Source organism: Dendrobates tinctorius, unplaced genomic scaffold (genome assembly GCF_039654945.1).
Source record: "Dendrobates tinctorius isolate UK_male_01 unplaced genomic scaffold, ASM3965494v1 ptg000074l, whole genome shotgun sequence".
Lineage (NCBI taxonomy): Eukaryota > Metazoa > Chordata > Amphibia > Anura > Dendrobatidae > Dendrobates > Dendrobates tinctorius.
This window is the reverse complement of record NW_027361742.1, coordinates 2,365,575-2,653,932: the sequence shown is the minus strand read 5'-3', so window position 1 is coordinate 2,653,932 and position 288,358 is coordinate 2,365,575. Positions and strand designations below refer to the sequence as shown.

Here is a 288,358-nt window from a genome sequence, read left to right as displayed (position 1 = left end):
TTTTTTATGGAGAGGGACGACCATGCATGGTGATTCCAAAGTTTGGACCCCCAACTAATTTACAATAAATTACAGTATTTATTTACTTGACAGTTTACAAAAGTGCAGAGGGATTTAGGTCATTTGATCATGTTTGGTCACTTTCGTAACATAATATTTACCTTTAAGACTATGTTCATAGGTAACAGAAGAAAGTCTGTTGAAAATGTTGTCACTGTAGGACAATTACTTCTCTGCAATTTTTTGCAGTGTGAGGATGAGATTTTTTTCATATCTCATATTACTTAGTAAGCTACAGATTTTTAGGCCCTCAAATCCAGATGAAAAAAGCTGCATTCTATCCACTATCGATAAATAAGTTCTAAAGGGTTAAACATTACTTACATCTAATTGATAATACAATCCAGAAGCCTCACATACATACACACATAGGGGCCAAGTCATCAATGCTTTTGTAGGGAGATGTACCAAGCTCGTGGTGTTCCTCTTGTATCAGGGCTGGAACTGTCGGGATTGTCACCACTGTTGCAGGGGGAAGGACTTTCAGACTGGAAAAGACCTTTGGATCTGACTGCAGGGGCGGGTCTGAGATAAAAGGGATGGGGCGTGGGAGTATGGGGCTTTTGGCGGGAAGACAGCGTGTGTAATGTACCGCAGTTGCTGAGGATGTCGCCACGGAACCAAAACAGGCCAAGAGTTAAAGGTTTATTTACAGGGACTTTACTCTCCACACAGGGAGAAGCAGCGGGGTTAAAAATGACAGACGGTAAAACAGCAGAAAGGCTAAGGAAAGCTATTAAACAGAGACCTTTGTTACTGACTCGACGCTTCACCCTGTATGGGCCTTTCTGCCACCGGTACTCCAACTTGCTGTGTGGGCGCTTTTCTCTCACCAAGACTCCGTCTCTGGGCCATAGAGTTGTCCCCTTAAGAGGGGTGACTTGAGGGTGCTCCAGCTCCTGTAGGTTGTTCTGCACTAGTCGATGGCGAGACAGTAGCCGATGACGGTCTTCTCGAACCCAGGAGTACACTCCCGTCCATGGGTAGTCCTCCTCTAGCTCTAACTCTAACTCAGTCAACTCTTTTCCGGGCCGTCCAAAAACATAGAGTAGGGTGTGAAGCCGATGGTACTGTGCTTCCGATTGTTATACACCCATACCAAATCAGGGACGTATTCAGGCCATCATGAGCTCTGCTCCTCCTCCAGGGTTCACAGCATTTGGATCAGGGTGCAGTTAAATCTCTCGCAAGCTCCGTTTTCCTGTGGATGATAAGGTGTTGTCCGGGATTTACTGATCTTATACAACTGGTGCAACTCCTCCATTACCCTTCCAAGAAAACAGGCCCCCTGATCGGAGTGGATACGTTTAGGACATCCGTACACCTGGATGAATTGCTTGCAGATGGTATGAGCTGTAAGAGAATGGTCAGCCATAATATACTGAGCGGCCATGATGAGTCAGGCAGCCATCTTGTTGAAAAGTTAGAGAAGATTCAACTTTTACAAAAGAGCTAATAAAATGTACTAAATGGAGGATAGAAAATGAGATCATGTCTCCTACCAACCTCAGTAGATGTGCATAGAGGAAGATTGGATCAATAGGGGAATAGGGTCACCAAATATATGGTCAATGTGTGTTTCTGTGATATTGTTGGTAGAAAGAACAGAATCATTAAATTGTCAAATGCATGAATTTATGGATCAAGCCTGGAAGAAGTGATAAGATTAATAACAGTAGCTAGAGAGAATATTGAATTCTATGAGTTTTAGTGTTTGGGGAAATGTTAATTAATGTCTTCGTATTATGTCAGACCCTAGGTTAGGTGTGATGCTGCTTCTACCCCGAGAAAAAATCCCTGGCCAAATGTCCCTGGTCCATCTTAAATTTGTAAAAAAAATTTGCCTAATTGGGAGGAAAGTAAGGGAGTGTTTTGTTAGGACAATGCAGTCCGAGGTGAAGGGTGATGAGTCTAATGTTTTTGCATGCCATTCACCTCGGGGTGTATCTGCCGATTTGGGGAGGCCAGGAGTTTCGGGGGGTATGCGCCGCTGCTGAGAATGGGCAGGTCCCGTTTGGCAGAGTTCCCACGGGATCCCATGAGGGGTCATGCTAGATGTTTTTGTCCCAACCTAGTGCCAGGGACTGTACCCCGAGAACCTCAGGAGCCATTTAACCCCCAATGGCCCCGGGAGTTCTCTAGACCACCTTTCGGAGTTAGACCTCCATATCCAGCAGTGAATGACCCTAGGCAGTATCAGCAGTATAACGGTCTTCAAATGGTTACCCCAGTCTCACAGGAGCCTTCTGCTCCTGCTCCTTCCCCATTAGCTTTCACTTATCCGCGCCCGGAGGTCCATGCTATTCAGGGAGGGGTCACTCCTCCTCATCCCTATTCTTCGCTGATTAGGGAGCTACAGGAACATGAGAACCGGACCCTGACTAAGGATCTCTTTGGGGCGGAGGTGGCAGCTGTTGGACTGAAGCTGTGTCCAGATGAGGATGATGGATTTTTCGGGCTTCCCACAGCAGGTAACACTGATTGATGGGGTGTACCCCCTGTTCCCCTTGCCCTCCTTGCCCACCTTTCCCTGGGCAATGATGGGAGACCATATGTCAAGGGCTGAAAAGAGGGGCTGCCATGAGAAGACATCCTCATCGATACAGGAGCCTCAGTTTCAGTAACAAGACACAAATTGCAGTCACCCCCTGGACTGCCTGAAACTACCACTTTGGTAGGATTTGAGGGCTCCTGTATTCAAGCAGTGAAAAGTCATCCAGTAAACTTGAGATTTCAGGACACAGGGGGATTGAAGCAAAGGGGTCTTCGATGCGCTTTTTCGGTAAACCCACAGTTACGGTCCACTATTTTGGGTACTGATGCTTGGGGAGCAATGGGAATCGTTGTTTGATTTATGTAACAAAGTCTTGTGGCGGAACAAAGAAGCCACTATCTGTTCTGTAATTGTACCTGTGGAGGAGGATGAGGAGAGTCACAAATTACCCATTGCTAGTTATGGATTATGTACTGATGAAAATGTTGAAAATGCTGACAATGATGCTTTGAAAAATGAATAGAAGCAAAGGTTCCCTGAATTGTGGATCTCAAAGAAAACTGATTGTGGGTTAATGTAAACTCAGGTTAAAATTGATGGTGAAAAACTGCCACCTTTCCAGCGTCAGTACCGTATTCCTGAGGACTAGAATTGAGCAAAACGGGTCGAAAAATTTCAAAAGTCGCCGACTTTTTGGTAAAGTCGGGTTTCATGAAACGAAACCCGACCCTAGGGTGAGGTCGGCCACAAGCTCGGCGACTTTAGCGCCAAAGTCGCGATTCAAAAGCTTGCTTTTCACCCTTTTTCAGCCAATCAGGATCCACAGACACTGTGGGCAACGTGATGACATAGGCAGGGGTCACCACCATTTTTGAGAAGGGCATGCAAGTGATTGGCTTGCTTTGGGGGGCATCACAGGGGGTATAAAAGAGTGTGCACGCCGACCGCCATGTTACTCATGCTGATCTCAGAATAGGGAGAGCTGCTGCTGCTGCTGATTCTGTAGGGAGAGCATTAGGCAGGGAAGAAGACACCAAAAACTGCTTCTGCTGCTAGCGATTTTGCCTGTACAACACACCAGTCACTGTGTGTGCAGTGCAAGTGGAGGCTATATTTTGCTGGATCAGCTGTGTTGGTTGTTAGGCTGCCTTATAAGGCTTCCTGATAGCTGCATTGCTGTTTTCCCACTGCTCTGCAAACTGCTTTTTTAAAAGCAATCCAAATTTTTTTTTTGTCCTGGTGAGGTACTGAGTGTCCATTTTTTCACACCATACAGCGGTGTACGCTCCTCACACAGTACCGTGTAACAGCTGTTATCACGGCCACAGTGAAGCTATCTGTGTGTGACTCTGTAAGGATAAGTCGAGGACATGTTCCGTTCTTACAGACCTCCACCTTCTAGTTTTGTCTGGTTTTCAAACAGTTAAGTATATTTGCTGTTGGTTCACATTCAAAACTATAGAGAGACAGCGTGTGTCAGTCCGTATACTTAAAAAACACGGAGCTTGACAATTTTATGGACACCGGACAGTGGTGTACGTGCACGCTCCTCTCTCAGTACTGTGTAACGGCTGTTATCACAGCCACAGTGAAGCTATCTGTGTGTGACTCTGTAAGAATAAGTCGAGGACATGTTCCATTCTTACAGACCTCCACCTTCTAGTTTTGTCTGCTTTTCAAACAGTTAAGTATATTTGCTGTTTGATCACATTCAAAACTATAGAGAGACAGCGTGTGTCAGTCCGTATACTTAAAAAACATGGAGCTTGACAATTTTACGGACACCGGACAGCGGTGTACGTGCACGCTCCTCTCTCAGTACCGTGTAACGGCTGTTATCACGGCCACAGTAAAGCTATCTGTGTGTGACTCTGTAAGAATAAGTCGAGGACATGTTCCGTTCTTACAGACCTCCACCTTCTAGTTTTGTCTGCTTTTCAAACAGTTAAGTATATTTGCTGTTTGATCACATTCAAAACTATAGAGAGACAGTGTGTGTCAGTCCGTATACTTAAAAAACACGGAGCTTGACAATTTTACGGACACCGGACAGCGGTGTACGTGCACGCTCCTCTTTCAGTACAGTGTAACGGCTGTTATCACGGCCACAGTGAAGCTATCTGTGTGTCACTCTGTAAGGATAAGTCAAGGACATGTTCCGTTCTTACAGACCTACACTCTAGGGAGATTCCTATTCTGCCCAATTCTATATACACCTTGTAGTTTGTCATACACTAGCCAATTTCTGCCTGTGACATAGTGGTGTGATATTCACTGGGCCTCACACAATCCAACTGTGTCCACAAGTGTGTTCAGAAATTCTACATCTCCCCTGTCCTATAGTGACATTTTTCACACCTGCGACATTGAGCCTGTGACATAGCGGTGTGATATTAACTGGGCCTCACACAACAGTATCCACAAGTGTGTTCAGAAATTCTACATCTCCCCTGTCCTATAGTGACATTTTTCACACCTGTGACATTGAGCCTGTGACATAGCGGTGTGATATTAACTGGGCCTCACACAATCCAACAGTGTCCACAAGTGTGTTCAGAAATTCTACGTCTCCCCTGTCCTATATACACCTTGTACCTTGTTTTACATTACTATATAGTTTGTGGGATTTTGTGTACATTTTTACCAAAAATGAGGAAGGCTGGTGGAAGAGGCCGTGGAATTGGGCGGGGGTTGCCAGCTGGTAATGATGGTGTTGGTGGTGGATCTGATGGTAGTGGCAAAAGCAAAATTGGACCGAATGCAGGAGGTGTTGAGCCTGCGTCATCGTCTGGCTCCACAAGGCCTCAAAGGCTTAGTTTTCTAGGAGTTGGCAAACCGCTTTTAAAGCCAGAGCATCAGGAAAAAGTTTTGGCTTACATTGCTGACTCAGCCTCCAGCTCTATCGCCTCCTCTTCTGAAGTTGTAAAAAATAAAAGCACTGAGTCGTCATTGGAGGGTCATGTTCATGAACCACACCTTTCCTTGTGTCCTTCACCCCAACCAAGATTGAAGGATGACGCAGGCCATACAACTGATTACTCCATGGAGCTGTTTTCACATACCATGCCTGGGTTATCAAGTGAAATGGTGAATTACCCAGGCCAAGATGAATCTGACATGGAGTGCACTGATGCACAGCCACTGATAGATGATTCTGCTGGTACATTCAGTCAGAGCACTACATTGTCCTCGCAGTGTAATGGGCCAGATTCTGACCCTGATGAGACTCAGGTGCCCCTTCCCGCATACAATACCACCATACATGGTGACACAGAGGAAGGTGCACATGACATTGAAGAGGAGGTGATGGATGACCCAGTTGTTGACCCAGATTGGCATCCATTGGGGGAAGAGGGTGCTGCTTCCAATAGCTAAGATGAGGAGGAGGAGCATCCACAGCAGACATCGACATCGCAACAGCTGTTACCTGGCAGGCCCGGAGCACTCCAAAGACAGGTTCCAAAAATCAAAAGAGTTGCTGGACAGCTTGTCCAGATGGTCAAAATAGCACAGCGTGCTAGGCCGCAAAATGTCTTCCAAAGTAGGAAGAGTGCAGTGTGGCACTTTTTTGACCAAAATCCTCATGATCAGGCCAAGGTTATCTGTAAGAAGTGCGCAAATACCTTTAGCCAAGGGAAAAATCTGAAAAATTTAAATACCAGTTGCATGCTTAGACATTTAACCAGCATGCACTTGCAAGCGTGGACACAACACCAAACCTCAAGTACCACATGTGCAACTGATCACAAAGAAGGTAGTCAGCAACGCTACATTGTTTCCCCCACTGTAAGCCCACCGGTTAGCACAGCAGCAAATGTTGAGGTGTCGTTGCAAGGCCAAAGCAGTCAGGGAATCCCACTGTTATATCAACGAAAGACTGAATCTAGGCCATCAGAAAGAACACCAACTCCATCACCATCATCAACCCTCTCTCAGTCCACCCTGTCCACCGCTAGTTCCACCATATGCAGCTCTCAAGTCCAGCTCACCCTCCCAGAGACTATGAGTAGGTCAAGAAAGTACTCAGTCTCTCATCCGCGTACACTGGGTTTGAACGCCCACATTGCCAAACTAATCTCGTTAGAGATGATGCCCTATCGGTTGGTGGAAAGCACAGCTTTCCGCGAACTCATGGCCTATGCAGTACCACGCTATGACCTACCCAGTCGCCACTTCTTCTCTCGCAAAGCCATCCCAGCCCTCCACCATCATGTGAAAGACCGCATTGTCCATGCACTCAAGCAGTCAGTGAGTGGAAAGGTGAACCTCACAACAGATGCATGGTCCAGTCGGCATGGCCAGGGCCGTTACGTGTCCATCACTGCGCACTGGGTTAATGTGGTGGATGCAGGGTCCACAGGGGACAGCGGTGGTGGGACAGTGCTGCCTAGCCCACGGTATAGGAAACAGTTGGCTGTAGGCGTTCGACCCTCCTCCTCCTCCAGAAGCGAAAGCTCGTCCACAGAGCGCAGTCGTACGAGCACTCCATTTGCAGCTGCCACTGTTGCACACGAGGTGTCCCCCTATCGAGCAGCTAGTGGAAAGCGTCAGCAGGCTGTGTTGCAGATGATGTGTTTGGACGACAGACAGACCGCGGATGTGCTGGCCGAGTACTTTCAGCGACAAACTGAGTCATGGCTGGGCAGTATACATCTTGAGGCAGGCAAGGTAGTTAGTGATAACGGCCGTAATTTTGTTGCAGCCATAGCCCTTTCAAAACTCAGCCACATACCTTGCTTGGCTCACACCTTGAACCTGGTGGTGCAGTGCTTCCTCAAAAATTATCCGGAGTTACCAGCCCTGCTCCAGAAGGTGCGAAGACTGTGCGCGCACATCCGCCGGTCACCTGTACACTCCATTCGTATGCAGAAGCTGCAGCGATTGCTCCACCTTCCCAACCACCGCCTCATTATCGACATTGCAACAAGGTGGAACTCCACCCTGCACATGGTTGAGCGGCTGTGCGAATAGAGGCAGGCCATAATGCATTTGTGGAAGGATACACGGCCAGGCACTTTGAGAGCAGACATGGAGTTGACAGGTGTGCAGTGGTCGAAGCTGAAAGATCTCTGTAAAGTCCTTCAGTGTTTTGAGGAATGCACACGGCTGGTAAGCGCAGAGCACGCCATCCTAAGCATGAGCATCCCACTTATGTGTCTGCTCATGCAAACTTTGATGCACCTTAAGGAGCAGGCGTCTGTAGCCAATGTTGACGAGGAGGAAGACGAGGAGGGAATCCTTGATGACATTCAGCCATTGTCTGCTCAGGGACCTCTCCTGGACGAGGTGGAGGAAGAAGAGGAGGAGGAGGATGATGACGGGGATGATTACTTAGGGAAGGAGGATGCATCTCGTGGGGCAAGTGAAAATGTTGGCGTGTCAAGGTCTGGTACAGGGTTTGTGTGTGACTGGAGGGATGTGGATTTGCCAGAAAGTGCTCCTCCAACCAGCACTCGCAGTGTATCATTGACACCGGGAACATTGGCCCACATGTCAGATTATGCCTTGCAGATCCTAAAAAGGGACCCCCGCATTGTCAAAATGATGAACGATGACGACTACTGGTTGGCCAGCATCCTGGATCCACGCTATAAAGGCAAATTACAAAACATCATGCCACACGAGAACCTTGACCTAATATTGGCTAATAAACAAGCAACTCTGGTAAACCGGTTGGTTGAGGCATTCCCAGCACACAGCAGCGGTGATGGTTCTCACACGAGCCGTACGGGCCGGGGGCAGCTTGGCAGAGGTGTTCGTGGTGCACACAGCAGAAGTGGCGTTGGAGACAGGGGTTTCATGACAAAGTTGTGGACTGATTTTTCAAGTACCGCTCACACAACTGGTAATACTGCATCGATGGAAAGTGACAGGAGACAGCAGTTGTCAACTATGGTTACAAACTACTTTTCCTCCCATATCGATGTTCTCCCGCACAGGTCATTCCCCTTTCACTATTGGGCAGCTAAACTGGACACCTGGCCTGAATTGGCACAATATGCCTTACAGGAGCTCGCTTGCCCAGCTGCAAGTGTGCTATCGGAAAGAGTCTTCAGTGCAGCTGGATCAATTCTGACAGAAAAAAGGACCCGTCTGTCAACCCAAAATGTGGATGATCTAACCTTCATTAAAATGAACCATGCATGGGTTTCCAAGGATTTTGTCCCACCTTCCCCTGATGACACATAGAGTGACAGAAAAATGACTTGCTTTGGTCCTCCTCTTCCTGGGACTTGAACAATTTCGCCTTTTGCATCAGCTGAATGTCCAACATCTACATATGCCACTTTCTAAAACTCCCTAACTGTGCTGCCTCCCCCCCATGGCCTGGGTCACCACCTAGCACACGAAACCGTGCGAGTGCCGTTGCCCTGGACAGGTGGGTAGGCCGACTCTTGGGCACGGGGTCCCTCATAGTGCAATCAAGTGTCTCTGACGGTGGTGGTGCACACCCGCCGTCAGACACACCGCCGTACTATGAGGGGCCCAGTGCCAGTACCGACGCCCACGAGTGGGCCCCCCTTGCTTGGGCAGGGCCCCAGCATTTGCAATCTTTACCTCTCCCTGCTCCTCCGCTGTGTAGTCTGGGCCGTCTAATCCATACTGGGACTGATACCGTCTGAGCCTGCCTCCTGATCTATAGACATATATTTTGTACACTATGCTATCCATACATGTTATCCGGGGATACGGTACCCTTTCTCACCTTTGTGCAATCACGTGTAATCCATACTGGGCCTGACACCGTCTGAGCCTGCCTCCTGATCTATAGACATATATTTTGAATGTGTACACTATGCTATCCATACATGTTATCCGGTGATACGGTACCCTTTCTCACCTTTGTGCAATCACGTGTAATCCACACTGGGCCTGACACCGTTTGAGCCTGCCTCCTGATGTATAGACATATATTTTGAATGTGTACACAATGCTATCCATACATGTTATCCGGGGATACGGTACCCTTTCTCACCTTTGTACAATCACGTGAAATCCATACTGAGCCTGAGAACGGCTGGCGAGCTGTTAAGCAAGCTACAGCACCTGTGGTTTGCACACGTAAGTTTTTCATTTTTTCAGGAATGACGGTTAGGCCTAATTCCGGAACTGCGGTTGACCTGCACTTACTGGGAAATCATCGTTCACGGGTAATAATTGTAATCCCAGATCCCCATCACTAACGTTGTTCAGCGGATTATCTGCACCTGTAAGCGACAAACGCTGGCCTTTTCAGTGTAGCGCACATGCAGCCACGGACATGTAAGGGCATGACACACCAGTTATTGGCCAATCTCACGTGCCAGAGCCTCGCGTGTCCCTCTAGTAAGCCGGACTCGGACCGCGGGGCATGACGGAGTCTCGTTCGTTAACGGAATTAAGCTTGCAATGTGTGCATCTTTTTTGTTGCTGGATGGTTGAGGTTGCCCGTGTTGAGTCAAATTACGCCGTAGGCTCCACTCCTGGTGGTGCCCTTCTGGACATTCCTTTAAGGCTCAGCTTTGCAACCATACTGCCCACGTAAAACAAACACTTTGCCTTCATGAACGCTGTTTGGAGGGTCATGACTCGTGGGAATAACGCCGCCCAATCAGTTAACCTGCTAGAGAGATCCTTCTTTGCTCCCAAGCATGACATCACACTCCCTAGGAGGAAGGTAATGCCACTGTGGCGACCGTACTCCTGGGGGCGACACAAGTGCACTGATGCCCAGCCACTGCTCGATGAATCTGCCGGTACATTGACCCAGACCACTACATTCCCCTCGCACGCTACACGGCCTGAATCTGACCATGATGAAACTCAGGTTACCCTTCCCATATACAGTTCCATCTTACACGGTGACAAAAAGGAAGCTGCAGATGAAAGTGCAGGTTCGGCCCACCCGCCATCAGACACACCACCGTACTATCAGGGGCCCTGTGTCAGTGCCGTCGCCAATGAGTGGGCCCCCCCTGCTTGCTCAGGATCACAGCACTTGCAAGGTTGAAATACTGTGCAGTGAGATGGAAGATGGGGACGACAAGGAGTCCAGACTAGTACAGGGATTCCCTAGCGAGGAGACTTATTTCATTGTTTTCAATGTTGGGACAGCAATTTTTGGGGAGCACTATACTCTGGAGAATGATAGATGGGGCCCACCATACACTGGAACATTCCAAAGGTGGACATCAGACACTGGAGCAGTATTTACAGGGCCCATTATACACTAGAGTATTAGAAATGGGGCCCATTATGTTTGGAGCATTATTTGGGCCCATAAGACAGTGGAGCTTCATCCATGGGGACCAACATATACTGTAGCATTATGTGGAGCTCATCATATACTGTTTCAAACATTATATGGGACCAATGATTCTGTATGGAGAAATAGATGGGCCTCGTCATGAGATGTAAAAAGTGAAGTATTTTTCATTGTACTATACCACTATTTCTCTGCCGTATCGGAGCATCATGAGTTGTGGTATGTATTAAAGGGGCGCTCTTTCGCCCAGGGCACATGAAAGCCTGGAGCCAGCTCTACCGCCCCACAACTTTAGCCAAATAACCCCCTTTTTTCAGTGCGTAACTAGTATTATGAAGTAAATTAAGGTTGACAAGCTTAAGTAATAAGAATTGATGCTTTTGGCATTCAAATGGGCACTGTAGGTGTGTTTCCTGTCCTCCTCTCACTGCCGACTTTAACTCCCCATTGATTTACATTGGGTTTCGTGTTTCGGTCAGACCCCCGACTTTTCCCTATAGTCGGCCGATTTTGCTCGACCCGACTTTTGGAAAAGTCGGGTTTCATGAAACGAAACTCGACCCTAAAAAAGCAAAAGTCGCTCAACTCTACTGAGGACGCAATCCCTTACATGAGGGTTGCAGTCAGTGAATTGGAGAAACAAGGTGTTGTTGTAAAAGGTAATTCCCCATGTAACAGTCTATTCTACCTGTAAAAAAGGAAGATGGCAGTTTTCGAATGGTAGTAGACCTGAGACTTGTAAATAAGTACACTCCCTCAGCAGCACATCTCATTGCATCTGTCCCTGAAGTTATGTCACAGCTGAGGAGTGATTGTAAAGTGTTTTCTTGTTTGGACATTGCAAATGGCTTTTTCTCAGTACCCCTAGCACCTGAATCTGCCCTCCGCTTCGCATTCACTTTTGAGAATGTGCAAAACTTGTTCACGCGGTTGCCCATGGGATTTCACAGTTCTCCTGTGTATTTCCATGAGGCATTGGCTCAAGTGTTAGAACCCCTTGGCTACGGAGACAAAGTCTTACAGTATGCGGATGATTTATTGATTCAAATTGTCGATGAATGTGAACACAAAGAGACCCTTGAAAATGTTTGTCAGGCTTTACAAAATGCAGGACTCAAAATGAGTCTAGACAAAGTACAATTGATGAAATCAGAGGTTAAATTTCTGGGTGTGTCTGTCTCAGCACAAGGAAAGAAACCAATGCATGACAGGGTTAAAGCCATTTACGCTGTCCCCATACCAAACAATATTACTGAGCCCCGAAAATTTTGGGGTCTTATCAATTTTTCCGGAGAATTTATTGAAGATTTCACTTATCTGGCTAAACCACTGTATGACTTATTGAAAAATGTTGATGATGACTTTGCCCCTGTTAATGTAGAGGGAGCTGCCTTACAGGCTTTTGAGGGATTGAAGCGCGCCCTTACGGCAGCTGCTGCATTGGTTAATCCTGACCCTTCCCAGCCATTTTACATTCAGACTCACACCGGTGATGTCTTTATTTCTTCTGTGCTTCTACAAAAATGGCCCAAAGAAAGCCCAGAAGTGTCTAGTCAGTTGTATGCCCTAGGTTACTACTCTAGGTTGCTTACCCCCGTGGAGAAAGGATTCTTTTTGTGCATGAAGCACCTACTTGGCGTGCACTGGACTATGAATCAAGTGAGACATATAGTGGGATTTGCTCCTTTAATTTTACAAACCCCGCATGTCACTTTAAAAACTTTGCTGAAAGGAAAAGCTTCAGGTATTAATTCACAGAGAATGGCCCAATGAATCATTGATTTTGAGACTAGAGACTTACAAGTCGAAGTGGGTGAGAAATATCACTTAGCCCAGATGATGCAATATGCAGGAAAAAGTCGCGATTGTAAAATTGAACAGGCTAATGTCACTCCCTCCCCCTTCCGAGCAGACTTTCAAGAGGGAATTCCTTGTGCCCATATCAACGGAGCTCGATATTGGCATGAGGGGCATTACATCACAGGTTTCGCAGTATGGTTTCCATCTAAGCCATTGCTGCTGCAGTATAAACTCCCTGGTCATTTCTCCGCTCAGAGAGCTGAATTTGAAGCAGCTTTACAGGTCATTCTTGTGTGTACAGAGCCAATCAATATCTTCAGTGACAGCGCATGCGTTGTTTCCTCCCTCACCCTGTATCTCAATGTATGGGCCCTGAGGGGGATGGTTGACTCACAGAATAAGCCCTTGCAGCAAGCAGACATCCTCAAACAAATTGAGCAGCAGGGCAAAGAATTCCCAAATTTATGGTTCTTCTGAAAAATTAAAGGGCACCAGAGGTTGATTCCTGACCCCCCCATGCTTGGCAATGCATATGTAAACTACGGAGCCAAGGAAGCTGCCCTTACAGGCGATGACAAATATCCCCAAGAAGTCATCACTGCAGTCACTAAAAAACCCAGAGAGCCCCCTTGTTCTCTCTTCTCTTTAAGATCTTGCAAAAGCGTAGGAGAAGGAAGGAGACTCATCCCTGTTCAATTCCCTTGAGTCCCTGCCCATTGAAGGGGACAGGCTAGCACATTACATCCCAACAACAATGATTAAGTCTTTGCTCAAATTTCAAGCTACAATGGTGTTAAAATTGTTCATATGGATCAGTGTAGACTTCTAAATTATTTTACTGAGATTTCTGGTAAGGACTGATGCTCCACTCTTTTTTCTATTTTCTTCAGGTCAGCTGAAGATTTTCATATTCGACTCCTAGGACCATGAACCTATTGGATGATCAGGAGAAGATGTTTCACACTATACAGTGGGACTCTGATAGTGTGAGAGGGGGAGAAGATCAGGAAAATCCTGAAGCAAAAGAATGAGAAGAAAAAGACCAACAGACAATTATTGTGCAACTTATTTTTTTCGGGACTATTTGAATTATTTTTTTATTATGTGTTTGTGCTATTTATAAGGGACATTTGCCTTACACACACTCACGTGCATAAAGCGCTGAATTACCTCAATATTCTTATTTTGAATAATTCACCCATGAATATCACAGCATTGTATGTTGTACTCTGGATAGAGTACAAGAGGGGGACTTGTAAGAGAATGGTCAGCCATAATATACTGAGCGGCCATGATGAGTCAGTCAGCCATCTTGTCAAAAGTTAGAGAAGATTCAACATTTACAAAAGAGCTAATAAAATGTACTAAATGGAGGATGGAAAATGAGATCATGTCTCCTACCAACCTCAGTAGATGTGCATAGAGGAAGATTGGATCAATAGGGGAATAGGGTCACCAAATATATGGTCAATGTGTGTTTCTGTGATATTGTTGGTAGAAAGAACAGAATCATTAAAATGTCAAATGCATGAATTTATGGATCAAGCCTGGAAGAAGTGATAAGATTAATAACAGTAGCTAGAGAGAATATTGAATTCTATGAGTTTTAGTGTTTGGGGAAATGTTAATTAATATCTTCGTATTATGTCATTATATTCTCTGTTCTAAACCACGTTTCTCTAGAATTACCATGTAAACGCTTTTAAATTATAATGTAAATGCCCTCTGCGGCAAGATGCAGCTTTCTTTGTTCTCATAATGTATAAGAAGCCCCTGTTACGGTTGCTCGGGGCCATTCCATCGCCATCATGCAACTGTGCCACACCATGGCCAGGGCTAGGAGCCTTATCATCGCCAGACTTCCTAGCGAATCTCTGCCCATCTAAATTCCTGTTTTTGCCCACATATTTCAACTTCTCTGATTGTCCGTTCTGTTCTGCCATGTATCTCTGAATAAACTTTGACCTCAGCGCAACGAGAAGATCGTCTCCAGTTTTGTTTGGCTCTTCCAGCTTTCTCAATAAGAACTTTTTCTTACATGAGCAGCAGACTCGGCAGTCTGATTCCGTGTTGGCGTAACGACAGCAAACTTCGTGAAGTGGTCCAGCATTACTAAGCAGTGCTCATATCCTTGATGCGCTGGCCCGATTGTCAGATAGTCTATTGCCAGCAGATCCAAGGGTCCAGATGACTTCACCGTTTGTGTGGGAGCCCACTGTTCAGGTGGTTTTACCAGTTCACAACTCCGGCACTGCTGGCAGACTGTTTCCACGACACTCATCAGATTGGGATGGTTAAACAGGCGCTGAAGCCATTGGATGGTCTTTTCAGGACCAAAGTGGGCTCCTTTTTCGTGAGCTTCTGTAGCCGCCTGGTCCTCCAAGGATGAAGGAATCACTGTCAGCCAGATGAGGCTAGGTTCTGACCATAGAAACATCTTCCGATACAGGATGTCATCTCGCAGCCGAAGCCTTTCCCATTGTCGAAGCATCCGCAGCATTTCAGGTGATGCAGTCCTCCTCTCGTGATGGCTGGGCACCTGTTTAGATGCGACCCACCATCTCAACTGGGCTATCTCCTGATCCTCCTGCTGCACTCATCGCAGGGTTGTTCCATTAAACTCGCACGAGTCTCCTCCTGGTCTGTCTCCGGCGTAGCTGCCACCATCCTGGCAGACTCTCCAAACTCCGGGACTTCCACAGCCTCCAGCTCTTTATCCCAATTAGGCACTGGCTTATGGTAATTAAATTGGGAAAGGGCATCAGCATGGGTATTCTCTGCTCCTGTTTTGTAAGTAATCTTGTACCGGAACTTCGCCATTCAAACTACTCAGCGTTGTTCTTGTGCCCTGAGCTTTGCTTTCTCTAGATGAGCCAACGGATTGTTATCCGTACGCACGTGCACTTTGGAGCTGGCCAGATACTCCACAAATTTCTCCGTCATTGCCCATATCAGACAACTCCAGCTTGAAAGAACTGTAGTTATCTGGGTTCTTCTCAGAGTCATGTATGGACCGACTTGCGTACACTATGAAGCGGTCATTCCCGTCCTGTATTTGTGACAGCACTGCTCCAAGCCCCTGCAGACTCCCATCGGTGTGCAAGATAAACGGCTGCATGAAGTCAGCGTAAGCCAGCACGTGGGGCCTCCATCAAAGCTTTCTTCAAGGCTAGGAACACTTCTACCTGGCACTCTCACCAACGTAACGTTCTTGTTTTTTGCACAGGAGGGCACCCGTTTCAGCAACTCAAGAAGAGGATTTGCGATGCGTGTAAATTCTTTTACAAAGCGTCGGGAGTATCCTGTGAGCCCCAGGAATGCACGCACATCCCTCATGGTCTTTGGGGTAGGCCACTCCTGTATTGCGGCAATCTTCTTGTGAGAAGACCTCACTCCTTTGGCTGAGACAGTGTGTCCTAAATACTCGATCTGAGTACGGAAGAGGTGACACTTTTGAGGCTTCACTTTCAGCCCATGCTTTTGTAGCCGACTCAGAATCTGTTCCAGTCTCCGTAGGTGTTCGTCAAAGGTGGGGGCAAAGATGATGATATTGTCCAGGTAAATCAGAGTAGCTTCAAAGTTCAGGTACCCTAGACATCTTTCCATGAGGCGTTGAAACGTTTCCGGGGCACTGGCCAGACCGAAGGGCATGCGGTCGAATTCATACAATCCCATCGGAAGGATGAAAGTTGTCTTGGCTCTATCTTGTTCGGACATTGGTACCTGCCAATAACCGCTGGCCAGATCTAGTGTGGAAAAGTACCTGGCATTCCCTAGCCCAGACAGGAACTCATCTATTCTCAGCAATGGATATGAATCCCACTCTGTACAAGCGTTGAGCCGGTGGTAGTCCACACAGAAGCGTAAAGACCCGTCCTTCTTCCACACCAGGACAATAGGGGCTGTTGTGAGTTCATTTTCTGGTCTACCAGTCAGGCTCCCTCTGGTGGTAACAGTAGGTAGTGAGGCTGATTTAATCAGTAGAGATCTGCCACCTGATAATGAGGATGACGATTGGACATCAGGAATCTCAGATTGGATTTAAGACAGCCGACGCCCTACTCTGGTGCTGGTGATTCCTTCTGCTTTTCAGGTCTTGGTTCTCAGCTCTGTTCCAGTCAGCTCAAGCTAAGTTTCTCTGCCAATGTTCACACTTGATTGTGTTGTTCTATTCAGTTTTTTGTGTGGTCAGCCAGCCCCAGTTGGGCAGTGCTGAATTTCCACTCTTATCTGTATTTGCCAATTTGCTTTTTGTACCTTATTAGATTGGCCTCTTTTTGCTCTGCCTCACAATATTTCAGAGTGCTGATATAGTGGGAGAAGTCTAGTGACTTCAGGGCTAATTTTGTTATTAGAAGTGTTGGACATTATTTTGTAGGGTTTTGGACAGATTGCAGACAGTGTTTTTCCTTTCCTCTCCTTTCCAGTTAGTTTGGGCCCCATCGTTTGCTCAGCCTATTTTCCTACCTGTGTTTGTGTTTTCATCTTGTTTCACCGTCAATACATGTGTGGGGGCTGTCTATTCCTTTGGGGTCTGCTCTGGGGCACTTAGTTTTCCCTTTTCTTGCTTTAGGCTTATTTAGTCCTCCGGCCGTGACGAGGCGTCTAGGTTCATTGTAGGCACGCTCCACGGCTGCTGCTAGTTGTGTGGTAGGATCAGGGATCTGCAATCTGCATAGTTGCCAACCTCTCTGGTTTTTCTGGGCTTAGCATGTTTAGGTTTTTTCCTCCTCGGTGACCCATTCATAACAGAATCACCAGCCATACCGCAGATTCTAGGGTACTCAAAAGCAGGAAAAAATTGTTAAAAGAAAAAAAAAAGTGTCAGAATTTTTTTTTTATATATATTTTTTCCTCTTTTTTCTCTGGGGCCGTAGGAGGATTTTTTTTTCCCTAATGGAGATTAAGCAATTGTCTGATCGTGTGGAGCAACTTGCTGCTGAAGTGCAGGGAATTTCCACCTACCTCATTCAGTCACATGCTGCTGAACCTAAGATCCCTACTCCTGATGTGTTTTCTGGGGATCGATCTAAATTTCTGAATTTTAAGAATAATTGTTAATTATTTCTTGCCTTGAAGCCTAACTCATCGGGGAGCTCTGCGCAGCAGGTTAAAATTGTCATCTCCTTGCTGCGCGGCGATCCCCAGAATGGGGCTTTTTCTCTGACACCTGAAAATCCTATTCTGACTAATGTGGATGCATTTTTTCAACCCCTGCGTTTGTTGTATGATGAGACTAATGCTGTTGATCAAGCTGAGAGAACCCTGTTGGCATTTAACCAGGGTCAGGATTCTGCAGAGTTATACAGTCAAAAATTCCGAAAGTGGGAGGTCCTTACTACATGGAATGATAGTGCTTTGGCAGCTCTCTTTCGGAAGCGTTTATCAGAGACCGTAAAAGATGTTATGGTGGGATTTCCTGTTCCCTCTGGTCTGGATGATTCCATGTCATTAGCCATTCAAGTTGATTGGCGTTTACGTGAACGTAAAACTACACGGGAGGCGCTGCCACCTTTTGAACAAATGTCTGAACCTATGCAATGTGATGGGGTTTTGTCTAGGGCGCAACATCAGGAGTTTAGAAGGCATAATAAGCTGTGTTTTTTCTGTGGAGATGCCTCTCATACTATTTCTGTCTGCCCTAAACGAGAGAAACGTTTTGCACACACATTTGGTGTGGGCAGTGTACAACCTAAGTTCCTTTTGGCAATTACTCTGATCTGCTCCTTATCCACATTTTCCACTAAGGCTTTTGTGGAATCAGGAGCAGCGTTGAATCTGATGGATTTGGACTTTGCTAAACGTTGTGGTTTTTCTATGACGCCTCTGTGGACGCCTATTCCTTTGAGGGGTATTGATGCTGCTCCTTTGGCGGAGAATAAACCTCAGTTTTGGACCCAGGTGATAATGCGAGTTACCCCAGACCACCAAGAAAATTATAAATTTTTGGTGCTGCATAATTTGCATGATACTATTGTTCTGGGTTTTCCCTGGGTGCAAACTCATAATCCAGTTTTGGATTGGAAATCTGAGTCTGTGGTGAGTTGGAGTTGTCAGTGTGTTCTTAGGGACGCTCCTGTTTTCTCCACCTCTCCTCAGTCTCATGATATTCCTGATTATCTGGCCGATTTTTCTGATGTATTTAGTGAGAGTAAGTCTGCATCTTTGCCTCCTCATAGGAGTTATGACTGTGCAATTGAGTTGATGCCTGGGTGTTAATTTCCCAAGGGTCGGCTTTTCAACTTATCAGTACCCGAACATGATGCTATGCGATCCTATATTAAGGAGTCATTGGAGAAGGGTCATATTAGACCATCCTCGTCACCTTTTGGTGCTGGGGTTTTTTTTGTGGCCAAGAAAGATGGTTCATTAAGACCGTGTATTGATTATCGTTCCCTTAACAAGATGACGGTTAAATATCAGTACCCGTTACCTCTGATGTCTGATTTATTCTCCAGAGTTAAGAGTGCCTGCTGGTTTACTAAGCTTGACCTCAGGGGGGCGTATAATCTTATTCGCATCAAGCATGGGGATGAATGGAAGACAGCGTTTAATACTCCGGAGGGACATTTTGAGTACCTGGTGATGCCTTTTGGGCTCACTAATGCCCCTTCTGTCTTCCAGTCCTTTATGAATGATATTTTCCGTGACTTTGTGGATAAGTTTTTGATCATCTATCTCGATGATATTTTGATCTTTTCTAGTGATTGGGATTCTCATGTGGAACACGTCCTGACTGTGTTTCGGATTTTGAGGGAGAATTCCCTGTTTGTTATGGGATCGAAATGCCTCTTTGGTGTACAGAGGATTTCATTTTTGGGATTTATCTTGTCTCCATCGACTATTGACATGGACCCGGCCAAGGTACAGGCCATTTATGATTGGGTTCAACCTACATCTTTGAAGGCCCTCCAGAAGTTTTTGGGTTTTGCTAATTTCTTTTGTAAATTTATAGGTAATTTTTCTGGTATTGTCAAACCACTGACTGATCTGACCAAGAAGGGCGCTGATGTGCTGAATTGGTCTCCTGAGGCTGTCTCAGCATTTCAGGAGCTTAAGCGGAGATTTACTTCAGCTCCGGTTTTACGGCAACCTGATGTCTCACTTCCATTTCAGTTGGAGGTAGATGCTTCTGAGATTGGTGCAGGAGCTGTTTTGTCTCAAAAAAAACCCTGTGACTTCTAAGATGAATCCCTGTGCCTTCTTTTCTCGAAAGTTCTCCCCATCTGAACGCAACTATGACGTGGGGAATCGGGAATTGTTGGCCATGAAATGGGCATTTGAGGAGTTGAGACATTGGTTGGAGGGAGCTAGACATCAAGTTGTGGTCCTCACCGATCACAAGGATTTGATTCATCTGGAGTCCGCCAAACGCTTGAATCCTAGACAGGCTAGATGGGCCTTGTTTTTCACGCGTTTTAATTTTGTGGTCTCTCTTCATCCGGGCACTAAGAATGTTAAGGCACACGCCTTTTCTAGGAGTTTCTTTGCTGATTCTCCTAATGTGACCGAGCCTACTACCATCCTAGGTGAGGGGGTAGTTCTTTCTGCCATTTCGCCCGATTTGAGACACGCCCTGGAGGAATTTCAGGAGGATAAACCTGAGCATTGCCCTATGGGAAAATTGTATGTTCCTGACCAGTGGAGAAAGAGAGTGATGTCTGAAATTCATTGCTCCGCATTGGCTGGTCATCCAGGTATTTTTGGTACCAGAGATTTGGTGAGTCTGTCATTTTGGTGGCCTGCCTTATCTCGTGATGTCAGGAATTTTGTACAGTCCTGTGGGACTTGTTCTCGGTCTAAACCCTGTTCTCGTTCTAGTGGGTTGCTGATGCCCCTGCCGGTGCCCAAGAGGCCATGGACCCATATCTCAATGGATTTTATTGGTGATCTTCCGGTCTCTCAGAGAATGACTGTTATCTGGGTGATTTGTGATAAATTTTCGAAGATGGTTCATCTTGTACCACTCCCAAAGTTGCCATCTTCCGCTGAGTTGGTGCCCTTGTTTTTACAGCAGGTGGTTCGGTTACATGGGATTCCTGAGAACATTGTTTCCGACAGAGGAGTTCAATTTGTTTCCAGATTCTGGAAAGTCTTTTGTTCCAGTCTGGGAATTCAGTTATCCTTCTCCTCCGCGTTTCATCCCCAGACCAATGGACAGACTGAGAGAACAAACCAGACCTTGGAGTCTTATTTAAGATGTTTTATATCTGCTGATCAGGATGATTGGGTCTCATTTTTGCCCTTGGCCGAATACGCACTGAACAATAGAGCTAGTTCTGCCACTTTGATGTCACCCTTTTTCTGTAATTTTGGGTTTCATCCTCGATTCTCTTCAGGGCAAGTGGAATCTTCGTCCTGCCCAGGTGTGGACACTGTGGTTGAGAGAATGCAGCAGATATAGGACCAAGTGGTAGATAAGTTGTCACTCTCTCAGGAAAAGGCCCAGCGATTTTCCAACCGGCATAGGACCATTGGTCCCCGGTTTAGAGTGGGTGATATGGTTTGGTTCTCGTCTAGGAATATTCCTATGAAGGTTGCATCTCCAAATTTTAAGCCAAGATTTATTGGACCTTATAAGATTTTAGAGATTCTTAATCCTGTTTCTTTTCGATTGGCTCTTCCAGGTACGTTCAAGATCCATAGCGTATTTCACAAATCTCTGTTGAAGAGGTTTGTTGAGCCAGTGGTTCCTATGGCAGCACCTCCTGACCCTGTGTTGGTTGAAGGCAATGTGGAATATGAGGTAGAGAAAATATTGGATTCTCGTTTGGTTAGACGGAGACTCCAGTGTTTGGTCAAATGGAAGGGTTATGGCCAGGAGGATAATTCTTGGGTCTCTGCCTCTGATATTCATGCCAATACATTGGTTCATGCTTTTCACCGGGCCCATCCTGATCGGCCTGGTGGCGTGGATGAGGGTTCGGTGACCCCTCCTCAAGGGGGGGTACTGTTGTGAGTACATTTTCTGGTCTAGGAGTCAGGCTCCCTCTGGTGGTAACAGGAGGAAGTGAGGCTGATTTAATCAGTAGAGATCTGCCACCTGATAATGAGGATGACGATTGGACCTCTGGAATCTCAGATTGGATTTAAGACAGCCGACGCCCTACTCTGGTGCTGGTGATTCCTTCTGCTTGTCAGGTCTTGGTTCTCAGCTCTGTTCCAGTCAGCTCAAGCTTAGTTTCTCTGCCAATGTTCACACTTGATTTTGTTGTTCTATTCAGTTTTTTGTGTGGTCAGCCAGCCCCAGCTTGGGCAGTGCTGAATTTCCACTCTTATCTGTATTTGCCAATTTGCTTTTTGTACCTTATTAGATTGGTCTCTTTTTGCTCTGCCTCAGAATATTTCAGAGTGCTGATATAGTGGGAGAAGTCTAGTGACTTCAGGGTTAATTTTGTTATCAGAATTGGTGGACATTATTTTGTAGGGTTTTGGGCAGATTGCAGACAGTGTCTTTCCTTTCCTCTCCTTTCTAGCTAGTTTGGGCCCCATCGTTTGCTCAGCCTATTTTCCTACCTGTGTTTGTGTTTTCATCTTGTTTCACCGTCAATACATGTGTGGGGGCTGTCTATTCCTTTGGGGTCTGCTCTGGGGCACTTAGTTTTCCCTTTTCTTGCTTTAGGCTTATTTAGTCCTCCGGCCGTGGCGAGGTGTCTAGGTTCATCGTAGGCACGCTCCACGGCTGCTGCTAGTTGTGTGGTAGGATCAGGGATCTGCAATCTGCATAGTTACCAACCTCTCTGGCTTTTCTGGGCTTAGCATGTTTAGGTTTTTTCCTCCTCGTTGACCCATTCATAACAGGGGGCGCCTAACGGACTCTGTCTCTCACGTATTACTCCCTTCTTCAACATTTGTGACAGCATCCCCTTCACCTCTTGGTACATTTGTGGGGGCATCTGGTGATACTGTTCGTGGATAGGTGCCGCATTCCCAGTGGTTATTTCATGTGTTATTGCTGTGGTGCGCCCAAAGTCGTCTTCATTTTTGGCACACACTTCCTGATATTTTCCTAGCAAGGACTCCACCCGGGGAATCTGTTGGAGGGTCAGTTCTGAGAGTTCCGCCCGCATGTGTTCCAGTATCCATCATCACTCTTTCAGCAATCTGGGGTCCAGGGTTACTTCAGCATTTACAGTCACCAGCCATGGATCTTCTGGCTTCGCAGTCAGCCGTACTGCTTCAGATGCAACAAGCTCATCGGGCAGGCCTAGGATGTGGGCCACTTCACTCCTAGGGGGCAAGGTCACTTCATTCTCTCCCAAATTTATACAACGCACGACAACAGTTCCATTCCGCACTGTAGCTAGGGTCCGTGCGACTAATATTCCCGATGGCAGCTGACCAGCCTTGCTGGGTTCAACTTGTACTTCAACCCCCTCCAGGGGGATACCATCTCAAACGGGCAAGGGAAGCACGGTCTGCCCAGGGGGCAACACTCGATTGACAGAGGTGGGTACGATTTCTTTGCCCAGCGCCTTACCGTCACTGTATGTTTCCTGGACCTGAGCTGTCCGTATCAGTTGCTGGAAGATCCTCCGTTGAGGAGTTTGGTCGCTCCATTGTTGCAGGATCTGTTCTGGGGACTCGTTGAAAAGAAGGCTCCTGAGATCTTTAATCACATTCATGACCAAGGTTATTGTATGGTCTTTGGCCGCTTCTCCATCCACCAGCACTACTCTTCTTCTCCCTACATCCTTACCGCAGACCTCTATGTTCATCCATACCACCCCTGCAACTGGGATGGGTAAGTGGTTAGCTGCCGTGAGTTTAATCAATGGGCCCCATTCTGGCCGCAGCGCCTTTGTGAAGTGTCGGCGGAAATATACTTCAGGCATGGTGGTAATCTGTGAGTCAGTGTCTACTAGGAAACGTATTGCTCTTCCATTCATCTCGGCCCAGACCAAGGGACACGTGGAAACGAGGCTTGGGGGACTTCTGATACTTCTTCTCAAATTTTAATGCTCTGGGTCGTGTCACCCGAGCTCGTACAAGTCTATTTTAACAGATGCTGTGTGGAAGGTCAGTTCCGCCGAGGGCACCACCGAGCAATGTGACCAGGTTCTCCGCAGGTATAAAATGTACGTGGTCCTCTTTGCCGTGTGGCACCAGTCTCATGTCGGGGGGCAGTCTCTCTGTCTCGCACCAGTGAGCCGGACTCTACAGGCAGGGTTCTCTGAGACTCAGCCATTTCTTCACGGAACTGTTTAATCTCCTTCTTCAAGTCTCCCACTCATTGGGGTGGCAGTTACCTCCCCGCTCCATACCTTCCCCACTAGCACTCCCTGCCCCTGTTCGCAAGTGCACGCCTCACTCCCAATCTCAGAGAAAGTCATGTCTGGCTTTACCCGCATGCGCTCTGGCAGGGCTTGCTTCATCAACACGTCACGCAAGCCCGTCACCAGCTGGTCTCGTAGTACAACGTCAATCGGCTCTACACCTATACCATCCTTCCATACGATGGCATTATGGAGCTACTGCAGGGCATTCATAAACTGTGTCACGGTCCCCCCCTCTCTTTGCACCTGGTGAAACAGACGCATGAGCAGTTCCCCTATGTCAGTGGGGTCCCCATGTGTCTCCTCAAGTATACGTAGAACTTTGTCTAGGGTATCTCTCGCCTGTGGCGCCTAAGCATAACAAAGTCCCGTGCCTCCCCCTGTGGGACCATCACTGCTATCTCTGCCTCCGCATCCGCATCATCCCCCGGATGCGCTTCGACCAACTCCACAACATAACATTGCTCCCAGGGAATTTTGGCAAATTATTTAACATGACTCCCAGGGATATGCTTGACCTGGGGCCTCCCCCAACTGCTTGGTCTGCCCCCTCTGCGCCATTGTGTGACATCCTGCAGACTATGCCACTTGTAATATACCGCAGGTGCTAAGGATGTCGCCACAGAACTGAGACAGACCAAGAGATAAAGGTTTATTTACAGGGACTTTACTCTCCACGCAAGGAGAAGCAGTGGAGGTTAAAAGTGACAGAGTAAATGGTAAAACAGTAGAAAGGCTAGGGAAAGCTATTAAACAGTTATGCAGAGTTGAAATGGTTAAACTGGAATTCTTGTAACTTATCAGTCCGGGGAAAGCTTGATTGCAGGGTCTCTTTCTCCCATGTTTTCACCGACAACAGCGGCGCTTGCAGTCTGTGTAGTCTGTCCTCTGGATGAAGCTGGAACCTCGGGAGTTAAAGGAAAGAGCAGGGAGACGCTGCGAACCTGAGTCTCCCCTGCTTTGAGTCTCTGTAAAACACACCGTCTGTCTTTCCGCAGGGATGAAACTGCACACACTGGGAAGTCTCTCTGCCATACTCAAGGGCTTTGGCCTGTCACCGCAGGCAATGGGGCTGTGGGCTCAGGTCACTGTCTCTGCACTGTCAGGGGGGAAGTCTCCTCTGGTCACGGAGGCTACCGAGTCCTTGTACTCACATACAGCACTTTCTATATCTTGTCCTTCAGTCCCAGTCCTCTGATGGGAAGTTCTCTCTCTCTTGGAGCGTGGTGCTGCAGCCTGCTTTCTACCTGTCGCACGCTGCTCTGTCTCTGGCGCGCTCTGCTTTTGTGCCCTCAGCCTGCACAGCTCACGGTCCACCTCCCCTTCTATTCCCTTACTGCCCCTTACAGTCACATGGTGCAGTCGGTCCAGCTCAGAAAGTCTTCCCCCGGCAGCCCTTCTGCCTGGCTATGTTGTTCCGGACACGAAGCAGGAGAGTTAACCCCCCTTTTGGCTCTTCTTCCTCTTCACCCTCTTACACGTGTGTGACAGCAGAATGTTGACTTCCTCTCAGCAGACCTACACCAGCATTCAAGCCCGCTTTCCACTTTGCATTCCCTCGCGCATACAGACTGTGTAGTTCCAGAGACCAGTACTTCTGTCATCCCTGACATGACAAGTCCAAACCATTCCTCACCAATGACCCTTTCGGACCCGCGATACGAGATTCAACAGACAGTGCACTCTGAAGGCGTAAGCGCGACCCTAGCCTCCACTTCGGGACTGAGCTTACCAACCTCAGGACCATAACACTACGCGTGAGGAATCCGGAATACGTCGCTATCGTTAAGAGACAATGCTTCACTTTCCTTCGGGACCAGGTTGGGAACTTCAGGCGTCACCTACAACGCCACCATGGGATCTTCCAGCCTCCATCGTCTGGGAATCTCTGACTGATAAGTTAACCGTTACTATTACTCTATTGTGGTATATTCCTTGTTAATCTTTATTATCTTTCCTTGGGTGGAGTATTCACTGTTATTGCTATTCCTTATAAAATACCAGTTAACTCTTGCTCTGCCTCCTGGTTGTCACTGCATCCTGCGTTTCTGCTAGTATCCTACACTTTTACACCAGAAAAGTGGCGCAAAAACTTTGGAACGACACACAATTTTTGTGCAATAGGGAGATTGCATACAAATTTTGTCACTTTTACAAGTCTGAATCAGCTTCATTGCTTGGCAGAAGTTGATGTGAGAACAGAGCAAGGCAATGCCCATCAGTCAAGTTCATCAAATGTAGCAGCATTTGTATTCCAGAAATACTACTCCAGCCCCGCATGGAGGCACTCATCACTCAGAAGAGGTACCAAATTCGGGGGCCCCATGTAATTTGAGTAATACATCCTAGTGCTTAAATGGGTTAAACCCTTTCAATATTGACTTTTTTTAGGGAAATTCACCACTTATGACCACCCATTATAAACTGTGAGCTACTAATAAAGAGCAGGTCATCTGGTAAAGTTTTGCGTCTTATTCACAACTCTACTCAAAGAATATATAAGTAAACAGAATGTGGAGATTGTAGCATCAGCTCCCTCTCCCAATTTCTTTCCTACTCTCTCAACCTCTCCCTCCACCTCTCCATTTCCCTCTCTCTCCATCTCCTGCTCTCTCCCATTCGATGTCCCTCTCCCTCTCATTCTCCCATTCTTTGTCTCTTTATGTCTCTCTCATTCTCTCCCTTTCTCTTTCTCTCTCTATTTCTCATTATGTGTCTCCATTTGTCTCTGTCTCTCTCTTTCTCATCCTGTGTGTTTGCCCATTAAATAAGAGAATACAATCATAGACATATTGTCTGTTTTTACAAAATAGTTTAGGAAGTAAAAATGGGGAAATTGATGCTTATTGGTAATATGGGGAACTATATGAAAGGACCCAATTGTATTTTTTGCTTGGCTTTCAAAGCATTTTCAAGATTGATGCATGTGGTTAGAGGAGACATGAAGAAATATATACAGTAAATATGTATGACTTAGGAAGCAAAATTGAGCATAATTTTTTTAAAACCAGACTTCTGGATGCTGGAATGTCTATTGCAAAATGTCACATTTTGTCACGCAGCATTTAAAAGGTGAATATCTAGAAAGAAAGAATAGCTTGGCAACCCCATTTTTTTTAGAAGTTATTAAAGTAAAGACCCTCTACAATCCGGTTTCCACTCTTTAGACTCTACTGAAACGGCCCTCACTAAAGTCTCTAATGATCTACTAACAGCTAAATCTAATGGTCACTACTCCATGCTAATTCTCTTGGATCTCTCTGCAGCATTCAACACTGTGGATCATCAGCTCTTCCTTACTATGCTCCGCTCCATCGACCTCAGGGACACCGTTCTCTCCTGGTTCTTCTCCTATCTCTCTGACCGTTCCTTTACTGTATCTTTTGCTGGCTCCTCCTCCTCTCATCTTCCCCTTACTTTTGGGGATCCTCAAGTATCGGTTCTAGGCCCCCTCCTCTTGTCCTTGTACACTGCCCATATTGGTCAAACAATCAGTAGATTTGGTTTCCAGTAACATATCTATGCTGATGACATTCAATTATACACTTATTCTTCTGATATCATGTCTGCCTTTTTAGAAAACACCGGTAATATTCTTACCGCTGTCTCTAACATCTTGTCATCCCTCTATCTGAAACTGAACCTGTCAAAACTGAACTTCTTGTGTTTCCTCCCTCTACTAATGTACCTATGCCCAACATTGCCATTTTCCAGCAACATGCCTGCTGTCTTGGGGTCATACTTGATTCCGAGCTTTCATTCACCCCCCACATTCGATCACTGGCTCACTCTTGTTATCTGCACCTCAAAAACATTTCTATAATTTGAGCCTTTCTTACTTTCGACTCTGCAAAAACTCTTACTGTTTCTCTAATTCATTCTCTTTTAGACTATTGCAACTCTCTACTAATCGGTCTCCCTCTAACCAAACTCACCCCTCTCCATTCTGTCTTGAATGCTGCTGCCAGGATCATATTCCTCACAATCGTTACACCGATGCCTCTACCTTGCGTCAGTCATTACACTAGTTACCCATCCACTCCAGAATCCAGTACAAACTTATTAACCTCACCCATAAAGCACTCCATGGCTCAGCACAACACTACATCTCCTCCCTCGTTTCAGTCTACCACCCTACCTGTGCCCTCCTGAGGTTAACATCCTCAATAATCAGAGCCTCCCACTCCCATCTCCAAGACTTTTCACGTGCTGCGCCAATTCTTTGGAATGCACCAACCGGGTTAATACGATTAATTCCCAATCCCCACAGTTTTAAGTGTGCCGTAAAAACGCATTTGTTCAGACTGGCCTACCATCTCAACGCATTAACCTAACTATCCCTGTGTTGCCCATTCTAATTTTTTTACTATAAGCAGGTTTCTCGTATCATGTTCTCACATACTTTATGCATTTAATAGCCCTCTGTGTCTGTATTGTTACATACTTAAGCCGATAACTAGTTCATGAAGCATTACATGAACATACGATTCTTACACTTTGGCTGGTCTGAACAGCGAACGCAATTGTTACCATTCACCTTCCATGTCTCCCCTTTTCCTCATAGATCGTAAGCTTGTGACCAGGGCCCTCATTCCTCTTGGTATCTGTTTAGATCTTTGTGTCTATTGTTATGCTGTAATGTCTATTGTCTGTACAAGTCCCCTCTAAAATGTAAAGTGCTGCGGAATATGTCAGCGCTATATAAATAAAATTATTATTATTATTAAGTATATGTGAATGTAGGCTAATTGTTATATGTGATTAATGCGTGTTGTTCAACAGGAGTACTTGAGATAGGAATATGTGCGATTGATCCATGGGTCTGTTGGAGTACATATTTGTGTTACCATTTTATGACCTGCATACTCCTCTTAGTCCTCGGCCTCCACGGATTGCTGCTGCGTTGGCCGGAACAAGGGCAGCTTCTCCAGTTCCTCCGACCACCAGGTCTTGAAGCGCAGGTCTGTCTCCGCCCTGGCCTTGGACCGCTTCCAGTCCTGACTGCTGAGTCACTGCGGAACGACATGCTGTATCTCTCCATGTTAGCAGGCAATGACGTCCCTCTCACAAGCAAGCCATCTGGCTTCTTCGGGTCCTGCTCATTTGTGAGTGAGGTCACTTTCTGCTGCCCCACCTGTTTCTTCTGGTCAGGCTGGGGGGGCAGCAGTTCCTTCTTTGCCAGCACCCATTTAGGGCAGGCATTCTTTACAAAGGGACATGGCTTTCTTCTTTTCGGCACCAAGATGCTTAACTGACACCTACGACAGGCAGCCCCATCCTCAATTTTCACGCCACTGGCCGCCATCTTTTCAGCAGCGGTCAGCACCATCTTTGTTCCCTTTTCCATAGCTAGCAACCACTCAAAGTCTCTGTCAGCTGTCTGCAATATTGTAACGGCTGGCAACAAAACTCAAGTCCCAAATCCCAAGTTCCAGACATCCCTTCCATCACTCCCAGGGTTGCAGAGTTGCATAGTTCCATCTTGCCAGGTACGCCAAGTGTAACAAGGTCACCCGGGGTGGTAGTCCCAGGCAAGTTCAATTAAGACACAGTCAGTAGACACACTGGGTTCCTTGCACATAAATGGACCACAATCCTCAGGCACAACTTGCAGTCCAACATTGAACAAAGTTTAATAAAACAGAGATGAAAAAAAAGGACAACACTGTCTTCCTGCTCTCTCCCTAGCACTCTCCACAGCCGTACTCACAACAGCCACGGTAGTAAAAATTAAGCAGTAGTCCATACGCCGGCATCTGGACGCTTCATGTCCTTCCAGCGGGGCCCTTTCCAAGTCCAGGGGCTCGTGTTGCAGTTCTTAAGTCCTTTAGTCCTGAAATCCGAGGCCAACAGATCCTCGCTCCTTCTGGGGTCTGGCAATGCCCCAACTGCTGCTACACACCTGCCCAGGGCCAATGTGCCTGGGCTACTGACTGGGAGCAGCAGCTTCCTGCCGCCTCCACTGCTGGCTCAGCCCACCAGATTAACCTCTAATTTCCCTAACTCTAGCAACAGTAATTAAAGGGGAACTCCCCACAATACACAAGATAGACATAAGACAGTGTAATACAACAGCAGTACATATTAATATAACATACTGTATTTACAATTGTTGTCATGCACAGTAAAATGCGCATAGTACAGGAAATATACATGGGACATAACATACGCGGGGTCACATAGGTCCCGTGTGGGGGAGGGGCAAATGAGGGTCTACGCCACCTCCGTACAAGGAAATGGCATTGCAATTAAATAATGGGTGAAATAGAGGATATAGATTTTCAATAAACTGGAAGAGATACAGTAGGACACAAGACAGAGACTTGTAATGAAATGGGGACAGTAGATAATTTATATTTTTGTTGGTCAGGTATAAGTGACTCATTATAGTTAATGCGGAAGATAGTGGTAGCTTAACAATTTATATTTTGAATGGAGGGTTGCGCAGTGGCTAGTTGTATACTAATGGTGTGGTTCTCATTTGTATTCAGGTGCCAGTGAGGGGGATAGTTTTTGCCAGAGACAAGTGTAGATATACTATGTGTGACCTTGTCATATTCAGGAGCGCAGTAATCTGTGAAGTAAATTCTGCAGTGATTGAGTCGTGAATGGAAAATGTCAACATGTAGGTCTGACCAGATGGAGAAGAAACAAAAGAAAATTATTCCAATCAGATGACTTGTGAATAGTAATTGGGTATAAACATGTATTCTATATGTACACAGTATGACTTGCAAAGGATGATGAGAGTAATACTCTAGTGTGTAAAAGAAAACCTGCTTTATTATGTTTATCACCAAACCGCCATTTCTCAAAGGTTTTTTTTCAAGTTGTCTCTTGAGCAGCTCACAGCTCTGTAGTTTCCTTACTGGTTGTTTGGGTGGTAGGTGCTCCTCCTTGAGTGACAGCATTGGTCAGGAGCTTCAGGCTACAACTCATTAAATTTCTATCAATGTTTGTTCTTTGTCTACACTAGTATCATTATATTTACATATAGAGATAATAATGCATTTGTATAAGCACACGGTTCAGGAGAGTGAGAGGTGCAATTAGGAAAAATGTTCTGTAAATTGCTGATGCTTGATGCCATGGGACTGTGATTATGCAGGACTCAAAAGAGCCTTGTCAGAAGGTAGGAGGTAAGCAGCCAACTACTGTAAAGAAATAATTGTGCTTGAGATCTTAGGAGTTACCATATATACTTGTGTATAAGTCAAGTGATGGGGGAGCCATGCATACCAGGACAGCGACAGGGGAGCCATGCATACAATGACAGGGATGGGGAGGCATGCATGCAATCACAGGGGCGGGGGAGCCATGCATACAATGACAGTGACGGGGGAGCCATGCATACCAGGATAGGGATGAGGGGACAATACATACCCAGCTTATGCTCGAGTCAATAAGCTTACGCAGTTTTTCGTTGCAAAATTAGGTGCATCGGCTTATACTCAGGTCGGCTTATACTTGAGTATATATGGCAACTCATTTGTGGACAAGCTTCTTTGAAAAAAGCTGTACATTATGTAAGAAAAAAGCGCTTATTTCAGAAGAATGAAATCAGATCGAAAACAAAGTCAGTTGCAAACTTTCTTATTTTCATTCAGTTTTACTAAAGCAGATACATAACATTAGAAGACCCCTTTTATATACAATGTGTTCTTTCTATGCATTGTGGCATCCCATTATTACACAGCGTCCTCTCTTATTATATATAGTGCTGTCCTTCATTACACAGTTTCCTCATTTGTTATGTATAGCATCATCAATTATTGCATAGCATGCTCCCTTAAGCAACTACATATGGAAGGGGGAAGGATAGGAGCTTGACAAGCTGTGAAAAACATAGGAATCAATGCAGACAAATAAAGCTGGTGGGTGCTGTACCTGCTGGTGACTCCAGCCAAAATTGAAGCGATGAAAGGGTAATTCCAGCACATCCACTAAGGTAAAATAAATCTTTTATTAGAGCAGGGGTTAGGGGCTGGCGGAACGCACCAAATAATAAGAAGATGGTAGTAAGGTGAGTTCGATGCCCAGGGTCCACCATGCAGAGATGTTAACTGCTGCTCGGTAATGTCCGTGCGGCCTTGCGATCCTTTTATAGCTGCAACCTTCCAGGACCTTGCTGATCGCTCAATCCGAGCTGCTTGAGGACCTGAGCATGTGACCTCCAACCACCAATGAGTGGTCGTCTCACAGGCATGCTCAGATGGGAAAAAGCAGGACTTAGACCCAGGAGCGTCTGCTCAATGCTGACTAAGGCTGGTTTCACATTTGCGTTTTTTTGTGCTGAGTTTTTGCGCATACGTGCGCATGCGTTTTTTACCTATATTTAACATGGGTGCGCATACGTGCGCATTGGCGTGCGCACGTATGCGTTTTTCGTGCGCTGCGTTTTTTTAAGATGTGCGTCCATAATTTCCAGACGCTACATGTTGCATTTTTTGGTCCGCCCAACCGCTTAAAAAAATGCATGCGCACGTATGCGCATGTTTTGCGTAAAAAAATAACATTATTGGCTATGGGTGCGCATACGTGCGCATTGGCATGCGCAAGTATGCTTTTTTTTGTGCATGCTTTTTTTGGTGTCCATTGGTTAGACAAGTTATAAAAACCCCCAACTACAAAAACTTCATGTCTGTATAAAAGTAGGTGTCTGCCAAAACTGTACCACAACTACAGAGACAGCCTGGAGAGCAGACAGACTGCAAAAGAAGGCACCATTTTCAATTCCAGCTTCAGCGGCAAGAATGTGAGTATTATTACATCTAAAAATGTTTTCCTGTCCTTTTAAATTGGATATGTACTAATGCTTTGTATTATTTTTACATGCAGTATGTCTTCGGAATCTGAATATTCACCATCCCGGCAGGAACTGGCGCAAGCAGACCGTAAGGTGATTATTTCTGTGCGTTTGGTAAGTATATCTGCTGCTTCTCAAAATCTCTAACGTTTGTTGTTTTTTTTTCAGACATCGTCATCTTCAGCGGACGCGACTAGTGAGGGCGAACAGCATGAGCAGCCAAGCCAAGTCCCGGTGGTGATACGGAATGGAAGTATCAAATGATTTGTAATGTCCTCTATTTTTTATCTTCTATCTTTCCTCTTTTCGGGATCTTTTTTAACTTTTTATTCACAAAATTCGAGGATTCTAATGAATGTTTTTTGTTTAGGTTCCACAACGGGATGAAGACGTCTACCTGGGTAATGAGCACCTTATCCGCCTTGTACAGGAGCATGCCCCGTTGTGGGACAGCCGTGACCGGTTGTACAAGGATAATGTGGTGACCCGTCGGCTATGGAATGAGGTGGCCGCAGCGTTGATGGATGGCTGGGACAGCGCCACTGTAACCACCAAAAAGGCATTTAGTAAGTATTTCCCTGCTCTGTTATGCCGCAGTGACTATTGTCCTTGATGGCATTGTTGTGTTTCGTGCTAGATATATTTTAGCAGGAAACCCAACAGTGTCATCTGGCTCAACAGTGACTGCTTTGGGTATTGTATTGCTGTATTGTGCCGCATTGACTCTTGTTCGTGATGGCACTGTTGGGTTTCGAGCTAGATATTTTCTAGCAGGAAACCCAACAGTGTCATCTGGCTCAACAGTGACTGCTTTGGGTATTGTACTGCTGTATTGTGCCGCATTGACTATTTTTTGTGATGGCACTGTTGGGTTTCGAGCTAGATATACCGTATTCTAGCAGGAAACCCAACAGTGTCATCTGGCTCAACAGTGACTGCTTTGGGTATTGTATTGCTGTATTGTGCCGCATTGACTCTTGTTCGTGATGGCACTGTTGGGTTTCGTGCTAGATATATTCAAGCAGGAAACCCAACAGTGTCATCTGGCTCAACAGTGACTGCTTTGGGTACTGTATTGCTTTATTGTGCCGCATTGACTCTTGTTCGTGATGGCACTGTTGGGTTTAGTGATAGCATATACCATGCATCATACACAATTGTTAAATGTTGTTTGTTTTTCTAACAGTGAACAAACTCTGAACACGTTGGCGCTCAATCAAGGACCGCTTCAACACTAATGTTCGTGCTGAGGGGCAGGTTCGAAGTGGTTCAGCGGCAAGGACCAGAACAAAATCCCGGCAATAACAAGCTTTGCAGTTCCTAAGACCTGACAGGGAATTCTGTATGTCCTTTTAATATCAATGTATTTCTGGGGTCTTACATGCATACTCTGTATATGAAAATGCTGTCTCATGATAATGATTACCTATAACCTTATTCTTCATAAGAAATTGTACGTGATGGATAAACTGTTTACTGCACCCAGTTGGACATTGAAACTACACGTCCACATATTAGGTAGATACTGGGGCCATGAATACTTAGTAAGACAGGTTAATGAGGCTAATGGAGCTATAACTGTCATGAGGATAGATTAATGAGAATGATATTGGGGTCTTGTGTAATTTACCCAAGACCTATTAAAGCTTTCAGCACGTCTACACAAATACTAATAATTAACAGCCGAGTACAATCTGATTGGTTAACGAATATGAATATGATTGGTTGGAACCATTTATGCTTACTGTTGAATGATCAATTGTCCAATGAAATGTGATGATGTAATGTTACCGCCTACTCGAATGAGCATATAAGCTACCTAATTAAATCAGGAAAGGGGGAACATCCTGCAGATACATACCCTGTCTCTGTGTGTGTTTGTTCTCCGCTACTCGAGTAGGCCTCAGACCAAAATCTGGCAACCTTCCAGCATATCGATCTCCCATTGAGAGATAAACATCAAATCACAAACTCATCAGTTGGCGTCTCCTTGGGCGGGCTGGTTACAACAGAAGACCCCAGTATCCTGAAATCCGGCACCCGCAGACTGACGGCCTAGAGGACACACAGATCAAAATCACCGGTGAAGGTAAGAGCCATTGATTCTTACAAATTCTGTGTCTCCCCTCTGCTAAATGCTCTGAACCGGCTTTTGGGGTACAGTATAGTCTGTCTTCTTACATACCAGCGCTAAGAACCGTAGAATATCCTTGTGATACATAATACGTATGCTGGAGGGAGAAACCTAAAAGCTGCTACGTATGATTGCGCATGAATGATTGAACCAACCTTGAGGGTACTAGGAATTCTTTACTGTGTTTTTGCCCCTTGGGAGCGTCTCTCCATGGTAACTGGCTTGCCAGGATTCATGTGAGGACACATCTCTGGCGGCATACGCATAAAGAAGGCTGCATACGTCCTCTTGGAGAGTGCTAGAGGTACTATTACGGTGTTAAAACGCCGTTACAGACAGGATAGGTCTATCCACCTTCTATTCTGTCTGATACGCACAAACTGCCCTCTAATGGTGCTAAAGAACTTTGAGGTAATAGGGATTACATTAGCCTGCATACTAATGATAGCTTTAGTCTTCTGGTTGATAAATAAGATCTCTGAGTATACAAGGCTCAGCAGGTTTAGTTGAGGGAAAAGATTTTTACTGGGCTAATAAGAAAATTTGGGTCATATTAGTCTGCCTATAGTTAATTGGATTTGCTCTCTGGTTGATATATAGAATTGCTGAATACGCTAGGACTAATTGTAGAGAAGTGCCATCTCATACTGAGTACGTAGAGATTTAGTGTTAGATGACCAGGAGGGTCATGGCCAGACCACTAAATAGTTAACCTTCTTATCAAGGTTCCCATGGGTTTGATGCCTATCAACTGATCAGTTTCAGTTTAGGACACGCAAGTTCAAACATTGAGCGGGAACCTCATATAACAACGGGATGCAGTCTATGTCGGCATAGATATTGCTAAGCACAGTGATAAAGAAGAAGTAGACTTGTTGAGATGTGGGCACACAGTAATAGCGTATATTAAGAGAATAAGTGAATAGCAACCAGAGAAAGAGGCAAATAGAGAGATATGGTCTAGGTGCGGCCTGTACATTGAGTTAGCGAAGTGCAGTCAGTACGGGTCTGCAAGCCATAGGCATTTTACACTTTAGGACAAGCCAGGAGAATTTTTCGCCCCAATACAGTCAAGTATCAACCAGAAAACATAGATAGGATTTTTAGCAGGAGCACCAGGAGGTAATAAGCTTAAGGAGTTAACAGTTTACTGAATCTGTGTGAAGGAATGTGAATGACCTTTGAGACTCTCTGCTGATAAGTGGAAGTGCATGATCTCATGTGTGAAATTCTGTTGTATTGCTTGCCGTGTGTGTGTGTGTGTGTGTGTGTGAGCCAGCTATTCCATGAGAAAATGTCGTGCCCTAATTGCACATTTGGATTAATGTTGCTTATATCTCCTGAAGGTTGGAGAATTGTCAAAATTATACCAGGAGGGTATATCCAACAGCTCACTGGTTTTGGATTTCTGTCAGACAGATTTCCAGAGTATAAAGTGTTTAGGCTCAATGTGCATGGTATTCCTGCAATTCCCTGGGTCGACGGAATTTCATTAAGTGACATAGAAAATTATAATCTTGTCAGATGTCCATTAAATAATGGGCAACCAGAGACGTACCTGGTTGAAGCGCAGCTTGCTGCTTTGCTCACTGGATTCACATTATAGCATAATACGTATTTGTAGAAGGTGTACAGCTAGTTTTTCATAATGTCAAGTTTTTTTTTAGAATGCATGTTGATAAGAAAGAGAAAAAAAAAAAAGGAGAGGCAGATGGTTCAAGGTACAACGTTGCCTTTGACTTGAAGCAGTGTTAGATATCCATGGAAGGTAATTGTCAGGTAGCAAAGATAAGGAATGCTTTTAGTATGTGTTAGAAAGGAAAAAAAAAAAAAAGAAGAGGAAATCCCGTTATATGTGTAATGGAAATCCACCACTCTGCCACCTATTCGGTATTAATATGGTGATTTCCAAAGGGGGGGAGAAGAGAGGAGAGTCAGCTATTTTTAAATATTTTTAATCCATAAAGGTATCTCTCATTAATTTGGATTTTGAGTTTTTCTTTCCGGAAGGTCCAAGAACCTGGTTGTATGGCGATCACACAGCATGAGATAGTAGAAAGCAGAACCACTCCTCCCTCATAACTCTACAGGGGAGGTGGAGTTGACGGCACTCATTGAGGCGTTTAGGGGGCTTTAAGGTAAGCAAGACACCACATATACAAGTCATTGTTTTCAGGTGAACCCACAACTGCAGCCCCATATGGGGAGGAAAGGTCTTTTCTTACATCAACAGGCCCTGGAAGAGGTTGCCATAGTGGAAGTGAGGGTACATATGAGAAGGAACCCGTGGAGCACGAAGCAAACAAAGTGGCTGGGAATCAGCCAGAAGACCAAGGTACTGGGAGACCCCTGAGGCGCCTCCACTGGTCATGGTGAGCATTAAAGATAACCAGTTAGACTTAAGTATCTTACAGGCTCTGACTCGGTCACCAACCGGGGAAGAGACTGAAGTCTGGTCGGAAGCTGGAGCTCAGAACCGTGGATGGTGGGACAGTGGGTATGTTTGCCAAAATCCTTGCACCATGTGATGGCTCATGACTCAACGCACGTGAGTGAAGACAAAAACTATGTGCTCTGAAGAAAGATGCTGGGTCCACCTGTTTAGCTTTACATTAACATAGATTAGATGCGCACAACACAGATAGACTAGAAAGATGCCATAGACATACACGTGCGCCTGGGCCCTCCTATCTGTTTCAATGACTGCAGATTGACTTCATACAGGCTGCCCAAGGTAAGATGTATGAAGTATGTGCTCGTGTGTGTTGATCTCTTTTCAGGGGACTGGAGGCCTTCCTGATGTCAGAAGCTACCACAACTGAGGTACTCTTTTGTCCACATAGATGTTGTGACTATTTGACAACCCCTGCAGCAGGTCCGGAGTCCAAAAGGGACTCCCATTTGTGTATAAATAAGTTTTTGATTCTATTTTAGTTAATCCAGACATTGGTTGCTGACCAAAAGACACGAAGACCACTGGAGCCACTGGTTGATGGTCCCCGCTAAGCCACATCCGTAGAGTTAAACGGAAGACCGGTCTACACAAGCTACTATGAGGTCCTGGAGTGGAAGAATATGGGTCCTGTCCCTGATGATGTTGGCAGCTCTACTGCAAGAAGGACAACTGGACGAGACACTTCAGAATAGCACATCAGTAACCTTGTGGTTTGACACCAAGGCAGCAACAGCTACATTTAGGGTGGACTTGTGTCGGATAGTGAAGCGTCAATGGAATCTTAAATTTGGGAAGAAGAGTAGCAACCCCAATTATAAATATCTAACAGGAGTTGAAGGGGCGGTGGTATATATCTGTGTAACTAGACCTGGAAATGAGAACTGTAATTCTTGGTCAGATGCAGCTTGGAACACGGGAACGTCATGGGGGTATAAGCCAGAGGAAGCCATGACTCGTGTTAGTTCATCAGGAAAGCCTCTCCTCAAGAGGATGAATATTGCTGTACCCATTCCAAAATGGGGTTGTGATCCAGAGGTTTTGGACTGGAGATTCTCTTGCAATCCTCTCCTCATAACACTGGATGAACCCTCTCTTGGAGATGAAGGTCTCTATGTATTGGGACTGTATACCCCAGGTAGACAGGTTCAGCAGGGAACATTTTGGTTAAAAGCTGTTCCTGCACAGGACAAGGAACAAGAGGAGGACAAACCCCAAAGGTCAGGAGAAATGTTGGATGTTGATGGAATTGGAGAATTAGGCTATGAGGAGAAGTTAGCCGTAGAAACAGGCTACACAGAGAGGAATGAATGGTTGCTATGGATGAAGTATACTACAGAGCAAAATAACAAAACTGATTGTATTGCATGTGCAACCGCTAGGCCCCATTTAGGGACTATTCCCCTCAGATATTCAGAACAGGATCAAGTAGACTTACAGTGTATTCTAGCTTTGTATAATGCCACATATGACCCTAGTGATAATGTTCTGTGTCAATCTCTATCAGTCCGGTATCCAATAGCAAAAATTGATCAGGTACCACCTAGAGTTTATGCATATCCAGGTGACTACACTTGCTTCCTGAGAACAGGACCAGGAAGATGGGTAGGAAATCTAACTTCAGAGTTTTGTCACAACACCATCCCAATAAATACAGATACAGGAGGTTTTAAAGCCAGTTGGTTTCAAAACCAAACTATAGCAAGGAGTGACATATGGTGGTTATGTGGAGATATGAAATTGAGGCCTAGGTTGCCACCAGGTTGGGTTGGCAGCTGTGCTCTAGTTCAAGTGCTCATGCCATTTAAAATAATTTCATCAGAAGAGATTAAAGGAGGTGGAATGAATGTTGAAACCCTACACAGAAATAGAAGGTCAGTACCTGCTGGGTCCTTTGATCCTAGAGTTTATATAGACAATATAGGGGTACCCAGAGGGGTACCGGATGAGTACAAGGCCAGGAACCAGATAGCAGCAGGTTTTGAATCAATTTTCTTTTGGTGGGTGACAATTAATAAAAATGTGGATTGGATAAATTATATTTATTATAATCAGCAAAGGTTTATAAATTACACAAGGGATGCAGTAAAAGGGATAGCTGAACAATTAGGCCCAACTTCTTTAATGACACATCAGAATAGGATGGCTTTGGATATGTTGCTAGCGGAAAAAGGGGGCGTGTGCAAGATGTTTGGAACGTTTTGCTGTACCTTCATCCCCAATAATACAAGTCCAGATGGGAGTATCACCAAGGCGTTGGAGGGTCTTACATCCCTGTCCGAAGAATTGGCAGAAAATTCGGGTATCAACAATCCCTTCATGGACTGGTTGGAATCCTGGTTCGGTAGATGGAGTCATCTTGTGTCCAGCCTCCTCATCTCTCTGGCAGTAGTAGCAGCAGTACTTGTGACCTGTGGATGCTGCTGCATACCATGTATCAGAGGACTACTTCAAAGACTGATTGATGCGTCTATTACTAAAACTATGTATATTACGATGAAACCTTACAATAATGATTATGAGCAAATGGTTTGAGGTTGAGAATTAGATATGATCTCCCTTTCCCTATGGGGAATTCGGCAGAAGAAGGGTTAGGAAGTCCGACACTGGCATTAGGCCTTTGAATGTACCTATATGTGAATGGTAGAGTCATATCTGTTCTCAAAAGGGGGGACTGACAGGGAATTCTGTATGTCCTTTTAATATCAATGTATTTCTGGGGTCTTACATGCATACTCTGTATATGAAAATGCTGTCTCATGATAATGATTACCTATAACCTTATTCTTCATAAGAAATTGTACGTGATGGATAAACTGTTTACTGCACCCAGTTGGACATTGAAACTACACGTCCACATATTAGGTAGATACTGGGGCCATGAATACTTAGTAAGACAGGTTAATGAGGCTAATGGAGCTATAACTGTCATGAGGATAGATTAATGAGAATGATATTGGGGTCTTGTGTAATTTACCCAAGACCTATTAAAGCTTTCAGGACGTCTACACAAATACTAATAATTAACAGCCGAGTACAATCTGATTGGTTAACGAATATGAATATGATTGGTTGGAACCATTTATGCTTACTGTTGAATGATCAATTGTCCAATGAAATGTGATGATGTAATGTTACCGCCTACTCGAATGAGCATATAAGCTACCTAATTAAATCAGGAAAGGGGGAACATCCTGCAGATACATACCCTGTCTCTGTGTGTGTTTGTTCTCCGCTACTCGAGTAGGCCTCAGACCAAAATCTGGCAACCTTCCAGCATATCGATCTCCCATTGAGAGATAAACATCAAATCACAAACTCATCAGACCAGTCCTTGCCACCAGAGCGTAAGTATTATAATTTTTGGGGTTTTATTTTTATTAATCTGTGTTTTTCTATTCCACAGCTGATGCTTCTTGTAAATGCATGATAGTAATGTTTTTCCTTTCTTCAACAGCACCTGGAGCAGCACCCTGCAACCTGGCCCTGAAGCGGTCCTTCATTGGACGAACTCGGATCCGTCTCAGCCATCTGACAGCCAGGAAGCACCTTGCATGTCTGCAACATGGACAGCTGCTGACCAGGAAGCAGGTCAATCAGATGTTTCCCTGTCCCAGTTTTCTGCCACTGGTTATGCGGGCACTACACGCCAGCGCCAGAGGGCCTTGGACAGGAATGTCATGCCCGAGTTTATGCACTTGAGCGAGGCCTTTAATGCCAGCCTCAAGTCACTGTCAGACAGAGTGGATAGCGGTTTTTAACTAATGGAACGTGGTTTTAACCGCATGGAACACCACTTCCACTCTGTCGAACAGCGCCTTGACCGTCTGGAGGCCGACCTCAACAGACCAGAGCACCATTTTTTTAGTAAAATTGAAAAGGGCATGGAGGAACACCTTAGTCCTGAGCAACAGCTGAGTGTGCTGCAGGCCAGCAACAATGCTTTCTTGCAGGCTATGCAGCATAATCGGTACGGGCAGCAGTCAGTGGTGTAATTTCCAACTGTGCCACCATTGACTCGCTTCACCTCACTACCGACTTGTGCTGCATACCACTGCACGGACACCTCTATTCAAAGCCAGGACATCCACCATTACACCACCACAAGTCTGAGTGCTGCTGGTCACTTCACCAACACCACCATGGCAAGCGCTGCTCCTGTCTGGAGCACCACCGCCACCCCCATGCATGCTTGGAGCACAGCCATCGTGACCACTCCTCAAACGTGGAACGGTCCTGCCGCCAGCACTATAACATGTACTAGCCCTGCCACCACCACTCCGCAAACATGGACCATCACTGCCGCCACCAGTCCTCCTGCAAGGACAAGCACTGCCACCGCCACCACAGAGCATCAGCAGCAGCCACAGCAGCAGCAGCAACAGCAGCAGGCACAGCAGCAGCAGGCACAGCAGCAGACGGGGGACCTACATTCCTTATTTGCCACAAGTTCCAGGCGGGGCCAACAATCAAGGTGGGCATTGGGCCCAAGGAGGTCCAGGCAGGCCAGTTTAAGGAGACAAAAAACAGTTAGGACCACTGTCGCTGAACCTCTGTCCTCTCCTCCTAGTGTGTCTAGTTCCATTCCCATCACTGGCCTCCCTTCACCCACAAGTTTTGTTGCCCCTTCCCCTAGAACACCTTCATCCACTATAAGCTGTTCATCTTCACTGCACACCCCCCACTTGCAACCATCTGCCACCAAGCGCCAAAAAAAATAAAGTTTTTTATAATTTTTTTGCTTAAAAATAAATTTGAATTTCTGGTTTACTATAACAAAGTGCGATTAATATTTTTTGCGCCGCCTACGCACACTGCGCCGTACACACAATGCACTTTCAACTTTGCAAGGTGTTATTAAGTGTTTTGAGGATGAGGTGTTTTTACCATCCTCATTTCACTTATTGTTATACTAGGCCAGGGGGATGATAGATATACCTTGTAATTAAAAACATGCTCTTATTAAGGGTGTGTTCAATCAACTGATGGGTAAAATACACGTCATATGGCCAATACCCAGGCCTATGGCCAATACCCAGGCCTAGTATCATAACTATTTATCAATCATGGGCAGGTTAATACACATATGATTTTTAACCTGCAGCGTCGCTTTGTACCAATATATTTCACGAAAACTAGCTATGCTGCAGTTTAACTCGTATGTGTAGTTTCCTGCCCAGGTGTGAGAACATCACTAATTCACAGGTATACATGGGAAGTTGTTTATTTTAATGGAGTGTAAAAAGACATAGTGCACTCGGTACAGGTATCAAAACAGTTTTTTTTATCAAAACATTTTTTTTATTAACATACACACACGAAAACATTTTTACACCATTTCATCTTGCCAGTGCAACCATCCTACATCAGAGAAAAAGTAGGCCGCAAATTGGTCCCTCATTTGGCCAACTTCAACGGATGACCTGAGAGGGTGCTGAGTGAATTCAGGCAATGGGTTAGGAGCAGCATCATCGAGTTCAAAGGTCGGGTGCTCTTTAGCCATCACAAAATTATGTAGAACCACACATGCCTTCACCACCTCATCCACTGTTTCAAGTTTAAGATTAATGGCTGTGCCGAGAATTCGCCATCTGGAGACAAGAATCCCAAAAGCACACTCTACAGTTCTTCTGGCCCTGGTCAGCCTGTAATTAAAGATTTTTTTGGTGTGGTCCAAGTCACGGCTGGAGCAGGGTTTCAGTAGGTTTGCGCACATTTGAAAAGCTTCATCCCCAACCATTACAAGGGGCAGTGGCGGAGCTTCGGTGTGGGGAAGAGGCCGTGGCATAGGGAAATTAAATTGGTTGCCATACAACCTCCGGCCCATGTCTGAGTTTTTAAAAGCCTGGGAGTCATTGCCACGGCCAAATGCTCCAATGTCCACTGCTACAAACATACATCCGGCATCCGCAATGGCCATGAGTACTGTTGAAAAGTACTTTTTGTAATTATAATACTCCGATCCAGTTCTTTTTGGTTTGATGATCTGCATGTGTTTCCCATCCACCGCTCCCAAACAGTTGGGGAAATTGCATACTGTCCAGAATTTGTCAGCAATTTCCATCCACTTTTCAGCGGTGGGCAGGGGCATAAATTCTAGACAAAGAACGTTCCAGAGAGCCCGGCAGGTGTCCGCAACAATTCCAGACAAGGTGGAGATTCCAATACGGTACTGGAAGTGTAGTGAAGATAGGGTCTCTCCAGTCACCATGAACTGCGAAACAGAGAAAGAAGTAAAATTAATATTTCTGTATATGGTTTAAAACAATTAAAAAAAATTTAGTACATTCACGAAAAATAATTAGGCCAGGTTTAGAATAATACATGTCACAAAAAAAAATGCAGAACCCCCCCTTGGTTTTTTAATATTACGCACCGTAATGTCACCAGGAGCCATTCCTCAGGAGGAATCGCACGACGGAGCTGTGTGTCCTGTCTCCGGATGGATTCTTGGACACGAGCAAGCAAATCCCTGAAACTTTCTTAGGACATCCGGATATAATCTGTAAATTTCTCCAGGTTTGCCTGTAGCTCGCTGTAGAGGGTGTGGTACGCCCCACGGCTCTCCCAGAGTTCAACCATCGGATGTATCCACAAACGGCGCCGCTGCCGTCTTCGCTGTCTCTCTCTCTTCCTTTATTCATGGCAAGCAACTGCATATGCCCTAGCCATCGCGATCTCCAAATCCAAGTTGAAGTGAAAACTCTTCCAGCGCAGATCCATGTTGACACGAGAAAAATCAAGTAAATGTGAAGAATACGGCTGTAGACAGGGTCTATATATTAACATACCAAACCACCACTGATGTCCCATTGAGGGTGTGTGTTGCAATATTGTTATCTAGATTTCTTTTTGTGGGAAGACAAAGTCCAAAAAATGCAAATGCACTGAAAACGCATAGAAAACGCATACAAACGCTGCGTTTTTTTCTTCATGTGCACAAAAAATGCTGGAAAAAAAGCGTTTGTATGCGTTTTTTAATGCGTTTGTATGCGCAAAAAATGCAGCGCAAAAAAACACAAGTGTGAAAGTAACCTAATGCTGAATGCTATAGCTGAACCTGGGGCGGCAGCAGTAGCAACCAGGCGCATAGCATTAGCCTGAGCAAGATGCTGGGACCGACGTCTCTGCTGAGCAGGAACTTCTGTGGCTGAAGACGAATTGGAGACCGCAGAGGACATGGCTTGAAATTCCCCCTGTGCAGTAGCAGGAACTCGACGCCTAACATTACCCTCCCTCCTAGCCCCCTCCTCCTTTGGCCTCACTACGCTCAAAAGCTACAATGAGCTGAGGAGCACAAATGTGCTCAATAGGTTCCCAGGTCCTGTTCTCTGGGCCATGACCCTTCCAATCCACCAGATTGTACTTTTTGCCACGTACCACCTTGCACCCCACAATAGCGTTCACCTCATAATCGTCCGTGGACGAACCTGATGTCCCGGCAGATGACTTGGAAAACCTGGACATGTGAACGGGTTTTAGGAGGGACACATGAAACGTGTCGGTGATACTAGGCATGGAAGAAGGGCCAGATGATAAACCTCAGGGTTGACTTGTTCCAGGATTTTGAAGGGACCTATGTAGCAAAGCTCTAATTTAGTGGACTCAACTCACAGCCTGATGTTACGGGCGGAGAGCCACACTAAGTCACCAGGAGCAAAGGTTGGAGCGGGGCGTTGGTGTGTATCAGCGGAGGCCCTCATTCTCTCCTTGGAGGCTCAGATGGCATCCTGTGTGCGGTCCCAAATGTCACCTGCCTTCACCGCCCAGTCTGCAACCCTAGAGTCGGTGGACGACACGGGCATGGGCACAGGGACACGCAGATGCTGGCTGTAGTTAAGTAGGAATGGGGTCTGTCCAGTAGAATTGGCTACGGCGTTGTTCAGCGCACATTCCGCCCACAGTAGCAAGAATGCCCAGTCATTCTGCCTGGCCAAAACATGATATAGCAGGTATGTGACCAGGGTCTGGTTGCGTTCTCTACCAACCCGTTTGTCTAGGGATGGTAAGCTGAAGATAGATTCAGCTCAATGCTGAGTAGGCAACAAAGTTCTTTCCAGAACCAAGACGCAAACTGGGGAACCCGGTCACTGACAATTTTGTCAGGCATACCATGTAGGCGAAAGACATGCTTACTGAACAACACCGCTAAGGCCCGTGCAGAAGGTACCCGCGGAAAAGACACCAAGTGCACCATTTTGGGAAAATGGTCGGTGACTACCCAGATAACGGTGCAGCTACGAGACTTGGGTAGACCCACCACAAAGTCCATCCTGACCATTTCCCAGGGCCTGTCAGGCACCGGCAGGGGGTAAAGTAGCCCAGTAGGCCGTTGCCAAGGAGACCAATTCTTGGCACAGGAGACACATGCCTGAATATAGACTGACGTCACGGGCAATATGCGGCCACCAGTACGTCCTCGCCAGAAGCTCAGATGTCCTCTTGGTCCCCTTGGTCCACCCACCCTGGACACATGAGCCAAAGAAAGAACCTCCAGTCGCAAATTAGGTGGTATAAAAGTCTTGCCTGGAGGCACAGACTCTAGGGAGACTGGGGCCATGGTTCTCAGGCTCTCAGATGGGACAATTAGCTGAGGTTCCTCCTCCTCCTCCTTTGATGACACTACGGAGTGGGAAAGAGCATCGACATGAAAGTTCTTCTCCCCGGAAAGAAAGTGGAAGGTGAATTGGAACCCAGGGAAGACCAAAGACCATCTAGCCTGGCGAGAGTTTAGCCGCTGGGCAGTTTGCAAATAAATCAAATTTTTGTGGTCGGTGTACACTTGGAAGGGATAGTAAGCCCCCTCTAGGAGGTGTCTCCACTTTGAAAAGACCAATTTCATGGCTAGCAACTCGCTGTCCTCGTCCTCGATGGAATAGTTCCTCTCTGCCGGTGAGAAGGTCTTAGAAAAGAAGAAGCAAGGATGCTTCTGACCTTGAGCATCCTTTTGGAACAGGACTGCTCCAGCACCGACGGATGAGGCATCCACCTCCATAATAAATGGTTTATCTACATCGGGGCGATGTAAAATGGGAGCGCTAGCGAAGTGTGACTTGATAAAGAGAAGGCCTTGGAGTCCTCCTCTGTCCACAATTTGTGATTTGCTCCCTTCTTGGTGAGGACAACCAAGGGAGCTACCAAAGTTGAGAAGTGGGGAATGAATTGGCGATAATAGTTAATGAACCCCATAAAGTGTTGCACCGCTTTGAGGGAATGGGGCTCCTGCCAATCCATCACCGCCTGTAATTTGGCAGGATCCATGGCCAATCCCTGGGCAGAGATAATATAGCCCAGGAAAGGCAAGGACTCCTGCTCATACACACACTTCTCCAACTTGACATAGAGGGAGTTTATCCATAGGAGGTCGAAGACTTTGCAAACATCTCTCCGGTTGGAGTCTATATCTGGAGAGTAGATGAGGATATCATCCGGATAGACTACGACCGAGGTGGTGAGCATATCCCGGAAGATATCGCTCACAAAGTCTTGGAAGACGGCAGGGGCATTACAGAGCCCAAAGGGCATCACCAGGTATTCATAGTACTCCTCCCTGGCATTAAATGCCATCTTCCATTCGTCCCCTTCATGGATGCGAACCAGGTTGTAAGCACCCCGCAGATCAAGTTTAGTAAAAACGCTCGCTCCCCGCCAACCTATTGGAGAGCTCAGATATCAGTGGCAGGGGGTACTTATTCTTAACGGTTATGTCATTATGACCCCTGTAATCTATGCATGGATGTAGTTCTCCGTTCTTTTTCTGCACGAAGAACCCAGCCCACGTGGGTGACCCTGACTTCCTAATGAATCCTCTTGCCAGATTCTCCTGGATGTACTGGGTCATCGCCTCTGTCTCCGGGAGAGATAGTGGATAGACTAGACCCCGGGGAGGCTAGGCACCAGACAAGAGGTCAATAGGACAGTCATAGGGGCGGTGACGCAGAAGAGTCTCTGCAGCCTTCTTGGAGAACATGTCCGCATAGGGCCAATAGTGCTTGGGGAGAGAGGAAAGATCTGCGGGTACCTCTGTAGTAGCAACCTGAACGCATTCCCTCCGACATCTGCCCTCACAACATTCACTCCATCCCAAAATTCTCCCTGTGGACCACTCTATATGAGGAGAGTGGTAATGTAACCAGGGTATACCTAAACAGGACCTCGTTAATACCCTCGGGAATGACAAACAGAGAGATTATCTCCTGATGGGACGGTGACTTAGAGAGGGTAAATGGGATGGTTTGATGTGTTATCTGTGAGGGCAGTGTCGACCCACTTACCACTCATACGGACACAGGTTTGGCGAGCATCACTAGGGATATTCTGTGCCGTTGGGCGAAGGCAGAAGACATAAAGTTGCCTTCTGCCCTGAAGTCCATGCAAAACTCTACCATGTGAGTGGATGGACCTATGGAAATTGTCCCCTTGAAGGACAGTTTGGAGGAAAATGCTGCTGTGTCTAGTGAAACTCCTCCTATGGTCACTAGACACGGTCATTTTCCTGACCGCTGGGGACATTTTCTGGCATAATGTCCCGACTGCTGGCAGACAGGACAGACCATGGTTACTCAAGCGACCCGGGACTTAGATCCCACTCGAGAAACCTCCATGGCCTCAAGTGGCTTGGACACCTGGATCGGAGATTCCAGAGGTTTGGCGAAGGTAGGAGCCAGCCGAAACCTCTGCCTACACTGGGCTCGCTCCAACCTTCGCTCATTAAAACGAAGGACGATGCGAGTTGATACCGCTATTAGCTCCTCCAGTATGACAGGAGTCTCCCTAGTGGCCAACGCATCCTACACATGGTCAGCCAGGCCCCTCCAAAATACTGGGATGAGGACTTTATCTGGCCACTCCAGCTCGGTAGCTAAAGTCCGGAAGTGAGCGGCAAAATGGCTGACCATGGACGAGCCCTGTGTCAATGCCAGCAGTTGGAGCGCCATATCATGGGTGACTCAAGGTCCCAAAAAGACCTGTTTCAGAGTGCTTAAAAACCGCGGAGCACTCTGCCCCACATGATCGTCGCACTCCCACAGCAGCGTAGCCCACTTCATCACCCTGTCTGACAGTAGAGAAATAATAAACACTACCTTAGCCCGCTCTGAGTAGAAATGCGCAGCCAGTAGCTTCAGGTGTATCGCACACTGGTTCACGAATCCCCTACATGACTTGCTGTCACCTGAAAACCTCTCAGGCAGCGGGAGGCGGGATGAGGTCGGAACAGGGGTGGCAGCGGACATAAGGGCTGCAGCCTTACTAGCTGCCTGAACACCTACTGCAGTCACATCCATCTGAGGTTGTACGCTCAAGAGCTGACAACCTGCCCTCCAGCTGCTGGATGTACCGCTGTAGTCGCTGTTCGTCCACCGTTACTAGCCAGACCCTGGCACTAGTATAATGTTAGGGGCTGGTGGAATGCACCAAATAATAATAAGATGGTAGTAAGGAGCGTTCGCAGCCCGGGGTCCACCGTGCAGAGATGTTAACTGCTGCTCGGTAATAGCGGACACAAAATGGCGGTATCGCACTGGACACACGTGGTTTAAAAGCCACCCAGTGTGCAGTAGCAACTGGCTCTATTGCCTCACAGAGCCATGGAACCGCAGTACACAGATGCCTTCTCACCGGTGGAGAGGAACTATTCCATCAGGGACAGGGAGTTGCTAGCCATGAAGCTGGCCTTTTTGGAATGGAGATACCTCCTGCAGAGGGCTCGCTATCTCTTCCAAGTGTACACCAACCACAAAAATTTGTTTTATTTGCAAACTGCCCAGTGGCTAAACTCTCGCCAGACTAGATGGTCCTTGTTCTTCTCCCGGTTTTACTTCACCCTCCACTTTCTTTTGGGGAGAAAAACATTCGTGCCGACGCTGTCTCACACTCCTTAGTGTCATCAGACAATCTGTGAAAATGGTTTCTTTGCCAATTTGATGCCAATTCTGATGCACAGAACCCATTTGTGCCAAGCTGGAGGGACATGGTTTATATGTGGGGCATCACTATCTGTGTAATCTTAGTGTGAGATCAGTGGCCCAAAGTCTCTAAAAAACACCAGTTACTTATTCAAATGGCCAAATTCCGCTGTCTGCCCACTTTGATACAAATTCTGATGCCCAGAACCCATTTGGTCCAGGATGGAAGGACCTGTGTTTGATGCGGTGCATCACTATCTATGTATTCTTAGTGTGAGATCAGTGGCCCAAAGTCATTTAACTCCTTAAAAACATCAGTTACTTATTCTAACCTGTGAAAATGGGCTGTTTGCTCAATTTGATGCCAATTCTGATGCCCCAAACCCATTTGGATCAGACTGGAGGGTCTTGGATTTGGTGTGGGGCGTCAATATCTGTGTATTCTTAGTGTGAGATCAGTGACCCAAAGTCATTTAACCCCTTAGAAACATCAATTACTTATTCAAATCTGTGAAAATTGGCTGTTTGCCCACTTTGATGCCAGTTCTGATGCTCATAACCCATTTGGGCCAAGCTGGAGAGACCTTGTTTTGATGTGAAGCTCACTGTTCTATATGTTTGCAGTGTGATATCATTGGCCCAAAGTCATTTAACCCCTTAAACACACCAGTTACTTATTCAAATGTCCAAAATTGACTGTCTGCACACGTTGATGTCATTTCTGATGCCCAGAACCCATTTGGGCCAGGCTGCAAAGACCTGGGTTTGATGTGGAGCTTCCTGTTCTATATGTCTGCAGTGGGAGGTCAGTGGCCCAAAGTCATTAAACCCTTTCATTAACGCCCTTCGGTGACCACTTTGATGCCCATTTTTGTGCCAGTTTTATAGTTTTTGTAGCTGTTTTTAAGTGTATTTACATCAGGGCACCTCGCTGCATTGTATGTTATTATTGTGATGCTTATTCTTTGTTGCTAAACCTATAAAAAACAGAAAAGAAAAAATTGCCGAATAAGAAACTGGACGAATAAGAAACCAACTTCAGCACCATATAAGAAACTAGACGAATATGAAACCAACTTTAGCCTCGAACACTCTCCTCTTACAGATTTACCACAAGCATCAAAACTCCACCAAACTCTCCTGTAATCTCACCGGAATGGCGGTAACCAGAAATGTGATGCTGGCTGATACCAGAGAACAGGTGCTGTACACAACCATGAAGGAGCTGCCGCAGGGAGAGCTGAAGGACCTATGGTGACGTCATCATCATGTGATCAGGATCAGAGCTGATAAATGATGAAGGTGCCTAGAGCAAGAGCTGAAGGACCTGTGGTGACGTCATCATCATGTGATATGGGGACGGAGCTGATAAATGATGATGAAGGTGCCCGCAGCAGCAGCAGGAAGACTGAGGTGGGTAGGCGGGTCAACCCCTCAGGCTAAAAAAAATACCTTTTTCAGGTGCCCCCCTGCATCCTCCCGCCATAGGCACTTGCCCTCAAGTACCTAGTGGCAAATACGGCCCTGGCCATAGCTGCATGATTTGCAGCTGCTAGACAGCCCGAATACATGTGGGAATTTCTTAACAAACAGGCAATCCCCACATGTATTCAAGTTGATTAGCATCCACAAATCATGCAGCTATGGCAACAGAAACTATATCTCCGAGCACATCCAAATGCTCGGAGATCACCAGAGCATGCTCGGGAAATCTCAAGTAATATACTCGCTCATCACTACTTGCATCCCAATGTTCTCTGAGGGTGTTCTCCAACAGCACTTTGGTGTTTGTAAAATCATCCACTGGGACAATATCACAGATTGTTTCTTTCATCTCTCCATAATTCTTTTGTATAGCATCTATCCCCACCTGTAAGAACTCCAAATTGAGGAATATTATGTCTATTAAAAACTTTTTGGAAACTTATTGAAATCTCTTGCAATAAACAATATTGTTCCTTACTAAAATACAGGGCAAGGGTGCCCTCATCACCCTGGGAATATGTTTTGATTTGTATTAGTGCAAAAGTAATGACTGTAGCCTTTTTCTCTCATTATTCCAATCTAACAGTATTTTGTCAGTGAACGGTTTGAATATGAAAGCTACTCTTTGGCTGCTACCCTCTCAATTCTAATGGCATCCTTCTCTAAATAAATAAAAATGGTAGCACATTTGTATTTTCATAAAAAATAGTGCAGTCTTATAGTGGGCCCAGAGTGCACAAAACAGAAAGAGTAGAGATAATGTAAGAGTTTATCATGAAGTTTGTTGCACAGCTCCTCAAGATAAGATACCCTGTTCCAAGAAGGGACTTTCCCAATACAACAATGGTCATTGGAGTACATTTATGCTACTGAGGGTCAGCTTCTTCTACTGAATCCATCTTCATCTGACGCAATTAGTATTTTTACAAATCATTATATGATTTTACAGATCATTCAATTGGTCCCATGTGCATCCTATAATTTGATACATGTATTTCAACAGTTTTTCAGTAATATTTTTATTGATATTTATGTTTTAACTGTTGTTAAAAAAGACTGCTTATAGTTACCATGCCAATGGTGCAAGGGCAAAGTGGAGGAGAAAAAAAAGAGTGGTCCATTAGTCCTTAAAAGAATTGTCCTGTCTTCAACTACAAGTCTGCAGTCACTCTATGTGACTGCAGATTTGTGAATTCTCACATTGCATGCACTGCGTACTATGAGGATTCTCCAGTGCCGGTGCTGGGAGTGGCGATCACGTGAACGCTAGCATGTAATATGTTTACATTCTGACTAGACTGCATCTGGCCTCATTTAATACATTTGTACTGAGTGAGGCCACGTCCATTTAGTCAGAATGTGGCCGGGAGCATGCATATTTCATTCTTGTTGGCACATCACCGTTGTTACCGTCACTGGCATCTGAGAATCCTCACATCATACAGTGCGCACAATGTGAGGATTCACAAGTCTGCAGTCACTCTAAGAGTAAGTTCACACGTACCGGAACTCTCACGGAAATTACCGCAAGAATTCCGGAATTCCATTCCACGGGAAAATCGCATTTTAAATTCCCACGATTTTCCCACGGAAAAACTAGCATTTTGCAAGCGTAATTAGCTTGCAGAATGCTAGCATTTTCCAAGCGATCTGTAGCATTGCTTGGAGAACTGATTGACAGGTTGGTCACACTCGTCAAACATAGTGTTTGACAAGTGTGACCAACTTTTTACTACAGAGGCCGCCTATGCAGCATCAGTACTAAAAGATAAAATGTAAAAAAAAAAAAAAATGGTGTTATTCTTACCTTCCGACGTCCCGCGCAGCCGTTCCCAGTAATCCTTTGCAAAAATGCCCGTGATGACGTACGTTCTCGCGTGATCGCGACGTCTCGCGGTCATTCGCGATGACGTCGCGTGAATGACCGCGAGACTTCGCGATCCCACGAGAATGGACGCCATCGTGGGCATTTTCGCAAAAGATTACTGAGACCAGGAGCGTGGAGAGAGGCGGGAAGGCTGCGCGTGGGTACCATCCGCAAATGTTCTGCTTACTTTTCGCATGGTGTGCACAGCCACATGCGAGAAGTAAGCGGAACAATGCATTCCTATGGGTGCGAGATCGCCGTGATTCCGCAAAATTAATGAGCATGCTGCGGTTTTTACCGCAAAGCGATTCCGCCGCGGTAAAAACCGCAGCATTAGCACAGCATTGCGGAATCCCATAGGAATGCATGGAATGCTTATTTTTCACGTTTTTGCGGCAAAATCGCATGGTTAAAACCGCCGCGGAAACGCGAAAAAAATGCAACGTGTGAACTCAGCCTAAGACTTGACAAAGCCTTTAAAGAAAAAACTTTCCTGGTAACTTGTTTGTACAAATGTTGTCTTTTTTACTTGAAAAAGCTTTTGAGCATGAAATTTCACTATTTTCCTTTTCTGCCCAATATATGACATGAATAAATAACTGATTAGTGAAATTATTTCAGCACCTTGGATACCTTTGTTGGATTTGTTGACTTTTTTGGTGGAGAGTGGCCCCTTGATTTTTTTGTGTGGTTGGCAGTGATATGAAAATAGAATCGACTCTTTATTACTACTAAGTAAATAACCTAAAGATTTGTTAAAAGCACTATTTGGTACCCAATCAGTAGTATACTATATATATTTAAAATATTTATTTCACTAAGCAATATCAATGCTTCCAATGCCAATATGATGTGATGCAAAATAAGACCTATATATCAAAACTTAAGAGCGGTTCCTGATATGTTTTGATGAATAACGGCTTCCTCAGGGGTAACAGGCAATGGCCATTGATTTATAAAGATTAATTTTTATTTTCACATTACTTTTGTAGAATACATAACAAAAACTGCAATAAGTAGTGTGACAATAAACGTAGCCCTGGGCACAACGAGTGAACCACTTAATATGAAGTCATTTTTATTTACGGAAAATTTCCTATTTCAAATGCTAACTATATGAGCTGGATTCAAATGTATTTTTTACCTAAATTATTTTTGTCAAAAACTGAAACTTGTGTATTTTTTTACCTAAATTATTTTTGTCAAAAACTGAAACTTGTGTATTTTTTTACCTAAATTATTTTTGTCAAAAACTTAATTTTTTTGTGTTTTATTTTTTTTGTTATGACTAAATTATACCAAATACAGATATTAACCCCTTAACCCCCAAGGGTGGTTTGCACGTTAATGACCGGGCCAATTTTTACAATTCTGACCACTGTCCCTTTATGAGGTAATAACTTTGGAACGCTTCAACGGATCTTGGCAATTCTGATACTGTTTTCTCGTGGCATATTGCAATTCACTTTAGTGGTAAAAATTCATCGATACAACTTGTGATTATTTGTGAAGAAAACGGAAATTTGTTGTAAATTTGGAAAATTTTGCAATTTTCAAATTTTGTATTTTTATGCCCTTAAAACAGAGAGATATGTCACACAAAATAGTTACAAAATAACATTTCCCACATGTCTACTTTACATCAGCACAATTTTGGAAGCAAAATTTTTTTTGTTAGGAAGTTATAAGGGTTAAAAGTTGACCATCTTTTTCTCATTTTTACAACAAAATTTACAAAACCATTTTTTTAGGGACCACCTCACATTTGAAGTCACTTTGAGGGGTCTATATGGCAGAAAATACCCAAAAGTGACACCATTCTAAAAACTGCATTCCTCAAGCTACTCAAAACTACATTCAAGAAGATTATTAACCATTCAGGTGTTTCACAGGAGCAGAAGCAACGTGGAAGGAAAAAATGAACATTTAACTTTTTAGTCACAAAAATGATCTTTTAGCAACAATTTTTTTTCCCAAGGATAACAGGAGAAATTGGACCCCAAAAGTTGTTGTGCAACTTGTCCTGAGTACGCTGATACCCCATATGTGGGGGGAACCACTGTTTGTGCACATGGCAGGGCTCAGAAGGAAAGGAGCGCCGTTTGACTTTTTCAACCTAAAATTGGCTGGAATTGCGATCGGACGCCATGTCATGTTTGATGAGCTCCTGATGTGCCAAAACAGTGGAAACCCCAAAAAGTAACCCCATTTTGGAAGCTAGACCCCCTATGGAACTTATCTAGATGTGTGGTGAGCACTTTGAACCCCCAAGTGTTCACTAACAGGAGAAATTGAACCCCAAAAGTTGTTTTCAAAATTGTCCTGAGTATGCTGGTACCCCATATGTGGGAGAAAACTATTGTTTGAGCACACGACGGGGCTCGGAAGGGAAGTAGTGATGTTTTGGAATGCAGATATTGATGGAATGTTATGCAGGCGTCATGTTCCGTTTGGAGAGCCCTTGATGGGCCTAAACAGTAGAAACCCCCCACAAGTGACCCCATTTTTTTTTTAAACTAGACCCCCTAAGGAACTTACCTGGATGTGTGGTGAGCACTTTGAACCCCTAAGTGTTTCACTAAAGTTTATAATGCCCGGGTGTGAAAAAAAATATTTTTTCCAAAAATATTATCTTTTAGTCCCCAATTTTTTTTTAATTTCCCAAGGGTAACAGAAGAAATTGGACCCCAAAAGTTGTTCTCCAATTTGTCCTGAGTACGCTGATATCCCATATGTGGGGGAGAACCACTGTTTTGGCACACGGCAGAGCTCGGAAGTGAAGTAGTGACGTTTTGAAATGCAGACATTGATGGAATGTTGTGTGGGCGTCATGTTCCATTTGGAGAGTCCCTGATATGCCTAAACAGTAAATAAAAACACAAGTGACATCATTTTGGACACTAAACCCCCCAAGGAACTTATCTAGATGTGCCTCCTTTGGAATTAATCTGTTTTCTGTAAATTAAATTAGTAGTGCATGGAGGTGTGGTACAATTTGAAGCAATCCTTCATACTCAGGCCAGGTTTTTCGGGGCAGGTGTCGCATTGATAAATGGTGTCCTTGTGTATTCCCCTTTTGTAACACACTCAGCACCTTTTTTGCGGCTTACCTGTTCTTCCAGTTGGCGGGACCACCCCTGGAAAATGCTGAATTGCAATTGGAGCATGCCCCAGCACTTCCGGAACTGAAGGTGCTCATATCGTAATATGAGCACCTTCAGTTTCGGAAGTACTGGGGCCTGCTCCTTCCAGAGTGCCAAACATCAGGGCCTTAACCACTACCTCCTGGAACTGAAGGTGCGACGTATCGGTGTGGCGTGCACATCGTGACAGCAGGAAAGCATTGTACATTGCCATTTGTACGATGTGCACGGCCAGCTTTTTGTACCACACCCTGGCCTTTCTCAAAGTATTGCACGGTTGGAAGAGTTGATCAGAGAGATCAATGCCCCCCCATGTTTTTGTTGTATCCCACTACACAGGTTGGTTTGCTGACCTGTGTAGAGGTACCCCGTACAGTGCTGAGAGAGCTGCCATCACCATGTATGGTGGTCAAGAGAAGGACATCCCTCCTGCTGGTGGTCACTACATTGGGCTCTGCTCTCACCTTTTCTGAGCATCTGCCCAAGTAGCATCTTCGGGAGGCCTCTCTGATTTTTGCGGTGGTACCTCGCTCAGAGAGGGATTTGTAGAGTGGGACGCTGGTATAAAAGTTATCAGTGTAGAGGTGATAACCTTTATCCAGCAGTCGGTGCACCAAATCCCACACAGTTTTCCCACTCACTCCCAGGACAGGAGGACACTCGGGCGTTCAGTCCTGGGGTCCTTTCCTTTGTACACGCTAAACCTGTGGGTGTACCCTGAGGTACTCTCACAAAGTTTGTAGAGTTTGATTCTGTATCTGGCCCTCTTACTGGGCAGGTACTGACAGAATCCGAGCCTTCCCTTAAAATTAATTAAGGACTCATCCACGCAGATGTCCCTTTGGGGCACGTACACTTCAGCAAACTTTTTGTTGAAGTGTTCGATGACCGAACTTTGAACAGACGGTCAAAGTTGCGGTCATCTCATGCGGGACACTGTGCATTATCGGTATAATGCAGGAATTTGTGGATGGCCTCAAAATGCATCCGGGCCATGACCATTCGGAACACTGGAGTGTTATATAAAATATCAACACTCCAATATTGCCGAAGTTCTAGCTTCTTCAGGATCCCCATGTGGAGGACAAGGCCCCAAAACTGCATCATTTCAGCTGCACTTAATTTAAAAAATCAATATTTATTAATATATATTAAAAAATAAATTAAAACAACAAAGATGCCCAGTAGGAGGTAATGAAAACACCATATAAATTCAAAGTCATCATAAATAGGATAAAGATGTCCTTGGAGTAAATAAATACATTATTTAAACTGCAGGTCTACAACAATAAATGTATTGATAATATGCTAATATGGAAAAGTGAAAACCTTAAAAAGAGGAAAAAATCCTCCAAAAAATTCAGATACAAACCAGACAGGCCTAAATGCATCTGCACTAATACAGGGTGCAGCGGACCCAAGTAAAATGGCAGCTGCACAGGTGCATAAATACCAAATGAAACAGCCAGCCGACAATCAGGGATTGGCCATGTGGTACACCAGTGCAGAAGAAATAATCCGCATGTGGCAGTGTTCACACAGGGATTGCAGGGCTTCTGGTTCACAACCTCTTAGTAACACCATATAGGGGGGCTGCCCAGTGCCAACTAGAATGCATCCCGTGTGAACAGAGGCCACAAGTTTGCAGAACCATTTGGGCCCAACTGCACCCTGAAAGAAATATAAAAAGTGCACAAAAAACATATCAATATATGTAAGGTAATATATGTAAGGTATTGGCTGATATTAAGGCCTTAATACAGAAGCTGGCAAACTGCCAGCTTCCAGTTCCTGCCAGTTCCTTACACTTGCCAGTCCTACTCTAACATGAAAACCTCAAATATAGGAAAAAACCTCCAAAAAATTCAGATACAAAATAGACAGGCCTAAATGTGTGAACACTGCCACATACGGATTATTTCTTCTGCACTGGTGTACCACACGGCCAATCCCTGATTGTAAGCTGGCTGTTTCATTTGGTATTTATGCACCTGTGCAGCTGCCATTTTACTTGGGTCCGCTGCACCCTGTATTAGTGCAGATGCATTTAGGCCTGTCTAGTTTGTAATATGGGAAAGTACCTAAAGTCACATGATTTCAGTATCAAATATACCTAAATCCCATATATATCATATGTTAACACCTACAATCACAATCCCTATCTATATACCATCAATTGTATTCAAATCATGTAAATCAATAAACATGGATATAAATCCTAGGAAAAGTATCCGGATAGCAGATAAGACATATAATGAGCCCATAAGCTGGATTACCTCAACAACAGTGACTCCGAGTTTCGTGACCTCCTCCACCCCAACGCGAGTTTCGCACTAGCTTCTTGCAGAAGGTGACAGACAGGTCACAGAGCGGCCACACCACTGCTGTGACCTGTCATTGGTGGGATCAAATGATCACATCGATACCATCAATCACTGCTCTGCCTGGTGACCATGGCAACTGGCCAGGAGTGAGTACATTGGTACTCGATCCTAGCCTGTGACATCATTGTTTCAGCCGCTCCGATTGGCTGAAACAATGAGAAGGGCTGTGATTAGCTGTTCAGAATTGAACAGCCAATCACAACACTTGGGAGGCCGGGAGGGCGACGACAGACCCCGGGATGCCGAGGCCATGTTCCCTCAGGTAAGATGGCATCAAAATTTTAATGCGATCACCGCGACTTAAGTCGCGATGTCGCATTAAATGCCATGGCATACTATCCCGTCCATGGGAATTAAGTCCCAGGTCACATGGACGGGATAGTACGTCATATGGCAGAAAGGGGTTAATACAGTTATTAATGGATGTATTCTATCCATGTTAGAGGGTTGAAAAGATGTTGACTACAACTTCTTAGAGGAGTTGGAATGCCCCACAGGGCCGGGGGAACTCGGTACCGGGCCTTTCAGGCTCTTTTAAGGGTGGAAGTGTAACAGTGGTAGTAGTGACCCGGTCTGTGGCCCTGAGTGTCCAATAAAGAAGATAGAAGTTCAAATGAGGGGAAAATGGTAGGATAATTGCAGGTGAAAAGGGGAAATCGTGATGCCACCTATGGTATTCGGCTAAGGCAGCCGATGCTGCACTGCAGATCCTCTGGGACGGTGTTAGGGCAGCGTAAATGGTGAAGCTCTCCACAAGCAGAGCTGTGTCCCAGGGCAGTTGAGCCGGTGACGGTGAAATGCGGTGTAAAGCAGGCGAGATGTTAAGAACACGAAGGAAACAGATGGGTGCAGTTTCAGAGTTTTTACTCACTGTTGTCTTATGTGCAGAGGTGCCCACTTGGTAGCGTGTCCTCCGGGTGAGGGGTCCAGCCAACTCCCAGGTAGATGGGAACACCGTTTCAGGACTCCTCTTTATGTTCCTCTTTCTTGGCCATCTCTCTTGCTGTACGCCCTCACCAGCAGTGTCCCAGTGTCCCAGTGTCATCAAACAGCCTCGGACCTTGCTGAGCGACGTGGGTCAGGCCCCGGGGTCCTTTATCTCAACAGCTTCCCTCTGGGGGATTGCTTGTGGATTTAGCTGTCGTACTACAGTCACTACAGCCTCCAGCTTACTAGTTGAGCCTTGTTGAGTATTCTCCACTAGACTAAGGGGCTGGCTCCCTTGCTGCGGCCTGGTCCTTCCTTTTCAGGATACGGGCCCCACGGGTGGCCAGTCACACTACCCGTTCCCCTAGGACCCCTTGTATTCTCCTGGGAGCTTCTTCTCACTTCTCCTCACGTCAGTCCTGCTCTCTCGCTGGTCCTGTCACCAACTGACTGGATCTTCCAGAAAGATCCTTTACCTCAGCCTTAACTCCGCCCACTCTCTCCTCTGATTGGCTGTTCTAAATCACTCCACTTCCTAAGCTCAACCCACTATCTTCCTCCCACCTATCTTCCACACTATTTCCCCAACACCCTTTCCTAGCCAGTCTGGGATGAGGCCATCCTCCCGAAGGGTACACCCAGCTGCCCTGACTAAACTAGTGTGTGTTGGGTGCGAGTGTTAGGAGTTCTGGGTGGTGATCCCTCCTTACCTGAGGGTGGGATACCACACCTCTAGATGAGGTGCAGTACCTCTGTGGCGACCGGACCCTCAGGGGCACCACAGAATCAGCTGCTGATATTTGTGAGAGGGGCGAGAGAGAGAGAGAGAGTCTGTAGAGGAAGTCAGTAAACTTTGTCTATGAGGAAAGAAAAGTAAAGTGGGCTGTGTGGAGAGAGTGATCCTGCAAGTGGGGATGTGCCATCAAGGAGACGATGGTTGAGCAAAGTAGAATAAAGTAAAAGGCTAGGAAATGTCGTGCTTGTGGCCCCAAAATCAGTGAGAAGCCGAAATATGAAAGGCATGAGTAGTGGCAGACATGCTATGAACCCAGACATAATGGTAGGAAGGAGGCCAAGTAGGCAGCAGCTTTATGAGTGAGAACGGTCAGAGTGTGAGAGAACCGTAACAGCAGTAAAGAGTGAGAGAGACCACAGGCACAGAGTTTGTGCTCTTCGGGAGACCACATGGAAAGAGAAGTGACAGTCTGTTGAATTCATCCAAGATTCCTGTCATAAAGTTGAGTAGCCATAAAGCTCGTTTCCACCCAATGAGTAAAATCGGCCTGAACTGCTTCTGCTGCCCATATTCATTCCTTTCACAATCCCTGAAAGGGGAAATCTGTCTGTCCAACAAGAGTCAGTGTATCTATACAACAATGTCCCGAAACAGGGTATTATATCAAGTATTTACACCTCTTACACCGTTATCAACTCCGAACTGGTCCTCATCTTCACAATGTGACCCAAATTGTAACTACATGGAATCAAAAGCAGTTTCTGTGTTGACCAAAAGTCACTTTTTCAAAACATTTCAATGAGCACATTAATGTGAATTTCATAAAAATGCATTAAGAAACAGATTTCTAGTCCACACAAAAGTGTCTGTATGATCCGTCTAGTTACAGTGCAGATCATGTGGTGCAGATTAGAACCGTGACACTACTAAAGAGAGAATGTGCTGATTGATAAGTTTATAAACACCAGTGCTTTAAACACAATAGTTACAGCTAAGAGACCAAAAATGTTTCATAGTTGTCCTACTTAACGACTCCCCCCCCTCCCGTTTTAACAATGTTTGCTTTCTCTCAGTGAATGGGGTAAAGGCATCCTGGTGGGCAGGTCTACCTTATTATATTTGTATTAGTACATCAAGACTAAAGTGCCCATAACAGTATGTACGTAATGCAAAGTTAAGATTGCTAATCCCGCTACTGCTCCCCTACGTATTATTAATCTAGATGTACCTAGTAGTGATGAACGAGTATACTCGTTGCTCGGGTTTCCCGGAGCATGCTCGGGTGTCCTCCGAGTATTTTGTAGTGCTCTGAGATTTAGTTTTTGTTGCAGCAGCTGCATGATTTGCGGCTGTTAGACAGGCTGAATACATAAGGGAATTCCCTATCAAACAGGCATTCCTCACATGTATTCAGGCTGTCCAACAGCATGTGTATTAATATAAGCCCCATTCATGCACTGGGCTGTCTCTTTCCTGCTGCCTTCTCTGTAGCTGCCTACCCTTATGGATATTTTTTTTGTTCTGGTCATGTTCTTACTGTTGGTCATACATTCTCTTCCTCTTATTTCTGATTTTAGTGCACTTTTGATACCTCCTTATAAGGTATGGCGAGTGATAGAATTGAAGACCGATTTGTGCACCTGGATTCGGTGGTCAGAGTATGGCTTTACATCTGGTAAGAATTTACATGACTCATTAAGTGGTTTAGTGATGGCATTTTAAGTAAGGAATTCATAATGTGGGTTATTTGTACGAAGGGCAGAGAGAGAGCCATCAGTGGTAAGGGTTAAAATGTTGGTCCCGGCAGTCACGTTGTTGTACATCACAGCAATTTTAAATGCCAAATTAACGTTAATCCCATTTGGTCTTTTATTTTTACAGGCCCTTATTTATCTGGATTTTTTTTTAACAAAGTTGAAGAGTTCAGTGTGGGGAGAGGAAACTGGCAAAGTGAGTGTTAAGCTGAAAAAAAATGTTTCCATGATTTCAGTATTAACTAAAAAACAGGAAAACATGTTCTTCAGACAGCTGCATGCACACAAAGAATGACTTGTCCCTGCTTAGATGAAAATCCCACAACGTGAAAATCCCTAACGCTTTCAGATCAACAGACAAACAAAGCTAAAGGTAAAATAACCAAGACTGCAAAATCACCACAAAAGGAGAACTGAGAAAAGAAATATAAAGGGCAGAAATAGCCGGGAAGTTCGTATTTGATCTGCAATCCCAAGGCAGAAGTTACCGAATCCGAGCCAAGATGCCTAGACTGGACGTCATTGGTCTGGTATCACTTAGTTTATGCTGTTATGCTGCACTGCCGTCTGATCAAGGTGAGATCACAATACGGGTTTAGAAAAGTTTACAAGGTTTTAGGATTTTATTGTAATCTGAGCAGATTACTCTATGTACAGATAATGATATCTGACCAGCTCCGCTGCAGGTGACGGACGCTCCGTACTGGTTGCCATAACTGTGTTGGATAGTATGATGGATGTTTTTTTGGTGTGTGGAATATTCCTTATACTTTATGGACAATGGTTTTCTTTCTCTCTTTTTTTTTTTCCACCAGGGAGGGTGGAAACCACAACATTGTTAAGTGCGAACGTGACTTTCTTCATAACTGTGAATACATATTTCTAATTCCACAGTGACAGATAAGATATATATAAAATCTAATTTAACAATCTAAAAGATCTTGTATCCAGAATCTTATGAAAAGTCATAAAAATAATAATAATAATAATAATAATAATAATAATAATAATAATAATAATAAAATCTGCTGAACAACATTTATTTTCCTGTAAAATACCGCAGGATTTTTTTTCCTATAGTCAACAAAAAATTACTTTTTTTTCTAATCCTTAATTCCTTGTACATACTGTGGATTTATTTCATGAAAAATGTCTAAAATGAAATTGATCTTTATTGCCTTTCTTGTCCATAGCTGCCAATCTGAGATCAGCTTTTATTTTTTAACCCTCCGTCAGGCGCAATATAGATTCTCCTCAGTTCATGCGCAATGTGCCTGACAAGCACAGGTCAGAAAACCACCTATAGTAGCTACATATTTCAATTTCAGGACTATAGAAGTAGTCAGTGACCTTCATAGGAATGTATTAAAAGAGATTACACCAAATCAGATGCAAAAAAAAACATTTATTAACCATAAACTTATTAAAACTAAAAGTACCACTTTTCGGTAGTACCACCAAATAGGCTCCAGTTATCTTTACTTAACTATTTCTTAAATATAAAATTATGGAAAAAAACTTAAAGGATATTGCACTTAGATGTTACTTAATTATTTTCTACTCATCTTCAGTGGTTTCAATTGCAGCAGAAGCAGCACAGGTACACTTAGAAAAGCAAGGCTGGCAGACGAAAGTTGCATGGGAAAGGCAGATTGATTCTTTACATATTTTGCAGTCATATTTAGAAAGCCTTCTGAAACCAGATACAAATGAGCAGGTAGTACAACTGCGTCTTTTAGAAGGTGCCTTGAGTTCAATCACATCAGTGTTTTTGATGTCCCTCTCTCTGGAGAATTGCTCTTTGATTGTGTCAATATACTGGTTAGTGAACCGAACAATAGTTTCCAACATGCTATCTGTAATTAGATTACTCCAACATTCCACTGCAGTTTTAGCTTTTCTAGCACTTCCAATAACTCCAGGAAGGTGTGTAATAATATTGTGGGATTCTCTGCGCTGTTTGTTCTTGGGTGCCTTTTTGTTCCACTTTGTATTTTTATCTTTGCCCAAATAATAAGCTAGATCTGTGTCTGTTTCCTCTGTATCAGTGTCATCACCATCCTGCTCTGTTCCAGAATCAGTGTTACATTCTGCTACCTCATCTTCAGATGAAATGTCACTAGATTCCTCTAAATCCTCAGTTACTGCTGGTTCTTCCTCATCATCTTCTAACAAAAAAATCTTAATTTCTTCTAAATGAAGGGGTTTAGATGAATCATACTGTTTTCTGGCCATTGCAGCAGAAAATCTGAAGCAAGAGAGAAAGAGTATGTGTTAGGGCGCAATGTGCCTTAGAAGCCACCCTCCTTTTGTCTAAGAAAACAGTACTTATGTACACTAACTTAGCATTAATCCTTCATAAAACAAGCTAAATACACAATCGTGATGAATAAAAAAAAAAACACTAACCTTTCAATTTGTGTTGAAATCAGGCGCAATGTGCCTGAGAAGCCAAAGTGTTGATATCTGCTCACTAGAAGGTCTGCTGAGTCACTGTGATATCAGGTTTCACAGAGCCTGTAGAGTCAGGAGATAACTAGGAGGGGTGGGGTTTTCTGATAAGTGGGCAAGGAGAGAGAAGTGAAACTAATTACTGTGTGCCTGTCAGATCTATTGCGCCTGACGGAGTTCTGGTAGAATGAAAGAGTTTTTCCGGATGGTTTTCATACATCAGCCCCAATTATTTTACATTTTTGGTGTAATTCCCCTGTAATGTGTATCAAATGTCAATGAGTTCGGCTATGCAGACGTGTTGAAAAATCAAAATTCTCTATTTCGAGGCTCTACTGGAATACTCTTTTTTTGTGGATTACAATGGAAACGCGTAGTTGTGCAATAAGAAGTTGTGCAATAAGAAGTTGTGCAATAAAGTTTTGATTTGCTCATGTGTGACTTAGACATTACAGTATGAATCAATATATAGGGCCATACAGTATAATAAATACAATGTAGTGTATATTACAATGAAAACAAAATGCCTAAAAAAGCTTTAATTGAAACAGAGTTTTAATACTATATTAAAGCCATTTGCTGTGATATAGTTTTCATCATTTGGGCTGCATCAGCAGATTTCAGGATTACATAAACATCCGTCTTCAAACATAGGTTTTTTAACTGATGTCAGTTTTTTTCATCTCTACTCCTAGTATAGCATAATTTAGCTGACAGAGACCGTCTTCAATTGCTAAGTGGTTTCAAAGGCTTTATTACTCATGGAGTGTCAATGCCAAGTCTCTCACCAAAATAGATCATTTATATGCTTTATTTCACATGAAAGAACTTCACTGAAACTTCAGTTTAAAGAGGTTATCCTGCCCTAATTGATAAGTCTGCAGTCACTTTGTGTGACTGCAGACTTATGAATAACCTCTCAATGCTCCCACTGTTTCTGGGTCAGGACCGGAGGGTATGTATGAGTTATACATACCCCCAGCCAGAGCCTGTCCAGTGGGCATGGCCTCGCTTCCATACACTTGTATAGAGTGAGGCCACATGCTCTATTTTGTCACACACTCCGGATGGCCGCGTCACTGGACGTGGCGAGGCCTTGCTCTATACAAGTGTATGGAGCGAGGCCACGCCCACTAGATGGCCTCGGTCTGGAGTATGCATAACGCATACATACCCTCGGGTCCCAGCTGAGAAAATGGTGAATCACGGCAGCGCACAGTGCAAGCGCTAGGGGGACTCATAACCCTGCAGTCACACAGAGTGACTGCAAACTTATAAAGTTGGACCTGACAACCCCATTAATGTACTCTACAAGTATAATCTCCTAGAAAGGGATTGTATTGTAAGGGTCTTTCAGACCTAGGTATTTCATTGAGACCCTAAACATAAGTGAAACAGGTATTTCAGTATCCTAGTATCCTTTGTAGATGTCTCCCACTATGGCCTCATAATTTGGTAGTCTTTAGTAAGCGCAAAGCTTGGTCAGGACATCTATGTAAGGCCGGGATCACACATGCAAGAAATTCAGATGAGTCTCGCATCTTAATACCTGGCACTGCCGCCGGCACTCGGGAGCGGAGTGTACGACTGCATGTATTTCCATGCAGCTGCACGCACCACTCCCGAGTGCTGGCGGCAGTGCCGGGTATTAAGATGCAAGACTCATTTGAGTTTCTCGCGTATGTGATCCTGGCCTTATACAGAGGTTAAAGGGGTTGTTCAGGCTTTTCACATAATCTCAGTGCATATCTGGGCTACAGAATGGTGACAATAAGTAATTTACCTTCTGTCACCAGTTTGCAGGGTTTTCTTGATATCAGTGTCTTGCTTCTAAGCAGAACGTCCAAGGGGGGGTGTTCTGGCATTGAAATGAGAACTGGTCGTTTCCTCCTACTCTACTATGATTTTCATTCCTCACTAAAGTTTCACTTTCCATATATCACTGTTCAGTGTGTGTCTGGGGGTGGAGCAGCTGTGTGGTTCTGCTCTCTGCACTGAGACTGCTAGAGGGGGAGGATTTGTTACTGTGTGAGGAGGGCTTGTTCATGTGGACAGGGAGGGCCTGTTGCTATGGAGGGTGGGGTTGTTGCTATAGAGGGCAGGTTTTAAGTAGAGTAGGAGGAAATGAAGAGTTCTCATTTCAATGCCAGAACACACCCCCCTTGGATGTTCTGCTCAGAAGCAAGACACTGATATCTAGAAAACCCTGCAAACTGGTGACAGAAGGTAAATTACTTATTGTCATCATTCTGCAGCCTAGATGTGCACTGAGATTATGCGAAAAGCCTGGACAACCCCTTTAAGGTTAAGATTAATTGCAGGGACATTTCTTGTGAATATTAACCTCAGAAAATTCTGTTATGAATAAATAACTAAGTAAGACATACTGATAGGGATCTTAGACTGTGAGCCCCGTCGGGGACAGTGCCAATAATGTCTGTAAAGTGCTGTGGAATTAAAGGCGCTATATAAATGAGTAAAATAAATAAATAAATAAGTATGGTGCTCATTGCTAAGGAAGGTATAGTAAGTGCGGTGCCAAAATCATGTGAAATATCCAATTTTGGATCCTAATTTCACTTATTTCTTTCTTTTTCTTTTTTCTAGCTCAATGTGGAAAACCACCAAAAATAGAAAATGCCTTGCTACTGGGTGACTGGGATGTGGAAAACTACACAATAGGCAGCACAGCAACTTACAGTTGCCACCCTGGATATTCTCCATTGGGACGAATTAAAAGGATCTGTATGGAAGGAAAATGGCAAGTGTTCTCTAAAGGGTTCTGTAGAAGTAAGTACAACGCAGAGCTAACGGTTCACCAGACATATGCGATTGTTTATTACTCCATTAGTAAAGTAATTTTAGCAGTAATTTACAGGACAATTACGCAACTACAGTCCATGCAACACTTCCATGAATGTCGTACAAAGTTGAATAAGAATTGCGATCACCAGAGGTAAAAAATTGGGTTAAAGCAGTTCCTTGTGCTGCGAGTGGACAGGGGTACTGCAGGCAAAAACTGAAGGGACTTTCATTCTGAGGTTCGTTGGCAGTTCAAATAAAACATCCTTTATTAATGACCTGTTATAAAGTCCTCGCTATAAATACAGAATGATATACCATGTTACTGGCATTGTATGACACTCGGGTATTGCATGGATTTCCTAGATATTATACAGGATGCCTAAAACTTTCAAACAACATATAAAAAAAATCATCTGGTCATATTTGCACAAACGGTATTTTTTAGGCAAAATGGAAAAAGAACAAACTGCAATACAGAATATGCCCTAACCATTCTTGGGCAACTAGGCATCATGAGTGACTGCCCTCTTCAACTACCTCCTAATAACCCAGATTTTTCAAGTTTGCACCTTAATCACATCTTTATAATCTGTGCCAGTCTCTTTGGTTCCTCCACCATAGGTGCAAAGACTGCATTTTGCAGATGGAGACAGCATTCATTGAGTTTATTTGCACCGTGAATTTTATTAATTTCTGGTGCCTACATTGGAAGTATATCGAGCAATGTTCAGGCAAAATGTTGGTCTTCTTCAGGCTGAAGTCAGGCTTGAAAATATATATGGAGCTGTTTCACTTTTATATCTGAATCTATAAAGGAAGAGTCAAAGGGCTGTATAAATTGGATGAAAATCAGAACGCATTGCACAGAATGACGAGCAGCTCTCACGACCGGAGGATGACAGCTGCAAAGAAATACATGAAGATGTCACACTCTGGTTGAGACAGCCACTGGCCAGTCCGAGCACCGTCTTCTGATCTCCGTCCAATTTATAAGGCCGCCAGACTGAGTTCTTAGTGTGGTTTTACACTTACCGCATTTTTTGCGGTCCGTTATTGCGACCCGTTTTTGCAGGCCGCATCGCCACATTTTTTATGGTGTACCGCAATAACATGCAGCAAAAAAGTTTGCAGATTGCCGTTTTTTTTTCCAATACTATGGAAATAGTATTGGAGAAAAGAAATGGCATTCCGCAAAACCGGAAGTGAATACGTGCTGCAAAAACAAGCTTCCGGTTTGTTTTTGCGGCCCCCATTGATTTAAATGGGTGCCGAATCCGTACGTCCTTTAAAATATCGAGCAAGCTTGATATTTTTTCACGGCCGTATGGCACACGATGCACCATTGAATTTTTGCGGACTGAGTTTGTGGCCCCATAGAAAGCTATTGGAGCCGCAAAATCAGACCGCAAAATTACGGTAAGTGTAAAACCACCATATGAACTAAATATTCACCTGAAGAAAAAACCTAAGCTCTCTATGGCTGCTTTCTCTGGCAATATAATGGGAGGCTAGAAGCCTCTCCAGAGTGACACAAACATGGTTCATTGGTGCAAATAAGAATTGATTATTGCTTTATTATTACAGAGACAGAACACACTTTGTCGTCACAATTACTTTTAAGGGATTGTGCCATAAGACAATGACCTATTGTTTAACTCAGGTTTTTTGTGTTAAATGTAATTTTTTGCTTTTATTTTTTTTTGTAATTTTTTCATGTCACATTCGGTATTAAACAAAAATGGCTAAGTTTATAATTTTTACCCTGGCCATTGGGACTATTTTATTTTCATACTTCCTGTCCTGTCAGGAACAGTTTTCAGCAGGCGCCTTATCATCAGAGGCAGAATTACAATTACAGATAACATCTTTATACCCAGCAGAGAACACCAGATCTACCATTCACAATAGATGATATCACAGCTGACCCTTCAGAAATGATGCTTCATTAGCAAAAATAAAGTTTGAGTTTGGCTATTGCTGCTAATATACTTGTGGATTTCTAAATGAAAAAAAAAACAAACCTTGAATTTGCAAGAATTCATTTTTTAAATATAGGTTGGGTTGTGGAAAAAAAATAATGCTCCAAATTTTTAGAAACCTAATTTACACAAAAACCTTATATAAACAGCAATTTTTTTTCATTTCTTCTAAGAAGTATGTGAGTGTAGGGGCTCATACTCACTTGCGAGAGACTCGCATGATTCTCGTGCGAGTCTTTCGCATGAAAACCTGGCACTGCCGCCGGTACTCGGACCGGAGCATGCGGCTGCATAGAACTACATGTGGACTCATGCTCCGGCCCGAGTGCTGTGCCGGTGGCAGTTCCAGGTTTTCATGCGAGAGGCACGGACGAGAATCTTGCGAGTCTCTCGCAATTGAGTATGAGCCCTATTATTCTCACACCAGATGGACATAGTATTTTTTTATTAGAAAACTAAGTGTAACTAAACTTTTAACTACTTTTTTATATGTTGTATCCTGTGTAATAGTACTGATTGGGGATCTTGGTCCTGAGACCTCCATCTATTTGTTAAACCAATGGATAGCAGCATATTGATTACGCTCAAACATGAATATAGACCCAGAGACTTTCTATTGAGGCCGTCTGTGAGTTCTTGACCTCCAGCGATCAACAGTACTTTACTAGAATAACAATATATCAAAAATTATATAAAAGTAGTGTTACATTTTAAGGGAAGCCTTCTCTATCTACAACATGACCTGCCTGACATTTTTAAAGAGACTACACTACCCATTTTTGTATAATTCGCGGTACCCCTAGGAGTGGCCATAACTAATACATCACAGTGCTAGGACGCTGATCCAAGAAACTTTTCTAAGGCTAGTTTCACATTTGCGCTTTATAGCGCAGCGACGGCCTGCGCACAGCCGCCGCTAAGCCCCGCCCCCTGCCGGCTCCCTGCCCGCCCCTTCCGGTCATCGCCGCCTTCTAGCGCACATGGGCGCTTGCGATCTGCGCACCCTATCTTTAGCATAGGGTGCGCAGATCATGCGCTGACCATGCGCTAGCAGGATTTTGCCATGCGCTGCGCACTTTTGAAGGTGCACCCGTGTGCGCCGAACGTAGCATGTTGCATTTCGGCGCGCACGGCGCGTTCTGCAGTTCTTTGAGTCGGGGCCTACCCCCCTGTCTGTCTCTTCCTATCAGTCCCCTGATCGAGCTCTCCACCATTGTCCGTTCTCCTTAATGATGCTTCTCCTCCTGAGCTCCTCCCGGGACTGGAACCCTCTGGAACCCTCTACTGTCCTATTTATCTCCCTTCTCGGAAAATCCCCTCCTGGGTTCTTATCTCCCCGCCCCCCATGACTAAGTGGTTTCTAAAGCCCTAAGCTGCTGTCATGTCCTGAACTATGCTCCCCCTGCCATCTTGTGGTCAAACTTAGGTATTGCCCTCCTATTCCATTTGTTTCCATTCTGTCATTGCCAATATCCATCAAAAGTGCACAAACCATCCCTTCTCCCTACTGACACATCCGTCCATCAGGTCACCTTCCCCACATAGTGTCAGGTCGGCACCGTTATACTGAATAAAATGATACTTTGGTTGATGAAATCCGTCTTGTGATTTTTCTTTAATCTTTATTTTCAGTTTTGTGTTAATGAGATTCTCATGTCCTAAGGCAGGGTTGGTGTATGTGGTGCTCAGATTAGATATTCACAATGCAGTCTGCTGACAGGTCACAGATCTCTCACTGTCCTGCCCACTAGTTTACATAATGAATATATGTACATAGTGAAGGGAAAAAAAAATGCTTCTGCAGGGAGGTGCCAGCCGTGGTACCAGCGCTGCAGCATAATCGCATGTGTACTTTACACTTATTCCTTTTTGTTGATTTAATTGAGCAAGGACAAAAAAGTCAATTTGAAAATGGTGCCTGCCATGCCTGCGCAAAAGCAGCTATCGGTGTCTACAGATTCAATAGCTGCTATTGCGCACATGCCGGTGGCGCCATCTTGCTGGAGAAGAACAAAAAAAATTTCCTCCTCTAAGATGGTGCCGCCTACACAGTAACAGCTCTCGGAGATCGCAGATAGCTGCTACTGTGCAGGCGCCATTTTCAAATTGCCTTTTTTTATATGATTGCATTTATTTGTGAAAAAAATCTGAAAATTGGTGAAAATTTAGAAAATTTTGCAATTTTCAGACTTAATTTTTAGGCCCTTAAATCAGAGAATCATGTCACACAAAATAGTTAATACATAACATTTCACACATGTCTACTTTACATTAGCACAATTTTTGAAACATAATTCTTTTTTGTTAGGAAGTTATAAGGGTTAAAGTTTGACCAGTGATTTTTCATTTTTAGGGCTCATACTCATTTGCGAGAGACTCATTACACCATTCTAAATACTGCACCCATCAAGGTACTCAAAAACACATTCAAGAAGAAATTAATGGAATGTGGAAGGAAAAATTAACTTTCTTTCACAAAAATTTTCCTTTAGACCTATTTTTCTTTACTTTTTCAATGTTTAACAGAACAAAATGGACCACAAAATTTGCTGTGCAATTTCTCCTGAGTTCACCAATACTCCATATGTGGTCAAAAATTATTGTTGAGGCACAGTGCAAAGCTCAGAAGGGAAGGAACGCCATATTACAGTGCACATTTTGCTGCACTTGCTTGAGGGTGCCATGTTACATTGGCAGTACCCCTCAACCTCCCAATGAATTCATCCAGGGATGCAGAGATCATATTGACCCCATAGGTGTGTCACAGAATTTTATACCATTGGGAGTGAAGAAAAAATAATTTACATTTTTACCATCAAGATTGTGTGCTAGCACCATATTCATATTGTGAAATGAGTAGAGTTGAGCGATACCGTCCGATACTTCAAAGTATCGTATCGGATGGTATCGGCCGATCTTTAAAAAAAGTATCGGTATCGCCGATTCCGATACCGGAAGTCCCATTTAAGTCTATGGGACTTCCGGTATCGGAATAAGAAAAACCCTTTCCTGCCCTTGTACAGCCTCTCTGGGGTCTGTACGGGCCTTTCGGGGGGCTGTGCCGGCCTGCCAGGGGGTCTGTGCAGGCTCCGGTGGTCTGTGCCGGCCTGCCGGTGGTCTGTGCAGGCTCCGGGGGGCTGTGCCGGCCTGCCGGGGGCTGTGCCGGCCTGCCGGGGGGCTGTGCAGGCTCCATACATACTACATGCATGCTACATACATACTACATGCTACATACATACTACATATATACTACATGCATGCTACATACATACTACATGCTACATACATACTACATATATACTACATGCATGCTACATACTACATGCTACATACATACTACATATATACTACATGCATGCTACATACATACTACATGCATGCTACATACATACTACATGCTACATACATACCACATACATACTACATATATACTACATGCATGCTACATACATACTGCATGCTACATGCATGCTACATACATACTACATACATACTACATGCTACATACATACCACATATATACTACATACATACAATACATTCATACAATACATACATAGACATACAGTACATATAACATAGAGTAACATACTTACCAATACTTGTCACATTGTTCCCCGAAGCCATTGTCTTTTCCGGAATAAATATTAACATAACAAACCACAAAAATACTCACCCACGATCCGAAGCAGTCCACGAGTGTGTCCCACGACGATCTTGGGTAGAGAACTGCAGCATCAGCTGTTGCTGCCGTTCTCTACGGGCTGCAGGAATCCAATGACGGAAGGTAGGTATCCTTCCGCACTGTATTCCTCCGCCACTTAAAAAAAAAAAAAGTCCCTAGTCTCACTTTATGCCATTGCTGTGTGGGAAATTCCCACGCAGCAATGGCATAAAGTGAGACTAGGGACTTTTTTTTTTTAAGTGGCGGAGGAATACAGTGCGGAAGGATACCTACCTTCCGTCATTGGATTCCTGCAGCCCGTAGAGAACGGCAGCATCATCTGATGCTGCAGTTCTCTACCCAAGATTGTCGTGGGACACACTCGTGGACTGCTTCGGATCGTGGGTGAGTATTTTTGTGGTTTGTTATGTTAATATTTATTCCGGAAAAGACAATGGCTTCGGGGAACAATGTGACAAGTATTGGTAAGTATGTTACTCTATGTTATATGTACTGTATGTCTATGTATGTATTGTATGAATGTATTGTATGTATGTAGTATATATGTGGTATGTATGTAGCATGTAGTATGTATGTAGTATGTATGTAGCATGCATGTAGCATGTAGTATGTATGTAGCATGCATGTAGTATATATGTAGTATGTATGTAGCATGCATGTAGTATATATGTAGCATGTATGTAGTATGTATGTGGTATGTATGTAGCATGTAGTATGTATGTAGCATGCATGTAGTATATATGTAGTATGTATGTAGCATGTAGTATGTATGTAGTATGTATGTAGTATGTATGTGGTATGTATGTAGCATGTAGTATGTATGTAGCATGCATGTAGTATATATGTAGTATGTATGTAGCATGTAGTATGTATGTAGTATGTATGTAGTATGTATGTGGTATGTATGTAGCATGTAGTATGTATGTAGCATGCATGTAGTATATATGTAGTATGTAGTATGTATGTAGTATGTATGTGGTATGTATGTAGCATGTAGTATGTATGTAGCATGCATGTAGCATGCATGTAGTATGTATGTAGCATGCATGTAGTATGTATGTAGCATGCATGTAGTATGTATGTAGTATGTATGTAGTATGTATGTAGCATGCAGTATGTATGTAGCATGTATGTAGTATGTATGTAGTATATATGTAGTATGTATGTAGCATGTAGTATGTATGTAGCATGCATGTAGTATATATGTAGTATGTATGTAGCATGCATGTAGTATGTATGTAGTATGTATGTAGTATGTATGTAGCATGCAGTATGTATGTAGCATGTATGTAGTATGTATGTAGTATATATGTAGTATGTATGTAGCATGCATGTAGTATGTATGTAGCATGTAGTATGTATGTAGCATGCATGTAGTATGTATGTAGCATGTATGTAGTATGTATGTAGTATATATGTAGTATGTATGTAGCATGTAGTATGTATGTAGCATGCATGTAGTATGTATGTAGTATTTTTTTTTTTTTTTTTTAACATTTAACACATTAGCCGGATGATGGGACTACTACTGTCCCATCATTGGCTAATGTGTCAATCACTGTCATGGTAGCAGGCATCGCCCGATGGGACTTGTAGTCCCATCGGACGATGCTTGCACAGACCCCCGGACATCAGCACAGCCCCCCGGCAGGCCGGCACAGCCCCCCGGCAGGCCGGTACAGACCCCCACAGGGTGCACAGACCACTGGCAGGCCGGCACAGCCCCCCGGCAGGCCAGTACAGACCCCGGGCAGTCCACACAGCCCCCCGGCAGGCCGGCACAGCCCCCCGGCAGGCCGGCAGAGACCCCCGGAAGGCCCGAAATGACGGCGCATCATGATGCGCACACACCGCGCATCATGATGACGTCAGGCCGTCAATCAACTGAACTTCCGATTCCGATGCCGAATTCCGATATTGAAAAAATATCGGAAGTCGGTATCGGAATTCCGATACAGCAAGTATCGGCCGATACCCGATACTTGCGGTATCGGAATGCTCAACACTAGAAATGAGTAAAAATGGCACCAAAATATGTCCAACAGTATCTGCTGAATGTATAAATACTCCATATGTGGATGCACAGTACTGCTTAGCCATACGGAGAGACTTGGGAAGGAAGGAGCACTATTTGACTTCTGGATCGCAGATTTTACTAGAATAGTTTGCGGATTCCATGTAAAGAGCCCATAAGTGCTAGAAAAGCAAAATCCCCCCCCTCAGGACCCCATTTTGGAAATTATGACCCTTTGGGAATTAATTCATAGGTGTAGTGATTCCATTGGTGTTTTCCAGAAACAAGCAGCAGTGGATGTTGCTGAGTGAAAATAGCAAACTGCCGTTGTAGTGACCAGTACATTGTAGTGACCAGCACGTTAAGACCATCCTGTGATTCTGGGGACATGCATCTGTAAGTTAGGCAGACTCTCATTGCTTCATAAATGCAAAACATGTGGATGTTTTATGTGGTTTAGACACATTGGAGCTCAGAAGCAAGAGGGGGCATTTGGATTTGGGAGCACAGAATTTGCTGTATTTCCTTTGGGGGGCAAGGAGCCATTTCGCTTTTCCAGAGCCTCTGTGCTACCAGTAACATGAAATATATATATATATATTTACATTAACAGATGACAGACCTGAGTAAGGACTTGCTTTTTTTGTAGATTGAGTTGAAACTTTTATTGGTAAAATTCTACATAATGTTTGAAATCATATTTATCTGGCGCTCTACGCTGAGCACTTCTGTTAAGGTTTCTATCTAAATCTCTCAGTGACATGATTCAGATGAAACCCCTGAGAGATCCATTCACTATAATGAGGCAGCAGAGTTGCTCTGGACTCCATCTGGCTTCTGATCAACGGTATCCTTCTTTTCAGAAGTGCACAAAACAGTGGCCGACAGCACTTTTATGCAATCCTAGAAAGACGGACACCGCCAGATCACAGGTCAGACAACGTGCACAGTGCCTCCATCTGCCTTATTACAGGGAATATTCCATCAAGGGTTCCGTCTGAATCACATATTTCAAAGATTTACACGGAAACCCCTGTGTAAGCGCTCAGCGCAGGCTGCAGGATAAATGTGAGCAGAGCCTTACTGTGATCTTTGGGAGGCAGAATGAAAAAAATCAACAGCAGGTGAAGAATCGGTTTATTTATTTTTTACACCGTTCCTTGTGTCGAATAAGTGATTAGGCAGATTTATTCTTCGGGTCGGTGCGATTACAGCGATACTGAATTTATATCGGGTTTTTATGTTTAACTGCCGTCACACAATAAAAGACACTTTTTATTGCAAAAACTAGTTTTTGCCTTACTATATTTAGACAGCTGTAATTTTTCTATATTTCGGCCGACAGAGTCGTATGAGTGCTTGTTTTTGCGGGTCAAGCTGACGTTTTTATTGGTACAATTTTTGGGCACATGACATTTTCTGATCACTTTCTATTCTGATTCATGGGAATAAATAATAAATGTTGAACATTCAGTATACAAGGCTGAAAATTTCAAACTTTAAACAAATCACAGACACAGACTCAAAAAAGTGGCCCCTCTCTTTGATCCATGAGTCATAATGCATTTTGATTCAGCGTGAATGCTAGGATTTTTTTGCTATTTAAGCTATTTTCTGGGCTCAGTATTTAAGGTCCCTTCTAGTGGACAATATAAAGGGAGTTTTTCTGGGCTTTAACATATGTGCAGTTTCTAAGGAGGGTTCCAATACCAACATTAATGCATGCATTGTATATTTAGTAATCCATTATATTGGATTTTTTCACTCTATGTCTGTGATTTCTTTAAAGTTTGAAATTTTCAGCCTTGTATACTGAATGTTCAACATTTATTATTTACTCACAATGTCCCTCTGATTTGGAGCAAGCATTTATTGTGGAGCAGCAAGGGTGTTGTGTCCAACGAATGGGAACAGCCTGTAATGCATACGTCTCTTTGTTTTGTTCTTCCTCCAATCAGCAAAATTCCCTGTTGTTGCTAGGTAGAATTAGACTGTGTGAAAATTGTCCCTATGTCCCTCCTGTAGTTGAGCTCTGTATTAGGTTCCTCCTCCCTTCTTCTTCAGATTAGCCTATAGCAGCCATTACTTAAGACGCCTGTGTACTCCCCTGTACAAATTACCCCTTTTTACCTACTGTCCATTGTAAACTAATACAAGAATTTGGAAGAAATCAGCATCGTTTCTCCTGGTCTTTCTACAGTTGCATTGCCAGTGGAGTTAAAACTATCTGAGGACGTTTGGTTTTGTGAGTACGAGTTATACAATTATCTAAGAAGCTGATAGTTAGAACACTTGGGACTCGCAGTCATCAGGAGGAGTCAGAATAAAGGGCTTGAATAGTAAAAAGGGGGTTGCTGTGACCAGGAACAGTACACAGCTGTAATCCAAGAAGAGGATGTTTAACATAAGGCTAATGTAAAGCCACAACAGCAGCAGCTTACATGGCTGCAGACATTCTCTGTGCTCTTCACTTCAGAAAGCTGCACAGTGAATGATTTATCCTGTTACTAAAAACAGTTCACAGTCTGTAATCAAGAGAAAGGATCCATCTATAAGCTACTGAGAAGCTGCAGTTTATATAGATTTGTGTTATTCTGTGCTCTCCAGCTCAGGCTGTTGCAACTTTGTATTGGTCTCCTTGACAACCAGCCCCCACCTTTCACTGCAGAGACTGTAGCTTTTTGCAGCTCATATTACCCAGATCTCATCTGCCTGTGAGTTACAATGGCTGAAGGAAAGACTGCAATATCTTTATATGAGGACTCAGCCACTAACAGACCCAGGCGCTCTGCTAAGCCATCACTGAAAGCTATAGAGAACCTTGAAATCATTAAACATGAACTTTCTTGTAATATATCCATCTTATGGCAAAGACTGCAGAGTCACATTAACAGCATCTCCCAGTATGACTCTCATGAGTTGCCACCAGAGGGAGCCATTGAACAATTGTACTCTGCATACCAGGCTTATAAAGACACTTGTAAAAAATACATCTCAACGCTGCGGAAATTAAATACGCTAGAATCACTAAAAGAATGCGAGGTCTTCCAACAGCTCAATGCCGAACGAGATAGCACCGTGCGTGACATTGTGAACAAAACAGAAGCAAAAATTCCACAAATGTCAAGTGACATCGCACAGATCCAGGTCTACTAGGAGCTCAAAACACTCAATCAAGTCAAGCTCATCAAGGTACTCAACCCTCCGTGAACAACTCATAAGAGTGCGTGCCGAAGCAGAATCTACGAAAGTGCAAGCCATTTTCGCCCAAAAGAAAGCAGAGAAGGAAACAGTATCTGCACGCAAGAAAGCAGAGATGGAAGCTGAATCCGCACGCAAGAAAGCAGAGATGGAAGCTGAATCCGCACGCAAGAAAGCAGAGATGGAAGCCGAATCTGCACGCGAGAAGGCGGAAATAGAAGTCCTGCAGAAGGAATACCAACATGCAGCAGCCGTGGCAAAGCTAAAGGTCTTCAAGCAGGCTCTAGGTGGGAGCCAAGGAGGCAGCCTCAATTCATACAAACTCGACACAGAAGACCCACTTAAGTGTACGAGAAATTACATGCTGAGTCAAACCATCGAAACCCTGAACATCAACAACAACCTTCCCGTGAGCACCGACCTCTCTCTAGAGCATCAGGACATTGATCTGCCTGCAGCTTCCAGTTTTCAAGGTCAGTCCAATGGACCACAAACATTCAAACCTGAACCTCCTTCATGTGTCAATACGCTGCCTGACCCTACACCTCACCAAATGCAATAAGCCAATGTCTACAATGTCTACATGCAACCTAACATGCCGTCAAGGCACTATGCCCCTGATAACTATGTGGTTCCAGTCCCGCATACAACAGAGACCATATGTCACAAACAGGTTGCTGGTCTAAACGCCTACGCCACTCCATATCTTCCCATGTTCTTGAACAAAGAAGCTAATACCCACGCTAACAGCATCACTCAGCCAGCAAATGTTTCTCCAAAGTCAGAAAGAACAGACATGGCCGATTTTGCAAGGCTCATGATACGCCGAGAACTCACCAACACCGGTCTCACAAGATTCGACGACCAGACTGAAAATTACAGAATTTGGAAATATACCTTTAAAGCCACAATTAGTGACCTTGGCATCAATGCTGCTGAAGAGCTGGATCTGCTAATCAGGTGGCTCGGACCTCAATCCACGGAGCGAGTCAAGTGGCTCAGATCCGTCCACATCAGTAATTCAGCAGCTGGACTCATGGCTGCATGGGAAAGACTGGAACGTAGCTTCGGCAGTCCTGAAGCCATAGAGAATGTACTGCAGGATTTCCCCAAAATATCTGGCAAGGAGAGTTCAAAATTCCTAGAGCTCAGTGACCTACTGCTAGAGCTCCAGTTAGCCAAGGCAGACACGCACCTACCTGGTCTCAGCTGTCTGGATACCGCTCGGGGCGTTAACACGATAGTTTCTAAGCTGCCATACAAAATACAAGAGAAGTGGGCCACTATTGGGTCAAAGTACAAAAAAGCCAATCAAGTCTCTTTTCCTCCATTTTCCTTCTTCTGTGACTTCATCAAGGAAATTGCAGAGTGCAAAACTGACCCCAGCTTCTGCTATGAAGAACCTAGCGGCTTTGCACCATTCCCTAAGTACAAGAGTTCGTGCTCTCATGACAGCAACCGCAGTGGTCCGGTGTCTGCAAAAAAGACAGAAGTTCTGCCTACACCGACATCAGCGCCAGACAAAGGCAGTGAAGGTGGGAAGGTTGAAAATCCAAACCGCCAGTGTCCAATTCACAAACTGCCACATCCCCTAAAGAAGTGCATCGGCTTCAGGAAGAAACCCCTTCAAGAACGACAGGAGCTCTTGAAGAAGTTGGAGTATGCTTCAGGTGCTGCGCCTCTACTGAACATCTTGAGAAGGACTGTGTCATCGCCATCAAGTGTCTAGAGTGCGACAGCGAAGACCATGTACAAGCGCTCCATCACAGCACGACTCTGCGTCTACACCTTCTCCCACCACAAGCCATGGCGGGGAGAGTTCAGACCAAGCGACAAGCCAAGTTGCGGTATATTCCTCATGCACCGAAGTCTGCGGAGAAGGTCTTCGAGACAAGTCCTGCACGAAGATTTGCCTAGCAAGGGTTTATCCCAAGGGTCATCCAGAGAAGGCAGTCAAGGTGTACGTTAGTCTGGATGACCAGAGCAACAAATCACTGGCCAGGTCAGAACTCTTCGACTTGTTTGACTTATAAGGAGACGTCTATCCTTAAACTTTGGGCACCTGCAGCGGCGTTATAAAAACCTCTGTAAGAAGGGCCGGTGGCCTCATTATAACTTCTCTTGAGAAGGACGCCATGGAGATACCACTACCCACGCTTGTTGAGTGTAACCAAATTACATTCAACAGGGAGGAAATCCCAATGCCAGAAGTCGCTCTTCAGCATCCTCACCTCAGAATGATAGCCAAAGAGATGCCACCCCTGGACGACAAGGCAGACATCCTAATTCTCCTCGGCAGAGACATTATACGACTGCACAAGATGCGTCAACAAATCCACGGACTACTCAATGAACCGTATGCTCAGCGCCTCGAGCTAGGCTGGGTTATCATCGGCAATGTCTGTAGCAACCAGACACAGGATCCTAGCAACATCTCCTCTTACAAAACGCTTATCACATCAGATCACCATGACCTGTCCCCCCTGCCAGACCCAGGCCATTACTGGACGAAGGAGAAATCAAAGGACACTAAATGTCAGCAACAACCATCTGACAATTCAAGTCTGCGTTATCTTCGAGACTACAACCTTGAGAGAACAACACTCGGTCCTACAACAAAGGACAACTCACCACCAACAGAGGAAGACAAGGTGATCATCAGGGTCACGAGCATCAAACCCACCAATGTCAGCTATAACAGCTGGGTAGATCCCTCACCTTCCCTTCCCACAAAGACTGAGTTGCCAAAGGATTCACAGCAAGTGTCTACTGAGTTCTCAACCTTTGACGCCTATCTCCATCACAAACCTGGTCAAGCCGAATCCATGCTAGACTTCAGTGCTCAGAGTGAGAGCCCCTCTCTCAACAGCCTTCCTCTTACCAATGGTGCTAGCATTTGCCCCACGCAATGCAGCTTCAGCATACTGCCGGATGTCGAACAAGACACGTTCATTTCCCAAGCATCACCCTGTGTTGAACTTCCTATCGAACAAGGAGCCTCGTCTGTTCAAAACAGCATCCACAGTCCTCTGGGGTTCAAAGCACCCATTGCAGTTCAAGGCAGGGCATCACTGAGACAGCTCGCTACTTGGGGCATCAACAGGAACACTATGTTACCATCTCAGAGACAGCAAAGGTGGAAGACGGGGAAGAAGTCCCTAAAGGCCTTACAGCAACCCCAAGTACTGCACCGTAGTTCTTTAAAGATTCTTTCAACCGTCATCAAGAGACAAGTCTACGTTTCTTATGATGCATCTATGAAAACTACAGCTGCAGGAACCTCTCCAAGTGCTTCAGTTTGCTGGCTCCTTCGAACAGGAGTCACATGAATGTATCTTAGTCACTGGACTTTGCCATGGCGGGGAGCATACCTTCGCATGCTACTGCTGTGCTAGGACACAGGATCAGAACCCAACTGAACTTTAACTTCCCCTTATGGACTGGAACTTCTACTGTTGGGTTGGTGGAAGAGTTGGCATGTTGCGGCTTCCCCAATCCAAAGATGTGTTTCTATTGGACTCATTTTTCATTTTTTATTCAAGCTCTACGATTTTACTACAAGTATGGACTTGATTTCTGCATTGTGTTGCATTGTTTTTTCTTTTCTCCTCTCATTGCAGGTTTCATGATGTCGAGGGACAGATTCTCCTTATCTCACACAAGGACTTATGAAATCTGACGATTTCAGACGGGGAGTGTTGTGTCCCACGAATGGGAACAACCTGTAATGCATACTTCTCTTTGTTTTGTTCTTCCTCTAATCAGCAAAATTCCCTGTTGTTGCTAGGTAGAATTAGACTGTGTGAAAATTGTCCCTATGTCCCTCCTGTAGTTGAGCTCTGTATTAGGTTCCTCCTCCCTTCTTCTTCAGATTAGCCTATAGCAGCCATTACTTAATACGCATGTGTACTCCCCTGTACAAATTACCCCTTTTTACCTACTGTCCATTGTAAACTAATACTAGAATTTGGAAGAAATCAGCATCGTTTCTCCTGGTCTTTCTACAGTTGCATTGCCAGTGGAGTTAAAACTATCTGAGGATGTCTGGTTTTGTGAGTACGAGTTATACAATTATCTAAGAAGCTGATAGTTAGAACACTTGGGACTCGCAGTCATCAGGAGGAGTCAGAATAAAGGGCTTGACCTTATTATGGGTCCAGTTTCTATTATTGCTTGTTTGCAATTTTAAATGTTTTTAAAGTATTTTTTTGCAGTGTTGTGAAAATTTTGTCGTACAATAAAGTTTATATATATTTTTTATGATATTATTGGGTGATCCCTTGTTTGTGCATGCTCTTTTTTCTATGGTGTACAGTTTTATAGAGCAAGTCATTCTGGATGTGGTGATACCAAATATGTGTTCTTTTTTGTTTCCTTTTTTACTGAAATGTATTTAATGGAATAATATTTTTTTGTTCTTTATTTGGGGATTTTTTATATATATTTTTACACTTTTCAATAATGTTTTTAAACTTTTTTACATTGTCACTGTACAGCAGGGGTGGGGAACCTCAGGCCCCAGGGCCATTTACGGCCCTCAATGACCCTTTATCAGGCCCCCGAGCAGATTCTCAGGGACGGCATTCTTGGGCAGGGAGCTGTATTTTGATTGCCACCAGCTCATTAACTTCTTCTTGCTCTGTTAGCACACACACACAGTGTTCACTACTGAACACTGAAGGGCATGCAATGAAAGATTAAGTCATGAAACCAGTGCCAGAGTCAAGATGTATTTTGTGGGCGGAGTTTGTACGGCCGCCGAAGGATGGTATAAATATCCAAATGGCCCTAGGCAGAAAAAAGATTCCCCACCCCTGCTGTACAGTATCAAATTGCTGATCTGATAATCTGCAACGCTTCTACACTGTAGAGCATTAGTTCAACATTTGACAGACAGGGAAGGAGGTATGTCAGCACCTGCTCTCAACAGGCACTCACAAGCCAACTTCCCTGCAGGACCCTGAAGAGCCCCACTACCATCAGGACAATGTGATTGAATTGCGTTATCCTTTTGAAAGCACGCAGGGAGCCCACTCTCTGCACGACCTCCTCGATGTTGCTGTCTCTATTGACAGCGGCATCAGTGGGGTTAAATATCTGCAATCGGTGTTGCAGGGTGTCAGCTCTCACATAGAGCTGACACCGGCTCCAGATTGTGAAGGCGCTCAGCATGAGCCCCGGCGATCATGGCGCCGTATATGTACGGCGCTTTGCAGGAACACAGCTCCCACATGTCGGGAAGGGGTTAAAACTATTAAACTACCCATTTCCACATACTGTACATATACTCTGCATGCTTTGTACAATGTTTGTTGTTCACTCTTGCATTTTGCACATACATTGGTCCCTTGTTCGACAAAGTGCAAGTATACAGTTTACAATATGGTATAACGAGTATTTGAGGGTAGAACCTTTAAGAGGTTGTCATGTTAATATGAACATTTTACAAATTGCTTTGTATATTAAAAAAAAACAAACTTACGTTCATCTATTGACGCTTACCTGGATGCAGCCTAGGATACTTGGTGGTTGTATTTACCCTGAAAGGGAGATGTCACCCAGAGGTGGACATACCAATGGTTCAACCTTCGTAGCCACACAGGTTTCCTGGTGGTAAGGAGGCCCACTTTCACTTCCAAAGCAGCAAACGGTAGAGATACATTTTTGGATTGCAAAGGGCCCATATACAGTTCTTGCACAGGGGCCTGTCTGTGTCCGCTTCTGACGTCACTGTTCCAGGTGCAGGAGCACCGCTTCAATCAAGCCACTGGTTAAATTTTTATTTTGCCCATGCCACACCTTTTATGTTGTTCAACAGTCCACTACATACAGTGTAACGTGACAGGAAGAGTAGAATCATATAACCGATTTCTCCACATTCGAGATAAATGGTCTAAGTATTTTGATCAGATTTTGATCAGCGTTGGATCAAAGTTTCTCCACCTTCTCCATTTTGTCAGTTCATCAAATTCAAACCACATTCGGATGTCATCCGATTGTGGTCTAGTTTTTTTCGCAGACCCATAGACTTGCATTGCCAATTTTGATCCAATGCTCAGATGTCTCCAATCTTTTCGCCAACCTCTCGGGCAAAGGAAAAAAATCAGATATGTGAACAGCCACACAGGAAATTGGATCACCCCCAGGACAGGTTTGGGGATCACTCGTACCGGGCCGGCGTCTTAAAAGGGGAAGTGTCACGATGGCTGTGACCTGGTCCGTGGACCTGGGCGTCCAATGTAAAATAGGTGGAATGAAGCTGAATGAAGTTTATAGGTAGATGATTCGTGACGCCACCTATGGTACTCGGCAAGGAAGGTGTTAAGCAGATGCTGCGGTGCAGATCTTCTGGGACAGATGGTATAAGGCAGCGAAGATGTAATAACTCTCCACAGGTAGAGCTGTAGTCCCAGGGCAGTAGTAATAGGTGTTGAGGTAGATGGTGTAGTGTTAGGCACAGAGATGTAGCATTGCTGAAGGGGTTGGCGCAGGAAGAAGGCAATAACACAGCTGAGTGCAGTTCCAATTCTTTTACTCACATTTCTGGCACAGACAGGTGCCCGCTTCAGTGCCACAGCCTCCAGGTCAGGGACTCAGCCAACTCCCAGGCAGATGCAATTAACCCATCCAGAACTCCCTTTCATGTGCCTGTTCTGAACGTCTCCTTTCTAGCGCTAATCTGAAGTACTTATAGTTCTGAATTACACTCAAGTTCCTCCTTCTTGATGTTACTTATGACTCCACTCGCATGACAGGTAGTTGTAGCCTGCTTCAGGGACTCCATACCATCATGTCCCGGTTCACACACGTTGCTACTCTGTCTTCGAGTCTTAGGTGGGAATAAGTGGTCACAACTTCTATTCCTCCGGTTTCTGCTGTAGGATCATTAGTATCACACACAGCCTCAGATACCGGCGCCCGGCCTTAGCGCATTAAACTTAGGAAAGGGCTCTGCACTAGCCCTAGTCCCCAGTCTCTCTCCTCCTCACGTTCCGTTCTTATTTATCTTCCTTCTGAACAAATGATCCTTCTTTCTTCCTTGCAAGCAGCTCCAGCTTAAAGGAGGCTGCTGCAAACACGTCCTCTCCCTCCTTCCCCCATAGGGGAGTCTGACCTAACTTCCTGTCAGCTTTCCCCTCTAATGTTTCTAAACTCCACCCACCACCCAGCACCCTTCATGAACCAAAGCAGCTGCCATAAAGGGTGCTCTGCTGTTCTAAGGTGTTTATGCTGGATGTAGGTGCTGGAGTCTGGTCAGGTGTTACCATCTTACCTGGGAAGTGGGATACTACACCTCAGGAGGAGGTGCAGTACCTCTGTGGCGACTGAACCCTCAGGGGTGCCACAATATCATATATATGTTATCCTTGAAATCTACGGATAGCACTCGGACAAGAAAATCGGTCTTATGCACAAAACCTAACTTTTACTATTCACAATTATTACCGTTCGGTGCCTCCTGCAAGAAGCTTTAAAAACAGCTCCTATTGTGCTCTCCTAACTGATAGGAAGAAGCCCTTTCTGGTCTCCTCTTAGATGTTCCCTCTCCTCATACTCACCCTCTCTCTAGTGACAATACTCTCATGCAGGGGAGCTGATCTTCAACTGGGACAAATTGCACCAAAGGAAACTCATGTTGGAGGTTATTACGTGTTCCAATATAGCCTCAATTAGCTGTATTAATAGCTATACAGAGCTAAATAAGGCACAGTCGTTTTCTGTTTAACCTTTACAGGCAGGAAAGCAGGAACCATTATGCTCTGTGCCTCTTCTGATGAATTTTATTATCTTTGGCAGCCATAGCTTAGCACTGGTTGCTAAATTTAAGTTGTTTTGCCAGTATTGCCAAGTCTTTATATAACACTTATTTGTACATTTTGTTACCTCTGCCAAAGTGCACGACCTTACATTTATTAACTTCTAATTTCAATTGTCATTTCTCGGGACAAAGCCTCCAGCTTCTCCAAATCTCTCTGTATTATAATATTATCCTCCTCCACATTACTTACTTTACAGACCTTAGTATCATATTTATAGATTGAAATTGTACTCCTATGAGCTCTGCCATACCCCACTGTTAATTGTATCCCAATCAGATTCTATTTCATGAATACCCACCCTCTGTTTTCTTTCTCTGATCCTATTTTTAAAGGGTTATCCAACCAGCTGCAGGTGTTGTAAAGAAAACCAAACAAAACAATATGTAAAATCATCCTTAAAACCCATCCTTCGTGATAATATATATGAATCTAATGAAAATGTAGAGTCCCTGTGGGTAGAGATAAGGGGAGGGGGGAAAAATAATAAATTACTGATAGGGGTTTGTTATAAGTCTCCAAAAATAATGGAAGCAACAGAGAATATCCTCATTAAGCAAATAGATGAAGCAGCGACTCAAGGAGAAGTCATTATTATGGGGGACTTCAACTACCCTGAAATACATTGGGGAACTGAAACCTGCAGTTCCAGCAAAGGTAATAGGTTTTTGACAACTATGAGAGACAATTACCTTTCACAACTGGTTCAGGACCCAACCAGAGGGGGGGCACTGCTAGACCTAATATTAACCAACAGGCCAGACCGCATATCAAATATAAGGGTTGAGGGTCACTTGGGTAATAGTGATCACAAATTAATAAGTTTTCATGTATCCTTTAATAAGATGTGTAGTAGAGGGGTTACAAGGACACTAAACTTAAGGAAAGGAAATTTCCAACCGATGAGAGATGATCTTGGTGCAATTAACTGGGACGATATCCTGAGACATAAAAATACACAAAGAAAATGGGAGATGTTTATTAGCATCCTGAATAGGACCTGTGCACAATATATACCGTATGGGAATAAACATGCTAGAAATAGGAGGAAACCACTATGGCTAAATAGAGCTTTAAGGGGGGCAATAAGAGATAAAAATAAAGCATTTAGAGAATTAAAGCAAGTAGGTAGTGATGAGGCATTAAATAAATACAGAAGATTAAATAAACTCTGTAAAAAGCAAATCAAGACAGCAAAGATTAAGACAGGGAGACTCATTGCCAGAGAGAGTAAAAATAATCCCCAAATATTTCTTAACTACATAAATAGTAAGAAACTAAAAAATGATAGTGTTGGCCCCCTTAAAAATAGTCTGGGTGAAATGGTGGATGAGGTTGAGGAAAAAGCCAATATGCTAAATGACTTTTTTTCAGCAGTATTTACACAAGAAAATCCCATGACGGAAAACATGATCAGGGATAAAAATTCTCCATTAAATGTCACCTGCTTAACCCAGCAGGAAGTACGGTGGCGTCTAACAATCACTAAAATTGACAAATCCCCGGGCCCAGATGGGATACACCCCCGAGTACTGCAAGAATTAAGCACAGTCATAGATAGACCATTATTTTTAATCTTTAAAGATTCCATAATAACAGGGTCTGTACCACAGGACTGGCGTATAGCAAATGTGGTGCCAATATTCAAAAAGGGGACAAAAACTGAACTTGGAAATTATAGGCCAGTAAGTTTAACCTCAACTGTGGGTAAAATCCTGGAGGGTTTTCTAAGAGATACTATACTGGAGTTTCTAGAGAAGAATAACCTCATGACCCAATATCAACATGGGTTTACAAGGGACCGTTCCTGTCAGACTAATCTGATAAGCTTTTATGAAGAGGTAAGTTCCAGACTGGACCAAGGGAATGCAGTGGACGTGGTGTACATGGACTTTTCAAAAGCTTTTGATACGGTGCCACACAAAAGGTTGATACATAAAATGAGAACAATGGGGATAGGGGAAAATATGTGTAGGTGGGTTAAGAGCTGGCTCAGGGATAGGAAACATAGGGTGGTTATTAATGGAGCACACTCGGACTGGGTCACGGTTAGCAGTGGGGTACCACAGGGGTCAGTTTTGGGCCCGTTTCTTTTTAACATATTTATTAATGACCTTGTAGGAGGCATAGAGAGTAGAATTTCAATATTTGCAGATGACACTAAACTCTGTAGGGTAATCAATACAGAGGAGGACAATTTTATATTACAGGAGGATTTATGTAAACTAGAAGCTTGGGCTGATAAATGGCAAATGAGCTTTAATGGGGATAAATGTAAGATCATGCACTTTGGTAGAACGAACAAGATGTATAATTATGTGCTTAATTGTAAAACACTGGGAAAAGCTGTCACTGAAAAAGACCTGGGTGTAAGGGTGGACGACAAACTCACATTTAGTGGCCAGTGTCAGGCAGCTGCTGCAAAGGCAAATAAAATAATGGGATGCATTAAAAGAGGCATAGATGCTGTTATGCAGGGCTTAGGTCAAAGGAGGCTGAAATACCCGGGGCCCCTGCGGAGTCCCTCAAACTAGGGAAAACCCTGTCTGACCCTCAACCCAGGGTTTTTGCTAATGGTGCAAATGCCTGAGCCTCCAACCTTTCCTTATCTCCTGCTCAGCCCTAAGCTGAACCCTCCACCCAGTGAGTCGTCAAACCACCAAAGCCCACACAGTAATGACAGACAGGGAGAACTTAAACCGCACCGCACCGCAAACACACCGGACAATACCGTAATGTGAACAGGGCAAAACAAAACACAAATATTGGAAGGTGAAAAGATAACAACGGATCATACGACACCAGATATGAATTTCTCTCTCCAACACCACCTCTCCAGACCGGAACCACTTGGCATAAAACACAAGCTATAGTCGGCGACGCCCACAGGCCAGCACGACTATTTAAAGACCGTGGGCGTGACCAAACATCCCACCTGATTTCCAGCTAGATTAACCCCCGATAACCTGAGTAAAATCAAGCCGGCGCCACTGAGGCTATAGTGGACGGAGATGGAACTACCGCTGCCTGCCGGACGCTGTGGTGTGAATAGCATCCGACATGACAGTACCCCATCTTCTACGAGGGACCCCAGGGCCCTCAAGACTCATAGGACCCGGCTTGTCCGGATGACGGCGGTGAAAGGAACTGACCAGCCAATCCGCATGTATGTCCGAGGCAGGTACCCAAGACCTCTCCTCCGGACCATACCCCCGCCATTGTACCAAATACTGAAGAGAACGGCGCAGTACTCGAGAGTCCACCACCTTGGAGACTTCAAACTCTAAATCGCCATCCACCATGACTAGAGGTGGCATCGGCGTCGTGTCCACAGAGCCTACCACCTTTTTCAATAAAGCCCTGTGAAACACGTTGTGTATCTTGTATACCGCAGGAAGTTCCAACCGATAAGCAACCGGGTTAATGATGGCAGCAATCTTAAAAGGGCCAATAAACCTTGGACCCAATTTCAATGATGGAATTTTGAGTTTTATGTTTTTAGTAGCTAACCACACCCAATCACCCACACACAGGTCCGGACCTGGCACGCGTCTAGCGTCAGCCACACGTTTGTACCTTGCACTCATGCTCAGCAATCGCTGTTTCACACTCCTCCAGACCGATGATAGTTGAACTCCTAACCGGTCCTCCTCTGGGACGCCCCCAGAGCCCCCCTGACGCAAGGTACAAAATTGAGGATGGTGCCCATAAACACAAAAGAACGGAGACTCTCCCAATGATTCTTGGCGGTGATTATTTAATGCGAACTCGGCCAAGGGAAGGAACGTCGACCACTCCTCTTGGTTGTCAGATACAAAACATTGCAAATACTGCTCCAGATTTTGGTTCATGCGCTCAGTTTGACCATTTGACTGCGGAAGAAACGCCGACGAATGAGACAACTTGATCCCCAATCGTGAACAAAAAGCTTTCCAAAACTTCGCCACAAAATGGGTCCCCCTATCAGACACTATGTCCGACGGAACTCTGTGTAGTTTGACCACCTCCTGCACAAAGACCTGAGCCAACGTCTTCGCGTTGGGCAAGGAAGGCAACGACACAAAATGCGCCATCTTCGAAAATCGATCAACCACCACCAGGGTGACCGTGTTCCCCACCGAGGCAGCCAAGTCCGTGATAAAGTCCATGGAGATTTCTGTCCATGGCCTACTAGGTATCCCCAGAGGCTGTAGAGTGCCAGCAGGACGGGTTCTGAGCGACTTGGCCCTGGTGTACGTGATGCAAGCTGTCAAGTACGAGACCACGTCCTGCCGGATTTTTGGCCACCAGAAGCGGCGCGATACCAGCTCCAAGGTGCCCCTAACCCCTGGATGACCGGCCAGGACAGAGTCGTGGTGTTCCCCCAACACTTTAAGACGAAGATGAAGGGGTACAAATGACTTATTAGCGGGAAGTCCTGGCGGTACCTCCTCCTGGGCCTCGGCAATCTCCGCCTCTACCTCAGTCGTGAGAGCCGAAACCACTACACCTTCCTGGAGGATGGGTACCGGATCTTCCCGAGGTTCTCCCCCCGGAAAACACCTGGACAAGGCATCCGCCTTGGTGTTTTTAGCCCCAGGACGGTAAGTCACCAGAAAGTTAAAACGTGTAAAAAACAATGCCCAGCGAGCCTGCCTGGGAGACAGATGCTTGGCCGACTCCAGATAGAGCAGGTTTTTATGGTCGGTGATGACTGTAACCTGGTGGGCCGCCCCCTCCAGGAAGTGTCGCCATTCCTCAAAAGCCAATTTGATGGCCAACAACTCCCTGTTGCCGATGTCGTAATTCCGTTCGGCAGGCGACAGCTTCTTGGAGAAGTAGGCGCATGGACGCATATTGCTCAAGGACGAGCCCTGTGACAGTACTGCCCGCACTCCCACCTCAGACGCATCGACCTCCACCGTAAAAGGTTTAGATACGTCCGGTTGCACCAGAATGGGGGCTGAAGCAAAACGGTTTTTCAATAGCTCAAATGCACGCACCGCATCATCAGACCAGATAGCGAGATTGGTACCTTTTTTTGTCATGTCCGTGAGCGGTTTGGCTATAGTAGAGAAATTCTTAATAAACTTCCTATACTAGTTGGCAAACCCAAGGAACCGCTGGAGCGCTTTTAGATTATCAGGCCGTTCCCATCGCAGCACCGCTTGCACCTTCGCGGTGTCCATTTTAAACCCTGCGGCGGATACAATATAACCCAAAAAAGGCAACTCCTGAACAAAAAATACGCATTTTTCAAGCTTAGCATAGAACTTATTCTCACGGAGCAACTGTAACACCTGCCTGACATGCTCTAAATGAGTGTCCTGGTCGCTCGAATAAATGAGGATATCATCCAGGTACACAATCACAAATTTCCCCTGCACATGAGCGAATACGTCATTTATGAAATGTTGGAAAACAGCAGGCGCGGTTGTCAACTCAAATGGCAAAACTAGGCTTTCAAAATGACCCTCAGGGGTATTAAATGCCGTCTTCCACTCAACCCCCTGACGGACCCTTATGAGGTTATATGCCCCCCTGAGGTCAAGTTTGGAAAACCACTTTGCACCAGCCACCTGGTTGAACAAATCAGGGAACAGAGGCATCGGGTAGGGATCACGGACCGTAATCTGGTTTAACTCCCGGAAATCCAGACACGGGCGTAACCCCCATCTTTTTACTTAATGAAGAAAAACCCCGCTGCTACAGGTGAGGATGAAGGACGGATGTGCCCTTTACTTAAACTCTCCGTGATGTAGTCTTTAAGAGCTTGTCTCTCCGGACTAGAAATACTAAACATTCTCGCCTTTAGCAATTTAGCCCCAGGTTTTAACCTAATCTCACAGTCATAGGCTCGATGTGGAGGTAGTTCTGATCAACCCCTCTCAGAGAATACGTCCGCAAAATCCAGCAATGCCTCCGGAAGGCTGGACTTCACGGCGGACACACATGTGGCCAAGCAATTTTCCTGGCAGAAACCGCTCCACTGAACTATGTCCTGGGTTCTCCAGTCAATCACCGGGTTGTGCTTGGACAACCATGGGAAACCCAGGACCATTTGTGCTGGGAGATTATTGAGTACCCTACATGTAACCCACTCAGAATGTAGGACCCCAATGTGGAGTTTAACCTCAGCTACAAACTCAGTAATCTCCCCCTGTGGGAGGGGAGCGGCATTAATGGTAACCACGCGAATAGGATGAGGGAGTTTTTCGATCTTAAAACCTGCCATGCGTGCAAACTCCTCATGCATGAGATTGGTGGTGGAACCGCTATCCACAAACACTGATATGGGTAGCTCTCTGCCCGCAATAATAACCCTGGCAGGGAGCATACATTGAGATACCATCATGGAGGATATGCATACGCTCAGTTGGGCCTCCTCCATACCCTCTGAGCTTACCAGTTTTCCGCCGCTGCGACTTTCTTAGGTAGCACAGGACAAGCATTTACATAATGATCTCTTTTACCACAGTAAAAACATGCTCCATGCTTCCTGAACCCAGGAACGCGACGCTGCACATGTGATACCCCAGCGATTTGCATAGGTTCCTTGGGCTCACCTGCAGCAACCATACTTGCACCCCTGCTTTCCCCCAGGGGCAGAGTCTCCTGCGCCCCTTGACGCAAACGGCGATCAATACGAATAACCAAACTCATGGCAGACTCTAATGATGCAGGAGTCTCATAAATCAGGAGGGCCTGTTTAACTCTTTCTGAAACCCCATGAATGAACTGACTCCGCAGCGCTGGGTCGTTCCACTGTGTATCTACTGCCCAACGGCGAAATTCTGAACAATAGTCTTCCGCCATACATTTCCCCTGACGGAGGGCGCGGATTTTAGATTCCGCCAAAGCCAATCTGTCGGGATCATCATAAATAAGCCCTAGTGCTGAAAAAACATTCTCAACCGAATGAAACGTAGCAGAGTCGGCTGGTAAGGAAAACGCCCATGCTTGAGGGTCCCCACTCAGTAATGATAACACCAGACCCACCCACTGAGCCTCATTACCTGAGGAGACCGGGCGCATGCGAAAGTATAACTTGCAGGCCTCCCAAAAGATGACAAAATTGCTGCGTTCCCCAGAAAATCATTCAGGCAGCGGAATCTTTGGCTCTGCACCTGCACCTGCAGAAGCCGCTTGCACATTAGCTACAACCAGGCCCTGCTGCTGAACTGCCCCCTTCAACTCGGTGACCTGTAAGGACAGCGCCGCCAACTGGCGGTTTATAGAAGTCATGGAATCCATGGAAAAATGTTGGGCCGATTATAATGTTATGCGGGGCTTAGGTCAAAGGAGGCTGAAATACCCGGGGCCCCTGCGGAGTCCCTCAAACTAGGGAAAACCCTGTCTGACCCTCAACCCAGGGTTTTTGCTAATGGTGCAAATGCCTGAGCCTCCAACCTTTCCTTATCTCCTGCTCAGCCCTAAGCTGAACCCTCCACCCTCCACCCAGTGAGTTGTCAAACCACCAAAGCCCACACAGTAATGACAGACAGGGAGAACTTAAACCACACCGCGCCGCAAACACACAGGACAATACTGTAATGTGAACAGGGCAAAACAAAGCACAAATATAGGAAGGCGAAAAGGTAACAACAGATCATACGCACCAGATATGAATTTCTCTCTCCAACACCTCCTCTCCAGACCGGAACCACTTGGCATAAAACACAAGCTATAATCGGCGACGCCCACAGGCCAGCACGACTATTTAAAGACCGTGGGCGTGACCAAACATCCCACCTGATTTCGAGCTAGATTAACCCCAGATAACCTGAGTAAAATCAAGCCGGCGCCACTGAGGCTATAGTGGACGGAGATGGAACTACCGCTGCCTGCCGGACGCTGTGGTTTGAATAGCGTCCGACATGACAGATGCTCATGAGGAGAACATAATTTTACCTCTATATAAGTCACTAGTGCGACCACACTTAGAATACTGTATACAGTTCTGGTCTCTAGTGTATAAGAAAGACATAGCTGAACTGGAGCGGGTGCAGAGAAGAGCGACCAAGGTTATTAGGGAACTAGGGGGTCTGCAATACCAAGACAGGTTATTACACTTGGGGTTATTTAGTTTAGAAAATCGAAGGCTTAGGTGAGATCTTATTACAATGTATACTGTAAATATGTGTGGGGACAATACAAAGACCTTTCTAATGATCTTTTTATTCTTAGACCTGTGACGGGGACAAGGGGGCATCCTCTACATCTGGAGGAAAGAAGGTTTAAGCATACTCACAGACGCGGATTTTTCACTGTAAGAGCAGTGAGACTATGGGTCTCGCTGCCATATGATGTTGTAATGAGTGATTCCCTAATAAAATTTAAGAAGGGCTGGATGCCTTTCTTGAAAAGTATAATATTACAGGGTATATACACTAGCTTCCTTAATATTGAGTTGATCCAGGGAGCTAGTCTCATTGCCTTATGTGGAGTCGGGAAGGAATTTTTTTCCCCAATGTGAAGCGTACTGTATTGCCACATGGGTTTTTTTTTTCCTTCCTCTGGATCAACATGTTAGGGCAAGTTAGGATAGGATATGGGTTGAACTAGATGGACTTAAAGTCTTCCTTCAACCTTAATAACTATGTTACTATGTAATACTGGTTTATTCTTTCCCCAAACAACAGCGCTGCTTCTCCAGTAATGCTCTTGGTCTTTGGTTATGGGCAGTTGTCATATCACCACTGCAGCCAATCAGTGATCTCAGGGTTCATGCAAGTGATATGTCAGATGACCACTGCAGCCAATAATTGACTGTAGCTGTCAAATGCTTACCACATGTAAACAGAAATTATTTTTTTTACATTCGCCCCTATAATGTCCTTATGTCACGCAATCCCTACGGTCAATCAGCATTTCACTCTTCTCTCCTTCTGATGTAATTGAGATGCGAAGTAAGTGGGAACTGTGGCTGCTCTCTCACTTCCTCCGTATGTCTTGCTTTGTTGCAAAGAAGTAACCAAAACAAATGGACCTAATAGATAAAAATAAATAAATAAAAAATATATACACTTTATATAAAATATATGTATCTATAATAACTATAAAAAATATCTATGTGTCCAAAACAACACTGAGTGGAAACCACTCGAAAATACCTAACCCCTGGATGTGGATTACAATGAAAGATAAAAATAAAAAATGATTAATAAAAGCTATAAAAAATAATAATATATATGAAAATATGAAAAGGGGACAATATTATTAAAGATAAAAATGCCTTTATTGAAGATGGAATGGTAAAAACATTGGCTCTACGTGCAAAAGAGTGTCTGCATGCATAAAATCTATATATATAAAGTTGAATGTATGTGTGTGTTTATGTATGTGTGTATCACCAACCAATCACGATGCACCTTTCATTTCACCAGAGCTGTTTAAAAGAAGCTGAACTGTGATTGGTTGCTATGAGCAACAGTTTTCCCACTTGACAACACCTCAGCAGACACTGACCAGGTGGGAGAAATCTAGCATCCCCGGAAACATAAGCTCCCAGTCATTGTCTGCCCCCCAGAAAGGAGCAGAGAGCACATGACAGAAATGAATCCCCCCTCTCTGATGCCCATAGACCCATCTCACAGCCTCCATCCCATAGGCACATCTTCCCTCTTAAAGGGATCCCCGGTATGGAAGTTAGGGCAAATCCCTCAGCACTCTAATTCTGACCCCAGGCTTCTATTAAAGGGGTAATTGGTATGGAAGACAGGGCAAATTCATCCAGCGCTTTGGTTTTGATCCCAGGCCTCTCTTACAGGGATCCCTGATATGGAAGTTAGGACCGTTCCACTCAGCTCTGTGATTCTGACTCCAGGGTCTCTTATAGGGATTAAGGGATTATTGGTAAGGAAGTTAGAACCATTCCACTCAGCTCTGTGGTTCTGACCCCAGGGTCTCTTAAAGGGATCCCCCGTATAGAAGTTAGGACCGTTCCACTCAGCTCTGTGGTTCTGACCCCAGAGTCTCTTAAAGGGATCCCCGGTATAGAAGTTAGGACCGTTCCACTCAGCTCTGTGGTTCTGACCCCAGGGTCTCTTAAAGGGATCATTGGTATAGAATTTAGGGCAATTCCACTCAGTGCTCGGGTTCTGACCCCAGGTCCCTCTTAAAGGGTTCCTCGGTACGGAAATGAGGGCAAATACACTCTGCGCTTTGGCACTGACCCCAGGCCTCTCTTAAAGGGATCTCTGGTATGGAAGTTAGGGCAAATCCCTCAGCACTCTGATTCTGACCCCAGGCTTCTATTAAAAGGATCATTGGTATGGAAATCAGGGCAAATCCATCCAGCGCTTTGGTTCTGACCCCAGACCTCTCTTAAAGGGATCCCTGTTATGGAAATTAGGGCGATTCCAATCAGCGTTCTGGTTCTGACCTTACGCTCTCTTAAAGGATCCCTGGTATGGAAGTCAGGGCAAATGCCTTCAAATGCTCTGGTACCGACCTCAAGCTCTCTTAAGGGATCTCCTGTATGGAAGTTAGGGCAAATCCCTCAGCGCTACGATTCTGACCCCAGTATTCTATTAAAAGGATCATTGGTATGCAAGTCAGGGCAAATCCACTCAGCGCTCTGGTTCTGATACTAGACTCTCTTAAAGGGATACTCGGTATGGAAGTTAGGGCAAATCCACTCAGTGCTGTGGTTCTGACCCCAGTCTCTCTTAAAGTGATCATTGGTATTGAAGTTAGGGCAATTCCACTAAGCACTCTGGTTCTGACCCCAGGCCCCTCTTAAAGGGATCCCCGGAATGGAAGTGAGGGCAAATCCACTCTGCACTTTGGTACTGACCCCAGGCCTCTCTTAAAGGGATCTCTGGTATGGAAGTTAGGGTAAATCCCTCAGCACTCTGATTCTCACCCCAGGCTTCCATTAAAGGAATCATTGGTATGGAAGTCAGAGCAAATCCACTCAGTGCTCTGGTTCTGACACCAGATGTCTCTTAAAGGGATCCCCAGTAGGGATGTTAGGACCGTTCTACTTAGTGCTCTGGTTTTCACCCCAGGCTGACGGGATGATGTGGGATATTAGTGGTAATAGTCCGGTGGCTCTGGCTGACGGGATGATGTGGGATATTATAGTCAATGTGGCTATGCGGAGTGGGCAAGGCGCTACACTTAGCTTTATATATATAGATATAATCATTATAATTTGTTGTAACTAACCGTAGTTAGTTACTATGCCCAGGCAACGCCGGGCTCTTCAGCTAGTTAACAATAAAAGTAGAAAAAACAAAAATGAATAATTCAAATCAATATGGGGACCACAGTATAAATTATAAGGTGCTAAAGGGACTAAATTCCTATAGATAAAATACATCACAAAGAAATAATTAAATACTGATAACATAGATAAATAAAGTCCCAGATGATACCAAGATATTATGCCACACAAAGATATATATATATATATATATATAAAATAAAAAAATAAATACACGGTAGACAATAATTGTCTATGATGATATATCCAATATATAAAAGCGATATTGCTACTGCGCAAATCACATAATTCAAAGTCCCATAGAGTAATACCAAAAGTCAGGGACTAAACCGGAAAAGTAGAGAAGATTATATCCATCGATATACATAACATAGTATTTTCAAAGATGGGCATTACCTCTCAAAGCAAAGTGGTGTACTGGTGGTGTGGTGGTGGTCCTAGGAGAGAGGTGCGGTGCACACCCCTATGCACGTTTCGGATGATTCCTTCGCGTGCTCCTCCGGTGCCAATGCTGTTATATAGTGGTGTTGCAAATAAAGTCCGTGGAGCCTCATTTAAGAGTCTCAAACACGGGACTAGCCAGATCTTCCTCCAGGGAAAGACCCAGCCAAGGAGTGGCTCCTTTCAGAAACCACCATTACCACCATATTAAGTGTCCCTTTAAGTCAATATCCAGCTCTTTACGAGTTTACAGATATGACAAGGGAAAGGCCAGGTATCCATCCACAGACAGCTGTTTCGGGGTGTTGCCCCTCATCAGTGTGGAGTAGGATTCTGGCTAGGTGGGAGCAATGCCTAGTAGACCAACATCATGAAACAATTACTGACCTCAGGGAGACCAGTCAAAGAAAACACTGCGGCAGCCGGCAAAGGCACTCAATCAGTGAAATCCTAGGTGCAATGCTCCCTGGGAAATACGAATATGCAAATAAAGTCCGTGGAGCCTCATTTAAGAGTCTCAAACACGGGACTAGCCAGATCGTCCTCCAGGGAAGATCTGCCGCAGTGTTTTCTTTGACTGGTCTCCCTGAGGTCAGTGATTGTTTTGTGATGTTATAGTGGTGTTGACACTTGCTGTCCAGGGGCTCGTGTGATATTATGTCACACAATCCCTAGGGTCATTCAGCGTTTCATTCTTTTCTCCTTTCTCCTTCGGATGTAATTGAGTTGCAAAGTTAGTGGGAGCTGTGGCTGCTTTCTCACATCCTCCATATGTCTTGCTTTGTTCCAAAGAAGGGAGACTGAAACCAGTGCTGATTGGCCACAGGGATCACATGACAAAACAATGTTACACAAGCATCGGGAGAGTCAGTGCTGACACAGTTGAAATGTCACAAGGACCGGAAGTGAGTATAAGTGCTATTTTTACTGGGGGGTGGGGGACATTGGGATTCAGAATAAGTTGTCTGAGCAGTGGACAACCCCATTATGGCATTCATAAAATTAACAAGTGTAGACTATATTTTAGAAACAGTATAAATATAAAAGTTACAGTATGTTCTGGTAATTGGGACAATATGATGAGACATGCTGGTATTATAGTAATCGGAACTGTACATTTTGTGTTGAGCAATTCCTGTTGCTGAAAAATAGAAAGAGCAACAAATAGATAAGTTCATACTGATATGAAAAGCTCTATTACTGAAACACGAAAACAGAACTCATGAAATAATCCATCCATCCCATGATGAATACTAATGGACCCCGTTCACTTTATATAGTTTTTCTAACAGCAACAATGATGGAACTTGCAAGAGAGCCTCCTAAAAAAGGCTACAACGTCACGTGAGCCCCGCCTTACAATAAATGAAGATTAACAGTTAAAGTTGATATCCAGTGCCTCCAACCTTTACATCAGGGGTGAGAGGCACTGCTGGCATGAGATCCATTGCACACTTGTCATCCGGTATTAGGCTCAGTCAGCCGGTATCATGCTTTTGTCCTAGTCTATTACATGGACAAGATCATAATACCTTGTGGTTACATAGCAGGGCCCCTCACCTGCCTAATGTGGAATTCAAAGGTATTGAATGAAATTTTAAGACTCAAACAAAAATTAAAAAGAGAGAAGATGTGCAACAACCACAGCATGGTTGCAGGCCCTGCTGACCGTAATACAGGGATATTTTCAAATTAATTGTTATTTATGTATTTATCTATTAGTAAACATGCCACCAGAGTCTCTACACTTGGGGCTCATTCAGACTCAAGTTTTTTTTTAACAAGTTCTATCCGTGGCTCTTCTCATCTCCGATTTTTTTCTTCAGGCTGAGTGATTTGTTTTAAAAAAAAAAAGACATTTTCGCCTTTGATCTGAATGTCAGATCAAAATCAGCAATGTAAGTCTTCGGGTCCGTGAAACAATCGAACTGCACTCAGATGACATCCGAATGTGTTCCAATTTTCACAGACTGTCAGAAAGAAGGTGGAGAAACTTTTTTTTTCTGCATGTACAATTAAAATTTCTTAACTGCGATAATATCTTAATGATTTTGAACTCCGAGTTCAAATCTGACAATGCAAAATTTTAGTTGGGTCTTGTTCCTATTATATAAAAGAGTTTTACTGATACTGCTAAACATTATTTTTGCCACTATAGAGATGCAGAATATATTTTATGCCAATTTTATGAGATTTATTTAGAGGACACTTAGCAACAGTTCAAATAACTGAAACGTATCTAAATACTTTTATTCTGACATAGAGGTGATGCTTTTCGACAGAAAATAGGCATTTTTCAAGTATGCAAAATGATGTAGCGCACTATGTTTGAATAGTTCACATCATTAAAGAGAAACCATTCAGAAAGAATCCCCTCCACCTCAGCTCCTGCCCATCACAGCAATGTACAGGGGTTGGACAAAATAAAGGAAACACCTAACGTTTTGGCATCATAATCTTCGAACATGTTATAAATATGCAAACCGTGACATATGGTAATGTTTTGTGTTATGTGATATGTGTATGTAAATTAACTGTTTGGTTTGCAGAATTGTAAGAACATTGATGAGAACCTGATACCAATGGCAGACCTCTCGGATTTTCAAAGAGGCCAAATTGTTGGTGCTCGTATGGCAGGCGCTAGTGTACCAGAAAGTGCCCGAATGCTTGGCGTGTCAAGAGGTACTGTCTCCAAAGTAATGTCTGCGTTTGAAAGAGAAGGAAAAACGTCCGCAGCAAAGCACAGGTCCGACCGAAAGTCGAAGTTGACTGAGAGAGACCGTCGGACTCTAAAGCGAATTATGAGAGAGGATCGCAAGACCATGTCTCCGAAAATCACTGCTGAGCTCAATGAACACCTACAGAACCCAGTTTCCACGAAAACTGTTCGTCGGGAGCTGCACAAATCTGGATTCCACGGAAGAGCTGCAATTAGAAAACCGCTGCTCTCAATGACAAATGTTTCCAAGCGTTTAGAGTGGTGTAGAAACATCCAGAATTGGTCCCTCGAGCAGTGGAAACATGTGATATTCTCAGACGAATCATCGCTTACCCTATTTCTGACCTCCGGCCAAGTGTACATTTGGAGACAACCGAAAGAAGCATTCCATCCGGACTGCCTTCTCCCAACCGTAAAACATGGCAGAGGTTCTGTGATGATCTGGGGTGCTATTTCATGGAGATCCGCCGGGCCAATGATATCCCTTCTTGGAAGAATTAACAGCAGCGAATATTTAGGCATTTTGGGCAACCAAGTGCATCCTATGGTTCAAGCACTGTTCCCGGAGGGGAACGCCATCTTTCAGGATGATAATGCACCAATTCATACAGCTAGAATCGTTAAAGCATGGCACGAGGAACATTGTAATGAAGTTGAGCATCTCATCTGGCCCCCACAATCCCCAGACCTCAACATTATTGAGCATTTATGGCCGATTTTAGAGATTCAAGTTAGACGTCGATTTCCGCCGCCATCGTCGCTCAAAGAACTGGAGGGTGTTTTAACTGAAGAATGGGCTACAATTCCTTTGGGAATAATTCACAACTTGCATGAATCCATACCTCAGAGAATTGAGGCTGTAATTGCCGCAAAAGGTGGACCTACACCATATTAAACTAACTTTTGTTGATGTTTCCAGGTGTTTCCGTTATTTTGTCCAGCCCCTGTAAGTGACCCAAATAAAAAAAATATACATGCATAAACACATAAATCAATGTATGGATCATACATTATCCAAATACAAAATACGTAAGCTCCATATACATAGTGCAATATCAGCATATAATTATAATGTATGCAAATGCATGCATAAGGTTGGTTTCACACTTGCTTTTTTTTGCAGCGCGTTTTTCCCACAAAAAAACGCATTGAAAAAACGCATACAAAAGCATACAACTGCTGCGTTTTTTTCAAGCATTTTTATGAGCATGCATGAAAAAAACGCAGCGTTTTTATGCGTTTGTATGCGTTTTTAGTGCGTTTTTACCGCGTTTGCGTTTTTTCCAAACATTAGGTGGCCCCTCACACTAACCCAAACCATGACTTTACTAACCCTAACCCTGACCCTAACCCTGACCCTGACCCTAACCCTAACCCTAACCCTGACCCTAACCCTTAACCAAACCATACTTAACCCTAACCCATACCCTAAACCCTAACTAACCCTAACCCTGACCCTAAACCTAACCCTAACCCTAACCCTAACCCTGACCCTAACCCTTAACCAAACCATACTTAACCCTAACCCAAACCATAAACCCTAACTAACCCTAACCCTGACCCTAACCCTGACCCTAAACCTAACCCTAACACTAACCCTAACCCTGACCCTAACCCTAACCCTAACCCTAACCCTGACCCTAACCCTTAACCAAACCATACTTAACCCTAACCCAAACCCTAAACCCTAACTAACCCTAACCCTGACCCTAACCCTGACCCTAAACCTAACCCTAACCCTAACCCTGACCCTAACCCTAACCCTAACCCTGACCCTAACCCTTAACCAAACCATACTTAACCCTATCCCAAACCCTAAACCCTAACTAACCCTAACCCTGACCCTAAACCTAACCCTAACCCTGACCCTGACCCTAACGCTAACCCTAAACCCCCTTAACTAACCCTAACCCAAACCCCTAAATTCCATGGTTAACAAAAAAAACGCATGTGCAAAAAAACGCATACATAAGCATGCCAATGCGCACATATGCGCACCCATAGACTATAATGGGTGTCTTGCTGTAAAAAAACGCATTGCGCGCGCATGCGTTTTTTTGAGGCAAGTCGGACGCACCAAAAAATGCAACAGGTTGCATTTTGTGCGCCCGAGCGCATACCGCAAAAAAACGCATGCGCGGAAAAACGCGTACAAACGCATGTGTATGCGCACATAAGCGCATCCCATGCAAAGTATAGGAAAAAAAAACGCATGCGCTATTTAGCGCTAAAATACCGCGAAAAAAACGCAAGTGTGAAACCAGCCTAACACGTACAAAATCAGGAGATAAAAAAAGGGCATTATCCAATCATTAAACTCCATCCCCATCATACAGGTAACCTGTAACCTCAAGCAAATCCCAGACACTTGCAGAATCACATGTCCTTATGTCAGCTCATCAGCTATAAGGCTGATATAGTGTACCTTTACTTAGAAGAGGAGTGGTGATGAGTAGAGATGATTGAACTTTTTAAGGTTCGGTTCGGCTGGGATCGCCAACTTTCCAATGTTCACCGAACAGTTCACCAAACTTATCTGAACCCTATTGAATTCAGTCGCAAATGGCAGAACCAAAATGCTAAGACAACACCTTCAGGGGGCCCAAAAGCTGCCAAAACAGCTCAAATTAGGGACAGACACAAGGAAAAGTGGCATCAATTGACCCAGAAGACAAATAGTATAATAGTGTAACATGGATGCATAGAACTGGGCTTGGACCAGCATTTCTAGCTTAAACATTGATCAGTAACAGGTGCATGAGTTACCGGTGTAGACCTGGTGCTCCGATAGCCCTGCCAAATTCAGGCAACACACATGAAGGAGACCCAACTTGGAGTTAAAACATTTCCAAAAATTAAGGGCAGACAGGAGGAAAAGTGGCATTGATTTTATAATGGCGCAGCATGGATGGATGGGACAGAGGGGCAGACAAGGAAAAGTGGCATCAATTTTATAATGGAGCAGCATGGATAGATGGGACAGAGCTGGACCCAGCATTTTTAGCTTACAAATTGATCACTAATAGGTGGATAAGTGAAAGGTGTGGGCCTGCTTCTCAGAGACCTATTCCAGTACACGCAACCCACCAGATGGAGAGCCAACTTGGAGTCTTCACATTTTAAAAAATTATTTGCACACACCACTAAAGTGGCATAAATTTTCACAGAGTAGAAATAATATAATAGGGTAGGACTCTCACGCCTCTTCCACTACAGGCAACCTACCAGATGGAGACCCAACTTGTAGTTTCCAATTTTCAAAAAATTATCTACAAGGTGTACCGTTGTGTGGCTGCCAAAGAAAGGAAGTCGAGTAGCCTATCCAATAACAGAAGTTGTCAATTGTATTTGGATAGGACAACCAGTTTTTTGCTCAGTAGAGCTTTCAGTAACATTACCAACTACCCCACATACACCTTGAACACCATGCCTATTCCACCTTCCACCACAACCTCACTTTTTCCCCACTAATGTTGAATGTACAATTCCCCTCTTTTAACCAGCTGTTTCACAACCCTAGGGCCAGACCTGTCAGTATCTTGTCAGTAAAATAACAATCAGTATTTATTTGCTTAGCTAGTGAGGTTGGAACACAAAATTGGCACAAATCATATTTATGCTGAAAAAGTGAACTGGTGGCTGTACCACACAATTAGCACAAAGAATTTGTTTGCTGAAATGTGGACTGGTGGCTGGACCACACAGCACAAAGAATTTGTTTGCTGAAAGATGAACTGGTGACTGGACCACACAATTAGCACAAAGGATTTATATGCTGAAATATGGACTGGTGCCTGTGTAAGGGAGGGCCAGGACGGTAGTTGTGACCTGTATTCTAGTGGCAGCTGCGTCCAGCCATTCCCCTACATGAAACAATACTATGCTCCTCGGCATACCTTCATCTCCAGATACATCTTCACCCGGGCACTTCCCAGGCCATAATAGTCCCGCTTCTAGGCGACCCACATCAATGGAGACACAGTCCGAGACGACTTTAACATTTTCTTTACTTAGGATTTCACACATTACATCCACAGTTGGTACATCATCACATTTACTTGCTTTCTTTTCCAATATTTTTATTGACAACTTTTAAAACCATACAGTAATGACAAAAGTGTTTCACAGCACATTTACTTGATTTCTGATCTTTCCCTTGCTTGCTGTCACTTCTGTGCAGTACACGTCCAGATTGGACCGTATTAGACTGCTTCCCAGTTCTTTCCAGTACTGACCTCACTACAAAGTAGAGAAGACTGAATGAGACAGATTATTGGAGCGCCAGGCTGGCAGGTCCCGGGGTACTGGTTAGATTAGTTCCGATGCTGCTCCTGCCGGGTGCCTCAAAGGAGGATGAGAACATGGAATGCAGGAAAAGCCGGTCACAGGGGAGTGCAATGGATGGCATGTGCCACCTGATGAAGACGGAGGTTATCTGTCGAAACGCGTAGTGGAATCTAATGAAAGAAAAAGCTTTTAACTACTCTCCTTCTTCTCGTCCTTTGCGCTCCCCTGTGACCGAGTTTTCCTGCATTCCATGACCTCACTACAATGACATTTCCTTCAGCCTGTTTCGCCCCAGACATAAATTCATCAATCACTACGTTTGGTGACCCCTGGTGAAGCATCCGGCCCATCTATACCGATCTTGTCAAATTGCCAACTCCTTTCATCTCCTTAGTCCAGCTAGCTTCTGCCCTAAAAGCACTGGCCCAGGCAGTAAGATGCCACATCTTCCTTTTCCTGTTCTGACCCACTGCTAAGACCTGCAGTGGCCGTGGATAACGTGGGCAATAACTACTTAACGTTACGTGACTGCCAAGCTGTCTTGGCCTGTAGCCCATATGGACTCTTGGGGACCCTAGCACCCTAGCCCCGTCTGACTAAACCACCCTTCCTCACTAACCTTACTCTCGGCAGCCCCTCCTATAATTAACCCTATTAGAACCTACCATCAGGCCCCACTAGTATACCCCCACCTAGTGGCCCACAACATAACTACAACTACCCAACCTATGGGGAAACTATATACTTAGAGTACCCTCCTCTAATGTCCCAATAAAGAATGCACTAACTTTCCCTAACTGTACATACACAAATGACATATAATATACATGCAGTATTATCTTACAAAACAAGAGGGAATATATACAATTATCTATACAATGGTAACACATTCAAGTGGCAATACCATAAGTAATGAGCAGTAATACATTGATAAACATGTAGCAGTACCACAGGCAATAATCATAAAAACACATCTGTAAACATTAGAAACTAGAAGACAGTCAGAGGGAAGGGAAGCATTAAAGACATCATATATTACTCCCCTTACATTTGGACCACACAAATAGCACAAAAAATTTATATGCTGAAGTGGTGACTGGTCGCTGTAGGTCAGAATCAGCAACACCATGGATTTATATGCTGAAGTAGTGACTTGTGGCTGCACCACAAAAGTTGCACTCCAGATTTACATACTGGAAGGTCCATTAGACACAGGATCATAGGATCTATCTGAGCCACCTGAGAATAAACCGCCTAGCTAACTATCTGACTACTTGCACAAGCAGTAAAGTCACTACGCTGTTACACTCAGAAAATGACAGTGAAGCCACATGTGCGCTTTTTATATGGAGAAGGTCATGTGACTTTGACAGGGAATTACACAAGCCATTGTGTCTGTACGTTGTGGATAGTTTCTGCGCTCTGATTGGCTGCCAGAATCTTCACATTAATGACAGCCAAAACGTATTTTAACTGACCTGAGATGAGAATAGCCTCCCCATACAAGTGACAATCCAGCAGCTGTCGGCTGACAACTTGCTGCATCAGCCACGATCAGTGTTTGCACAATCCTGATTTGTTTATCCCCTGAGATGCTGTTGTCAATAGTGACTACATCATATAAATGGTTAACAGGGTGTGGGGGCTTCCTCTTTATCCCAATTGGTGACCTCAGATCATTATTGTGTGGTACTGATGTTTGCCATGGCAATTCATGGCCAAATAATGAACTTAGGGTCTGACGACTGTTGTAACCTGTTCAGAAGTTAGCAGCATTTTGGTGGTAAAAATACACATTTTCATTTCTTCCATGCCACTTTGCATTAATTCCTGAAAATCACCTGAAGGGTTAATAAACTACCTGACTGCAGTTTTCAATATGTCAGGGGGTGCTGTTTTTAAAATGGTATAACTTTTGGGGGTTTCCCAATATATAGGACCCCCAAAAGCACTTCAAACATGGATAGGTCCCTAAAAAAATATATTTTGCAAATTTCCTTGAAAAAATGAAAAATTACTGCTACATTTGTAAACCTCCTACAATGCTAACAAAATAAAACAACATTTTACAAATGGTGCTGATGTAAAGCAGGCATGTGGGAAATGTTATTTATTAATGTTTTTGTGTGGTATGACTATCTGAATTAAAGGGAAAATCATTCAAAGCTTGAAAATTGCTAATTTTTTAACATTTTTCTCAAATTTCTGATATTTTTCATAAATAAATACAAAACATATCGACCTAAATTTACCATTATCATAAAGTATAATGTGTCACCAAAAAACAATCTCAAAATCACTGAGATTTGTTGAAGCATTCCAAAGTTATTACCACATAAAGTGACACTGGTCAGATTACTAAAATTTGGCTCCGTCACTAAGGGGTTAATTAAAAAAAAAGTTCACCACTCCTCTGACCTCTCCCTGCCCACTCCCCTCAAACATATCCCACTCAACTCATCATACAGCACCACTATTCTAGCCCAAATCCTAATAAAAGCATTAGTGGAAACTCAATCATTTACCGAACTTTGGCCGAATTTTCCGTTTTTGAGGAAAATGCTTGGGAATCCGAACACAAAGTTGAATGTGCAATGTTCATGCCGAATTTGAGAATTTGAATTTCTGAACAAGTTCACGCATCTCTAGTGATGAGTGAATGTGCTCTCATAATTTCTTATCCGAGCACGCTCGCATATTATGTTTGAGACCCTGCAGCTGCATGATTTGCAGCTGTTTGACAGCCTGAACACATGTGGGCATTGCGGGTTTGTTAGACAATCCCCACATGTTGAGGCTGTCTAACAGCCACAAATTATGTTTTAGTTACTCACAGCAGGGCGCTACCTTTTCTTAAGGTCCCCTTCTTACACAGGACCATACTTTTTCCCCACTTAAGAGCTTTCCTTTTCTGCAGGGATCCCCACTTGCCTCTAATGTCCTGCCACCTCTGTAGCTAGCTTCTTTCGATGCTGAGCCTTGTAGTTCCACAGACAATGAACCTGTTCTCTTTCTGTCACCGTCTCTCCAGCACACAGCCTACTCAACACTCAGCTATTTCAGCACTGACCAACTGCTTCCTAAATCCCTATAGCCTTTCCACTGATTCCACACCCTCTTTATGGGAACAAGCCTTGAGGTTCATTTTTGAGGGACATAACACATACACTGACTATAAGAATAAAATTCACTTTTATATATTATTAGCAGAAATGCAATCACACAACATTTAATTTTTACCAAATTGCCTCGACATCTTCTTGCGGAAGACAGGACTCCTGTCCACCCTCTCACATACCCACACACTTAAAGATGGTCATCCTCGACCATATGGGGGTTTCTAAACTCAAAGAAAAAACAGTGGCACACATTTAAATTCAACAAAAGTCAACAGTCTTATCCCCCACTCCTATTGGAACAACATCTTCTCTTTCTCTCTCTTTGAGTCATCTTCACTCCAGTCCCATTCGATTGGGATCCCAGAACAAAGTGTCTATATCCCTTTATCTAGGGCCATAAGCCCAATGCAGCAACAACCTGCCAAGCTTGAACAAATGGGACTCATCTAGCAGTTGGAGTCCCCTGTATCTGACTGACCCTGACTTTATTTTGTCAAACACTAGAAAATGGCAAAAAAAGGCCCAACTAACAAGGCCTAATGGGAAACCTGGAACAGCACTGGAAAGATCTACTTGCTCCAAACACTTTTCTTGATCCAGGCTGCCCAGTATTTAGGAGATGTAGATTGGTTTCACCTCCATGGCTGCTCAGGATACTGTCGCCTCCTGGAGTCATCCTGAAGCAGTCCCGTTCCAGTCATGAGCACTTGAGCAGACATGTTGTTAGGGTTGGCGGAATGCAGCTAATAAATTGAAATAAGGTGCGTTCGCAACCCAGGGACCAACTGCAGCTAGCACAATGGCGGAGCAAGGCTGCAAGAAAAACCTTAAAGCACACCGAGTTAAATGTCACTCAGTGTGCAAAGAGCGCGAAGTAACAAGCTGTGTTACACCACAGAGCGGTACTATGAAGCAAAGAGGACTATACCCTGATAGACTGCACAGACGTATAGAAAAATACTAATTGGGGTCCCTATAACTTAACCCCCCAGGGATGACTAAGCTGGTGGTTGACCCTGCTCTGACACATGGTGTGCTTTAGCATGCGTGTCTGAAGATGCCCAGTGCAGATATTAAGTTCCCACTCTACACTGCCTGTCTAAACCAACATTCACAGTGCTATTAGCGGCACTCGTGGACACAGGGTGGTAAAGTAGCCACCAACACACCAAACACACATGATACTGGTGCACAGGCGTGCGCCACTGAGAGCTTTTTATAGCTTGCTCAAGTCCAGACAGACAGGACTTTGCCTGTGGACCAATCTGATGCTGCCTCATCACCAGAGCACCTGAAGTCTGAGCACCAATTGGAAGGCACCATATCATGGACATGCTCAGTGGGGTGAAATCTGGCACATAGCTGCACGTGTAAAATTAGTAGTCACCATAGGCTTAGCTGGAGGGCCAGCAGCAACTACACATGCAGCATGAGCCTGGGCAAGGCACTGGGACCGAAGTCTGTGCTGAGCAGTCATCCCAGCTTCAATGGGAGACCACAGCAGCAGACAAGGCTTGAGATCCATCCCGTGCAGTGGGAGAATGCGGGCACCTAACACATGTTACTTGAAAAGCAAATGTCAGTATCAGATCTGGCCACATGGGGTATCTTGGTGTCAGGAAGCTCCTTCTCCTCGGCCTGAATGGGAGTCTTGGTCTTTGCATTCTCTTTATGGCACTTTTGTGAGTCTCCCTTTTGCTCCCTACCCAGTGATCCCGCTGACTGACTGCGGCACTGCTGTTGATGTTGACCCTCAAACTCAGCCTTCCCCTCCCATTTTTAAACCTCTTCATTGGTTGCAGAGTGAGTGACTCCCATCGAGTACCAGCTTGGCATCACCATACCTTGCAAAATTTCAACTTCCCCAAATAAAGACTATGCAGACAATATGGCATGATGTCCCTTTTTACCATTGTTCTATTGACATAGATTTGGTCCTCTGTCCCCTGTTCTTTGATAAAGCCAAATCCTCATACATGATGGAAATTGACCAACTGTCCCTCAATGCATTGTTACTTGAACATGTCTTGTTTTGAGCCTGACAGCCATTCTCAGGCCAGCGCATCAGCCTTCATGAGATCCTCTAATACAGTAGCCTCTTCCTGCCGCCATAGGATTACCTGGGACATTTGTTTACAGGGATTGAGGGGTCCCAACTCCCCGGCTGCAGTCAAATTTTTGGGGCCACGACTGCTTTGGGAGTTCTGGTACATGATGCTGACCATTCCTCTCTTTCTCAGCCTTTTTCTCCCCAGGGCCCTTGCTTTCCCCCAGGGACAGCGCTTCCTCAGCCACCTCATTTGATGTCAGCCTAGCAGGGATGGACTGACCTGATGCGGTAACTTTCTCAAGCACTGGCATCTGGTCCACCATGGGCATTCAGCACCATTTCAGCACCCGGACTTCATGTTGATAAAGCCCCACCTTGGGCTGAGGGGATTGTCTGCCACTGAATGGAGATACTAAGTGATGTCACCTGACCTGTGGTCACTCCTTTCGGTTGCTCTCCTCCTGCCATGGCCCGGGGGTCACCAGGTGGATCACTTCTTCTTTGGAGGATATCTCCATCTCTTCCACTCCAGTGGCACAATTCCTGCTGTGGACTCTACTCAACGCTGCTTGACTGTCACTAAGCATTTCTTCTTCCATTCGCTTCTGTGGAAAAATGGCGCTGGTCAGTCAGTCACTGCAATGTTTCCCACCCAGTTGACACTGCCCTTCCAAAGGTCATTCTAATGAAGCGACTGCCACCTCTTCCATCACTCTGTGACTCCGCCTCTGGACACACCCCTTTCTATAGGTGTTTCTCATTCGATTGGCTGCATTAATTCACTCAAAGTTCTTCACCTGCTGGGCTGCCTCACCTATTGGATCGCGTCCCCTTCTGTGATGCCATCTACAGAGAATTTTGTGTCATTGGTGGGTGTCTATGACATTGTACCTGGATCTGCTGCTTCAGTCTTCGGTTCCATTGCACTTAGTGTAGTCCCGCTCCCATTAACCATTTCATTCAATAAGGTCGGTTTCACATTAGCGCTTTTTCAGCGCACGCACGGCCGGGGGTAGCTCCGCCCCCGAGCCGGCTCTCTGCCCGGCGTGCCCGCCCCTTGCTTGTAGCGCCGCCTACTAGCGGACAGCGGCGCCTGCGATCGGCGCACCCTATCTTTAGCATAGGGTGCGCAGATCGTGCGCAGGCCGTGCGCTAGTTGCGCTTTGACCTGCGCTGCGCACTTTTGACGGTGCGCCGTGCGCGCCAAAATCAAACTTTTCGGATTTTGGCGCGCACGGCGCACCGTCAAAAGTGCGCAGCGCAGGTCAAAGCGCAACTAGCGCACGGCCTGCGCACGATCTGCGCACCCTATGCTAAAGATAGGGTGCGCCGATCGCAGGCGCCGCTGTCCGCTAGTAGGCGGCGCTACAAGCAAGGGGCGGGCACGCCGGGCAGAGAGCCGGCTCGGGGGCGGAGCTACCCCCGGCCGTGCGTGCGCTGAAAAAGCGCTAATGTGAAACCGGCCTAAGCAAGACTAGTCCTTATAAACAATGTCCATTTTGTGTATGGCCAAATTGATGAACAGGGGATTACAGGTTGTGCATTCTCCTTCTCCATCTTCCACACAATACGCTGGCTCCATTCACAGAATTAAAGTCTGTATTTTGTTCCCGGTAATAGTTACCACAGGGGGCATGGAGAGAAGTTGGAATTGCCTGCGTTTTCTTAGGGATAGGGTCATATGGGTCCACGTGTATAGCTATGATCCCAATACCCAGAATCCTTGCCTATATTAGTCTCAGGGGCCCATCATTGAGACTAAGCTCCCCGTTTTAGTAATCACAGCTGAATGTTACTCTTTCTTAAGGTTCCCCTTTTCTGCTGGACTGTGCTTTTCCTTGACTTAAGCTTTTCTTTTCTGCAGGGGTCCCCACTTGCCTGTGATATCCCACCTTGTAGTTCCACAATCGATGAACCTGTTCTCTTTCTGTCACCTCCTCTCCAGCACACAATCTACTCCACACTGTGCTAGTTCAACACAGACTAACTACTTCCTATATCCCTATAGAATTCCCACTGATATCCCTATAGGGCCGCGCACACCCTCTTGATTGGGACGTCCTTGAGGTTAACCCTCCAGGAACCTAACACATACACCGGCCATAACAATAAAATTTACTTTTATATATTATAAGCAGAAATGCAATCACACATTTAACTTTTACAAAACCTACAAAAGGCAAAATGAGAAAAACCCTGCTTTAATTAAATAAATAAAAAGCAAAAGTGCATTTAAATAATTCAATGTTCTTAGTAATACTGTATTTCATCAACTATAGTATAAAAGCCGTCCCACCATTGACAAGGTGACTCTGTGGTCGGGGTGGTCCTACACTGTCTAATATTAAAAACCTTAGCATGTGTCAAAGTTGACGTCAGCTTTCACAGAATGCATAAATAAAAAGAAAAAAAAACACAAAAGTTGAGCTTGGTTTGAGTTGGTATACATGCAGCACATAAACGCATGTTCACATTGGCCATAAAGCATACAAAACCTACAAGAGACAAAATGAGAAAAACCCTGCTGTAATTAAATAAATAAAGAGCAAAAGTGTATTTAAATAATTTAGAGTTCTTAGTAATGCTGAATTTGATCCTTTTGTCTGCCCTTATTATTGGCCAATGTGCGGCCGCATAGCAATACATGCAGCCCCACGCTCCGCTCCTGAGTGCCGGCGGCAGTGCTGGGTATCAACATGCAAGACTCGTCCGAGTTTCTCGCAAGTGTGATCCCAGCCTAATGCTTATCTCGGTGCCATCAGACAAAAGACATGTTTCTCTCAAAGGAATGTAGAGGACTAGAACTTTATTGTTACCTATTGGAAGCAGTGATCCTAAAAGTCAATATCAGCTCTTTAAGGATCCTTGCCATATGACTTCAGATAAAAGCCAAACCAGTATCTCAATTTGTAGACATGGTGTCCTGAAAATCGAGATTCTGGTTTGGCTTTTATCTTAAGTCATATGGCAAGGATCGCTAAAGAGTTGATATTGACTTTTAGTATTAGGTCTAGAATAGGTGGCAATAGAGTTCAAGTCATCTTCCTCTCAGAAGATGCAATTTACATATTTATTTTCCTAGAGGAGACCTGAATGGCTTATAAGTCTTTTCACTCTGACATGCCAGGCTATGCTTGTTACTTCCCCTTAGAGCTTAATGGGATGATAACATTCAGCTTCACGATAGGCTGCATAGGCCTCCTCCCTACATGCCTTTTTGAGGGTTATTTTTTATCCTAAAATGTAAAGTGCTGCGGTATATGTTGGCGCTATAGAATTAAAATTATTATTATTATTAGGCTTAAAAAAAACTATTAACATGGTGTTTTTTAGTTCTCAAGCAGTCTCATTTATCATAGATTTTTAACATGTATTTTGTTCAGGCATTTTTCAAATACTGTAGAAAGATCTGTGAGAAAATGTTATTTTTTTTTTAAAGGCATGACGTAGAGAAGGCTGTGTTTTTAAAAGAAACAAAATGAATGTGAAATTTTATTATATTTCAGTATTGCTTTTCAACATTCATCTGGCTGCAGCCTTTAAAAATATATTAGCAAACACCAGGCGATTAGACTGTCCAAAAAATCCAGAGAAAGGATGACTATCCAGAGAAAGGATGAACTATTTTCCCAGACAATAAGCACTGCACAGAAAAAAGTTTTGTCTGTGTCACAAATAACCCTTTTCCTTCATTTTTCTGCTTTACACAGAGAAATCATGCGGTCATCCCGGAGAGATCTCCTTTGGCACATTTGAACTGAAAAATGGATATGAATTTGTATTTGGAGCTGAGGTGGAATACTATTGTGATGAAGGGTGTGTATACAATCTTCCTCAATGCTTTGCAGAGCAATGTGATTGGTTTTCCCAAGTACACTCGTGACTAGGGCTTCACCGCTTTCGAATTAGAAAATATTTTTAAGTAAAAATGCCATTAAAAATGTTTAATCCCTTCCTGCTGCAGCCGATATTTGTTTTTGTTACTTAAAAATTTCTTCTGTTTCCTTTCCTTTTTTAATTTGCAGATATTAGAGATGGGTGAACCCAAACAGTAAAGTTCGAGAGCTATAATAAGCACCTACTGCTTGGGCAAAGACCTCAAACAAGGATTTCTCCAGGAATCCATGTTACTGTTCAAGTTTGGCATCCTGAACACCGGGTTTTTCCCACATTGTCATCTGCATGGCAGCGCGAGAAACATCTAGGGCCCTGACCGGCAGTAAGATTATTACCACTGCTCAGAGCGCTACGGCTCCCACACTGTCAGATGACAGCATGAGTCTGCAGCTGTGACCAGAGGTAAAAAGTTTACCTCTGGTCACAGAGGTATTGTCTAATGGGAGTACTATGCAAATCAGCCTATATCTGCTGTCGCTGATAAAAGCAAAAACAGGGAACGGCTGATGGGAGTAGTCAGCCAGCACCTGCGCTATAAATAAATTAATTAATTTAAAAATATTATGTGGGTTCCCCTGTATTTTTGATAACCAGCCAGGCAAAACCGAGGGTTTACAAGTCATTTTTTTAAATTATTTAAATAAACAATTAAAAAAAACAGCATGGAGTCCCCTCCATTTTTGACAACCAGCCAAGCTAAAACAGACAGCTGGGGGGGCTGGTATTCTCAGGCTAGTAGATGGCCATGGATGTTCACCCCCCAGCCTAAAAATAGCAGCTCGCAGCCACCCCAGAAATAGTGCATCTATTAGATGCGCCAATTCTGGTACTTTGTCCTGCTCCTTCTACTTGACCTGTGGAGGTGGCAATTGGGGTAATATTTGTGGGGTTCATGTCACCCTTGCATTGTCAGGTGACATCAAGCCCATGAGCCAATAATGGAGAAGCATCTGTAAGACACCTATCCATTAATAACCCCATAGTCATATAGTAAATAAACACACAGCCAGAATGAAGTCCTTTATTTGAAATAATAAGACACACCACTTTACTTTTTTATTTAAAAATAAACATAGTTATACTCACCTAACGCCCGTTCATTTTTTCTGTTTTCAGTGTTTACTGTACAAATTAAATTTGATAATTTTATATTTTTAAACACCTGACTTTTATTGCTGGTGCACTACCAAATTGATCCAAGTGTCTCCTTAGTGTGATCCTATTCTCACATATGAGAGAATCACAGAACAGCTGTGGAGAAGATGGAGAACTTAATTTCTCCATCATTTCCATTGTCTGTGTCAGTGGTACTCAGACTGCACTTGGATAATATTCGAGTGCTGTCCGATGTTTCACACAGACCAATAAACTTTTATGGGTGCACGACTGCACGTGATCCAATTCAGATGCAGTCGCAGCATGTTGGGATTGTTTTCTCATGCCAATATCAGATCTGCACTGCCCCATGGTATGATATTTGGCCAAGTACTATCCGATAAAACATCAGATAGCACTCAGCCATGTTATAGATGGAGCAAGCCCTTACAATAGTAACGGCCCAGGGCCTTCAGCAAGCCACTGGCTGCCATGGAACCCGATCAACACCCTGTGTTCAGCATGCCCTCTGAATTGCAAGTCTTTAATGCCATTGTCAAAATTTGACATTGGCATTTAATAGTTTAGTAGCAGCGATGAGAATTCAGCCCTAGTAGCTGCTGTTAGAGGCAGCTGCTTTATGCACCTCCTGAGCCCGGTCCAAACTACCTCATCCAATGTGCACTGAACATGTACAGCAGATGTCTGGAAGGGTTTAAAGGGATATCTTCATCTTGGATATGTATGCCATATCCACAGAATATTCCATTAAGGTGTAGTAAATGCTCATCCCACCCAAGATCGGTATCCTGACACATGACATTGTGGGTAGAGAAGTGGAGAAAATTCACATTAATTTGTGAGGGAATTCCAACCACCTGCCAATTGACAGTAATTTAAAACCGTACCTGTTTCTTGATATAGATGCAGGTCCTACTGTTGGGACTAGCATCTAATATACAGCAGGTGAAATAAGTATTGAACACGACAATTTTCTATGTAAATATATTTCTAAATGGTGCTCTTGACATGAAACTCTCACCAGATGGTGATAACAACCCTGCCAATTCACACAAGCAAGTAAATCAAACCATAGCTGTCCATACATTATGTGTAATAATGAGAAATAACACATGGCAAAAAAGTTTAACACGCTTACTGAAATTTATTTAATACTTTCTACGTAAGTCTTTGTTGGCAACTTCAAGATGCCTCCTGTATGATGAAACTAGTCACATGCATTGCTCAGATGTTTTTGGCCCATTTTTCCACACAAATAAACTTCAAATTCTGAGTGTTCTGTGACCTCCTTCTATGAACTCTGAACTTTAGTTCCTTCTTTAAATTTTCTTTGGGATTCAGGTCAGGTTATTGGCTGGGCTATTCTAGCAGCTTTATTTTCTTTCTTTGAAACCAATTGAGAATTTCCTTAGCTGTGTGTTTGGGATCATTGTCTTGCTGAAATGTCGAGAAAAAACTGGTTCACCCTCCTGCGGATGCCAGCTTGCACGTAAAACATAGAGTAGCTTTATTCCATTTTGTTAAAAAGAATGGTACATCGCAAAAATGGTAGTGGAACTATGTCCATGATGAGGAAAGTCGGTGGAGCACAGGAGAGAGGTGTAGAACCAGACGCGCTGCGAAAGTGGCATATGTCTCATAGCAAATTCCCTAACTGTTGCAGCCATAGCAGCTACTATGAGACCAAGAAATTGAGGGCCCCACTTAGGTGTAAGAGTAATTTATTGCTTGAAAGAGGATAAGTTGCATTCTGCTGTTCAGTACTATTTTATGGGTTTCTGATATATGATGCTATGATCTATAACGTTAATTCTTGCTTCTTATCCTGCCACTTCTAGGAATATTGCCTCAGCAGATATTCATATCTAAATGAAATACAGCAGTGACATTAATGTAGACAGACTGACCAAATTACATGGCAGGGCCTCAGAAATCCAGTAAAAAATTGAAATTACAGTTGTCCTGGCTGCTGTTACATTTCTTTTATGATATGGCTAATATGAACAGTACATACTCACCTCTCAATCCCTCGTACTGTACCTTCTCTGTGCTGCTGACCAGGTCAACTTTTCATATCGACAGTCAGTAGCTGCAGAGGCGACTGATTTTTGCACTGCTGCTGATACTGATTGTTGATGCATGAACACTGCAGCCAATGCCAGGAGAAAAGGAGAAAAGACTGACAGGGTTAACATAGAAGTGGTAAGGCGAAGTTGTGTGCAATCAATTGGTAAGTGTGTGCTTTTTATTATTTTGAAAGACAGTTAGGCCATATAGATATAGTAAAATTTACCTTAACGATGTTGTCCACTTCTGAGATAATACCTTCCTAATTAATAGAAGGAAAAAAGAGGGAGAGCGTCGCTTCCAGCAGCTCAAGTGTAGGGTTCTAGCAGGTTCTCAGGATGCAGTGACGAGACACGAGACAGGGTATGACTTGTATAATGAACTTTTATAAATTGAAGCCACTAGGGCTATACTGAACAGACAAAACAGGGGAACAAGCAATCTGTCCTTGCAGGGACTCAATGAACTAAACAGTACTTTTTGTGTAACTGCGAGTAACCCGGCAAGTCGGGGTGACGGAAGCCAGACTATGGCCAAACTATAACACTTGAAACAGTGCCTGACGGGGCGCAACAGGCCCTGAAGAAACAATGCCGGTGGGGCACAACAGGCCCTGAAGAAACAATGCCAGTGGGGCACAACAGGCCCTGAAGAAATGGTGTCGGTGGGGCACAACAGGCCCTGAAGAAATGATGCCGGTGGGGCGCAACAGGCCCCGAAGAAACGGTGTCGGTGGGGCGCAACAGGCCCTGAAGAAGCGATGCCAGTGGAGCGCAACAGGCCCTGAAGAAACGGTGCTGATGGGGCGCGGTAATGGCGCAGTCTCTAAATATAACCGTTCACCAACCTCTGCTCAGGGTCCCTTAGCAAACCGGACGGGGGCCTCTACTACCGCATGTAGTGAGGTGGCGCCCCCTGGGGCCGGTGATGACAGGGCTGCAGCTGTGGAAGAAGGCAGGGGGGCAGTGTCCTGACCGCTGTAAAGGAATGGTCTGTCATTGCAGCGGTCGCCTGAGGTAGCCGCCTTGTCACAACAGGGTGGGAAGCAGCAGGAGTGGCTGTATGGGACTGTATGCGGGGAGCGGCCACTGGTGCAAGTCTCTCACGTGTCACTAGTCGGTGAGTCCGCAGCTTTCCTTTCCCAGGCCCCTGTCGGTCTCTCCACAACACACCGTCTGCTCCCTCGGTCCTCTCTGTCTCACACGGCTTCCTGTCTGTTGTCCTGCTCTCTTTCAACTGCCACTTCAGCGCGCCCCCTGCTCCTTTTAAGCTTGCCCCGCCCCCTGTTTCCTTGACAACTTCAGTCAAGTCTTTCCTTTTACTGTCCTCCCAGTATCATTCCCTCAGGAACCCTGATGGTGGTCCCCTGAGTACCTGTCCTTTCACTGTCTGGGAGTCCTCCTACCCACACAATAAAAAAAGGATTTTATTTAGCAAGTCATAATTTATTTAGCAGGGATAAAAAACTGACACGTTTCTGGCATCCAGGATGCTCTTGTGGCACCCCCAGGAGTATGGTCGCCACAATGGCATTGCCTTGCTCCAGGGAGGGTAATGTCATGCTTGGAAGCAAGGAAGGGTCTCTCTAGCAGTTAGTCATTTTTATGCAGCACAGTCCCACTCCAGGCCAGCAGAGGGAGCTCTGAACCAGGATTGGGGGAGGAGTGCGCTCTGAGGGCCAGGAGGGGAAATAGTCAGTTAGTGTGAGGAGGGCCACGTGTGTAGACATGTGGAGAGAAGCTGGAGGTTGAGCTGAGGAAAGAGAGCTCCCTCCCAGTGAGAACGCATGATCTGGAGCCTTGTCTCCACGGTTGAATGGATACTGAAGGTCCTGCAACAGAAACCAGAGGAATAGGAAGCTGTAAATGCTCTATTCCCAAGTAAGACTCGGATGCACAACAGCGACGGGTGAGCCAAGAGAGATAGAGGGCTACAGCTGTCTGCCATACGAGTTAGTTCTAAGAGACAATAAGAAGGAGGAACTTCAGTGTAACACTGTACTGCCTGTACCTCAAGCCAGCTCTAGGAAGGAGATTACACAACCCATCTGATAGAGAGATTCCTGAGTTGCTTCCAGGCTAGCCTGCTCCTATGCCATCTGTAATCAGGACCCTGGACTGCGCTTGCCAAGTAAAGGTAAAGAAACTGCACCCTGTTGTGTCCTTGCCTCCTTCCTGCAACATCCTCAGCACTGCTACATCTCTGTGCCAAACACTGCACCTTCTTCCTAACATTCCGCTACACTGCCCTAGGACCAACAGCCCTACCTGTGGAGGGCTACAACATCATTGCTGCACTATGCCATCTGTCCCAGAGGATCTGCTTGCAGCGTCGGCTTAACACCTCCCTTGCTGAACACCACAGGTGGCGTCACAAATCACTTATAAACTTTATTCTCAATTCAGCTCCTCTTACATGGGCACCCAGGGCCATGGACCGGGTCACCGCTGCTGTGACAATCCCCTCTGAGAGACCGGCCCAGTACCGAGTACCCCACAGCCCTGGGAGGGCGACCCATACTTAATCAAAAAGGGGCATAGCTAAGCAACTACCTGTTGTTCACTGGAGATCCTGATAATGGAGGCAGACTGGGCTGCAGATAGCCACCAGGTACTACTCATGGACAGATCCCAGCACAGCAGTTGCTGACCCCAGAGGTCAGGTTCACTGACACGGGACTAAGGCTATGTTCAGACACACTGATCTAGGATACTGGGTCAATTGACAGGACGCAAATGGACTGGGGGCCAATATTCAGGCACTGACTGCACTGGGACCAGGGGACTTTGGGAACAGGGCAATGGCCACAATGGGACCAGTGGACTTTGGATTCAGGACTGGTCATGACAAGATCAGGGGACAACTTTCAGGCACTGGCTGCACTGGGACCATGGGATATCATTCAGGCATGACCAGACATGGACCAGGAGACTTCCGGTATGGGACTGACCGCACCAAGAGCAGGGGACAATGTTCAGGTACTGACCGCACCAGGACCAAGGAATAACATTCAGGCAATAGTCGCACCAGGACCAGGGATTTGGGTTCAGTACAGCACACTACAGCATAAAGGAGGAGCACACCAGGGACCCACGATGCATTCTGTGGTGGTGAGTATACCGGCATCCCTGCATGGAGGGGAAAGGGGACACCATGCAGGAGGACTTGCCATAGCACTTCTGTGAGTACTGGCTGTTTTCATTTTCCATGGTGTAGGGATTGTACTCACTCAGGTGTGATAGGAGGTAGACAGGAGGCACGGTTCCTTTTAAAGGCCATGTGAATTTATTTGCTTCATAAACCCGGAAGCACCAACAAAAAGGAAAACAACCTTTAAAGCAGTCAAAACAAAGCATCAGTGTCCATAGCACAGTCCTCTAGCTCCTCCGAGAGCTATGTGCGGGTTCCTGTTTTCCCAAGATGCCAGGTGCACTAAACAACATCTTAGTGCTTATGTGAACTAAAGACAAATACTCCGGGTTACATCATAGGGAGCAGCCATCCCTGTGACACATACCTCCCATTGATTATGCAGCCGTTAGCCTCCATACACATGGGGTAATAAAGTATTTGAGAAGAGATTATCCAAGTAGTGGGCAACCCCTTTAAGGCAGATAATGCAGCATTGAGACACCACATAAAAATGTAATTTGACACACAACTTGACTTCGGTCAATGGTTTATGCAACGTTAGACTCTCTTAATAGTCTTGAGATAACTTGTCACCGAAGGTTATCATTATTAATATAGTGCCTTATTTGTCATGGTAAACTTTACTACATTTGTATGATCAATAAAAGACAAGACGGAAAACTCCTTTAAATTTAAACCACTAAAATTAGTGGTATCAGTTCTTTATGAATTTGTTCTCTGTGTAATTTATGTTAAGAGGTAGACATGTAACACAGGACAAAATATTCATGTACACAATGTCTACTTCAATTCAATATATATGTTTTTAACCAGGTATCAGATGATCAGCAAACATAATACCCGTATATGTGCAGCAGATGGATGGACAAATTTTCTTCCTCATTGTGAAGGTAACTGATAATAATCAATGTACATTTCTATGAAGTTTCCATTCCTTGATCCACAAACTATCAACTACTCTAATCTTACTGTTAGGAATTTCCATTTCTTTCTTTTTCTTTTAGTATGTAATAATTTAATAGTTTTAACACGCTGCACCTCCGTGACATACAGTGGGGAAAATAAGTACTATTTGATACAATGCCAATTTTGCAAGTTTTCCCAACTACAAAAAATGAAGGGGTCTGTAATTTTTATTATAGTTACACTTCAACTGTGTGAGACAGAATCTTAAAAAAAATCCAGAAAATCACATTGCATGATTTTTGCATAATTCATTTGCACTTTATTGCATGAATTAAATATTTGATACAATAGAAAAACAGAACTTACTATTTGGTACAGAAACCTTTGTTTGCAATTGCAAAGGTCAGACATTTCCTGTAGTTCTTGACCGAGCTTGCACACACTGCAGCAGGGATTTTGCCCCACTCCTCCATACTCTTTTTCTCCAGATATTTCAGGTTACAGGGCTGTTGCTGGGCAACATTGAGCTTCAGCTCCCTCCAAAGATTTTCAGTTGGGTTTAGGCCTGGAGACAGGCTAGACCACTCCAGGACCTTGAATTGCTTCTTACTGAGCCACTTTTTAGTTGCCCTGGCTATGTGTTTTGGATCATTATCATGCTTGAAGACCCATCTTCAATGCTCTTACTGAGGAGAAAAGGAGGTTGTTGGCAAAAATCTCACGATACATGACCACATTCATCCTCCCTTCAATAAGGTGCAGTAGTCCTAGCCCATTTGCAGTAAAACACCCCCAAAGTATGATGCTTCTCCCACCATGTTTCATGGTTGGGATGGTGATCTTGGAGTTGTACACATCCTTCTTCCTCCAAACATGCGGTCAGTGTAGCTGATACTAAAAAGCTCTATTTTGGTCAACTGACCACATGACCTTCTCCCATGCCTCCTCTAGATCATCTAGAAGTTCATTGGTGAACTTAAAATGGGCCTCAACATATGGTGGCATGAGCAGGGGGACCTGGCATGCCCTGCAGGATTTTAATCCATGATGATGTAGCATATTACGAGTGGTAGTGTTCGAGACTGTGGTCATAGTTCGCTTCAGTTCATTGACTAGGTCCTCCCATGTAGCCTGATTCCTGACCTTTCTCAGAATTACCCTTATCACACAAGACAAGATCATGCATGAAGATCCAGACCAAAGAAGAGTGACAGTCATCTTGTGTTTCTTTCATTTTGTAATAATTGTGGCAACAGTTGTTGCCTTCTCACCAAGCTGCTTGCCTATTATTCTGTAGCCCATCCCAGCTTTGTGCAAGTCTACAATTTTGCCCCTGGTGTTCTTAGACAACCTTTTGGTCTTAGCCAATTCATTAAAATTGGTAATCAAACTACAAGTCTTAATAAATTGATGCCAAGATGGGCGTGCTGGAGAAAGATGAACCTAATTTATTAAGAGGTCCACACCACTTACTGAGTAAAGCTGCAAGTCACACTACTGTACAACACAGCCGAGGACTATGCGATAAAACATCACATAGCACTGAGCCCAATGGTTCTCTATGGGGCTGCTCATATCTGCAATTATTTTCTCATGCCGAATCGACATGTGAGAACAAACGCAGCATGCTGTGATGGCAGCGAAACTCGGCTCACTCGCACCCATATAAATCTATGGGTGCGAGTGTGGTACTAGCAGGTACGCAGGATGCAGTGATGAGCTGGAGACAGAGCAAGGGTTAAACTCAACTTTTATATATAGAGAACGGATAAAGCTGACAACGGTTTTCCACGCAGAGAAGCTAAACACAAAGACATATAACACAGAATCAAACGGTATGGCAAGAAGTCACGGCTATATGGCCACGGTATGGTCGCCTAATGACCCTTGGGTTAAACGAGGATATGAACAACAAAGTGTCACTTATTGGTCTCTAAAGTCCTGCAGAGATGGTGTCCGGGGGATGTCCGGGTGGCACCTTAGCTGCCGGGTCCAGCCAAAGAAGAGTTGCCGAAGGCTTCAGAAGTTCCTGCGCTCTGGTGCTGGGAGGACGATACAGGCCCCACGCCATTCCCCCACCGCCGAGGTTGTCTCTTCGGGAGATGAGACAGAGGCAGCCGTGGCTCCCGCTGTCTTGGCGTACAGGCCACAGCCGCAGTATGGAGCGCGGCAGAGGCGGCAGCTGATCGCAGTGTACAGGCCACAGCCGTGGAATGGAGTGGGGCAGAGGTGGCCGCGGGTCTCGGTGTACGGGCCGCAGCCGCGGTATGGAGCAGGGCAGAGGCGGTCCCCGGTCTCGGCGTGTATCCTCCTCATGCTGGCACCATCCATTTCCCCGGTCAGGTGGGCCCCCGTCACTCTTGTCCCTAAAGTGCTGACTCACTCTCACTCCTGGATTCCACTTAGACTCCTCCCTCCTGTCTCTCGTCTCTCTCCGCACCGAGTGCCCCCTGCTTGTCTGCACCGCTCATTTTATAGTCGCTCTGCCCCCTTTCTTTGATCCGCCCCCACGTTTCCTGGTCAACAGTCAGTCCTGGCCTGTAATTGGTCACCCCGGGAATGTACCCCTTGGGAACTCAGGTGACAGCCCTTCTAGTTCCAGCCAGTGGGCCCCTTTTCTGGGGTCCTCTCCCCTACACGAGTGACACAACGCATAGAGCAAATTATCACTGGTGTCTGTGTAATAAAGTGCAGGTGTTGGGTATGTCACCATGGAACAGAGACAGACCAAAAGTTAAAGGGTTTATTTACACGGGTATAAACCTCCTCGCAGAGAGGAAACAGTGGGGGTTAAACTGGCAAAAGAATGATGAAATAACGGTTTATGAAAGCTAGGCAAAATTATCAAACAATCAAGGAAGACAATAGTAATTAACGGATATTCGTGAAACTTATCAGTCTGAAGAAATCTTGCTTGAAGGGTCGTCTTCTCCAACGTCAGCGCCATCAGCAGCGGCACTTGTAGTCTCTGTAAATGCTGTAGTCTCTGTTAGATGGTAACTGGGAACTCCAGGATTAAGGTGGAAGGCAGGGGGACACTTATGATTAGGTAACTGAGGAGGACAACGGGGAAAAGACTAGGCAACCAGATAACCAGAGAGGGTGGTAGCTAGCGGATTGCAGACCCCTAAACTGACAACACAACTAGAATTAGCTGTGGGACATACCTACGATGCCCTAGATGCCTCAGCACAGTCACAGAATTAACTAAGCATAAAGAGAGAAATGGGAAAGCTAAACTGCCCCGGAGTAGAACCCAAAAGGAATAGATAGCCCTCGAACATATATTGCCGGTGAGACAAGATGAAGCACAAAACACAGGCAGAGAATAGAGTAAGCAAATGATGGGGCCCAAACTGTCTAGATAGAACAGGAGAGGAAAGGATACTGTCTGCAATTACGCAAAAAACCATAAGAAAAATCCAACACGTCTGATATGCAAAAATACTGAGGCCACACGACCTATCCCCCACTAAATCAGAACTCTGGTGTGAACTGGTTACTAAAATGACTAATATACGCTGAGGCATACGGAACAGGGTCCAGCACAGGTCCAAACAGGGAACCAGGCTGAACTCACACCAGCTAAGCAAAAATCAGAGACAAGCAAAAGTGGATCCAGTGCAAAAAAAGATTCAAGAAGACAAATAACTTATCTGAAAGATGCAGGATGGAGCAGGAGACAAGCAGACTTGAAAATGTGCTCAGGAATCAAACCAAATCACCGGCAAGAGCAGAAGTTAAGTTGTTCACTTAAATCTCCCCAGTCTGTAACAGCTTACCTCCAATCATCCTGCTCAGGTGATTGACTTCTGTCAGCTAGACCAGCTCCATTACCCGCAGCAACCACCAGAGGGAACCCAAACTCAGAAGCCAGGTCAAAAGTGTTCACAACAGGACACTGGGAAAGACTGGGTCTCCCCTGCTCTGAGTCTCTGCTTTCAAAGTAACAGTCTCTCTGCTAGAACAATACTCAGTCTCTTGTTAAGCCTCTCTGCGGGAACAATACTCAGTCTCTTGTTAAGCCTCTCTGCTGAAACAATGCTCAGTCTCTTTTTAAGTCTCTCTGCTGGAATCAGGGGCTCTGACCTGTCACCGCGGGCACTGCGCACGCGGGTCTCCGTCTCTGCATGATCAGGAGGACGTCTTCCCCTAATCAGTGCGGACTTCGCTTCACCGTACTCACAGGCAGCAGTATGTATGTCAAGTCATCCTGTCTTATCTTTCTGGCCGGGAGTGCTCTTTCCTCCAGAGTGTGCAGCTGTGTTCTGTTCTGTCTCCTGCACAAGTCTTCGTGCCCTCTGCCTGCACCCCTTCCTGTACAGCACAACTTCCTTTTCCCCAATGCTACTGACAGGCCCATGATGCAGTCGGTCCAGGTCCAAAAGTCTTCCCCCTGACAACCCTACTGCGCAGCGATATGGTTCCAGACACGGAGCAGAGGAGGTAACCCCTTTCTGGTTCTTCTTGTGCTTCACCCCCTTACATCTGCCAATGTAAGCCTTTCCAGAAATGTTAGTCCATTCAGGGACTGGAGTAACATCTCCACTGTAAGGAACCCCACTATGAATTACTTTGTCAGGCAAGCGTATTCATGCCCTGTCTCACGTCTTCTTCTCCCCAGCTCCAGAGTTGCCCAAATCTGGCTTAAAATGCCAAAAGATTACATATTTTTGCACAACTCCCTTTTGCTTAAATATTCTGCAACATTTGAAGGCTTTTTTTTACTCCAGACTTTTGATGTAATCACCAAGATGAATTAGAAAATTAAAAAGTTATGGTTTTGGTAAAAGAGGAGCAAAAATGAAAGCACAAAATTGAAAATTAGCTGCATACTCAAGGGGTAAATAAGTGCCAGATGATGGCAGAAGTGTCCCTGGGGACTTGCTCTCTGACTTTTTGCAGCCAGATAGCTAATGTTAAACTTAGGCCTCTTTCACACATCAGGTTTTCGCCGTCAGGCGCGATCCGGCGCTTTTGACAGAAACCGGATCCGGCGAAATGCAATGCCGGATCCGGTTTCCCCCCATTGACTTGCATTTGCGCCGGATCGCGCCGGATGGCCATGCGTTTCATCCGGTTTTCGCCGGATCCGGCAATGTGTCGCGATCCGGCGTCTGGAAAAAACGGCTACTGTAACGTTTTTTGTCTCCGGCGAAAAAGCCGGACACGCCGGATCCGTCGCGTCCGTCTTTTTCACACAATGAAAGCCTATGAGCGCCGCAATGCGCCTGATCCGGCGAAAGCCGGATCCGGTGGCCGGATCCGTTTTTTTTGGTCTGAGCATGCTCAGTAGCTCTGCCCACTACAACCTGTCAAAGAAGGGCTGTAGGAACATGCTATATATAGTTTTCCAGTAGCCAATCCCGTTCGGAAGGCCACAAGGGTCAATTTTAAAAACCAGATCCGGCGTAATCCGTCGAAAAACGGATAGAAAAATGGATGAAACGGATGAGACGGATCCGGTTTTGTCTGTCAAGAACAAGACGGATCCGGCAGAAAACCGGATCCGGCACATCAGGTTTTACAAAACATTTGCCGGATCCGGCATTCCGGCACGACGCCGGATCGCGCCTGACGCCGAAAACATGATGTGTGAAAGTAGCCTTAGACAGCATGAAGATGCAAAAAGCTAACCTGAAAGAGGTTTTCTCATAAATAGCTTTTGTCATCTATACACATGATGGTAGCAAATGCCAGTTGCTGGAAAGCTCACCAATGGGACCCTTATCAATATCAAGAATGGTGATCTTGGTCTTGTTCACACACTGAAGGTTTTTAATCTTATGATTTTTTTTCCTCTTTTGAAGCAAAAGCCAAATTGAACAAAAACTTAATTGATCATGTTACTTCTCATTTTATTACAGCTCGCCTATGTCCACCAGTGATGGATGACAGTGTGAGAGTCATTACATCTGTGGCAGATGACGAATTTTCTATGGGCCATGTCATAAACTTTCAATGCAAAAATCCAAAGCATACTCTCAGAGGACCATCTCAAATTTATTGTACTGAACAAGGAACATGGAATGTGGATCCTCCAACCTGTAAAGGTGATGTAATCATTCACAATGTTTTAGGCCTCATTCAGACGTCCGTGTTGCACGTACATGTTTTAGCAGTTTTTTTTTTCATGGACAAAACATGTATTTGTGGCGCCCCTGAGGCTCGGTCGCCACAGAGGTACTGCACCTTCTCCTAAGGTGTAGTGCCCCATCAACTAGGTAAGTTGGGAACTCCTTTCCACACTCCAACACCTGCACCCACACACAGGATAGTTCAGCAATGGACCAGATTGCGGCTTCATGCTTAGAGGGTAGCAGAGCACCTTTCGTGGGTCCTTGCTTCGTAACACGAGATGTGCTGGGAGGTGGGTGGAGTTAGATATAAAAGAGTGGGAAGGTTTAGAATTGTAGTTGAGTTCAGTCTGGAGTTCAGTCTGAGAGCAGGCTGACAGGACGTCAGCCTGAGGGGAGGTCAAGGCGGAGGAAGACAGTCAGTCAGGAGAGGCTGAGGACTGGTCTTAGTGGAACGAGCTCCCTAGAAGAGGAATAGAAGAAGGAGTGCTGCAGCTGCCTCAGTGACCTGAGCCAGCTGGCACGGGAAAGGAACAGAAGGAGAAAGATGTAGAACTGCAACCTAAGCTTCCATAAGAGAGAGAGAAGGAACAGCGCGGAACGACGGAGTAGGAGAACAGAGAGGAGTTGTGGGTTGGAAGAGGAACCCTGCCTATGGGTTCTCAGCGCAAGGCCGGGGCCTGGTCCCCGAGGTTGTATGGACACTTATGGTTCTGCAGCAGACACCGGTGGAGTAGTTGGCTGTAAATGCATTACTCCCATCCAAGACTTGGGGCACAACAGCATCTGTACAGAGAGCCGGGACTCAGGAGAAAGGGAATCCCTGAAGTAGGCTACAGCTGTCTGCCGTACAAGGAAGAGTTGTTAGGAACATCTGACGGGAGGAACTTAAGAGTACCACAGTACTGGAGCTCTTCACACCAACAGCGCAATATAGGAGTCGTTCAGGATAGGTACATGTTGGCGGAGTGTTGGAGAGGAGAACCCTGACTTGCCCGGGAGGTTGATTGAGTCTCTGCCCCAGAGGACATGCCACGGAGGCAGGCACCGGTGTGTACCACGAACTGTGAGTAAAGCTTTGGAACTACAAGCCCTGGTGTCTTCCACTCATTGTGCACCAACACCGTCAGCACTGCTACATCTGGGTATCATCCTTTACACTACCAGCGCCTACGCACTGCCCTGGGGTTGCAGCTTCACCTGTGGGGAGCTATACCATCTATGCTGCAACACACCTTCAGCCCCAGAGGATCTGCACGCAGCATTGGCTTAACATCTTGCTTGCCAAACACCACAGGTGGCATCACGAACTATTCAATTCCATTAACCACACACCACCATTGATTTGGGGCGGGGGCGACTCATATCCATTATAATCTATGGAGCTGTTCACCTGTTCATGTTCTTTCAAGGAACGTGGGTCCATGTAAATCTCATGGAGACATGTCCGATTTTTTCCAGTAGCATGAATGACAAGGGCCAATGCAAGTCTATGTGTCCTGGAAAAGGACGTACAGCACAAGGATGTCATCAGTGTACAGTCCGTGTGCCGTTCATGTGCTGTATGTTCAACATTGCAAAGTATAGGAGAAGCTCAGTAATATGTTTATACATGTGTGAAAAATAGTAGTGACACACTGATCCATAACACTAATGACACCAACCATTTTTTCATGCATGTGTTTAAACACAGACGTGTGTATGAAGCCTGAGGGCTCTCACACGAGCGTATAACACGGCCAAACGCTATCCGTTTTATGTTATAGCACTCCGGCTAATGTTATATTATGGGGCAGTAGAGATCTGCGATTTTTCTCATGCTGATTTAGTATGCTGCGAGTGCATCCGATTGGATCACCAGCACCCATAAAAGTCTATGGGTGCTTGGAAAACATCGGACAAAACTCGGATGTGATCACTCTAACATGACACTCGGCTTACACTCTGGCAGAGTTTGATCCAAATGTCATTTACATAATTGGACCGATTCTTTCATGAGGAAATCTACGCTTGTGTGACCCCAGCCTTAGGCAGAGATTTGCATAGCACAATTTGGAAACATTGGTGAACATCCTTGTTATCCAACATAGAGAATGAACTTTACAGAGGAAACATCAACAAATCAAAAGTGGCCAGTTTTTATTTTAAAGGGAACCTGTCACCAGTTTTGGCTGCTATAAGATGCGGCCACCGCCTTTCAGGGCTTATCTACAGCATGCTATAATGCTGTAGATAAGTACCCGATCCGACTTGAAAGATTATAATAAAACTTATTTTTCTTCTCACCCTGGGGGCGGTCCGCTGCGGTCCAGGCCAATGAGTTTCGCAGCTCCGGGTCCGGTGCCTCCCATCTTCTTATGATGCCATCCTCCTGCTTGCTTCCTCGCTCCCGGCATCATACTTCTGTTGAGGGCAGAGCAAAGTACTGCAGTGCGCAGGTCAGAGAGGCCCAGTGCCTGCGCACTGCAGTAGTTTGCTCTGCCCTCAACAGGGCACAGAAGTATACCTGCGCAGAAGTGCAATGCCAGGAGCGATGAAGCAAGCAGGAGGACAGCATCGCAAGAAGATGGGAGGCTCTGGACATGGACCTGCGACACCCATCGGACCGGACTGCATTGGACTGCCTCCCAGGTGAGTATAATATAGTGGGGAAAAACGTCCGTTCACCATCTTTTGCATCACCTTACAGGATGAAGTAACATCGTCCGGAGCCGTCTCAGTCTTGAAATAGAAAAAGGTGGGGGAAGAAACCTCCAGGGATGAACTCAAGAAGAAGGGTAATCTTTTTTATAAAATAATTAAAAATCTTTTATTTGGTACAGTAGCACATTAAAAACGACATGGATCCTGGTCACCACAACCTGGGATGAACAGCCAACATGTTTCAGCTAATAACCTAACAAAAAAAACAGGCCTTCCTATTTATAGCACTTCCTAACTTTAATCTAATCCTACAAATAATGGGAAGCAGGTGCCAAATACTGAAAAAAAAAATATACATCTTTAATCAATTATCGTTTAAAATAATAGTCAACAGAGTTACACATGCACAATATCCTGCTTATTACAGGTCAGTATTAGTCCCTATGTTAATTAATTCGAAGTATAATACTATTTCAGTGCATTTATATGGGAGATAGCGTTGAGCATTCCAATACTGTAATATCGGGTATCGGCCGATATTCACGGTATTGGAGTTCCGATACTGAGTTCCGATACTTTTAGAATATCGAATACCGGAATCGGAAGTTCCCATAATGCAATGAGCCAGTTTGGTTTTATTCAGCCAATGAGGAATCCTAAGAAGTGTGGGCACATCCTGTTATGCATGTTAGGCATGTTAACTAATGGCATGGCTGTGATTGGCTGCTGAAATGATGTCATGATGCACTATAAAAGCTGCCGCCGCTGCCATTTTGGGTTCACTCTGCTGTGAATTTACTTAGGGACAGGACACTGCTGTTCTGACTCTGAGGAACAGTTTGAGCTAGCGATTTGCTTTATTGTGCTTTACCCAGGCTACTTTAGCAACTGCTGTGTGAGAAGCTTTCTTTTGCCTTGCAGCGCTGTTCATGGCTGTCTGCGAGGTCTCTGTGTGTGAGTGCAGCTCACGCTGTAGTGTGTTCTGCACCACCTCCGTTGTAGTCCACTCAGCGTGCGTCACTGCCTCATACATTGTCCTTTTTTGCATTAGTGCAGCTCATTTTTCCTGATTTCTCCTATTAGTGTGGTTCCATCCATATCCAGCTAGATTGCTTGAAAACACTATATAGGAGTAGATAGAGGAGCTTTTCTGCAGCCTTGCAGCTCTGCTCATGGCTGTCTGCGAGGTCTCTGTGTGTGAGTGCAGCTCACGCTGTAGTGTGTTTTGCAGCCACCTCCGGTTGTAGTCCGCTCAGCGTGCGTCACTGCCTCATACATTGTCCTTTTGTGCATTAGTGCAGCTCATTTTTCCTGATTTCTCCTATTAGTGTGGTTCCATTCGTATCCAGTTAGATTGCTTGAAAACACTATATAGGAGTAGATAGAGGAGCTTTTCTGCAGCCTTGCAGCGCTGTTCACGGCTGTCTGCGAGGTCTCTGTGTGTGAGTGCAGCTCACGCTGTAGTGTGTTCTGCCGCCACCTCCGGTTATAGTCCACTTAGTGTGTGTCACTGCCTCATACATTGTCCTTTTTTGCATTAGTGCAGCTCATTTTTTCCTGATTTGTCCTATTAGTGTGGTTCCATCCGTATCCAGCTAGAATATTTGCAAACACTATATAGGAGTAGATAGAGGAGCTTTTCTGCTGGCTTGTGCCCTGCCGCTCCAGTTAGATTAGTATTAGCCTATTTTTTGGAGCCTCATCTACTGCATTGTAGGTTACCTTCCTGCATTGTAATAGCTACGAAAAGTTTGTGATACTATCGCTTTTACATCTTTGGGCACATCCAGTGTCTTTTTGTGAAAAAAAAGTTAATAAAGTTCACCAAACACTCCACTTTACAGTTGTGTAGGCCACATTAGCTTATATTAAAGTCTAGTCCACACTTTATAAAATTAGTGCTTCTTATACCTGTTAGCAGCTGTTCGGGAATAAGCACACTAAGCCCTTAGTACTTTTCTGCCTATCTTTATCAGTCTACCAAGATGAAGAAGGTAGGGAGTAAGGCACGTGGTCGTGGGCGTAGAGTTTCTGCAGGAAGAGGACGTGGGGATACTGTGCCTGCTGCGGGCACCAGTGACTCAGCATCCCTCAGTTTTACCAGGGAACAGTCCTTTATGGGCAGCTTTGTAGGAGCTCGCCGTACCCCACTGCTGTGGGACGAACAAATTGAAGCCGTTGTCGGATGGATGGCAGCTAACGTATCGACTTTAATTAGTTCCAGATCCTCTCAGGTCCAAAGCACTGAAGAGCACCCATCTGTCTCTTCACCACCTGCCAAATTGCCCAGGCAGTCAGAGAGCCCTGGACAGGAGCCATCTCTACTTCTGTTCTCTGAATCTGTTGGCTTGGAAAGAGGGGGCCAGCCAAGCAGTATTCGAGAATTTGAAGAAGAGGTAGTATGCAGTGATGCGCAACAGCTTTGTCTCTCTGAATCTGAAGAGGCGGGTGGGCTAGTGCCTATGGTCAGCACACCTCAGTACACATCTGATGATGAGACTCAGGTGCCACTTTCTGGTGCATACTGTGCTGTCGAGACTACCCAGGAGAAGCAGTCGTTTGAAGAGGATAGGGTAGATGACGAGGTCCTTGACCCATCATGGCGTGAGGTACAGGAAGGTGGTGGGAGCAGCTCTGAGGAAGAGATTCCCCGAACGGCCAAAAAAGGAGGGAGAGGGAGGGGGCAGACTCGGTTGCCTGTAGCCTCCACTTCGGCACCCATTAGGAGCATTCCTCTTCCAAAACCCAAAACGGGCGCTACCAAGACTTGCAGTGCCTGGTCCTTTTTTGACACAGTTGCAGATGACATTTGCTTTGTCAAATGCAAGCTGTGTAATCAGAAAGTGAAAAGAGGGAAAAGTGTCAGCAACCTCATACCACAAATATGTGGAAACATGTGTGGACCAAGCACGTGGTGGAGTTACAAAGACACACTGAAGACCTAGGCCAACCTACAGTGCCACCTACCACCTCTTCAGCTCATGTTGTAGCCTCTTCCTCCAGCTCAGACACAGGTGGTTTGGCTTCCTCACAGGATTGCCATGGAAGAACCTCTGGCACTGTTGTACAGAGACACAGTGTCATTCCACCCACAGCACCACGTTCCCTGTCATCCTCACACTCCCATGCCAGTCTACAGCCATCGGTAGCACAGGCATGGGAGAAAAGGCACCCATACTTGGCAAATCACCCCCGAGCACAGGCTCTGAATGCTGGCATTGCAAAACTACTGTCCCTTGAAATGCTCTCATTCAGGCTGGTGGAGACTGACACCTTCCGTAACTTCATGGCATTGGCAGTCCCACAATACACCGTGCCCAGCCACTTTTATTTCAACAGGCATGTCGTCCCTGCCCTGCAAAAGCATGTGGAGGGAAAAATTAAACATGCACTACTAAACGCCGTCAGTAGCAAGGTCCACCTGACAAACGATGCGTGGACCAGTAACCATGGACAGGGACGGTATCTTTCCCTCACTGCCCATTGGGTAAATGTTGTGGAGCCGGGTACAGATCTTGAGAGTGGCGCTGTACGTGTTCTGCCAACTCCAAGGGTTGCAGGAATCCAGTCTGTACACATTGACTCCTCCTCATACTCCAGCTCCTCTGAATCAGCGCTGCAGGAGCCGTCACAGTCTACTTCCACATGGACCCGTGAACGCTTATCTGTTACGACCGATATGAGCACAGCCATGGCCAAACGTCAACAGGCCATATTGAAATTAATTTCTTTGGGGAATCGAAGCCACACAGCGCAGGAGCTCTGGAATGCCATCAAGCAGGAGAGCGACGTGTGGTTTGTGCCAGCGAATCTCCAGCCAGGCATGGTAGTGTGTGACAATGGCCGAAATCTGGTGGCAGCTCTGGGCCTAGGCAACCTCACTCACATCCCATGTCTGGCACATGTGCTCAACTTGGTCGTGCAGAGTTTTTAAGGGACTATCTGGATCTTGATGCACTGCTGCACAAGATACGCATAGAGTGCGCTCACTTGCGGCATTCCAGCATGGCAAGATCTCGCATTGCAGCTCTGCAGCGCCGATTCCGCCTTCCGGAACATCGCATCATATGTGACCTACCCACCAGGTGGAATTCAACGTTACATATGTTGGGGAGGTTGAGTGAGCAGCAGGCAGCAGTAATGGAGTACCAGCTGCATCAGGCGCAAACAAGTCACACTGCGTGCCGTTCACTCTTCACCACCACTGAGTGGGCCTCTATGAAGGACATCTGCCACGTTTTGCGTGCCTTCAATGATTCCACGTGTTTGGCAAGTGCACATGATGCACTAGTCAGCATGAGTATCCCCCTTATCTGCCTGCTTGAAAAAACACTGTAAGCACTAAGGGAGGAGGTTGTGGAAGAGGTGGAGGATGAGGAGTCACAAATGCCATCTGCTTCTGGACAGTCTGCGCAACGTGGTTTCTCACAAAAGCCTAGGCAGGGGACACTTTGAGAGGAGGATAAGGAGGAGTCAATGGAGAAGGAAGACATCTGTCCAGAGGAGGGAGGTACACAATGCTCTAGTAGCCAGTATGTAGAGCGAGGGTGGGGTGATGCAGAGCAGGCAGAGATGATGCCTCAAGCAGGGGACAGTGTTTCTTGGCCAGTTGGCAGTCTGCAGCACATGGTTGATTTCATGCTGCAGTGCCTGAGAAATGACTGCCGCATTGCCCACATTCTCAACCCAGCTGATTACTGGGTGTACACCCTCCTAGATCCTCGCTACCGGGACAACTTACAAAGCCTCATAACACGGTTGAACCGGGAGCGTAAAATGCGGGAGTACCAAGACACACTGGTGCATTCCATCATGTTCTCCATTCCACCCGAGAGCAGTGCCGTTAGTGCTTTACAAAGCAGCTCAGTGCGTCGAGGCAGTGGAGGAAGCTCTGCACAAAGAGGGAGCAGAAGCAGTGCCTCAGCACAAGGCAAGACCAGTATGGCCCAAATGTGGCAAAGTTTTCTGTCCCTGCCACAAATGTCTACACCATCACAGATGGCTCCAGTCAGCAGGAGGCAACGATTACGTCAGACGGTGACAGACTACATGTCTTGCCCTCTCCGTGTTCTCCCAGACGGCTCTTCCCCCTTCAAGTTTTTGGTCTCTAATCTGGATACATGGCCAGAGCTTAGCTAGTATGCATTGGAGGTGCTGGCTTGCCCTGCTGCAAGTGTATTATCGGAACGCGTCTTTAGTGCCGCAGGTGGTGTACTAACAAACCGTCGCATGCGACTATCCTCTGATAACGTTGACCGGCTTACGTTTCTGAAAATGAACAAGGCCTGGATCTCGCAGGAATTTGCCAGTCCTCTTCCAGATTAAATAATTGGGTCGCAACAGTATCCCGGTCTCCTGTTGTGTTCATGCTTCTACCACCTGCTTCTCCTGTAATTCCTGGGCTCCAACACTGCCAGTTGCTGCTCAGAAGTGCCGTCTGCATAGTCAACACTTGCTCATGTGTTAATGGGGTTTAGTAACGTCAGCTGATCCCCTGCTGTGTGTCTGGCAATTTCGCCTGCTCTGTCCACATTCACACTGCTACAGATTTTAAACTTGCTCCAATTACACCTCTGCCTCCATTCTGTTTCTACTGTAATCTGTTATGATGAGTCACCGAAGGAGGAAAAATCAAAATACCAGCTAAGTCCAGAAAAACCAGAGAGGTTGGCAGCTATCGGATTGCAGACCCCTGAACCTATGCACAACAACTAGAAGTAGCCGTGGGGGGTTCCTACGGTGCCCTAGACCCCTCGATCACAGCCGGAGAGCTACATAGCCTAAAGACAGAAAGGGGAAAAACTAAACTGCCCCAGAGCAGACCCCAAAGCAATAGGCAGCCCCCAACATATAATGACAGTGAAGCAAGATGAAAACACTAACACAGATAGAAAGATAGGTTGAGCAAATGATGGGGCCCAAGCTAACTACATAGGACAGGATAGGAAAGCTGCTGTCTGCCATCCGCAAAAACCCTATCAAAATGAGCCAACCGACTGATAGGAAAAACAGGCCCTGAAGTCGCTAGGCTTCAAAAGACTATATCAGCACTCAGGTATATTCTGAAGACAGAGCAAAAGATCAACAGATCAGAGACAAAAATGGAATTCAGCTCACCCCCGGCCGGGGATGGCAGAACTCCCAAAAAACAAGGCAAAACAAAAACAAAACTGAAGAGTACAAAGCAGAGCAGAAAAACTTAGCTTTGAGACGCAGGAATCAGACTGGTCTCCAAGAATCCAGCAGGAAAATCACCAGCCAGGAAGAAGGGCGTCGGCAGCCTTATATCCAGTCCTCAATTCCAGCCACCCAGTTATCATCTAGCTGCCCAGGTGTTTGGTAATCAGTCTCACTACCTTCCTTCACCAGAGGAGGGAGTTCATCAGACCTCAATGGTGAAGGGAAAAATGAACTCACAACAGTAATCCCTGGGCTCCAACACCACCAGTTGCTGCTCAAAAGTGCCGTCTCCACAGTCAACACTTGCTCCTGTGTTATTGGGGTTCAGTAACGTCAGCTGATCCCCTGCTGTGTGTCAGGCAATTTCTCCTGCTCCGACCACACTCACAGTACTACAGATATTAAACTTGCTCCAATTAGGCCTCTGGCTACACTCTGTTTCTCCTGTAATCCCTGGGCTCCAACACCGCCAGTTGCTGCTCAGAAGTGCCATCTGCACAGTCAACACATGCTCCAGTGTTATTGGGGTTCAGTAACATCAGCTGATCCCCTGCTGTGTGTCCGGCAATTTCGCCTGCTCTGTCCACATTCACACTACTACAGATTTTAAACTTGCTCCAATTACGCCTCTGTCTCCACTCTGTTTCTAGTATTTACCCTGGGCTCCAACACCGCCAGTTGCTGCTCAGAAGTGTCTTTGGCACGGGTACTCCCTCCTGCCCAGCCTGGTTCCAGCACGTCATCTGTTTCTGGGTAGTGTCAACGTCACTTTGCCTCCAATATGTTGTCCTGTCGTGTTGCGGTCGGGTTAGCCGACTCTATGGTGCGTGCAGTTTAGGTGCTTCGTATGTGAGCTGCGGGATCTGGCAATGAAGGCTGGTTAGGTAGTGCCAATAGTACAAGCTCCCCCTGTAGGACTGTGGGTTTCGGTAACTCTGGCCGGCTCGCGGCCTTGCAACTTTTTTTTTCATGTGTACCTTCTGCTGCCTATCTGAGTTCCAGTACCATTAGCTGGTTCTTTGGAAGTCAATCTTGAATATGTCCCCCTGGGTTCCAGTAATGTCAGCTGGTTCCAGGCAGAGCCTTTGGCTTAGGTGCCTCCTTCTCGGTATCTGAGTTCCAACAACGTCTGCTGGTCCTTGGTAGTGCTTTCTGGCACAGGTACCTCCTGCTTAGTAACCGGGTTCTTGCACCATCAGCTGGCCCTCGGTAGTTTCATTGGCTCTTGTACCTTCGGCTTCCCAGCCAGGTTCCAGTACTGTCAGCTGGTTCTCAACAGTTCCTCAGCCTTCTTCTACCTTCTGCTACATTTCCAAGTTCAAGCTTTTGAAATGGTTTTTGGTAATCACTCTGAATCTCCCTGATGATGACCCTAAAGACGACGACCCTAAAGACGACGACCCTGAAGACCACCCCGAAGAAGACGATGACCCCGAAGAGGACGACCCTGAAGACCACCCTGAAGAAGACCAAGAAGATGACCCTGAAGAAGATGACCAAGAGGACAAAGAACAAGAAGACAACCACCAAGATACAGAAGAACAAGAGACAGAAGAACAAGAAGCTGCAGAACAAAAAGCAGAAGAACAAAAAGCAGAAGAACATTAAGCATAAGACTAAAAATCAGAGCAAAAGATATTATCTAAATTATAAGCAGAAGAAGACTAAGCAGTGTATGGGGGTGAGTCCGTTCCTCCTCGTGGTGCCCCTGGAAAATACCTGCTGCTGCAGGCAAAACTGAACGCGGACAAATCCTGTTGTAAATCTTTTGTGACAGGCAGAACAGAAGGTGTAATCTTCAAACTTTTATAGATAACAACTACAGGAATGCCTGTCACAAATAAGAATATGATGAAGAAGAAGAATATGAAGAAGATGAAGAAGTAGAATATGAAGAAGAATAATAGTTGAATAAGAAGAATATGAAGAATGTAAAAAAAAAGAATAATAGGAAGAAGTTGAAGAAGAAGAAGAAGATGAATAAGGTGAAGAAGAAGTTGATGAAAAATATGCTGCTGCTGAGGATGATGAAGGAGAAAGTGTTGGAGAAGTAAAAAAGAAGGTGAAGAGCATGGAAGTAGTGAAACATAAATATCTGACAAAATATAAAAAAGCTTAGCATAGTCAATATCTTTGCAACTCCAAACGTCTTAAAAAAAAATTAATTCCTGCTATTCCATTTGATTGGGCTAAACCTCTATGCCTTTAATGTCTCCTCCACCTCCCCCAATACATTCTACATTATTCTTAGTTGTTTTCCTTCATGTAGAATTAACCTACAAGGAAAGTAAGGGTTTATTTTCATTCCGATATTTGTGTCCCATTGACTTGCATTGGTTTCCGGTATCAGAATCGGCGATATCGGATATTTTTGGGGTATCGGTCCGATCCAATCCGATCCCATATTTCCCGATATCGGAAGGTATCGCTCAACACTAATGGGAGATCAACATACTTGGTCTATGTCATTCTAAAATTGGTTAAAATAAATATGCAATTCCAAATTGAAAGTTTCCATACAAATGACTCATTCATATATAGCACTGCATAAATGCTTAGTGCATAACTACACATGAGAGAATAGCTGACATCCTTATAAAGTGCTTAGTGCAGGGTCAAAAATTGGTGGATTTGTCATATTGCAAAGTGCATAAGGATTCTAAGATCCACCAGCATGCACTGCAGTTCTAAGGATAAAGTGCATAAATATTTATAGCAGCAAGGTAAAAAAAGATTAACTGGATTGAAAGCCACATATGAAGATAATCAGGGAAAGCAAATAAGAAAAGCACAAGTGTGTAGATACATGACCTGTATTGCAGTCCAGAGCCCCAACACGCGTTTTGCATTTGTTTCTTCCTGGGGGATGTGTCTCAAAAACTTAACACATACAGTAGAGTTGGAAGAAAATAAACACATATATCATACATAAAGACACATACACATATCATACCATCTTTGCATGAAATATATGTATGATATATATGTTTGATATATATATGTATGATATATATGTTTATTGTCTTCTAACTCTATGTGTTAAGTTTTTGTGGCACTTTATTGAGTTACATTTTCAGATGTTTTGTTATCTCCGTTAGCTCACACCTGTGCAGCACTAACTTGTGATCCATATTAGAAACCTGTTCAGTCCAGGGCGTTACATACTGTGATTAAGGCTCTTAGCTGAAACATGCTGGTAGTTACCAGGATCCATGTCTTTTTTAATGTACTACTATACCGAATGAAAGTTTTTTCATTTTTTTACAAAAATAACAACTTTCCTTCTTGATTTCATCACTGGAGGTTTCTTCCCTCACCTTTTTCTATTTTAAAGATATTGACATTTTTATGCTATTTTTAAGGGTCTTTACATGTGGGTGTGGTACACAGGGTAATAATTCAGAGTAGTCTAAAGACAGCACTAAATAAAAAGGGTCATAGCTTTGGAACGATTTGATGGAATATTCATGGGAGCAGTGAGAATAAATTAGGACTCGGAGCAAATCAAGGGTCACATTTGACCTGGTGACAGGTGCTATTTAACTTTATTGAATAAATTATGATCCCACATTAATATCAGTGTATATCATCGCTGGACTGTCGGTTACTTCTATACTTTTCAGTTAATTTCGGTATTACTCCATGGTGTGACTGTTCTCTGGATCACTGTTTGTACCAGTAGTCAAACCTTCAGGGATAAGGAAGTTATTATCTTTCCTCTGAACAGGAGATAACTTCAAAAAATTGGCATAAACTCTAAAGAGAGGAGAGACTTGGTGGAACTAGGAGTGTTTTAAATGGAACCTGTCATGTAAATAAAACGCTGTGAACTTGCAGATATGGGCTTGATCTGCAGGGTAACAGCGTTCAGAATGTATGTGGCCCCCACAATGAAAGTTAAAACTTACCGTAAGATACAAGAAAAAAGAGCATATACCCTATAGTGAGAAGATAAATAAATAGTAATAGTTCATGTAAATAACATACAATAATTATTTATTTTTGTTCAAAAAAGCATAAAAGCCATCCCACCATAACAAAGTGTACCTAGTCAGAATGTACTTATCTCTAATATTAAAACCTCACCTTGTGTCAGCCTCAATATAGGGGAGGGCATAGCAGGACCCAAGCCCAACTGTTCAGACACCTGCTCATGGGAAGGTACAAAGATGAGATGCCTAGCTCAAAAGGGGGCAGCTGAAAGCCATGCTAACGGGAGAAAGTGAACTGTATTTGGAGCGCCCCACAGGGCCGTGGGGTACTCGGTACCGGGCCGGACGGTTCTTAAAGGGGAATGTCACGGCAGCAGTGGCCCGATCCGTGGCCCTGGGCATCCGGTAAAGTTAATAAATGATGATGATGATGGAGTAATTTAAAAGATGATGATAGGGTAGTTTATAGGGGATTTCGTCGTGACTCCACCAGTGGTATTCGGTCAGGTGAGACGTGAATGACACAGATGACACAGCAGGGTGCAGTTTCCAAAATTTTACTAGCAGTTCTCTTATGCGCAGGTGCCATTTTTACCCCCCCCCATTAAAAAAAGTAATGAATATGGCAAAAGAAAATTCTGCATGTTAAACCAGATTAGACTCTGCCTGCTGGTAGATTTTGCCTGACTTGCATGCTGCTGTTATTTTTGTATATTTTGTCACAGAGTCATGCACCATAGAAGAGATTGACATGGGAAAAAATAATATTCATCTAAAGAGTGATCGAGGATTGCATGTTAAAGACAATGAGGACCTTCACTTTCAGTGTAATTATGGATATAATATATTGGATCCAGCAAAGTTAACAATACAGTGTAACAACGGTGTTCTGGAATATCCAACCTGCCAAGAGACAGGTAATTACAAATTATTTCTACTGTGATGAATGAGACGCATAAATCATGCATCAATACTGAATTTTCTTATTAAAACAACTGTTTTGTCCTTCAGTTTAGTTTGTTTAATATTGTGCACAAGAGACCAGATAATTAGGATTTGCTTCTGGTCCAAATGTGCATTGTTAGTGTTAAACAATAAACACTTAAATAAGAACATGGGCTTCATTGTTTAGGTGCTCTGCGTCCTTCTCAGCTATTTTGAGTGCTGTTGCAGCCTGTTGTTCAGCTCTATTTGTCCTTTTTAATGCTCAATCACTTGTTTTTCTCTCCATGAAGGGGTCATACACTTGGACAGGAATCTGCCTTTACTTTACTGCTCTGATTTACTTTCCCATAACATGTGGGATGCATCTGGCATTCTGTACCACTAATCCACTGTGATCCACATTCTGAATGCCCGCCTGCTTTATGCTGCTGGTTCACAAAAAGAAGTTAAAATTCACATAATAGTATTTCTGATAATGCTTCTCATAACTGACTGTATTTTTAATGTTTATTTTTCTGCTGTGAAAAGATGCCTGCAGAAACATTGTCCAGACCATGAGTGACCATAAGGGCTGACACACTGCTTAAAATTATATAGAGTGTTAAAGGGGTTTTCCACTGCCAGATAAGCCCAGCTGAGTCATAAAATAAAAATTATCTATACTCATGTACTTACCGCATCGGCGCTGTTCCAGCAATGTTAGCACCACTGTTCCCAGACAATTATGAGACTTGTTGTGTTGCATGCTGTCAGGAAAATATGCGTCATTGCATAAATAACCGAAGCACCTATCCAGAACTTCCTGCTGCATTGCCTCAGTTTGTGAAAGTCATGCTGCCCCTCCCCCATTATGTTTGTGCAGTCTAGCATTGAGCTTCTAATGCTGCATTCCTTCCCCCAGTCTGCCTGTGGGTAATTCTACCCCCCTCTTCCCCCTCCCTTCCTCACAGAAGCTGACCCACATGGTTCTTTGTCTATTCAAGATCGATTTTAATAACACAGAATGTTCATAGGGGCAGGACAAATATATTTCCGGAATCTGCATAATTAGAGCTATTCACAGCAGCGTTTTGTAGCTTATGCAGATGCCAGAAATGGATTTCTGCCCACCCAGATATGTCATGTCTGGTCTTGAGTGAAAGATAACATCGCAATAAGAAAAATGATACCCCTATCATCTCTTTCTGAGGTTTCCATCCAGATTTATGACAAATAGAATTTTTTAAGAACTTTTAAAAGGGGGCGTATATCCTCTAGCTCAGTCCCCCAGTGAGGTCAGCAAGGGAAAGGTATAAATATAGGATGCTCAATTAGGAAGTTATCTTTTGATTGGAGAATCAGCTACAGTCAGCTGTGCATTTGTACCCTTCGTTCTGGGAAGATTCTCCTCCCCTCATCCACATGGCATACCAATGACCGAGATGTGTAAGTTCTTATTTTAATCCCTTTTATTTCTAACTGTCTGTATATACTGTATTTTGCTCCTTTTGTAACATCTTTTGTACTTTTGTAAAGACTCCCTATATTTTCTGGAGAAAATCTATAACATTTACTAGTTTCGTTTTCCTTGCTCAAAGAATGAACTACCACATCCTCCGCGCTAAATTACGCTACTCTGTGGGTGGGCTCCTGACCCAATATTGGTTTTAATGTCAAACGAGGAGTTGGTGGCAGAAAAGTATTCTGGGGGATTTTGGAGACTCTGACAGTTACGGAACAGAGGTTTGTGTGTATTTCTGGCCTGAGACTGGGGATATACATCCCGCCCTCACTACAGAGTGCCCAATAGCCAGTACACAGCAAGGAAGCCTTTCTGGCGATTACTTATCCTAGGTGCAGTTCCCTGACTGACCTGATGGTAAGGGGAGGCGCCAGAGAGCTGGAAGTTCGTAGCCAGGACTGAATAGTGGGATAGACAAGTAAATCCCTGACACATGACAGCTGCAGTTAATGAGTGTCCACTTGAAAGCTGCAGCTCATCCATATTCCATCAGGGGGATGTCTGATCTGATGGAGTAGTAAAGGCTGCAATTGTAAAGCAGCCACTGAACAGCAGCTGACTCTGTGGCCCTCAGGGACCACTGTTTAAATCAAAATCCCTGTATAGGTGTTAAAGGGTGAAGACCATGGCAACCCCATGACTCTGATAAATGGACTAGCTTGCACAAAACCTGTTCGTATTGACATCTCTCACCTAGGGTGGGGTTAAGTATGTCACCTGCTTGTTGGTATATTACAATTTGAATCTATGGTCATTGTTTGTCATTGAAAACCTGTGAGAGGTGTATTATCTACAGGAAGGTCCATACATATTTGGACAGAGATAACATTTTTCTCATTTTGGTTCTAGACATTACCAAAATGAATTTTAAACAAAACAATTCAGGTGCAGTTGAAGTTCAGACTTTCAGCTTTCATTTGAGGGGGGTATCCACATTAAAATTGGATGAAGGGTTTAGGAGTTTCAGCTCCTTAACATGTGCCACCCTGTTTTTAAAGGGACCAAAAGTAATTGGACCGATTAAATAATTGTAAATCAAATGTTCATTTCTAGTACTTGGTTGAAAACCATTTGTTGGCAATGACTGCCTGAAGTCTTGAACTCATGGACATCACCAGACGCTGTGTTTCCTCCTTTTTGATGCTCTGCCAGGCCTTCACTGCAGTGGTTTTCAGTTGCTGTTTGTTTGTGGGCCTTTCTGTACCACGCCTTCGCCATACTTTTCTCTTTCCATCATTCTGGTAGAGGTTGATCTTGGTTTCATCTGTCCAAAGAATGTTCTTCCAGAACTGGCTTTTTTAGATTTTTTTTTAGCAAAATCCGGTCTAGCCTTTTTATTCTTGAAGCTTATGAGTGGCTTGCGCCGTGCAGTGAACCCTCTGTATTTACTTTCATGCAGTCTTCTCTTTATGGTAGATTTGGATATTGATACACCTACCTCCTGGAAAGTGTTGTTCACTTGGTTGGCTGTTGTGAGGGGGTTTCTCTTCACCATGGAGATTATTCTGAGATCAACCACCACTGTTGTCTTCCGTGGGCGCCCAGGTCATTTTGCATTGATGAGTTCACCAGTGCTTTCTTTCTTTCTCAGGATGTACCAAACCATAGATTTTGCCACTCCTAATGTTGTAGCAATTTCTCGGATGGGTTTTTTCTGTTTTTGCAGCTTAAGGATGGCTTGTTTCACCTGCATGGAGAGCTCATTTGACCACATGTTTCCTTCACAGCAAAACCTTCCAAATGCAAGCACCACACCTCAAATCAACTCCAGGCCTTTTATCTGCTTAATTGAGAATGACAATCAATGAATGCCTTAACCCCCACAGATTTTGCAAGATAAGACAAACAGGAAGCAAGAAGTTTGCAGGATCAAAGGGCAATAATTGTGCAACCAGGTGGGCATTCTGGGACCTATGCATGCATCTGACATCCAGAATATCCACAGCTGCTACTAAGATTCAGTTTTTTCTGCTTGACCCATTGTGGTCTATGGGAGTTCTTCATTTCAATCTGCATAGGTTGAAGGCTGCTAAGGGACCATGCATATTTAATCCCCAGCCAAAAAATAGCAGCCCGCAGCAACCCAGAAATAGCACATCTATTTGATGCACCAGTTTTGGTGCTTTGCTCAGCTCTTCCCACTTGCCCTGTAGTGGTGGCAAGTGAGGTTCACACACACACTTGTGGGGTTGATGTCATCTTTGTAATGTCTAGTGACATCAAACTCACGGTGTAGTAATGGAGAGGTATCTATAAGACACCTATCCATTACTAATCCTATAGTTGATTGGTAAATAAACTGAGAGCTAGAATAAAGTTGTAAGGAATGGAAGCGAAGGCACACATGGGGAAGTTCACATTCGTTTTTTATTTTTAGAGTGGAACCTCGGGACCACGGTCCGGGGGGCTCCAAAGGGGGCGTGACTAGTGAGCCCCAAGTATCCATAGTAAAGTCCCGCGAACAGGACAAGAGTGGAATACCTTGGGGACACAGGTGCTAGATCCAGTTAGACCCTGGACACATGGCAGCTGTCCCAGTGGGACAAATGGGTAACAGATATAACAGATCTGATGAAGCTGACTGGCAGACAGTGGGTATGCGTGGTGAAGGAAGGTCCGGTTCCAGGTAGAGGATAGGAGGCTGGCTCCAGTAACCTTGACGTAGTCCTCGGGTTGGGATGACGATTGGCGGAACGGGATAGCACTTGAATAGATGGATACTGATGTCGTCTGAGATAGTTGAACACTGGTCACTGATACTCTGCGGAGACAAACAGTATGAGCAAGTGCAAATGGATTGCTAATGCAGCGCAGACAAAACAGAGACTGAACCAGATGTAGCAAGAGTAGATACTCCTTGCTCTGGCACTCTCCCTATGGAGGAGAGGCCAGAAATAGTAATCAGTGCACTGCCATTGGATAATTGCTATTTTCAAAAAATCGGCACTGTCCCTTTAACAGACCAGAGGGAAGCACGCTTGCGTCCTAAGCACTCTCCCTGAAGGCCTGCTGGCAGCATGCCAGGAAGTGGGAGAGAGAGAAGCAACAGCAGGATGCCGAGAGACAGAGCACGAGGATCCAGACAGGGACCTCGCTGAGGTATAGGGGCAGCATGATGAGCAGGAGCAGGTGAGGGACCTGAACTGGAGGCAGCCCCAGAACCAGGTACAGGGCCAGAACCAGGACCAGGAGTAACAAATGTCTTTTATTTGAAATAAAAACAAAACACAATTTTCTATTTTTATTTAAAAACAACACAGTTATGCTCACCTAACGCCTAATTCCACTGACTCCCTTGTCCCTTGTAATAAAGCAAATAAAAAAACAACAATATCCCTCACCTCTTCGTCATTCTGTTCCATGCCATAATCCTTGTGTGGGGATAAACAGTTTTCAACCCGGACGGTGCCAAGATGCGACTGTCCAGGCTGAGAACCACTGGAAGAATGAGCTGCTACAAGCGCAGCCTCAGTGACCAACGGTGACATCATCAAGGTTATCACCAGTTACTGAGGCTGCGTGGGATGGAGGAAAGGATGGTTGGCCTCATGGAAGGATGGATGGATGAGGATTGGATGAATGAGAGATGAATGAGATATGGATTGATGAGGGATGGATGGAGGGATGTCTGGATTGATGTATGAGGAATGGATGGATGTATGGAGGAATTGCTGCATGGATGGATGGTGGGATGGCTAGATGAGGGATGGATGGATAGCTGGATGAGGGATAGATGGATGAGGGATGGGTGGCTGGATGGAGGGATGGCTGGAATCCATAGTGTCCCACACTGTAATCCATTTGTGCGACATGTGCTCTTCAGCATGAATGGTGGCATCATGCTGAGAAGCAAGGAAGAAGGAGCTGCAGCGAGCAGGCCCCTGAACTATGGTGATCACCGCTAGCACAATGAGGAAAATTCTCAATGTGCAGTGGTGAGTTCACTGCGAGATATTTCTCTCGGTGAACTCAAAGCTGCACCGTGAGATTTTTTCCTCACTGTGCGAGCGGTGATCTCACTGAGGTCACCACAGTTCATTGGCCTGGCTGGGAACGCAGCCTCAAGGCCCTGTGGTAACCTCGATGATGTCATCGCTGGTCACTGATGCTGTGCTCGCAGCAGCTTATTCATCTATGTTTCTCAGCCTGGACAGTCACATCTTGGCACTGTCCAGGTTGAAAACTGTTCATCCCCAGGCATTAATTATGGCATGGGACAGAGCGACAGACAGATAAGAAATATGGTTGTTTTTTATTTTTGTTTTATTACAGGAGATGTTGGTTTGAATGGAATGAGAGTTAGGTGAGTATAACTGTGTTTGTTATTTTTAAATAAAAAAGTGAAAGTGTGTTTTATTCTTGATAACCAGCCTTGCTAATGCTGACAGCTGAGAGTTGAGGCCGTCAGCTGTCAGTTTTGCCTGGCTGGTTATCAAAACTACAGGGGATACCACAATGTCTTTTTTTAATTACTTATTTATAGTGCAGGTGGTGGCTAATGAATACTCCCATTAGCCGCTGCCTGCTCTCGCTGTCATTAGTGGCAGCAGGTGTAGGTTGATGGGAGCATTAGTCCCATCAGGTGACACCAGTAACAGGAGGCAAACTTTTTACTTCCAATCACAGCTGCATGCTCACACTGTCTTTTGATGGTGATTTTATTTTAATCATTAATGATTTTACTACCGATCAGAAGCAGTATTTGCCACACTGTCATGTACATGACAGCGTGGCAAACACTAGGTGTTTAGGCCCCCATTCAAATGAATGGAGTCCAGATACTGTTCAACTCCAACTATTTTTAACTGTTTAGCCAAACCAGCCAGACCGAAACATCCAGGGGTCCGCCCATCTCTAATGATGGCGAATTTTCTCTGCAAGACATTGGACTAAATTAGGCAGGTCTTGCATTTTCTCCACCACCATTTGGATGGGATCCACAATTTGTCTGTCCAGTCAATCTGTCATTCAGGCATTGTTTGTCGTCACCTGGCTGCTGCAAAAAGGCAATCACGAACAGTCTTAGTGCAAACTAATACTAAGACAGCGGCTGTACGGTGGCGCAAGCTGACAAGAAGGATCGTCAGGTAGCTGGGTCAGATCAAGGAGGTCACGTCAGAAACATAATCATAATGTAAGAGGAGGATCAAAATTCACAGTCAGAACACAGTAGGAATCAAGAAAACAACAAAAGCAAGGACTAGAGCACAAGATACATAGCAAAACTAATTGACTGGAGGTGGTAGTCAGAGAACCAGGGGTAGTAGGCAGCCCATCCGATAGCGCTCAGAAAAGACTAATAAAAAAAACATTGAATTAATCCCATAACTTCCTGATCTAGTGGCGCCAGAAGTCCCAGGAATGTTATGCATCAACCGCAACAAAGGAACAGAACTATCTAGCCACTGAAGTAGGAGCAAAAGGAGCAGGAATTGGCACAGATTTTACACTACTTTCCATCATCTAATACTAAACATGTCATAAATCTGCAAGTTTATAAAAACTAGAGGAAGATTTATTAGGTGAGGTGCACTGTTTTTTGGCAGGAAAAAAATGCTAGCTTGCATATATCTGTTTTTGCAAAGATTTGCAACATTTTTAATTTTCAAACTGTTTTCAGCACTTTACAAAAGTATTCAAGGTCTTAGAGGGAGGGAAGGGATCACGCACAGTCAGACAAAATTTACTTCAGAACTGGCATAATTTATTAAATTACAGCTTTATTCTACCCCTGTTTACCTGAGATCTAGTTACATTTTGTTGTGAAATCTGGTTAATTCTATGACCGCCACATTTACAAAATGGACAAATCACAGAATCTGTGAACGACACATACGATTCAGGTTCATTAGTGACATACAAGTGTCAGCAGTTCTTTACAGCTCACGGTCAAAGAGTGATCCAGTGTCAAGATGGAATATATGGGTATGTGCATCCAGCGAATTTTTTTATACTGATATTGTTTATGGGAAATTACCGTACATCAGAAAGTAATTTATTGTCATTTGCATTTGATGTTGAAAGCAAGCAATGAGGATTTTCTTCTATCCTTTTTAATTTCTGATTCTTGTGCTAGTTTCATCGATAGCGGAATCAAGAATAGGATGTCCTCTGTGTAGAACATCTATTGATCATTTTCCAGGACAGCAGAATCAAGCTGAAGAATACTCTCTTTGAGTTATCTACTAGTAGAGATGCTCTGAAATGCAGCTTTAAAACTATTGTTTGTGGACTTTCATTTTTTTTTATTTTTACTATAGCAATCTTTACTTTATTAATGGTACGGATTTCACCTCACTTTTTATTATGAGGTTTCTTACCAGCACTTTCAGCACATTGTCACTTTGTATCATATTTAGCACACTTTTAGAGTTTTCCACAATCAAACGTATTCTAGGTATTCTTAGGGTAATTCACTAACAGTTGGTCTTTTGTACAAAATGCACTTTATATTTACCTTCTATGCCTAAAGGCCCCTTTACATTTAGCGATGCAGCAGCGATCCCGACCACGATACGACCCGGTCAGGATCGCTGGTGCATCGCTAAATGGTCGCTAGTGAGCTGCCACACAGGCAGATCTCACAGCGATGCAGCAGCGATACAGCGGGCATTACTTACCTTTCACATGCAGCGATCCTGACGTCCTCCCACCCGCGTCCACGCATCGCTCGTCGGCGCCAACAGGAAGCGCCCGACGAGAAATGGAGCTGCACGATCTCACGCGATCAGCGACAGACAGCGGGGGAGCCGGTCGGAGGTAAGTATCACACATAGTGATATCGCTAGCGATATCACTGCTGCGTCACCAAATCGGTGATGCCTTAGCGATATTGCTAGCGATATCGCTATGTGTAAAACCCCCTTTAGTGGGCTTTGATCCACAGTGCTGCGTTTGGTTTGCTTTTTTGCTCTAGCACAGCATAGTCTACTGTGCTGTATGTAAATGGCTGTATTTTGACTTTGTTGCGCTTCCTATTGTGTTCAGTACTGTGTGGTACTGTTTGGCGTTTTTAGATTTATATTTCTTCACAATTTCCATTGATGTCATGTACTACAGTCACATTTTTTTATGTCTATTAGAGATGAGCGGATGGATTTGTAGAACATCAAGTTCAAGTCGATTTTCCTGAAATTTGCACTTGTATGTAAATTTGAGCACTTTGAGATTCAATTAACGATTCACACAAGGGAAATAAAACTTTCTGAGCACCATTGTTAAGCAGGTTAATGTCATTTTGCGTGGCCATCCCTTCTCTACAATGCCCTGCAATTTTGACACCTATAGGATTATCATACCTTGTAGATTGGTGCTCAGTGAGATATCAGCATTCCCAATTGGCCGTGCTCGCTTAGGCTAATTTCACATTCGCGGTTAAATCCGCAGAGTATCTTCCGCAACCTCACACCCACGAAAAACCGCATGCAAACACGTGCAAACACAGTGTTTTTTAGACGCATCAGCTTACGCATGCGGTGAAAAAAATGCAGTGTTTGCATGCTTTTTCATGCGTATTGTGAAACTCATATATTATATAAAGTCATTACAGAGTGATTTATTTCAAGTGTTTATTTCTGTTAATGTTGATGATTATGGCTTACAGCCAATGAAAATCCAAAAGTCATTATCTCAATTAACTAGAATAATTAACAAAAAACACCTGCAAAGGCTTCCTAAGCATTTAAAAAGGTCCCTTAATCTGTTTCAGTAGGCTCCACAATCATGGGGAAGACTGATGACTTGACAGATGTCCAGGAGGCAGTCATTGACACACTCCATAAGGAGGGTAAGCCACAAAAGGTCAATGCTGAAGAAGCTGGCTGTTCACAGAGTGCTGTATCCAAGAATATTAATGGAGTGTTCAGTGTAAGGAATAAGTGTGGTAGGAAAAGGAGCACAAGCAACCAAGATAACCACAGTCTTGAAAGGATTGTTAAGAAAAAGCCTTTCAAATTTTGGAGGAGATTTTACAAGGAGTTGACTGCTGCTTGAAGTAATTGCTTCAAGAGTCACCACACACACAGACATATCCAGGACATGGGCTACAAGTGTCACATTCCTTGTGTCAAGCCACGAATGACCAATAGACAGCACCAGAAATGTCTTACCTGGGCCAAGGAGAGAGAAAACTGGACTGTTGCTCAGTGGTCCAAGGTGTTGTTTTCAGATGAAGGCAAATTTTGCATTTCATTTGGAAATCAAGGTCCCAGAGTCTGGAGGAAGAGTGAAGAGGCCACAATCCAAGATGCTTGAGGTCTAGTGTGAGGTTTCCACAATCGGTGATGGTTTTGGAAGCCATGTCATCTGCTGATGTAGGTCCACTGTGTTTTATCAAGACCAAAGTCAGCGCAGCCATCTACCAGGAAATTTTAGAACACTTTATGCTTTCTTCTGCCGACAAGCTTTTTGGAGAGGGAAATTTCATTCTCCAGCAGGACTTGGCACCTGTCCACACTGCCAAAAGTACCAATACCTGGTTTAAAAACAACAGTATCACTGTGCTTGATTGGCCAGCAAATTCGTCTGACCATAACCCTATAAAAAATCTATGTGATATTGTCAAGAGGAAGTTGAGAGACACCAGACTTAACAATACAGATGAGCTGAAGGCTACTAAAAAAGCAAACTGGGCTTCCATAACACTTCAGCAGTCCCACAGACTGATTGCCTCCATGCCACACCGCATTGATGCAGTGATTGATGCAAAAGGAGCCCTGACCATCATGTATTGAGTGCGTTTGAACATACATTTCAGTAGGCCAACATTTCGGATTTTAAAATCATTTTTCAAGCTGGTGTTATAAAGTATTCTAATTACTGAGGTAATGACTTTTGGGTTTTCATTGGCTGTAAGCCATAATCATCAACATTAACAGAAATAAACACTTGAAATAGATCACTCTGTTTGTAATAACGCTATATAATATATGAGTTTCACTTTTTGTATTGAAGAACTGAAGTAAATTAACTTTTTAAAGATATTCTAATTTTGTGATAAGCACCTGTATACCATTCTTTGAGCTTTATCTATATGCCCTGCTCTGTGTTATTGATATAAATGCTGTTTTTGGCATATGATTCAAGTAACCATCCAAATCCGAACTTTTATAACATATGGATGATTTCTTATTAACTAAAGCATCCCAAATAATCCAGCATTACACTGGATAATTAACTGATTTATGACAATACTAGCTGAAGAGCACGGCGCTGCCCGGGCATAGTAACTAACTGTTAGTTATAGCAAATTATAATTATCCTCCATCCCATAGTCCCTTGCCCATATATCCATCATACATATCCTCCATCCCATAGTCCCATGCCCATATACCCATCATACAAATTCTCCATCCCATAGTCCCATGCCCATATACCCATCATACATATTCGCCATCCCATAGTCAAGTGCCCATATACCCATCACACATCCTTCATTTCATAGTCCCATGCCCATATACCCATCATACATATCCTCCATCCCATAGTCACGTGCCCATATACCCATCATACATATCCGCCATCCCATAGTCCCACGCCCATATACCCGTCATACATATCCTCCATCCAATAGTCCAGTGCCCATATACCCATCACACATCCTCCATCCCATAGTCCCGTGCCCATATACATATCCGCCATCCCATAGTCCTGTACCCATATACCCATCACACATCCTCCATCCCATAGGCCCGTGCCCATATACCCATCATACATAACCTCCATCCCATAGTCCCATGCCCATATACCCATCATACATATCCTCCATCCCGTAGTCCCAAGCCCATATACCCATCATACATATTCACCATCCCATAGTCGAGTGCTCATATACCCATCACACATCCTTCATCCCATAGGCCCATGCCCATATACCCATCATACATATCCTCCATCCCATAGTCCCATGCCCATATACCCATCATACATATCCTCCATCCCATAGTCCCGTGCCCATATACCCATCATACATATCCTCCATCCCATAGTCCAGTGCCCATATACCCATCACACATCCTCCATCCCATAGTCCCGTACCCATATACATATCCGCCATCCCATAGTCCCGTGCCCATATACCCATCACACATCCTCCATCCCATAGGCCCATGCCCATATACCCATCATACATATCCTCATCCCATAGTCCCATGCCCATATACCCTTCATACATATCCTCCATCCCACAGTCCCGTGCCCATATACCCATCATACATATCCGCCATCCCATAGTCCCGTGCCCATATACCCATCACACATCCGCCATCCCATAGTCCAGTGCCCATATACCCATCACACATCCTCCATCCCATAGTCAACCATTATGACATCATAATGAGCGGTGGGGCTTGCAATCTATGATGACATCAGCGTCGCCATGGCAACTATTGTGACATCATAATGAGGGTGGGGCTTGATACGCACACACTGCTTCCCCATTATGCAAATAGGGGCATTATGACATAATGAGGGGCGGAGCTTGACACGCACACACTTTTTCCCCAGTATGTAGATAGGGGCAAAATTGTTTGGTGAATTGGAACACGCGGGGTTAAAATTTCACCTCACAGCACAGCTTAGGACGCTCTCGGGGTCCAGACATGTGACTGTGCCAAATTTTGTGGCTGTAGCTGCGACGGTGCGGATGCCTATCTCGGACATACACACATACATACACACACACATACATACATATATACATACATGCATACATACATACATATATACATACATACATACATGCATACATACACACTTTGCGCTTTATATATTAGATGTATCATAAAGCTACAGTATATTGAAAGAAAAACATTTCTACCAAAAGTGCAGGACATTGGCTCAAAAGATAAAACCTGGCTGAGTGCTAGTGTTCATAGTATTTGGCTTAAAAATATACTCTATTATGTAAGTGGATGAATATAAAAAACGAATTTAGAAATGCTCTAATTATGTTATATATTTTCTTACATAATCAGCCCGGTGGATTATTATAGATTATTATAGTAGTAATTATGTCTTGTATATAAATATAAATGACAGAAAAAACTGACGGCACATCTAGAACTAGTCTGAATAGGTGCATACTAAAAAAACAGCTTACATATCAAATAAGGAAATGGTTGCACTCAATTGCATCAAGGCATATCAAATATGAAATATGTGAAATACGAATAGCATAATGGCTTTTGTAATCTAGAAAAAACATATGAGATACTTAGCACAAAATTTAGTTCACACTAGGCAGTTAGAATAGGGACCCGTTCAATGAGATCACCTCAACGTTGGTGAATGGGCTCACATCTTTTGGCCAAATTTTGTGCTAAGTATCTCATATGTTTTTTCTAGATTACAAAAGCCATTATGCTATTCATATTTCACTTATTTCATATTTGATATGCCTTGTATATAAATATGTCACTGTGCTGTGATAAGTTAAGTCAACAGTAATTTACTCAGTCCGTGGTCTACTACTAGACCTATCAAAGATCTGCAAATTATTAGAACATTGAGAATTATTAGGTAATTTGCATTGTTTGCATATATCTGTTTTGTGCCAAAAATATTGCACTTTTTTTATTATTTTCAAGCTGCTTTCAGCAATTTACAAAAGTATTCGGGGTTAGTGGAATAGAGGGGATCAACAACAGATTGAAAATTAGATGTACATAAATTTCCTATTAATGGCAAAAGCAATAACCCAACCCTAGGTCACAATAGAACACCCAAAAAACCTACTTCATGCTAAACTTAAGCAGAAAAGATGAGGTCAGGAGTTATTTATTATAATCAATTTTATTAAACAGACAAATTGTATACATCTCAACAAAAGTAACGCTAAGTTCAGCCACAAAATAATGCTAAAAATGCTCCTGAACATATATAGAGTGATTTCTTCTATGTGCTAATAATATAACCCACAATCAAAAATAAATCAGTTACAAATTAATCTTAAATAAAGTACCGATGCAACAAAGCTAAAGTGCCAATATCATAATAAGTACAATGCTAATAAGAATATATATAGTTATAAAGTGACAGTACACACAATAATATCCCTATAGCAATATAAGAAAAATATTTACACTTAAAGTGTCTTTAGTGCATACTAATTAGGCCAGAAATGCCATATACAAAAATTAGACCAAAAATAAGGTGACAGTGCATAAGAATCCAATTATATTCAGGTAGCTTAAAAGTACATAATAATGTCAATAATACTAATTGGACCATTGCCCAATAAATTGCATAAGAATAATGTAATTTGCTTACATGTGGATGAAGCTCTATCCCCCACCTGCCGCCTCAATGGGCGTTTCGCCGTTCTTTGTCAGGAGGCGTGGCTTGGGTTAGGCTTGTATCTGTATAAATAATGGGGACTAGCCAATGAGCAAGTAGGAATAATTAGTGACGTTGACCGAAAAGCGGCGCCTGCGTAAATGGCGCTACACCACGTGGGACACTTCCCCAGAGCTCCATGAGCGGCCAATGGGCATGAAAATTTGCTATGGCGTCGGCTAATAATCGGCGCATCCACGGGTGCTGCCACACTACGTGGGACACTTCCCCCAGTGCTCCTGGAATGCAAGCGACCCACCACTGCTAAGCAGCAGGGATCACGTGCGTACCACATGAGCGCGTCAGGAAGGTCCTGGTGGGGCAGAGCCCGGGCATGCGCTCTAGCCTGGTGGTACAAAAGAAAGCTTGCTTGAGCATGATAATAAGCATGACTCTAAATCACAGAGAGCCCATAATGTCTGATTTTCTTATTGAATAGATAGAAAAGCTATATAGTGATAAAGCAAAAAAGGAGGAAAAAAGGGGAAGAAAAGACGTAAAAAGGAGAAAGTGTACTAATTAAACAAACTAGGAAATATAAATATAATTATAGTGATGAACAGATTTTAGAAAAAATGATAATAAAAATAAAAATCAAATAAAAAGGATAAAAAGAGAAAAAAATAAATATAAAAATTGTAGGACAAAATATTAAGAGGTAAATAAAAATGTATTAGAATATATATTATTTAAATATTATTTATAAATAATAAGTGAAAATTAAAATTATATTTTTTTAAAGAAAGAAAAAATAAAATAGGTAAAAAGTAGATAATAGTGATAAAAATTAGTGCATATCCCTCTGAAAAAAGGGACATAAAAGGGGAACTGGATATCTGAACAGAAAACAAAAAAAAACATATATCCCATAAACATATAGAGTCATAAGTGAAAGTAATAAAACACTAAAAGGCTCATAATTTTTCATTAGTCCATAAATAAAATCTTGGTAGCAGCATCAGATTTTTTCAAACTTTTCCCATGTTTTCCATGTTATAGTTAAAAAAGAAAAAAGGAGGGGAAAAAAATTCCTCTTGTTCTTCTAAATTTAGATCGAGCAAAGCACACTCTGAAGGATCCAAAGAAATTCCTCATATGGTCACAAGTCAGTCGTAAAGGATTGAAAATCACCACACGAACTAAATGGACAGTCCCCACTAAATGAAAATACATCTAAAGGATATATAAAAAAGAAAACAAATTAGATAAAAATAAAAATCAACGATTCAATAAATATAAAACAGGTACAAGTAAAATACATAGAAAAGTAGATAAAAACCCAGAAGACATTGGAAGTTTACAAAAAAGGACCCAAATCCATGATTTTCATTAAGACCTACAGGCTATAAAGTGTTAAGCCTAAAAATCCAGCGGCTTTCCACTTGAGATAAAACCCTTAAATAGATTACCTCCCCTAATACCTAAGGTTACCTGATCAATGGCTACAACCTGCAGACCACTCGCATCAGATCCATGTACTGCCTTAAAGTGTCTGGGGAGGGTCTTCAGTTGTTCGCCTTCTTTTATTTCTTTTGATTTTTCTATATCTCGCACATGTTCCCCTATTCTAATACGGAGCTCCCTGGTCGTCATCCCTATATAGCTTTTATTACATGGGCATCGTGTGAGATATATTACCCCTTGGGAAGAGCAGGTAAGGTAATCTAAAAACAAATTGGCATAAGAAGGGGCGCACGCTGCCCCCATAGCCGTGCCCTGTAATTGGAGGAAGATTTGGTCATTAAAAGTAAAACAATTGTAAGTTAAAACGAATTTCAGGAGAGCTAAAAGAAATTTGACTAAAGTGCTTTGAGTATTACTATTGTATAAAAACCAAGAAAATGCCGCTAATCCCTGAGCATGTCGTATTGACGTATAGAGAGACTCGATGTCAGCTGTGACTAAAATCATATTATCATCTAGATGTAGCTGGTCGAGTATCTTTAAAGCAGCTGTTGATCCTGTATATGGGAAGGAAGTGTTGTTACAAAGGGCTTTAGATAATAATCATTTTAAAAATCAATCCATTAAGGCCCTCATTCCCGGATACAATAGTTCATCCTGGTGGATCTTTACAATTTTTGTGCAGTTTAGGGAGAAGATAAAAAGTGGGTAGTTTGGGTTTTAAAGTTTCAATGGTTTCAAGTAACGTTTTAGGAATAATTCCTTCACCATTAAAATATCAATGAGTTCTTTCTGATATTGTAAAATAGGAACATAGGTTAATTTTCTATAGCACTTTTCATTCAAAAGTCACTTAAAAGCCTGTTTTTCGTAAAGCTCATTTGGCCATATTACTAAGTTCCCTCTTTTGTCAGCCATTTTAAAAGTTACATCTTTCCAGCTCTTTAATTCCTGGATAATATGTCTGTCCCTCACAGCAGATGGTCCAAAATGCGGTAATATTTATGGTTCGTGTCTTCCAAATCTTTAGTAACCAATTTTACAAAAATTTCCACTGCGGAACATGTAATGATGTTTGGGAACTTTCTCGATTTATTGAAAAGGAATGTAGGAAATGTCCTCACCGTCTCAGAGGGATTGTTCTCCTCCGCTAAAGATTCCAGGATAGCAAGGGCCTCCCTTTCCTCTCCAGTATTCAATGTCAGTCTCATATTTGTTTTTTCATGGAATCTCTTTAGAGCTTCCTGGCGAAGAAGTGGATATACTTTATGGTCGTGAAAAGGTCTAAAGGTTGGGGAGGAGACTATGTTAGACCTTTTTCAAGTAGGGATACATGCTTGGCAGATAGTACATGTGAAGATAAATTAATTACCTTAGGGTGATCGTTTCTCTTGTTGCCACGAACTAATCCTTGTTTCTCTTGGTAATCACTCTATACATGTTCAGGAGCTTTTTTGGCATTATTTTGTGGCTGAATTTCCCCTTTTACCTGCTTGGTTAGCGTTACTCTTGTTGAGATGTATACAATTTGTCTATTTAAGAAAATTGATTATAATAAATAACTCTTGACCTCATCTTTTCTGCTTAAGTTTAGCATGAAGTAGGTTTTTTATGTGTTCTAACAGATTGAAAATGTTGCCCAGGACTGGGAAAAATGATTAAAGCTTGATTCTACTCCTGTTTACCTGGCATCTACTTCCATTTTGCTATTAAACCTAGCAAATTTCATGTTTTCCATTTATTTCAGCAATGAAACCATGTGGCAGACCTCCACAAATACTCTATGGAAAAATCACAGAACCTGTGAATGACACTTATGATTCCGGTTCCTCAGTGACATATAAGTGTCAGCCGTACTTTGCAGTTTACGGCCAAGAAATGATCCAATGTCAAGATGGAATATGGGGCAAACCACCTGTTTGTCTTGGTATGTACATGCAGTGATTGGTTTTCTATACTGATAGTATTAATGGTAAGTGGCATTAACAAGTGATTTATGCTAATTAGTATTTGATCTTTTAATAAAAAGGATAAATATCATTGTGCACCTCCACAATTCACTATTTTTCCCTTTCAATTTACTTTTTAAGCAATGGGGATTTTCAATGTAAATACTTCTTTAGTTAAAGTTTGATGTATAGTTAAAATCACTAAAGCAAAAAGCTGAAAATGTTACTATCATGGTTCCCACTGTTCATGAGATGTATTGAACCAGGTTAGTATAACTTTTACAATGCATTGCTAGGATCTTGACCCTTGGACATATGGGAAATAATATTGGTACATATTTATTAGGAGGCAATTCTAAATAAAAATACAAAGTGGATAGAATATGCCAATTATATCCTAAAATGGAACTTGTCATGTCCAGAAATTCTATTCACCTGTAGATCTACACTTTGTGCACAATTATAAGGCAATTTGTATTTTAATGATTAATTTTATTATTGAACAAGTAAAGTACTGTCAGTCACTCCAAAAGGATAATAAACCTATGTATTTAACAACGTAAAAATGAGGTTTTCTCTCTCTTAGGAGAATATCTATGTGAGCATAATTATAGGGCAACCATTAGGCTGTGTGCCCATGTAGCGTTTTTAAGCGTTTCTGCAGCGCTTTTAGACAAGCATTTCTGCTGCAGAAATGCTTAAAAAAAGCATTCCATGGATTTGTAATGTAAGACGCACATGTTGTGCCAATGGTGCGTTTTTAACCGCTGCGGAATCGCTTAGCAGTTAAAAACGCAGCATGTTCATTAATTTTGCGGAATCGCACGCGATTCCGCATACCATCAATTATATGGGCAAAAACACTTAGGAAAATGCATGCAAAAACACCTGACAATTGCTTACAAAAGTGAGTAAAAAAACGCATGTGTTTTCCCGGGAGCAGGGTGTGCGATTCTGCTCAGGTTTATTCTGCATGAGAATCGCTACGTGGGCACATAGCCTTACCGCGCAGAATTATTATGAATTATTCTGAAAATAAATGAAAATGTAAATATTTTCATCTTAATTATTTGTATCTGTTAAAGTCAGAATAATAACCAAACAACTCAAAATGTAGAAAAATACATTAAAAAAAAAATTAGTGACTAATATAGCTTTCATTCAATACCAGTCATAAGCCTTCCATCCGTGAAGTCTGTCAGTTTGATGATCAACTTTTTGGGCAGCACCAACCATAGCCTGGCAGGCAAAGTAGAGAGGTGTTATGTTTACCTTCACTGTAAATTTTCTACTAAAGGAGGGGCCACAATTATTCTTTCATCTTTAAGACCTTTACTGGCAGCCAAGCACGGGAGATTCAGATTCATGAGATGGAGCATTGTTCTGCATAATAATCATAATTTTTTTGACAGATACAGACTTTTATCTTCTGCTTGAAGAAAGAGTCTTATAAAAACTGTCTGTAGTTTTCGGAGTTGATTTTGAGTTTCTGTTCAACCCAAAAAAAGTACAACTAGCTTATCTTAAATAATCAGGCAATAGCAGTACCTTACCTCCACCTTGCTGGTGCCTGATTCAAAGTGGGGGTCTATGCCCTTTACTGATCCAGCCATGGACTCATCCATCTGGTCAAGAGTCACTCTTATCTTTTCAGTCCGTAAAGCCATTGAAAAATCAGTTTTCACATACTGTATTTCTTGGCCTAGTGTTTGCATTTCCATTTCTGTGTCGTTCAGTGGTGATCGGGCTTCAGTCTCCCTTACATTGGCCATGTCTCTTAGCACTGAACACGTTGTACTTTTTGGTCCTCCAGGAAGGTTGCAGTTCTGGAATATGACAGCACTGGAGGATAATGGGTCCCTGGTCTCTTCACGTTTCATTCTTCTCAATTCTTTGGCAGTCAATGTGCGTTTTCTTTTTTCCCAACATGGTTTTTGCTGCCCTGTTGACTTTGCAAGAAAACTTTTGATGGTTCCACGATTATGCCCCAATATCTTAGCAATTGTAAGAATGCTGCTGCATCCATTTGTAAGACTTGTAACAATGCTTGACTTTTCATAGTCAGTTAAAGGGCATCTGCCAGAAGGATCAATCTTCCTAAACTATCTATATGGGCATATAGTTCATAAGAAGCTGAATAAAATGATACATTGATATCTGTGATCTGATGTCTTATTCCAGAGAAATACGCTTTTTTCTTACATGTAAATGACATCTTTCAGGCTATGGGGAGGATGTTACATGGAAGATAACTAAGTCTCCAGAGCTTATTTTAAATTAAAGTGGGAGTTACCAGTGTGAGACATGTAACTAAGGCTGGTTTCACACTTGCGTTTTTTTTTTGCGGTATTTTAGCGCTAAATAGCGCATGCGTTTTTTTTCCCTATACTTTGCATGGTATGCGCTTATGTGCGCATACACATGCGTTTGTATGCGTTTTTCCGCGCATGCGTTTTTTTGCGGTATGCGCTCGGGCGCACAAAATGCAACCTGTTGCATTTTTTGGGCGTCCGACTTGCCTCAAAAAAACGCATGCGCGCGCAATGCGTTTTTTTACAGCAAGACACCCATTATAAGTCTATGGTGAGCATATGTGCGCATTGGCATGCTTATGTATGCGTTTTTTTGCACATGCGTTTTTTTTTACCATTAGTTTAGACAATGGAATTTAGGGGTTTGGGTTAGAGTTAGGGTTAGTTAAGGGGGTTTAGGGTTAGGGTTAGGGTTAGGGTCAGGGTCAGGGTTAGGGTTAGGATCAGGGTATGATTTGGTTAAGGGTTAGGGTCAGGGTCAGGGTTAGGGTTAGGGTCAGGGTTAGGGTTAGGGTCAGGGTATGGTTTGGTTAAGGGTTAGGGTTAGGGTCAGGGTCAGGGTTAGGGTTAGGGTCAGGGTCAGGGTTAGGGTTAGGGTTAGGGTCAGGGTATGGTTTGGTTAAGGGTTAGGGTTAGGGTTAGGGTCAGGGTTAGGGTTAGGGTTAGGGTTAGGGTTAGGATCAGGGTATGGTTTGGTTAAGGGTTAGGGTTAGGGTCAGCGTCAGGGTTAGGGTTAGGGTTAGGGTTAGGGTCAGGGTATGGTTTGGTTAAGGGTTAGGGTTAGGGTCAGGGTCAGGGTTAGGGTTAGGGTTAGGGTTAGGGCTAGGGTCAGGGTATGGTTTGGTTAAGGGTTAGGGTTAGGGTTAGGGTCAGGGTTAGGGTTAGGGTTAGTAAAGTCATGGTTTGGGTTAGTGTGAGGGGCCACCTAATGTTGGAAAAAAACGCAAACGCAGTAAAAACGCACTAAAAACGCATACAAACGCATAAAAACGCTGCGTTTTTTTCATGCATGCTCATAAAAATGCTTGAAAAAAACGCAGCATCTGTATGCGTTTGTATGCGTTTTTTCAATGCGTTTTTTTGCGGGAAAAACGCGCTGCAAAAAAAAGCAAGTGTGAAACTAGCCTAACACAGAACAGGAGAAATGAAATTTGTCTTTTTGCAAACACATTTTTTGCAGCTCTCTGAGCTCAGCTGTATTGCAACAACATTGCAACCCTGTCTGCCTGTGAGATGGAAACTGAAGCACTGAGAGTAACCTACAGATGTGTTAGGCTAGGTTCACATTGCATTAGAGCATCCGTTTAACGGATCTGTTAAACGGATGCGCTAACGCTGATGTCATTTTTTACATCTTTTGTGACCTAGCGCTAACAGTATGCATTAACGCATGGTAGCGGCTCGTTACCATGCTCTACCATGCGTTATCCCATACAGTCTATGCGCAGCGAACGGGTCCATTTGCTGTGCGCTAGTACCGATGCACCCAAAACCGCTGCCTACAGTGTTCGAGGGTGCGTCATGAAGTAACGCATACTCGCTAACGCATGCCGATTTTGGCATGCGTTAGGATGCACTACTATCATTGCAGGCAATGGGTGCGCTAATGCATCCGTTACATAGCGTTAGTGCAACTATGTAACGGATCCCGTTAGCGGATTGCCCCTCATACAATGTGGACCCAGCCTTAGTTGTAACCCTGTGCTGCTCGTGTGTACCTGATCAAGGAGTCAGAATCAGCCAATAATATTGGTAGTGTGGTTTATTTTCTACGAGTTTTAAAGTTTTCCAACTGCTTCTTCAGGAAAACCACAGAGACGAAAAAAATATTTTGAAATGCGTAGCGTATACTGCACTTTGAATATTTTTGCCTGATTCTCACTCCTAGATTAGAACAACCTCTTTCTCCAAACTACTTGCATTACCATGTTGGATATGTCAATCAGTGGAGCTGCAGCAGCTGAAACCCTGTTTAATACCGTTTAAGCATTGTGTCTCACACAACCCCACCAGGTGAGCAAAACTGCCTCTTATCACTACCTTAATTTCGATAACACCATATTGAGCTTTCCTTGTTCCCTTAACCAGTTCCTTAAAATACAGTATACGTCACTGTTAGAGCTGGCGGAACGCACCAAATTATAAAATAGTAGTAGGTGCGTTCGCAGCCCGGGGTCCACCATGCAGAGGTGGTACACTGCTGCTAAATAATGGCGGAAGAATTAAGCGTTGTGAAAACAGTCACACGTGGGTTATGTCACCCAATATGAACAGGAGCAAACTCTGTTAATGCACAGAGCCGCACAACCGCTGAACGTAGATGCTGGAGCCTGTTTAGCTCACAGAGCCCGGCCAAAAGAGTGCACAGTGTACGGCCACAGAACTCTACCCCAAGGACACGGGGTTAGAGTCCCTCTAGGCCAACTGAGCACGACATCGCTGCAGAAAGCGCTGCTATAGATGCTGGCTATGAGGTGTGGAGCACGTGCACTGAGGCGTGCCGAGTCCCTGGTGAGGACTGATGCCTGACTCAACCTCTGACCTACATACGCCCAAGCCTGGGCGCTAGCAGGCTAGGCTGCACAACACATGCATACCAAGGGTAGGGGTTTCTTAATGAGTCATTCACCAGAGACATTCATACGTGCATGCATCACTCACTCCACATAGTCTGTAAATACAGTCTATCCTAGCGCATGACCGAGCGGCCATGCGAACCTTTTATAGCCGCGAGCATCCGGGACCTTCCTGGCTTCTCGGATGGGCCAATCTGAACACGAGCAGGACCTGAGCACGTGACCTTCGATCTCCAATGGGAGATCACTCCACGGGCATGCTCAGTGGCCCGACATGGGGACTTAGTCCCTGGAGAATCTCACTACTGAGCAGCAAGTATTGCCATAGCTGTGCCAGAGGTGACAGCAGCAAGCAAACCCACGGAGTTGGTCTGGGCAGAGCGCCTGGACCGACGAGTTTGCTGAGCAACCTCCTCTGTGGCTGGAGAGGAATGGGAGACCACTGGAAGTAAGGCTCAGGATTCCCGCTGTGCAGCGACAGAAATCTGATGCTTAACATTACCCCCCCTCCTCTCTGAGCCTCGCTCTGCTCAAATTCCATGATGAGAAGAGGAGCGTGGATGTTTTCCACCGGCTCCCAGGTCCGCGCCTCTGGACCATGACCCTTCCAATCCACCAAGTAAAATTTTTTGCCCCTCATCATCTTGCATCCCACAATGGCATTGACCTCAAACTCGTCTGACGACAGGTCTGATGTCCCGGCAGATGGCTCAGAAAACCAGGACATGTGCACCGGCTTAAGGAGAGACACATGAAACATGTCCGAGATAGCCAAGTGTGGTGGAAGAGCCAGGCGGTAGACCACAGGGTTGATCTGCTCGAGGACCTTGAAAGGGCCAATATAGTGCGGTGCGAACTTAGCGAATTCCACCCGCAGCCTGATGTTTAGAGCGGAGAGAGACACTAAGTCGCCAGGGGCGAAGGTCAGAGCCGGGCGCCAGCGAGTGTCAGCGGAGGACCTCATTCTCTTCTTGGAGGCCCAGATAGCATCCTGCATGTGATCCCAAATGTCACGTGCCTCCACCGCCCAGTCTGCCACCCTAGAGTCGGTGGACAACACGGGCATGGGCATGGGGACGCGCGGATGCTGGCCATAATTTAAGAGGAAAGGGGTCCGATTGGTGGAGTCAGCCACAGCGTTGTTCAAGGTGAACTCCGCCCATGGCAGCAAGGGTGCCCAATCATCCTGCCTGGCCGAGACAAAATGTCACAGATATGTCACCAGGGTCTGGTTGGCTTTCTCAACCAACCCTTTCATAGGCCGAGGAGAGATTTAGCTCTATGCTGAGCAGAGAACAGAGCTTTCTCCAGAACCGAGACGCAAACTGAGGACCCCGGTCGCTGACAATCTTATCCGGCATGCCGTGGAGGTGGAAAACATGTTTAATAAACAACGCTGCCAGGCCCCGTGCCGAAGGTAGCTGAGAGAGTGGTACCAGATGCACCATCTTGGAGAAATGATTGGTGACCACCCAAATGACGGTGCTGCCACTTGACTTGGGTAGACCCACCACAAAGTCCATACCAACCATCTCCCAGGGCCTGTCAGCAAAAGGCAGAGGATAGAGTTACCCAGCGGGCCGCTGCTGAGAGGGCCAATTCTGGGCGCAAGAGACGCACGCCCGTATATAGTCCATGATGTCACGGGCCATATGCGGCTACCAGTACGTCCTTGCCAGAAGCTCAGAGGTCCGTTTGGTCCCAAAATGTCCACCTAACCTGGACGAATGAGCCCAAGAGAGGACCTCTGGTCACAGATGGGCAGGGACAAAAGGCTTGCCCAGAGGTATAGACTCGAGCAGCGTCGGACTGGCCCACCGGAGAACCGGAGGATTCTCCGGTGGGCCCTGGCATCTGGTGGGCCCTGGCACCTGCTGGCATACAGGGCCAGCAGTTGCCTAGGGCCCCCGCTGCTCCAGGGGCCCCCAGCCAGTGGTGTGTCGCACACCATGCAGCTGCTATGGGGGCCCCTGCCAGTGGAGCAGCAGCGGGTGTCAGGAGGCAGGAGCCAATGTCCCCGCTGCTAAAGAGAAATGAATATTCACTGCGAAGCAGTGAATATCATTTCAGGTCTCCACCCCCAGAGGCCCCGCCCCCAGCCCAGTAAGCTGCTCTGCATCAGGGCCGGCACCGCCCTCAGTCCCCTCTGCTCCTGGCTCACAGCCAGTGCGCGATGACGTCACTACATCGCGCACCCGCTGTGTGTCTGGCAGAGGGGACAGCTCCTGACACTGAAGCCGGGATCAGCGTGGGAGCGAGGAGGAGAGGTGAGTATTGTGTTTTGTTTTGTTTTTTTATATCTCTCTCACTCTCTCTATCTGTCTCTCTCTCTCTATCTATCTATCTATCTATCTCTATATCTCTATATATCTCTCTCTCTATCTCTCTTTTATCTATCTATCTTTCTATCTATTATCTATATCTATCTATTTCTATATCTATCTCTATCTATCGCTCTATCTTTATATTTATCTTTCTATCTCTACATCTATCTCTATATCTATCTATCTATCTCTATATCTTTCTATATATATCTCTATATCTATCTATTATGTCTATCTATCTCTATATCTATTATCTCTATATTTATTATCTATCTAGCTACCATCTATATCTATCTATCTTTATCTATATATATATCTCTATCTAATATCTATATCTATCTATCTCTATACCTATCTATCTATTTATCCGTTATCTATCTCTATATCTTTTCTCTGTATCTATCTATCTATCTATCTCTATATCTATATCTCTCGCTATCTATCGCTCTATCTCTATATCTATATCTATCTCTATATCTATCTCTATATCTATATATCTATCTCTATATCTATATCTATTTCTCTCTATATCTATCTCTATAGCTATCTATCTATCTCTATATCTATCTCTCTGTATATCTATCTATCTTTCTATCTCTATATCTATATATCTATCTATCTTTCTCTATATCTTTTCTCTGTATCTATCTCTATCTATATCTATCTATCTCTATATATATATCTATTATCTCTATATCTATATCTATTTCTCTCTATATCTCTCTCTATATCCATCTATCTATTTATCTCTATCTCTATATCTATCTCTCTGTATATCTATCTATCTTTCTATCTCTATATCTATCTCTATATCTATCTATCTTTATCTATCTATCTATCTCTATCTATTATATATATCTATCTCTATCTATCGCTCTATCTCTATATCTATCTTTCTATCTCTACATCTATCTCTATATCTATCTTTCTATCTATCTCTATATCTATCTATATCTATATTTATCTATTATGTCTATCTATCTAGCTATCTCTATTATCTATATCTACCTATCTCTATATCTTTCTATCTTACTCTATCTCTATATCTATCTGTTATCTCTATATTTATTATCTATCTTTATCTATCTATCTCTATCTATTATCTATATCTATCTCTCTATCTATTTATCGATCTCTGTATCTATCTCTATCTCTATCTACCGCTCTCTCTGTCTCTATCTTTATATCTATATCTATCTATCTCTATATCTATCTACCTATCTATCTCTATATCTATCTCTATATCTATATCTGTTTCTCTCTATATCTATCTCTATATCTCTCTCTCTCTCTAGCTATCTATATATTATCTCTATATCTATCTATATATTATCTCTATATCTATCTATCTCTATATCTATCTATCTCTATATCTGTTATCTCTATATCCATATCTATCTCTATATCTATCTTTCTATCTAACACTATATCTCTATATCTATCTCTATATCTCATTATCTATCTCTATCTCTATCTCCATCTCTCTCTCTTTATCTATCTATCTATTGATCTATCCATCTATCTCTATATCTATCTCTATATCTATCTATTATATCTATCTATTATCTCTATTATCTATATCTATCTATCCATCTATCTATCTAGCTATCTCTATCTATCTATCTTTCTAACTCTATATCTATCTCTATACATATCTCTATATCTAGCTATTATCTCTATATCTATCTCTATATCTATCTTTCTATATCTATTTGTCTCTATATCTATCTCTATATCTATCTATCTATCTATCTATCTATCTATCTATCTATCTATCTATCTATCTATCTCTATATCTATTATCTCTATCTATCTCTATATACACTCACTGGCCACTTTATTAGGTACACCATGCTAGTAACGGGTTGGACCCCCTTTTGCCTTCAGAACTGCCTCAATTCTTCGTGGCAGAGATTCAACAAGGTGCTGGAAGCATTCCTCAGAGATTTTGGACCATATTGACATGATGGCATCACACAGTTGGCGCAGATTTGTCGGCTGCACATCCCTGATGCGAATCTCCCGTTCCACCACATCCCAAAGATGCTCTATTGGATTGAGATCTGGTGACTGAGGAGGCCATTTGAGTACAGTGAACTCATTGTCATGTTCAAGAAACCAATCTGAGATGATTCGAGCTTTATGACATGGCGCATTATCCTGCTGAAAGTAGCCATCAGATGTTGGGTACATTGTGGTCATAAAGGGATGGACATGGTCAGCAACAATACTCAGGTAGGCTGTGGCGTTGCAACGATGCTCAATTGGTACCAAGGGGCCCAAAGAGTGCCAAGAAAAAATTCCCCACACCATGACACCACCACCACCAGCCTGAACCGTTGATACAAGGCAGGATGGATCCATGCTTTCATGTTGTTTACGCCAAATTCTGACCCTACCATCCGAATGTCGCAGCAGAAATCGAGACTCATCAGACCAGGCAACGTTTTTCCAATCTTCTACTGTCCAATTTCGATGAGCTTGTGCAAATTGTAGCCTCAGTTTCCTGTTCTTAGCTGAGAGGAGTGGTACCCAGTGTGGTCTTCTGCTGCTGTAGCCCATCTGCCTCAAAGTTCGACGCACTGTGCGTTCAGAGATGCTCTTCTGCCTACCTTGGTTGTAACGGGTGGCAATTTGAGTCACTGTTGCCTTTCTATCAGCTCGAACCAGTCTGCCCATTCTCCTCTGACCTCTGGCATCAACATGGCATTTCCGGCCACAGAACTGCCGCTCACTGGATTTTTTTTCTTTTTCGGACCATTCTCTGTAAACCCTAGAGATGGTTGTGCGTGAAAATCCCAGTAGATCAGCAGTTTCTGAAATACTCAGACCAGCCCTTCTGGCACCAACAATCATGCCACGTTCAAAGGCACTCAAATCACCTTTCTTCCCCATACTGATGCTCGGTTTGAACTGCAGGAGATTGTCTTGACCATGTCTACATGCCTAAATGCACTGAGTTGCCGCCATGTGATTGGCTGATTAGAAATTAAGTCTTAACACACAGTTGGACAGGTGTACCTAATAAAGTGGCCAGTGAGTGTATATCTCTATATCTATTTTTATTTATATCCATCTATCTATATCTATTTATCTCTATATCTATCTATATATGTCTATATTATTATTATTATATCTGTATATCTCTATCTATTATCTATCTCTATCTATATATCTATCTCTATATCTTTCTATCTATAGCTATCTAGATCTATCTATCTATCTATATTTCTTTCTATATCTATCTTTATATCTATCTCTATGAATCTTTCTATCTATCCATTATCTACTTTCTATCCATTATCTACTATCTATCTCTATATCTATCTATTTCTACATCTATCTATCTATATCTATCTAACTCTATATCTATATATCTATATAGCAATATACCCTATGAGGGGGGCAGTATTATACCCTATGAGGGGGGCAGTATTATACCCTATGAGGGGGCAGCATTATACCCTATGAGGGGGCAGCATTATACCCTATGAGGAGGCAGCATTATACCCTATGAGGGGGTGCATTATACCCTATGAGGAGGGCAGCATTATACCCTATGAGGGGGCAACATTATACCCTATGAGGGGGCAGCATTATACCCTATGAGGAGGCAGCATTATACCCTATGAGGAGGGCAGCATTATTCCCTATGATGGGGTGCATTATACCCTATGAGGAGGGCAGCATTATACCCTATGAGGGGGCAGCATTATACCCTATGAGGAGGCAGCATTATACCCTATGAGGAGGGCAGCATTATTCCCTATGACGGGGTGCATTATACCCTATGAGGAGGGCAGCATTATACCCTATGAGGGGGCAGCATTATACCCTATGAGGAGGCAGCATTATACCCTATGAGGAGGGCAGCATTATTCCCTATGAGGGGGGCAGTATTATACCCTATGAGGGGGCAGCATTATACCCTATGAGGGGGGCAGTATTATACCCTATGAGGGGGCAGCATTATACCCTATGAGGGGGCAGCATTATACCCTATGAGGAGGGCAGCATTATTCCCTATGAGGGGGTGCATTATACCCTATGAGGAGGGCAGCATTATACCCTATGAGGGGGCAGCATTATACCCTATGAGGGGGCAGCATTATACCCTATGAGGAGGCAGCATTATACCCTATGAGGAGGGCAGCATTATTCCCTATGACGGGGTGCATTATACCCTATGAGGAGGGCAGCATTATACCCTATGAGGGGGCAGCATTATACCCTATGAGGAGGCAGCATTATACCCTATGAGGAGGGCAGCATTATTCCCTATGAGGGGGGCAGTATTATACCCTATGAGGGGGGCAGTATTATACCCTATGAAGGGGCAGCATTATTCCCTATGAGGGGGTGCATTATTCCCTATGAGGGGGTGCATTATACCCTATGACCTATGAGGGGGGCAGTATTATACCCAATCAGGGGGGCAGTATTATACCCTATGAGGGAGTGCATTATACCCTATGAGGGGGTGCATTATTCCCTATGAGGGGGGCAGTATTATACCCTATGAGGGGGCAGCATTATTCCCTATAAGGGGGTGCATTATTCCCTATGAGGGGGGCAGCATTATTCCCTATGAGGGGGGCAGTATTATTCCCTATGAGGGGGGCAGTATTATACCCTATGAGGGGGGCAGTATTATACCCTATGAGGGGGTGCATTATACCCTATGAGGGGGTGCGTTATACCCTATGAGGGGGTGCATTATTCCCTATGAGGGGGGCAGTATTATACCCTATGAGGGGGGCAGTATTATATTCTATGAGATGGCTGCATTATACTATGTGAGGGGGCTGCTTTATATTCTATGAGGGGGCTACCCCAACTCCTGCTACATAATTAAGACATGTACAACCTTATATTATACCCGGATATTAGCGTGTTTTACCGCATAATTGGTGGTCTGGTATTTAACTCTATGCAGCTACATAGTGGGCCCCAAGAATGATTTTCTCTGGTGGGCCCAAGGTGTTCCAGTCCGACGCTGGACTCGAGGGCGACCAGAGCCATGGTCCTCAGGCTTTCAGACCGGACTATCAGCCGAGGCTCCTCCTCCGATGACACCACGGAGCGGGAGAGAGCATCGGCCCGGACGTTCTTCTCCCCAGAGAGAAAATGCAGGTTGAAGTGGAATCGGGAGAAGAGCAAGGACCATCTGGCCTGGTGAGAATTCAGCCACTGGGCTGTTTGTAAATAGACCAAATTCTTGTGGTCGGTGAACACCTGGAAAAGGTGGCGAGCCCCCTCCAGGAGGTGTCTCCACTCTGAAAAGGCCAACTTCATTGCTAGCATCTCCCTGTCCCCGATGGAATAATTCCTCTCCGCTGGTGTGAAGGTCTTGGAGAAGAAGAAGCATGGGTGCTCCCGACCTTGCAAGTCCTTCTGAAAAAGGACTGCTCCAGCACCGACGGAAGAGGCATCCACCTCCAGAATGAAGGGTTTATCCACATCGGGGCGATGTAGAATGGGAGCGCTAGCGAAATGGGATTTAATAGAGGAGAATGCCTTGGAGACAGGTTCTGACCACAACTTGGGGTTTGCACCCTTCTTGGTGAGGGCTACCAAGGGAGCGACCAAAGTTGAAAAGTGGGGAATGAATTGGCGATAGTAATTTATGAACCCCATAAAGCACTGCACCGCTTTGAGAGAATGGGGTTCCTGCCAATCCATCACCGCCTGTAGCTTGGCAGGATCCATGGCCAAACCCTGGGCAGAGATGATATAGCCCAAGAATGGCAAGGACTCCTGCTCAAACATACACTTCTCCAACTTGGCATAGAGGGAGTTTGCCCACAGGAGGTCGAAAACTTTGCAAACATCTCTCCGGCGGGAGTCAATATCTGAAGAGTAGATGAGAATATCATCCAGATAGACTACTATCGTGGTGGTAAGCATATCCCGGAAGATATCGTTCACAAAGTCTTGGAAGACGGCTGGGGCATTACAGAGCCCGAAGGGCATCACCAAATATTCATAGTGCCCGTCTCTGGTGTTAAATGCCGTCTTCCATTCGTCCCCATCACGGATGCGAATCAGGTTGTAAGCCCCCCGCAGATCAAGTTTGGTAAACACTCTCGCTCCCCGTAGCCTATCAAACAGGTCCAATATCAGGGGTAGAGGATACTTATTCTTAACGGTGATGGCGTTAAGACCCCTGTAATCGATGCAAGGATGTAGTTCTCCACTCTTCTTCTGGACGAAGAAGAATCCCGCCCCCGCTGGTGAAACTGACTTCCTAATGAATCCTCTTGCCAGATTCTCCATGATGTATTGAGACATGGCCTCTGTCTCTGGGAGAGATAGGGGATAGACTCGACCCCGGGGAGGCTCAGCACCAGGCAAGAGGTCAATAGGACAGTCATAGGGGTGATGCGGTGGAAGTGTCTCCGCCTTTTTGTAGAACACGTCCACATACTGTCGATAGTGTTTGGGAAGAGAGGAAAGATCTGCGGGGACCTCGATGGAGGCAACCTGGACACATTCCCTCAGACATCTACCCTCACATGACTTTCTCCAACCAAGAATTCTCCCCGAGGACCACTCTATATGGGGAGAGTGATACCGCAACCAGGGGACCTCTAGAAGGACCTGGTCGATACCCTCGGGCATGACGAGGAGGGATATCGTCTCCTGATGAGATGGAGACACCGAGAGTAACAGTGGAGCTGTTTGGTGGGTAATCTGTGAGGGCAGAGTCGCTCCATTCGCTACTCTGACGGTGACTGGCTTGGACATCATTAGCAGTGGTATCGCGTGCCGTTGAGCGAAGGCAGAAGACATAAAATTGCCCTCCGCTCCGGAATCCACGCAAACCTCCACCGCCAGAGTGGGAGAACCAAACCCAAGTGTCCCCTTAAAGGACAACTTGGAGGAAAACGCCGCGGATTCTAGTGAGCTGCCTCCTACGGCCACTAGGGGCGAGCGCCTTCCCAGCCGCTGTGGGCACTGGTTGGCAAAGTGACCAGACTGCCAGCAACCATGACAGATCACAGGGGCTAGAGCGGGCCGGGGCCTGGATCCCTGGCGGGAAGCCCCCTGACACTCGGACGCCCGATCGGAAGATTCCAGAGGTTTAGCAAAACTGGGTGCCAACCTAAACCTCTGCCTACACTGGAACCGCTCCAACCTTCGCTCGGCAAAGCGAAGGTCTATACGGGTGGAGACGGTGATAAGCTCCTCCAGTGTAGCAGGAATCTCCCTGGTGGCCAGAGCGTCCTTCACATGGCCAGCCAAACCTCTCCAGAATGCCGGAATGAGGACCTTATCTGGCCACTCTAACTCCAAGGCCAGCTTCCGGAACTGGATGGCAAAGTGGCTGACCATGGACGAGCCCTGTGACAATGCCAGCAGCCAGAGTGCTGTGTCATGGGTGACTCGCGGTCCCAGGAAGACATGCTTCAGAGTGTCCAAGAACCGAGAGGCACTCTGCACCACATGATCACCATGCTCCCACAGCGATGTGGCCCACTCCAAAGCCCTGCCCGACAAGAGAGAAATAATAAATCCCACTTTGGCCCGCTCGGAGGGGAATCGTGTTGCCAGCAGCTCCAGCTGTATCGAGCACTGGCTCACGAAACTCCTACAAGAGGCACTATCACCCGAGAACTTCTCGGGCAGTGGGAGGCGGGACAAAGTCGGGGCGGGGATGGCAGTGGTAACACAGGAGACAGCCTCTGTGGCTGCCTGAACAGCAACCGCAGTAACATCCGCAGCTGAGGCTGGACCCTCGAGAGCCACCAACCTGCCTGGCAGCTGCCGGATGTACTGCAGCAGTCGCTGTTCGTCCACCATTACTAGCCAGACCCTGGCACTAGGATAAAGTTAGGGCTGGCGGAACGCACCAAATTATAAAATAGTAGTAGGTGCGTTCACAGCCCGGGGTCCACCGTGCAGAGGTGGTACACTGCTGCTAGATAATGGCGGAAGAATTAAGCGGTGTGAAAACAGTCATACGTGGGTTACTTCACCCAATTTGAACAGGAGCGAACTCTGTTAATGCACAGAGCCGCACAACCGCTGAACGCAGATGCTGTAGCCTGTTTAGCTCACAGAACCCAGCCAAAAGAGCGCACAGTGTACGTCCACAGAACTCTACCCCAAGGACACGGGGTTAGACTCCCTCTAGGCCCACTGAGCGCGGCGTCACTGCCGCGAGCGCCGCTATAGACTCTGGCTATGAGGTATGGAGCACGTGCACTGAGGCGTGCCGAGTCCCTGGTGAGGACTGATGCCTGACTCAACCTCTGACCTACCTACGCCTAAGCCTGGGCGCTAGCAGGCTAGGCTGCACAACACATGTGTACCAAAGGTAGGGGTTTCTTAATGAGTCATTCACCAGAGACGTTCATACGTGCATACATCACTCACTCCAGATAGTCTGTAAATACAGTCTATCCTAGAGCATGGCCGAGCGGCCATGCGAACCTTTTATAGCCGCGAGCGTCCGGGACCTTTCTGGCTTCTCGGATGGGCCAATCCGAACACGAGCAGGACCTGAGCACGTGACCTTCGATCTCCAATGGGAGATCACTCCATGGGCATGCTCAGTGGCCCGACATGGGGACTTAGTCCCTGGAGAATCTCGCTGCTGAGCAGCATGTATTGCCATAGCTGTGCCAGAGGTGGCAGCAGTAAGCAAACCCATGGAGCTGGTCTGGGCAGAGCGCCTGGACCGACGAGTTTGCTGAGCAACCTCCTCTGCGGATGGAGAGGAATGGGAGACTGCTGGAAGTAAGGCTTGGGATTCCCGCTGTGCAGCGACGGAAAGCCGGCGCCTAATTGTTACAGTCATGACTGAAAGTGTTGGCACACTTGAAATTGTTGCAGAAAATTAAGTGTTTCTCCAAGAAAATTATTGTAATTAGATGTGTTTTGTTATACACATGTTTATTTTCTGTATGTGTATTGTAACAACACACAAAAAGAAAAAGGCATATTAGACATAATTTCCTACAAAACCCCCAAAACAGACCAGACAAATGGATTTTATTTTTGATATTCTATCTTTCAATGTCAAAATTAACCTACCCTTGAAATTATAGACTGTTCATGTCTTTGCCAGTGTGCAAACTTACAAAATCAGCAAGAGATCAAATACTTATTTCCTCCACTGTATATAGATGGAGGTAATACTAGTTCCTTCACAGTTATAGGAATGGAAAAGGTCTTTAAGTCGTTCAGAGGTGGAGAGATATGAGAAGAAAAATATTAAATAGAGAGTCATATTGGATTTTCAAGTTGCAGACAAGGATTCCGCAGGGTCTGAATGTGCAACAAGATCTTATACTCCAATATAATTAATCTGTTTAGTTCTCCTGTTTATTTTTTGTGATTGTTCCCTGCTTTTTTGGTATATTATCTGCTTAGACATTAATTGCAATGTGAGTCTGTTTTTTCATGGGATTTTCTTCTGTTTCTCTTTTTCTCTTTTTTTTATTTAATTGTTTTTAATCAATGTGCTTACATGTATGTTTCTGCAGTGCTACTACAGGGGTTAATTGTTTCACCTTGTGAGTTGGTCAATAATTAACACTTGTTTCACATCTGTCTGCTTTCTAATGGATATTTAAGTCCCAAGATGGGTACTTTATACAAGCCATGGTTATGACTTCATTGTCGAAACGCGTCGGTTGGTAGTCAATTGGGATCTTCATGTTATCTCATTGTGCCTATTTTTATGAATTCATTATTAAAGACGAAGTTTTTACCTTTCCACACCGGAGAATCAACTCTTCTACATTTTCCGCATCTGCACATCTAAACCAGGGCGGCTCCGTGCGTGGAAACCATTCTCATGAAGAGACCACAAATAGTGAGCTGACTTTCCTTATCCCCCATCCCTCCTTATACACATGTAGTCATGCAGACCTTATCTTTTAACGCTGTTTTTTTTTTTTTAATATTATATTAGAGTTCCTGGACCAGCAGAAGCAAGTTCCCCAAAAAACAGGTGTGTATAGGGCCCGTCACACTAAGCGATATCGCAAGCAATATCGCTATAACGTCACTGGTTTTGTGACGTAGCAGCGATATTGCTAGCGATATCGCTATGTGTGATACTTACCTCCGACCGGCTCCCCCGCTGGTGATCGTTGATTGCGCGAGAACGGCCTGGGCCGTTTCTCGTCGTCCGCTTCCTGCTGTGGCAACGAGCGACGCGTGGACGCGGGCGGGAGGACGTCTTCATCGCCTCGTCTGACAGGTAAGTAGCGACCGCCGACCGCTGCTATGTCGCTGGTGAGATCTGCCTGTTTGGCAGCTCACTAGCGACCACTTAGTGATGCACCAGCGATCCTGACCAGGTCATATCATTGTCAGGATCGCTGGTGCATCGCTAAGTGTGACAGTACTTTAATGCTCAATCTTCAGACTTGCTAGAAAACAATATAACAAGTTTTACATTGATCCAATTGTTTCTTAATTGGTGGAATATTTTGACCAAAGGCATTTATGGTATTCCCACAAGATCTGTATGGTGTGTGCACACGATGAGGATTCTGCTGCGGATCCGCAGCAGATTTTGCCATGCGGGGTGTACAGTACCACGTAAGGCAATGCAAAATGAAAAATGCAGTGCCCACAGTGCAGAATATTCTGGGCGGATTTGCTGCAGTTTTAAATCCGCAGCATGTCACTTCTTTGTGCGGATTCCGCAGCGGTTTGGCACCTGCTCCATGACAGGTGTCAAACTGAAGGGGAAAACCGCAGAAAATCCGCAGATGAACCGCAGGTCTTTTGACCTGCAGATTTACCTGCGGATTTAGACAAATCCGCGCTGAAAATTCCGCACCAGGATCCGCAATGTGTGCACACACCCTAATAAAGGGAAGCACTAGAACTGAAATCAAATATATATACAATATACCAATGGCGCTAGTGTGCAGGGTTGATTCAGCAGCGAGTAAGGAACCCCCACACCACCAGGGGTGAAAATAAACAATTTAAACAAAATGATACTCGCGCTATGAATCAATGGAGAATAAAAAATATATATATATATATAGTTACCTGTAGGATCAAGGCAATAAACTCATAAGCATTAGATGTTAGAGGGTACTGAGTATTGATGGATCAAACTACAAAAAGACAAAACAAAGCATAAGTTTTAAATCTGAAAATGCAAAGTCATAAAAAAAAAAAAATGTGAAGTGTCCGGGTTAGACTCTAGTGACTAAGAGCATGGTCGGTATTGCGTTCTAATAGTTAATTAAAAACACCTGCCATATGACTATTCACGCGGGATCTATCACCATCGGAGAATTATCGGACGTTTGCCAGCACCTGGAGCCTGTTACCGGCCAGAACAGAGCTCGGTGTTTTATTTTATTTATTTATTTATTTTTTCCTACTGATTGAGAGACTTCCTAAACGATTAGCAAGTATATGCCGCTGGCTTCTACCGCTCAAAAGCAAAAGTCCGCTCACAGCGGTGAACCTACTGCTTAAAAGTCTGTTCACATTAGTGAACCACCGGGCGTTTCCCACTGCACTCCTAATCAGAGGTAATAGTCACAGTGGGGGTATGTGCAAGTTACATTTATAGCACTTTATGGCTCCCCCGAGTGTGTTCGTATCTGTTTTTATTTATGTCTGCATAGTTATATGGTAGGTGTTTTAATTAACTATTAGAACGCAATACCGACCATGCTCTTAGTCACTAGAGTCTAACCCGGACACTTCACACTTTTTTTTTTTCTTTTTTTTTTTTTTTTTTTATGACTTTGCATTTTCAGATTTAAAACTTATGCTTTGTTTTGTCTTTTTGTAGTTTGATCCATCAATACTCAGTACCCTCTAACATCTAATGCTTATGAGTTTATTGCCTTGATCCTACAGGTAACTATATATATATATATATATATATATATATATATATATTTTATTCTCCATTGATTCATAGCGCGAGTATCATTTTGTTTAAATAGAACTGAAATCAAACAATCTTATTAACACAAGCTGGAATGAGCTGGTTGGATTGGTGGGAATTCTGGAAAAAAATGAGGAAGTGCTTTATCCAATTTCCCCTAAAATCGGAGGTCTCTAACTTCTCAGAGATCATGTAATTTTATAAAAGCAGCATTCTATACTACTTATAAAAATATAGTGTTTGCTGATTTTGCATGCTGTAGCAGTAGCTCCAGGAACATGTTTTGTTTTGGCGAGAGCCTACTATGATCCTGCCATTAGCTTTGGTTGAGGGCTACTTACATTTTTTTCTAAAATCTGATTAATTTCTGTCTTTCTTCTTTTTTTCAGAAAATAAACCATGTGGCAGGCCTCCACAAATACAACATGGAGACATCTCAACAGCTGTGAATGACAGCTACAAATCAGGTTCATTCGTGACATACAAGTGTCAGAAGTTCTTTACAATTCAGGGTAAAAAAAAAATCCAATGTCAAGATGGAATATGGGACAAATTACCTGTTTGTCTTGGTATGTGCATCAAGTGTAGACTGATAATGTTTATGGGAAGTAAATGGTGTTATAGAGTAACTAACTCTAATCCATATTTGATATTGTAAAAAAAGTGCAAACATCATTGTGCAGTTATTTTTTTCACATTTCAATTTATTATCCAAATAAATGGGGATTTTCAATGTACAGTAAATGTTAATTTAGTTAAAATGTTATGTATAGTTAGCAATCACTAATCAAAAAGCTGTAAATGTTACTCAACGCACCACAGAGGTTATACAATGCTGATTCCTGCTGTTCCAGAGATGCATCGAAGTGTTCATGTGCCTGGCTCCACCACCGTACAAGCCTTTAGGTCTTAGACAGTGGTCATACACACTGAAAGAAGGTCATTTCTTCTACAGGAGCCCAAATGACCACTGCTTGAGACATAAAACTGTATGAAATGTGTCCATAGATCTCTGGAATGGCAGGGACCACCTAAGTGTGACGTTAATGATGCTTTGCTAGAATCTTGAACCTTGGACAAATGTGAAATTATATTGGACAATATTTCTCAGGAGGCAATGTTAAATAGAAATACAAAGTTCTGTTCATCTGTAATGAATTGCATTACAATAAATATAAAAGATAAACTTTAACCCCTTCACCCCCAAGGGTGGTTTGCACGTTCATGACCGGGCCAATTTTTACAATTCTGACCACTGTACCTTTATGAGGTCATATCTCTGGAACGCTTCCATGGATCCCGGTGATTCTGACATTGTTTTCTCGTGACATATTGTACTTCATGTTAGTGGTAAAATTTCATTCAAATAACTTGCGTTTATTTGTGAGAAAAATGGAAATTTGGCGAAAATTTTGAAAATTTCGCAATTTTCCAACTTTTAATTTTTATGCCCTTAAATCACAGAGATATGGCACCCAAAAAAATTGATAACTAACATTTCCCACATGTTTACTTTACATCAGCACAATTTTGGAACCAAAATTTTTTTTTGTTAGGAAGTTATAAGGGTTAAAAGTTGACCAGTGATTTCTCATTTTTACAACACCATTTTATTTTTACGGACCACATCACATTTGAAGCCACTTTGAGGGGTCTATATGATAGAAAATACCCAAAAGTGACACCATTCTAAAAACTGCACCCCTTAAGGTGCTCAAAACCACATTCAAGAAGTTAATTAACCCTTTAGGTGCGTCACAGGAATTTTTTTGATTATTTAAAAAAAAATGAACATCTAACTTTTTTTCACAAAAAAAGTACTTCAGGTTCAATTTTTTTTATTTTACCAAGGGTAACAGGAGAAATTGGACTGCAAAAGTTATTGTGCAATTTGTCCTGAGTACGCTGATACCTGATATGTGGGGGGGAACGACTGTTTCGGCGCATGGCAGAGCTCAGAATGGAAGGAGCGCCGTTTGACTTTTTCAATGCAAAATTGTCTGGAGTTCAGATCGGATGCCATGTCACGTTTGGAGAGTCCCTGATGTACCTAAACAGTGGAAACCCCCTACAAGTGACCCCATTTAGGAAACTAGACCCCCCAAGGAACTTATCTAGATATGTGGTGAGAACTTTGAACCAACAAGGGCTTTACAGAAGTTTATAACGTACAGCAGTACAATTAAAAAATCATATTTTTTCCACAAAAATGATCTTTTCACCCCAATTTTTATTTTCCCAAGGGTAACAGGACCCTAAAAGTTATTGTGCAATTTGTCCTGAGTACGCTGATACCCCACATGTGGGGGTAAACCACTATTTGGGCGCATGGCAGAGCTCGGAAGGGAAGCAGCGCCATTTGACGTTTTGGGCTGGAATTGAGATCGGACATCATGTCGCGATTGGAAAACCCCTGATGTACCAAAACAGTGGAAACCCCCCACAAATGACACCATTTTGGAAACTAGACCCCTAAGGAACTTATCTAGATGTGTGGTGAGAACTTTGAACCCCCAAGGGCTTCACAGAAGTTTATAACATAAAGCCGTACAATTAAAAAATCATATTTTTTCCACAAAAATGATCGTTTCACCCTCAATTCTTATTTTTCCAAGTGTAACAGGATCCTAAAAGTTATTGTGCAATTTGTCCTGAGTACGCTGATACCCCACATGTGGGGGTAAACCACTATTTGGGCGCATGGCAGAGCTCGGAAGGGAAGCAGCGCCATTTGACGTTTTTGGCTGGAATTGAGATCGGACACCATGTCGCGATTGGAAAACCCCTGATGTACCAAAACAGTGGAAACCCCCCACAAATGACACCATTTTGGAAACTAGACCCCCTAAGGAACTTATCTAGATGTGTGGTGAGAACTTTGAACCCCCCAGTGCTTCACAGAAGTTTATAACGCCCGGGCGTGAAAGTAAAAAATTCGTACTTTTTCCACAAACATGATCTTTTAGTCACCATTTTTTTATTTTCCCAAGGGTACCAGAGGAAATTGGACCCCAAAAGTTGTTGTCCAATTTGTCCTGAGTATGCTGATACCCCATATGTGGGAGAAAACTACTGTATGGGCACACGTCGGGGCTCGGAAGGGAAGTAGTGACGTTTTGGAATGCAGACTTTGATGGAATGGTCTGCGGGTGTCATGTTGCCTTTGGAGAGCCCCTAATGTACCTAAACAGTGGAAACCCCCCACAAATGACCCCATTTTGAAAAATAGACCCCCTAAGGAACTTATCTAGATGTGAGGTGAGCACTTTGAACCCCCAAGGGCTTCACAGAAGTTTATAATGCCCGGGCATGAAAATAAAAAAATCGTATTTTCCACAAAAATGATATTTTTGCCCCCAATTTTTTATTTTCCTAAGGGTAACAGGAGAAATTGGACCCCAAAAATTGTTTTGCAATTTGTCCTGAGTAGGCTGATACCCTATATGTGGGGGTAAAACACTGTTTGGGCGCATGTCAGAGCTTGGAAGGGAAGGAGCATCATTTGACTTTTTCAACTCAGAATTGGCTGGAATTGAAATCAGGCGCCATGTTGCATTTGGAGAGCCCCTGATGTGCCCAAACAGTGGAAATTCCCAATTCTAACTCCAACCCGAACCCCAACACACCCCTAAACCTAATATCAGCCCTATCCCTAACCCTATCCCTAACCCTAACCCTACCCTAACCCTAACCGTAATGGAAAAATGGAAATAAATACATTTTTTTTATTTTATTATTTTTCCCTAACTAAGGGGGTGATAACGGGGGGTTTGATTTACTATATATGGCGGGTTTTTATGTTTGGCGGCTGTCGCACGCTAAAAGACGCTTTTTATTGTAAAAATAGTTTTTGCATCACCACATATTGAGAGCTATAATTTTTCCATATTTTGACCCACTGAGTCATGTGAGGTCTTATTTTTTGCGGGACGAGTTGACGTTTTCACTGGTACCATTTTCAGGCACGTGACATTTTTTGATCGCTTTTTATTCCGATTTTTGGGACGCAGAATGAACAAAAACCAGCGTTTCATGAATTTCTTTTGGGGGGGTGCGTTTACACCGTTCCGCGTGCAGTAAAATTGATAAAGTGGTTTTATTCTTCGGGTCAGTACGGTTACAGCGATACCTCATTTAGGTCTTTTTTTATGTTTTGTCGGTTTTATGCAATGAAAACTATTTTATATAAAAAATAATTATTTTTGCATTGCTTTATTCTGCGAGCTATAACTTTTTTATTTTTTCGCTGATGATGCTGTGTGGCGGCTCGTTTTTTGCGGGACAAGATGACGTTTTCAGCGGTACCATGGATATTTATATGCGTCTTTTTGCTCGCGCGTATTACACTTTTTGTTTGGCGGTATGATAATAAATCATTATTTTTTGCTTCGTTTTTTATTTTTATTTTTAAGGGGTTCGCTATAGGGGTTAACTAATGGGACAGTTTTATAGGGCGGGTCGTTACGGATGCGGCGATACCTAATATGTGTACTTTTATTGGTTTTTTTTTTCTATTTTCAAAAAATGGATTTATTTGGGGGAATATTTTTTTTTTTTTTTGTAATTTATTTGGCGATTTTTTTAAAAATTATTTTAACACTTTATTTTTATTTTTTTTTACTTTATTAAATAGTCCCAGGTGGGACATCACTGTTCTGTGACAGATCGCTGATCTGTCACATCACAGATCACTGTGACAGATCAGCAATCTGTCACAGGCACTGCACAGGCTTCCTCCTTGCCTGCACTTTGCAGGCACTGAGAAAGCCAGCTTCCTGCAGGCCCCCGAAGGCCCCCGTCGCCATCTTGGATTCGGGGGCCTGCAGGAAAGGAGCCCCCGGCAGCAGCGCTGCACATTGTGCTGCCGTGGGGGGCTCAGGGAAGCACGGAGGGAGCCCCCTCCCTGCCGATGCTTCCCTTTAACCGCCGGTACACCGCAATCATGTTTGATCGTGGTGTGCAAGGGGTTAACGTGTCGGGGCGGTCCGTGACCGCCCCTGACACATTGTGCCGGGTGTCAGCTGTGATAATCAGCTAACACCCGGCCGCGATTAGCGGCGCTCACCACGTTGGCGCCGCTGATCGCGGTAGACGTACTATCCCGTCCATGGGCATAGGGGCCCGGGTCCCATGGACGGGATAGTATGTTGGATGTCAGGAAGGGGTTAATACAAAACATGGCAACCTGAAACCCCATATCAGAGCTAAATGATTGTAACAATAATGAAGCCCATTTTTCAATATAGTTTTGTTAATACACAAAATATGTCACAATGTTATGGCTAATAGTTAAAAATATCTTTCCTACTTCCACTCTATTCTGAACTCTGAATATTTAAACTCTTAAAAATGCAGCCAATCTGTTTTTTGCATTTTCACTCTTTTACTCTTTTTTTCTCCAATAGTCATAATTTCTCATTTTTTTCTGTCAACATAGCCATATGAGAATTGTTTTTAGCGGTATGATTTGTAGTTTTGAATAATAAGATGAATCATTTTACCATATAATGTTCTGAAAAATGGTGAAAAAATATTCCCAATGAGGGGAACTTGTTTAATAAAGTAAGGTATAATCCTGTCATTGTCATTTTGGGCTTTGTTTTACCATGTTAATTGTATGGTAAAAATTACCTTTTGTCATGATTCTCCAGGTCAGTAAACTGGAGTGATAACAAACTGGCATTCATTTTTTAACTATTTTAGTGGTAAAAAATTTTTTAGAACTTTGCAAAAATGTTTTTGCTTTGTGTCGCCATTTTTTAAGACTTGTGTCATTTTTATTTTACCATGAATGGAACCGTGTAAGGTCTTGTTTATTGGGTGGCGAGCTGACATTTTCATTGATACTATTTTGGGATTCACATGATGATTTGATTACATTTTTTAAAGGTGTGTGGTGACCAAAATACACAATTCTGGCATTCAGAGCTTTTTTCGCTTTATGGCATTTACAGTAATTGTAATGTAATTTAATTTTATATTTTAATAGGTTTGTCTTTTGTGGATGTGGTAATATCATATGTATTTTATTATTAATTATTATTATTATGCTTTCTTTTTTACATAGAGGAAAATGGGATATGGGGCAAATTTGTGTATTTTTTAAGAATTCTAAATCTTTTTTTAACTTTAAAATGTATTTCTTAGCCCCATACAAGCACTTGAACCTGTGAAATCTATTTAAATGATGATCTCATATGAAGTCCAGCCTGTGGCTGAGCTTTAATGAAGTACCAAGATGGCAGCAATGGTGCCTAACAGACCCTTGACTTCCATGGTAACATTTGTGTGCTGCGATTGTGTGTAAAGGCGCCAATGAGAATAGATGTGCACTCACAATGGCAGTGAAATGGCTTACCACTTCAATCTCAGGCCTGTTTTCACCTTGCAAACTAGGCCAATTTTTTTTATTTTGATCAGTGTCACTTTATGAGGTTATAACTCTGGAACACTTAAAAAAAACAGTGATTCTGTTTTTTGTTTTTTTGTGACACATTATACTTCAAGTTAGAGGTAAATTTTGGGCGATATGAGCTGTGCTTATTTATAAGAATATCAAAATTTTGGCAACATTTTGCAATTTTTTAAACTTTGAAATTTGATGCCCTTGAACCAGATAATTATAACATAAAAACTAGTTAATAAATGACATTTACTACATATCTCCTTGACCCTAGCATAATTTTTGAAAAATCTATTTTTCCGTTAAAAAATGTTGCTTTAGCCCCAAAGGGTAATAGGAGAAAATGGACCATGATATTTCTCCTGAGAATACCGATACCCGATATGTACAGGAAATCTAATGTTTGGGCATACGGCAAAAATTGGAAGGGAAGGAGCACCATTTGACTGGGATTGATAGCGGACATCATATCACATTTGCAGAGCCCATAATAGGCTTAAACAAGGGAAAACGCCACAAGACCACATTTTGGAGACTATACCCCTAAAGGAACTTATCGAAAGGTTTGTGTGTGATGAACACCTTGAACCCACAGGTGCTTCATTTTATAACATTAAGGCATGAAAATAATAAAATATATTTTTTATACAAAAATATTACTTCAGCCCCAAATTTTTCATTTTCCCAAGGGTAATAGGAGAAAATAGACCATATAGATTTTGTGCATATTCTCCTGTTTCCACGATAGCCCATATGTGGTGAAAAACTACTGTATGGGTGCACAGCAGAGCTAGGAAGGGAGCACCATTTGACTTATGGAGCACAAAATTGTCTGTAATAGACAGCAGAATCAACTTTGCTTTGGCAAAGCCCTTGACATGCCTAAACAGTGGAAATCATCATGTTTTCGAAAATACATCACTCAAGAAACTTGAGTAGAGGTGTGGTGAGCATCTTGAACCAACATGTGCTTCACAGAATTTTATAACATTAAACCGTGAAAATGAAAAAATACATTTTCCCCCAAAAATGTGGCTTGAGCCCCAATGTTTTCTGTTTTACAAGAATAACGGGAGAAAATTGGACTCCAAAATCCATTGTGCGATTTCACCTGAGTACGCGGATATCCCATATATAGTGGAAAGGAAAGGACCTCCAACTGAATTCTGTAGCACAGTTTTGACCAGAATTAATTGAAGATGCCATGTCACAATTGAAGAGTCCCTGACATGCCAAAACAGCAGAAACCACTACAAGTGGCCACATTTTGGAAACTTCATCTCTTGAGGAATTCATATAGGGGGCAGAGAGCATTTTTAACCCTCCTGTGAGTCACAGAATTGTATAACATTGGGCTGAGTCAATGAAAAATTACCATTTTTTCCACTAAAATGTTGCTTTGAACCCAAGTTTCCAATTGTAAAAAGTGATTAGAGGAGAAAATTGACCATACAATTTGTTACGTAATTTCTCCTGAGTGTGCCAATACCACATATGTGGTCAAAAATTACCTTTGGGGCACAGTGCAAAGTTCAGAAGGGAAGGAGCACCTTATTGTAATTCAGATTTTGCTTGAATGATTTGAGGATGTCATATCTCATTAACAGATCCCCTGAGGTGCCAGAACAGCAGAACCCCTCTATAAGTGACCACATTTTCCAAGCTACATCTCACAATGCATTCATATAGGAGTACAGTGAGCATATTGACACCACATGTGCCTCACAGAATTTTATACCATTGGGCAGTGAAGAAAGAATAATTACATTTTTGCCATTTAAATTTTGTTTTAGCCCCATGATTTTAATTTAGATAGAGGCTATCAGGAAAAATAGACTGCATAATTGTTGTACAGTTCATCCTGAGTGCACTAATATCCTTCATGCAATCAGGAACTACTTTTTAGGAATAGTGGAAAGCTCAGATGGGAAGGAGTGCCATATTATAGTGTGGATTTTGCTGTTATGGTGTGCGGGTGCCATAACCCTCTGGATGAGTCCCTGAGGTGCTAGAACAGTCAAATTCCCCATAAGTGACCCTATTTTTTATAAATTACACCTCTCAATAAATTAATCTAAAAGTTCAGTGATCCTATTGACACTAGGAATGTGTCACAGAATTTTATACCATTGGCAGAGAGGAAAAAACAATTACATTTTTACCACAAAAATGTTGTTTCAGCCATAGACTTTACATTTTCACATGTGGAAATGGGTAAAAATGGCACTAAAATTTTTCACACAATTTCTGCTGAGTCTGACAAGACCCCATATATTGATGTACAGTACTGCTTAGCAACACAACGAGACTCGGAATTGAAAAAGCTCTATTCAACTCTCAGAGAACAAATTATCGTAGAATTGTTTGTGGATTCCATATACAGAGACGCTAAGTGCCAGAAGAGCAAAATTCTGTGTCAAGTGACCCCATTTTGGAAAAAACACTCCTTTGGTAATTTATCTACAGGTGAAGTGACAATTTTGAGTCCATTTATTGTTTTCCAGAAAAAAGCAACAGTGCAAGTTGCGGAGTGAAAATTACAAATCTGCAATTGTAGTGCCCGTACATTGTGCCTAGCTCGTGCTTCAGGAGACATGGATGCAATAAATTAAGCGGTCTCTCATCACCACAGAAATGCCAAACATGTGAATGTTAAATGTGATTTAGGTATACTGTGGGGCTAAGAAGGAAGGGGTACATTTGGATTTGGGAGTGCAGAATTAGCTGGATTTTTGGGTGGTCAAAGTGTCATAGCGCTTTTCTAGGGCTTTTGTGGTACCAGCAACATGGAAACCTCTTACAGTTCCATTGATAGATCATTGACCTGAATGGGGACTTACTTTTTTGAGGATTGAATAGAAGCTTTCATGGGGAACATTTTGCATAACATTTTAGATTACATTTATCCTGTCCTTTACACTAAGCACTTACATCAGAGTTTCCATCTACATGTAAATATCTGAATGTCGTGATTCAGATAAAAACCCTGAAGAAATCATTAGCTATAATGAGACAGCAGAGATATTCTGGACTCTGTCTGACCTCTGTTAAGTGGTGTCGTTCTTTTGAGAAGTGCACAAAACTGTGTCAGTTTTATGCATACTTAAAAAGACAGACATTGCTGAATCATAGACCAGAGGGCATCCACATTGTCTCCATCAACCTCATTATAGGTAATGTTATAACAAGGGTTTTGTCAGAATCATGTATTTCACAGATTTGCCTATTTATTGGTATGATATGTTTTCATCTTTTTATTTATTATTTTTGTAATTTTTTTTTTTAAATAATTTTACATTTTTTAACTTTTTTTCTCTTTTTCACTTACTCTTTGAGACTCTATCTTTCATTACTCTTATAACTGTTATAATGTATTGCAATGCACCAGCATTCTTAGACTATGCTCCTGGCATGATCTAAGCAGGCCACCATCGCAAAGGTTCCGATCAGAAGGGAGAAGTAGCCTCCTCCCTCACCTAGCTTTGTGTCAAATTAGTACTATAGGTTCTATGGAACTCGGTGGCATGGGTCAGAGAAGACAAACACAGTATATGTTCAAAGGTTCAGTATTGTATTGTAGCAACAGGTCTCAGTGCTATGCAGATGTAGTTCAGGGTATTATAGTAAACCAGCTTCAGTATTGCACGGTGCGTAGATATAAGTTCTGGCAACAGGTAAAGTCTGTACGAACCAACTGGCGAGAGTCTGAGGTCCAGGCGCACACAGTCCTAAGGTCCTGAGACTGGACCGGGCTCCAAGCGGAGAGCAGGCCGCAGAGATGACAGAAGCAGAGCAGATCCGGACAGGAGAGGTGGTCAGGCACGACGGCAGGTAAGTAACAAACGGGGAATCCCGAGGTTTACAAGAAGCAGGCACAATGCAAGCTCTCCAAGCTTGGCAGCAGGTGAAGATCCAGATACACAAGCACAGGTATAATGTGCAGAGTCCCTTTAATACACAGCAGGCAGGAAACAGGAAAAGTCAAACAGGAACAAGATGGCCCCTTGTGAAGCTACTCACTCATCTTTGATAAGGGCAAAATTAAGGGCAAAGTCAGGCAGAACAGAAACATGTCTCAGAACCTCACACTTTGTGAATATTGTGATAGATATTGCGGCATTTAGTCGGTTATTCAATCGGTGGCAGTGCAGGCGCCGATCCTGCGTTTGACAGGCGGGTCTCGGCTGTCATGCAAGCCAAGCTCCCAGCAGTAATTGCAGGGACACAGCTTCTGTGCTGTGCATGATTGCCATGATGTACCTATATGTCAAAGGTCAGGAACCCCTACCCAACCATGATGTCTAGACACATTAAAGGTCGTGATCCGGTGAAGTGTCATTTTCAGAGGTTAATTTCAGCATGTGAATGGTTAGCAGCAGTGATCAGAGCTTAGTAGTCAGACACAGATGTAAGCATCAGACACAAAGGAAGAGCACTCAGCTCTGATCACCCAAGTGCAGATACACTCTTTTATGTGAAGAGGTTAAATAAATAAATATGCACATGTAAATTACACTCTTTTTATTTCTTATAGTGAACCTGTCAGCGCTTTCATACTGCTTTAAAAGCTGGCAGTAATAGTCATGTATTTCAGCCCTGAATATTTGACTCTGAAATGCTGCATAATTTCAGAGAAATCATACTTTTAAATGCCAACTTGGGTCCAGGTCACTTGGGTGACTAGTCCAAGAGACAAGTCCCCTGTGGCTTTTCTGCATCCTGATTGACAAGTTGATATTGGAAACAGATAGTGATTTGTTGAATCTCTTGTCAAGCTAGACAGGACTGTTTGTTTGCTCCACACTCCGATAATCGGAAACTTTACAATTTAATTGAAGTGATTTTAAGGGTCAGACAGTAACTTTGAAAGTGACTATATCATGTCAAATCCTAACATCATGCAATATACATGCTTTGCAAGTTTGTTGACTACTCACATGAGATTTGCATACTTGCGGTCACATATCGACTAACTTCTCTTTGCGCTGCATTTCATGGAACACTAGCACAGTGAGAAAAGTGGATGTCAAATTAGTCGGCATGTGACAGCAAGAATGTAATCACTAGTGATGCTTTTTCTTAAATCTGGCTAATATCATGCTTTCTATTTCTTTCAGCAAAGAAACCATGTGGCAGGCCTCCTCAAATACTAGATGGAGAAATTACTACAACTATAACAGACACTTATAATTCAGGTTCATCAGTGACATACAAGTGTCAGAAGTATTTTAGAATTCATGGTCTTAAAGCGATCAAATGTCAAGATGGAAAATGGGGCGAACCACCTGTTTGTCTTGGTATGTGCATATAGTAATATATTTTGTATACTGATAGTGTTCGTGGTAAGTAGGTGGTATTGTAGAGTAATTTACTGTAATCGGTATTTTATATTGTACAATAAAAGTAAAAATATTATTGTGCAATGCCGCAGTTCCTTTTTTCTGTTATGTTATGTATAGTTAAAGTCACTAAAGCAAAAAGTTAAATATGTTACTCAATCCAACACTGAGATTATACTGTTCCAGAGATGCATGGAGGTGCTCATATGCCTTGCTCCTCCTCCATAGAAGCCTGGTCCGGTCTTAAGTGTGTAGGGTTCGAGCAGGCTCACAGGATGCAGTGACGAGACACGAGACTGAATGTGGGGTGAAATAAACTTTTATAAGTTTTAAAGCCGCAAGGGCTAAAACTGCTTAAATCAGAAAAAAGGGGAAACACTTATTTGTCCTCGCAGGGACTCGCAAAACAACATTAAAAAAAAACAAAAAGGGTCCTTATTTTCTCTATAATACACTTAGCCTTCCGGGCGTCGCTCGAGTTCACGACCACTCAGGGGTTGCAGATGTGGCTGCCTTGTAATCCACGACTTCCCAGAAGGACTTGTGCTTGTCCAGCCCCGAAGAGACCAGAACGATGGGGCGCAGCAGGCCCTTAAGAAACTGGACGGTGGGGCGCAACGGGCCCTGTAGTAACCGGAACGATGGGGCACAACAGGCCCTGAAGAAACCGGAACGATGGGGCACAACAGGCCCTGAAGAAACTGGGCGGTGGGGCGTAACGGGCCCTGAAGAAATGGGGTCGGTGGGGCACAACGGGCCCTGAAGAAGCTGGCACGGTGGGGCACAACAGGCCCTGAAGAAATGGGGTCGGTGGGGCACAACGGGCCCTGAAGAAGCTGGCACGGTGGGGCACAACAGGCCCTGAAGAAGTGGGGTCGGTGGGGCACAACGGGCCCTGAAGAAACTGTTCAGGGGGTCAATCTCCCAGGCGTCCGTTTAGAGGCGCTCGTTCCCCAGCCAGGTCATGACGCAGTTTCAAAAAAGACATAAACGTTAACAAATTCTGCTCAGTGTCCCCTCAGTAACCGGGACGGGCTCTGCGGCCGCCTATAGCGAGGTGACGTCCCCTGAGGTCGGTGATGACGGGGCCGCGGCTGTGGGAGAAGACAGGGGGGCAGTGTCCTGGCCACTGTACCGGATTGCTGTGTCGTCGCAGCGGTCGCCTGAGATCCCGGTCCTGTCACACCACGGAGGGAATCAGCGGCCGTCACTTTATCTGAATCTTTGCGGGGGGGAAACTCCCGGGGAGAGTCTCTTACGCGTCAACCTTCGGTAAGTCTCAAATTTCCCTTTTTCAATCTCCTGCCTGTCTCTCTTTTCCACACCGTCAGTTGCCACAGTCCTCTCTCTGCCGCACGGCTTCCTCTCTCCTGTCAGGCTCTCTGCCAACTGCCACCTCAGCGCGTCCCCTGCTCCTTTTACCCTCGCCCCGCCCCCTGTTGCCCTGACAACTTCAGTCGCATGTCTCCCTTTGTAATCCCCCTGATGTGGTTTCTTCAACAACCCTGATGGCGGTCCCCCTGGTTCTAGCCCAATCACTGTATGGGGGACCTCCTCCCCACATTCCCCCACCCTGTAAGCTCGCCAGTCCTCGGGCGAGGGTGTTAGTCTATTGAGATTGGTCTGTAAAGGTGTCAATATTTGTTGCCATACGAACTGGTCTTGTTCATACCGTTCGGGGGGTTTGCCGGCTGTTGACCGCTCGGAGCGTCTAAGTTCGACTGGGGTGGAATCTTCTGGGGTGGTGGACGTCGGTGAGCTGCAAGATGCCGGTGGGTTAATTGTGTCAACTGGCTCATTATTGGGTGGAGGGCCCTTGGGAACTGGAGGGAAATCCTCGTCGTCTGAGTCCCAGCATATGGACTCCGGTTCGGATGTCTTCGGGACGGGTTCCAGTTGCTTTGGGTCGGAAGAAATACACAGGCGTAACATATTACGATGCACAATGCGAGTGGGCAGTGTTTCATCCTGCTCGGGCTGTATTTCGTACACAGGTCCTTCTGAATGGATACGGCGTAGTACCCGATAAGGACTCTCTTCCCAACGTGACTCCAGTTTATTCTGGGGGCGTTGATCTAGTACAAGCACACGGTCCCCGCTTTGGAGATGGGGAGGGGAGGTTGTATTCTTCCCGGGGTGTTCCCAGTCTTGAAGTTTGGTATGTACAATTCGGTGAAGAGTTTGCAACCTGTGGCGATGATTTCGGACCCAAGACGACACTCCGGTCCAGGGCCGAGGCTCTTCGGGGTCCAACTCTACCTCCATGATCCCTTTACCCTCTCGTCCGAACAGCAGGAAATAAGGAGTATAGCCCGTTACTCGATGTACCCGATTATTATAAACCCACACTAATTCAGAAACATATTCAGGCCAACGAGCTTTCTTGTCACTCTCCAGAGTGCGTAGCATTTGAATCAATGTCCGATTAAATCGCTCACAAGCCCCATTCCCTTGCGGGTGATATGGTGTGGTCCGGGATTTATCAATCCCATAAAGATGATGTAGTTCCTCCATAACTTTCCCCAAAAAACATGCTCCCTGGTCGGAATGTATGCGTTGAGGACAGCCGTACACTTGTATAAAATTTCTGCAAATTGCGGAGGCGGCTGACTCCGCGGTCTGGTCTCGAGTAGGGGTGACCACAGCGAATTTAGTGAAATGATCCACCATGACGAGGCAGTGTTCGTATCCCTGGAATGCGGGACCAATGTGCAGATAATCCACCGTCAAGAGCTCCAAGGGTTCTGAAGTCACAATCGTCTGTGTTGCGGCCCTCTGAGCAGGCGGTTTGGCCAATTCACATAAGCGGCAAGTACGACAAACTTCGTCCACAACAGCCGACAAGCGTGGGTGATAAACTTTCTGTTGTAACCATTGCAAAGTCTTTTTGACTCCAAAGTGGGCCCCTTTTTCGTGAGCCTCTCGAGCCAGTTCGTGTAGTTGAGCTCCGGGCGTAACCACCTGCCAAACAGTCGTTGAGGTTGTTTGCGAAGTGATCTTACGGTACAGTAATCCCCTTCGGATAATCAGTCTCTCCCATTGTCGCAGCATCAGCGACAGGTCTTGGGTCAAAGCTTGTCGTTGAGTGTCAGTGGGTAATTGACCAGCAGCGACCCATTTCCGGAGAAGTCCAACTTCTTCATCTTCTTGTTGCTGTTGTATCCACTTATTACGAGATTGTTCCAGGATGCCCCTGTGGGCCTCTGGGGAAGATACTTTTGCATCAACATTGGTGAGCACGGCAGCGGTAAGAGCGAACGGTATTTCCTCTCCTTCTAATTCTTCGTCTCGATTCTGTCCAGGAGTTGTATGTCGAATCCTAGAGAGAGCATCTGCATGAACATTCTCGGCCCCTCTTTTGTAAATAATCTTGTAATTGTACTTCGCCATTCGGGCCACCCATCGCTGCTCCAAAGCCCCCAACTTGGCGTTTTCCAAATGAGCCAGTGGGTTATTGTCAGTTCGCACTACCACCTCGGAGCCCGCTAGGTACTCTGCGAATCTCTCCGTCATAGCCCACACCACTGCGAGGAGCTCGAGCTTAAAAGAGCTGTAATTGTCAGGGTTACGCTCGGAGTCATGGAGTGAACGGCTTCCATATGCGATCACCCTTTCCCGGCCATCCTGAACTTGTGACAACACAGCTCCTAGCCCGTGAAGACTCCCGTCAGTGTGCAGGATGAACGGCTGAGAAAAATCCGCATAAGCCAACACTGGGGCATCCGAGAGTGCAGCCTTGAGATCTCGGAAGGCCTCTTCCTGAGGGTGTTGCCACTGGATTTTTCGCCCATTGGCCCCAGCGGGAGCCCCCTTCAGCAGGTCATGTAGGGCTCGAGCTCGACATGCAAAATTCTTTACGAAACGACGGTAATATCCAGCTAACCCCAGAAAAGCCCGCACGTCTTTCACCGTCTCGGGGGTAGGCCATTCCTGGATAGCAGCAATCTTCTCCCGGGATGGCCTCACACCTTCTGCCGAAACGACATGACCCAGATACTCAATCTGAGAGCGAAATAGGTGACATTTCTGAGGCTCCACCTTCAACCCGTACTTTTGCAGCCGGCTGAGTACCTGTCCCAACCGCTTCAGGTGGTCCTCGAAGGAGGCGGCATAGACGATGATGTCGTCCAGGTAGATCAACGTGGCCTCAAAATTGAGATCCCCTAGACATCGCTCCATCAATCGCTGAAATGTCCCGGGGGCGTTGGCCAGCCCGAATGGCATTCGATTAAACTCAAACAGTCCCATGGGCACTATGAACGCCGTCTTAGCTCTGTCCTCTTCTGACATAGGCACCTGCCAGTACCCACTGGCCAAGTCCAGGGTCGAAAAATATGTTGCTTTACCCAATGCAGACAGAGATTCTTCTATGCGGGGCAGTGGGTATGAGTCTTTAATAGTGCAAGCATTCAATTTACGATAATCCACACAGAATCGTAGTGTACCATCTTTCTTCCGAACCAACACGATGGGGGCCGCCCAAGGGCTATGACTTTCCCGTATCACCCCTTTTTGTAGCATCTGAGCCAGCAAAGTTTTCACCTCCTGATAGAGTTGTGGCGGGATCTGTCGATATCGTTCTCGGATAGGGGCCGCTCCTGCTGTGGGGATCTCATGAGTGATGGTGGTGGTACACCCAAAGTCGTCCTCATGACTAGCAAATACTTCATGGTACTGTCCCAGCAATGCTTTTACTTGTGAAAGTTGGGCCGCAGTTAGTCCAGAAAGCTCGGCCCGCATCTGCTCCAAAATATTTCGGCCCTTCTCTTGTGTCGAGACTTCGTGGGCCTGTAGGGTTCGTATTGTTACCTCCCCGGGATCCTCGGGGTGTACTCGTAATTGAACCGCAGCAGCGGGCAGCACTTCTTCTAGAGGCTTTACTAGTTTGGCCAGTACAGTCCGTGCTTTCAGAATGATATCTCGGTCTTCAAGGTTAACGCAGCGGACCAGGGCGGTTCCTTTTCGCACCGTAGCGAGGGAACGGGCCACCAGTATGCCAGGAGGTAAGTGCTCTGAGTGACACGGCTCCACCTGCACCTCTACGCCTTCCAAAGGTATCGGGGCCCGAATTGGCAGGGCCAACACTGTCTGTCCAGGAGGCAGCACAAGCAGGGGTGCCGCTGTCGCGATGACCTTGCCCAGAGCCTCACCCTCCTGGCAGTCCCGATGCACCCGCGCACCTCGCACCAGCTGCTGGAATACCTGTCCCTGAGCTGTGCGAGAACCCCACTGCTTCAGTGTCCTTTGTGTGGGATCATTAAGCAACAGGTTACCAAACTCTTTTAAAATATTCATGCCTAGGGTGACGGGGTGTCGTTGATCAGCTTCTCCTTGAGTCAGTACCACCCCTCTGCGGCCGAGGGGTTTACCGCACAACGTCACCTGCACCCACACTACCCCGGCAACCGGAACCGGCAGTTGGTTGGCGGCTACTAGTCTAATCATGGGCCCCCACTGAGGCCTTGCTGCCTCCGGAAAGTTTTGTTGAAAGTACGCTGCGGGCATAGTGGTTACTTGTGACCCCGTGTCCACCAGACACCGGACGGCCCGGCCCTCTACTTCTGCCCAAACTTCAGGACACTTTGCTACCAAATCTTCGGGACTTCCACCACCCCTAGTTGTGGTTTTCGGCTCCGAGCGGCGTCCCCCCAGCCCGGAGCCCTTTAGTTTAATGGCCGCCGGGGTGGGTATCTCCCACGCCGCGGACACTCTCGGGCGAAGTGGCCTGGTTCTCCACACTCATAACACCGGGCCGGTAGAGATTGACCACCTCGCGGAGAGCGTGACCCCCAGGGACCGGGATTAGCACTGGGTCGTCCAGTCTCCGGTTCGGTTCTTCTCTTTACTTCAGCCAACTCGCTCTTTATATTTTTCAATTCACGCTTCATCTCCTCCACCCATTGAGGTTCCTCAACTGTGTTCGAGGAGGCCTCCACACCTCGGACCTTCCCCACGGGGACCGCCATCCCCTGCTCTTGCTCCTGAACCCGTGCCTGACTTCCCACTTCTGAAAAGTCGATTTGGGGATTCATTCTGATCCGTTCCCTTAAAGCCTGCTTTATCAGTGGATCTCGCAGTCCAGTCACCAGTAGGTCACGTAGGGTTATGTCAACAGGTCCTACCCCTACCCCATCTTTTCTTTCAATAGCCGTATGCAACTCTTGGAGTACATTCATATACTGAGTAATCGTCTCCCCCTCTGCCTGCATCCGGCTAAACAGTCGGGTCCTTAACTCTCCCACATTAGTGGGATCCCCGTGGGTCTGTTCCACTATCTGCAACACCTTTTCAAAAGTGTTGCGGTGCCCCGGGGGTTTCAACATCACTGACCTCCGCACCTCCCCGTCTAGGGCCATGAGTGCCACTTCAGCTTCCAGGTCAGGGGTCATTGGGTGCATCCGAAAAAGCCCCCTCATCCGCTCTGTCCAGCTCCATAGCATAGTATTTGAGCCAGAGAATCTAGGCAGGTTGTTCAACATGGCCCCCAATGAGATGCTGGTACGGGGACCCTCATTATTTACAGAGCTTACAGCTCCCCCATGTTCGGGGCTACCACTGTCCGCGCTCGGAGACTGCATCCTGCCGACTACGCCAAGTGTAGGGTTCGAGCAGGCTCACAGGATGCAGTGACGAGACACGAGACTGAATGTCGGGTGAAATAAACTTTTATAAGTTTTAAAGCCGCAAGGGCTAAAACTGCTTAAATCAGAAAAAAGGGGAAACACTTATTTGTCCTCGCAGGGACTCGTAAAACAACATTAAAAAAAAACAAAAAGGGTCCTTATTTTCTCTATAATACACTTAGCCTTCCGGGCGTCGCTCGAGTTCACGACCACTCAGGGGTTGCAGATGTGGCTGCCTTGTAATCCACGACTTCCCGGAAGGACTTGTGCTTGTCCAGCCCCGAAGAGACCAGAACGATGGGGCGCAGCAGGCCCTTAAGAAACTGGACGGTGGGGCGCAACGGGCCCTGTAGTAACCGGAACGATGGGGCACAACAGGCCCTGAAGAAACCGGAACGATGGGGCACAACAGGCCCTGAAGAAACTGGGCGGTGGGGCGTAATGGGCCCTGAAGAAATGGGGTCGGTGGGGCACAACGGGCCCTGAAGAAGCTGGCACGGTGGGGCACAACAGGCCCTGAAGAAATGGGGTCGGTGGGGCACAACGGGCCCTGAAGAAGCTGGCACGGTGGGGCACAACAGGCCCTGAAGAAGTGGGGTCGGTGGGGCACAACGGGCCCTGAAGAAACTGTTCAGGGGGTCAATCTCCCAGGCGTCCGTTTAGAGGCGCTCGTTCCCCAGCCAGGTCATGACGCAGTTTCAAAAAAGACATAAACGTTAACAAATTCTGCTCAGTGTCCCCTCAGTAACCGGGACGGGCTCTGCGGCCGCCTATAGCGAGGTGACGTCCCCTGAGGTCGGTGATGACGGGGCTGCGGCTGTGGGAGAAGACAGGGGGGCAGTGTCCTGGCCACTGTACCGGATTGCTGTGTCGTCGCAGCGGTCGCCTGAGATCCCGGTCCTGTCACACCACGGAGGGAATCAGCGGCCGTCACTTTATCTGAATCTTTGCGGGGGGGAAACTCCCGGGGAGAGTCTCTTACGCGTCAACCTTCGGTAAGTCTCAAATTTCCCTTTTTCAATCTCCTGCCTGTCTCTCTTTTCCACACCGTCAGTTGCCACAGTCCTCTCTCTGCCGCACGGCTTCCTCTCTCCTGTCAGGCTCTCTGCCAACTGCCACCTCAGCGCGTCCCCTGCTCCTTTTACCCTCGCCCCGCCCCCTGTTGCCCTGACAACTTCAGTCGCATGTCTCCCTTTGTAATCCCCCTGATGTGGTTTCTTCAACAACCCTGATGGCGGTCCCCCTGGTTCTAGCCCAATCACTGTATGGGGGACCTCCTCCCCACAAGTGGTTGTACGCCCAGAGAGTAGTTTCTACTACAGGATTCCAAACAGCCCCTGCTTGAGACATAAGCAAGCAGCCATATGGAAGGCTGTAGGAAATGTGCCCATATATCTCTATAATAGCAGGAACCATGTACGTATAACTTTAGCGATGCATTGCTAGGATCTTGACACTTGGACAAATGTGTAATTATATTGGTACAAATCTGTCAAGACGAGGCAATGCTGAAGAGAAATACAAAATAAACAGAATATGCCAACTATATCCTTAAGAGGAGTTCTGTTTGTTTGAAATTAAATGTAACACATTGAATAGCAAAAAAAAACATAAATACCAAAGATGGGAAATGATAAACACATACCAGGACCAAACAATGTCAGAATAATACAGGCAAATATGGCCAAACACACTTAATAAGTCTACAGGAATTGAAACAATGTTTATTATTCCCATATATACTTGATAATATACAGGATATGCAACACTGTTGCTATCAATGGATAAAATTATCTTTCCCACAGATAGTCTATTCTGAACTCTGAATATTTAACCCTTTAAGAACAATCAGAGCCATATTTTACATCTTTGTTATTTCCTCCATTCTCTTTTCCCCCCCAAGAGCCATAACTTTTATTTCCATGAACATGTTTTTTATGTGTTGAGTTGTAGTTTTGAATGACACCATTCACTTTACTGTGCACTGAAATGGGCAAAAAATTCAATTGATGTGAAAGGGTGAAAACAAAATCAAAAACACATAATTTTGCCATCGTTTAATAGGGTTTTGTTTTTATGATGCACGTTATGTGATAAAAATTATTTGGAATTGTGATTATCTTAACGTCATAGTAGTTACAGTGATTCCAAAGTTATATCGTTTGCTATAATTTATATTTTTGCTATGTGTTATTGGTTAAATAAAATTCAGAACTTTGTAAAAATGGAGCTGTACGAGAGCTTTATTTTTAGCTTTATTTTTGATTGGCATCATTTCTTATAAATACGATATTTGAATCAAAGCATTTTTGTGGGAGGTGCCTCAATCTGGAGGATTTTCCTTTTTTTGCTTACCCAGTTAACTTATGGGTTAAACACCTGTGTGTGTGTGTGTGTGTGTATATATATATATATGTGTGTGTGTGTGTGTATGTATATATATATATATATATATATATATATATATATATTTATATATATACATATATATGCATACTAGCTGAAGAGCCCGGCGCTGCCTGGGCATAGTAACTAACTACGGTTAATTATAACAAATTATAATGATTATATATAAAGCTGAGTGTATAGCCCCACCTACTCCACATAGCCACATTCACTATAATATCCCACATCATCCAGTCACCAAGAGCCACCAGACTACTACCTCTAATATCCCACATCATCCCGTCAGCCAGAACCACCGGACTACTACCCCTAATATCCAGCATCATCCCGTCAGCCAGAGCCACCGGACTACTCCCCCTAATATCCGCAACATCCCTTCAGCCTGGGGTCAGAATCAGAGTGCCGAGTGGAACGGTCCTAACTTCCATACCGGGGATCCCTTTAAGAGAGGCCTGGTGTCAGAACCAGAGCGCTGAGTGGATTTGCCCTTACTTCCATAACGGGGATTCCTTTAATAGAACCTTGGGGTCAGAATCAGAGCGCTGAGGGATTTGCCCTAACTTCCGTACAGGAGATCCCTTTAAGAGAGCCTGGGCTCAGTACCAGAGCATTTGAAGGCAATTGCCCTGACTTCCATACCGGGGATCCCTTTAAGAGAGGCATGAGGTCAGTACCAAAGTGCAGAGTGGATTTGCCCTCACTTCCATACGGGGATCCTTTTAAGATGGGCCTTGGGTTAGAACCAGAGCTCTGAGTTGATTTGCCCTAACTTCCATACCGGGAATCCCTTTAAAAAAGCCTGGGATCAGAACCAGAGCGCTGGATGAATTTGCCCTGACTTGCATACCAATGATCCCTTTAATAGAACCCTGAGGTCAGAATCAGAGTGCTGAGGGATTTGCCCTAACTTCCGTACAGGAGATCTCTTTAAGAGAGCCTGGGGCATTTGAAGGCAATTGCCCTGACTTCCATACCGGAGATCCCTTTAAGAGAGGCATGGGGTCAGAACCAAAGCATTTGGTGGATTTGTCCTGCCTTCCATACCGGAGATCCCTTTAAGAATGTCCTGGGGTCAGTACCTAAACGCTGAGTGGATTTGCCCTAACATGCATACAAATGATCCCTTTAAGAGACCCTGGGGACAGAACCACAGATCTGAGTGGAACGGTCCTAACTTCCATATCGGGGATCCCTTTAAGAGAGGCCTGGGGTCAAAACCAAAGTGCTGGATGGATTTGCCCTGATTTCCATACTGGACATCCCTTTAAGAGGGAAGATGTGCCTGTGTATATGGGCATGGGAGGGGGGGATTCATTTCTGTCATGTGCTCTGTGCTCCTTTCTCGGGGGCAGACAATGGCTGGGAGCTTATGTTCCCGGGGATGCTAGATTTCTCCCATCATGTCAGTGTCTGCTGAGGTGTTGTCAAGTGGGACAACTTGCTCATAGCAACCAATCACAGCTCAGCTTCTTTTAACCAGCTCTGGTGAAATGAGAGATGCTCAGTGATTGGTTGCAAGGAAAACTGTTGCTCATAGCAACCAATCACAGTTCAGCTTCTTTTGAACAGCTCTGGTGAAATGAAAGATGCTTCGTGATTGGTTGGTGATACACACACACATACATACATACATACATACATACATACATACATTCAGTTTTATATAGAGAGATTATATATATATGAGTATATGTTTGTGTGTTTCAAGCCACGCCCACTCCACATAGCCACACTCACTCCACACGCAAAGCACCGTATAATATCTAATATATATACACTCACTGGCCACTTTATTAGGTACACCATGCTAGTAACGGGTTGGACCCCCTTTTGCCTTCAGAACTGCCTCAATTCTTCATGGCAGAGATTCAACAAGGTGCTGGAAGCATTCCTCAGAGATTTTGGACCATATTGACATGATGGCATCACACAGTTGGCGCAGATTTGTCGGCTGCACATCCCTGATGCGAATCTCCCGTTCCACCACATCCCAAAGATGCTCTATTGGATTGAGATCTGGTGACTGAGGAGGCCATTTGAGTACAGTGAACTCATTGTCATGTTCAAGAAACCAATCTGAGATGATTCGAGCTTTATGACATGGCGCATTATCCTGCTGAAAGTAGCCATCAGATGCCTGTTCTTAGCTGAGAGGAGTGGTACCCAGTGTGGTCTTCTGCTGCTGTAGCCCATCTGCCTCAAAGTTCGACGCACTGTGCATTCAGAGATGCTCTTCTGCCTACCTTGGTTGTAACGGGTGGCAATTTGAGTCACTGTTGCCTTTCTATCAGCTCGAACCAGTATGCCCATTCTCCTCTGACCTCTGGCATCAACAAGGCATTTCCGGCCACAGAACTGCCGCTCACTGGATTTTTTTTCTTTTTCGGACCATTCTCTCTAAACCCTAGAGATGGTTGTGCGTGAAAATCCCAGTAGATCAGCAGTTTCTGAAATACTCAGACCAGCCCTTCTGGCACCAACAATCTTGCCACGTTCAAAGGCACTCAAATCACCTTTCTTCCCCATACTGATGCTCGGTTTGAACTGCAGGAGATTGTCTTGACCATGTCTACATGCCTAAATGCACTGAGTTGCCGCCATGTGATTGGCTGATTAGAAATTAAGTCTTAACACACAGTTGGACAGGTGTACCTAATAAAGTGGCCAGTGAGTGTATAATAAATACCTAATATATATATATATATATATATATATACATATATATATACTCTGCTCAAAAAATAAAGGGAACACTCAAATAACACATCCTAGATCTAAATGAATGCAATATTCTCATTGAATACTTTTATCTACAGAATGCTGTAGATAAGCCCCCAATGTCTATGCCGGCAGCTAATAGGGGCTAAAAAGGGTGACAGATTCCCTTTAAGGATGTTGCAGGCAGCAGATCGATCTTCACGGCGTCTCCAGACTCTGTCACGTCTGTCACATGTGGTGAGTGTGAACGTTAGACCCCTTGTGAGACCATATGCTGGCATGGTTGGCCCTGGGTTCCTCCTAATGCAGGACAATGCCAGACCGCAACCTCATCAGGAGCATGCCCAGGTTTTGTAGGGAGGTCATAAAGGCACGTGGAGGAGACACACAATACTGAGCATCATTTTGACTTGTTTCCACTTTCATTTTGGGGGTCTCTCCAAATCCAGGCCTCCATTGGTTCAACAATTTGATTTCCATTGATGATTTTTATGTGATTATGTTGACAGCACATTCAACTTTGTACAAAACAAAGTATTCAATGAGAATATTTCATTCATTTAGATCTAGGAAGTGTTATTTGAGTGTTTATAAACACTATGTGATGTTATTGTTGGTATTAATAAACAACCTCTTACACTGTATATGCTCATGGTCATCCTCTGATGTATATTTGTATAACTGTATATCAATTTTGCACTTTTATTTTGCATGCATGTTTACATTATTATATTCTTTCAGTCACTTTGCTTTTAAATATATGGCATTTTCTCTCTATCACTGTTTGAGAACAGTTCACACTCTAGAACTGAAATGTTTCCACTATGGGCTAATAAACCACTCTCTGTCTTTGCCATAATTTTTTTGGAGTTCTGCCTCCAGTTTTTTCTTTTTATTGGATGGTTTGGTTCCTGCCGAGGAGGCTAAGCACTGCACCCATATTTCTCTGGTGCTGAGTCTGTTTTGATAGATAGATAGATAGATAGATAGATAGATAGATAGATAGATATGGGAAAAAAATCAGGCAGCACTCCAGTTCAAGGAAAAATTGTGGGTTTTAATCCAGCACCAAGTGGTGCAGCGTTTCAACCTCACAGCATGGTCTTTGTCAAGCACTTTTCCTTGAACTGGAGTGCTGCCTGATTTTTTTTCCATTTATATTTTACGTTGGACAACCGCATTACTCAGGAAGTATTGCACCCAATATCTGCTCAAGTTTGTGCTGCTGTCTGTCTTTTCTATTTATTTATATAGATAGATAAATATGAGATAGATAAATGCATAGATGGATAGATATGGGATTGATAGAGGAATAGATAGATAGATGATAGATACTGTAGCTAGACAGATGAACAAGTTTCTAATCCTAAAGAGCCAAAAGAGGGACTGACGAGCTACCATTATATAGTAATATATGCAAATAAAATAGTAATTTATATGTACCCAGCAAAAAATAATACAACCTCATGCAGAGGGATTGATTAGCCTTTTTTGCTACTCATTTGGGTGGATATATCAGATCAGATATAGATTACTATATTTCAGGTCTTGTAAATTTGCGTGAAAAATAGGGTTCTGTAGAAATCCTGAAGACGAATAGAGGAGTACTGAAGTGCTTTATTCCTTTTGGGACATGCAGTGAGACAATAATTGCCCAACAGATAGCGCTTTCTTATTGTGATTGAGTCACCTTTTGGAGCCATTGGGCAAGTTTCTAGTGAAAGTGATTCATCTCAGGATCCTGTTATACACAGTGCAGTCAAGTGCCAAGTTGTGCAATATATATTGCAGAATTTTTATGACAAGCAGTTACTGTAAATCCCACTTTGATGTGGAATGCGGTCTGATACAGGCCTTTGTCTGGTTAGATGTGCTGGATAGTTATCAGTGTCTTATTACGGTCCAAGCAGCGATGGCTATCACCATGACAAGAGCAGATTATTATCCATTTGAAAAAAAATATGAAGCAACTGTGAGGAAATGATACAGAGAATTATAAAACTTATTTTACAAAGACTAACTATCATATTGTTACAGAGAATGCGAATATATTTATTTTTGTAACTGATATTTTCTTTCTGCCTTTTAGAGCCATGTACTACAAGCGAGACACACATGCATGAAAATCATATTACATTAATCTGGAAAAATGGGAATAGCAATCATTGCATCAGAAGTGACGAGAATGAGAACTTTGCTAAGAAATGTTATCTTAAGCACAATCAAATAATTAAGTTTGCATGTCTCCCTGGTTATACGATATATAACAAGCTGGAGTTAATCAGCATGTGCAACAAAGGAAAACTTTCATATCCTAGATGCATTTAAGTGTAAGTTTAATCTTATTACAATATAACAAAATTCAGTTACAAGAATTTAGTTTTAATTCTTCTACTCTATGAGATTAGCATTACATGTGTAATTTAGTGAACAGTATGTGGACATCTATTCTACTTATAAAATTCAGTTATTTCAACCACACCCACTATAAACAAAATGTTATACCTTGGGATTCATGTGAACAGGTAATAGGATGCAGCACACAGATTAAGGCAACCAACTAAGTAACCAACTAAGCTATTTATTTTCCTTACATAGAAGTGAATGTTTTAATTATAAACATACAAATTGTCTCTTCAGAGATGAAGGAGGACTTGGACTCTAGTGCCACCTATTGGAAGTTGCAATCCTACAAGTCATTACGGAACCTTTAATGAGCCTTGAAATATGACTTAGGATAAAAGCCAAATCAGAATTTCAATTTGTAGACAGTGTTTGAGTACAGCACCTCGTCAGTGCAAAGTATGAGAACTGATTTGACTAGGTGAGAGGATAAGACTGGGATCTAAGGGGTAAGGTTTCTACTTGTAGAGAGTGACATGCCAGGTCTGGAACGCCAGTATAAGGAGACTTAAACATCTTGCATGTTCCTCTGGGAAGTAAAACAGTCAGTTGTTCCATTACAGGGTATCATTGCACACAAAAAATGGCGGTAATCACAATAATAACAGTTTAAAGGGAATCTGTCACGCCTTTTTTGAGATATCATATAATGATATCATTCAATTGTGTGTTACCTAAGTATTGTAGTCATATTTTCCCCCCTGTCCCCACACCTTTGTTATCACTTTTCAGATTTATGGAAATCGCCATGGTCTGGTCAGATGGGCGTGGCTTCTTCTCCCCCCACCTTGGCTTGCTTGACGTAATTTCTTCCGTGAATCTAACAGATGGCGTTGTTTATTCACGCCTGCGCATTCATAAAGCCGCTTGCGCAGTATGCTTTGCCCAACTGTGGGAAAAGCATATAATCGCTACTGCGCATGCGCCGGTATTTTTCCCTGCATCTATGACCCGGAAGTCTTCATATGCATATGGGGAATAAAAGTCGGCATTGAGTGGATGAATGTCATCCGCTCAATGCCGACTTTTATTTCCCATTGACTTGCATTGGGGTCAGGTTTCGGACAAAACTCCGACTTTTTTTGCCCTGGTCGGACCAGTTTCATCTGAAACAAATTTTGTTTCATGAAACCCGATCTGACCAAAGTCGCTCAACTCTACTTACCATCTTTCTGTTTATGGATAGTGTGGATTCTTTTATTTCTTCTATGGCACCGTGAAGCTCGGTTGATTTTGCATTTGCTTTCTTAGAGAACACAGATGCAAAATAGGAATTTAAAAGTTCAGCCTTCTCTACATCATTTTTGACCACTTCACCCTTTTCATCCTGTAAAAATCCTATAGCATCTTTGACTATTCTTTTGTTTTTGACATACCCCCAAAATCCTTTTTTGCTGCTTTTGGTCTCCCTTGCAAGCCTTACTTCATTACTGGCTTTAGCTCTTCTAAAGAGAATTCCCTGCAAACAACATTATATTCTTCTTTAGATATGTCCCCCTCTTTCCATTTAATATACATTTCTTTTTTATTTTATAACAAGTGATTAAGTTCTATGATCATCCATCCTGATCTCTTTAAATGCTTCCAATTCTTCCTTTTTTTCAGGATTGTTATCGAATGTGCGGCGAGAATTTCATTTAACAAAATTTCCCATCCTTCTTGGACATTTCTGTCCTTTAGAACATCCAGCCATTGGACCATTCCTACCCTTTTTCTCAGTCCATTAAAATCTGTCTTTCTAAAGTCCAACCTGAAAGTCTGAGTCCTTGGTGGTCTTCCTCCTCTTGTAATCCTGAATTCGAGGATAGCATGATCGCTGCTTCCTAAATTCCCAGCCACCTTTACTTCCTCAACCATGTCCTCCCTGTTGTTAAGAATTAGGTCCAAGACTGCAGATTCTCTTTTTTTTTTCTTTTCTACCTTTTGAAAGATAAAGTTGTCAGCAAGAGAAGATAAGATATGACGTAATCTGACCTATAAATCTAGGTTTGGCTGATGCACGGAGAATGCTACCTACGAAAGTGTATTGAGAATACTTTCGATGCACAATACAAAATAATATTGTGGTACCGTGTTAGCCAGAAAAATAGATATAAATACTTACCGTATATACTCGAATAAAAGTCGAGATTTTCAGCCCAAAAAATTGGGCTGAAAGTCCCCCTCTCATCTTATATTCGAGTCATATACACCGGGGGGTCGGAGGGGGAGCGGGGGTGTCCGGTCATACTTACCCGTCCTGACACTGTGTCTTGAGCCCCCAGCTTCTCCCCGTGCTCTCTCTTCCTGCCTTCAGCGGTCACGTGGTGCCGCTCATTAAAACTCATGAATATGTGCATATTCATGAGTTTTAATGAGCGGTACCACATGACCGCTGAAGGCAGGAAGAGAGAGCGCGGAGAAGCTGGGGGCTCAAGACACAGCGTCAGGTCGGGTAAGTATAGCGATACTCACCTGTCCTGCGTCCATGGCTGCTTGCTGCTGTCTGTGTCTGTCATCGGTCAGTGACTTCAGACAGCAGTGGGCGCAGTGACGTGATTAGTGCGCGCCGCGCCCCCTGCAGTTTGAACGTCACTGACTGATGACGTGGCAGATAGCGGGGAGCAGCCATGGACGCAGGACAGGTGAGAATCTGACACCCAGCGACGGAGAGGTGAGTATGTCATTTTTTTTATTTTTACATGCAGCAGCAGCATGGGGGCAGCATATGGGGGAATCATCTATGGAGCTTCTTATGGGGGCAGCATATGGGGGGCATAATCTAAGGAGCTTCTTATGGGGGCAGCATATGGGGGGCATAATCTAAGGAGCTTCTTATGGGGGCAGCATATGGGGGAATAATCTATGGAGCTTCTTCTGGGGACACCATATGGGGGAATAATCTATGGAGCATTTCCCACCCTAGACTTATACTCGAGTCAATAAGTTCTCCCAGTTTTTTGTGGCAAAATTAGGGGGTCGACTTATACTCGGATCGACTTATACTCGAGTATATACGGTATGTCTAAAAAAAGTTGAGAAAAGTATTCAAGGTGTGATACCTTTATTGGCTAACCAGAGAAATTATGTTTGCAAGCTTTCAAGGCTCATAATGCCCTTTCATCAGGCAGATACTGAGAAGAGATGGCAACATTTACATAGGAATTATACAAGGACATGAGAGATGCTTGAAAGATAGGCCAAGGAAATCAAATTAAGTTTTTTATTATACATGTACATTCCCAGAACTGCCACTGCTCTCCTACAAACAGCCTCCCAACCTAAGGAATATCCTTGTCAGAAGTGCCCTCGCATCACCATCAGAGACAGGCATAGTCCCCTGTAACAGTAAGGAATGCAAGACCTGCACCCACATTTCACCAACAGATAAAGTCCCCATACCCAGCACAAATCAGGACTATAAGATCATGGACTATTTTTCATGTACATCCTCCAATGTCGTGTACATGATACAATGTACAAGGTGCAAGAGAAACTAAACAAAAACTTCAAACAAGGATGAATCTGCATAGACATACGATAAAAAATGAGCTGGACACACCTGTAGGAATACACTTCTTTAGACCTGGACACAGTGGCAGATCTAAAAGTCCTAATTTTGAAAGGTCATTTCAATAATGACAGAGAAAGAAAAATATGGGAGTTCAAATTTATACATACGTTCCAATCTCTAGCAATAGGACTGAATTTGACACCTGGATTCATGACTCATTACATGGACACAGTTCACACCTCCACAAGAAGGTCTCCAGATGTCTGACAGAACACTTCCTGTTCACACCTCTACAAGAGGATCTTCAGATGTCTAACAGAACACTTCCACCTCATCTACATGCACAAAAACCTTAATTTGATTTCCTTGGCCTATTTTTCAAGCATCTCTCATGTCCATGTATAATTCCTATATAAATGTTGCCATCTCTTCTCAGTATATGCTTGATGAAGGGGCCTTCTGAGCCTTGAAAGCTTGCAAATATAATTTCTCTGCTTAGCTAATAAAGGTATCACTCCTTGAATTATTTTCTCAATTTTTGGGGGGACATAAGTATTTATATCTTGTGAATACTTTAAAATTTTATGTAGTAGTAATAGTATTGAGATTGTTTTTAATGTTTTGCACTTAACCCATATTTTTCAGTCCTTCCAGTCAGGAGTAATATTAAAGGTTATGTCCACATTTGAATGGATATAGATTTTATTATTTATTTTCTTTAGATATGCAAAATCAAGCATTTTTCTGTGTAATATTTAACAAATATGTCCTTCACTATTCCAGCCATGGGAATTAGCAGTTGGTTGATAGCCACCAGTTATATAATTGGCTCCTCCCTGGAGCAGGTGACACCCAATATTTAAGAAACATGTCCTACTACTTTGCTGTTGCAGAGTCACTTCTAATTTTTGCACATATTTACCTATTGTGGTGGAGTTGGCATTCACCTGTCCCCACAATGCACTTTCCACGTCATCCCACTCTCATTCCCTTCTTTTGAGGTCCACACCATCAAGCTCTTCCGTCCCCTCTCTTTCAGAATAGCGGTCATATATCGACCCCCAGGCTCACCCACCCAATTTCTTGACTATTTCTCTGCCTGGCTGACACGCTTCATGTCCTCAGAACTCCTAACCCTTATCCTGAGAGACTTCAACATCCCCATTAACAGCCCCATTTCCACATCTGCATCCCAGCTTCTATCACTAACCACTTCTTGTCCATTCACAGCTCTCAACCTCTGAAACACACAAAGATGGTAACACCCTTGACCTGGTCTTTTTCCGGCTTTGTTCAATCTCCTACCTAGATAACTCACCGCTTGCCCTCTCTGACCACAACATTCTCTACTTCACTCTACTTCAAATCCTCGCCCACCCTGACACACTCCTACCTACCACACATTCAGAAATCTACAAGCCATTTACCCTCATACACTTTCAGACTCCCTACACTCATCACTGTCCCCAGTCTCCTCTTTTTCCAGCCTGATCTGGCTGTACATCACTACAACGACATTTTCAGAAGCACTCTTGACCAAGTAGCTTCCCTCTCTCACAGAACCTCCAAGCACAGAGTAAAACAGCCCTGGCTCATATCGCAAACTTGATTTCTCCAGCAATGTTCTAGGTGTGCTGAACGCTTAAGGAGGAAAACTCGCACACCGCAAGACTTCATCCACTTCAAATTTATGTTAAGAACCTACAATTATGCCCTTCATCTCACCAAACAGACCTACTTCACCACCCTGATCTCCTCACTGTCCAGCAACCCCAAGAAACTTTTAGACATCTTTCACTCCCTCCTCAGGCCGAAAGCACAAGCCCCTATCACAGACATTTGTGTTGATGACCTGGCCTCCCACTTTATAGAGAAAATAGATAATATCCATCTGGATATCCACTCCCAGCCACCAGGTGCTGTGACTCCCATCCCTCCCTGCATTTCCCCTGGCTCACTCTCCACATTTGATTCTATCACAGAAGAAGAAGTATCCAGTCTCCTCTCTTCTTCTCATCTGACTACATGCACCACTGACCCCATTCCCTCACATCTCCTCTAGTCTCTCTCTCCAGTCGTCATAACTCGCCTAATTACAATCTTCAATCTCTCCCTCTCCTCGGGCATTTTCCCCTCCTCCTTCAAACCCTCTATCATTACTCCATTATTAATGAAACACGCTCTCGACCCATCCTGCACAAACAACTACAGACCAGTCTCCAATCTCCCCTTCATCTCTAAACCCTTGGAGTGCCTGGTCTACTCCCTCCTTACCAGTTTCTTCTCCACTCACTCCCTCATAGACCCTTCACAGTCTGGCTTCCGCCCCCTACATTTGACAGAAACTACACTCATCAAAGTGACCAACGACCTTCTGACAGCAAAATGTAATGGTGACCACTCTCTGCTCATTCTTCTCGACCTTTCTGCAGCTTTCAACACTGTTGACCACCATTTCCTATTCTCTAGGCTCCAGTCACTAAGCATTAAGGACATTGCTCTCTCCTGATTCTCTTCCATATAATACACTATAGGAACAGAAAAGCGCAATAGGGTCTTATCCAGGTTAATACTGAAATAATAAAAGAAATAAACTCACCTATTATAGGAGAGATCGGGCATATATGATCAGTGTCAGTTGCTGCACGTCCAATGGTCAGACAAGTAACCGCTGCTATATCAATTCTTACGGAATTAATTTTTGGACTTTCTGTGCGCTGCTCAACAAAATACAGGATTCCAATTATGATTGAAGATTAATCATTTATTCCCAACGCGTTTCGAAGTGAACACCACTTCTTCCTCAGGGGATGATATTTGTCATTCCCTGAGGAAGAAGTGGTGTTCACGTCGAAATGCGTTGGGAATAAATGATTAATCTTCAATCATAATTGGAATCGTGTATTTTGTCGAGCAGCGCATAGAAAGTCCAAAAATTAATTCCATAAGAACTGATTCTCTTCCTATCTTTCTGATGGCTCCTTCAGTGTATTGTTCACTGGCTCAACTTCATCTCCTCTTCCTTTCACAGTTGGGGTACCTCAGGGCTCAGTCCTTGGGCCCTTCTCTTCTCCATCTACACGGCCCCAATTGGATAAACCGTCAGCAGATTTGGCTTTCAGTAACATCTTTATGCTGATGACAAACAACTCTACACGTCATCCCCTGACCTCTCCCCCACTGTACTACAGAACGCCAGTGACTGTCTATCCGAAGTCTCCAACATCATGTCCACTGTCTATCTGAAGCTCAAACTTTCCAAAACTGAACTTCTTCTGCTCACGCAGTATACTAACCTCCCTAAATCTGAAATTTCCCTCTGTGTGGGTGGCACCGTAATAACACCCCAGCAGTAGGCATGCTGTCTGGGTGTTATGTTTGACCCCAATCTTTCCTTCACCTCCCTTATACAATTTCTTGCCCACTCTTGCCATTTACACCTAAAGAACAGCTCTATAATCCGTCTTATTCTCATCATGGAAACAACAAAAACCCTCACTGTTGCCCTGATACACTCCCACCTGGACTACTGTAACACTTTATGAATTGGCTGCCCCTTCACTTGACTTTCCCCTCTCCATTCCATCCTTAATGTAGCAGTCAGGGTCGTCCATCTGGCTAATCGGTACTCGGACGCGTCCGCTCTTCGCAAGTCGTTACACTGGCTGCCCATTCATTATAGGATCCAATTCAAAGTACTTGTTCTCACCTACAAAGCTCTCCACAGTGCGGCATGCCATGACATCTCCTCCCTCATTTCTGTCTATTGGTCTAGCTGATCACTGCACTCTACAAACGACTTTCGACTAACCTCTGCACTAATCCGTACCACCCACTCCCGACTACAAGACTTCTCCCACGTTGTGCCAATCCTCTGGAATGGAATGCTCTACCCCAAGAAATTAGGACCAGCCACAATTTGCACAGTTTTAGTCGCTCCCTCAAAACACATTTGTTCAGCGCAGCCTATCACGTTCCCTAATCAAAGTCATTTTATGTGTAAGTGTGCATGTGTAGCCCATTCATTATCTCCATCTGTTCCCCACTCCCTCAAGATGGCTGGGCCATCATTGTAAATACATCCTTGTAAATACACACCTGTACTTTGTATCTCCCCCACCTCATTGTAGATTGTAAGCTCTCACGAGCAGGGTCGTTTTAGTTTGCTTTAATCGTTGTATTATTGTTAATGTTGTTACTTATGACTGTTGTATTTGAAACTGTTAAACTGTAAAGCACTGCGGAATATGTTGGTGCTATGTAAATAAAGATTAGTATTATTATTATTATAAGTTGTATCCCTATGGTAAATATTTTTCTTTGAGTAATTCAGATCGCATAGAAATGGCACTCATCAGAATGAGTTTATGTTGACTAGGGACAACTAATTTATATCTAATAGTGCAGAAGAAGCAATTATGAAGTCTTTTGGTTACTATCTTGTATTTACTTCTTATCAAGTTATTGTTCAGTGGAAAGTTTATTTTTGGACTTTGGCCTCCCTTATTCATCGCCATACTATTTGATCTATTCCTGCCAAGTTCAATGGCAGTATGCCGTGTGCAGAGGCATATCGCCTATGTAATATCAGCACACACACCTAGCCAGGAACCCCATTTTCATGTAGCGTGGTGGGGCATGGATGATGGTCCTCTCGCACACAACTGCCTCCCAACAATATGGTACCATAGTGTTTTGGCTGCCAGCAGGGAGTAGAGTGTAGCAGAATGTACATGGATGCAAGCTGTGTTTGAGAGGTGGAGAGCACTTGTGGCAAAGTCTGCAAGATGAGGGGAGGGAGTCAATTTTAAGCAGCACTGTAGACATAGAAGAGAGAACCCATTGTAGGGTCAGGGGAAGAATCATACATGCAGTATAAATGTGTATAAAGAAACAGAAGCAGAACCCACCTGCAAAATCCGCAGGGGGAATGAGTGAATAGCAGCAGCATTGTGGATCCACAGAACCACAGCCAGAATCCATGTCCATATAAGAATGGTCTGATACAAGGAGAGAATTGCAAACTGTACATTTGTATAACACTCTCGGGAAAGCCATTTATGTTGTTACATAATGGTGCCCCTTAGCACAAAGGAAGGTCTATAAAGACATGATTTGACAAATTTGCTGTGGAGGAACTTGACCTATCAAACAACTTAACAATCAATTGTATTACTGATTACATGCTAGATCTTTTCATCCAACACCAATGCTGGACCTCACAAATGCTCTTTTGAATGAGGACAAATTCCTCCAGAAACACTTCAAAATTTGATTTCCAACAAACTCATGGTGTTTTGATGGTCAGATGGCCACATACTTTTGGCCAAATAGTGTACATAGAAGCTCTTATGAGTGGTATCCAGACCTCTTTGGTTAAGGTCTATAAACACAAATATTTTTGTTGTATGTCTGCAAAAATGGACCATTTCTATTTTTGGTGGAATCCATTTTTTTAAACAGCACACAAATGAGAAAACACAATTTGTTAATATGTCTTCAAATGATTAGAACATGATCAGAGAGGATCTGTGAGGAACCACCTTTTCGAGCCTCACACATTCAGATTGCTCTGCCTCTTATGTTGTTGCATCACTATGTCGAGATTCAAAGAGCTCTTTGATTCTTTAGAAAAAAAAGACATAGAATTATATGAGTCTGTAAAGGGTCATAAAATAATTGCCCAGACCTTTTAAATCAAGTCTCTAATAACCAAAAAAAATGTAGTCACGTAATCAGAAAATAGCCTATCCCACTCTACTGAAGGAGTATACTATTAGAAGCTGGACAAAGCAGCTCTATCTGGGAAGTATGCCAGCAGGAACTCTTCACTGTGCAGACATATCATCAGGGCAATACTAAACTTTCTAGGCCAAAACTAAAAGTTGTGAAGAAATATGGGAAATATGTGTTAAAACTAGTGCAAGGGCTGGATCAAATGGATCAGACAATTTATCATATTAAAATGAGCTATTTTGGAAATTTAAAGCAGAAACTTTATTCCATTACTTACATTTCCACATATACGGGAACTACATAGTTTTTGGAAGGGTTTAACTATAGTAGGTGCTTAGATTGCAGCTATTCCCCTAGATTGGCACATATGAGAAGACTAACGCTGTTAAGGGCCCTTTACACATAGCGATTACGCTAGTGATAACGCTAAAATGTCACCGATTTTGTGACGCAGCAGCGATATCACTAGCGATCTCGCTACATGTGATACTTACCTCCAACCGGCTCCCCCGCTGACTATCGCTGATCGCGCGAGATCGGCTTGTCCATTTCTCGTCGTCGGCTTCCTGCTGTCGCTGATGAGCGAGCCTTGGACGCAGGCGGAAGACGTCACCCTCGGCGCGTCTGACAGGTGAGTACGACCGTCGACCGCTGCTGCATCGCTAGTGAGATCTGCCTGTTTGGCAGCTCACTAGCAACCGTTTAGTAATGCACCAGCGATCCTGACTGGGTCATATTGTGGTCGGGATCGCTGGTGCATCACTAAATGTAACTGGGCCTTTAGTGTATGTGCATACAATGTCTTTTTTCGGAAGATTCAGCCAGTAACCTGCCTGAAAAGGAAAGAAAAAACAGGAAAATCAATTAACATAAGCACAGGAATGTCAAAAGGACTTCCTGTGAATATGTTCCGTCTTTTGTGATGTCTTTTAACCATTCAGGCCTCAGAAGGATGTTATAAATTAAGTTTTAGATTAAGGCTACTTTCACACATCCAGTGTGTGGGGTCCGGCGGCGTGCGGCGAAAAGCCGGGCCGCCGGATCCGGCCTGCAGCCGTGACACCGGATGTGTGTACGGCGTCTGATACGGCTCGGACGTGATTTAAAGGAGCCACAGGAGGAGGTGGACAGAGACAGCCGCTGAGAGAGACAGCTGCTGAAAGGGAGGTGAGGGGAGGGTAGGAGAGGAGAGGGGAGGGGAGGGGAGAGGAGAGGGGAGGGGAGAGGAGAGGGGGTTGGAGAGAGAGAGAGACATGTGGGGTTAACACTCAGTGTCCGGGCGAGAGAATCTCTCTCTCTTGCCGGGCACTTGTGGGGTTAACCCCACAGAGAGATCTCTCTCTCTCACCCAGACACTGTGAGTGTTAATCCCACAAGTGCCCGGCGAGAGAGATCTCTCACAAGTGTCTGGGTGACAGAGAGAGATCTCTCTCTCTCTCACCGGGCACTTGTGGGGTTAACATTCACAGAGTCCGGGCATGCGCTGTGGAAAAAGCCGGTCCGGCGCTGAGAAAAAACGTTGCAGAGAACGTTTTTTCCAGACGCCGGACCGGCTGGTTTTGCCTGATCTGGCAAAAACCGGATACGCCGCATAGGCATCAGGCGCGATGCGGCGATAATGAAACTCTATGGGGAAAAAAACGGATCCGGTGGCAACAGGCGCCGGATGCGGTTTTTACACTTTTCGCCGCATCGCGCCTGATGCACAAAAACTGATGTGTGAAAGTAGCCTAAAATACCGTAATCAAAATTCAAAATTACTGAAGCATATTTCTCTGTATGTAGATAAATTCATTGTGGAGCAGCTGAAAGTTTCTGGACCAGCAAACTGTATCTGTGTACTTTCTCATTAGAAAACAGGTGTTATATCAAAGATGAACATTATTGCCTCTAAGGCTACTTTCACACATCAGGTATTCGGCGTCAGGCGCGATCCGGCTTCGTGCCGGAATGCCGGATCCGGCAAATGTTTTGTAAAACCTGAAGTGCCGGATCCGGTTTTCTGCCGGATCCGTCTTGTTCTTGACAGACAAAACCGGATCCGTCTCATCCGGTTCATCCGTTTTTCTATCCGTTTTTCTATCCGTTTTTCGACGGATTACGCCGGATCCGGTTTTTAAAATTGACCCTTGTGGCCTTCCGAACGGGATTGGCTACTGGAAAACTAGATATAGCATGTTCCTACAGCCCTTCTTTGACAGGTTGTAGAGAAGAAAGTGCAGGTTGGAGAGAAGAGCAAGTTACTGGCGAAGATGGATGTTGTCATTGGAAATATTACCACTAGAAGTTCTGTGACGGTTTCAGGGACAATTTTCCACTATACTTTATGTCACCTCAAGGCAGAGTACACTGGGATGACAGAGTGTGAAAGATTTGTGCCCTAAACTTGTGTACCTTCTGGACCAACAGTATATACCTTTGCCAACCAAAGTTGGCTATCTTGTCATGGTCTTACTATTTTTACCTTTAGGCCACAGGTGTGTACCTGGTTGTGTTTTATGCAAAGTATTTCACCTTTTAACAAAAGTTGTGTACATTGGTAGGAAATCACCAACAATAAACACAACTTTTTAGGTGAAATACTTTGCTTCAAACACAACCAGGAACACAACTGTGGCAAAAAGCTAAAATTTACCCACAGTTATATACCTGGTTTTGAATACCTTTTTACCTTTGAAATACCCTGTATTTAACCTTTTTTTAAAACATAGTTCGCCGCAGAAAGAAATGACAGACAACCATTGTGAAACGATAATTTAACTTTTATTTAAATTTTTTTTTTTTTTGTAAAATGTTTTTAAAGTGCAAAAAACTTTTTTAATAAAGGTTTTAAACCCAATGGGCATTTTTATTACAAAAAACACACATTACAAATCTGTGTACTGTGGGGTGGAAATACTGCTGGAGGGGCTGCGGGACACTTCGACACTGGGTGTGTGGAGAGAGGACTGGGATCGTGGTGGGGAAGGAACAGTTAGAGGTGAAGGTGTGGAAAAAGCTACAGAATGGGTGGACATGTGGGAGGCAGAAGAGGTGGTGGGCGGTGGAGTGGAGGGTTGGGCAGGGACTGTAGGAGCAGATGATGTTGATGGAAAGTTGTATGGGGAAGGAGTTTGGTACGGGGAAGGAGTTTGGTACGGGGCAGGTTGCTGGAAGTGGGGAGATGTCTGGTACTGGGGAGGTTGCTGGTACTGGTGAGGTTGCTGGTATGTAATAGGAGGGGGAGGATGGAAAGTGGCTGGAGGGGGTGCAGATGTAATAGGAGGGGGAGGATGGAAAGTGGCTGGAGGGGGTGCAGGTGGAGGAACTACAGTGGTGGGAGGTGGAGGTTGGGAGGTAACCTGCTGTAGAGCACCGTGGCACGAATGCATTACATGCATCTGCTGGGTAGGAGATAGCGTTTCCATGCGCTCCACAACAGACCTGAAAAAGGTGTGGTTTGGCGAAGATCTTGCTTCTGAATGCATGGTTTGCAGAAGTGTCTTCACCTCCAGAATGCTGGAGTTGATCTGCTGAAAGCCTGCGGAGATTTGCTCTGACAAGACTTTGAGACAGTTCTGGAAAGATACATTCAGATGCAAGAACTCTTGCGCATAACTCTTTTCCTGACCCCTCTGCCGCTGCCGCCCAGTACCCGCAGGTGTACTAGAGGTGGCAGGGGCAGAAGGGTGGGGTAAAGGGAAAGCGATCTCCTCACCAGCAGCTTCATGTAATGTAGGCGGCCACGATGCTCCTGTGCTGGTGGATGGGACAGATGGGTCGAATGTGTGGGAAGGCTGGGAAGGTGCAGATGTACCGGGGCGGTCGAAGTGTCCCTCGGTGCCGGTCTCCTCAGGGATCGCCTCAGAAGGGTCCAATCGTGCAGGCTCCCGAGTGCTGCTCACCGTGCTGTGTAATAAAGAGAAAAAAAAACAATTAAAATACTGACATGGTATGGCCCTGGCTGAAAAAAAAAAGTTACATCTAACATTTTTTTCACATGTGGTGTGTAATATTTACCTTCTGGTGAGCATTGTTTCCCGGAGGAACGACAGGGCTTGTGCGTACTTGTACTTGCTCCTGCGTCCTCCAGATCCACTCGGGGCCCGCATCTCTTTATTGAACTCCTTCTTGTAACGATCCCTCACAGACCGCCACTGATTCACAATTCTGTTCCCTGAAACGAGAAAGGAGTGGTTAGTATACAACATCAGTGTTTCACAAACTCCAGTCCTCATGGTCCCCAGGAGTCATGTTTTCAGGATTTCCATAGTAAATAGAAATCCTGAACACATGATCCGTGGGGACCACGAGGACTGGAGTTCGGGAAACACTGGTTTACATCAAGCAACCGGTACTGTATATACTTACGCTCTCTAATCTGGGCCCGAGCTTCGAGGTCCTCCCAGCGGCCCACAAGGAGAGAACAGATTTCCTCCCAGAGTCGTCGGGTAATGATCAGGTCAGCGTGGCGGCGGTCAGCCATATTCCAGAGAGGCTCCCTTTCTCTGACGAGATCGATGAGGCGGTCCACATCAATCCCTCCATCCTCACCGTCAGAGTCAGGAGCACGCTGTGAAGGCTGTTAAAGAAAAAGACAAAAATAACATAATTAGCCTCCACAAAAGAAATGAAATAAAAAGTGCAAAAAAACAAAGCAAAAATATTTATACTTACACGCTGGTGACCGCCGCGTTGCTGTCGCCGACGACCCTGGGAGGCACTGCGAGGACCTCTTGGCCGAGCACCAGATTGGGAAGACTAGAGAAGAAAACAAAAAATGTTATGTCTTTGGATGTAGGCATTTGTTTGCTGTGTGTGGTCTGCAGAACATTGTTTTCTATGTGTTGTGTGTAGTGTGATGTTGTGTTTCTGCGTTTGATGCAAAAAACTTACCAATTGTGAGCCCACTCCAGGTGTCTGTCCACCCCTTCCTTCTTCTTCTGGGAGCTCCTCTTCATCTTGTGATTCCTGTTTTGAAATAAAAGTCAATGAATAGACATATATTACAGAGATGATGGATTTTGGAAATAAAAACTTACCGTCAAACGCTGACGATGCGAGGGAGGGCTCCCAGAAGAAGATGTGCTGTCCTGTTGATGGCCAGACTCCATGGCTGTGGGTATTGCTGCTGCTGTTGCTGCTGCCAGTGATGCCATTTCTGCTGCTGCTGCTGCATCTCTTTGGCGGCTGTTGAATAAAGAAAAACAAAGGGCCAATGAATATCTTGATATTCCATGGCCCTAGTTTGGAGGAATGGGGGATTTGATAATTACCGTCTCTCATCTGCTTCTGGACTCCCCTCCTCAGCATGTTCCATTTGCTGCTCCATTTGGGGTGGTGGTGGTGCTGATGGTGCTGCAGATGTCTGCTGCCTTCTCCTGGTTCTTGGCTTGGGTGGCATGTTGGGTGTGGCTGTGGGTCCCACTGTCTTGCTTTTATATATGTCTTGTGGGCAGAGCTACTGAGCATGCTCAGACCAAAAAAAACGGATCCGGCCACCGGATCCGGCTTTCGCCGGATCCGGCGCATTGCGGCGCTCATAGGCTTTCATTGTGTGAAAAAGCCGGACGCGCCGGATCCGGCGTGTCCGGCTTTTTCGCCGGAGACAAAAAACGTTACAGTAGACGTTTTTTCCAGACGCCGGATCGCGACACATTGCCGGATCCGGCGAAAACCGGATGAAACGCATGGCCATCCGGCGCGATCCGGCGCAAATGCAAGTCAATGGGGGGGAAACCGGATCCGGCATTGCATTTCGCCGGATCCGGTTTCTGTCAAAAGCGCCGGATCGCGCCTGACGGCGAAAACCTGATGTGTGAAAGAGGCCTAAGACAGAATGGATGTCACCATACTAGGGACATTAATGGCAGGCATGAAAATGCCATATTTCTCCTGCCATATCTACAGTGGGGAAAATAAGTATTTGATGCACTGACGATTTTGCAAGCTTTGCCACCTACAAAGAAGGGAGAGGTCTGTAATTTTTATTGTAGGTACACTTTAACTATGAAAGATAGAATCTAAAACTATATAAAAAAAAAAACAGAAAATCACATTGTATAACTTTTACATAATTACATTTCATTTTATTGCATGAAATAAGTATTTGATACAATAGAAAAACAAAACTTAGCATTTGGTACAGAAATCTTTGTTTGCAATTACATAGGTCAGAGGTTTCCTGTATAAAAATAATCTGATGTCCATACAATCCATGGATATATCTGCATTCAGGGGGATAATCATTTCTATGGGTTCAAGCACCATAATTTGGCTCTGAGGAACCACAGAAATCTAACATCAACCTGAATTATGGATATATCTTAATCATGCTTGGTGAGTCTAGGATGGTGAAATGTGGTGGTCATAGTATTCCTGAAATAAATGAGAACCAGAGATCACCTTTCCATACACACAATTAGCCATCTTCATCTCACCTGCCAGGGAGGATGGGTGAAGGGTGTGGAAGAAACTCTTTGTAATGTGTAAAACCCCCCAAAAAATCATTGTCAGATCCAGAAGAGACAATATGAACTGGAGATCTGCCCAAATTTCTGTGATGAATCTTCTCATTGCCCACAGATCTAATCTGTAAGGGCTTACTTTATTTATCCCTTTTTGTCTTATACTCTTTTTACCTTGTGTGTGTATTATTTAGTCTTTTGAAACTTTTGTAGCCTAAAATTGAATAAGTTTGTTCTTTGCTGCTCTAAATATACCCACAAACTTGAAGAGGGAGAGTATCCTAGTTTTGTTACAATGTGCATGTCAGAGTGCAGAAAAAGTACCTATTAGGCACTTGTGAATGCTGGTTGTATATGTGTACTAGTGTAAAACCTAGCGCAGGGGTCTCGCTGGCCTATCAATACAACAAATGGTTGCAGTAAGAAGTGTGGTGGTGTTGGGGAAATTGGCTGCTGGGTGCACTTAGCTCATTGTCAGTCTATTGCAATAGGTGAGTGGAGGAGTGAGTTACAGGGAATCTGTCACCTATTTTTTTGCATATAAGATGCGGCCACCGCCATCAGGGCCTTATCTACAGCATTCTGTAATGCTGTAGATAAGCCCCTGATGTAACCTAAAAGATAAGAATAACGAGTTAGATTATACTCACCGGGGAACGCGGTCCGGGTCGGGCGCCTCCCATCTTCTAGCGATGACATCCTCTTCTTTGCTTCTCATTGTGGCTCCAGTGCAGACATCCTGCTCTGCCCTGTTGAGGCAGAGCAGAGTACTACAGTGCGCAGGCGCTAAACCTCTCTGACCTTTCCCGCCACCTGCGCACTGCAGTACTCTGCTCTGCCCTCAACAGGGCAGAGCAGTACGCCTGTGCCCGAGCCACGATGAGAAGCAAAGAAGAGGATGTCATTGCTAGAAGATGGGAAGCGCCGGACCCGGACCGTGACACCCATCGGACCTGGAACGGACCGCCCTCCCGGTGAGTATAATCTAACTCGTTTTTCTTATCTTTCAGGTTACATCGGGGGCTTATCTACAGCATTACAGAATGCTGTAGATAAGCCCCTGATGGCAGTAGCCGCGTCTTACATGCGAAAAAGTAGGTGACAGATTCCCTTTAAAAAGCAGAGTCCCCTTTGCAGTCACATCCAAGTCATGTGTGCAGCGAAGGGCAGTGTTTGTGACAAAGTGATAAAAATAAGCGGAAGATAAGTTCTTCTGGGGGCTCCCCCTTTATAAGCCATCACTATATTATATAAGTAACAAAAAATTAACAAAAAAATCCAGGAAACAAAACCGCCACAAAGATGTCTGGTAAGATGCTGAAAAAAGTTCTTCAGGGAAACACTGCCGGAAAAGAATTGCAAAACTCGCAAATCGCTTAGTCTGGAAGGGATTAATACACTGTCCAGTAGTTTCTGGTTGGTTGTCAACTCTTCTAATAAATGCCTGTGATACTTAGGCATCCCACTGGATATTTTGCCTTGTTGATCACGATCTTCAAGTTTTTCCATGACATAGGGTGTCTCAGATATTTTCCATGATTTTAGCATAATATTTTTTCAAATCTATTAATGAATGTTTGTAATGTCTCATTTTGTCTTTCAGATACTGAACACAGTCCACTTAAGAATCTGGATCCGAAAATTCATAAATTAAGAAATTACATAATGTTACTGCTAATGCTTAAAGAGTAAATTTGCTGCAGAAAAGCCAAAATACCATAAATACAAATAACATACAGTATATTAATGAGTCTGTCATAAAAAAGGAAACAAATATATAAGACATACTTTTGGATCATTGATTTATGCCTGTCAGCTATTACACAATAAATACAGTTACGGCATTCTTTAATTTTGTGAGTTTTTTCTTTTTTTCCAAAATAAATGAAAAATTACAGACACAGTTTTTCTTTTTGGTAGAGCATTAAAAAATCCAATAATAGTAAAAAAAAATATTTTGCGCTGCACAATCTCAATGGTATACAGCTCTGGCAAAAATTAAGAGACCACTGCAAAATTTTCAGTTTCTCTGATTTTTCTCTTTATAGGTATATTTTTGAATAAAATGTAAATTGCTCTTTTATTCTATAAACTACTGACAACATGTCTTCGAATTTCCAAATACTAAATTTTGTATTTATTTTCAAAAAATGACAAATGGTCAAAAGAACAAAAAAGCAGTTTTTGCAGACCTCAAATAATGCTAAGAAAACAAGTTCATAATAATTTAGAAACAACAATACTAATATTTTAACTCGGGAAGATTTCAGAAATCAATACTTTGTGGAATAACCATAATTTTTAATCACCGCTTTCATGCATCCTGGCATGCTTTACAAACAGTCTTTCACACTGCTTTTGAGTGACCTTATGCTAACTATAGACCTGTCTCTAATCTTCCCTTCATCTCTAAACTCCTGGAACGCCTGGTCCACTCCCGTCTTATCCGCTATCTCTCAGAAAACTCTGTTCTCGACCCTCTCCAATCCGGTTTCCGCTCTTTACACTCCACCGAAACTGCCCTCACTAAAGTCTCTAATGATCTGCTAACAGCTAAATCAAATGGTCATTACTCCATGCTAATTCTCTTGGATCTCTCTGCAGCATTCGACACTGTGGATCATCAGCTCCTCCTCACTATGCTCCATTCCATTGGCCTCAAGGACACCGTTCTCTCCTGGTTCTCCTCCTATCTCTCCGACCGCTCCTTTACTGTTTCTTTTGCCGGTTCCTCCTCCTCTCACCTTCCCCTTACTGTTGGGGTTCCTCAAGGATCGGTTCTAGGCCCCCTCCTCTTCTCCTTGTTCACTGCCCCTATTGGTCAAACAATCAGTAGATTTGGTTTCCAGTACCATCTCTATGCTGATGACACCCAATCATACGCTTCTTCTCCTGACATCACGCCAGCCTTTCTAGAAAACACTGGCGATTGTCTAAACGCTGTGTCTAATATCATGTCCTCACTATATCTGAAACTGAACCTGTCAAAGACTGAACTCCTGGTGTTTCCTCCCTCTACTAATGTACCTATACCCGACATTGCTATTTCTGTGTGTGGTTCCACTATTACTCCCCAGCAACATGCCCGCTGTCTTGGGGTCATACTTGATTCCGAGCTTTCCTTTGCCCCCCACATTCGATCACTGGCTCGCTCTTGTCATCTGCACCTCAAAAACATTTCTAGAATTCAACCTTTTCTTACTTTTGACTCTGCAAAAACTCTTACTGTTTCTCTTATTCATTCTCGTCTCGACTATTGTAACTCTCTTCTAATCGGTCTCCCTCTTACCAAACTCTCCCCTCTCCAATCTGTCTTGAATGCTGCAGCCAGGATCATATTCCTCACCAATCGTTACACCGATGCCTCTACCTTGTGCCAGTCATTACACTGGCTACCCATCCACTCCAGAATTCAGTATAAACTTATTACCCTCACCCACAAAGCCCTCCATGGCTCAGCACCACCCTACATCTCCTCCCTTGTTTCAGTATACCACCCTACCCGCGCCCTCCGTTCTGCTGATGACCTGAGGTTAGTATCCTCAATAGTCAGAACCTCCCACTCCCGTCTCCAAGACTTTACACGTGCCGCGCCAATTCTTTGGAATGCACTTCCCAGGTCAATACGATTAGTCCCCAATCCCTACAATTTTAAGCGTGTCCTGAAAACGCATTTATTCAGACTGGCCTATCGCCTCAATGCATTAACCTAATCTATCCCTGTGTGGCAGAGCCAAAAGTTTTACCATAACCAGGTTCCCAGCATCATGTTCCCACATGCTTTATGCATCCATTAGCCCTCTGTGTCTGTACTGTTACACACTTAAAATTATGGCTGGTCCATACAATCAGAGCAACTGTTACCACCCACCTTTCGTGTCTACCTCTTTCCTCATAGACTGTAAGCTTGCGAGCAGGGCCCTCACTCCTCTTGTTATTTGTTATAATCTACTGTATGTGATTATTGTAATGCTGTAATGTCTATTGTCTGTACAAATCCCCTCTGAAATGTAAAGTGCTGCGGAATATGTCGGCGCTATAAAAATAAAATTTATTATTATTATTATGCCACTCCTGGTCTCTGTCTAACCATGAGATGACCAGGTGTTGGGCAAAGCTGAAAATTAAACTCATCAGAGAAGATACCTTACTCCAGTCCTCTATGGTCCAATCCTTACGGTCTTTGGCAAAGTTCAGCCTGGCTCTCCTTTGCTTCTTATTGATGAAAGGCTTTTTTCAACCTTTACATGACTTGAGCCCTGCCTCTAGTAACTTGTTGCCGTGCACTTCACCCCAGCTGCCATTTGCCATTCCTTTGGTAGGTCACTTGATGTCATCCTGCGGTTGCTGAGTGACATTCAAATAAGATGACGGTCATCCCGATCAGTGGAGAGTCGTTTTCCCCTTCTGCCAGTCTGTAGCTTTGTTGTCCCCAATGTCTGCCTGACCTGCCTCCTATCTTACATACTGTGCTTGCGCAGTTAATAGTGTGGTCTTTTAAAAGCCACTACGTGCCTCCCCGCTGTCTTGGAAAAAAACAATCTTAAGATTGTCTACAAGCGTATTTTGATACATACATCCTTTTCGAGGGAGTAAGCATTTGGCAAAATTTACACTTGCACCGTGGATCTAAATGAGAGGCAACCCAGTAGTCAGCACTATTTCTTATCCTAACAATATGGGCATCATGTTGCAGATAGTGCAGCATGAAGGCGCTCATGTCTCGGGGGCTTCCATGAAGTCCAAGTCCATGGTGTTTTGGTGGCAGATTAATACTAAAGCTTCCTTCCTCCATCCCCTCCCACCAACCATGGACAATATAGAGTGGGTAATTATCTTCTTTATCTCCTAACTGTTGCGCACCATTCACCTCTTCCTCCTCAACCTCCATTATGTGTTCCTTGGCTCCTGAACCTTCACTAACACTTTGGTACCATACCAATAGCCCCCTCAATCGCTGTAATCCACCCTCCCATGGTATCCGCCTGTGCGACCACATTCCTGAACGTAGAAATATTGTTATCCCTTCTGCATCCTCCTTTTAGTCCTCTGGGACCACCACTGTATCCAGCAGACCATTCAAAGTGTGCTCCAGTATGCAGATGACTGAAATAGTGATGCTAATGATGGCGTTGTCAGCGCTAAACATCTTGGTAACCATTTCAAAACTGTGCAGAAAGGTGTGGGAGGAACGGCCCCCGTCGCGTGTCCGGGCCGGAACCAAGGGAGCCGTCATCTAGGTTCCAGGGGAAACTATTCTTGGGGGACAGAGTTCGGGGACAGACCATTGAGATGGACGGCTGGGCTAGGGGAGAGGCCAGTATAAAAGGGGCGGGGAGAGCCAGTCACGATGAGTGAGCAGACCGGGACAGAGGCAGCAAGAGACCGTGGGAGCGACTGAGAGCTAGAGCGACTTACCAGTGCCAGGGAAGACGCTCACTGAGGACATCAGAGGGACGGCGCCAAGACGTCCGTCTGAGACTTGCTGCCATGCTCCAGCCCGCTGCTGCCTCGCCACAGCCCGCGGCTGCTGCCACCTCACCACAGCCTGCGGCTGCGGCCTACCCGTGGTCGCCCACGGCCGTTGCCGTCCCACTCCGGCCCGCGGCTGCTGCCTGTTCCCCGCCACCCTGCTCTCACCAGTGGCCGCGGCAAGTCCAGTACCGTTGGCGGCCACCACTGTCCTGGTCCGCGGCAGGGGCTGAGCCTCTGCTCACCGCGGAGCCCCCGTCACAGCGGCTAGCTGCACGGGTAGCCTGTCACCCACCACCCAGCATAGCTGCCGCTTGCCCCGTTTTTATTATAAAAACCAAGCCGACTCGCGACTCGTCACTGCATCCTGTGTACCTGCTAGTACCACATTTGGCGTAGTCGGCAGGATGCAGTCTTCGAGCGCAGATGGCGGTGCGCCCTATCAGAGTGGGGCCGTGGGTGCTGATGATGACGGGGGCCCCCACTCCAGCATCTCCCTGGGGGCTATGCTAAGTAACTTGCCCTGGTTCTCTGGCTCCGATACGCTGTCGTGGAGCTGGACAGAGCGTATGCGGGGCCCTTTTCGCATGCACCCCATGACCCCCGATTTAGAGGCTGAGGTGGCCCTTATGGCACTAGATAGGGAAGCCCGGAGGTCAGTGATGTTGAGACCCCCGGGACGCCGCAACACCTTCGCCATCGTCTTGCACATCCTGGAAGAGACCCATGGGGATCCAACAGATGTGGGGGAGTTGAGAACCCGGTTGTTCAGTCGTATGCAGGGGGGAGGGGGAGACCATCACCCAGTATATATATCACCCTCCAGGAGCCATACACAGCCATAGAGAGGAAGGACAGAATAGGGGTAGGGCCCATCGACATTACCCTGCGCGACTTGCTAGTGACTGGACTCCGGGACCCGCTAATCAAGCAGGCATTGCGGGAACAGGTCCGAGTGAACCCACGTATAGCCTTCTCCGAAGTGTGGAGTCAGGCCTGGGTACGGGAGCAAGAGCAGGGGATGACGGCTCCCGGGGGGAAGGCCTGGAGCATGGAGGCTTCCGCAAGCGTTGTCAATGAACCTCAATAGATTGAGGAAATGAGAAAAGAACTGAAGAGTATCCGGGGTGAGTTGGCTGAAGTGAAGAAGAGAACGGAGCCCGCGCCCGGCTGGCCTGGCTACAATCCCTGGCCGTGGGGGCCTCGCAATACCCGGGGTGGCCGAGCCTCGCCGCCCCGGTGCTATGAGTGTGGAAAACTAGGCCACTTCGCACGGGAGTGTCCGCGGCGTGGGAGATACCCACCCCGGCGGACATTAAACTAGAGGGCTCCGGGCATGGGGGATGCCGCTCAGAGCCGGAAGCTACAGCAAGGGGTGGTAGAAGTCCCAAAGAACTAGTCGCTAAGTGCCCAATAGTATGGGCCGAAGTTGAGGGTCATGCTGTACGGTGCCTAGTGGATACGGGGTCGCAAGTAATGACCATGCCGGTAGCTTACTTTCAGCAGCACTTCCCGGACGCGGCGAGGCCCCAGTGGGGGCCCATGATACGACTAGTGGCAGCAAATCAACTGCCGGTACCTGTCGCCGGAGTGGTGTGGCTCCAGATGACATTGTGTGGTAAATCCCTCGGCCGCCGGGGAATGGTCTTAACCCAAGCAGAGACTAACGACCGTCATCCAATCATCTTGGGCATGAACGTACTGCGGGAGTTTGGCAATCTACTCCTCAACGATCCCACGCAGGAGACCCTAAGTCAGTGGGGTTCTCGCACGGCCCAGGGGCAGGTCTTCCAGTGGTTGGTGCAGGAGGCGTGAGTGCTACAGGAGTGCCAGGAAGGTGAGGTGCTGGGCAAGGTCATCGCGCCGGCGGCCCCCCTGCTCGTGCTTCCTCCAGGGCAGACATGATTGCTCTGCCGATCCGCGCCCCGATGCCCCTGGAGGGCGTGGAGGTGCAGGTGGAACCATGTTATTCAGAATTCCTGCACCCTGGCATCCTGGTGGCCCGCTCTCTGGCCACAGTGTGGGAAGTGACCATCCTGGTGCATTGTGTCAACCTGGAAGACCAAGATATCACCCAGAAGCCCTGGGCCGAAATGGCCAAACTAGTAAGAACACTGGAGGAGATGCTGTCGGACCCCGCGGTCCAGTTGAAGGTGCAGCCCGAAGATCCCTGGGCAGTAACGGTACGAACCCAACAGACTGCCGCATCTTCGGCCCAAGAGAAAGGTCGAGCCATCCTGGAGAGAATGCGGGTCGAACTTACCGGCCTAGCGCCAGCCCAGCTTCTCCAGGTAGAGACCCTTCTTGGACAATATTACAGTGTCTTCGCCAGCCACGAGGACGACTTTGGATGTACCACGGCCATCACGCATGGGATTCCCATGGCAGGAGCGGCCCCCATTCGGGAGCGATATCTGCAAATACCACTGCAGCTATACCAGGAAGTGAAAACCTGAAAACCCTATTAGCCCAAATGCTTCAGAAGGGGGTCATACGAGAAAGCCAGAGCCCTTGGGCAGCCCCTATTGTCCTGGTTCGAAAAAAAGATGGCACTCTACGTTTTTGCATGGATTATCGGAAGTTGAACGCCTGCACCATCAAGGATTCGTATCCACTGCCCCGCATAGAAGAGTCTCTGTCCGCCTTGGGGAACACGACGTACTTTTCAACGCTAGACCTGGCCAGTGGGTACTGGCAGGTACCGATGTCGGAGGAAAACAGAGCCAAGACGGCATTTATCCTCCCCATGGGACTGTTTGAGTTTAATCGGATGCCGTTTGGGCTGGCCAACGCCCCAGGAACCTTCCAGCGGTTGATGGAGCGGTGTCTAGGAGACCTCAACTTTGAATCCACATTGATATACCTGGACGATATTCTCATCTATTCCGCCACGTTCGAGGACCACCTGCGGCGGTTGGGGCAGGTGCTCGGCCGGCTGCAGAAGTACGGGTTAAAGGTAAAGCCCCAGAAATGCCACCTGTTCCGCACCCAGATCGAGTATCTGGGGCATACCGTCTCGGCGGAAGGTGTCAGACCATCCCTGGAAAAGGTCGCTGCCATCCAGGGGTGGCCTACCCCCGAGACGGTGAAAGATGTGCGGGCCTTTTTGGGGTTGGCCGGCTACTACCGTCGGTTCGTGAAGAATTTTGCACGCCGAGCCTGAGCCCTGCAGGATCTGCTGAGGGGGGCTCCCGCCGGGGCGAATGGACGGAAGATCCAGTGGCAGCAATCGCAATAGGATGCGTTTCAAGACCTCAAAGCTGCACTCTCGAACACCCCGGTATTGGCGCATGCGGATTTTTCACGACCTTTCATCTTGCTTGCCGACGGGAGCCTTCAGGGACTAGGAGCTGTGTTGTCACAGGTGCAGGACGGCCAGGAGAAAGTGATCGCCTATGGTAGCCGGTCGCTGCACGACTCAGAACGCAACCCGGATAATTACAGCTCCTTTAAGCTCGAGCTCCTCGCGGTAGTGTGGGCAATGACGGAGCGATTCACAGAGTACCTGGCAGGCTCCGAAGTAGTGGTGCGGACTTATAACAGCCCGTTAGCCCACTTGGAGAATACCAAACTGGGGGCCCTAGAGCAGCGGTGGGTGGCTCGGATGGCCAAATTCAACTATAAAATCATCTACAAACGGGGAGCTGAAAATGTGCACGCCGACGCGCTCTCCAGAATCTGACACACCACCCCAGGGAGGAATCGAAACGACGAGTTAGAGGGGGAGGAGATGCCGTTTGCCCTCACCACTGCCGCGCTCACCGTCAACGCGCAAGAAGCGTCGCATCTGGAGCTCTCAGGAGGAATACTGGAACAGCCACGTGACAAATGGATTCAGCAGCAACAGGAAGATAGAGAAATCGGACTCCTGCGCCGATGGGTGGCCACAGGCAAGTTTCCCACTGGCTCACAGAGACAGACTTTGACTCAGGATATGTTGCTGATGCTGCGCCAGTGGGAAAAGCTAGTTATCAAAAAGGGACTTTTATATCGAAAAGCCGTGTCACGAACGTCGGCTACAATATGGCAGGTGATCGTGCCCGGAGCCCATCTCAACCAACTGGCCCGGGAAGCCCATGAGAAGGGGGCCAACTTTGGTGCTCAAAAGACTTCACAATGGTTGCAGCAGATAGTGTACCATCCACGCTTGCATGCTGCTGTGGAAGAAGTTTGCCGGACGTGCCGCCCATGCGAGCTCGCTAAACCCCCCCCGCGCAACGAGCCCCGGTGCAAACTATTGTGACATCAGCCCCCCTGGAACTCCTCATGGTGGACTATCTGACCATAGGTCCTGCCTATCAGGGGTTTGAACATTGTCTTGTTATGGTGGATCATTTCACCAAGTTTGCCGTGGTCACCCCCACCCGAGACCAAACAGCGGAGTTGGTCGCCTATGCGATTTGTAAAAACTTCATCAAGTGTACGGCTGTCCGCAGCGAATACATTCGGACCAAGGAGCATGCTTCCTAGGAAGAGTCATGGAAGAGCTACATCATCTCTACGGGATCGATAAATCCTCGGACTACACCGTACCACCCGCAGGGAAACGGAGCCTTCGAGTGATTCAGTCGAACACTAATCCAATTGCTACGCTCCCTAGAGATTGACTGCAAGGCCCGCTGGCCTGAGTATGTCCCTGAGCTGGTGTGGGTATATAACAACCGGGTGCACCGAGTGACTGGTTACACCCCCTACTCATTGCTGTTCGGACGGGAAGGCAAAGGAATTACAGAAGTGGAGTTAAACACGGAGGAACCTCAACCTTGGGCCAGAGTATCCTCGTGGGTCCGAAACCACCGACACTGACTGCAGACCCTCCACCAGATCGTCCAAACCAAGCTCCATGATCTAGAACACCCGGGGGGAGCGCTGCCCCCACCCATTGTATTTCAGACTGGGGATCGGGTACTCATACTTGATCAACATCCCCAAAACAAGTTAGAGCCACGATGGGAAGTAAACCCGTACCAAGTGTTGCACCGGATAAGCCCCGACGGGCTTGTATACGAAATACAATCTGAAGGAAACAACGCGCCTCTCACTCATGTTGTGTACCGTAACATGTTACGGCCTTGTACGTCCACTGATCCCCCACGGCTCGAACCAACCCCCCGCCCACGGTCTGGGACCTGGATAATGAAGAGGACTTCCCAGTTGTATCTGTGGGCCACCCAAGTAGTGACACTACAGTGGACCCGACCCTCCACCACCCCAGAAGACTCCACTACACCCGAGCTTTGATGCTCCGAGCGGTTAAAAGCTGGCAAACCCCCTGAACGTTACGAACAGGACCAGTTCATATGGCGACAAGGACTATCGTCTCAAAAGATTAACCTGAGTCTACGGAAGCCCTCGCCCGAGGACTGGCGAGCATACAGGGCGGGGGAGTGTGGGAGGAACAGCCCCGTTGCGTGTCCGGGCCGGAACCAAGGGAGCCGTCATCTAGGTTCCGGGGTAAACTATTCCCGGGGGACAGAGTTCGGGGACGAACCATTGAGATGGACAGCTGGGCTAGGGGAGGGGCCAGTATTAAAGGGGCGGGGAGCGCCAGTCATGATGAGACAGCAGACCGGGACAGAGGCAGCAAGAGACCGTGGGAGCGACTGAGAGCTAGAGCGACTTACCAGTGCCAGGGAAGACGCTCACTGAGGACTTCAGAGGGACGGTGCTGAGACGACCGTCTGAGACTTGCTGCCCCGCTCCTGCCCGCAGCCGCCTCACCACAGCCAGTGGCCGCTGTCACCTCACCAGAGCCCACGGCTGCGGCATACCCGCGGTTGCCCTCGATCGTTGCCTTTCCGCTCCGGCCCGCGGCTGCCGCCTGTTCCCTGCCACCTGCAGCCGCCCTGCTCTCACCAGTGGCCGCAGCAAGTCCAGTGCCGTCGGCAGGCACCACTGTCCCGCTCCGGTCTGCGGCAGGGGCCGAGCCTCAGCTAGCTGCACAGGTGGCCTGTCACCCGCCACCCCCCATCGCTGCCGCTTGCCCCCATCCAGGGGCTGCGGCCTACCCGTCCAAGGACTCCTCCTGGGTCGGAGGCGCCACAAGAGCGGCGGACTGCTCGAAGACTACGCCAACTCTTCAGCAGCTGGGCCCAGGTGCTGCGCCACTGAAGAACCACCGACCAGAACGCTGAGAGACATCAGGACGGCTAAGGTGACTATATAGTTAAGGACCCATAGTCGGCCATACCGCGGCCCTATAGTGACCGGCCCTCGCCGGACGTAGTCGTGTTCTCCTCTATTTGTGTGAACTGTATTGAGCCCCTGCGAGGGCAACCCTTGTTACCCCTTTTGGTTGACCAGGCTGAGACTGAGGAAAGTCTCCATTAGGCCTATAAACGTTATTATAAAAACCAAGCCGACTCGCGACTCATCACTGCATTCTGCGTACCTGCTAGTACCACAATGGTTCAGAGGTCCTTTATCTTGGCCCACTCAGCAAGCATCATTTGCACCACGTCAGTACTGCTTTGGCACAGGCTATGCAAAATTACACACTGTACCAGGGCTTGTTGTTGCTGCCACAATCGCTGAAATATGTGCAGAGTGTAATTCCACGATGTCGGCACATCACATATCAACCGGTTAACCGGTAGACCAAAAGACCTCAGTAGCGATTCAAGTTGATGACCCACTGGATAAGAACTGCAGAAGTGAGCACACAGTGACCTGCTTTCTGCAGCAGCACATCCAGGCTGGGATAGAGGCAGAGAAATTGCTGTACCACCAGGTTGAGACAGCCATTGCTCAAACTCAGCCTGGATAGCTGTCCACAACTCTTGAGCTGTGTGACCGTGATCTCAAAGGCATATTAATTTAAATACTGCCTGGCTACACAGTATGGAGGTAGGGGAATTCTCTCTGCATTTGCGTGTTTCATTGTCTCATTGAGGCAAAGGTTGTGGACGCAAGTGGAGACCCTAGAGGAGGTAAAGGTGGCAGATGCAAAGGATGAAGTTTTAGATACAGATGTCTTTCCCTCAAACCTTGGGGATTCCAAGATTTGTGAAGCAGCCCCTTGCCTACCTGTCCTCACAGCCACCAGAGTCACCCATTGATCAGTCAGCAATATGTAACTGTCAGACATAGATTTTTTTCAAGGAAGAGGTGATGTTATCTGTGACCTACTGGTAGAGAGCAGGCACATCTTTCTTAGAGAAGTAATGGTGACTAGGCAACTGTTACTGGGTGACTGTGACAACCATCAGCTTTTGGAAACCGTCTGTATTCACCAGGTGGAAAGGCAGCATTTCTGAGGCCATTGCTCTTGGCTTTGGCATGTGTAGGAGGAAACAATCTTTTACATGACCACAACTGTAGGACATAGGGCTGGCCCATGTGCTGAGAGAGGGTGTAGCAGAGTTAACCCGACAACCTGCTGGACTGTGAGTGAGGTGCAGGCAGCGATGTTATGGTGGATTAAGAAAGATGTGGTGTGCTCGGTGTCAAAAACCGCAGTCATGTCCACTTCCGTAATAGCTGACTGGCTCTTACTAAACCCGACTGTAGTGGGTAAATAAGTGCAGGCTTTATGGCCGGAGACCTGTGTGAGAACACTTGCCATGGTGACAGAGGAAGAAGAAAAGCAAATGCGGTTGATGTGGTGGCTAGTGGTTGACCCACTATGCCGCATTTTAGTACAGTGAGATTCGAAGACTTACGCATGTTGATCCAGTTCATGCATGTAGTAGTCAAATTGTTGGAATTTTTGCCTCTGCTACATCATTTTTTACAAAGCTGGCAAATAATGTGAGTTGGATCATTCTTTGTGATCTCAAAAAAGACCTAGGCTAGGCAACCCTTGCCACCCCTGGGAACTGCTGACCCACGAATGCGGCTGGCCACAACCAGAGTTGTGGCTGAGAATGCAGTGCTTGTCATAGTTGTAGCACTCCATGTCTGGGTGGAAAGCCGCAACATAACCTCCTCTACAAGTGGGAACTACAATCTCATCGTCATCCTCTCTGTTCTTCCACTCCTTGCCCTGAGAGTCACCCTCCTCTTCTTACTGGCCTAACAATATATTACAGTCCACTTATGCCTCAGGTATCTGCGTCTTATCGGGATCACCTCCACCCCTGGGGGGTTAATGTTTGCTGTCAAGGGTCTGGATTCTGCTAAGATCCTACTTCGTACAGCCCCAGATCCAAGTGAAAAAATTTTTGGCCATCAGTTCAGATATCTTTTCTACTCTTGAGTCTGTGAAGTTTTGCAGCAGACCTATGATTCACATGGAACAGAATGTGTGAATAGCTCATAGCCAATGGTGCTGATGCTTTCCTCCTCTTGAATCTGTGAATTGTTGGAGCAGTCCTTTGATACCCATGGAATAGAATGTGTGAACAGCTCTGCAGACTCACCCATATGTGTTTCCCCTCTGTCAGTTGGGCTGTTGGAGAGTTGTGATGTGGGGGAAAACAAGGGTAATTTGGGTGCCACCTCTGAAAACTGTACTGTGTGTGATGTTAAGGTGAAGAGAGAGGAGGAGAGGCCACTTGATGCAGGACTTGCCATCCACCCACTAGAGCACATGCTCTTTCTAGCCCTCATTTACAAGGCATACCGCTTGCCAAAGAAAGGGAGTTGAGTAGCCCATCCAGTAAGAGAAGTTATCAGTTGTCTTTGGATAGGATGAGTCGGTGTTTGTTCAGTAAAGCTTTCAGTAACATTACCACCTACCCCACCTATCTCACGGACACCTTGAACACCAAGCCTATTCCCTCCTCCACCATGAAATTGCTTTTTCCCACTCACGTTGGATGTACTCTTCCCCTCTTTAATCCAGCTATTTAACAACCTTAGACCCAGACCTGTCAGGCCCCATCACTAAATTAACAATCAGGATTTATTTGCTGAGATAATGTGGCTGGACAACAGAATTAGCACAAAAGATTGATATGCTAAAATGTGGCTTGGTGTCTGGACCACACAATTATCACAGAGGATTTAGATGCTGAAATGTGAACTGGTGTCTGGATCCACAATTAGAACAAAGGATTTAAGGGCCCTTTACACATAGAGATATCGCTAGCGATATCACTAAAGCATCACCGATTTTGTGACGCAGCAGCGATATCGCTAGTGATATCGCTACATGTGATACTCACCTCCGACCGGCTCCCCCGCTGGCTATCGCTGATCACGCGAGATCGGCCTGGTCCATTTCTCGTCATCGGCTTCCTGCTGGTGCTGTCGAGCGAGCCATGGACGCAGGCGGAAGACGGACACCCTCGCGCGTCTGAAAGGTAAGAGCGACCGCCGACCGCTGCTGCATCGCTAGTGAGATCTGCCTGTTTGGCAGCTCACTAGCAACCATTTAGCGATGCACCAGCGATCCTGACCGGGTCGTATTGTGGTCGGGATCGCTGGTGCATCACTAAATATAAAGGGGTCTTTAGATGGTGAAATCTGGACTGGTGTCTGCAACACACAATTAGCATAAAGGACTAAGATGCTGAAATGCAGACTGCTGGCTGGAACACACAAATACCACAAAGGATTTAGATGCTGAAATGAGGATTGCTGGCTGGAGCACACAATTAGCACAAAGGATTTAGATGTTGAAATAGGGACAGCAGGCTGGACAAAACAATTAGCACAAACGATTTAGATGCTGAAATATGAATGGCTGGCTGGACAAAAAAATTAGGACAAATGATTTAGATGCTCAAATGTGGACTGGTGTCTGTACCACACAATGAGCACAAAGGATTTAGATGCTGAAAAGGGGACTGCTGGCTTTACCACACAATTAGCACAAAGGATTTAGATGCTGAAATGTGGCCTGGTGTCTGGACAACATAATTAGCTTAAATAATGTAGATGCTGAAATGTGGACTGCTGGCTGGATTACACAATTAGCAAGAAGGATTAAGATGCTAAAATATGGACTGGTGTGTGGACCACACAATGACAACAAAGAATTTAGATGCTTAAATGTGGACTGATGTCTGCAACATGCAATTAGCACAAAGAAATTAGATTTTGTAATGTTGACTGCTGGCTGGAGCACACAATTAGAACAATGGATTTAGATGCTTAAATGTGGACAGCTGGCAGGACAAAACATGTAGCACAAAGGATTTAGGTGCTGAAATATGGACTGGTGCCTGGACCAAAAAATTAGAACAAAGAATTTAGATGCTGAAATGTGGACTGGTGTCTGGAACACAAATTAAGCACATCTGATTTTGATGTTGAAATGTGGACTGGTGTCTGGATCACACAATTAGAACAAAAGGATTTAGATGCTGAAATCTGGGCTGATGTCTGCAGCACACAATTAGTACAAAAGATTTAGATGCTGAAGTGTGGACTGCTGGCTGGACCACAGAATTAGCACAAATGATTTAGATGCTGAAATGTGGAATCTGGCTGGACAAAACATTTAGCTCAAAGGATTTAGGTGCTGAAATGTGGACTGCTGGCTGGACCACAGAATTAGCACAAAGGATTTAGATGGTGAAATGTGGACTGTTGTGTGGACCACACAATGACCACAAAGGATTTATATTCTAAAATGTGGCCTGGTGTCTGGACCACACAATTAGCACAAAGGATTTATATGCTGAATGAAATGTGGACTGGAGTCTGGACCACACAATTAGCACAAAGGATTTAGATGCTGAAATGTTGAATGATGACTGGACCACACAATTAGCACAAAGGATTTAGATGCTGAAATGTGGACTGGTGTCTGTACCACATAGTTAGCACAAAGGATTTAGATGCTGAAATGTAGACTGCTGGCTTTACCACACAATTAGCACAAAGGATTTAGATGCTGAAATGTGGACTGCTGTCTGGACCACACAATTAGCACAAAGGATTTAGATGGTGAAATGTGGACTGTTGTGTGGACCACACAATTAGCGCAAAGGATTTATATGTTGAAATGTGGACTGGAGTCTGGACCACACAATTAACACAAATTATTTAGATGCTGAAATGTGGACTGGTGTCTGTACCACACAATTAGCGCAAAGGATCTATTTGCTGAAATGTGGCCTGGTGTCTGGACTACACAATTAGCACAAAGGATTTAAAAGCTGAAATGTGGACTGCTGGCTGGACAACACAATTAGCTTAAATGATTTAGATGTTAAAATGTGGACTGCTGGCTGGACCACACAATTAGCACAAAGGATTCAGATGCTAAAATGTGGACTGGTGTGTGGACCACACAATGACTGCAAAGGATTTAGTTGCTGAAAGGACTCATGTCTTCAGCATGCAATTAGCACAAATGAATTAAAATTTGAAATGTAGACTGCTGCCTAGACAATACACTTAGCAAAAAAGGATTTAGATGCTGAAAGGTGGACTGGTGTCTGGATCACACAATTAGCACAATTGCTTTAGATCCTGAAATGTGGACTGGTGTGTTGAACACACAACATAGTAACATAGTAACATAGTTTTGAAGGCTGAAGGAAGACCTTATGTCCATCTAGTTCAGCCTATTTTTAGTGCAGCTGTTCTGCATTGTTGATCCTGGGGAAGGCGAAAAACCCACAGAGTAGAAGCCAATTTTCTCCATAGGGAAAAAAATTCCTTCCCCTAAGCTGGATCAACCATCTACCTATAATATTCTGTTATTCGTAACCTTCTATACTGTTACTCACAAGAAAAGCATCCATTCCTTTCTTAAATTCATTCAGTGAGTTGGCCATCACCACTTCCTCAGGAAGAGAATTCCAGAGCCTCACTGCTCTTACCATGAAGAACCCTCTTCTATGCTGGTGCAGAAATTGTCTTTCCTCCAAACAAAGAGAATGCCCCCTTGTTCTTGTCACAGTCCTTGGTACAAACAGTTCATTGGAGAGATCTCTGTATTGCCCTCTGATATACTTGTACATATTTATTAAGTCTCCCCTAAGTCTTCACTTTTCTAGAGTAAATAGACCTAATTTTGATAACCTTTCTGGGTATTGTAGTGAACCAACTCCATTTATCATTTTAGTAGCCCGCCTTTGAACCCTTTCAAGTTCAGTAATGTCTTTCTTGAGCACCGGTGTCCAAAATTGCACACAATACTCCAAGTGTGGTCTGACAAGTGATTTGTACGGAGGGAGAATTATGTTTTCATCTCGGGTCCCCAGACCTTTTCTAATGCATCCCATGACCCTATTTGCTTTAGTGGCAGCTGCCTGACACTGGGCACTCCAAATTAGCTTCTTATTGACTAAGATGCCTAAGTCTTTTTCCATGTCTGATTTCCACAGCAGTTTCCCATTTAGTAAGTAATTGTAGCATCTGTTTCTCCTTCCCATGTGCATAACCTTACAGTTATCTGTGTTAAACCTCATTTGCCATTTTTCAGCCCAATTCTCCAATTTACTCAAATCTGTCTGTAGTTGCAAACTGTCCTCCTTTGTGATAACTACCTTACATAGTTTTGTATCATCTGCAAATACTGATATTTTACTGTGTAAGCCATCCACTAGATCGTTAATAAATATATTAAATAGTAGGGGGCCCAATACAGAACCCTGTGGTACCCCACTAGTAACCCTGGCCCAATCTGAGTATGCGCCATTAATAACCACTCTTTGTTTTCTATCACTAAGCCAGCTACCTACCCATCTACACACATTTTCCCCTAGCCCAAGCTTTCTCATCTTACTTACCAATCTTTTATGTGGGACAGTGTCAAATGCTTTAGAGAAGTCGAGATAAATGACATACTGTACAATGATTCTCCTTGGTCCATTTGAGAGCTTACATCCTCATAGAAGCTGATCAGATTAGTTTGACAGGAGCGATCCTTCATAAATCCATGTTGATATGGAGTTAAACATTTATTAACATTGACATATTCCATAATGGTATCCCTTAGAAACCCTTCAAAAATTTTACCCACAACAGATGTTAAGCTTACCGGCCTATAGTTTCCAGGTTCCCTCTTACACCCCTTTTTGAATATTGGTACCACATTTGCTTGCCGCCAATCAAAAGGAACAGACCCTGTTTCTATAGAGTCTTTAAATATAAGGAATAGAGGCCTGTCTATCACATTACTTAACTCCCTTAATACCCGAGGGTGAATGCCATCAGAGCCTGGTGATTTGTCAATTTTAATCTTACTAAGGCGGTTCTGCACTTCTTCCTGGGTTAGGCAGGTAATGCTTAATGGGGAGTTTACATTATCACTCTGCATTTCCCCTGGCAAATCCTTTTCCTGTGTGAACACTGTTGAGAAAAAAGTATTTAAAACATTTGCTTTTCCCACATCGCTCTTTATGATTTCACCCTCATTGTTCTTTACAGGGCCGACACCATCAATTTTAATCTTTTCACTGTTTATATAATTAAAGAATAGTTTGGGGTTTGTTTTACTTTCCTTAGCAATGAGTCTTTCAGTTTCCACTTTTGCTAAATGTATTTGTTTTTTTACACATTTTATTTTTTTCTCTATAACTTTTTAATGCTTCTTCATTGCCTTCTTGTTTTAGCTTCTTAAATGCCTTGTTCTTGTTATTTATTGCCCTTTTTACATCCTTATTTAGCCACATTGGTGTTCTCCTGTTCCTAGCCCTTTTATTTCTGTACAGTATGGCTATCTCGCAGTGGGTGTGTAAAACTGATTTAAATATTTCCCATTTATTTTCTGTGCTCCTATTTTTGAGGACATTGTCCCAATCAATTCGGCGAAGGTCCTCTCTAAGCTGATCAAACTTTGCTTTCCTGAAATTCAGCGTTTTCGTAACCCCCTTCCAGGGCACCTTACTGAAGGACAAGTGGAATTGTATTATATTGTGGTCACTGTTCCCTAGGTGCCCATCGACTCGTACTTCTGTTATTCTATCTGGCCTGTTGCTTAAAATTAAGTCCAGAAGGGCTGTCCCTCTAGTTGGGCCCTGCACAAGTTGTGACAGATAATTATCCTTGGTTACTGACATAAATTGGTTTCCTTTCTGAGATACGCAGGTTTCAGTTTCCCAGTCTATTTCGGGGTAGTTGAAGTCCCCCATAATAATCACCTCATTGTGATTTGCTGCTTTGTCTATTTGTTTCAATAATACATTTTCAGTGGATTTGGTGGCTTATAACAAACCCCTATGAGGATTTTATTACTTTTCTCTCCTTGTATCTCCACCCATAGAGACTCCACCTCTTCATTTCCCTCTTGTATATCTTCTCTTAGTGTGGGCTTTAAAGAGGACTTTATATATAGACAGACTCCACCCCCTTTCCTTTTTTTACGATCCCTCCTAAACAAATCATATCCTTGCAAGTTAGCCGCCCAGTCATAGCTGTCGTCTAACCATGTCTCAGTTATTCCTACTATGTCGTATTTTTCCTCATACATTACCAACTCCAGATCTTCAATCTTATTGGTCAGGCTTCTTGCGTTTGTCAGCATGCAGGAAAGAAGTTTTGCTTCATTTTTCTTAGCTTCCTTCTGAGTACCCTGTCTTGGGTCCTCTTTACCACATCTAGTATCCTTGATTAGTTTATCCTTCTGCTGCATGTTCTTGTCTGCTGTTTTTCCTCCCATCCCCTCTTCTTCTAGTTCAAAGCCCTCCTGATGAGTGTGGCAAATCTTCTGGTGAATGTGTGTTTCCCAGGTTTTGTGAGGTGTATCACAACTCTTGCGAGAAGTCCATCGTAGAGGTAATTCACGCCACGGTCCAAGAATCCAAATCCTTGCTGCCTGCACCACCGTCGTAGCCAGTGGTTCACCTCTAGTATCCTATTCCATCTTCTGATGCCATGACCATCGACTGGGAGGATTGATGAGAAAACAACCTGTATGTTCCGTTCCTTTATTTTCTTCCCCAGAATTTCAAAGTCTTCGCAGATAGTTGGTAGGTCATTTCTTGCTGTGTCGTTTGTGCCTACATGTATCAGTAGGCCGGGTAGTTGTCCTTGGATTTGAGGATAGTTGGTATCCTGTTGGCCACATCCTTGATTTTTGCTCCTGGGAGGCAGCATACTTCTCATGCAGTTATGTCCGGCCTGCAGATAGCTGCCTCTGTGCCTCTTAGTAGCGAGCCGCACATAACTACCACTCTTCTTTTCTTTCCAGATGCACTGCTTGTTGCTCGTGAGTGTTTTTGAGTGTCATTTGTTTCCGCTTTTGTTGACAGAGTAACTTTTGTTGATAGTGAGTCTTCTCTTGTAGATACGGTATTATCCTGAGCTGTGCCATTTTCGTTCTCCAGCATGAGGACTTCATATTGGTTGTTAAGCTGTGTGGGTGGTGATGACCACTTGATCCGTTTGCTTCTTTTCATCACATGGCTCCACTTTTCAGCCTCTGTATGTGCTCTGAAGCTTTTCTCACTTTCCAAATCCTGAATGGTTGCTTCTGCTTCATCCAAGAAGTCCTCATGTTCTTTAATTACCTTCAATGTTGCTATTCTTTCTTCCAGTCCCTGCACCTTTTCCTCTAAGAGGGTAACAAGTTTGCACTTCTGACAGGTAAAGTTGCGTTTTTGGGCCGGAAGATCCGTAAACATGTAGCATGTATTGCAGGTGACCATGTGGATTTTCTCTTCCATATTGCTATTGCAGGCTTCCTGCTTCTCCAATCCCTCGTTTTGCGATGTCCTCAAACAGCGAGACCCGGCAAGTCCCAGCGATCGATCAGCTTAAGGTGACTCTTCTCCTCTTCCCAGAATGCACCAGAAATATGCAGATGAGCTTCCTGCTTCTCCAATCCCTGGTTTTGCGATGTCCTCAAACAGCAAGACCCAGCAAGTCCCAGCGATCGATCAGCTTAAGACGACTCTTCTCCTCTTCCCAGAATGCACCGGAAATATGCAGATGAGCTTCCTGCTTCTCCAATCCCTGGTTTTACCACAAAGGATTTAGATGTTGAAATGTGGACTGGTGTGTGGACCACGCAATTACCAAAAAGGATTTAGTTGCTGGAATGTGGACTGGTGTCTGGACCACACAATTAGCAAAAAGGATGTAGATGCTGAAATGTGCACGTGTCTGGACCACTCAATTAGCACAAAGGATTTAGATGCTGAAATATGGACTGGAGTCTGGACCACACAATTAGCACAAAAGATTTAGATGCTGAAATGTGGACTGTTGTCTGCAACATGCAATTAGCGCAAAGGATTTAGATTCTAAAATGAATATTTAACTTTTCTTCACAAAAAAGTTTAATTTAGACCCATTTTTTTATTTTCACAAGGGTACCAGGAGCAGGGAAAAACAGCTGTTTGGGCGAATGGTAGGCCTCTGAAGGAAAGGAGCTCTGTTTGACTTTTTGAACTCAAAATTGGCTGCAATTTGATTGTGGACGCAATGTCGCATTTGGAGAGCCCATAATGGGCCTAAACAGTGGAAACCCCCAAAAAGTAACCCAATTTTAGAAACTAACTCCTTGAACTCCCAGGTGGTTCATAAAAAAATTATAACGCTAAGCCATGAAAATTTAAAAAAATCAGTTTTTCCACAAAAAATATTTTTTAACCCCATTTTTTTCACAAGTAAAACAGAAGAAAATGGACCTCAAGCTTGGTTGTGCAATATCTCCTGAGTATGCCGATACCCTACATGTGGGGAAAAAACATTGTTTGAGCAGATGTCAGGCCCAGAAGAGAAGGAGCACATTTGACTTTTTCACTGTGAAATTGTCTGGAATCGAGAGCAGTCACCATGTCACATTTGGAGAGCCCCTGATGTGCTAAACAGTGAAATCCCCCACAAGTGATCCTGTTTTGGAAACTGGTCTCCCCCCTCAAGGAATTTATCAAGATGTGTGGTGAGCACCTTGAGCCTCCAGGCGCTTCACAGAAATTTTTAAGGTTAAGCCATGAGAAAATCATTTTTTTCCATAAAAAGATGTGTTTTAGCCCATTTTTTTATTTTCACAAGGGAATTAGGTAAAAAATTACCCGAAAATATGTTGTGCAATTTCTCCTGAGTACACCGATGCCTCACAGGTGGGAGAAAACTACTGTCTAGGTGCACGGCAGGGCTTGGAAGGGAAGGTGTGACAGTTTGGAACGTAGTCTTTGATGGAATGGACTGCATACACCATGGCGCATTTGGAAAGCTCCTGATATGCCTAAACAGTGAATAAAAACACAAGTGATCCTATTTTAGAAACAAGACTCCCCCCCATGGAATTTATCTACATGTGTGGTGAGCACGATGAACCTCAAGTGCTTCACAGAAATTAAGAATGTTGAGCCATGAAAATAAAAAAAATCATATTTTTTTTCCACAAAAATGTGTTTTAGCCCCAATCTTTTTATGTTCACACGGGTAACAGGAAAAATGTACCCCAAAATTTGTTGTGCAATTTCTCCTGAGTATGCTGATGCCTATATGTGTGGGAAAACTACTGTTTAGGCACATGTCAGATCTCGGAAAGAATGGAGTGAACATTTGGATCACAGGCTTTGATAGAATAGTCTGTACTTGCAATGTCGCGCTTGAAGTGCCCCTGATGTGCCTAAACAGTAGAAATCTCCAACAAGTGACCCCATTTTGGAAACTACACCCCACAAAGAATTTATCTAGATACATAATAATATAGTAGCAATGACAATAATGCTGGTGTATAAATTTATAATGTGGTGGTATGTGTAAGTTGTGCGGAGTACATCAGATTATAAAAGCGTGTTGTGCCAACAGGGTCTGATGTCCTGGCAGATGACTCGGAGAACCGGGACATGAGGACAGGTTTAAGGAGGGACACGTGGAAGGTGTCAGAAATAGCCAAATATGGTGGAAGGGCCAGACGGTAGACCACAGGGTTGATCTGCTCAAGGACCTTGAAGGGGCCAATGTAGCGAGGTGCGAATTTTGTCGACTCGACCCGCAGCCTGATGTTATGGGTGGAGAGCCACACCAAATCATCAGGAGCAAAGGTTGGAGTGGGATGCCGGTGCGTGTCAGCGGAGGCCCTCATACTTTCCTTGGAGGCCTGGATAGCATCCTGAGTGCGATCCCAAATGTCATGTGCCTCCACCGCCCAGTCTGCCACCCTGGAATCGGTGGACGACACAGGCATGGGCACAGGGACGCGCGGATGCTGGCCGTAATTTAGGAGGAATGGGGTCTGACCGATGGAGTCGGCCACAGCATTGTTCAAAGCGAACTCCGCCCACGGCAGCAAGGATGCCCAGTCATCCTGCCTGGCCGAGACAAAATGTCGTAGATATGTGACCAGGGTCTGGTTGGCTCTCTCTACCAACCCATTTGTCTCAGGATGATAGGCTGAGGAGAGATTTAGCTCAATGCTGAGCAGGCTACAGAGCTCTCTCCAGAACCGAGACGCAAACTGGGGACCCCGTTCGCTGACAATATTGTCCGGCATGCCGTGCAGGTGGAAAACGTGCTTAATAAACAACGCTGCTAGGCCCCGTGCAGAAGGTAACCGGGAGAGAGGTACCAGGTGCACCATCTTGGAGAAATGGTGACAACCTAAATGACTGTGCTACCACTGGACTTGGGCATAACCACCACAAAGTCCATACCGACCATCTCCCAGGGCCTGTCCGCTACCGGCAGGGGGTAAAGTAACCCAGCAGGCCGCTGCCGAGAGGACCTATTCTGGGCGCAAAAGACACACACCTGAATATAGTCTCTGACGTCATGGGCCATATGCAGCCACCAGTACATCCTGGCGAGGGCCAGAAGCTCAGAGGTCCGTTTGGTCCTGAAACGTCCACCCACCCTGGACGAATAAGACCAAGAGAGGACCTCCGGTCGCAGATGGGCAGGGACAAATGTCTTGCCCGGAGGCACTGACTCAAGGGCGACCGGAGCCACAGTCCTTAGGCTCTCGGATGGGACGATCAGCCGAGACTCCTCCTCTTCCTCCGATAACACCACGGAGCGGGAGAGAGCATCGGCCCGGACGTTCTTCACCCCGGAGTTAAAATGGAAGGTGAAGTGGAACCGGGAGAAGAACAAGGACCATCTGGCCTGGCAAGAATTTAGCCGCTGGGCTGTTTGCAAATACACCAAGTTCTTGTGGTCGGTGAACACCTAAAAAGGGTAGCGAGCCCCCTCCAGGAGATGTCTCCATTCCGAGAAGGCCAACTTCATCCCTAGCAACTCCCTGTCCCCGATGGAATAATTCCTCTCCGCCTGTGTGAAGGTCTTGGAGAAAAAGAAGCATGGGTGCTTCCGACCTTGCGTGTCCTTCTGAAACAGGACCGCTCCAGCACAGACGGAAGAGGTATCCACTTCCAGAATGATGGGTTTATCTGCATCGGGGCGATGTAGAATGGGAGCGCTAGCGAAATGGGACTTAATGGAGGAGAAGGCCTTGGAGACAGGTTCCGACCACAACTTGGGATTTGCACCCTTCTTGGTGAGGGCCACCAAGGGGGCTACCAACGTCGAGAAGTTGGGGATGAATTGGCGGTAATAATTTATGAACCCCATAAAGCGCTGCACCGCTTTGAGAGAATGGGGCTCCTGCCAATCCATCACCGCCTGTAGCTTGGCAGGATCCATGGCCAATCCCTGGGCAGAGATGATGTAGCCCAGGAAAGGCAAGGACTCCTGCTCAAACATACAGTACACTTCTCCAACTTGGCATAGAGGGAATTTGCCTGTAGGAGGTCGAAAACTTTGCAAACATCTCTCCGGTGAGAGGCAATATCTGGAGAGTAGAGGATGATATCATCCAGATAGACTACAACTGAGGTGGTGAGCATACCCCGGAAGATGTCATTTACAAAGTCTTGGAAGACAGCTGGAGCATTACAGAGCCCGAAGGGTATCACCAGGTTTTCATAATGCTCATCCCTGGTGTTAAAAGCTGTCTTCCATTAGTCGCCCTCACGGATGCGAATCAGGTTGTAAGCCCCCCGCAGATCAATCTTAGTAAACACTCTCGCTCCTCGTAGCCTATCGAACAGTTCTGATATCAGGGGCAGAAGATACTTATTCTTAACGGTGATGGCGTTAAGACCCATGTAATCGATGCAGGGAGTTTATTCTCCATTCTTCTTCTGGACGAAGAAAAATCCCGCCCCCGCTGGTGACACCGACTTCCTAATGAATCCTCTTGCTAGATTCTCCCTGATATACAGACACATGGCCTCTGTCTCTGGGAGAGATAGGGGATAGACTCAACCGCGGGGAGGCTCAGCACCTGGCAAGAGGTCAATAGGGCAGTCGTAGGGGCGGTGAGGCGGAAGAGTCTCATCCGCCTTCTTGGAGAATGCGTCTGCATACTGTCGATAGCATTTGGGGAGAGAGGAAAGATCTGCGGGGATTTCAGTGGAGGCAACCTGAACACACTCCCTCTGACATCTACCCTCACAGGATTTACTCCACCTGAGAATTCTCCCTAAGGACCACTCTATATGGGGAGAATGATGATGCAACCAGGGGACCCGAAAGAGGACCTGGTCGATAACCTAAGGCATGACAAGGAGAGATAACGTCTCCTGAGGGGAAGGAGACAGCGAGAGTATCAGCGGGGTGGTCAGGTGGGTGATCTGAGAGGGTAGTGTCGCTCCATTCACCACTCTGATGGTGACTGGCTGAGGTAGTAAAACCAGAGGAATTGCATGCTGTTGGGCAAAGGCAGATGACATGAAATTGCCCTCCGCCCCGGAATCCACACAAACCTCCACTGTCAGAGTGGAAGAGCCAAACTCAAGCGTCCCCTCAAAGAACAGCTTGGAGGAAAACATTGCAGTATCTAGTAGGCCTCCTCCATCAGCCACTAGATGCAAGCGTTTTCCTGGCCACTGTGGGCACCTGTTGGCAGGGTGACCAGACTGCCAGCAAATGTGGCAGACCACAGGTGCTCGCGGGACCAGGACCTGGGTCCCACGCAAGAATTCCCCATGGCCTCTTGGAGCTCGGACGCCCGATCGGGAGGTTCTGGAGGTTTAGTAAAACTGGGTGCCAACATACCTCTTCCTACACTGGGACCACTTCAACCTTCGCTCCGAAAAACAAAGGTCTATGCGGGTGGAGATGGTGATGAGCTCCTCCAGTGTGGCGGGAATCTCCCTGGTGGCCAGAGTGTCCTTTACATGGCTAGCCAGACCTTTCCAGAACACCGGAATGAGGGTCTTATCTGACCACTCCAGTTCTGAAGCCAGTATCAGGAACTGGATGGCATAATGGCTGACCAGAGATGAGCCCTGCGATAATGCCAGCAGCTGGAGCGCGGTATCATGGGTGACTCACGGTCCCAAAAAGACCTGCTTCAGAGTACCCAAGAACCGCGAGCAGACACTCACCTTGCTCCCACAGCGGTGTGGCCCACTCCAGAGCCCTGCCCGACAAGAGGGAAATAACAAATCTCACTTTAGCCCGCTCGGAGGGGAATCGTGCAGCCAGCAGCTCCAGCTGTATGGTTCACTGGCTCACGAAACCCCTACAAGAAGCACTATCGCCCGAGAACTTCTCGGGCAATGGGATGCGGGACAAAGTAGGGGCAGGGATGGCAGGGGACACACGGGAGACAGCCTCTGTGGTTGCCTGAACAGCGACTGCGGTAACATCCATAGCTAAGGCTGAGCGCTCAAGAGCCGCCAGCTTGCCCTCCAGCTGCTGGATGTACCGCTGCAGTCGCTGTGCATCCGCCATTACTAGCCAGATCCTGGAGCTAGTATAACATTAGGGTTGCGGATCGCACTAAATATAACATATGAGAAAGTGCGATCGCAGCCCGGGGTCCACCATGCAGAGGTGGTATGCTGCTGCTAGGTAATGGCGGACAATAACTGGCGATATACTAGTACACATGGGTTAACTTCACCAGGTAAATAGGAAGCGGACCCTGTTGCTTCTCAGGACTGCAATACCGCTGAATGAGAGCTAGTGTTGTGGTCACAGGACCCTGCCCCAAAGACATAGGGTTAGAGTCCCTCTAGACCCATTAGCGTTCGGCGCCGCTACTGCAGTGCTTGAACATACACAACTTAAAGATAAAGCACACTAGGTGCAGACAGCGCCGCACTGGCGGACGCCACTAACCAGCCTAACCTTATGGCTGGAAAGTGCTATGTTTGCGCACGGCGCCGCACTGGCGGTTGCTGCTTGACGCAGTATAGTAGTGCCTTGTGCTGGATGGCACAGTTAGGCTATAAGTGTGGTGCAGAGGACTGGATGCACCGTGGCACATAGGCAATGTCAACTTTAGGCACTGACTTATCTCCGATACCCTATACACATGCACAACCAGAGGGAGGGAGTCTTAATGAGTCAGTCACCAGAACGCATACATCCATCTTCACACACACAACTACAAAATACTGTCTATACTAGCGCATGGCCGAGTGGACATGCGAGCCTTTTATAGCAGCGTCCTTCTGGGACCTTCCTGATGGTCCAATCCAAGCTGGAGAAGGACCTGAGCACGTGACCTTCGATCTCCAATGGGAGATCGTCCCACGGGCATGCTCAGTGGACCGAATGGAGGACTTAGTCCCTGGAGTAGCTCGCTGCTGACCAGCAAGCGTTGCTATACCTGGACCAGAGGTGGCAGCAGCAACCAAACCCACAAAGCTAGTCTGGGCATTGTGCTGGGACTGACGAGTCTGCTGAGCAGCCTCCTCTGCGGCTGAAGAGGAATGGGAGACTGCCGGAAGCAAAGCTCGGGATTCCCGCTGTGCAGCGACAGGAACCTGACGCCTAACAACTCTTAATGCAAAGCCCAGGTTTCTCAGGGCAGGTTTCACAATGGTAAATTGGGTCTTTTCAGATTCCCCTCTTGGAGCATACTCTGCACCTTTATTGTGTTCTTCCATTTTTCGCTGTTTGGGGAACCACTGCTGGAAAATGTTGACCTGGAACAATATGGGCACTATCAGTTTCAGAAGTTCTGGGACCCTCACCTTCCTGAGTGCCAAACATTTGAGCCTTGATGACTACCTCCTGAAACTGAAGGAAGATCCCCATTTTGACTGCACATCGAAACAGCACAAAAGCATTGCACAGTGCCATTTTTACAATGTGCACGGCCAATATTTTGTATCATACTTTAGCTTTTCGCATGGCACTATGTGGTTTGAGGATCTGATCTGAGAGATCTACAACCCCCATATCCTTTTTATAATCCAAGATACTGTACAATCTGGCATTGGGACTTGTGTTGTGATACCTCGGACAGTGAAAAGGGAGCTTGTCATGGTGTGTGGTGGTCAAGATAAGGATAATCCTCTTGTCCTTATACTTGACCAATAGCATGTTGTCACTGCATTGGGCTCTGCTGTCACCCTTTCTCAGCAGTTTCTGAATTAGTGGCTTAGTGAGGCCTCTCTGATTTTTCTGCACATTGTCACATTAATCTGTACCTCTGACAGAGAGGGTCTTGAAGAGTGGGATGCTGATGTAAAAGATATCAATGTAGAGGTGATATAACCTTTATCCAGCAAAGGGTGCAACAATTTCCACACATTTTTCCCACTCACTTCCAGGACATGGGGAGATTCAAGGGGGTCACTCTTGATATCCTTCTGCTTGTAGACCCTAAATCTGTGGGTGTACCCTGAGGTACTCTTGCACAGCTTATACAGTTTTTTCCATACCTGGCCCTCTTCCTGGGCAGGTATTGTCATTATTGTAGCTTCCCTTTGAAATGAACCAGAGATTCATCTATATAGATGTCTTTTTGTGGGTTGTACCCTTCAGCAAATTTTCAAGTGAAGTGGCTAACTACTGGCCAAATTTTATATAGACAATCAAAGTTAGGATTGTCTCAAGGAGGACACTGCACATTATCACTCTAATGCAAACATCTTTGGATCTCTTCAAATCCTGTCGTTGTCATGGCCATACGTGTTACCGGTGAACTGTAGAATATATGGTACTCCAGTGTTGCCGAAGCTGTGTTTTTTTTTACTATGCCCATGTAATGACCGGAGGTCCGAATAAGATCCAGTGGGTCACAAACTGAGACTGAGGCAGAAATCCCAAAAGGGTGTTTACTCAAGCAGCAGATAAAGTAGAACTTAGTATATGGAAGAAACAGAATGAATATCCTTATCCAGTACACTCACTCAGCCGGAGGTGAAATTACTATGCCAATCCAAGGTTCCCTGAAGAGTTTATTATACAGGGATTTGAAATAAATTTACCTATCAAAAAGGTCAATTCAGGTACTCAGAGAACAGGTGTAAATCAAATGTAGTGATATCAAAGAACCCCCTAGAATGGCACACTGAGTATAACCTATACAAACCTACTATAACAATACATATAAATATAATACAAAGGTCCATAAGCCCTTATACCCGGGTATCTATGACTATGGTACCTTTAGGCTATGTGGTGCACACGTATGCAGAAAATTTCTGCATAAAAACTTGACTCCTTCCCAGAAAACGCACATTTTTGCCGCGCGTCCCCAGACACATAGAAAATAGCCAGAAATGCGGAATTTACAGCGAAATTAATGAGCATGCTGCGTTTTTTACCGCAAAGTGCTTTTTTCGTGGTAAAAAGCGCATCAATATGCACAAAAAGTGCAAAATGCATTAAAATGAATGGTAAGCTTCTTTTAAGCGTTTTTTGAACTGATTTTTTTGGTAAATCCGTGGGAAAAACGTGAAAAAAACCACTGTGTGTGAACACAGCCTTAACCTGAGGTGAGTCTCCTCTCAGGCATATAGATTGCATAGGCTGCAGCCAGTCCCAAATCATCGGTGCCAATCAGTTGCAGCAACACAGGGTTCCTCGTCTTGTAGGCTGGTGTTGAGCCAAAACGCCGGGGACTTGTAGTTCTGTAGCCTCAAGATGCCATCTCTCTTCCTGTAGTCCTCACAAATTCTCCTAGAAGCAATACGCCTGTTTCTGTATAAAATGTCTGTCCAATATTGCATCTCAGCTCATCACAACAGGGACTCCACAGAGCTCCACAGTCAAATAGCTCTCAGGAATGCTCAGAACAGCAAGGTCTCAGGCTTCCAAAACGAAGGGTTGCAGTACACAGTCTCTTACAGCGTTCAATCTCTTTGCTTCTCACAAGCTGCTCCACACATACAGTGTCTCTCAGGGCAGTCTCTCTTCTCTTCTGGAAGCTTCACTTACAGCTCTAGACAGCCGACACTGGGCCCCACCCCCAGCACACACAGACTCCAGGGCACTCGCAGCACCTGCTCTTAGTGCAGCAGGCAAACACCACAGGGTCCTAGTGCTCTCCTAGTGTAATCACAGTTCACCCTCTTACACCCATATGCAGCACAATGCCCCAAAATGTCATAATTTCTGCTGTTTTAACAGGTGTCCATTTGGCATATGATGACGTGTGAGTTTAGGTGAAAAATTGATTGGCATATAAATTTGTCTGTGCCACCATAAGGTTTATTATTTCCTCGCTGAAAATAAATTTGAAAAAAATCAATATCAGTGAGGTCTGTAACATCAAATTGGATTCCTGAGCTGCCCATGAAATCCATAATAACAGGCTGATAATTTTTGGGGAGGTGAAGTCTATATTGGATTGATTGCTGTAGGGCTTGCCTGCATCCTAGGGCTCTTTGCTGTGTGTACCTCCTCATTAGATGAGGTGGAGGAGGAAGAGGAATAAGGCTATGTGCACACGCTGCGGATTGGGCTGCGGATTTTGCACAATCCGCAGGTAAATCCGCAGGTCAAAAGACCTGCTGTTTACCTGCGGAGTAGCCTGTGGTTTTGCCCTGCGGTTTATCATCTCCACAATGGAGGAGATGGCAAACCGCAGCGGAATCCGCCGGAAAGAATGACATGTCAATTCTTTCTGCGGATTTGAAACCGCAGGCAAAACCGCGCGGAAAAATCTGCACCGTCTGCACAGCGGATTCAATTTTCCATAGGCTAGAACGGTACTGTACATCACCTGCAGTTCTGCTGCGGATCCGCAGGGCCAAATCCGCTGCAGATCCGCAGCAAAATCCACAGCGTGTGCACATAGCCTAATGGAATGTGGGATTTTCCTCACTGGCTGAATAGATTGTCTGAGTCATGGACTGCCTATGCCTCCTCTGATGATTAGCATCTTCTTGACGAATGGGTCATTTTTATGTTACTCTTCAAAAAACTGAGGATGTGTGTAAGTGGTGCTTTTACATTTGTATTTTGTGTGTGGGTGTAAATTGTACTATTTATTATAAAAGTAGAGAAAAAAGTAAACAGCAAAAATTTTGATGAAACACTTAGAAAAAAATTAAAAGAAAAATCAGTAGATGTACAAAAAAAGTTAGTATTTTTTAAAAAATTGTGACATTCACTACACTAATGCTCTGCCTATAAAGATACCATACGCTAACTATTCTATTTTTTTGCAAAAGAAAAACTGACGTCACTAACAATGCCATGTATGCTTTCCTAATGCCCTACCTAAAACTTTACTCATTGCAAAAAAATTTTTTTTTTTGCAAAAGAAAAATGCTATCTCCCTACCTATAAAGCTACTCTGTACTAACCACTATTTTTATTCTAAAAGAAAATCAGACGTCACTAACATTGTGATGACCACCACTCTAATACACTACCTCGCTATCCATGAAACTACACTGTACTAACGACTATTTAAAAAAAATAAGATAGCACTTACATTGTGATGTCCACTACCCTAGCTAGCTAAAAAATAAAAAATCCCTTGGCGCAGTCTCTGATCAGCTGCGATACTGATCAGAGCACTGCGGCCATGGGAGGAGCACACATGCTCAGCTCAGGACGCTGTACTCTCGGAAAAAGCACAAAAAAGTGCACAAAAAATACAATTGGGAGTGGGAGATCAGGTAGGGATGGGAGAGGGGAGAACTTGGACAGGGATTGGGGAATTGCAGCTGCTGTGATCTCAGATCAGTCACACAGCAGCCAGCACACAGCCCACAACTCAGGAGGATATAGCAGCACAGGAGCAGGAGGCACAGATCGCAGAACCAGGAGGTACAGATTGCAAGTTGATATAACTGGCCACCAATGAATCTCTCTCACAGGGTAAGGCGAGGTTCAAACTGCATTAATGCAGTCCGTTCAACGCATAGCGTTGACGGACTGCGCTAACGCTACTGCATAACGCGATCACGTTATGCTCTACCACTAGCGTACCATGAAGCATCTGCGCTAGCAGTGACGGACCCTCGGACACTGCAGACCGCGTCCAAGGATCCATCACAGAATGACGGCCCATCGCTAGCGATGCACTTGTCTATTGCAGTCTATGGGTGAGTTAACGCATCCGTTAGCGTTAATGCCACTATGTAACGGATGCGTTAAATGCAGCCCACAAACTCAATATGAACCCAGCCTAACACGGGGGGGTCCCACAATCAAACTGCATGTCAACTCTGAGGTAAGGATGGCATGCAGAGTGGAGATACCTATTTTAGATTTGGCCCATTTGGCGCTGATTGGTCAAGAACTATTGTTCAGCCAATCAGTGCTTAAAGGGGTTAATCAGGTGAGGTGACGTCACGATCACCCCACCCATTGTGACTGCTGTGATTGTTGTTGTCTCAGACAGCACCAATCACACCATGTCCTTTTTTTAACCCCGAAGCCTGTTTTCACCTTCCTGACCAGGTCAATTTTTACAATTCTGACCACTGTCACTTTATGAGATCATAACTCTAGAACGCTTCAACAGGTCCCGCTGATACTGAGAATGTTTTCTCGAGACATATTGTACTTTATGATAGTGGTAAAATTTCTATGATATGACTTGAGTTGCTTTCATTTTTTCACCCCTCATGAGAGTATGCGGCAGGAGCAGCTTCCACTGGCATTCTATCCTTGGCTTACCGAGCTGAATCACAACCACAATCACAGCAGCAGCCGCCGTCAGTTCATGAATATGGCAGGAGGACCTGCGGTGACGTCCGCTTGTCAACGCCCCTTTTGGATCAAGAGGTTGTGTCACGTGACAGCACCAGGATGGTCTGCACAGTGCTATGTGACGATCGCCAGCCACTCAATAGGTCCTAGCCGTCTATTCATCACGCTTCTACTGGGGTTGTGCAGGGGTGTACAAACTTATAACCCTTTAGTGACAGAGCCAATTTGCAGATTAATGACCAGGCTAATATTTACAATTCTGACCACTGTCACTTTATGAGGTAATAACTCTATTACGCTTCAACGGATCCGGCTTATTCTGAGAAAGTTTTCTTGAGACATATTGTACTTTATGACAGTGGTGAAATTTCTTTGATATGACTTGAGTTTATTCATTTAAAAACAGAAATTTGGCAACAATTTTGAAAATTTTGAAATTTTCAAAGTTTTAATTTTTATGCCCTTAAATCAGAGAGGCAAATTGCACAAAATAGTTAAAAAATAACATTTCCCACATATCTACTTTACATCAGCACAATTTTGGAAAGATAATTTTTTTGTTAGGCAGTTATAAGGATTAAAAGTTGACCATCGATTTCTCATTTTTACAACAAAATTTGCAAAACCATTTTTTTATGGAAAACATCACTTTTGAAGTGACTTTGAAGGGCCTATATGACAGAAAATACCCAAAATTGACACCATTGTAAAAACTTCACCTCTCGAGGTGCTCTAAACCACATTCAAGAAGTTTATTAACCCTTCAAGAGATTCACAATAATTTTTGGAATGTAGAAGGAAAAAATAAACATTTACTTTTCTTTCACAAAAAATTTAATTTAGACCTAATTTTTTTTTACTTTTGCAATGTTAGCAGGAGAAAATGGACCATACATTTTGTTGTGCAAATTCTCCTAAGTATGCTGAAACCCCATATGTGGGGAAAATCTATTGTTTGGGCACACATCAGGATTCAGAAGGGAAGGAGCATCATTTCACTTTTTGAATGTAAAATTTGCTGGAATAATTAGCGGTTGCATGTCGTGTTTGGAGAGCCCCTGATCTGCCTAAACAGTGGAACCCCCCCCCCACAAGTGACACCATTTTCTAAACTAGACCCTTTAGGGAACTTATCTAGATGTGTATTGAGCACCTTAAACCCCCAGGTGCTTCACAGAAGTTTATAACGCAGGATAAATGTGTGCCAAACCTTTCTGCATTGTTTGGGAGGCAGAATGAAAAAAATCAACAGCATGTGAAGAATTGGTTTTATTTATTTTTTATGCCATTCCTTGTGCGGTATAAGTGATTAGGCGACTTTAGTCTTCTGGTCAGTGCGATTACAGCGATACCAGATTTATACCGGTTCTTTATGTTTGGCTGCTGTCACACACTAAAAGATGCTTTTTATTGCGAAAAATAGTTTTTGCATCACCATATTACGAGAGCGATAATTTTTTTATATTTGGTTGACAGTCATGTGATGGCTTGTTTTTTGCGGGACGAGCTGACGTTTTTATTGGTACCATATTTAGGCATATGACATTTTTTGATCGCTTTCTTTTCCGATTTTCGGGGACAGAATGATCAAAAACCAGCAATTCAGGAATAGCTTTTTGTTTTATTTTTTTTTAATACTGTTCCGTGTGTGGTAAAATTGGTAAGGGAGCTTTATTTTTCGGGTCAGTACGATTACAGCGATACCTCATTTATATAATTGTTTATGTTTTGTCGCTTTTACACAATAAAAACTATTTTATAGAAAAAATAATTATTTTTGCATCGCTTTTTTCTGAGAGCTATACATTTTTTACTTTTCTGCTGATGGAGCTGTATGGTGGCTTAATTTTTGCGGGACAAGATGACATTTTCAGGGGTACGATTTTTTTTACATTCGTCTTTTTGATCGCATTTTATTGCACTTTTTGTTCGACAGTATGATGATAAAGCATTTTTTTGCCTCGTTTTTATATATTTTTTTACGGTATTCACTGAAGGGGTTAACTAGTGGGACAGTTTTATAAAGTGGGTCGTTATGGACGCGGCGATAGCAAATATGTATACTTTCATTGTTTTTTTATTTACATAATTTAATGTATTTATTGGGAAAATATTTATTTTTTTTTTCTTTATTTAGAAATTTTTAAAAAAAATATTTTTACACACTATATGTTTTTTTTCACTTTTTACATTGTCCCAGTATGGGACATCACTACATGACAGCAGATCACTGACAAGCCATCTCACTGAAGGACCCGGAAGGACCTCGTGGCCATCTTGGTGCAGGTTTTCTCCATGGAGACCACCGGACCAACGCTATCGCATCGTGTTGTTCCAGTGGGAGCATGCAGGGAGCCCCATCCTTGCGCAATTCTTCTCTATGCTGCTGTCACTACTGACAGCAGCATCAGCGGGGTCAAAATTGAACAGTCAATCACAGTGATCGCTAAACAGGGGTGTGGTACATACCATGATCCATTCTCTATAATGAGGGAGGCTGTTACTTTGCACTCTGTCCATTGTTCAATGGAGTTTCTCTTTTAAGTAGTACAAAGAACTGTGGTTGATAGTGTCATGCCTGGAAGCAAAGAGGGGTCCCCTTTCCAGGTATCTGTAGGAGAGAAGTCGAGCAGAACCTAGGGAGTGGAGCTGTGATTAAACTCGCCCCAGAGCTGAGAGCTATGAACCGGATACCGGAGTCTGTGGTTGCACAGGTACTGAAGTCCCGGCAGCTAAATCCGGAGGGCAGGGGACTACAGGTCTCCTGGCCCCATCTTATACCCGGTGGCACAGCAGCGTACCAAAGCCTGGAGCCGACACAAAGGAGCGGCACCTGTGATAGGCTCGAGCTGCCTGCCATGCGGGCAACGGTTTGTTTTTAAAGTCAGAGAGAGACAGTTAGCAGCAGGAGGGTGAGCTGTTAGGCAGCGAGGAAAAAGGGAGGACACCACAAAAGGAAGGGCTCCGTACCTACCTGACCAGGTGTATCCAAAATTGCTGCCAGGCTGCCCGGCTCTCCATCACAATCTGTTATCAGTGCCCCAGTCTGTACTATCAACCATCAAGTAAAGGAAAAGAAAACTACAGTCCTTGTGTCCCCCAGTGATCTCTTGTGCCCTGAGTCCTGCACCACAAGGTCCACGAAGCCTGACATAAACAGAATCGGTAGCCCTGGGGCCCCGCTTCACCTATGGTGAGCACAATCATTCCAGCTGCATCTCCACCAGCGATCTCCTTTAGCAGCATCGGCCATCTGTTGCCAAACACCACAGGTGGCGTCACATTCCCATATACATATTCCCCATTTTACGGCACAGTCAGGGCCACAGAGTCGGGTCACGGCCCCATGACTTCCCCAAAGAACTGTCTGACCCGGTTCCGAGTACCCCACGGCCCTGGAGAGCGTGTCAATAGTGCTTTTATGCATGACTAAAAAGATGGACACTGCTGGATCATAGGAAAGAATCCAAAGTAACTCCATCTGCCTCATGATAGGAAATGGTTCCAATGGGGTTTCATCTGGATCACATATTTCAGAGATTTACATGGAAACCCAAAAAATGGGGGCACATTACATAACAGCCAAGATAGAAGTACCTGCAACATAGGATGTACCGGTAAATTGAATGTTGAGCAGGAATTAAATACTTGGCGTCTTTGGAAACTTGAAGCCAAGTAAAATAATGAACAGTTAACATATGAACAGCAATATCGTTTTTCAGTGGAAATGAATAGGAAGTGTCTTTCAAGTGTTATTGGAGCAATTTTTCTAATTTTTTTAAGTTGATCCACTTTAAATGATTCTTAAAAAACTCCATGAGTACAAAACGTTAGAAAATTTTTTTCATGAAACGTCTTTTTTGGCAACTTGTTTAGTGGTCAAATAGAGAGTGCTTTTTCTTTTCATTCTATTTTTTACCACCAGTGGTTTTTTTAGTGTTTTTCCATAATTTTTGAAGAATTCTTTTACTGGCATTTTCCAGACATTTTTTTAAACTACGCTACATTGAACAATGAAGAAACTGCTAGTGGTTTTTGAAGCAAAAACAAAGGCAAAGCGCTCAAAAAGATACTCTGACGTCTTTTCAGCCTTCCCATTGATTTTTATTATAAAGTATAGTGCATCTTTAGGGAAGAAAATGCCTGTAGAGTGGAAAATCACTTGTTTTAACTCCTTGACATCTTTGGAATTCTGAAGCATTTAAAACACATTCAAAGACTAAAATTACAAACAGTGCTTTTTTCATGGAAATGCATATATTCAATCTTTTGAGAATTTAGTTCTCGCTTTTTCGGTGGTATTCTGGAGCAGGATCAGCCTAAAAAAAAATGTGGCATGCACATACATTTAGATATTTTATACTGACACCTTGCCCGTAGTTTACAAGTTTAATAATCCAAATTACAGCAGACTTAGGATAAATTCCCTTTTTTACTGCTACAATAGAATTTACATTCCTATGTTAAGTAATAACTTTGATTATTACAGAATTTTTTTTTCTATGTTTCATTTCAATTATGAGAAATGTTACGCTTAATTTCCTCCTTAATAGTCATCGGAGTAGTTCTGTAAAAAGTCAACAAGTTACAAGCAAACATTCAAATGATTACAGTGTAGGATTCTTCAGATGTACTCATACTTCACTTCTCTGCATTAATAAAGACAATGGCATAAACTCCCGGAGTTATTCCAATAAGGACTTCTTAGTATTTAATGGATGAACATTTGATTTTGATCAGAAAGCTTCTTCAAGATAACTTTCTTTCACCAGGTTTAGTTGATTCTGTAAGATAGAATATTTTCAGAAAAGAGGAAAGAAAGATTAGATGTCCAAGTAAGACAGACTGATTTGGTGTTTTTACCTATATTTCCTGCTAAAGCAACAATACTTCATTTTTTTTTACCTTCATCGGTCTTCTGTTTCCTTAGGCTGGAGTCACACACGACGTATAAAAATATGGTCCGTTTTTTCACGGACCAGAATCGCACAAATGTTTCATGAACAGTGATCTGTATGTCATCCAATTGTAATGCGAGGATGCGATTTTCTCGCATCTAAGCATCCGTGTGACATCCGTATGTCATCCGTATGACGAGAGTTCCTTGACGGCTTGCAAAATGGACATATAATGGATCCCAATGACAGGTTAAACCACAGACGAAAGAATAGATATATACTCATAGAATACATATACACACTCATATATATATATATATATATATATATATATACACATACACACACACACACACACGTCATTGAGACACATATATATATTTATAGTTCATAGAATTCTACATAGCAGAATAGCTGCTAAATCAATTGCCGGCTTCTGTAGAATCATTACAAAACCCGACGTGAAATGACACATGGTTTACATACAGTAAACCATTTCATTTCATTTAGCTTTTTTATGTCTTTGACAAGTAATTAGATTAGTGTATGTGTGTAAAATTTGGAACATGTAGTTGTTAAATTAACGGGTAAATTCATTGAAAAAAATTGTGTGGGCTCCCGTGGTATTTTCTCTGCCAGAGAGGGAAAGCTAGTGAGTGAGGGCAGATATTAATAGCCTAGAGAGGGACCATGGTTATTGCCCCCCCCCGGCTAAAAAATCTGCCCCCAGCCACCCCAGAAAAGATGCGTCTATACAGGGGAACAAGGTATTCAGTTGGATTGGCAGCATAATAAATTTGGTCAAAAACTTTATGCAATTATTTCATTAAAATAATTTTCAATTAATGTGTGTGTCTTTTTTTAACCCATTACTACTATAGGATTAATAATGGAGAGGTGTCTTATTGACACCTCTCCATTATTAACCCGGCTTAATGTAACCTTTCCATAGCAAGGAGACATTAACCCCTTATTAACACATGAGCAACTGCTAAAGGCAATGGGAATAGAGAGGCTAAGTGCCGGAATTGGCGCATCTTACAGATGCGCCTTTTCTGGGGAGGCTGGGGGCAGATTTTTTTTAGCTGGGGGGGCAAAAACAATGGTCTCAATCTAGACTATTAATATCTGCCCTCAGTCACTGGCTTTCCCTCTCTGGCTGAGAAAATTGCACGGGAGCCCACGCAATTTTTTTCCATGATTATAGCAGGATTCTCTAAATCATCCCAGACAGATGTCTGTCCAGCCTCTGTTTGAAGACTTCTATTGAAGGAGAACTCACGACCTCTCATGGCAGCCTGTTCCACTCATTGATCACTCTATCTGTCAAAAAGTTTTTTCTAATATCTAATCTGTGTCTCCTCCCATTCAGTTTCATCCCCCTGCTCCAGTTTATTTATATCTTTTTGAATCCTCTCTCTCTTCTCTAGTATTAGCTATCCATCCTAGCTTTGTGTCATCATCTAATTTATTCAGTTTACCATCAATTCCTTCATCTAAATCATTGATAAAGATATTAAGCAATACAGGGCCCAGGACAGAGTCCTGTGATACCCCACTTGAGACAGTCTTCCAACTGGATGTGCAGCCATTTACGACCACTCTTTGGGTCCGATCACTAAGCCAGTCATGAATCCACCAAACAGTTGCCTTGTCCATTCCATACTTAGCCATTTTTTCAATAAGGATTGTGTGAGATACTTTGTCAAATGCTTTGCTGAAGTCAAGATATACTATATCTACAGCATTTCCCTGATCCACCCAATCAGTGATCCAATCAGTGATTCTGTCATAGAAGGAAATTAACTTAGTCTGACATGACTTATTAATTAACAACCAATGCTGACTCTGTTTAATCACTTCATTCTTATCCAGGTACTTACATACATGTTGTTTAATAATTTGTTCAAAGATCTTTCCTGGTATAGGAGTCAGACTCACAGGCCTATAGTTGCCTGGGTCCACCTTCTTCCCTTTTTCGAAGATAGGAACAATGTTTGCTCTTCTACAGTCTTCTGGGACCTCTTGTTCTCCAAGAAATGTCAAAGATTATGGAGAGGGGTTCAAAAATTTCTTCTGCTATCTCCTTCAGTACTCTGAGGTATAATTCATCTGGACCTGGAGACTTGAATTCTTTTAGGTTAGCTAAGTGTTTCCTAACTATCTTTCTGTTTATAGATATCCTGGATTCTTCTATTCCCTTAATAGGATAGTGAAGAACAATTGATGTTGCATTTCCTTTCTGAGAGAAAACAGATGCAAAATAGGAATGTAAAAGTTTGGCCTTCTCAACATCCTGTCTTACCATTTCATCATTTTTATCCTGTAAAAATCCTATAGCATCTTTGACTTTTCTTTTACTTTTGACATATCCACAAAATCCTTTATTATTGCTTTTGACGTCTCTTGCAAGCCTCAATTCATTGTCAGCTTTAGATAATCTGATTTGTGCCCTGCAAGTTCTGCAGACAGCATTATATTCTTCTTTAGACATGCCTCCCTCTTTCCATTTTATAAACATTTCTTTCTTCCCTTTTAGCATGTGCTTAAGTTCTGTGTTCAACCATCCTGGTTTCCATAAATGCTCCCTGTGCTTAAGTTCTGTGTTCATCCATCCTGGTTTCCATAAATGCTTCCTATTCTTCCCTCTTTTCGGAATTGTTAACAATTGTGCCTTGAGAATTTCATTTTTCAAGATTTCCCATGCTTCCTGGACATTTTTGTCCTTAAGGATATCCAGCCATTGGATCCCTCCAATTCTCTTTCTGAATCCCTTAAAATTTGCCTTTCTGAAATCTAACCTTGATCAGAATAATCAGTCTGTTTTATACGCATGTAGAGAAATCGATAATGTGACCCTACCCTGACTCAGACTATTAAAAAATTCTATTTTCTGCATCACCCAACAATTGTGATGTACAATGGTGTACTGGAGGTTTCAGGTCAAATCACTAGCTACATCTGCAGAGCATCATATTATTCTAATTGGTCTATCCGTTAACTGCAAGCAACTTTCAGTCTTTGGGCTCATTCCCACTTGCGATGAAATTGGACAAATGCAATACGATAAAAAATCAGATTGAATTTGGACCAATGTCATTCTATTCTTAATCTGCGTTTTTTTTTCCAGCTTGAATCGGATCATGATCGGACTGGAAAAAAAATCACAATATTCTGTGATTGTAATCAGTATTCGGATATCATCCCACAATAGAAGTCAATGGAGGCGAGAAAAAAAAAAAAAATCGCACCGCACTCGGACCATGCGAGTGCTGTCCGATTTTTATGCACCGGTGTCCCTTGAAAAGCTGGTAATTCATGTGCAGTGTATAGTAAAATTACACTGACAGGTTAGGATAGAATAGATATATACACATAGAATACATAGATATATAGATGTCAGTGACACACACATACGGTATATGTATTTATATTGCATAGAGAGATAGAAGAAAAGCTGGTAATACATCTGCTGGGTTCTGTAAAATCACAGCAGGAGCTGACAGGATAGAAGAGATGGATTACATACAGTAAATACAAATGGAATAGGTAGATTTATAGATGTCAGTGACATATACAATTAGTACAGTGCGTGTGCAAATTACTGGACATGTAAAGGTGACATCAACCCCCCCAACTATTACCCCACTTGCCACTACAGGGCAAGTGGGAAGAAAAAGGCTAATTGCCAGAATTGACGCATCTTAGAGATGCACCTTTTCTGGGGTGGCTGAGAACTGATCTTTTTAGCTAAGGGGGGCCAGTATCCATGGCCCCTTCCTAGGCTATTAGTAGCCCGCAGCAGTCTGCATAGCCTTTGCTGGCTATTAATTATAGGTGGACTCCACGTCATTCTTTTGGAGGGTTAAGACAGTCTAAAATGCCATTTAAACAGACTGATTTTGGACCATTTTTTGGTGTGCAAATTGGTTGTTTAAATAGGACCATGAGTGAAAAATGAGACGGCCATATAACTAAGATGGGGATCGCAACACAATGCTCTGACTGACAACTGCCTTTCCTGACCCAAACATGACAGCTGCATAAAAATACATGCTGTCACTCTCTGGCCAAGAGAACAGACAGCCAGTCAGAGCATTTCGTAGTGATACTCGTCCAAGTTATATGGCCATCTGACTCTTCCCTTATGCTTATTGATAAACTGAGCACGACTACATAGAAACATTTATGATGAGATATACATTTCTTTACAATAGGTCCCTATAGAATGCCTCGGCATCCTTCCTGAATGTGCAGATTGTCAGATTGTCAGATTGTCAGGCGCATACCTCCTGAGCATATAAACCCAACAATGATCACAAATTTAGTGAGGAATGTGCATTATTAACTCACTCATAGGTGGTTTTATTATTATGATTGATTGGAGGGGGTTCAGAATGCTAAATGCAATCTAGCACAGAACCGGAAGCCAAACCACTTTAAGTTCTAATGAAAAAAGAGCTTTGATATACTTTTCCTGAATTAATACGTTTTCAAGAATTGATGTCCACTTACATATTTCATGGCAAACTGGGTAGAAAATGTCCTCCTTAATGCATTGTCCATCTGTGTCAGTCAGTATGGTATATCCTGCTTTGCACACAAAACGAATGATCTCTCCATCCTCATAAAATACTTTTGAATCATAATTTGGATGCAATTCCAAAAAGTTTTCATCTATTTTTTCTTGGTTTATCCGGCAAGGTTCTACAATACATTTGGGAATTTAATACATTATGATTCTGTGATTATTAAGTATTATGCTTGTAAGGTCGGTATCACACTTGTAACTGCAATGCGAGAAACTCTCGCCTCAATACCCGGCACTGCCGCCAGCATTCCGAATTGGAGCGTTCAGCTGCATAGAAATACATGCAGCCGCACACTCCAGTCCCGAGTGCCAGCGGCAGTGCCGGGTTTTGAGACGAGAAACTCGTGCGAGTTTCTCACATCGCTGTTACAAGTGGGACACCGGCCTAAGGGTTCACACCTATTTGCGAGAAAAATAACGGTCTGATTTCTTGACCCAAAAAACGGACAAGTGCTATGCGAGTGCATGCGAGTGTCATGTGAATTCCGTGCGATTTTTCCACGGAACATCCGTATGACATGCGTATGCAATCCGTATGCAATGCAATTTTTACGAGTTTTTACGTACAGCAGTTCTCTCTATGTTAAATCTCATGGTAAAATAGCATTGTAAAAAAAACTGTACACATCGTTTTAAAACAAATAATCTTGAAAAAAAAAATATATATATATGTGTGTGTTCAGTATATAGATAGATATAGTAAAAGAGGGCAAATGCCACGTACAGTAAAGCGTAGAATAGGTTCGAATAGAATAGACAAGATATATACACCTAGTATAGGTGTACAGTCATATGTAAAAGTTTGGGCACCCCTATTAATGTTAACCTTTTTTCTTTATAACAATTTTGGTTTTTGCAACAGCTATTTCAGTTTTATATATCTAATAACTGATGGACTCAGTTATATTTCTGGATTCAAATGAGGTTTATTGTACTAACAGAAAATGTGCAATCTGCATTTAAACAAAATTTGACCGGTGCAAAAGTATGGGCACCCTTATCATTTTCTTGATTTGAACACTCCTAACTACTTTTTACTGACTTCCTGAAGCACTAAATTGGTTTTGTAACCTCATTGAGCTTTGAACTTCATAGGCAGGTGTATCAAATCATGAGAAAAGGTATTTAAAGTGGCCACTTGCAAGTAGTTCTCCTATTTGATTCTCCTATGAAGAGTGGCATCATGGGCTCCTCAAAACAACTCTCAAATGATCTGAAAACAAAGATTATTCAACATAGCTTTTCAGGGGAAGGATACAAAAAGTTGTCTCAGAGATTTAACCTGTCAGTTTCCACTGTGAGGAACATAGTAAGGAAATGGAAGAACACAGGTACAGTTCTTGTTAAGCCCAGAAGTAGCAGGCCAAGAAAAATATCAGAAAGGCAGAGAAGAAGAATGGTGAGAACAGTCAAGGACAATCCACAGACCACCTCCAAAGACCTGCAGCATCATCTTGCTGCAGATGGTGTCACTGTGCATCGGTCAACAATACAGCGCATGCATAACGCCTTTTTGTATGACCAAACAACTCAATCTTTGTTTCATCAGTCCACAGGACCTTCTTCCAAAATGTAACTGGCTTGTCCAAATGTGCTTTTGCATACCTCAGGCGACTCTGTTTGTGGCGTGCTTGCAGAAATGGCTTCTTTTGCATCACTCTCCCATACAGCTTCTCCTTGTGCAAAGTGTGCTGTATTGTTGACCGATGCACAGTGACACCATCTGCAGCAAGATGATGCTGCAGGTCTTTGGAGGTGGTCTGTGGATTGTCCTTGACTGTTCTCACCATTCTTCTTCTCTGCCTTTCTGATATTTTTCTTGGCCTGCCACTTCTGGGCTTAACAAGAACTGTACCTGTGTTCTTCCATTTCCTTACTATGTTCCTCACAGTGGAAACTGACAGGTTAAATCTCTGAGACAACTTTTTGTATCCTTCCCCTGAAAAGCTATGTTGAATAATCTTTGTTTTCAGATCATTTGAGAGTTGTTTTGAGGAGCCCATGATGCCACTCTTCATAGGAGAATCAAATAGGAGAACTACTTGCAAGTGGCCACCTTAAATACCTTTTCTCATGATTTGATACACCTGGCTATGAAGATCAAAGCTCAATGAGGTTACAAAACCAATTTAGTGCTTCAGGAAGTCAGTAAAAAGTAGTTAGGAGTGTTCAAATCAAGAAAATGATAAGGGTGCCCATACTTTTGCACCGGTGAAATTTTGTTTAAATGCAGATTGCACATTTTCTGTTAGTACAATAAACCTCATTTGAATCCAGAAATATAACGGAGTCCATCAGTTATTAGATATATGAAACTGAAATACCTGTTGCAAAAACCAAAATTGTTATAAAGAAAAAAGGTTAACATTAATAGGGGTGCCCAAACTTTTACATATGACTGTATATATCTAATATATAAAGCTCAAAGTGTGTATGTATGTGTGTGTGTATGTATGTGTGTATGTATGTGTGTGTGTGTATGTATGTGTGTATGTCCGGGATAGGCATCCGCACCGTCGCAGCTACAGCGACAAAATTTGGCACAGTCACACGTCTGGACCCCGAGAGCATCCTAAGCTATGTTGTGAGGCGAAATTTTAACCCCGCGCGTTCCCATTCACCAAACAATTTTGCCCCTATCTACATACTGGGGAAAAAGTGTGTGCGTGTCAAGCCCCGCCCCTCATTATGATGTCACAATGGTTGCCATGGCGACGCTGATGTCATCAAAGGTTGCAAGCCCTGCCGCCACTCATTATGATGTCATAATGGTTGACTATGGAATGGAGGATGTGTGATGAGTATATGGGCACTGGACTATGGGATGGAGGATTTGTATGACGGGTATATGGGCACGGGACTATGGGATGGCGGATATGTATATGGGCAGGGGACTATGGGATGGAGAATGTGTGATGGGTATATGGGCACTGGACTATGGGATGTAGCATATGTTTGATGGGCATATGGGCACGGGACTATGGGATGGCGGATATGTATATGGGCACGGGACTATGGGATGGAGGATGTGTGATGGGTATATGGGCACTGGACTGTAGGATGGAGGATATGTATGACGGGTATATGGGCACGGGACTATGAGATGGCGGATATGTATGATGGGTATATGGGCATGGGACTATGGGATGAAGGATATGTATGATGGGTATATGGGCATGGGACTATGAGATGAAGGATGTGTGATGGGTATATGGGCACTTGACTATGGGATGGCGATATGGGCAGGGACTATGATGGGTATATGGGCATAGGACTATGGGATGGAGGATGTGTGATGGGTATATGGGCACTCGACTATGGGATGGAGGATATGTATGATGGGTATATGGCCACGGGCCTATGGCATCGTGGATATGTATGATGGGTATATGGGCACGGGACTATGGGATGGAGGATAATTATAATTTTCTATAACTAACCACAGTTAGTTACTATGCCCGGCCAGCGCCGGACACTTCAGCTAGTATATATATGTCACACACATATATATATATATACACACATTTGAGAGAGAGATAGACATGAGACAGACATGGTTTACATATAGCAAACCACTGCATATCAGGGAGATTTAAATATGTCAGTGACTAATAATTTTATTAGTGTGTTTGTGTAAAATTTTGGATCTGTAGATGTTAAATGAAAGAATATAATCACGGAAAATTATTGTGTGGGTTCAGTGACGTCAGCCCTAGTCACTGAGGGTGCGCAGCGGCCCCGCCTGACCTGAGGTGAACTTGGCAGCAAGGGAAAATGTTCAGAAACTTTCCCACGCTACAGAGTTCATGACCGCCTTTGAAAAAAAAAAAAGAGCAGCGAAACGCGCGTCGGTGGCGGGGGGCTGTGGTCCAAGTATATACTATTGATGGGTAAGCACTTGGCACTTATATGTTTTTTGATTTTGACCAGTTCCAATTTTGGATGATTGTAAAGTATTTATACTGGCATATCAATTTTTACTGTATTCCCATGATTGTATTTACATAGTTTATGGCACTTTAGCATTCTATCTGAATATACTAGTGACCTCAGCCATCATTACCTGATACTCTGTTTATTTATTCTATGTGTTATTAAATCTGGCATATATGTTAATAAAATTATATACTTTTATACATTATGGACTATATACTCATTTGTAACTCCATTGTTTTCAGGCTTTAGTTTGGAGTGTCCTGTGGGGAACCGTATATGACCGAATATGGTTGTGGGTCAAGTTGGTATCCCTTATACTATTGTGCTTAGGTTGGTCTGTATTTATTTATAGAGTTCAAGTCTAATCAGGTGGGGAGACTATGCAGTCAACTTTTCCTTAATTCCTCCATGGTTGTAAACTATTTAACCCCTTGAGGTGGATTGCAGCGTGGGACATGAACATGACTGTACGGCAGATAGGCATGGGATATTGTAGCTTTTTTATTTTTAATTTTTTACAGAACAAGGGCTTCGCTTGGATAGGGAGTTTAATAAAGATGGCAAAAATGTGTGTTTAATTATTTCATTAAAAGTCTTTATTCTTAATGTGTGTGGCTTTTTTCAACCCTGTCATACTATTGGATTAATAATGGATAGGTGTCTTATTGACACCTCTCCATTATTAACCAGCCTTAATGTCACCTTACAATAGCAAGGTAGCAAGGTGACATTAACCCCTTATTGCCTCATATGCCACCCGCTACAGGGCAATGGGAAGAGAGAGGCTAAGTGCAGGAATTGGCACAACTTACAGATGCGCCTTTTCTGGGGTGGCTGGGGGCAGATGTTTTTAGCCAGGGGGGCAACAACAATGGTCCCTTTCTAGGCTATTAACCCCTTTCTGACAGATGACGTACTATCCCGTCCAGGTGACCTGGGCTCATATGACTGTGGCGCCCCTGAGGCTCGGTCGCCACAGAGGTACTGCACCTTCTCCTAAGGTGTAGTGCCCCACCATCCAGGTAAGGTGGGAACTCCCTGCCACACTCCAACACCTGCATCCCAAACACAGGATAGTTCAGCAGGGACACCTAGCAGCTTGGGGCTGGGGGTAGCAGAGCACCCTTCGTGGAACCCTGCTTCGCAACACGAGATGTGCTGGGAGACTGGTGGAGTTAGTATAAAAAGAATGGGAAAGATAGAATTACAAGTCAGTCCCTGAGAAGGGTCAGTCCCTTAGGGGGCCGTGAGAAGGAGTTAGGACAGGCTGACAGAAGGTCAGTCGGGATGGAAGCCACTCAGACAGGAGTGAGGGTCCCTGGAAGAAAGAAAGAGAAGAAAGAGTGCTGCAGCTGCCTCAGTGACCTGAGCCAGCTGGCACGGGAAAGAGAGAGAGAGAGTGAGAGACGTCGAACTGTAACCTGCATTTCCATAAGAGAGAGAAAGACAAGTACGGAACGAAGTGGAAGGAGAACAGAGAGGAGGAGTGGGTTGGATAGGAACCCTGCCTATAGGTTCTCAGCGCAAGGCCGGGGCCCGGTCCCCGAGGTTGTATGGACACTTATGGTTCTGCAGCAGACACCGGTGGAGTAGTTGGCTGTAAATGCACTACTCCCAACCAAGACTTGGGACACAACTGCGAAATGGATAAAGAGCTGGGATTCAGGAGAAGGGAGTCCCCGAAGCAGGCTACAGCTGTCTGTCATACAAGTGAGAGAGTTGTTAGGAACATCTGACAGGAGGAACTTCAGAGAACCACGGTGCTGGAGCTCTTCACACCAATAGGTGCTATTGAGGAGTCGTTCAGCAAAGGCACATGTTGGAGGGGTGCTGGCAGGGAGAGCCCTATCTTGCCTGGAGGTTGGCTGGGCCTCTGTCCCGGAGGACGCGGTGCCGAAGCGGGCACCTGTGTGCACTACGAACTGTGAGTAAAGCTTTGAAACTGCAAGCCCTGGTGTCCTCCATTCATTCCCGCATCAGCACCGCTACATCTGGGTATCATCTACACCATCCTGCCCCCCACTCCTCCATCGCACCTATACACTGCCCTGGGACTACAGCTCCACCTGTGGGGAGCTACACCATCTTAGCTGCATCACACCATCAGTCCTAGTGGATCTGCAAGCAGCGTTGGCTTACCATCTTACTTGCCAAATACCACGGGTGGCGTCACGAACTTTACATTACAAACACCACCGCCATTGATATTGGGGCCCAGGGCCATGGACCGGGTCACTGCTGCTGTGACACATCATCTCCCTGACACCGGCCCGGTACCGAGTACCCCACAGCCCTGGGTGAAGCCAGCGGGGGCGACCCAATTTTGGCGTCACAAACAGGATGACAAGACCCGACACCATTGGGTCCTGTGTGCCTGAAATTTATTGAACTTTGACTTTTTGAAAATGTGTAGAAGACCTGATTTGATAGACTGTGAAATGGACATTAGAAATGGACGCTGGCGCGGAGAAGAAGGGCGTGAAGAGATAGGAGGTCCTAAGAAAAGACCGCAAAGAGTATTGGGCCTGCCCTGCCTGAATTACTATGTGACAGATACATGGCCCACCCCCCGAGGGGTTCGCATACTGGCTTGGTATGGAGGCGCTGGAAGAAGGCGCCGCCCCCGGAAGGAGGGGCAGAAGAAGCCAGTGGCGGGAGAGGGGCCGAGGCAGGAAGAGAAACGCCAGAGCGCCATGATGAAAGAAGACGAGAAGACAGAAGACCAGGGGGAGGAGGAATTACTTGCCCCTAGGCCGCCCACGTGGAGGTTGCGACCGCTGATACATCCCCAGCGGCGGCCGCCACCACCTCACCCCCGATACTGCCATTGGGTGAGCCCCGTGCGGAGGAGATATATGAGGGCCCTGGAACAGAACGGAGGGCCGGGACCGCGTCTCCGTCTGGACCGGGCGCGGTTGCACCAGCCTCCACTGACGGCCCCGGCAGGAACCGATCTTGCCTCTGACCGAATTCATCTGCACCCCATCCCATCACCAACTCCGGGAGTTGCGGCCGCCGTCATTTACTACCCGGAACCGGAGCTGGATCCGCGGCTGGAACCACCAGGTACGATTACTGCCCCGGGGGGTGACCTTAGCTTTGGGAGTGACACCGGAGGATAGGGATGGCCCGGTGGAAATCCGCCGACAGCCCCAGACTGCGGTACTGCTGACTGAAACCCCAATGGACACGGAGGGATCAGACCCTGAGGAACCGGCGGTGGTAGCCACAATGGATGTGCTATCCCCACCGGCGGTGGATGTTTCTATGGCCCTTTCGATCACCCCAATCAGTCCCTATCTCTCCCTGTGGGAAGCCGAGTACATGCGGTTGGCCAGCCAGCAGTAAGATGAGGACATTTCTAGTACCACGTCTGAAGACAGTTCGGTTTCCAGAACCCCAGGAGGGGACCACCCTTAAAAGATTCTGCATTATTTTCCAAATCTCGTTACCCAGGAGGGTTTGTTGCACCAGTTGTGCCTTTTTGCTATTTTTTATTTTGTTGCCCAGTGTTGATTGGCAGCGTTATTTTTTAAATGGAACTAAGGAGATCATAGACGCTGATTGATCCGAACTCATATTGTAAATAGTTGCACCTCTTTAGGTGCCCTTTCTTGGTTTTACATAAAGGAACACTTTGTGAAGATAGTGTTTTACAGATATAGACACTTTGCGAAGATGATGTTTTTGAATGGACACTTTTCGAAGAATGATGTCTACCTCAAAGGACACTGCAAGAGATCCCGGCTGGGAGCAGTGTCCAGCACTTACAAGAATGTTTATAATGTTTTATTGAAAAAGTATTTGATAATGTGTTTTATAAGAAAGTTGATATTTGAGAAATGGCTTTTATGTAGCTAGAATTAGGAATGTCTGATGTAGAGATGAACAATGTTGATGAAGAATTGATAGAGACAGGTGACAGGCCAAGTATGTGAGGTCAGTGTCTTGCGTTTAGTAGAATGAGAAAGAAAAGAAAATTGAGAACAATGTGACGGAAAAGAGAGAAAAGTAATAAAGAAATGTGTTACAGAGAATAGCACTTTGAGAGTAAGAATGGCACTTAGATATTTGCACTGTTTAACATAGAATTTTTGATAGGATTGTTGGTAACGTTTAAGATGAGTACCTCCTATATTAGGAAGCTTAGAGTAAGAAAAGTTATTTATGCAATATAACATTTTTGTATGTTTCTCTGCTGTATGCTTTGCTTTCTTGCAGCCCGCGGACGTGCTGTGTTTAACGGGGGAGTGTGGCGCCCCTGAGGCTCGGTCGCCACAGAAGTACTGCACCTTCTCCTAAGGTGTAGTACCCCACCATCCAGGTAAGGTGGGAACTCCCTGCCACACTCCAACACCTGCATCCCACACACAGGATAGTTCAGCAGGGACACCTAGCAGCTTCAGGCAGGGGGTAGCAGAGCACCCTTCGTGGAACCCTGCTTCGCAACACGAGATGTGCTGGGAGGTGGGTGGAGTTAGTATAAAAAGAATGGGAAAGATAGAATTACAAGTCAGTCTCTGAGAAGGGTCAGTCCCTTAGGGGGCCGTGAGAGGGAGTTAGGACAGGCTGACAGAAGGTCAGTCGGGATGGAAGCCACTCAGACAGGAGTGAGGGTCCCTGGAAGAAAGAAAGAGAAGAAAGAGTGCTGCAGCTGCCTCAGTGACCTGAGCCAGCTGGCACGGGAAAGAGAGAGAGTGAGATATGCAGAACTGTAACCTGCATTTCCATAAGAGAGAGAAAGACAAGTACGGAACGAAGTGGAAGGAGAACAGAGAGGAGGAGTGGGTTGGATAGGAACCCTGCCTATAGGTTCTCAGCGCACGGCCGGGGCCCGGTCCCCGAGGTTGTATGGACACTTATGGTTCTGCAGCAGACACCGGTGGAGAAATTGGCTGTAAATGCACTACTCCCATCCAAGACTTGGGACACAACAGCGAAACGGATAGAGAGCCGGGATTCAGGAGAAGGGAGTCCCCGAAGCAGGCTACAGCTGTTTGTCATACAAGTGAGAGAGTTGTTAGGAACATCTGACAGGAGGAACTTCAGAGAACCACGGTGCTGGAGCTCTTCACACCAATAGGCACTATAGAGGAGTCTGTTATGAATGGGTCACCGAGGAGGAACAACAAAAAGCTAAGTCCCAGAAAACCAGAGAGGTTGGTCACTATGCAGATTGCAGATCCCTGATCTTAGCCACACAACTAACAGTAGCAGTGGAGCGTTCCTACGTTGTTCCTACATGCCTCATCACCGCCAGAGGACTATATAAATCAAAAGCAAGAAAAGGAAAAGCTAACTACCCCAGAGCAGACCCCAAAGGAAAAGACAGCCCCCACACATATATTGACGGTGAAGCAAGATGAAAACACATACACAGGCAGGAAAATAGGCTGAGCAAACGATGGGGCCCGACTAACTAGAAAGGACAGGAAAGGAAAGCCACTGTCTGCAATCTGCCAAAAAACCCTACCAAAAATAATGTCCAACATGTCTGATAACAAAATTAACCCTGAAGTCACTAGACTTCTCCCACTATATCAGCACTCTGAAATATTCTGAAACAGAGCAAAAAGAGGCCAATCTAATAAGGGACAAAAAGGAAAATTGGCAAATACAGATAAATAGGAGTGGAAGTTCAGCATAGCCCCAGCAGGGGCAAGCTGACAACACAAGAAACTGAATTGACCAACAAGCACAAGTGTGAACATTAGCAAAAAACAAACTTAACTTAAGAAGACTGGAAGAGAGCTGAAGTCCAAGACCTGAGAAGCAGACTGAATCACCAGCAGCAGGATTGGGCGTCGGCTGTCTTATATCCAGTCTGATACTCCAGAGATCCAATCGTTATCCTTCTCATCAGGTGGCAGATCACTACCACTTAAACCAACCTCACTACCTCCTGTCACCACCAGAGGGAGAACGGAAGGAGAACTCTCAACTGGAGGAGCAGAAAATGAGCTCATAACACTACCCCCACTTGAGGAGGGGTCACTGAACCCTCATCCATGTCACCAGGCCGATCAGGATGGGCCCGGTGAAAACCACGAACCAATTTATTGGCATGAATATCAGAGGCAGAGACCCAAGAACTATCCTCCTGGCCATAACCCTTCCATTTGACCAAATACTGAACTCTCCATCTAACCAAACGAGAATCCAATATTTTCTCTACCTCATATTCCACATTGCCTTTAACAAATATAGGGTCAGGAGGTGCCGCCACAGGAACTACTATCTCAACAACCCTCTTCAACAATGACTTGTGAAATACGTTATGGATTTTGAGGGGGCTGCTGATTCAGTTATGAATGGGTCACCGAGGAGGAACAACAAAAAGCTAAGTCCCAGAAAACCAGAGAGGTTGGTCACTATGCAGATTGCAGATCCCTGATCTTAACCACACAACTAACAGTAGCAGTGGAGCGTTCCTACGTTGTTCCTAGACGCCTCGTCACCGCCGGAGGACTACATAAACCTAAAGCAAGAAAAGGAAAAGCTAACTGCCCCAGAGCAGACCCCAAAGGAAAAGACAGCCCCCACACATGTATTGACGGTGAAACAAGATCAAAACACAAACACAGGTAGGAAAATAGGCTGAGCAAACGATGGGGCCCAAACTAACTGGAAAGGAGAGGAGGAAAGCCACTGTATGCAATCTGCCAAAAAACCCTACCAAAAATAATGTCCAACACGTCTGATAACAAAATTAACCCTGAAGTCACTAGACTTCTCCCACTATATCAGCACTCTGAAATATTCTGAAACTGAGCAAAAAGAGGCCAATCGAATAAGGGACAAAAAGCAAATTGGCAAATACAAATAAATAAGAGTGGAAATTCAGCACAGCCCAAGCCGGGGCTGACTGACCACAAAAAACTGAATAGACCAACAAAATCAAGTGTGAACATTAACAGAGAAACTTAGCTTGAGCTGACTGGAACAGAGCTGAGAACGAAGACCTGACAAGTAGAGTTGAGCGACTTTTGGTTTTTTAGGGTCGAGTTTCGTTTCGTGAAACCCGACTTTTCCAAAAGTCGGGTCGAGCAAGATCGGCCGACTATAGGGAAAAGTCGGGGTCGTCCCGAAACACGAAACCCAATGTAAGTCAATGGGGAATAAAAGTCGGCAGTGAGAGGAGGACAGGAAACACACCTACAGTGCCCATTTGAATGCCAAAAGCATCAATTCTTCTTATTTAAGCTTGTCAACCTTAATTAACTTCATAATACAAGTTACGCACTGAAAAATGGGGGTTATTTGACTAAAGTTGTGAGGGGGTAGGGCTGGCTCCAGGTTTTCATGTTCCCTGGGCGAAAGAGTGCCCCTTTAACACATACCACAACTCATCATACTCCGATACGGCAGAGAAATAGCGGTATAGTACAATGAAAAATACTTCACTTTTTACATCTCATGACAAGGCCCATCTATTTCTCCATACAGAATCATTGGTCCCATATAATGTTTGAAACAGTATATGATGAGCTCCACATAATGCTACAGTATATGTTGGTCCCCATGGATGAAGCTCCACTGTCTTATGGGCCCAAATAATGCTCCAAACATAATGGGCCCCATTTCTAATGCTCTAGTGTATAATGGGCCCTGTAAATGCTGCTCCAGTGTCTGATGTCCACCTTTGGAATGTTCCAGTGTATGGTGGGCCCCATCTATCATTCTCCAGAGTATAGTGCTCCCCAAAAATTGCTGTCCCAACATTGAAAACAATGAAATAAGTCTCCTCGCTAGGGAATCCCTGTACTAGTCTGGACTCCTCGTCGTTCCCATCTTCCATCTCACTGCACAGTATTTCAACCTTGAAAGTGCTGTGATCCTGAGCAAGCAGGGGGGGCCCACTCGTTGGCGACGGCACTGGCACAGGGCCCCTGATAGTACGGTGGTGTGTCTGATGGCGGGTGGGCCGAACCTGCACTTTCATCTGCAGCTTCCTCTTTGTCACCGTGTAAGATGGAACTGTATATGGGAAGGGTAACCTGAGTTTCATCAGTGTCAGATTCAGGCCGTGTAGCGTGCGAGGGGAATATAGTGGTCTGGGTCAATGTACCAGCAGATTCATCGAGCAGTGGCTGGGCATCAGTGCAGTTGTGTCGCCCCCAGGAGTACGGTCGCCACAGTGGCATTACCTTCCTCCTAGGGAGTGTGATGTCATGCTTGGGAGCAACGAAGGATCTCTCTAGCAGGTTAACTGATTGGGCGGCGTTATTCCCACGAGTCATGACCCTCCAAACAGCGTTCATGAAGGCAAAGTGTTTGTTTTACGTGGGCAGTATGGTTGCAAAGCTGAACCTTAAAGGAATGTCCAGAAGGGCACCACCAGGAGTGGAGCCTACGGTTTAATTCGACTCCACCTGGGAAACCTCAACCATGCCAGCTACAGAAAAGATGCACACATTGCAAGCTTAATTCCGTTAACGAACGAGACTCCGTCATGCCCCGCGGTCCGAGTCCGGCTTACTAGAGGGACACGTGAGGCTCTGGCACATGAGATTGGCCAATAACTGGTGTGTCATGCCCTTACATGTCCGTGGCTGCATGTGCGCTACACTGAAAAGGCCAGCGTTTGTCGCTTACAGGTGCAGATAACCCGCTGAACAACGTTAGTGATGGGGATCTGTGATTACAATTATTACCCGCGAACGATGATTTCCCAGTAAGTGCAGGTCAACCGCAGTTCCGGAATTAGGCCTAACCGTCATTCCTGAAAAAATGAAAAACTTACGTGTGCAAACCACAGGTGCTGTAGCTTGCTTAACAGCTCGCCAGCCGTTCTCAGGCCCAGTATGGATTACACGTGATTGCACAAAGGTGAGAAAGGGTACCGTATCCCCGGATAACATGTATGGATAGCATAGTGTACACATTCAAAATATATGTCTATACATCAGGAGGCAGGCTCAGACGGTGTTAGGCCCAGTATGGATTGCACGCGATTGCACAAAGGTGAGAAAGGGTACCGTATCCCCGGATAACATGTATGGATAGCATAGTGTACACATTCAAAATATATGTCTATACATCAGGAGGCAGGCTCAGACGATGTCAGGCACAGTATGGATTTGACGGCCCAGACTACACAGCGGAGGAGCAGGGAGAGGTAAAGATTACAAATGCTGGGGCCCTGCCCAAGCAAGGGGGGCCCACTCGTGGGCGTCGGTACTGGCACTGGGCCCCTCATAGTATGGCGGTGTGTCTGACGGCGGGTGTGCACCACCACCGTCAGAGACACTTGATTGCACTGTGAGGGACCCTGTGCCAGTGCCCGCGCCCAAGAGTCGGCCTACCCACCTGTCCAGGGCAACGGCACTCGCACGGTGTCATGTGCTAGGTGGTGACCTCGGCCATGGGGGGGGAGGCAGCACAGTTAGGGAGTTTTAGAAAGTGGCATATGTTGATGTCGGACATTCAGCTGATGCAAAAGGCGAAATAGGTCAAGTCCCAGGAAGAGGTGGACCAAAGCAAGCCATTTTTCTGTCACCCTATGTGTCATCAGGGGAAGGTGGGACAAAATCCTTGGAAACCCATGCATGGTTCATTTTAATGAAGGTTAGATCATCCACATTTTGGGTTGATAGACGGGTCCTTTTTTCTGTCAGGATTGATCCAGCTGCACTGAAGATTCTTTCCGATAGCACACTTGCAGCTGGGCAAGCGAGCTCCTGTAAGGCATATTGTGCCAATTCAGGCCAGGTGTCCAGTTTAGCGGCCCAATAGTCAAAGGGGAATGACCTGTGTGGGAGAACATCGATATGGGAGGAAAAGTAGTTGTTAACCATAGTTGACAACTGCTGTCTCCTTTCACTTTCCATCGATGCAGTATTACCAGTTGTGTGAGCGGTACTTGAAAAATCAGTCCACAACATTGTCATGAAACCCCTGTCTCCAACGCCACTTCTGCTGTGTGCACCACAAACACCTCTGCCAAGCTGCCCCCGGCCCATACGACTCGTGTGAGAACCATCACCGCTGCTGTGTGCTGGGAATGCCTCAAGCAACCGATTTACCAGAGTTGCTTGTTTATTAGCCAATATTAGGTCAAGGTTCTCCTGTGGCATGATGTTTTGTAATTTGCCTTTATAGTGTGGATCCAGGATGCTGGCCAACCAGTAGTCGTCATCGTTCATCATTTTGGCAATGCGGGGGTCCCTTTTTAGGATCTGCAAGGCATAATCTGACATGTGGGCCAATGTTCCCGGTGTCAATGATGCACTGCGAGTGCTGGTTGGAGGAGCACTTTCTGGCAAATCCACATCCCTCCAGTCACGCACAAACCCTGTACCAGACCTTGCCACGCCAACATTTTCACTTGCCCCACGAGATGCATCCTCCTCCCCTAAGTAATCATCCCCATCATCATCCTCCTCCTCCTCTTCTTCCTCCACCTCGTCCAGGAGAGGTCCCTGAGCAGACAATGGCTGAATGTCATCAAGGATTCCCTCCTCGTCAACATTGGCTGCAGACGCCTGCTCCTTAAGGTGCGTCAAAGTTTGCATGAGCAGACGCATAAGTGGGATGCTCATGCTTAGGTCGGCGGCGTCTGCGCTTACCAGCCGTGTGCATTCCTCAAAACACTGAAGGACTTTACAGAGGTCTTTCAGCTTCGACCACTGCACACCTGTCAACTCCATGTCTGCTCTCAAAGTGCCTGGCCGTGTATCCTCCCACAAATGCATTATGGCCTGCCTCTGCTCGCACAGCCGCTCAACCATGTGCAGGGTGGAGTTCCACCTTGTTGCAATGTCGATAATGAGGCAGTGGTTGGGAAGGTGGAGCAATCGCTGCAGCTTCTGCATACGAATGGAGTGTACAGGCAACCGGCGGATGTGCGCGCACAGTCTTCGCACCTTCTGGAGCAGGGCTGTTAACTCCGGATAATTTTTGAGGAAGCACTGCACCACCAGGTTCAAGGTGTGAGCCAAGCAAGGTATGTGGCTGAGTTTTGAAAGGGCTATGGCTGCCACAAAATTACGGCCGTTATCACTAACTACCTTGCCTGCCTCAAGATGTACACTGCCCAGCCATGACTCAGTTTGTCGCTGAAAGTACTCGGCCAGCACCTCGGTGGTGTGTCTGTCGCCCAAACACATCATCTGCAACACAGCCTGCTGACGCTTTCCACTAGCTGCTCGATAGGGGGACACCTCGTGTGCAACAGTGACAGCTGCAGATGGAGTGCTTGTACGACTACACTCTGTGGACGAGCTTTCGCTTCTGGAGGAGGAGGAGGGTCGAACGCCTACAGCCAACTGTTTCCTATACTGTGGGCTAGCCAGCACTGTCCCACCACCGCTGTCCCCTGTGGACCCTGCATCCACCACATTAACCCAGTGCGCAGTGATGGACACGTAACGGCCCTGGCCATGCCGACTGGACCATGCATCAGTTGTGAGATGCACCTTTCCACTCACTGACTGCTTGAGTGCATGGACAATGCGGTTTTTCACATGATGGTGGAGGGCTGGGATGGCTTTGCGAGAGAAGAAGTGGCGACTGGGTAGGTCATAGCGTGGTACTGCATAGGCCATGAGTTTGCGGAAAGCTGCGCTTTCCACCAACCGATAGGGCATCATCTCAAACGAGATTAGTTTGGCAATGTGGGCGTTCAAACCCAGTGTACGTGGATGAGAGACTGAGTACTTTCTTGACCTACTCATAGTGTCTGGGAGGGTGAGCTGGACTTGAGAGCTGCATATGGTGGAAGTAGCAGTGGACAGGGCGGACTGAGAGAGGGTTGATGATGGTGATGGAGTTGGTGTTCTTTCTGATGGCCTAGATTCAGTATTTCGTTGATATAACAGTGGGATTCCCTCACTGCTGTGGCCTTGCAACGACACCTCAACATTTGCTGCTGTGCTAACCGGTGGGCTTACAGTGGGGGAAACAATGTAGCATTGCTGACTACCTTCTTTGTGATCAGTTGCACATGTGGTACTTGAGGTTTGGTGTTGTGTCCACGCTTGCAAGTGCATGGTGGTTAAATGTCTAAGCATGCAACTGGTATTCAAATTTTTCAGATTTTTCCCTCGGCTAAAGGTCTTTGTGCACTTCTTACAGATAACCTTGGCCTGATCATGAGGATTTTGTTCAAAAAAGTGCCACACTGCACTCTTCCTACTTTGACAGACATTTTGCGGCCTAGCACGCTGTGATCTTTTGACCCTCTGGACAAGCTGTCCAGCAACTCTTTTGATTTTTGGAACCTGTCTTTGGAGTGCTCCGTGCCTGCCAGATAACAGCTGTTGCGATGTCGATGTCTGCTGTGGTTGCTCCTCATCTGAGCTATTGGAAGCAGCACCCTCTTCCCCCAATGGATGCCAATCTGGGTCAACAACTGGGTCATCCATCACCTCCTCTTCAATGTCATGTGCACCTTCCTCTGTGTCACCGTGTATGGTGGTATAGTGTGCGGGAAGGGGCACCTGAGTCTCATCAGGGTCAGAATCTGGCTCTGTACACTGCACATGTTGGAGGGGTGCTGGTGGGGAGAGCCCTATCTTGCCTGGAGGTTGGCTGGGCCTCTGTCCCGGAGGACGCGGTACCGAAGCGGGCACCAATGTGCACTATGAACTGTGAGTAAAGCTTTGAAACTGCAAGCCCTGGTGTCCTCCATTCATTCCTGCATCAGCACCGCTACATCTGGGTATCAACATCTACACCATCCTGCCCCCCACTCGTCCATCGCACCTATACACTGCCCTGGGACTACAGCTCCACCTGTGGGGAGCTACACCATCTTAGCTGCATCACACCATCAGTCCCAGTGGATCTGCAAGCAGCATTGACTTACCATCTTACTTGCCAAATACCATGGGTGGCGTCACGAACTTTACATTACAAACATACACCACTGCCATTGATATTGGGGCCCAGGGCCACGGACCGGGTCACCGCTGCTGTGACACATCATCCCCCTGACACTGGCCCGGTACCGAGTACCCCACAGCCCTGGGTGAAGCCTGCGGGGGTGACCCATGACCATAGACAGGACAGTACGTCATCGCGATCTGCTGCGCTCAGGGGGGGAGCGCAGCTGATCACGGCCAGGTGTCAGCTGATTATCTCAGCTGACACCTGGCACTATGTTCCAGGAGTGGTCATGGACCGCTCCCAGCACATTAACCCCTGGCACACTGCGATCAAACATGATCGCAATGTTCCGGGGGCATAAATAGGAATCGCGCAGGGAGGGGGCTCCGTGCGTGCTTCCCTGAGACCCTCGGAACAACGCGATGTGCTCGCGTTGTTCTGAGGGCCTTCCTCCCTGTAGGTCCCAGGATCTAAGATGGCCATGGGGACCTTCCGCATCCTGCAGGGAGGTGGCTTCTCAGTGCCTGCTGAGAGCAGTTGCTGAGAAACTGCCTACAGTGCCTGTCAAATCGCTGATCTGACACAGTGCTCGGCAAAGTGTCAAATCAGCGATCTGACACTATATAGTAATGTCCCACTCTGGGACAATGTAAAAAAGTTTTTTAAAAAAATCATGTGTAAAAATAATTTTTACAAAATTCCTAAATAAATTTAAAAAGTTCCCTAATAAATTCTTTTTTTGTAAATAAAAGAAAAAACAATAAAAGTACACATATTTAGTATCACCGCTTCCGTAACAACCCGCCCTATAAAACTCACACTAGTTAACACCTTAAGTGAACCCCTTAAAAAATAAAAAGCCAAGGCAAAAAACAATGCTTTATCATCATACCGCGAAACAAAAAGTGCAATAACACGTGATCTAAAAGACAAATATAAAAAAACATGGTACCGCTGAAAACGTCATCTTGTCCCACAAAAAATAAGCCATGATACAGCGTTATCAGCGGAAAAAAAGTTATAGCTCGCAGAATAAAGCGATGCAAAAATAATTATTTTTTTATATAAATTTGTTTTTATTGTATAAAAGCGCCAAAACATAAAAAATGATATAAATCAAGTATCGCTGTAATCGTACTGACCTGAAGAATAAAACTGCTTTATGAATTTTACCACACGCGGAACGGTGTAAACGCGCCCCCCAAAAGAAATGCATGAATTGCTGGTTTTTGTTCTCTCTGCGTCCCAAAAATCGGAATAAAAAGCGATCAAAAAATGTCATGTGCCCGAAAATGGAACCAATAAACACAGCAACTCGTCGCGCAAAACATAAGACCTCACATGACTCTGTGGGTCAAAATATGGAAAAAAAATGGCAGGCGTATGCGCAGTGCACCTGCCAAGATCTGCTGGCCGGCACCTGGCAACCAATAAGAATTTTCTCATTGGATGCTGGGTTTTGATTACTGTGGTAGACCGTATCACAGTGATTAATACCCCCAATCTAATATATAAAGCTCAACGTGGGGGTGCATGTATGTGTGTGTGTATGTCCGGGATTGGCATCCGCACCGTCGCAGCTACAGCCACAAAATTTGGCACAGTCAAACGTCTGGACCCCAAGAGCGTCATAGGCTATGTTGTGAGGCAAAATTTTAACCCCGCGCGTTCAAATTCACCAAACAATTTTGCCCCTAGGTACATAATGGGGAAAAAGTGTATGTATGTATTGGCATCTGCACTGTCGTAGCTACAGCCACAAAATTTGGCACAGTCACACGTCTGGACCCCGAGAGTGTCATAGGCTATGTTGTGAGGTGAAATTTTAACCCCACGTGTTCCAATTCACCAAATAATTTTGCCCCTATCTGCATAATGGGGGAAAAAGTGAAAGGAAAAGAGTTGGAGGCAAATTGGCAGCTGCCAGATGTGAACAAGGGGGACATAAAGAATGAGAGCAATGGCGCCAAACAGTATATACCGTACAGTTGCTAAGGTGGGGCCCTGACATGGGATACTCACCACACACGGGGATATGAACACACAAAATGCGCCACACACTACCACGTGCTTCAACACATATACCACCCTCAGCACACATTTCACCACACATACACCAACCTCGCCACATAAAAGTCAAAACACAAAAGTCGCCACTCAAAACTCGCCACGCTGTCCCAGAGCTGTTTAAAAGATGAAAAATGAGCTGTGATTGGTTGCTATCAGCAACAGTTTTCTTTGTAGACAGTTGTGGTAACTGAGGCCTATTATTCTTATCATTTCTATGGTGTTATCGTCCTTCTGTAAAGCTGGAAATAACACAATTTATTACCATGCCCACCCAGACCACCCTCTGACACAGACTGCAGGGGGAGCCCAGTATCACACAGGATAGGATTAGATACACGGCTCAGCAGTCAGTATCACACAGGATAGGATTAGATACACAGCTCAGCAGTCAGTATCACACAGAATAGGATTAGATACACGGCTCAGCAGTCAGTATCACACAGGATAGGTTTAGATACACAGCTCAGCAGTCAGTATCACACAGGATAGGAATAGATACACAGCTCAGCAGTCAGTATCACACAGAATAGGATTAGATACACGGCTCAGCAGTTAGTATCACACAGAATAGGATTAGATACACAGTTCAGCAGTCAGTATCACACAGGATAGGATTAGATACACAGCTCAGCAGACAGTATCACACAGAATAAGATTAGATACACAGCTCAGCAGACAGTATCACACAGAATAGGATTAGATACACGGCTCAGCAGTCAATATCACACAGAATAGGATTAGATACACAGCTCAGCAGACAGTATCACACAGAATAGGATTAGATACACGGCTCAGCAGTCAATATCACACAGAATAGGATTAGATACACAGCTCAGCAGACAGTATCACACAGAATAGGATTAGATACACGGCTCAGCAGTCAGTATCACACAGAATAGGATCAGATACACGGCTCAGCAGTCAGTATCACACAGGATAGGATTAGATACACGGCTCAGCAGTCAGTATCACACAGGATAGGATTAGATACACAGCTCAGCAGTCAGTATCACACAGAATAGGATTAGATACACGGCTCAGCAGTCAGTATCACACAGAATAGGATTAGATACACGGCTCAGCAGTCAGTATCACACAGGATAGGATTAGATACACAGCTCAGCAGACAGTATCACACAGAATAAGATTAGATACACAGCTCAGCAGACAGTATCACACAGAATAGGATTAGATACACAGCTCAGCAGACAGTATCACACAGAATAGGATTAGATACACAGCTCAGCAGTCAGTATCACACAGAATAGGATTAGATACACGGCTCAGCAGTCAGTATCACACAGGATAGGATTAGATACACGGCTCAGCAGTCAGTATCACACAGGATAGGATTAGATACACGGCTGAGCAGTCAGTATCACACAGGATAGGGTTAGATACACGGCTCAGCAGACAGTATCACACAGGATAGGATTAGATACACAGCTCAGCAGTCAGTATCACACAGAATAGGATTAGTAACACGGATCAGCAGTCAGTATCACACAGGACAGGTTTAGATACACGGATCAGCAGTCAGTATCACACAGGATAGGTTTAGATACACAGCTCAGCAGTCAGTATCACACAGGATAGGATTAGATACACTGCTCAGCAGTCAGTAACACACATGATAGGATTAGATACACTGCTCAGCAGTCAGTATCACACAGGATAGGTTTAGATACACAGCTCAGCAGTCAGTATCACACAGGATAGGGATAGATACACAGCTCAGCAGTCAGTATCACACAGGATAGGATTAGATACACTGCTCAGCAGTCAGTATCACACAGGAGAGGATTAGATACACTGCTCAGCAGTCAGTATCACACAGGATAGGATTTGATACACAGCTCAGCAGTCAGTATCACACAGGATAGGGTTAGATACACAGCTCAGCAGTCAGTATCACACAGGATAGGATTAGATACACGGCTCAGCAGTCAGTATCACACAGGATAGGATTAGATACACTGCTCAGCAGTCAGTATCACACAGGATAGGATTAGATACACGGCTCAGCAGTCAGTATCACACAGGATAGGATTAGATACACTGCTCAGCAGTCAGTAACACACGATAGGATTAGATACACAGCTCAGCAGAAAGTATCACACAGGAGAGGAATAGATACACGGCTCAGCAGTCAGTATTACACAGGATAGGATTAGATACACGGCTGAGCAGTCAGTAACACACATGATAGGATTAGGTACACGGCTCAGCAGTCAGTATCACACAGGATAGGGTTAGATACACGGCTCAGCAGTCAGTATCACACAGAATAGGATTAGATACACAGCTCAGCAGACAGTATCACACAGAATAAGATTAGATACACAGCTCAGCAGACAGTATCACACAGAATAGGATTAGATACACGGCTCAGCAGTCAATATCACACAGAATAGGATTAGATACACAGCTCAGCAGACAGTATCACACAGAATAGGATTAGATACACGGTTCAGCAGTCAATATCACACAGAATAGGATTAGATACACAGCTCAGCAGACAGTATCACACAGAATAGGATTAGATACACGGCTCAGCAGTCAGTATCACACAGAATAGGATTAGATACACGGCTCAGCAGTCAGTATCACACAGGATAGGATTAGATACACGGCTCAGCAGTCAGTATCACACATGATAGGATTAGATACACAGCTCAGCAGTCAGTATCACACAGAATAGGATTAGATACACGGCTCAGCAGTCAGTATCACACAGAATAGGATTAGATACACGGCTCAGCAGTCAGTATCACACAGGATAGGATTAGATACACAGCTCAGCAGACAGTATCACACAGAATAAGATTAGATACACAGCTCAGCAGACAGTATCACACAGAATAGGATTAGATACACGGCTCAGCAGTCAATATCACACAGAATAGGATTAGATACACAGCTCAGCAGACAGTATCACACAGAATAGGATTAGATACACGGCTCAGCAGTCAATATCACACAGAATAGGATTAGATACACAGCTCAGCAGACAGTATCACACAGAATAGGATTAGATACACGGCTCAGCAGTCAGTATCACACAGGATAGGATTAGATACACGGCTCAGCAGTCAGTATCACACAGGATAGGATTAGATACACAGCTCAGCAGTCAGTATCACACAGAATAGGATTAGATACACGGCTCAGCAATCAGTATCACACAGAATAGGATTAGATACACGGCTCAGCAGTCAGTATCACACAGGATAGGATTAGATACACAGCTCAGCAGACAGTATCACACAGAATAAGATTAGATACACAGCTCAGCAGACAGTATCACACAGAATAGGATTAGATACACAGCTCAGCAGTCAGTATCACACAGAATAGGATTAGATACACAGCTCAGCAGTCAGTATCACACAGGATAGGATTAGATACACGGCTCAGCAGTCAGTATCACACAGAATAGGATTAGATACACGGCTCAGCAGTCAGTATCACACAGGACAGGTTTAGATACACGGATCAGCAGTCAGTATCACACAAGATAGGTTTAGATACACAGCTCAGCAGTCAGTATCACACAGGATAGGATTAGATACACTGCTCAGCAGTCAGTAACACACATGATAGGATTAGATACACTGCTCAGCAGTCAGTATCACACAGGATAGGTTTAGATACACAGCTCAGCAGTCAGTATCACACAGGATAGGGATAGATACACAGCTCAGCAGTCAGTATCACACAGGATAGGATTAGATACACTGCTCAGCAGTCAGTATCACACAGGAGAGGATTAGATACACTGCTCAGCAGTCAGTATCACACAGGAGAGGATTAGATACACTGCTCAGCAGTCAGTATCACACAGGATAGGATTTGATACACAGCTCAGCAGTCAGTATCACACAGGATAGGGTTAGATACACAGCTCAGCAGTCAGTATCACACAGGATAGGATTAGATACACGGCTCAGCAGTCAGTATCACACAGGATAGGATTAGATACACTGCTCAGCAGTCAGTATCACACAGGATAGGATTAGATACACTGCTCAGCAGTCAGTATCACACAGGATAGGATTAGATACATTGCTCAGCAGTCAGTAACATACGATAGGATTAGATACACAGCTCAGCAGAAAGTATCACACAGGAGAGGAATAGATACACGGCTCAGCAGTCAGTATTACACAGGATAGGATTAGATACACTGCTCAGCAGTCAGTAACACACATGATAGGATTAGGTACACGGCTCAGCAGTCAGTATCACACAGGATAGGGTTAGATACACGGCTCAGCAGTCAGTATCACACAGAATAGGATTAGATACACAGCTCAGCAGACAGTATCACACAGAATAAGATTAGATACACAGCTCAGCAGACAGTATCACACAGAATAGGATTAGATACACGGCTCAGCAGTCAATATCACACAGAATAGGATTAGATACACAGCTCAGCAGACAGTATCACACAGAATAGGATTAGATACACGGCTCAGCAGTCAATATCACACAGAATAGGATTAGATACACAGCTCAGCAGACAGTATCACACAGAATAGTATTAGATACACGGCTCAGCAGTCAGTATCACACAGGATAGGATTAGATACACGGCTCAGCAGTCAGTATCACACAGGATAGGATTAGATACACAGCTCAGCAGTCAGTATCACACAGAATAGGATTAGATACACGGCTCAGCAGTCAGTATCACACAGAATAGGATTCGATACACGGCTCAGCAGTCAGTATCACACAGGATAGGATTAGATACACAGCTCAGCAGACAGTATCACACAGAATAAGATTAGATACACAGCTCAGCAGACAGTATCACACAGAATAGGATTAGATACACAGCTCAGCAGTCAGTATCACACAGAATAGGATTAGATACACGGCTCAGCAGTCAGTATCACACAGGATAGGATTAGATACACGGCTCAGCAGTCAGTATCACACAGAATAGGATTAGATACACGGCTCAGCAGTCAGTATCACACAGGACAGGTTTAGATACACGGATCAGCAGTCAGTATCACACAAGATAGGTTTAGATACACAGCTCAGCAGTCAGTATCACACAGGATAGGATTAGATACACTGCTCAGCAGTCAGTAACACACATGATAGGATTAGATACACTGCTCAGCAGTCAGTATCACACAGGATAGGTTTAGATACACAGCTCAGCAGTCAGTATCACACAGGATAGGGATAGATACACAGCTCAGCAGTCAGTATCACACAGGATAGGATTAGATACACTGCTCAGCAGTCAGTATCACACAGGAGAGGATTAGATACACAGCTCAGCAGTCAGTATCACACAGGAGAGGATTAGATACACTGCTCAGCAGTCAGTATCACACAGGATAGGATTTGATACACAGCTCAGCAGTCAGTATCACACAGGATAGGGTTAGATACACGGCTCAGCAGTCAGTATCTCACAGGATAGGATTAGATACACGGCTCAGCAGTCAGTATCACACAGGATATGATTAGATACACTGTTCAGCAGTCAGTATCACACAGGATAGGATTAGATACACGGCTCAGCAGTCAGTATCACACAGGATAGGATTAGATACACTGCTCAGCAGTCAGTAACACACGATAGGATTAGATACACAGCTCAGCAGAAAGTATCACACAGGAGAGGAATAGATACACGGCTCAGCAGTCAGTATTACACAGGATAGGATTAGATACACGGCTGAGCAGTCAGTAACACATATGATAGGATTAGGTACACGGCTCAGCAGTCAGTATCACACAGGATAGGGTTAGATACACGGCTCAGCAGTCAATATCACACAGAATAGGATTAGATACACAGCTCAGCAGACAGTATCACACAGAATAGGATTAGATACATGGCTCAGCAGCCAATATCACACAGAATAGGATTAGATACACAGCTCAGCAGACAGTATCACACAGAATAGGATTAGATACACGGCTCAGCAGTCAGTATCACACAGAATAGGATTAGATACACGGCTCAGCAGTCAGTATCACACAGGATAGGATTAGATACACAGCTCAGCAGTCAGTATCACACAGGATAGGATTAGATACACAGCTCAGCAGTCAGTATCACACAGAATAGGATTAGATACACGGCTCAGCAGTCAGTATCACACAGAATAGGATTAGATACACGGCTCAGCAGTCAGTATCACACAGGATAGGATTAGATACACAGCTCAGCAGACAGTATCACACAGAATAAGCTTAGATACACAGCTCAGCAGACAGTATCACAGAGAATAGGATTAGATACACGGCTCAGCAGTCAATATCACACAGAATAGGATTAGATACACAGCTCAGCAGACAGTATCACACAGAATAGGATTAGATACACGGCTCAGCAGTCAATATCACACAGAATAGGATTAGATACACAGCTCAGCAGACAGTATCACACAGAATAGGATTAGATACACGGCTCAGCAGTCAGTATCACACAGGATAGGATTAGATACACGGCTCAGCAGTCAGTATCACACAGGATAGGATTAGATACACAGCTCAGCAGTCAGTATCACACAGAATAGGATTAGATACACGGCTCAGCAGTCAGTATCACACAGAATAGGATTAGATACACGGCTCAGCAGTCAGTATCACACAGGATAGGATTAGATACACAGCTCAGCAGACAGTATCACACAGAATAAGATTAGATACACAGCTCAGCAGACAGTATCACACAGAATAGGATTAGATACACAGCTCAGCAGTCAGTATCACACAGAATAGGATTAGATACACGGCTCAGCAGTCAGTATCTCACAGGATAGGATTAGATACATGGCTGAGCAGTCAGTATCACACAGGATAGGGTTAGATACACGGCTCAGCAGTCAGTATCACACAGGATAGGATTAGATACACGGCACAGCAGTCAGTATCACACAGGATAGGATTAGATACATGGCTGAGCAGTCAGTATCACACAGGATAGGGTTAGATACACGGCTCAGCAGACAGTATCACACAGGATAGGATTAGATACACAGCTCAGCAGTCAGTATCACACAGAATAGGATTAGATACACGGCTCAGCAGTCAGTATCACACAGGACAGGTTTAGATACACAGCTCAGCAGTCAGTATCACACAGGATAGGATTAGATACACAGCTCAGCAGTCAGTAACACACATGATAGGATTAGATACACTGCTCAGCAGTCAGTATCACACAGGATAGGATTTGATACACAGCTCAGCAGTCAGTATCACACAGGATAGGGTTAGATACACGGCTCAGCAGTCAGTATCTCACAGGATAGGATTAGATACACGGCTCAGCAGTCAGTATCACACAGGATAGGATTAGATACACGGCTCAGCAGTCAGTATCACACAGGATAGGATTAGATACATGGCTGAGCAGTCAGTATCACACAGGATAGGGTTAGATACACGGCTCAGCAGTCAGTATCACACAGGATAGGATTAGATACACGGCTCAGCAGTCAGTATCACACAGGATAGAATTAGATACATGGCTGAGCAGTCAGTATCACACAGGATAGGGTTAGATACACGGCTCAGCAGACAGTATCACACAGGATAGGATTAGATACACAGCTCAGCAGTCAGTATCACACAGAATAGGATTAGATACATGGCTCAGCAGTCAGTATCACACAGGACAGGTTTAGATACACGGCTCAGAAGTCAGTATCACACAGGATAGGTTTAGATACACAGCTCAGCAGTCAGTATCACACAGGATAGGATTAGATACACAGCTCAGCAGTCAGTAACACACATGATAGGATTAGATACACTGCTCAGCAGTCAGTATCACACAGGATAGGATTAGATACACTGCTCAGCAGTCAGTATCACACAGGATAGGTTTAGATACACAGCTCAGCAGTCAGTATCACACAGGATAGGGATAGATACACAGCTCAGCAGTCAGTATCACACAGGATAGGATTAGATACACTGCTCAGCAGTCAGTATCACACAGGAGAGGATTAGATACACTGCTCAGCAGTCAGTATCACACAGGATAGGATTTGATACACAGCTCAGCAGTCAGTATCACACAGGATAGGGTTAGATACACGGCTCAGCAGTCAGTATCTCACAGGATAGGATTAGATACACGGCTCAGCAGTCAGTATCACACAGGATAGGATTAGATACACTGCTCAGCAGTCAGTATCACACAGGATAGGATTAGATACACGGCTCAGCAGTCAGTATCACACAGGATAGGATTAGATACACTGCTCAGCAGTCAGTAACACACGATAGGATTAGATACACAGCTCAGCAGAAAGTATCACACAGGAGAGGAATAGATACACGGCTCAGCAGTCAGTATTACACAGGATAGGATTAGATACACGGCACAGCAGTCAGTATCACACAGGATAAGATTAGATACATGGCTGAGCAGTCAGTATCACACAGGATAGGGTTAGATACACGGCTCAGCAGACAGTATCACACAGGATAGGATTAGATACACAGCTCAGCAGTCAGTATCACACAGGATAGGATTAGATACACAGCTCAGCAGTCAGTAACACACATGATAGGATTAGATACACTGCTCAGCAGTCAGTATCACACAGGATAGGGTTAGATACACGGCTCAGCAGTCAGTATCACACAGGATAGGATTAGATACACGGCACAGCAGTCAGTATCACACAGGATAGGATTAGATACATGGCTGAGCGGTCAGTATCACACAGGATAGGGTTAGATACACGGCTCAGCAGACAGTATCACACAGGATAGGATTAGATACACAGCTCAGCAGTCAGTATCACACAGAATAGGATTAGATACACGGCTCAGCAGTCAGTATCACACAGGACAGGTTT

General features: G+C 44.7%; 2 protein-coding genes across 3 annotated transcripts in view; one reads left to right on the top strand and one right to left on the bottom strand.

Moving 5' to 3' along the window:
- The first annotated feature begins 61,720 nt into the window (after positions 1-61,720).
- On the top strand, positions 61,721-219,858 carry LOC141096339 (complement factor H-related protein 5-like). The gene is made up of 13 exons (XM_073582876.1): positions 61,721-62,045; positions 66,528-66,710; positions 112,957-113,062; positions 120,293-120,369; positions 126,253-126,438; positions 139,943-140,134; positions 157,148-157,327; positions 174,268-174,384; positions 174,484-174,522; positions 176,829-177,008; positions 187,960-188,139; positions 202,018-202,258; positions 219,610-219,858. The coding sequence occupies exons 1-12, from the start codon at positions 61,973-61,975 to the stop codon at positions 202,254-202,256; spliced, it is 1,752 nt and encodes a 583-aa protein (XP_073438977.1). The 5' UTR covers positions 61,721-61,972; the 3' UTR covers positions 202,257-202,258; positions 219,610-219,858.
- Positions 219,859-255,268: 35,410 nt separating this feature from the next.
- LOC141096338 (coagulation factor XIII B chain-like) overlaps positions 255,269-288,358 on the bottom strand; it is a 169,930-nt gene continuing 136,840 nt past the window's right edge. For both annotated transcript variants that reach the window (XM_073582874.1, XM_073582875.1), the window contains 2 exons: positions 260,600-260,791; positions 255,269-255,970 (listed from right to left, as the gene is read on the bottom strand). In XM_073582874.1, coding sequence (XP_073438975.1) covers positions 255,969-255,970; positions 260,600-260,791 — 194 coding nt within the window. In that variant the 3' untranslated portion in view covers positions 255,269-255,968. The remainder of the gene's footprint in view (positions 255,971-260,599; positions 260,792-288,358) is intronic.

What these genes read in the sequence shown, in the direction of transcription:
- LOC141096339 (XM_073582876.1), top strand. Translation starts at nt 61,973, where the DNA reads ATGCCTAGACTGGACGTCATTGGTCTGGTATCACTTAGTTTATGCTGT. An exon ending in CTCTAAAGGGTTCTGTAGAA is followed by an intron (nt 66,711 to 112,956) that starts GTAAGTACAACG and finishes TGCTTTACACAG; the next exon opens with AGAAATCATGCGGTCATCCC. An exon ending in GAATACTATTGTGATGAAGG is followed by an intron (nt 113,063 to 120,292) that starts GTGTGTATACAA and finishes GTTTTTAACCAG; the next exon opens with GTATCAGATGATCAGCAAAC.